Raw genomic sequence first — 235,621 nt, forward strand, 5'->3', positions numbered from 1 at the left:
AGCAACACCCAAGCCCCCACTAAACCGCCACTACCTCGTGGCATTACAGCGCCCAACGTCAGCAGAGCCCGCGGCCGGGCACCCACCCACGGCAGCCCCGCGCTCCGCCCGGGCACCGGCCCAGCCCCGGCGCCCCGCAGCCCCCGCCGGGCCGGGGCCGGGGCAGGGGCCGGGGCCGGGGCCGGGGCAGGGGCCGGGGCAGGGGCGTCCCGGCCCCTCCCCGGCCGGCCCCGCTCGGGGCGGGGTCTCCCAACTTTCGGCGGCGGCCGCGGGGCCCGGCCCGCCGGCGGCATGAGCCCTGCGGCGGGGCGGGGGGGCGGCAGCGCCGGGCAGGGCGAGCCCCCGCCGCCATGCCCAAGGAGCGGCCGCTCTGGCGGGGCCCGGCCTTCCGCCTCTGCCTGCTGTCGGCCGTGCTCTTCCTCTGCCTGCAGCTGGGCATGAGGCGCTCCTGGTGCCCGGAGGAGAAGCCCCGGGCGCCAGCGGCGGCGGGGCGGGCGCCCCCCCCGGCCCGCGGCACGGAGCAGCACCCGGGCGCGGCGGCGGCGGGCAGGCGGCGGGTCACCTACGTGCGGAGCGGCCGGCGGGGGAGCGCCGCGCCCGGCTGCTGCCCCCTGCAGCCCCCGGGCGGCCGCCGCAGGAAGGTAGGGCGGGCTGGGGCGGGGCGGGAGGCGCCCGTGTCGTGAGCGGCGCGGAGCCGCGGCGGACCCTCTCCCCTGAGGCGGAGCTGGGGGCGGGCGGGCTCCTGGGGTCCCAGTGGCGGCCCGCTCGGGGCTGCGCTCTGTGGCCGCCGGAGAACATCCCACCGTAGGAGCCCCGCTTCGCAGGTGCGGCCGCGTCCCCGTGCCGAGGTGTCGCTGGTAGGGGAGGTGGCGGGAGGGTGGTGTGAGCTGAGGTGAGGTGAGGTGGGGTGATGGCGGCTTCCAGGGAAGGCCTTTTGTGGTCAAGAGATTTTTCGAGCGATGCTGCCCAGCAGCGGGAGGGGAGGCGTGGAGTGTGCTGGGGTGGGGGCGAACCAGGTCAGACACCTCAGTCTGGACAGGTGACCTTGACCCGCTGTCACCACGCTGCCTCAGCAGGCTGAAGCGCCCCAACAGGAGCAAGCTTGGGAAAAGTCCTCAACCCTTGGCACTGTTGGCATCCAAATGCCATTTTATTCGACGAAAGCTGTCAAGAAATGTTTGTAAGACATGGTCTGCAGGAGAATTAATGAGTTAGTTAATGAGTCAGTAGATGGACCTGTAATGAGGTTCCGTCCTGGTAATGATTGTAAAGCCTTCTGGAGACGTGAGGACCATCATTAGCAGCTGGAGTCCAGCAAGAGTGAGGAGCGTCAGTACTAACTTCTCCCCCCAGTTATTGCCACGTGTGACCAGTCGTGGGATGCTGCTTTCTTCAGCAAGCTCCATGCCGGCTGTGGTTTTGACAGATGCCACTCCCTCAGGAATCACGTACAGATTCATGTGTTTCTTTTGTGGAGTTTTCTTTGCAGTCTTCCAGAGGGAGAAGAGCCAGCTTTTGAAGGCCAGGAAAGAGTAGCTTGGCACCGATTTTGAGGTCCCACTGTCAGGGTGCAGTACTAGTGGTCTGTGCGGAGATGTGCAGATATGTAAAGAAGCTGGAATGACATGAAGAGGAGCAAATGGGATTTTGCTAGAGATAGGACTGCCTTCCTGGTCAAAGTGAATAACTAATTGTGATATTTGCCTTGACAAGAATAAAAACAGTTATCTGTGGAATGGCTAAACTTTCCCCTGTCCTTAAACTGAAGCTTTATCCGGGTGTGCTCAGACTCCCATGATAAAGAGACCTTACTAACATCCAGACCACCATCTGAGAAGATGTCCTGTGATCATGGGGTCTCATTTGCAAATTTGCTTGCTTTTCTTTGCCTGTGCGCCTCCAGTAATTTATTTTTTATTTAAAAAAGAGATGAACAATGAACTTCTGTATAGTTTGAATTTTAGATTCGCCACATCTTCCATGGGGGGTTGTGATGGAAAAATAAAAATGCTGTTTTCTGCCCCTTGTTTCCTGAAAGGTCTAGAAGGAGGAGTGAGATAATCCCTTACTTCCTTCACCACTGCTGCAGTGATGAGGACAAGATTGTCACCTGTTTCTTCAGGATAGTGACTGGCATCCTCATGTGCTGTGGTATTGATACCACATTGAGGCATCTAGATCTTGCAGCGTCAGTTTTTGTGATCCTTGTTGTCAATGTCGTGTTACTTGCTATTCTCCTAAAGCCCAGCTTTTAATAGATTGTAATTATGGAAGAATTTCAGCATTCACAGGGAAAAATATTGTGCCCATGTGGATTCAGATAGTTTCTTGAAAACATGTGCTAAGCATGGCATCAAAAAACAGGAGGCAAAAATAAAGCATACCGTAATTTATGTAACGATTTTTGAGGAAATCCCGGCAGAGAAGTAGGATCAGGAGAGGCTGCTTGTCACACTGGAGAACTGGCAGTGCCTTGTGTTGTCGGAGAGCTAGAGGCTCTGGAAAGCCCACAGTATGTTTTGTGCATCTCCAGGGGGAGTGTGAAACATCGCTGCTGTGGTCTGTGGTGTTGGGCACGTTGTTGCTGAGATCTCATTTAAATCCCGCTAATTAAGCCAAGTGAAAAACAATTAGTAAATATATTACAGGTTGGATTTGCCAGGTTAAGTTTGAGACCATCGAGTGTCTTCCGCGTTCAGCTATTTGACTTGAGTGTGTTGCTTCAGGCTAAGAAAAATCTACTTAAAGTTAAGATAAGGCTTTGGTGATAGTGGGACTAAAATTCTGGGAATTACTGGTTTTGAAATAGAGTTGTTAAATAAAAATGTAGGGGGGGAAGTGATGGGAAAATAAAGTGGAAGTGGTCTGAGTACTGCCATTTTTGGAAGTGGTGATCATACACAATAGCTAAAAAAAAAGGAATGGGTGATTTTTTTTTTTATTATCTTTTTTTTTTTTTTTTTGTCAGGTAACATTGTATTTCACTGTAGACTGCTTTAAGACAGGATGGATGCCTCTCTCAGAAAAGGCTGCTTAAGTTGGCGGTCTGTGGCTTCTACCGGCAGCTCTGGAGAAAGGCAGCAGCATGCAACAGCTGCCAGTGTGATGTGCTGATGTGTGTAAATGCTGCTTGGGGGAGAGGGACAGGCTCCTTATGCAGGTCTTCTGTGCTGTACCAGGTTGGGATTGCTTTTTGCTGTGGGTTTTGTATGTTTTCAGTGTCTTCCATCTGTCCATAAACCATTGTCAGTCCATTTCTGAAGCCTGCAGAGGTTTTCAGATAAGGGTTTTTTTTTTTCCCTACTGCTGATTATGGTGGCGATGTTGGAGTGTGTTATGTGAGCCAGCATGATGGCAGTAATGAAAAATCAGTAAGGCCAAACTTCGCTCAGTTTTCCCAGTGCTACACCGTGGTTATAACTCTGCTGACACTTACATCATTGAATTAATGCAAAAGACTGATGAACACAGTATTTCCAGAGATCAAATTGAATATCCTACTTTGTGGCAGTATAAAAAAAAACTAATTCAAAAAATGCACAAGGAAATTATTTGATGCCTACTTGGAATCACTTTAAAGTTTCCTGAAGCAGAGTTATTTATTTCCCAAGCACAGCTGCAGCCAACCAACCAGCAACACCACAAGGGGGGAAAAAAAGACCCAGACAGGATGGGAAAGATGGAGGAGGCTCATCCATAAGCAGCCCTTGCATCTGCGGGAAACTGCCTGTGCAGTCGTGCGCTATTCCTGACCGCTGGTAAATCTCCTTCAGCGGAGAGACTGAGCGCAGATGGAAGAGTTTGACTACCAAGGTTAGAAGTGTCTCTTCGTGCCTTAAGATGCATGCATGAAAAATGCTAACTGAAAGCATCGGGGAATAAAGTAATTTAGCGATGTGACAGCTCTGGGAGCTGCCGGAGCTGCTTGTTCTGGTGCTTTTGGGAGCTGTGTTGCTCCCAGCTGTTTTGCTCCTGGTGGAGCCTACCAAAGAGCAGATGCTTCTGCTCTTGCTGACAAATAATAAACAAAATTCAGCATTAAGAGCATATGATGGTCATTGAAGAATGGGAAATGTTACATGTTGTGCTGCAAATGTAAAGCAAATGGAAGTTTGTAATCCAGTTTGTATTTTGGTGGGAGCCCTTAAACCTGTGTTGTTGCTAATAAAATGCCCAACTATGTTCATAGTTTTGTTAACCTCTGGTCTGGTAACATATGCTGGAGATAAAAACTCCAGCTACTTGGAACCACACAAAATCCACCATGTATAACTTGCTCTTGCAATAGGTGTTAGTGAGGTCTGAACCCGCATAGCGCTGCAGACATGAGGCGAGTTTTGAAATGTTATTGCGGGGTGTGATGGTACAAAAAAAAAATAATTGTTGCATTTGGAATTTGAAATAACAGCAAATTCTTATCACAGTGATTGCAATAACAAGGTTATGCTGGCTCTCGTGCACTGAAATGGGGAGGAGCCCTCTCTGAGAGTCCGGTTAAGAAAAGCTGGAGTCCTTTGCCTTCTGAACAGATTTATTTCCATGGAGGAGGAAAAAAAAAAGTTTTACATGGTTATGCATGAAAGAAAAAAGGGTAATGTTAGTCCCGGCAGATATTTAAAGTTCCTGCAGTTCTGCTTGCTGACGTGGCAAATGCTGTGACTCTGTCTCTCCTAAAAACCGAGGTTCAGGGTCTTGCTGTCTGCAGGAGTGCAGCCAGGGCTGTGCAGTGGGGGGCTCCTGGAAGGCAGACTTGGCGAAATGCTTGAGGCTGCTAGGCTGCAGCCACAGGTGTGTCTTTGGAAAGCATGCCTGCTGGAAAACAAGCAAATAACTAAACTTAGTTTGAAAATTGTAGTATCAGCTGGACATGACTTTGTTGTTGTGGCTGTCCAAAGGTGTGGAGTGCTGCCTAAATTAACCTGGTGTTATTTTGGATGCTCTTCCATCTCATCTCTAAGGATATAAAAATGTTTGCCTTCAGTGATTAGAAGCTAGGAGTTAGATTTTGCTGCTGGGCCCATTTGTGTTTTGTCTGGAGTTATAACATATTTTGAAACATGAAGTATGATTTCCCAAAACAGAAAAATCTTGTGAGATTATATTTTTGTAGGCATTCCTTACACTGGTATACATTTGCGTTTTGGTGCTTTAAAAAATACAGACTAACTGCCTTTTGCTGTTGCTTGTTGGATTGCAGGTTTTGTTTTTCTTTAAATAGAAACTATTTCCAAGAGGTTACTGCTTCTCTTCAGTAATGACTGATCACAGCCTTATCTTTAATGTAATTGAAATCTACAAATTATTTTGGAGTGATATCTTCAAAGGTCTGTGGAATAATTGTTTGGCAGTTAATAACGTGGCAGGTTCCAAATAACCTCATAAAATTTAGCATTAAATTATTGCTAAGATTTTACTTAGATTCTACATTTGAATTTTAATTTAAAAATGACAGTGCTACTTATGCTTATGTCAGCAATACGTAGGGCTTATGCAAAGAGTCCTTTTTAATTCTACAAATCTGGTAAAAAAAATGTATCATGTTTTCATTGCCTGATTGTATGTATAGCGTTTTCAAGCTGACTTCACATCTTTAAAATCCTGGTAAATTTTGGGTACTGCTTGGATAGGAAGCTACTCTGTCTCTTGATGAGCAAGGAGCCAAAATTCTTGGCGTAAACTTGGTTATTCTGAAGACAGATGTATCCGTTTGTCTTTCCATATCCCTTGGTGTAATAACTTGTCTGTTTTGGATTGGGACTTAACTTTTATAACAGTTTATTTTTTATGTATGCCTGGAGCAATGTTTTAACATTACAGCAAAGTTTTAACGTGACAGGGGTTTGGACGCTGTGCAGTGAAGTCACATCAGGCTGTGTTTAAAGGAGATTTGCCCAGACCAAGCCAAACCAAGGGAGCTGCTGGGGCAGCAGCATGGGTCAAGGCAGCTTTTGGGACCTCCTAGTGAGTTTAAATCCACAGCTTATGCCAGTCACCTCACCTGCATGACACACGACAAGCTTTACAGTGCACAGCACTGTTGTATAAATGCTGCGGCAAGGAGTGAATAGCGTCCTAGCTTTGAATGTGAGTTGCAGGCTGTGATTCTGTTGCAGAGGAGAGCAGTGCTGAAGAGCTGGATATTGGTTTTTCTTTTGAGTGTGCCAGCTTCTGTGCACGTCCTCTAATAACAGGTAGACAAACTGGAGAGAGTCTCAGTGGGAGGAAAAAGTCATTAAGAGGTCCAGAAAGGCAGGCCTACAGGAAAAGCCTGGCAGAAGTGGTACTTGTTTTGAATAGAGAAAAGTAGGTTTTGAGAGGAATGTGCCAAGACTCTTCAAACTAAAAAAAATAATTTTTTTTGAAGGGCATAATGACTGATTGTTCCCTAGGTCCACTGCAAGTAGGACAAGAAGTAAATGGCTTAATTTTCAGGCAAGATATTAGGAAAATCTTTTAACTCTGCAGCTGGATAAGCAGTGGGAAGACTCCCTAGAAAAATGTGAACTTTGGGTATCCACACAGGGAAGGTCTAGGTATCCTTAGCTGTGCGTCAGGGCAGGGAGGTAGAGTCTACCTTCTGAGGTCCCTCTGTCTACATTTACCTGCTCTGCAATTAGAGGAGGAGTCTGGCAGGTACAATGTGATTAGCAAAACTGGAATTTAGCCTGAGCAATTGTCTAATGTCAGTGTAATAAAAAGAGGTAATGGGGTCTTTGAAGACTGTCAGCAATCCTCGCCCTGGCTTAATATCTCACTAGAGAGACCAGAACCTACTGTAATTGTCCTATGATGACTTAGTAGATCCCAGAGGAAGGAACGTTACTCAACAGCTTTTTTCCCTCCACCACTCGGAGGTCTCTTACCAAATATAAACCGACCCAAAGTTGCTTAGCTTGTAAGATTAGCACAAGGTAGGAACTTAACGGCTTCAGGCCATTAGTACCTGGGGAACAGCTGTGAGACCCTTGGTTGGTTTTTGTTTAAATATTCAGGCTAATAGCACAGGCTGAGGGAGGTTACTGTGGAAGAGTAAACTTCTATTGATAGCAGTTTTCAACAGCAGACGACCAAATCTGGGGAGCACCAGCTAGCTTTGCCTGTAAGTGGGAACAGCTGAGGCACCATTCTCTGAGCAGCCAAACAAGGGCAATACTGGGCTTTCACTGTATTTTAACTGCAGATGAAATGTGTTTATGGTAGACCATAAAGAGGAGATGGTAGTGTTTTTTCTCACAGTGATGTCACTTGTGAGCTTGTGAGGTAAATGATCACTCAGAATAACTTTGATTCTTACACAGTTTTTATTACCTGTAATAGATTCTTCCTTCATGAATTTTTGAGAAGCAGCTGGGGGATATTATCCTTCAGAAAGTCATTACAGCTTTAGCAGACTTAATTATATCCAATAATACAGATTTCTTTCAAATACCTACTAAAGGCTTTCTTTCAGCATATAAAAAGAGTGGAACAATTTTTTCTGGGTAGCTCTGGCACACAAAAAGATGTTTTTCAGGATATATAACCTTTCCTATTGACAGACATAACCCAGGGACTGAGGTGGTAATTTCTACTGCAGATGCCTTGCTCCATGAGGGCTGTTACAGTTGTCCCGTCTTTTTTTGAACCAGGCTAGGTGGTCCACGGGCCTTGAACTAAACATGAATCCTTTACGGCTGTGGTAGCAGGTGCAGAAAACCCCATACTGATCCAGTCCCATTTGCTGTCTTCAGCTCAAACTGTTGAACGGGACTGCTGTTCAGTAAAGACATCCTCTGCTCTCACCTCTTTCTTCACCCCTCCACAGTTCACTGTGTTTGGGGCACTGAATTGTGTTGCCTGGTATATTGCTGGTTGTCAGACCTCATTAACAGTGAATGAGCAGGACCCACGTGCCGTGTACGTGCTCGGAGGAGGGAGGATGTCTTCTGCATAAAAGCAGCTGTCGAGGAGGAGGTGAGCACTTGTATGAAAGTCACTTGTACAGCAAGTCACAGTCTTGTCATGGGAAGAGAGCAAAAGTCCCTGAGAGTCAGAGATGTTGACAACCTTGAAGACTGTGAGTGCAGTTAGTACCAAAAATGATCTTTTGTCACCTTTCCTGTTTTATACTAGAAATAATAGAAGTGAGGACAGTTCTGAATATGCAGCGTTTCTTGTTCAAGCAGTTGTCAAGGTGGCCAAGCTTACTTCATTCTTTTCTAAAACTTCCTTCTTTGCAGAGAGAAGAGGCCAGAAAGAGAGATCTGGGACAAGTAAAATTATTCCAGAAGTCCTTAGGTTTTTCTTTTACATCTCTGACCTTTAGCTGCCTTCCTGTGAGACAAATATTTAACTTTGTTGCTAGTAAGGTTTTGATCCCAGTTTGTTCAGTCAGTTCACATCAACATTTACCCATCCAGCCAGGCAGTTAACAGAGATGTGTTTCTGCTCCAAGGCTGCGCGGTAGGTGCTGACATGCCAGACATCTCTCTCATACTATTTTTACTGAACTGTGGGCATGGTTCAGACTGGGGTGCAACTGATGGATCTTTGGTGTGAACCCAGAGCAAAATTCCAGTGGCCCTTGACCAGGGATGCAGTTCTGAAATCCAGTGGTGAAGAAGAAAACCCTCTTCACAGCTGCCTTGCAGACTTGTACATGTGACAAGTGCATCATGTCTCTTACAAAATAGAAGTAGAATTTGGAGGTTTAGGTAGCGTTAACGAGGGACCTGGAGTCTTCACAAAAGCAGTTTGGTTTGGTTGTGGTAGACCGTGCTATCCTCCTCCTGCAGCCTGGCAGTGATGGCTGTCACTGATGGCACAGCTTAGATAAAAGACTTAACACATAAGTGAGAAAGTTTGTGTGAACCACCACTAATCTCTGATGGCATCTGCAGCAGCCCACTCTTATCACTTGTTCTATTATTAACTTGGAGCTGTGTTTGTCTTGTACCACCGTTCAGTGCTCCAGAGCTGTGTGTGGTGGATGTGAGTCATTTAATCAACTGAAGTGTTTTCTTAGCTAGCAGATACACACCAAGATACTTTTGTGTAAGGTGAAACACTGTCCAGAGCCCTTCTGTGCTTAGCATAAGATCAAATGGCATTCAGTTCAGTGAAACAAGTAAAAGGAGGAAAAAACCCAGGTTTAATTTAATTTTTCTTTCGATTGTGGTATACCTGGAATTCATAACATGCATTACTCACAGTTATGTCGTTTATGCTAGTGTTTCTGTATACATAAATGACAGGGTGACATGCTGTCCTGTTTTGAGTTAGCAAATCTCTAAGGGTAATAGAAACCATGTGTGCAAATGGACCGACGCCTTGGGTAACAGATGAAAGCCATGATTTTGAACTTGCTCGCACGGCAACAACTGGGTCAATTTAAGTAGGAGATGGCGGAAACATTCCTAGCTGTTTATGAAGTATTACGTGGAAAAGTTTGGATCCTCAGTTACATGTGTTCTCCCCTGCTTGATCATCTGTCCCATTTTCAGTACTCTTGTTTCTAAATGTGCCATCAGGCTCAGGTGCCATCAAGAAGGGCGCTGCCTGTGAGGTGCTTAGCGACTGCACCATCAGGGAATGGATGGATGGGGTGTCCTTGGGTGACTGCTGACCCCCTGAAGAGCACAAGTCCTGAGTCTGGCCCTGGAGGAGCCCCTTGGTGGTTATTTTGCTTTCTTCTTCATTTTATGCAACATTTAAAAAGTAGCCTTGTAATTTATGTCCTCCCTGACACATGTATAAAATACAATAAATAAACCTTTCCTTATGTCTTTGTGCAATGATAAATGTGATTGTTCCAGCAGCTGTTACCACATACACAGCGATCTTGCTTCTCACTGAATTCTTCTCTGTATGCTCTGCAGATAGGAATAAAATGGCTTTGCAGTGTTCTTCGAAACTCGGTACCACAGAACTGTTTTGGCTTTGCAGATCCCAAATCTGGGGGACCCTTGTGAGGAGTGTCTTTCCTGCTGCCATCTCTCCCCATCATGCAGTGTGGGGGCTTCTCTTGTCTTTGGGAATATAGGACCAGGAGGACTTCTCAGTGAGCTGTTAGCTTCTGAAGTTTCCGGATTTTCAGGTCAAGCCAGAATAGTTCTGTGTTCTTGCTGTTGGTTTAGTTGAGGTAGCAAATCACTGTTTTTTATTTTTGTGTGTGTGTGACAGCATGGTCTGCTGGAGAAAATTAACCTAGACAAAAAGTAAGCCAAGAAGCAAACACCAGTGATGTGCCAGGGGCTGGACCTGGTTGGGAAATGTGTGCAGCTGAATATTATGTTAGAACCAGTGAACATTAACATCTTATAGTTTTGTTGTTGCTGATTTAACCTCCCCTCCTTTGCCCTATCCCTCCCTAGCCCTCTTCCTCATTCCTTTCCTAGCAAAGACAAATAATTAACTGGGAGCTTCAAAGTCGGTGCCCTTTCTTTAGCATCCTCTTTCATATTTCACAAAGAGACAGTGTTTGAAATGCTGGTGGGGAGAGATGGTAATGTCTATTGATATGGCATGTTAGAAGCTTGAAAATGATAAGAATCAGTCTGAAATCCTGCTCCCTGCAGAGTTGATGGTACTAGTGGAGGACTGAGATTTATCCTAGATCTGAATGCTGCAGGGTAGGAGCTGCCTGAAAAAAACCCAAAGGGACAATAATATTTGTTAATACTGATGCTGTGTCTCTTTTTGGGCATTCCTTATGGTGGTTCTGCAGCACTGAAACTTCCAATGAAGTGAACTTTGTTTCATCCTGAATAGAGCAAAGCAGCGGCATCTTGTTCCTTTTCCTTTGCTCTTTTGAGAAAATTAAACAAGAGGCAATTATGTGTCAGTTGGCTGCTGCTGAGCTGATGTGTTTCTTCTTAGTAAGATGTGTTGATTAATGGTTTGATCTTGCAATTATTATTCATTATGAAATCTGTAGGAATTCTGGGTACATCAGGAGTTCAGGGTCAAACCATGTAGCTATTCAGCGCTATATTCTTTATAATGCTCAGAATTAGTAGTAAAACATTAGAAAATGCCCTTAACTAAAGGTGATGGATTGTATTTGCCCAAGTCAATCCTCCATGGGCTTATGATACTTGGGTCTATACTTGTCTCGAACAAAAAATATTTCAAAATTATGTGCTCTGAAACGAGCTTGATTTTCTTCTCTGTAAATTGGAAAATAAATGTATCATCTTATACTTAAAATCCTAAGAACTTGTAAGCCAGCTTTCGTTCCCTTTCTAGACATGGGGAACTAATTGCCCAACACACTGTTTTATTTTCCTTGGAAGACTTTTACATAGCTGTAGACTAAGGGCAGTAATCCATAACTGTATTTAAAACAAGAAAGGGAGAATGTTTGTAGACTTTTAAAGTGAGTATACATTTCATTCTGTGGAGCTCCATTACCTTGTTTTATTAACTAACGCTTGTATGAAATAAGGAATTAAAGAAGAAAAAAGTGAAGTTTTGCTTTTTAAGTCTTTCCTGGCTCCCCATAAACCCCAGTATGATTAAGTGAACTGATGGTGGGTTGGAGAGATGGAAGCCACTAAGGTTATCTATTGTAACTTTTTTCTGTCTTACCTTAGGTTTTACGCTATGAAATCTACCTACCTGTAGAAGTCACTCGGCCTTTCGGTTTACCCATGGATAAGAATAAAGTCTACTTGCTTTATGATGTTATAGATGCCTAGTTTTAAATACTGCCTTCTCCTGCTCCCTGGGCACAGAAGGTGCTTCAGATCTCCCTGTAGGCTGGAAGGTGTGGCAGATCATTTCTGTTTAGACATTTGCACTCTGTTTGGATGAGAGAGAAAGCTGCACAATTGTGAAGTGCTCTTATTTGTGTGGAAGCATTAAGTTTTACTTTAAACCACCTTTTTTTTCCCCAGTTCTTAGCCTCAGGCAGAGCCTGCTGAAGTCAGTGGACAGGCTGCCAGAGGCATCCATATCTGTAAATCAGAGTGCTGGAATTTGCACAAAATAAACACGTTTTATCTGGCTAGCTGCATATTTACTGATGAATTCTGTTTGTTGTATGCTGTGCTAGAGGATAATAGTTCGGGGTTTTTTTTTAATTGTATGGATTATGACATCTCCCATATTTCATCAACCAAAGTACTTTGTTTAAAGCAGTTATGAATAGAGGTTGAAACTGTGGTCTTGCCTCTGTTTAGCTAAATTCTGAACTTGATAAGCAATGACCAGTAGTTGCTGTAACTATTTCTTGCTGTTATTCTTGAGTGTTGGCAAAGGCATGCAGGCACTGGAAAAAAATCAGCTGATTGAGTATTACATTGCTTAAAGCAGTTTCGAGAACTTGCTTCCATAAATTTCAATCTGTTCTGGCTCCTGGTTTTATCTCCATCAGATATAAATTATCATACTGTCAGCCTCTGGATTGTGCTAGAATGCTGCTGCCCAATTTATTTATTTTATTTTATTACCATAGCAAAGAAATACCACTTGACTGTTTTTAAAGCCATTTATCTCTTAGCAGAGTAAAATAAATCTTCCTTTCAATAAATGTGTATTTCTCCCTGATGTTGCGGAGATTTCCAGTGGCAGAGCTGTCAGTCTTTGGTTATCTTTGAAGGTCCAAGGAGGGGTTCCCTGGTGCAACGCTGCCCTTTCCTACCTTTGCAGGTCCCAGCTGCTTTGATTGCAGTGGATTTATTCCTCAGAGGTAGTGAGAGTTGGTAGTTATGCTATGTAAATAATAAATTAGATGCAATGCTTTCCGAATTTCTAAGTGCCTACAAATTAATATTTTGGCAGGTGTTCTGAAACACATGCTTCCTCTAAGTCACAAACCTACACCCAGGGTCATGCACAGTAGTCACTGAAGCCCAGATCTGGTGAATTTATGGGTGAGGGGGTGGCAGGTGTCCTCAACAGCTAATTTAAACCTGGTAAGCTGGTTCCCAATAGCTATTTTCTATGGAAGTCAGGGTTTCGATTTGCATTCAGTGGAGCATTAGACACCTAAATTCCTCTACAGAGGTGGCAATGTCCTGTTAATTTCGGAAGGAGCTCTTTATTTTTCCAAAGCCATTTCTTTATTCATAGAAAAATATAAATTCTGTCACTTAAAGTCAGTGCCAAGCACCCTTTTTTTCTGCATATGCTTTTCTTATGATACATTTGTTTGGGAGAAAAGGCACAAAACTAAAAGTAGAGTTGGAGAGATGGGCTTACGTGTGGGCTTTGTGCATGAAACACTGAACCTCCCAATGCATTGAAGTTGTTGGTGTTTTGCATCGAGGTTGCTGGTGTGGCTTGCCTGCCTGTTAGGCCAGCAGTTCCCCCATGAGTGTGAGAGCTGTAATTTGTATGTGTGTGGCTCCATTTCATACCGTCAGATGGGAAATCAGAAGCAAAAGGAGCAGAAAATAAACATGAATATTAACAAAAGGATAGCAGAGGTGAAACACTTGCTGATTGCTGCCTTTCCAGGGGTTGTTATCTATGCATGTTCAAACTGATTTGCTCTACAAGGGTAAAGACTCTTTTGGTTTCAATTACCATGCAGTGGCTCAAAGTTTTTCTGATGAGAACTGAAGTTAGAAAATTGTTTTCTTCATTTCAATGTAAAACTTTGCATTCAAGATGTATTGCTTTTTCCCTTTTCCCTGCTAAGTGGAAGAGTTTTACTTATGGTGCAAACTGCAACCCTGGGAAGCAAGTGCTGTTAAATTGCTCTCAAGTGAAGCCCTCTGGGTGATGCTCAGAGCTGTGTAAGTTGGCTTTTGCAGCAACTGCATCCTGCTCCCAGGGAGATAAATGTGTGCTGTGCTGCAGAGGCTTGGAGGAGGTGATGCATAGAGAACAAGGAGCTAGGGGAGACTTAAGTGCATCCTCGAAGTTCCCTCTTCAGTAAAATAAAACACACATGTCCAGACATAGAAATAATTTGTCATACACAAGTCATGTTGAAAACTCATTTAGATTGGAGACATCCACTTATTAATGCAGAAAACACTTTTGTCACAGGACTGTTTTCCATAGGCAGGGTTTACTCTGTAGCCTTGCTGCACAGGAGAGCCTGACTGTATGTGTTACGTTGCTTCCTCATCCTGGCACTTCCTCAGCCTAATGTTCTGCCATCACATCTTTGGATAAGTTCATGGAGCACATCCTCCTGAAAGATATGTCAAAACATACTGAAGACAGGGAGGTGGTTTGGGACAGCCAACATGGCTGCACCAAGGGCGGCAAGTTGCGCCTGATTAATCTAGTGGCCTTGTATGATGGACTGACTGCATCAGTGGACAAGGGAAGAGCTACGGCTGTCATCTACCTGGACTTCTATAAGGCAGTGATACGACTCCCCACAACATTCTTAAATCCGAATTGGAGAGATACGGGTTTGATGGATAGACTGTTGGATGGGTAAGGATGGATGGCTGTGTACAAGAAGTTATAGTCAATAGCTCAGCGTCTAAGTGGAAAGCAATAGCAAGTGGTATCCCTCAAGAGTCCATACGGGGACCAATACCATTTACTTTGAGCAACCTGATCTAGTAGAAGAGGTACCCCATGGCAGGGGGTTGGACTATGTGATCTTTAAAAGGTCCCTTCCAACCCAAACCATTCTGTGATCCTGTCACACAGGGCAGTTTGTAGTGCAGGGGTTTGTCTGTGGGAGGGACTCTCTGTGTGGCCTGTTTATTCCATTGCACCGACCCGACCCATACAGCCGATGGAGCAATCCCTCGGTGGCTAGGTATGGAGACGACTTGCGCTTGCCTGCAGTGTTGTCAGAGATGCCTCTGCTCTAGATAAACTCAGAAAAGTAAGAAATGGGGCAAGGTTTCCTGTATTAATTTGTTTTCAGTTCATTATGGACTTTGTGCAGCACGTGGAAGTTTAACTGGTGGAGTGGAAATTCCCAGTTCAGGTGGCTGCAGGGCTAGGTGTCAGCTGTGTGTCCCTGTGATACTCCCAATGCCTGATGCCTGGGAGGGAAACCAATGCTCTTCTCAGTACAGGCACACACATACAAAGCAGGAGTGTATGCAGCAATTTCTGCAATATGGTTTCTTAAGCAAAAACCTCATGTTTAAGAAAGCCAAACTGCAAAGAAAAATAGAAAATAATAGTAATACAAAAAAAAAAAAAAGGAAAGAAACAGTTCAGACATGTAGGATGGGATACCTATAAAGCCAGCCACATTAGAAATTTATTCATTCAGAGCTTTAAATATGAGTCATAGTCACTTTGTAAACCTGTATTTTAAATTACAGCTTACTGAGCCTGTGCGTGTCCCCGCCACTTCTAAATTAACGACGTAGCATACATGCTTTTACGAAGGTACCTCTTGTGGCCCTCAGTATGGTGCTGATTACATTTAGCTAAAGGGGATTGTATTAATTGACCTTTCTCAAGGAGGTCTTTGCCAAGGCTGAGGCATACTTGTTCTTTCCTATTGACACCTCCACTTTGAGGTGGAGTTTGTTTTGACTTGTGCCACATATTGCTGCTCCAAACATAAAACATTTGGAGTTACTCAACCTTGCTGAAGAATAAAGTGCAATTAAGTGTTGCTTGAGGCTCAGAAATAAAGAGTAGTGTCAGCCCTCTAAAATACAAGTTTTTCCGCAGCGTGGCACGTATGATAGTGTGGTCTGGGGTTCCTCTTCTATGATGTTGAATGTCTACAGTGTAGGTACTTCTGAGCCTGTCCTCCAGGCTTCCTTTGCGGGCCATGGAGAGACATGGATGTTTCCAGTGCATGACTCATCTTTCTTATTTTAGACCTCTACTCTATAGTGAGATGAATCATTCCCTTAAAGAGCCTGTCTGCCTCATCTTGTCCTGTCAGTTAACTTAGCTTCCCAGCCCGCTGTGGGAGCTCGGTCCTTGGTTGTCTGCACTGCAGGAATGTTTTCTCATTCCCGGCTTTCCCTTGGAGTCGACCGGCTAATTGCCTCTGAAACTAAATGTGGGCGTTCACGAGGGATTGTTCATCACTGGAGCAGCTCTGTGTTGTCAGCGAGAAGAGCAGTGTGCCAGGTTTGGCCGCCTCCACCCTCAGCAGCCCTCCCACTCATCTTGACAGGCTTTGCACTTGTTGCGTGTCCCTCGTGAGGCATGCTGGCATGTCCTGTAAAGCCAGTACTTGGGTGGGCTGCACATGCTGCTTTCACTATTTAAGGTACTTTTGAACTGGGGGAAAAAACAAAACAACAGGCCCACTACAAAATAACGTGCTTAAGGCCACAGGTGCTTCAGAGGGAGCCCTAATAAAATGATGTCCAAGCCCTGTAAATCATATCTAGGAACAATCTACTCTTACAAGGGTGAGCCTTCCGGAGTGCAATCCAGCAAATACATGTTTGCCTTGTAGATGTCTGAAAATTTGCAATTTGAATCCCACCCATTGCATTTGAAACTGATAAAACCCCTGCAAAACTTTACCCACAAGCAAGCTCTGTTCTGCTGTAGCTTTCCACAAAGGGTGAGTGTGATGGTACACAGAGTACAGCCAGAATGGTTGGAAGTGAAGATGTGTGTCATTTGTTTCTATGACTAGCAAATATTTATGGCTATTGATGGAATTTGTTGCCACAAGTACTTTCCATTCACATTTGGTCCTACCTCAAATGTAAAAAATCATTGTTGCACAGTTTAATCAGAGGATTTAGTATTTCCTCCTTGATTAAGACATCTGTGTATGTATTGACAAGTCTTTTGTCTCTTTATTGGAAGCAACAGACCGCTTGGCAGGACAATGGGGTTCCCAAATTTTTGTTTGTAAACATGGCTAATATGTTTCTGTATTTTAATAGGCTGCTAAAAAGGAAGGAAATTGAAAGGAGGGGAAGAAACAGTTACTGAATTAAAAAAGGTGGAAGTATGGAAAATGTACTTTCAAACGTAAACAGAAGGGAAGGGAGGGGTTGGGCTGTTTGAATTAGTGCACTGAAACTAGAATCGATCTGGAAAGAGTTTAATGATTTATGTATTCAAGTTTATGCTAAGAAAACCAGAAATTTAGCAAACCTACAATTTTATACCTGCTCGTTTGTGAGTCCTTTGCTTATGTTGATTTAAACTTTCTATTATGATTTCAGATTTTTAGGATAAATGATACCATATGTTTACTACAGATATTAAGTGATTATTAGATGACTATCATAGATGGCTGATGAGAGAGAAAAATCTGGAAGGGTGTGGTCTCCAGAGAAGAGTCACTGTGGATTACTGTCAGATTGGTTTGAAGGAAACATCAGTCCTTATCCTTGTGATGTACCTGGGAAAAAAGTCAGACCTTCAAATGCATCCCGGTTTTCCTAACAAAGCAATGGCATTGCCTTAAGATTTTCTTCGCTCTGTGGTTATCTCATGTGGTGAAAATTTAGACATCACTCCACATTAACGGTATCTGGTATCCATTACCCTTCTGGGGCACCTGAAGTCAGTCTCTGACCATTGCCTGTGATAAAGTCTTGCTGAAGTCTGATTTTTCTTACAATGCTAATTCCAGGTAACGTGTCTATAAGTGAAAAAATGTATATAGAGAGATACTTCAAGATAATTCAGTATGCTGTTTTTTAAGGGGCATTATAACTTCCCAGGTACTGTCATCTCTTTATATTATGGAATCAGGATATATTGGTGTTTGGGAAACACCGTCATGGTGTCTCATTGGAAGTCCTTACCCTAGGGACAAAGCACACTGATGGCGATAGCCAGAGATGCAGAATGTCCAAACCATTTTCTGGCTCTTCCTGGGTGACCTTGGGGAGGTCTGTCTGAATGTCCTATCCAGAGCAGCATAATATGGACTCTAATACCTCCTCTGCTCCTCTTGTGCACTTGCTGTAGAAGCCGCCTGTGAAAGGAGCTGCTCCACAGCTTGCTTTGTATAGCAGCCTCAGGGGCCTGCTCTTGCTTATTTACTCTAGAGGTTTCTGTGATACAAGGGAGAAAATCCAACTCATGATGCCACAGTCAGGTTGCTCTGAATAGACAAAATTGGGAAGTCTAGAGGGAAAAACTCCTTAAAATAAGACACATGCGTTTATCAGGAGTAAACCTTATTTTCACAAAGCAGTTGGTTCACAGGGGTTGGGTGCCTTTTATCTGTAGAGTTAATTTGAGAGGGCTTATGTGGAAACACTATAGAACAGGCTGAAAATTACCTGAAAAACTATAAACAAAGGCTACTGATGTACATAGGGAGTAGCTTCTTCAGGGGGATATTTTGTGAGTCCTGAACATACCCAAACTGCATCACCAACATCACTGACTTACCTGCTGGGAGGGTGTACCTTGTCCAAGAGATGTACTGGGTTTTCATCGTTTTCATCCCTCTTTGTCATCTGTGAATCTTATTGTAATGCAGCTATTGAAGCCCCCCGGAGGGGTGTTTAGTAGGTGTTAGGAACAGGCATCTCTGATGTATTCATTAATGAATGGAAATAGGCTGCTGCTTAGTAAGGAGCCAGGGCCCAAGTGTGAAGTTTCAAAAGCTATTCAAAAGCAGTGCCCTCAAACAGGAGCTCGGGTCTGATCTCTTTCACAAAAGTAACATTTATGTAGTGCTCCTGAATTTAAAGAACTATATAAAAGGTTGACCTTTTTCTGATTTTTCCCTCTTTTGGGGGGGTGGGGGTGAGTGGTGTTTAGTCTTCCTTTTTATGTGTTTATTGATATATTTTTGGAGTCAGTAGGAAGGCAGTTCGTCATCTTTAAGATTTTAAGAATCTGAGAGTAAGACACAGTAGCTCTTGGATATTGCACTCTACTGAAAAAGAACCTCATTCACGTGGTTAATTATAGGGAATTTTTTTCTTTTTCTTCCCTGTCAACTCTGTGCAGAGGGAATTCTTGCTGAGCAGTGCCACAATGGCCACCCTGCAATTCCCCTACTTAATGAGCTACTTCTCACACAAATAGAATTCAGAATAACTGGGCACAGATGTTTAGGTGTCTGGGTTTTGTGTTGGTTTTTTTTTTTTTTTTCCCTGAAAATGATTGTCAGTCTTCATTTTCATTTCGGTTTTCAAGCCTGTTGAAACAAAAGCATTACTGACATTGCAAACGTTATTCAGCTGTGTGAACTGTGACTCATTCTGAAAAATTACGTGCATTTTGCTCCCCAGCATGCACCTATCCTCCTGCTGTTAGCTGCTTGCAGGCTGCCTCTGCAGTCAGCGGGTCAGGGGTACGTGCTGCTGCAGGACTTGCTAGCTTGCTTCCAGCCTTGTGCTATGCAGGGTGTAGGAACCCATGTTTGCTGCAGGCAGCAAGTTTCAGGGTGGGAAATGCTACTTTTGTCTGCTGGGGAAAAAAATATCTCAGCATCTCTTTACAGTAAAAAAAGCCCAAAGAGCAAACGCTAAAGGAACAATAAACCTCACACAGACTTTCTGGCTCATGTTCACTCCTGACTATGTTTACTTAGGCTGCAAAAATATCAATTCATGGTATCGGCTCAAGGCAAACTCCATCTGGTCTGATGGTCCTCTTTAATCATCTCTTTTTTTTCTAGTTTTGCCGCCTCTTTTTCTTTCCTGTGTTCCTCAGAGGATCTCCACTGTCACCATGTTGGCTCTTCTTCTGGCACCACAGACTGGTCCTGTCTGGGGGCTCAGCACCTTGCCTCTCTGATCTGCTTCCATCCTCTTCAGTAGCTATTTCCTTTATGTTTTCCAGGGCTTTGTTTGAAATACAGTGCTGTGGGAACCTCAAATGAGGTTCCTGTTTGGTATGTTACTGAATGTCAGGATAAACCTGTGGGGGAAAACCCCCATCCTCTTCATTATGGAAGCTCAGTTAATTGGGGATGATTAAAGGGAAGCTTGATACTACCTGCCCAGCCATAGAAGTGACTTAGGGCGCCTGAAGATGAAAAGCCATGAGGAATCAATCTTAATTTAGTACAACTTAACACCGTGCTTGTATTTTTATCTACTTGAGGGCAAGAGATAACACATCTAAACTTCCCAGTGCGACAAAAGCGGGCAGAATTTGGAGAAGGTGGAGCAGATGGGAGCGCGGAGCCCCGTTGTTCTGTAAGCACATGTCTGAAAGACCTCTTCTGTCCCACTCTATGTGGGAAGTGTTGCTGGAAAAACTGACAGGATCCCTGTGGTTCAGAGCTGAGGGGCCTCAAAGGGAGTGCAGAAAGCATCCACCAAAACTGCTTCCCTGCGGCTATGAAAATGAGGAGTGATAGGGCTACGGACAGCCACATGGATGTTTTTTCAGGAAAACAAAGAATTCTGGTATATCTTGTCAGGCAAGCATGGGAGAGGAAAAAAGCTTTTCTTAAAGACCTCAACAAACTTTCTTTTCTATCAAATCTGTATTTTAAAAAGGGAAAGATTGTTTGCAGACGTTTCCTTTGGTGATGATGAGTGCAATTCAAGTTCTTGTTTCAGAGGACATTCAAGCAGAGATACATGGTAGATATAAAATTTGAAGTATTTTACTGTTTTCAGATGTTTTGCTAAAGGAATTAGTTACATCTTGGTTTTCTTCATGCACTTCTACAAGCCAGAGCTTACTTGGGTGTCCTAGAATAACTGTATTGACACATGTATCCTGGATGAAGAGCCCTTTCTTTCTGAATTACCTACATCTGCTTTCAAAGCTGATCATAATAAATCATCGTTAGATGGTCTTTCACTGTAGTTCAAACCCTACTTTATTCTGAAATTACTTTCATGTGTAGACAAGCCCCTCAGAAACTCTTTTTATTTGAAATTAAATCTCCTTAATTTATTAGCCCTTGCATTTTGTGCTTGTACCAAGAAATGAATCCTGTTCCTTTAAAGTGTTTTTTGTATTGCTTTGCAGACTGTAAGATGGCACATTGAACTACAGCCATGGGCAAGTCAGACTCCTTCCCTCAACTACGAGGCCTTGAGGTTCTTGAAGTACATTAGCACTTCTCAGGTAGGTTTTTTATTTCAGCCTCTGTTCAGAAAACAGTTTGCCTGGTACAGGCTGTGCCCTCTCAGATAAGAAATTAACCTTACACCAAACTGGTTTTGGAACTGCTTTATTTCTAAAGGTGCTTAACCTAGCAGCAATGGTCAACATGGATGTAAAGGTCAAAACACAGGGTAGAAAAAAAATGCATTATTTCCTTGGTTTTTATTTCCAGATGGGTTTATCTCCTGACAGGAGTACACTATGACTGAAATTCCAGACATGGTTCCTCTCCTGCTCTCTTTCTCGCTCTCTGTCAGACACAGAAAAATACAGAGCACTCTGTAGCAAGAGGACTGTGTATTCTGCCACTCCAGCTCTCAATAATAATGTGATAAACAGTCTAATTTTAGGTAAAAAGGATGCATTTGAGGTTCCCAGTAAAATGAGAACAGGGCAATGGTCGCTAACTTGGACAGGTTGTCCCAGGAACACCAATAGAATCCTGATATTTTGAGGACAAAAATGATGACCTGAAAAATCAGTGTTCTTATGTGCTTTTTCACAGGTGACATTTTCAAATCCAGATTGCACTGACAGATACTTCTGGGGTTCAGCATATACAGAAATTGAGCTGTCATGTCTTAATGGAGGCATCACTCCTGCACAACAGCATTTACGCATACATTTCCTGTAATAAAAAATGGAAAAGGTGCTGGATGTCCACAGTTCTGACAGGGCAGCTGCTTTCGATACCCAGGTCTATCAGCAGCTGACTCTTGAATACAGATTTAACTGCATCATCACTTACACTGGACAACAGCAAAAAGCCTCAGGTGCTAATGTCACTGAAACATCATCCACATACAAAATTCTTTGTTAATGCAATGCTTTCAAGGCTGAGACAAGATTAATTTGAAACACGTCTAAAAATATGCTGCTGTGCTGATGGTGTGGTAACTGGGAGGGTAGCAGAGTGTTCACTTATCCTCCCACTTGTGGGTACCCCTGACTAAATGCTCAAGAAAATGACATTGTTACCTCCACTCATGCCAGCACTGAGAGGGCAAGAGGCAACATGATGCATGTGGAGACAGCAAGAGATGTGTGTAGCTTGTTTTGTTGTACAGAACTTCAGGCTGCTGCAGTCATATTAAGCTGAAAACATCCTTCATCTTGGTGACTTAATAAACAGTGGCAGATGCTGCTAAACTCCACTAGTTAGGTCAAAGCCTACTTGGACATCAATTAGCAGAGAGTTTATTGCTTCTGACACACTAATCGAGAAGTTTCTTTCCCAGAGGAGCTGACCCTGGTCAGGGGGACGAGCATAAGTGAAAACAAAAAATGAGAGGAATCCTTGTTCCTCACCTGGCAGATGTTATAGGATTATTAACTGACAGGATAACACCATGACTGGTATGAGCACTTCTGGAGGTGGGATCCTGCTTACGTAGATGAGCATGGGATCTCATTTTCCTTGTTTGCTGAGCAAGTGGCTACTGATCACTGTGCCTGAGTTCAGCTCCCTGCCATTAGTGTAGAATGGCTTGAACTGCTGGAGGGGGAAGATGCCATGTCAGCAGGGTCAAGGTGCGGCCAGAAAACCTTTTCCAGTGCTGGTAACTAGCGATCCGAAGAGCCACCTTATATGTGCTGTTGTTTGTATCATAGTAGCGAGCAGAAGCCCAGAACAGGATGTGAGCTCAGTGCGTCAGGGTCTGTAAATCACGCAACAGACTGGTGATGGTGCTAAAGGCAGGGTTCAGGTTTTTTTATTTTTGATAGCAAGAGCTATTAAGTAGCAAAAGCTTTGAAAATTGCTCCAAATTCTGAGTGTTATAATTGCTCATAATGCCGTGAGTCAATTAAGTGGCAGCACTGCAGAATCTTACTTTTCTGTAGAGAGCACATTATGCTTCTGTGTCTTAAAATTAGTGCTCGTTATTGCAATGCCATTTATTCCTTGGTTGTTACGTGACTGAAGGGAAATGGGTGGTGGGGTGCAGTGCAAATCATTGCTTAAAACTTAGTGAATCCTGAGAGCAGCAGGAAGAGATGCTATATTAGCTGGTATGAATTTCCCATGGGAATTATGAGCTGAGCAGGAGCAGGGAGGTGGTGATGCAGCATGCAGTTCTTTAGATCTAATGCTCCAGGTAATGGATCTTTCAGAGCTTAAGCTTCTTAAAGAATGAGAGTTTTGTTTACTTATTATAAGGCACATGGTGGAGAGTGCCTACCACAGCAATGGCTAGTGGTAGCCCAGTTTTTACTCTCACCCCTGTGTAAAATTGTTCCATTTCTGTGGTTCCAGGTGGGGCAGGCCTGTGCTTCTTGGGTTGGCTAAAACTGCGGGCTGAGCCTGGGTAGTCTGCTGTAGAGGAAGGAAGGAACGAGATGAGAACAGTCAGTTCAGGGCTGATGTTTAACCTGGTTTTGTCTTTGCTGCTGTTCTTCCCACCATTTTATTGCTGGCTTTCTGACAGTGCCAGCTCCCATCCCTGCAGCCAGGGCTGGTACTGGGCCCAAAGAACAACTTTTCATCATGATGGGTGAGCTGGGTTCCTGCAACTCTTCTCAGTCTTTGCTTTCCTATCTGTGTGTTAGCAGCCTGTGCCCTGCAACCCCTGAATTTGATGGCGGGGCTGCACATGATTTGAAAAGCCCTTCAACAAGCAACTGTAAGCTGATGCTGGTGCAGCATGGCACAGCCTCTCCTGGGCAGAAGTAGCCACAGCTTTGGTGCTTACTTCTTCTTCCCGTTACCTCCTTACCACTGCTACGGTGACAGCTGTACAAACTGCACTGGCTTCCCATCGCCTGCTGTGCCCTGCGTCCTGAACGCTGAAAGGCTGCAGCACCCCCAGCTCCATGCCTGCCTTTTCCAGAGCGGGTCAGGAGAACGGGATGGTGCAGAATGGTGTGGCAGAGCCTGGGGGTGAAGCGCTGGCCCAGGCTGCTGGGTGGGTAGGCAGAGCTGGTGCTGCAGGCAGGGTCTCCTCCGCAGGGTGTCATTCCCAGGGCTCTGGCTTCATTGGCTCGGTCACCGCTGTATTTTGGCTGTTGCAGGCTGCTGCTCAGCTGCTGGCAAAGCTGACTTCACCTCTCAGTTAAGTGATTTTTGACACTTCCAGGTTTCTGATGAATCTAGAACATTTTGGTCCTTGCTTTCTTGGTCTTTACAAGGACTTTGGCTTACAGTGTTCCTTCCTGCAGGGTCTTTATCTCTTTTATCCTGGCTTTAGACTCTAGATGTCTAAGCCAGCCCAGCACAGACAGAGGTGCTAAGATTCCTCCGTTTAGTTAAGCACTTACTTCAATCCCTTCGTTGTTGTAGAGGGGATGGATTGGGGTAATGTCCCTTCTGGAACTGAGATCCAGGACGCTCTAGGTAAGGTATACAGTGTATATTGCAGTGACACTGCAAATTGTAATTGCGATCTTGAATCATGACGTGATTTTAACATTATTCAGGATGCAAAATCCACTCCGAGGTTTGAAAAGAAAAAAGTTAAACATTTTAGTGCTGAAATAACTTATTCTCAGGGAAAATTGATTTGTGGGTATAGTACTAATGCTTAATTATTTGCTTTTCAAACTACATTGCTCTCTGGGTGATTATGTAAGCCTTAAATCTCACCAAGCAGAACAGATGAACAAGGAAAAAAAGTCATCAAATCTCCATAGCTGTGTATCAGATTGATAATCAGATTTAAATGAAACCAATTAACATTTTTTCTGCTTTCCACTCTTTCCCCAGAAGGCAAATTAAAAACAAATTAAAAATCCTGTCTTAAAATGAAACATCCTTTGGTTTCAACAGATTTCATGTGAACGCATGAACCTGAACAGCCTGAGAGAGTACTCTGAAACCACAAAGAAGCCCTGGTCGATCTGTCTTGATGAGAGGTTTAGCCTCATTCATAGAATTAGAAGCAAGCAATGCCGTCTCTATTCCCTTGGGTAAGTGCTAGCTGTAAAAGAGAGCAAATTTTCATGACACCAAGCTTCAAAAAGCTCTGTAAATGCAACACAGTCTGCAACAAAGTTGTCTTTTGAAATACATGCTTAGTTCGGGTGTGTCTGTTATATGTTGATTTGCTTCTGTAAACTGTTTTTAAGGAAAAAACCTTTCTCCATGAGGGTTTTTGTTTTCCTTTGCCTTTCTAATATCGGTATGGAAACAGATGGCTTAATGGTGAGTAGTGAGTGGTAGTTCATGTAGAGGATGATGAAAATTAATGAGATAAACCATAAAGCCTACAACATCTTCTATGAGCAGAAATGACTTGCATAATTGTCAGGTACTTCAGCAGCATTACTTAGAAAACTTCATTAACTACCCCTGGGACAAAACGGTTCATTTCCATATGAGAGTGTGTTTGCTAAGCACTTAAGGGGTGACATGTGCCGAAGTGCTAATAATAAAGGCAGTTGCAGCTTTATTTAAAAATGTTTGTAGTGTTTATGATGTTTACAGCACTTGAGATTGAGGTTTTCACTCATCACAGAACAATTGCTTTCACAGGTAGTAAAACCACAAGTGCAGCCTGTTTCCCTGCTAATAAAACACTCTTTCCTGGAAGGCTGACGGAAGTCAGTTCTTACAGTTTGTCAGGCATTTTTTTTTTTTTTTTTTGTAACTTTTGCATTACCCATGAGTGTGCAGGTGCATTAGGAAAGTGATTGCTGGGGTCTGGAGCTCGTTTTACACAGATCACCACATGACTGCTGCCTCCTGATAAAACTGTCTGCTGTCCTGGGAGCCAGCTTTAGGTCAGAGATGTATTGAAAGGCTTCATGTCCTTAAACCAGTGCAGTTTATTTCTGTGATTTTGCTGCTGTGGGTCTGACAAATGGTGGATATCAAGGAACTGTGTCGGGGTGGTGTTTCTCAGTGATAAGCAGTTAACACCAGCAATTAATGTAAAGTGGACGCAGAGTGCGCTGCAGTCCAAGGGAGTATTTTCTGTTAATTTGGGTGGGTTTGCATTTGGCTCAAGTTTATACTGAGCTGTAAAGGCCAAACACCTCAGAGGGTGAGGGGCTCTCAGGTTTTGTTCAGCTGCATTGCTCTGTGGCAGAACAACAATAACATGCCCTTTAAAGACAAATCACGTATATGGAGAGCACACTCCTTTCAACTACTGTTGCAAAGAACATTCAGACCACAAAAAGCAATCTATTTCAAATTCTACTTAGCTGGTTTTAGTGCAAAGTACAGGTTTACAAGGTTTTCTGTTTGTTTTTCACATTCCCATGAAAGTTAGGAGAGATGCTGTGTTATACTCCATGCTCAGGTCCAGACTACCTGCTTGACTGTACAGTACTGGCTCATTGCCTGAGGCTCCTGGTAGTAGGGAGAGGCAGGCACATTCGGGTGGAAAATCAGCTAAGCTAAATAACATTCTGGAGGTAGGTATAGCTTTCCTTCGATTATAGAGGAAGTCTGGTGTAATGTGGCTGCTGACTTTAGATGTTTTGGGAAAGTATCCAAAGTTCGGTGGAATTAATCTAGACCTTCAGATTGCATGATCATTAATATTAGACCTGAGCTCATGTATCGTGTCCCTCTTGCCTTTTGCTATGGACCAAGTGTGGGCTGAAATGGTATTTTTGTTGAATTGGCCAGTAGGCACAACACAGAGTTGATTTCATCTGTACTAGTAAATGCAGATTTGGCACAAAACTGGCCACCCAGAGGTAATTTGCGAACGGTTTTGAATAAATCTGAGTTAGTGCATGTATACCAGTGTTCTATATGTGGTGCCCCTTTGGGTATGGTACAGGGAGCCTGAATGCCAGATTTGCTGTACTGATAGAACAGTAGGGCTTAGCAGAGACTGAAATTGATGTTGGCTTTCCCATTAATCATCAGATACACATGTGCAGTAAGTACCCAACTATGATGCATCACATGAAGCAGATAAAAAGTAAAAGGGAAATATTTGATGTTGAGGAGGGGTAGTCTTCAGTCCTCCGGTTTACTTCTGCAGCCTTTGGAGCTTGTTGCTGCATAGTTCTTTTCTCAGACTCACTTTCTTTAGTTTACGACAGGCAGAAAAGTAATTTTGTTCTGAGTAAGACAAAAATCCCCTTTAAACATTTCTGTTATCTCATACACTTCATAACAAGCAAAGGGGGAGCAGCTGCTTCCAGTGAAGAATACACCCTGTGGAGAGGGTGGATGGAGGACAAATGTGAAAGTTCAGTGTGTGTTTTACTGGGAATCCTGAATTAAATCCATATATCATTAAAAATGGAACAAAACACGCTGCTTAGGCTTTGCCTTCTTGGATGCTATAGAAGAGGTTACTTTTGAATGGGAGCAAGCAGCATCTGAAACATCTGGAGATCTTTTTAGATTAGTATTAGTTGCTTCCCCTACTGAGAATCAGCAGTGTTTTTGCTTGGGGACAGAATTTCCCAGTATGATATGTAATTGCAATATGCATTAGTGAGCTCTAGTTATTAGTGCTAAATCTCCTTAGATTAAGCTAAGTCTGTTACAAACACCACAGGCAGGCACTCAAGCTGAGATAATATAAATGAATAGGATTTCAGAAACTTACCAGTTGAGACTTAGAGAGTCTTGCTGCAATACTGTATAAAAGCCCTTTCAGGTGGATCTCAAAGTGTAGGGTCTTTAGGATCCAGGCAGGGGATGCTTCTTTTTTTCCTGAGCTGCAGAGCTTGATTGTCTTCCTTTGAGAAACAAGGGGAGGAGGGGGAACACAGAAAGGGAAAGCTGGATTTGAAACATGCATGGTTTTACAGCTCTGTCTCTTGTGGCCTCTGTGGGAGCTGGAGTACCTGCAGTTATCAGGCTGGATCAGCTACAGGTGTCCAGTAGAGCTGTGCTGGAGGAGACAAAGCATCTTTTGTACTGCCTGTGTGCTGGCTGCACGCCAGGATGACACGGGGATGTTGTGATGCTCCGTTCGGTGCAAGCTGCAGCCCAGTGGTTTTTCTGAGTGCAAGGCTCTGTGTACCGTGACCCTCTGCAAACCCTGGGAGCAGGGGACAGCCAAGGGACACTGCTCCCTGCTGTGCTGTGCTCTGTCCTGGGTCAGCGTCCCTGCCCTGCTGCCGGTGGGGAGCAGTGCCGGTGGGGAGCAGTGCCAGTGAGCCCTTCCTTCCCACATGCAGGAGGCTAGGAGAGCTGGTCTTGCAGATGCTGTTTCTGCTGCTTTGAAAGCCCACTTCTGCCCAGAGTGCAGGGGACTGTGTGTGACTGCCAACTCCGTAACTAAGCTGTCTTCTCCTTTACAGTAAAAATAGGTCGGTGTCTTTAGCACTTTTAATTTTGCTGTTGCTGGAGGCAGCAACTACTCTCTCCTGATGGTGGGGAAGGGCCTCTCTAGTCTTCTGTGACCTCCACACCTTTCTTTTAAAAAAACCACAAAATCTTTCCTAGGAGACCTAATTTGTTTACCTTTTTCATGCTGTGTTATCCCTTAGCACAATCACCTGTAAGCCAGAAACGTTTCAAACCAGTTCTTTTGGAGATGTTTTTTTTTCTCTCTCCTAAATATTGTTTTTTTCTTAGATCCCTCTTCAGGCATAAACTTGAGCCGATAGCTAGAGTGCCAGAAGATATATCAGCACCTTCTTCACCTTCATCTGTATTTTTTTTTCTGTTTTGCACCACTGTGAACCTCCCTTTGCAGTCCACATAAGTAGCAGTCTGTTTGGAGGCAGCCTGAGGTTTGTCTACATCAAAACCGTTTGGCCCTCTGGATTGTAGCAGCTGGTACTGTTAGAAGTGTGTTATGGGTACATGTATCCATCGGTCACTGGTAGGCTCATCACTCTAATGCTGCCACTGTCCCCAACAATTCACATGTTTTGTCATTTTTTGCCAGTTTCTCATTCCTAAGGGATTACACTGGTCTTTGTCCATCATTGTCCCTTCTTCAGAAAGCCACATGCAGACAAACACATTGATTCATTTTGTTAACTTCTGAACTTTTTTTCCTAATGTGTGTTGAATGTATTAAAAGAAAACTCCTCTCCTGTCCTCCTACACAGCTGTATGAGCTGGAATCCTGTGAAGTGGAGCTGTTCTTAAAAGCACACTGGCCTGATTTTGCAAACCCTGTCTCCTCCTGCTTTCTCAGGATGTTTAAAGGGGAGGATGGTTGAGAGGAGACCTTCTAATAGGCTACCATTACACTGTGCTTAGCCAATATTACAGCAAGCATCATATCGTAGCGGTAACTTCCAAAACATATGCTCTTCCAAACATTGCTTCATGAGTTGGATTCATTTTATTTTATCAGTATGTTATCTATGTAAAATATTTAGTGTTAGCTTAATGTCATAGCATAGTGTAGCATGATTTAAAACATACCATCTTTTACATATTGATGCAAATAGCCAGAATTATTTCAGTCTCGCACCATTTCTAATTTGTAATTGTGGTGTAGTGTAGCAGGTGCTCTGACAGTGCATCCAAGAGTATTGCCCTATAATGGTTTGTGTGTGATAAATAAATGCCATGCTGTTAGTACATAGTGGATATTCTCAATTAGTAAAACTGGTTGAAGTGCTGATTTAAACACTTGATTGACTTCCCAGCACTACATGTGTGTATATCCAACAGCATAATTTTGATTAACTTTAAGGGTTAGTGCATGATTTGAACCACGTTTGGAACAAGCTCAGAGGAGCAGGAATGAATGTCCTGTTTTACACAGTAGGGAAGGTCTGTGGTCCAGACATGTGATGGCAATGGTCAATACCAGAATTTTTTAGTTTTAGTATATTCTGTGTGAACCAGTGGGCTGTAGGAGGTGGGAATATGGCACAGCCTTGTAAAGTACATCATCTCCTTGCAAAGACAGGAACTGAGAAAAGACTGCTATATGATGGGGCTATTAATTTTTATCCTTCTTTGGCATCTTTTCCAAATTACCAGCGGTCTTTCTCTTAAGTCTGTGTAAAAGCTCTGCTACTGTTGTGAACAGCTTATTTTTAAATTTGCTTTTTTATCTGTGTCTTCCTGTGCACAGAGGAAAAGAGGCATTTGATTCTTGTGTCTTGTCCCTGTTGGTGGTCATTGTGACTCATCATGGTAACAGTAGATTATAGGCACCGTGGGAAATACGCCTGATTTTCACAAAATGGTATTGTATAAATTTTAAATATGTTTGCTTTTCTGCTTATGGCTTGGTTATTGGAATTTTTTGCAGTGGGTAGTAAGGAAAGTATTGTAATCTTTAAAAGAAAAAGCAAGTTGAAAATAGGAGAATATATACGTATATATACAAAACATAAATGGAGGAATAATGTCAGCACAAAGGTTCTAAACATTTAATTTCCTTTTTATAAATTATGTCAGCTTCTGAATTAAGAAAAAGCTCTTTGGAAAGTTTATCACCCTGGCTAAAGGTGGTTTAGTTCTTGCCTTGAAAGGAGCCCTTCATTCTAATGCAGTATATTGCATGGAATTTGAATTTTCTGGTGAGGTTAGTTTGTCTAATCCACTCCAGTAGTTTCATTCAATAAATGAAAAATTTCATCAGAAGTTTCTTAAGGTCAGTTATGAATGTGACATTGGAAAATGTTCCTTTAAATTTCCTTTATCTAACTACTTATTCTGAGTCTTCAGCAGGTACTATTGTGGACCCTTAGCTTTATTTCTGGTTATCGCATCAGAATTAGGGTTAGATTGTGCTCAGTGCTGTGGACATATCCCAAGAAGGAGCACAACAGCTCCTCCAGTTTGCTTCAGAAACAAATAGGTTGGATTTTTACCTTCTTTTACTGTGAATCCTCAAAATGTCCTACTCACAAATAGTTCTTTTTGCAGCATTAATAGTTATATCTTTTCTGTTTCGTAGGCTAGGCAATGATGACAACCAGTTTGAGATCAGCATGGCCAACAGTGGATGTGAGGTTCATCGATTTGACCCCAGCATCAAGTCAGCACACATTCAGGAGGGTCGGCACCTCTGGTATCATCGCCTGTCCATTGACTGGAGGGATCCCAATCCAGCCATTGCTGCTCATAAACTTCACAGCAACACGAAGAAGCTGGGCACAATACTGAATGAATTTGGGCATCAGAAGGTAAGGACTTGGGGGGTCAGGTTTCTGACTGCAGGTTTAGGTGTTGGGAAAGCTGCAGAGCTTTCTCCTTGCTGTCTTAGAAGTTTGGGCACTTTCCAAGGCTATCTCCTGACAATGGATCTTTCTTCAGCAATAGTCGTAATGCATTTCTTGTAGGCATGCCTTTTCTGTCGTGCTTTTTCTGTGTGCTGATAACAGCCACCTTGATTTTCAGTCGCTAGCCATACACTAAATACTTTCCTCCTCCTCCCTTCCTTTTCTCTTCAACTAGCTGGTGACATTGGGTACTAGTATTTTCAGTCCTGTGGAAGTTTTGGTCTTTGCCTGAGTATGAGTGCTGAACTATTCATACAGCCAAGTTTATAAAGAGAAAAAAAAAATATTTGCAGGAATAATTAGAAGAGAAGAGCTAATGGACGGGTTGTTTACAATTTCAAGGTCACTGCTCCTAATTACAGTCATCCACAACAAAAACATCCTGTTTTAAAATTGGCAGCAGTCTGTGGAGTTTTTTAACATTTCCCAGTTTGTTTTTAAGAAACTGTAAAGACATCAGAAATCTTCAAGCCTCAAATAACTGTTGCCAGAATACATTTGAGGAAGTTCCTTAGGTTGTTTTTGAGTTTTTCCTTCAGAGGGTATACAAGCATGAATTCAAATGCGAATATACTTCATTGCCTGCAGCTAGTTGTGCTTGTATTTGTTTTTTAAGAAATAGGCAGTGTGAGTTAAGGAGGAGCTCTTCTGTATGATTTAGAAAGCAAGCAGTGTAGTGTTTGTTTGGTTTCATATTATAAAATGCAAGATGTCTTTTCAGTTCACTTCTTGCTTTTCTTCAGTATTTTCTTCTGGTTCAGCTCTACTGATTGGACCATTTTGAAGATAAGTGCAGAAAAAGGCTTTTTTCTACTACTTAGTCATACTGTAACTATATTGGGCTGTGCATTAGTGAAACATCTGGGGGGAGAGAGAGAGAGATGGCTTTCCTTTGATGTGTGCCTTACATTGATTGTTTTGATTTTAGAAGAATTAGTCATAGAGCAAATGATTAATGACCCGATCCAGAAAAACCGTATGAGTTTTGTGATATACCAGACCTGCTGAGAACAGTCAGTTCTCAGGTTATCATGGTTATACAGAGTGATTGTAAGACCTGTGAATGAGAAGGGTGTAGCTATGAATTCTGAGTATGTGTGTAACTTTCTGGGTGAAAGTTACCTGACATGAAAGCAGCCGGCTGGAGGGCTACCCAGGAACATAATGCACATGTAATACATGCAATTAGGCTTTCCCCAAGCTGCCTACCCATGGCATAGGCTTGGTTCAGTTGGTGTGTTGGCACTTTATGAACAGTGTATACAGCCTCTTGCTCTATTCACATTCAGGTAGCTCCCCTGTGCAAAACTACGGCATTAGTGAAGTCAGGAGCTGACTTTCTTCTGGTGAAGATAAAGGTGTTATATACTCTGTGATCTCCTGTTACTTCCTATTTGTGAAATACCTGAATGGGCTGACTCTCCTCACATCGTTCTGTTTAATTTTTCTTTAATTTAGAAGGCAGCCTGAGAAGTTGTGTGTTGCGTAAAGACACTGATAAGCTCCGATTTATGAAGAGCACATCAAAGTAAATGCTGTGACATTCATGTTTTCATTCTTCTGGTGAATGTGAGTAGAATGTTCCCTTGACTCAATAAGTAAGTTAATTCAAAACAGTTTCACAGAATATTTTCCAAAGCACTTTTTTAAATTAGAAAGTTAAAACACACTCTTCATCCCATTCTTTTTAATTTTAAAAATCCTTCCGCCTACCCTCAAAGTTGTTCCATTCCCACTTCAAGGCAGGAATTTCAGGCAGCTGCATTTGAAGTTAGTGCCTCATTTTCTCCTTGCTTTTATTCTTTAATATTTGGGACTTGATCCAAGACCATCCAAGTTACTGAGACTATTTCCACTGACGTCACAGACTTTGGATTGGGATGATGAAGAGAGGACAGACAGGGCCTCCTGGAGTTCTTGCTGTTGTAGCCTTTACAAGAAAACATGCAGTTTGGGGATTTTGTGTGCAAGGGATTCGAAGGCTCATTTACACACTGGCTCAGATGAGAGCACACCTAGTGTTCTGCAGTCAGTACTGGGACCTCATCCACAGAAGGGGAAACCTATCCTGATATTATGGCAAGAAATACAAACAGGTTTTTGGTGTTAGAGTGGATTTGAGGAAAGATTAAAATAACTTATCTTTCTAATTGGCTATGGGGTGTAACAGTCCTCAGTTTTCTGGGGAGAGTAAATACCCTGGAGGTAGAGGATTTATCTAGTACTATATTAGGATGAGACTGACAGAGGAAACATGTAGTCAGAGTGTTTTGGGGAACTGTTAGAGTGTGAAATCTTTTAAGCCCTGGAATAATCCCCGAAGTCATGAGAGTCCTATTTCCTGGTACAGAAGTCTAAACTGAAAATTTACTGGTCTGTCTTCTGAAAAGAGCAGTATTTTATCAGCCATAGGAAAAGATAAAGATGTAAAAATCGATCTTGCTCATCTCTGCCCCCCCTGGCCCCCAGTTTTTTGCTGAATATGCACTGTGTAGTAGACTGCTGATGAACAGGGGGGGAATGGGAGAAAGCCACTGAATGCACAACATTTTCTTTCTTATTGTAGTGGAGTTCACCTTTATGAAAGCTTTCACTTTTATATTCTCTACCTACCTACTGGGGTGAGGATGCTACAGTGCTGGTATTTCCCGTGGATTAGTGACAGCAGGGTGGGGAACTTCCTTTGTACAGAGTTGCTGGATAGTTCAAGTCACAAGGGATCTTGAGAGACCTGTAGTTCAATCCCCTGCTCAAACAAAGCAAGGCCAGCTGTGAAGTCAAACCAGGTCGTTCAAGGCTTGATCCACTTTGGTCTTGAAAACCACTGAGTTTTGTCCAAAATGGAGACCACACAACTTCACTGAGCAAGCTGTTGTCCTGGTTGATTGTCCTCATCGTGAAAAAGTTTCTCCTTATATGCAGTCTGAAAGCCCCCGGTTTCAATTTATGCCTCTTGTCTCTTGTTCTAAGCACTGTTGAAGAGCTTTTCTCTGCTGACTTGATGACCCCTTTGTAGACTCTACAGGCTGATGTTAGTCCCCCACAAAGCTGTCTCCTGCCTAGGTTGAGCAAGCCCTGTTCCCCCAGCCTCTCCTTGTGAGGCCAAGTCCCCAGCCATCTTGGTGGCTCCCAGCTGAACTCACCTCAGTTTATCATTGCCTGTCTTGTGTTGTGGGGACCAAAACTGGATGTAGTATCTAGATGCAGTCTCACAAGTGCAGGGAGATAATCACATCCCTTGGTCTATGGGCCGTGGTCCTGCTAACGCAGTCCTGGAATGCTGTTGGCCTTCTTTGCACTATGACCCCCAGGATCTTTCTGCAGAGCTGCTCCCCAGCCAGGCAGGCAATCCCCAGTTTGTATCGTTGCAGGGGGTCCTTCCTCCCATGGTGCAGGACTTGGCATTTGTCCTTGTTTAATTTCATCAGGTTCCTGTTGGCCCATCTCTCCAGCCTGTCTGGGTCCCTTTGGAATGGCAGTTCTGCCCTTGACTGTGTGTATTGACTGGTCCCACCAATTTGGTGTCATCCACAAAACACAGCAAGAGTGTCATCTAATGCCTCCTCTAGATAACTGATAAAGATGCTAAACAGGATGAATCCTAGTAATGACCCTGTACACTTTACTTGTAACTGACCTCCAGGTAGAGTACAACCCATTAACCACTGCCCTCTGAGCCCAGCCATCCGACTAGTTTCTTAATTATGTAGTTGTCTGTTCATCCAGGCTATAACATTCTGACTTGGATACAGGATTACTGTGGGAGACGGTGTCAAACATAGATCCCAGTGCTCTTCTAGACTAATCACAGCCAGTGCCATAGTCTTGCAAGGGGATCATCAGTCTGAATTTCAATTACAAGGAGGCCAATTCAGCTGAGTAAATCATTTGCCTAGTCCCAGCATAGATTTGCATTGTGTGTGGTATCAATGTCTTTCTCAGAAGGTTGCGATGTTCCATGTAGCCCATATTTTAGTATGCAATAAAACTTTAGGGGGAAGACCATGTTGAAATGCAAGTAAGCTCTTCCCACTCCAACATTATCCCTTCTACAAAAAGTCCTAACCCTTAACCAGAAACTCAAACCAAGCTACTATGTGTATTCTGTATTCCAAAGGTTACGCTATAAAGCAAAATTAAAAACCTTTGACAGAAAGGCTCTGAGCAGCAGAAGCAAGAGTTCATTCTGTCCTCAGTGGGCATGCATGAGTAAGTCATGCGTGTTCACACATGCAAACTCTTACTTCAGTAGTAGTTTTCTTCTTTCTGAAGCTCTGTAGGACAAATCTCATGCGGTGCCATCAGTGAGTGGGGTGACTATGCATTCCTTAGCAGTGTAGCTCAGCAGGGGATGAGATGGTTTCTTGGAAAACAAACTAAGGTGGAAAGGAGAATTTGAGAACACAAAGTAAAACCTTCATTAATCAGGAAGTGCTCATAGGTGTAATTTTCAGGGGACAGCGGAGTTGTGTTCAGCTTCTGCCATTCAAGTAATCTTGAACAAATTGTGTAAGAGACCAAACTGTGTCATTGTTTATTATGAAAAGAAATGCAAAGCAGTCTTTGAGTCCTGATTTTGATTTGAAGGTTTTAATTTACACCAGCCCTTCATGAAGATTCTTTCCTGTGACAACCTGGCTAACAGGTGTCTGCTTCATTTTATTGAACAGGCCGAGATTTAGGGTTTCAAAAGGAGAAACCTCCTCCCTTTCACCTGTTATTTAATACTTGACACAACTTCAAAACACTACACCCTGAAGCCATTTTGATAATAACCTCGTCTTCTCCTAGCCAAGTAATTTATCACTTGCTGCCCTCCTAAAGCGGATGACGTAGGTTCTGTTTCATGCTGCACTTTCAGTTTTGTGAAGACTGGTGTGAAAGGGCAAAGATTAAAGAAAATCAATTTACCATTTTGGTTTAAAATTGGCTCTGTTGGCAATACACAAATAAATGTAAAATAAAAGCCCTGGGAAAACTGTATAACAACAGTTGTGCATGGAGATTTGATTAACAAAACAAAAAATATAACTCTCCAGATTGGGAAGAGTCCTTGTTCAAATTTTGGAGCAACCAAATCCATGCAGTTACTCTTTACTATGCACACCTCAGGACTGCAGGGGCCGGAATAGTCTTTTGAATTCTTGACCCTGCCTAAACAAAATCATGTAGCCTTGATTATCCCTTACCAAGGGTAGGCTTAGGTATTGCACGGGGAGCCTAGGAGTTAGTTGGTGTGATAACTTCCCTAGGGGGCTGCCATGCCCAAGTTCAATGTGGGGATGCCACCAGTGTTTTATAAACTCAGCTCAGCTGCCGTCTTAACTCACAGAAGGTCCTCGGTACCAACTCGTAAGTGCCTGCAGACTGCTTTATGTGCTGATGTGGAAGCCTGAGCTTGGGATGAGAAGCCAGGGGCTCAGGAACCTGGGAACTGCTTCAGAGGAGGTGAGTCCTTGTCACTGTTGCTGCTGCACCTGGGGAACAGCCCCTTCACCTTGCTGGAGTGAGAGGCACAAGTTCAGATCTGTGCTTTGCTGAGTCTGGCTTAGCGTCAGAAAGACCAAACGAGACCAACTCTTGAATTGCCACATCATACAAATCCTTAAGTAAATGTTTGGGATTATGTCTTGAAAGGGCTTAATTTTTTTCTTTGCTTTATTATGCTTATTTGGGGCTTTTCCAGAATTTCAATTCTAGCAGGAAAAAGCCCAACCTTCATCTGATTTTTAGCCTCATTATTTTCGTGTCCAAGTTTTCTTGTGCAATCAGTGGTCTTTAGGCTTAAGTGGCCCTTTTTCTGCAGCTGTTATTTACCGTCCAGATACATGTGTACCATACAGATATAGTTGTGAAGAACAGCCTTTGCTTTGGTAGGGCTATCATACCGGCCTCTTTAAGTTTCCTGTATTTCCCATAACATCTTACTAGTGTTTTGCTGCCCCTCCTGCAGCTGGGGCATCAGCAATCAGTACTATTCAGAATTCCCAATGGGTTTTCTTGCTAAGGCTCAGGCTGCGACCGCCTTATTCCCTTTCTTCCCCTGAAACGTCTGCACTGCTACCACTTGTCATCTCATTGGCTTTTACGTGGATGCATCAGACTGGCTCTTTGTTGTATCAGATTCTGCATGGCACAGAAGAGGGAGTTTTGTCCCAGACTACTGATTTTTTTAAAGTGTTAACGGCTGACCCTGGCCTCTTTGTAGTAGGAGTAACTCTGCACAGTAAAGTCCCACATTAGTATGGGACTCTTTTGCACCAGGCAGATGTAATGCCATAGCTGTAAGAGCTTCTGATATAAATAAATGACCTGCCAGTGGATGGAGGAGCATGGAACTCACCTCCATTAATTTAAATTTCTAAATTTGAGATAGCTGTTGAGGTCCTCATGAACTGCATCTTAATGGTTTCTCTTGAGTTTATCTCGTTCAAGGGCAGATGTTTAAAACAGCCTGGATGATGTGACCTGCATATCTGAAATAGCCCTTCAGAAGTTCCTGTTCTCTGTGGTCTATAAAGGGAGTTTGGACAACTGGTTTGGGTTTAGATGTCTAAGGCTGGGTGAGGTGCATCCTATCTTGAGTGACTTGCCCACAAACTCAGCTCGATGCTCAGCATCTTTCTGTCCAAGATGCTGTCTGTGCTCAGCATCTGTCTGACGAATCCTAAGATCAGGACTTCAAAGTTCTGCAAAAAGGTCTCACATGCTGATTTCTGTGCTGGTTGTGCTGAAAGGGAGAATGCCGGAGATGATAACATTGGGCAAGCTAGCCAAAAAATGTATAGTGTTGTTGGTTGTTGTTTTTTTAAAGTCATTCCATTAGAGCAAAAGCTCAGAGTGCTGGAGAGCATGTTATTCTGCAATGAGCATCTGCCTCTAGCTCTGTAATTTGATTTATGAGTTCTTGTGAGACTTACTGCCCGTAACACAGGCATTCAGTCCTTTCGAGGTTGTGTTTGTACATGGTGGGCCAGATGCATTCTCTGTGTAATGTGACCAATTTCCTTGGAGTTACACAGAGCTGCAGTCTGAGCACTAGCTGTTGCTGTGTATGAACCTTTTGTTTGGGAGTGCATCAATGAGCTGATGAATTTTACTCCATTTGCTGAAAAGGGGCAATCAAACTGGTGCAGATGTTTCCAAAGCTGCCTTCTGCAATCTCGTAATGGTTGCCCCTAAGTGATTTACAAGCTCCTGACACACAGTGCTTCTTTCCTGGATGTATATATTTTTAATTTTAGCGATAATGAAATCAAGGTGGTAATTGCCTTGTATTTGCTTAGTCAGCTGAGGCTGCTGTTGCATGAAGTATTTTAACTGTAATTGGATTGAAGAATTTGGCTGCAAGGAGAAACAGGCTTGACATCCTCATGTTTCTGGAAGCAAAGATCTTTGGACAGTGATTTACTGCTCACCACCTCTCTCGCTGTCTGTGTCGTATGCAAGGAATGCCTCATACACATTCCCTTACAAGCTTTTCTCTTGGTCCCTTGCATCTCCTTTTGCCTCATTTAAATTCTGTCCACCAGGAGCAGTTCTCAAGATACTGTTAAGAATAGTGGTGTTTCTAGGGAGTGACCTGGAGGTGCTGTTTAGTATGCAATTTTCAGGCATGTAGCAAAGATCTTTTTAATTATACCATTGGCTGAATGTGGTGCGATCCATAACCTTTTCTTCTAGGAAAATGGCTAGTGCAATGTCTGAATTGTAATGAAAGTATTTTGCTGTCGAAACAGAGTTTATGCAGGTCATCTTATAAAAAAAAAAAAAGGCACTTTCAAAGCATATTATCGTCTGCTAAAAATTAGAAAGGAAGGAGGATTTTTTTTTTAGGCTTTTATTTTCTTTTTTTGTTGCCTTTGTTGTGGTTGTTAAGACACTTAGAAAAAATCAGGTATTAAAAATCTGCTTTCCCTCAGCTTTACAAGAGGGCTGCACAAGCTGTGTTCAATTCCCAGCACAGTTTGGTGCACTAATATGCTGTTCCACCTTCTCTTCGACAGCAGCAGCAGTGTACCGCTATTTCAGTGTCAAACAGTTGCGTTCAGAAGAGCATGGCACTTGCCGCAGGCACCACGGAGCCATCATTGGTATGCTGCTGCTGTAAGAAGCCAGTCACTCCTGGTTCCCTCCTCCTGCTGAAACCGGAGTTCGGCAGGAGCCTGGGGAACCTCCCCTGCTTCACAAGGTGGTACCAGGTGCATGGCACCTGCCAAGCTCAGACCTGTGTTCATGCTCCCCAGGTCCTGCTTAAGCTATTAACACCAGCTTCAGCACAGGAATGGAATGTGAATCCGTCTGGTTTTGATTCAGCTAAGGTGCTGTCTGCTCAGGGTGCTGGTCCAGGACGTGACACTGGTTTTATGAGAATTGAGAGCAACCCTTTTCCATAAGCATCCTGGGCTTTTGCCGCTACCCATCTTTCTCACAATTTCCAGGGAGTAATTGACATTAAAAAGTCCTTCAGATTTTTCAGAATTCAGACATTAAAAAGTCCTTCAGAAAAGTGCCTTATCCAGAGCACTTAAGAACTCTCTAAAAAAATGTCATTTGTAGCTTATCCCTCTTCCTGTCCCTGTTTACAAATTCTTGTCATTGGAATTGGCCATCTCTTGTTTGAATACTTTCATCTTGGTGTCTGAATCCTTTCTGGTCTCATTTTTGACCTGACAGCAGTTTAAGGTATCCCTCCATTCTCAAAAATTTGAGATCTGGAGGTGAAAGCCATAGCAGCTCACCTTTCCCCTCCTCACTGCCTGTCCCAAGGTGAAATCTGATAGTCATGCCACCAGTTCAGGGTGTTCCTTATTCACATTTTCAGGAACACACGGCTTTCCTCCTGCCATGGTTGCAGGCAAACAGCAGGGTGGGCAAACAGTGAAGCAGATCTGGTCTGGCAGGTTGGCACCCTGGACCAGAAATGAAGTAAAACAGGTAGATCCCCGTGAAGGGGTGTGCTTTTGAAGGAGTTTATTGCAGTGGTTAGTGCAGATGTAATCCAGGTCCTCCACCAGATTTAACTGTGCAGTTAAGAGTGGGCCTGCATGTTCTCATCCTGCAAGAGATGTTCTTTAAGGTGTGGTGAACATTAAGATGGGACTCTGAGCCCTTTCTTCAATTCCTTGCATTTTAAAGGCCCCCATGGGCACTTTATTAATAAACAACAGCAGGTCTTGTAGCCAAAATGCTGTTTACTGTGTAAGCCATTTTACAGTAGCCTGAACCCTCTGTCCCTTGCATGGGTGCACACACCCACAGGTCTTCCTCCTCAGGCTTCGGGATCAGTTGCTGGTTATTTGCCTTCTAACGCAAACGTCCTGCCCCAGCTGCCCTCTCATCCTGTCATAATGCGTTTGTTATATTGCTGCTGGCTTTCACCTTTAGCAAGACCGGGATAACGTGGCTTTTATGTAAGCACAGAGCTAGGTCCCACTGTCCTTGCGTGGTGCTGGGGCAACACAAACAGACTGCAAATGTTTGTTCCCCTTTAATGAAGAGACTTGAGGGTCCAGCGTACAACATTTATTCTTTTGAGTAAACATCCGTTCCCACAGGCATCCAGCAGCGTCTGGCAGAGAAGATCAAAAGATCAGAAATGAAAGGATTTTCCTCCCTTTGTGAGGGGAGTGGGCAGCGGGACATCTCCTGTGAGATTAGATGGGTGAATGCGTCCTTTGCAAAGCAACTCATGCGCTCGGCCAGGGCTGTGTGCGGAGCAGCTCTACTTCCAGCCCTGGGCTGTTGGCTGCTGGTGGAATAAATGCGCTGTTTAAAGTGTCTGTTTATAGCACGGGCTTTGGCGAGCAGAGCTCTTGCTGATGATCAGGCTGATAAATAATTTAAGATCAGGGTTTCTGCAGCTCCCTTGTGGGGTTTTTTCCCACTTGGGCAATCTGGCCATTGGATTGAGGGACCCGGTGAGGGGATGTCGTTTTCATCTTCTTCTGTACGACAGAAGAGCCATGCAAACTGAGAAAGATAACACAGTGCAAATGGGAGCTGGGGCACAGTGTTTCTGAGCAGGGATGCACACTTGTGAGCTGCTGCCACCCTGAGCAGGCAAGAAGGTCACTGTTTGGGGGCTCATGTCCTCATGCTGGCTCTTCATCCTGTTTCCTCTGAGAAGGCATCATGTTGAGTCCTTAGCTAGTGGTAAGGTTCCCATTGCCTGCTCTAGAGACTGGTCTTGGTTTAGAGACGGGGAACCAAGATCTTTGATGCTCAGGAATTTTGTGAGGGGAAGGCCCTCTCCCTCAGCATTGTCTGTGTGTAGTGCTGGCCTGCCCCATGCTGAGGGCTTGTAGACTGTGTTCTCTGGCTCACTGTACAGGAACCTTGGTCTTGCTGGATGGCAAGCTAGACAAGATGTTAAGCACAATACCTGTAGCTTTAAGGTCATTATAGCATAGTGGTAGCTAAACCCATCAAACCTGTTTGAAAATCAATTCAGGCTTGGGGACATGTATTATTTTATGACCAGAAGATGATTAACAAGTGAGCTGCCATCTCTGGCTGGTCCAGTGCCCAAGTGTGACTTAAGATGGGAAGATGCCAAGAACTAATCCTATGGTGAAGAAAGATGTTTGTGATGACAGGAGGGCCACAGGTGAAACCCTGCAGCCTCCTAACCAATGCAGCCAGGGAAAAAGGGTTTCAGGTCGTGCTGACCACCTTAGGCAGGTGACGGTTGTTTGTCCAGAGATACTTTGGTCCTCTGGTAAAGTGGCATTGGAAAAAACCTCCTGCCAGCTCAAAGGTCTGTTCTTCTCTGCCTATCCACTAGAGTAAGTGGCATCATTTAACTGGGCTGGACTGGAGAGTGGTATGTGTCTGTCTCTTTCTGTAATGAGTCTTCAGACAGAAATTGCTTCCAGACGGAGAGAATATGTGGGAAATGTCTTGGCATCAACAACCAAGGAAAGAAGTGCAGAATAAAAGTGCTAGGTCACCCCCACGCCTGGGCGCTGTGGCTGTTGGAGGTAGTCACTTAGGGTGCCCGCGTGGGTCCTTGTTGGGACCAGTTCCCCATGGGACAGCATGAGTAAAGTGCGTGTAGTGTTCCTGAGCACTCAGCTGAGATTGGTGCCTCCTGCCTGCACAGGGTGGGCTTTCTGAATGGGTATGTTTGTCTGTCTGGGGCCACTACCGCTTCTGGAAAGCTGTTACTATACTGACAGTTGGCCATCAGAGAAAGTTAAATAGATTTTCTTAATATGACTTTGAAACATTTTCTCCACCTGAAGTGGTAAGCATAAAATGACTTGATATCCTGCCCCTGCTGTGTAACATTTTTGTGGAAGCGCATCACTGAAACTGGGAGAAAAAAAGACTTCTCTGTCACTCGCAAGTACGAGCAAGGATCAGCAGTAAGCCTGTAGAGGAACAAAGCTCATCTGCACTCGCTGACGGTTTTGTTTTGGTGATGTCTGTATTGTATGAGTGATTTCAGCTGGACAGTTGCCCTTTACTGTGAAAAAAGACCGAAGACTGTGTAAGCACCCAACTGCACAAACCAGCTTTGTGGCTTTGTTGCCTTAAGCAGATACTTGAAGATGTGCCCGATCTGTCAGGTTGGGAGTGAATACTCTCAAATGACACATTTGTCCCGAGTTGTTTTGAAGTTGGCCATATGGACTGTCACAGAGGGAGGTGTAAATGTGAGTAGTAAGGAAGGGAAGTAATTTGAAGAATTGCTGCTGTTTGGAGCTGTGCATCACTGGCCAGCAGTGATGGACTTGCCTCCTGATTTTAGTATCTGTGTATCTCAGACGGTGCCTACAGCAGTCCTGGTCTTCCTGCTGGGTGGCTCAGAGCGAGCTAGGATGGTTCCCCCTCCCGCTGATTGCAGGGAGCGTGGGGACAGGCGGTCACAAGCTGCTGGGAGCGTGACTTGCTATTAGGCTACGTGGCATCCTGTCTGCCATCAATTACAGCCTCGGCTTGGAATAAAAGGGAATGAAAGGGACGTAACATCCGAATGGTAGCCTGCTGGTGAGGAGAGGCTGTGGGTGCATTTTGAAGGGAAAGAAAGGGAAGTATCACGCTGGAAGGTCACAGGTGGGAAAAGAGGAAAGCTACATTGCAAAAAACCACACTTAACCTTGTTTGTTACCTGCAAAGTTGTGTGCTATCAAAATATGAATTAAACAGCTTTTTGTAGAGTTTTGTTTGCTGAAAATAGGGAATTGTACTTAGGTGAAGAGGGGAAAAATTGATGCGTAAACAAGCAGAGTTTGTCTTACTGTACAGCTGATGTCAAAAAAACCCCAGTACCAGGGAGCTGGAGCAGAGGGTTATTTCTCACAGCCTGAAATCCTGAGTGCAGCCGTGTGGTTCAGGAGGATGGGGTAGTTCTGTGCAATGCTCCTCTGCTTTTGAAAGCTGTAACCAGCTCTCCTTTCCCTGCTCCCAGCTTATGCCGCAGGGCTGCTCCCACAGAAAGGGAGGGATCCTCCTTACCTGACCTGTACTGCATTTGCTGGTTTTGCCTTTCCTGGCTGCTGCTTCCACATGCTGAGTTCGTGCTGGAAGTAATACAGCTAAATTGCTTCCTCCAGCTACTCACTCTCAATTGACTCTTCTCCACCGGGAGCTTTAAATGGTGCCCACGGGGCAGCGCAGAGCCTGAAATCCCTGTTAACCCTGGTATTTCAAAAACGATCAAGGCAAACAAAGCTCTGATCTCTGCTTTAGGAAATGATGCACAGTTGTAACAAGTCATTACCCTAAGAAGAAGAAATGAGCCTTCATGCAGCATGTGTTAACCTTCACTAACTAAACCAGATTCTTTTTCAGCTGTTTGATGTGCTTGGTTGTGCATGAGAAAAAGCATTTTTTTTTTCTTTGAGTGTAACTGGTACAATGCTGTAGCACTTTTTCAAGGTATCTAAACTAAGAAAACATTTTAAAAATCACATTTTTTACTTTTCTGTGCTAACCTGGTTAGTTTGTGGAAGATAAGAGGAACTAGCCTTCGTCTGTAAATGCATGAAACTGGTGGCCAGTCATCTGCCATCCTTTACCTTCAGGCACTGTAGATCTTTGCCCTCCAGGATTTACTCCCAGCAGCAGACTCCAGCTGTGCTCCCAGGTGAATTAGAGCTCTGAATGTATAGCTTTGTCCACCAAGCCTTTCACTGGCACTTTGAATCAAGGCGCTTAGAGGGTACTAGTGCATTTCTTACCAGTAGTGTGCTGCTTATATTGATGGCAAATATTTCCTGCACAGTCTGATCATCACAAAGTATGCATTCGGTGTTAGCAGGATGCTTGTTACTCACTCAGATATAGCGACACAAAGCTGTTCTGCCATTTATTTTACCCTATCCGTGGCATAAAATGAAGATTCTGGGGTGAGATGGACACCTTGCCTGGAAGGCAGTCGTAGAAGTTGGTGGGCAGAGACAGGTGCCTTCCTGCCTCCAGGTCTCTCAGCAGTGCGGGATACTAAAGGCAACAAAGAGCCTCTGGTTTGTGTATACAGCACATCCCCACTAGCCTTGTGTTTCTTTCGTGGTCATTTCAGTACGTATTTAAGCAGTTATTGTGGTAACTCGTTTTTATCCTACTGAAACATTGGTTAGCAGCCACTCTTTGGGTCAGTTTTGCAAATACAGTGCAGAGCATGCAGAGAGCCTGCTGAGCCGCCAGAGCAGCAGTTAATGTCACAAGAGAAAAACAAACCAACCTGGATGATGACTGGAACATTACCATGGGAAAAAGATGTCCTACTGTTATCGTAAAGCAAGATCATGGGAAAACAAAAGCAAACATGTAGAAACATTTCTCCTCCCTACCCCTGCCAAAAAAAAAGAAAAGAAGTTTTTGAATAATTTGTCTCCTTTCAAAGTTACGGAAGTCTCCCAAAGAAAAAAATCTGTGGTTTCTGAAGTGTGGCACCACAGTCCTATGGCAATTGCACCCATGCGGAATCAACTACCTACAAAATCACATTACAGGTAGAGCTGCAAGCTGGTATCTGAAAAATAAGTAACCTATTTAAAGGTATAAAGGAAAACAAGTGAGCTTCACCGCGAATTACTTCTCCACTGAAATGTCGCGAGCAGCATCATTTACATTCAGCCTACCCTTGAACCCAGAGGAGCGCTATGTTAAGTTGTTTCACTGACCCAGGGATGGACAGACTGGCAGGCTCTTTGTTGCAGAGTCAAGTTAGGAAATGCCAGAGCTAAGGCTGTCTGTGCAGCCTTCCTCTCTGCTCCCCATGCGGATGTGCTACAATACGGGCTTTGATTCCATAATCCCTCGGCCATTTTCCACTGCCCCCCTGCCTCCTTCAGTGTGGAGGAGGCACAGTGCTGCCTTAATGAGCAGACGAGCAGTGGCTTGGTTTGTCATTATTCAGTCTGTGACCATGGACCTCGTTCAAGTCCCAGTCTCCAAGTCCGCTCTGAAAATGCAGTGTTTTGTTTTCAGCTTTTCTACAGCTTGGTCACAGAAGTCTCACAGCCCTTCACAAGCACAACCCTTGCACCCTGCCGAGGGTGTACAGTGGTTAATACCCTCATTTTACAGATGGAGACCAGAAACGGCAAGCATTAAACACCTTCTGATTGTTGCCATCCCGTGCCTGCCCATAGGTCCGGAGCACAGCCCCTCAGCCGCTCAGCCCCGGGTGCCTTCAGTCAGCCGTCCAGAGAAGGAGGGAAGGTAGATATGGCCACCCCTTCCCATGGCCCAGTGGTTTTTGGCTGTGGCCCGTATGAAGCAGAGCTCTGGCTGTATGGGAGAGGTGCTCACAGCGCAAGCCCTGCCCTGCACCCTGGGCAGAGGGGTTTGCAAGCCAGGGCCCAGCCCGCATGGACTTGGCATGGTCTGGCACCAGCAAGGCAGCCTGGCACGCTGTGGCTTAGTAAAACAGTTGCCTGGGCAATGCTTTTACGTCACCCGCCCAAATTTCTCTCCTGTACCTGTCCTGTACAGGTGACTTTTCTGACACGGCTGCAACAGTTAGGGTAGGCTGCCGGAGAGGATCTGGGTTTTTTGGGTTTTAGGTGTTGTTGGTTGGTTTGTTTTTTTTTTAACTATTCTTGACTCTAAATAAAGTCTTCATTTTTCACTTCAAATTCATCCTGAGCGTGAGCAGATGGGCAGAAGCAGCAGCTCAGGGGGAACTGGCAGAGGCAAACCCTGCTCTCAGGGTGGGGGACCTTCCCCTGTTCAGCTCTGGCAAACACAGGCCCTTGAGCTCTGCAGCTGGTGACCACTCCTGCAGTCATCGTTTGGTACCAGGTGCGAAATGGTGATGAAGTGCTCTTTCTTTATTAAAGCATACAGCTCCCTTCCCCCAGCTAACCTCCAAGCAAAGTCAACCAGCCGTTGTGTTGGGCTGTGAGGGGTTGGATTGCTGAATATCTCACTACAAAATCAAATAACAGTCTAAAACTGAGCGCTTTTCTATTAGGTGTATTTTTCCCTTCAAACAGCTTTCCTGCTATCCCTTTCTTTGGAGGAGCTGCCCTTAAAACCCGGCAGACTCTTTGCACAAGTCTGTTTTGCTTTGCTCCTCCTCACCTAGCATCCGTAGGGGTGCCTGCAAAAGCTTCAGGCAGCAGCAGGGCCGTGGGTAGCTGGTGACCTGAGCTGCCCATAGTATTCATTTCACTTTGGCCTTCTCCTGTGCTTGTGTGGTTCATGTAGCATCTGGCACACAAGGACCCCACTCTACTGTGATGCAAGTAATCACTGTTAGTGTGTTTTGTTCCGTTGCAGGATTTTGTGATGTCAAACGTTACTGACAATGATTGCGAGCCTCTCATTTTCACATAGTGATGGTGTTTTTGTTGCAGATTGATGTCCTCAAGGCAGATGTGGAAAGTGCTGAGTGGAAAATTTTGGAAAACCTGATCCTGGAAGATGTCGTTGAGCAGATAGGACAGCTGGTCTTTGAGGTGCACATCCACTGGCCTGGGTTTGAGGTCAGCGGCAATGACAGCACCGTGGTGCGGTACTGGTACAGTCTGCTCCGAGAACTGGAGCTGAAGGACTTTAAGCTTTTCCATACCTACAAAGACTTATCAAAACCACAGATGTTTCTGAAAAAGGAAGCCTTCAACGCCAGTAGCTGTTACACACTGAGCTGGGTAAATACAAGATGGACATAGCAGAAAGGAATTTATGATGTGTGACTGGGAGCCATCTGGCCCCGTAGCGTTATTGAAGAGGACTTGGGCATCGCTGGCTAAAGTTGCTAAATATGCACACATTGACTGCTTAAAAAATGGACTGGCTTTTATTTTTATACGTTGTCAAAAGAACGGGCACTGGGAGAAGGTATGTGGTGCAAATTTGTCTAGCGGTATATTTGCCGGTGGGTACCCTGTCTCAGAGGACAGAGGTTTCTGTAAAGGTTTGTCTCGGAGGCTAACGGCATGGCTATCCCGGGCTGCCCCGTGCCCGAGCATCCCTCTGGGGCTGCGGCAGGAAGCTCTGCTCACTGACCTGCGCTGGCCCTCGGGCAGGAGGCTGCTCATGAGGAAGCGCCTTTCTCAGGAAGGGTCAGGTGTTACTTCTCTGTGAGGCAATCATCTTTGATTTGCACCTTCTTTACCTTGGCCTTGTTTCCTGTGGAACAAATTTTAGGCAAGAACAGTACGTTCTTGAACCCACTGGGAAATTTCAGCTGAATTTGGCAGAGGCAGAAACGGCCACCAAACTAAATTCAAACCTGTTTTGCTGAGCAGCTTCTGAGTGCTCTTTAAGGCAGTCTGGCTGCGGGGAAAGCGAGTTCAGCACTTCTGACACAGGAGATGGTGCAACAGAGGGACTCAGCTGCTGGAAAAGCTGCTGTCAGCACTCGCCCTCCTCACCCTCTGGAGGCTTCAGCTACAGAAGTCAGGGCTTCCCTAGTTCCTCTGCTCAAAGAATGGCTTGGTTTAGGTCGCTCTTGCAATGGCTGTAGCAAATGGTTTTTCATCTAGTGAAATACTTATCTAAAAGAGCTGAAAGTGAAGCCTGGTCTTTTTCATTTGCTTGTTTTGGGGTTTAGTTGAACATTTTGCAGCTCCAGCACTGCTCCTGGACACCTGCTATCTCCTGACTACCTTCCTGACACAAGGAGGCCAGACCTTGGGTCTGCACCGATGCTGGCAGAGGCGGCTGGCGCAGGCAGCTGCCCTGATCTGTGGCCATGCTGGTGCTCTGCAGGATGGCGTGTGGGTTGTCTGCAGTAGCCTTGGCTGTTCCCTGAGGAGCTAAGGAATAGGGGCAGCAAAAAAATACGTAGCAGGTTGGGCTTTTTCTTCTCTTTAAAAGAATTTTGACATTAAACTTTGCATTAAAATACAAGATGACACCACGTCCATGTCTTTCATATATGGCCTTTGTAACTGCCTTTAGTTTCTGGCTTCCACAGGGTTCAGTGTTCCTCCCCTTGGTGTGCCTCAGCCCAGAGTTGTGTTTTTAACAAGTCTCTGCTCTTTCTCTGTCCTCATGTTGTTCCTTCTCTTGTAATCCTGGCATTTCTTTCTTTCCTTCCATACCCTCCTTTCCTTTTTCACCCGCTCTGCTGCCTCAGTTCCCTTATCCCCTCCTTCCCAGAGCAGGGCCCTGTGCTGGACCTGACATGCCCCCAGGATCTCAGCAAGCAGCCAGAGTGGGGAAAATAAGTGTAGGAGCTCTTCCTTCCAGGCAGGCGAGTCAGCGTTCTCCCAGAGCCACTGCTTTGCCTCACCAGTGGATCAAGCCGTTCCCCTCACCTTTGCCAGGCTTTGCCCCAAGCCAAGCATCTGCTTCCCTGCTCTCCCGCCGCTCTGAGGGCTCCTGCTGCCCCAGGTGAGCGGGGACCGCTGTCCCCAGCAGAAGCTGCTTCGGCCCTTCAGCTCAGCTCCCCTTCTCCCAGAACAGGCCAGCAGGTGGGTGACACTGCTAGGGTGACAGCCGTCCTCCCACCACACTCGCTCTGGGGCCGTGGAGAGGAGCCTGCCCTGGCCCCAGCGCCTGCCCCCCACCTGGACCTGCAGAGCCTGTCGTGGGGCTCGGAACTGCTGCAGTGGATCAGACTTTGAGCATCCATGTTGGCTACAGAGGCTACAGGCCTCGGGCTGCTTTGGAAGATGCAGAAAACCCCCTCCCATGATGAAGGATTAGGGGGGTGAAGGGCTAGTGGAAATGGAGGGGATTTCAGTCTCTTCAGTTGAAAGCCAGCTCTGTGCCCTCATGCGTTTGGGTTTGTATCGCTCTTCCTAATCACATTTGAAATTTTGACGTGTGGCTAAATGTCAAACCCTTTATTCTTTAACAAATGCATGCTGGTTTTCAATCTGCTGCCTTTCAGTCACGCTGACGGTGCCTTGTGCTGTATGGAGTTCCTGATCTACCACCTCACTGTTTTTATTTTCCTTTTAAAAAGAAATCCATCTACTTCTTTAGTTACACTAGCATTTGCTCAAGTGGAGTTTAATTCTAAGGGGACTTAACATGGGCTTCTGCACATCAAATGCCTCGTTTAGGGAAGAAGGAGACAGCTGGACCGGGACTACTGACCAGGTGATGATCCCGGCTGTGCCTGTGCTAGTAGATTAAGCAGGGCAGGCAGCATGCACAGGAATGGCTACGGTTAATTAAGGAGATCCCTGGCAAACTTTGGCTGAGGCCATCTAGGATTCTGCCAGATGACACCAAGGCACAGCCATGGATTTAGCCCAAGCCAAAGACAGCTTGGATGCAGGCACCTTGCTTGGGAAGCTGAAAGAGTTTAGTAAATGGACATGGCCAGGCCATCTTTGCCAGCTTGCCTCAAGGCTGGGGAATACCTCCTGGTACTGTTTTGTTTTCTGGTGTAATTTATCAAGAGCAAGTGCTGGATTCTGTACCTGGGACTGGGTAATCCTGGCTATACATACAAATTGTGGGATGGGAGGCTGGCAAGCAGCCCTGCAGAAGGAGATCTGGGGGTTTGAGTTGATGGCAAGTTGAATACGAGTCAGCCATGTGCCCTGGCAGCCAGAAGGGCCAACCGTGTCCTACAGTGCATCAAGCACAGTGCAGCTACCCGGTCAAGGGAGCTGGCTGTCCCACTGCACCCTGCACTGGCACGGCCTCACCTCCAGTACTGTGCAGTTTGGGGCGCCTCAGTGTAAGCAGGACATCCTGAGGAGGGTGACCAAGATGGTGCAAGGTCTCGAGGGCATGGCTTACGAGGAGCGGCTGAGATCACTTGGTTCGTGCAGCTTGGAGAAGGCTGAGGGGTGACCTCATCACAGTCTGCAGCTTCCTCCGGGGGGGGCAGAGGGGGAGGCACTGGTCTTCTGTCTCCGGTGACCAGCATCAGGACGCAAAGAAACGGAATGAAGCTGCGTCAGGGGAAGTTCAGACTGGACATTAGGAAAAGGTTCTTCACTGTGAGCAGTCAGTCACTGGAACAGGGTCCGCAGGGAAGTGGTCGTGGCACCAAGCCTGTCAGGGTTCACGGAGCATCTGGATGACTCTTAGTCATATGGTTTGGTTTTAGGTGGTCCTGTGAGGAGCAGGGAGCTGGACACCGTCCTTATTGGGTCCCTTCCAACTTCAGATATTCTGTAAACGTAGCTTCTGTTTCTGCTTCTGCACATACCGCCTGGGCTAGGGAGCAAGAGGTTCAGCTCTGCAGTGCTCAAGATCAAGATGACCTGTTGCAGATGTGTTGGATTCCCTGTGTCCAAGACATTGAGCAAAGCACTTTTTCTTGGTTCCAAGCTACATACTGCCGTCACTGAGCCACGTAATACATAACCCAAGAGATCCACAAGCTCTAAAAATGAGTAGGAAATGCCTTCTCTGTGACAGCCATGCTCGCTGCAACCCTTTTACATTAAGTACTGAAGTTGTTTAACGATGCAGGGCCATGAGGAGATTCATTAAAATCTGAGCAGGTGCCAGGATTTCCTAAACCAGTATCAAGCCCGTTGGAACAATTACGCTTGCTGCACCGCAGAATGGCTCAACTCCTATTTTTCAAATAATGGTGTGGCAAAAGCCCAGCTGCAAGTCCTGATTTATTAATAAAGCATAAAAATAGGGGCCCTAGCATTGCACAGGTTTTTCCTCCTGATTAGTCTTAGGGTAACTAGCTTTGTAGCTTATTGTCATTTGTTTAGAAACCAATACAGGTTAAAAAACGAATCACATGATCTCTCTCAGATGTTAAAATTCCAAAGGGATGCACATTTTCCATCATCTGTTGCCCTGAGGAAAAAATCGTGATGTGTATGCAAATTACAGAAATAGAGTAGTGGACCATCCCGGTTCTTTGGTTAAGAGCTTAGTAAACCCTCAGATAATCTCTTGCTCAGGATTGCCAGGTATTGTCAGGAACAATTCGGGCTGTAGCAAATACATCTGCAAGAAAAGATTCCAATAACTATGGTAATTTTTAAGGAAATGTTATCTCAGATACAGGATAGATAAAAGCCGTTTATCATTCTGGAGGCAGTTATGTGATATTATGGGAGAACATGAGCAGCGCTCATTTTATGCACTATCTGTGCCTTTCTCCTTCGCATCTCTTAAAGCGGTTACAGCCTTCCTTTCTGAGCTCTTGCTTTTGTGCCCTTACCCCTTCTCTCTTACTGATCTCTTTTACCTAAAGGAGAGAGTCTTAAAGGGATTCAGTTCCCATCTCCTAACAGCGGAGCTGCCGGGCAGGTACACGGGGGCACAGGCCAGTGCCGGCTGACTCTGCCCCAGTGGACAGACTGGCGCTGAGGGACGCTGCGTGGGGTCAGCTGGTGTGCACCCACTGCCGTACCCCGGTGCCATCAGCCCCTACCTGCTGCGGGGTCCCAGCCATACACCCTGCTCTGGTGGTATCTTCTCCAGCCTGTTAGGGACTGTGCTGAGAGAGAAAGGTAGGGATCCGGGACTGCTGGCATCCACAGGCTGATGCTGCTTCAGCCAGAGCTGAAGATCCACCAGCCAGCACCCCTGCCCACCCCAATTTACTGCTACATGCTGGCTCTCAAGCCTCACCAGCTGCCCTGGGGACAGCCGCACATGCATGGTGCTTGTGTTTGAGCCTGCCTCGTTCCTGCAGGACGGCTCCTTGCAGGGAGCATTGCGCTGCCCGGGAGCAGCTCTGCAGGACAGCAAACTGTTGGAGAGACCGTGAAGCAGGTGAGGAGCTTGTTGAGATCATCTCCCTGCAGTGAGCCCTGCAGTAACAGCGTGCCAGCGTCGTACTCCTCATCTCCTCCCAGATCAGACCCACACAGAAACCGTGGTAGCTGCCTCCTTCTTCAAGGGCTGAGTACAGAGTGCACCATTAAAACCAGTGTGGGCTGGGCATTCTGCCACTACTAGCCACAGCCTGGAGGCTGGTAACCACCTGGCTGTGCCCAGGCAGGAAGAAAGGGCCACTGGCCTGTCCTGGCATTGCTAAAATATTCCTGACTGCCTGGTCTGGGCAGCATCCAGCATCTCCTGCAGAGAATGCAGTAAAGCCTGTTTTTCCCCCTGGCTGGTCTGAGAGGGAGATGCGGCTCTTCAGAGACTCACAGCAGGGCCCTGCTCGCAGCAGCAGCTGAGGGAGAAAGCCAGGCTCAGCCTTCAAACTTAGTGCCAGGAGCAGCACAGGAAGGTGCCCGGACCAAATCAGGGCAGGGCAGGAGCACAGGGGCCAAATCATCCCAAGTCGCCAGGTGGCAGCTGGCAAACGTGTCTCCAGACTGACCTTCCAGCAACACGCTCAGCAACGTGCTCACACAGGAGTTCATTGCAAGAGCAGCGCGGCCCCTTTCCTAAGCCGTATCTCCATATTATGGCATCTGCCAGGTGCTCCTGGCACCTTCAGCTGCCTCAGATCTGCTCGGCAGCATCATCACAGGGATTGCCCAGCTTCGCTCTCCCTCCAGGCTTCTGGCCCCGGGGTGCATTGGGCATCTCCCCCACTCCCAGACCCTGCAGCACAGCCGGCCCAGCGCCTCCAGCCTGGCACTGGGCAGAGCCCAGCCCGGGAGCCGCCTCACTGCCCACCCTCAGGTCATCGGGCCGCGGCCAGGGCCAGCCCCAGCTAACAAGGACATCATTACCAGGTCTTGTTCCTGAAGTGGAGTCTATTGCATTAGTCGGACGCCTCCACCAGGAGATGTCTCAGCTCGGTGTAAAGCGGATCTTTGCAGTAGGATGACCTCTGCATAGTGGCAACTTCATTTGTACGGTTCCTCCTGTGGGCGAGGGCATTTCCCCTTGAGAGGGACCCACAGTGATTTATAAATCACACACACTTGTGAACCAGAGTTCACAGGTGCTGCCCGTCACCTGGGGAAGATGAAGAGCAGCAACAGATGTGAATCCCCCAAACTACCGCAGTTAATACTGCAACATGGGCTCCTCTGGAGCGTCCATGGCAGCACAGACACTAACACACTTCTCCGGGGAAACTGGTGCCTTTTCGAATGCCGTGCCGGCTTCCTTGCAAGTCCCAAAATTTGAACAAAGGAAGGTCTGACCTCCTGCTGCACTCCAAAACCTGCTGTTTTGGTGTGCACTTCTGGCCCCAGGCTTTGATCCCATCGCTGACTTGTGAAGGGTTGTTTTTCACAAGCACCTCTCAACTGTGGAAGATCAAAGAAAGCGTAAAGGGAACATATGTCTGGCCTTTCTTGGCAGATGCCAAGAAGACGTATCACCCAATAGCACACCTGAAGAAATAGCACTCATTCTCTCTGGTGAATTATTCAACAGCTGAGACCATCTGGTTCATTCAAAAACTTTGATTTCATAAGCTTCATTAGCCGCTCCCTTGCCCTTGAAAGGATCCTCGGGGTTATTCAGTAGGAAATCACTCTTGATTTCTTCCTGCTTGTTAACACAATGTGACATTTAATTGCAGTCAGTAGAGACCTGGTTTAGTGCCGGTGGATGTTCAGAGCTGACCTACATTCAGAGGCGTATTTATACCTGCCTCCCTCCGCTGGCTTCCAAGGGCAGCATCTGCAGAGCAGGCCTGGCGCTGGAAGGGAACCGCCTGTGATAATGAACGGATCTCTGCCCTTCAACAGAAGTCCCTGTTCGCAGTGAAGTTTGGCCTGCTTGTTGTAAAGAGCATTAGCTGGTTCAGAAAGAGACCTTTGCAGACACAGCCTGTGCTGCATCCCTTATCCCGACGGGCAGGACCTTACACAAGGGGAAAACAGGAGCCTGCTTGGTGCTGCCCAGAAACCATGACCCAAACGTGAATACCAACACGATATCCCTGCTCTTTCTGGTGGATGACCACCAGATGTGTTTGTTTTTCGGAAGTTTCCTGAAAGTAAGTGCCGTGGTGTGCACAGTACAAAACTTCTGCAAGTAATTGCAATGCTGCTGTGCCTCAGCTGCTGTTTCCCCCCTTGTATTTGAAGTTCCATTTCTGGATCAAAGCCAAACAACATGAATCCCACCCTTGCCTCCACCTTCAGATGGATCTGCCTCCCGACTGTCTTCCACTCTTTTAATGTTGGAGGAATAATGACAAAAAGCAAACAAAACCAGCTTGCTCCCCCACCCCCGGTACTCCCAGAGGGTCGGTACCAGGAGAGCCAGGGAGAGGAGCTGGCTGCCAAGAAGCTTTTCTGACAAAGCTCAAGGTGGTTCTGAAAGCTGCAGGGAACGGGCTTTACTTCTTTTTCCTGTAGATGTCTGGCCTGACAACTAACTTCCTTTGGAGTCTGACTGCCTTCTTTGTGTCCTGAGCAAGGAATATTGGAAGGGGTGACATTTTACAGAGTATATAGGGAGGAGCTGAAGGAGGGTGATTGTGTAAGTGTGTGGAAGCAAAGTGCAACCAACTAGGGCTGAACAAAGTCCTGGCTGCGTGAGGAAATCTGCCCAGGGCAAGCTAGGGTAGTACAATTGTTGCAGCTCTTCTCTAGAACAGGGCATTTTTGCCTTTTTTTTTCTTTCCTTTTCTTTTCTTGTTTTTTTTTTTTTTTTTTTTTTTAAGTGTTGCTTTGCAAGAGTTTAAGCACCACTGAAAAAAGGCTTATTTCATAAGTGGAAAGTTTAGCTGGCGAGTTAGAGCAAGACGCCAACTGCGGGGCAATTAACACTGGGAGAACTGGGAAGATCTGCAGCTCTCAGAGCCATGGCTGGGTAACTGAAGCTCCATAAAGTTCCTTTTACCAAAATGCCCCCCTAGGGGATTTGTGTTGTCTTCCTTCCCCAGATGAGAGGAGCAGCATGCTCAGTTAGTCTTGACATCTTTCAGACTAACCAAAAAATCCCAAGGCCTAACGAGAACGTTCTGAATGGCAAACCCAAGGCAGCAACATTTCGTTTGAGCAGCCCCCCAGCACCACAAAGCACAGCAGGTTAAAAGGCAACTCAGAAAGGCTCAGCGCTTTAGCATTTAGCAGATTTTAAATGTTCTATCGCACAAGCTAACAAACAGGTCTGAGGTCGATTTTACAGTGTACCTGGCAAATTTAGAGGTCCATGCCCCACTGAAAGTTACTGCAAATTTGTTTCTAAAAACTTTAAACTCTGCAAGGAGCTTCTGTAAAGGTAACTCTGCCACAAGCAGGGTTTTCTCCGAGTGCTGCAGGACAGCCGTGGTGTGTCTGGTGTTTTTTTTTATCAGCAAGCCTGTCAGAAAAGACATATTTTACTGCAAGATACGCAACTTAAATTTTGAGCGTACGCTAGTGAAGTCAACCTACAGTAGCAAGTCCTGAAGTAGTCTCCAGAGGAACAACCTCCCTGGCAACTGATTTTTCTTGTGTATAGGTTCAACTGTTCAAACTCTGCCCAGCAAAACTCCTCTCCCTCCTCTGCTCTCCATGTGCTCCCCCTCGTGCAGGCTGCTTGTCACATGGAGTCTTCCCAGCAAACGGGAGCAGGGTTTTGTAATGACCAGCTGGTAGAAAGAAGGAAAGTACATTGTGTTTCTGGGCTGTCAGAGCTGCGAGGCTCCCTGTTTAAATCAGCCTTTAAAGACCACAGTGCTGAATGCTATGCTGAACATCTGCCTGTTGCTAAAAATTGGCTTTTTACAAGACAATCTTGGACTTTTTCGGATGTAGAGTAATTTGGATATTTGTTCCTCGTAATGAGGGCAAAGACTGAGCAGCCTCGTCTTACTGGGGACAATTATAAACTCTGAGCAAGACAGATGCCAAGACCATCTGCTTCAAGAAAGACAGCCTTCTTACCAGCAAGCTGCATGAGGATATGTGGGCTATTTCCCCCTCTCACATATGAAAAAAGTCCAAGAAAAAGATGGCACAAGGCCAAAGGAACGATCATGTTTCCCAGGCAGAACTCCAAGAATGATGAAGATAGTTCGCTTATCTGTAAAACTTCCACTGTAAAGGTAATTGGTATTAATGAAAGTGGCAACATATTGGCACATCATTTCTGAAAGTTACAGATGCATCATCAAGGGGAACAAAACTATGAAACAGCCCTGTAGTCCAGCTTGCACATATTCCTTCTGCTTGCCTCCAGCTCTCCTAGGTAGCTCCTTTTGGCTTGAATCACTTTGTTGCCTTCTCTGCCTAACGTTAGAGGAGAATTCATTTGGGGAACTCAAAACTTGCTCTTTCCTTTTCCCCCAGCGCTGCCTCTTCCCCGGCTCTGTCTGCTCACACACCAAGTTCAGCCTAGGGGTCTCAGTCTAGACTTGTTCTGGCCAACATTTGTAACAGACCAATTTCTGGCAAAACATGAAATTGGGAAGATAAGGGAAGGCCATGATTTGAGTTAATTAGCTCAGCAAGACATCTGTTCCCAGGTGGCTGCTGGAAAGACAAGTCTAGACTTGCGCCACGCAGACACACGCCGTCCATCCCAGTGCACAGCAAACTAGCTGACATGAGCTTTGGAGTTTGCAACTCTCCAGCTGACAAGAGGGAATTATCCTCATAAAAATCCCCCCCGCAGGCTTCCATACAGATGTGAGAAATTCCACAAAAGATTAACGCGGTGACCAACTGTGAGGGACAAAGAATTTTATCTAAGTTTCATGGGGAATTCTGATTCTGGGCTTGTTGCAACCATTTAATCCAAATTGATTAACCCCAGCAGAATTGAATGAGTCAACTTTTCTTATTTTTTTATCCAAATACAACAGCCAGTATACTACTACAAAAGTTTATACACTTATGTTTTACTTTGTATATACTATATAAAGTTCTGCCTGGTAGGTGACACATGGAAAAACACAGTACCAACTACAGAGCCAAGCATTTTGTAAATGGTGGTTTAAAGGCTTTTAAGCATTTAGGAAAGGTGCTTCTGATGTGGAAGCTAACATACATTCCTGTGAGAAGTTTTTGTGTCTGCTCTGTTCTTCCTCTCGTTCCCCACTCCCTGTACTTGGAAGCTGCTAATGATCAGGGCACACTGCCACATACCCATTTAGGAAACGTATCAGAAGGAAGAAAACCATTCTAAATTATTTGAGCTTACTTTCTCCTGAAGCGGCTCCCAGGGCACAGCGCACACCCGAGCTCAGCTCCCAGCTCAGGCTCGAGTCTTCCCTGTGAGAAGCACCATGTCAGAAATCCACCCTTTGCGACATGGCACCAGCTCACTCCCACCCGTGCCCTGAAGAGCCACGAAACAGGACCAGCCTCTTCTCTCCCAGCAGAGGGGATGGGCCTCGGGACACACGGGCCTGGCTCTTCCCTTTCTCTCCAGGCTCTGCCATTTCCTGCCCCTGTACCTGCCAGGGGTGCCAGGCCAGGCAATGCCCAGTTACCACCAGTACCCCACCTGCAAAAACAGCGTGTGGTGTTTCTCAGGTGCGCAAGGCTACTGAGATGGGAAAGTAAACAGCAACATGTAAGCTTAGTGCAGTTATGCAATGGCATGAATAGACAGTGGAAAGATTCTCAAACTCAGCTTTGAAAAGTTGTTCTAAAAATGTGTAAGCTCCGTGCTCACTCAGAAGGCCAAACTTTAGGAAGTTCTCTTTGAAAGAACAGCATTCTCCTGCTAATCGATCAAAAAACCCCAAACCAACCAGAAACCCACAAAACCACCAATCCATTTCCTTCCATTTACACGATCTGAGATTCTATGCATCTCATCTACAGAAGTGCCTTACCTTCTATCCTGCTGTCAATTAAGGCAATTACTCCTTTGCTACTGTTTATAATTGATGAGCAGTGATTGGATCTACAGTAAACAATATAATGTAATTCAAATCTGTAATTAAAGACTAATCAATGGGATAAATTCATTACACTTTATTTCCATTATGTGCTCCAAAAGAGAGCAGACAGGGAGGTGAAAGGATTTTTTTCTTCTGCTTCCAACCTGCATTAGTTTTTTATGAACAGTGCAAGAGCATAAGTTTATCTAAATGCTAATTCAGCTGCAAATTAAAATAACAAATAGTAAAGATGTATTTTATAAGGACACTGCTAGACAGAAGAACTGACTGAAGAGAAGCAGACTTTTTATAAAAAGATTTATTAAAAATAAGTTCTTTAAAGAGAGAAAGTGACATGTATATACATTAAACTGTCAAATCCTTTATGGGGCTTATAATACAATGTATTCTAAACTGAACAAGAGACATCCGCTTTTTTTTTTTTTTTATGTATGTCATGCTTTTTGGAAGTAACAGCATATGGGAAGAGAAAAAAAAAAATCCAACACTTAACACACACACAACCAACCAATACAAGCAAAATCTTGAAATTGAAGACTACTTGCAAAGATGAAACTCAGTGATCAACATGATGATATTGTTAAATACAGACAGAAACCAAGAGTTTATGAATACAGTCTTCAGCTGATAAGAGTTTATCTGACAACTGTCAGCTTCTGATTAGTTCTTAATTTCTACTGTGGATTAACAGATTTTAGGAAGTGGGTTTCTGTTCTATAAAGGTAGAAATATTTTTGGGACAATAAAATACCACCCAAAACCAGGTAAACAAATGCATGTATTTCCAGCTCTATTGCAGTAGAAATCAAAGATTTCTTTTTAGTAAGAGAGTTACACAATTGCTGGTCTTTTCCTTTAACTCCCCACATTTCTGACAGCCAGAACCACAACAATAGTCTTCGTTAAAATCATTTTATTTTACAAGAGTGTTTTGCATGAACAGTGACATGACAAACTAACACTTGATTCTGCATGCTTCAGATGACCTCAGCTTCTCATACTCAGAGGTCGTATTTAGAACTATATCCTTTCAGTTGTGTCTTCTGAAGATTTCCCATTTTTAGTGCATATATACAGCGGAAAACTGCAGTATTACAAACATCTACCCATCCTTACAGCAGAAATCACTCTTATCTCAGATGTATGCAGGACTTAGATCTTCAGATCTTCGTAGCATCCTCTTTAGTCCCACAGTTTAATAAGACCATCCCAGCCGCATGTAATGACTTTAGATGTTTCGTGTGGATGCCACACTGCGCCGATGCAGACTTTATCATGTGCTTTTAATCTGCTGTAGAGTTTTGTTGTCTTCCAGTCCCAGATGTTAAGTTTTCCATCTGCATCTCCAGATATCACATAGCTATATTAACAGGATTAAAATAAAAGCTGTATCATGTGTGAAGACTGCTTGTATTGTAATACTTTTACATTGAGCAACGGAAAAGAGCTTCACCCAACGAGCTTCCTGTTTGACAGTCTGCAAACACACCTACCAGAGAATTAGCATACATGCTGCGCTCTAACGCACAAGTCCTGCAGAAGGTGATTCATCAACTGCGAGGTAAATGTGCTAAGCAATGCGATTATACCATACACTGTTACTGGAACTAAAGAGAATACATCAGCAAAAGAGAAAGTGCCAGAAGTTTCTCTGAAATTTATAGACACTTTCTCCACTTTTTCCTCCAGTTCTGCTGAGGTTATTCTCCGGATTTTGTAGTAATGAATTATCTTAAGTACATACAGCGATAAATGTGTGAGCATGCTACTAAGCAAAGAGGATGAAAAAGATGGTGCTCTGAACAATCGATGAGGATACCCACACCAGACCTGCAAAATGGGAAAAAGCTGGGCAAACCTGAGTCGCAGGTATTCTAGACAAGTACATACAGTGGAACCCTGTGCTGCAGACCATGCGCAAAAGACCGGGTGCAGAAGCCTCCTGTGCTGCACCAGGACTAGGCAAAAAAAGGGGAGTCTCTGGATGGTTTAACAGCAGTGCAAAGCGTCTTTGCAGAATGGGAAGTCTGGACTACATGGACTGTTTTCTAAAGGCTGCTCAGAGCAACCACCGAGTATAGCTTAGTTCTATCAAATGGCAAGAGTAAACTTTCCATCCTGCTGCTTGACTACAGAACTCTTGTCTGACGCTGGGTTAACAGGATGGCTGTGCATCGATGAATGTCGCAGAGGATTCAGAAAGAAACGTAGCATCCATGCTAGCAAGTCTTACAATGAAGCTCATTCCCACAAAAACTTACCTCATGTCAGGTGAAAAATCCACTTGACAAGCATAGCCAGCTACCATGTGACCTTTGAAAATTTTCTTTTTGTTTAATCTGAATCTGTTCTGAGCTCCAAAAATTAAGATTTGGTTATCCATCGACTGGCAAGCCAACCACTTCCCTATAAAGGCAATAAACAGAGGTAGTATCAGTGCTGCATCTGAAGAAACAGACTTAACTCTAACACTTTAAGGGATTTTTATAACTTTTCTTGCACTATCTTAATTCAGATTTTCATTATGTATCAGGGTTCTAAGGTAGCACCTGATACTGCTTCTGTCTGGTACAACTGCGAAGAGGCAAAACCAGACATTTGACAGGATTTGGGATGCCTAGTCTTACAAAATGCACTCAGGACTCTAGAAAAGCTCTGGCTGTCACAAAAATGTGTGGCATCAACCCCACTGACTTACTGGTAAGTTGGTAAGTTACTGAGTAAGCTTGCTGGTGCACATAATCAAGTAATTCAGATGAGGGGGAAAAAATCCCATCTAGCTGCAACCTATTTAATTACCTGTTTTGTGGGTATTCTAAGATGGTCACCTCACTTTCTTTAGGGGAAAACCAAGTCTAAGGTAGATTTGGGAGTTTGAAAATTCATACATTTTTGCAACTATTTAGTATTCTCTGCCCTAATGGAATGCAATTTAATAAAGATACTTGAGTGAAAGAAAAAACCCCTAGGCTTTTCTAATCTTAATTCTACCTCATTTTATGTCTTGGCAGTGCACTAACTCCTGTCTGAGAATCCAATAAAGATGATTTGCTACACAGCACCATGGAACAGACAGTTTTGTCCTGAATTCTGCATATCGTCACTGCCTTTACAGTGTTTAATGCAAACAGTGATAACATAAAATGTGCCAACTTGACTGTAAATCTGATCAAACTTCCAGCTACTAGCTTGGAATCTGAGGCTTTTCTTCAGCTTCCCAAAGAAACAAATCACGTGTGTACCCCACGCATGTTATTCTCCTCTTAGTTTTTAAAAGCTCAGTATCTTGCATTGCTCAGGAGGAAAAAATTAATTGATGAGATTCATAAATCAATGCCCCCAAGCAGAAAAGTTCCACATCTGTAAAACTTTCAATTTAGTTTTCTTCAAAGGACTCATTTAACTCCAAAATGAGGCATAACGTGTCTGGCACAATCTGTAGTGTAAGTAATCCAAGAAAACTTGATTTGTGTGATACTGGACTACTGTAGGTCAGGATAATGTTAGTTAATGTGACAGGTGATGCCTTGAGCTGAAAAGATGACTACTTCATTCCTCACATCATTTACTGTCTCATCTCAGAAATCAAATACTCCAAATGCTGGCCAGCCAGAACTGGAAAAAGAACGAGAAACCCAGTATTTCAATGTGGAAGAATGAGATGAATTGAAAAACTGGATCAGAGTACAGCAAGTTGTGCAATTTCAGAAACAGGAGCTGGAAAAGGCCAGCTTGGGAAGCTAACATTTTTAAATGCAGCCATCTCCTTCTCCAGAATCTTCCTTTTTACACTAGAAACTCACTTGTACTGTTAAGAATATTTACATTGCAAAGCAAATACAATTTGATGTTGATAGCCAGCTGAAAATGTCAGCTGTGCAACAAGTTGATCAGCCACTACTCAGCACAGTGGGACTGTTAACTGTAATCTGGCAACACTTTAATAATGTTGACACTGAACCTATTTAATTTTGGCCAAAACAAGTAACTGTTAGAAGGATTTTTCACTGATTACTGGAGGCACTAAAACTTTATCCTCCTTCAGTTTGATTCTAATTGAAGAACATAAGCGCGAAACATTAACATACAGAATCACTGAGATAACTTGGGATTTGTCTTATGCAAGAGTTATTTGGGCTACGTTCAGAAGAGAAAGGAACAGCATTATCACTTTCTGCTTTAACAATGGCACCACAAGGGCTGCTGAACCGGCCTAGCACTTTGCAGCCATCGTCAGTTGCCACCACTGTTTCTCTTAATATTTTAAATACAGCAAAGAGCACGTTGTAGCTCTATGAAAAGAAAAATCCTTTTGCCCTGTCTGGATTGAAGGTCTAAATTTAAATTGATGCAGTTATTCTGATGTAACTCCCCATTTTGACACACGTGTTCTTAAAACTTTTAAATCAAAACCCATGGGGGGAGGGTGTAACACAGGGGTAATGGGGATGCAAGATGGCAGTATTACAGAGGTATCATCAGTAAGACTTGCCTACATAAACTAGGGCTAAGAAGGCAGTTAAAGTGTTAACCTACCATTTGGAGACAAAGTCACGGCTGGCATGGAGTGCATACTTGGCTCAGCTATGTACTTGAAGTCTACAGGAATGTCCCTGCAAAAGGAAGACGTATGTGTTTTATGAAGATATGGAGATGTTCCAAGGGGCTGCCTGCAGTCAGCCGATTTACTCAGCCACCGAACCAGAGAGACTGTAAGGTGGTGTTCAAAGGAAGAATGCGCAAAAGCTCAAAATTATGAATGCCCACCTAGAGATCTCCAGCTGCGGAGCCATCCGCAGGATGGTCTCTGATAGAGTGAGCTTACCCCAATCAAACGACCCAGAGTATAATGCAGAATCGTAATTCCAATTGTTAAGGAATAACAAAAAGATACTCTATTAATAGTTTCCAGTTTAACTGCAGCTCCTGCAAAATCCTAATATAGGTAGCAAAAACAGACTGATATAAGCATGTGTCTTATTGGAACGTCTCACTGACTCAAGTTTTAACTAGAATATTTCTGCCTTTTTTTTTTTTTTTGATAAAGGAAAAGACAACAGGAGTCTGTCTCTTGTTTCTCTGACAAAGCCCTTTTCCTCCTGATCTCCCTAAATGGGATGCCAACCAATTCCAAATGTTCACAGCTGACCTGAACCATGACTCTCTGGTCTCAATGGCATACAACACTGTGCCAGTGTATGTTAAGAACATACACTGTCCTGTACAAAGGCCTAGGGAAAAACAAACACAGTCTAATCCTTACTCTGCAGAACTGTCATTTGGTTTTGACTATATAAATTGGATTACTAACGGTCCATGCATATTCACAGTATTCCTCATACTCTGCTCTAGAAGACCAGTAAAGAGGGAAGGCATGCACATGTCTTTCTCATTAAGCAAAAGAAATCTCCAGCAACAAATAGATTTGGTTAATGTATTCAGCAGAAAACACACGCAAAATGTTCTGTAGCAACATTAATTAATACAAAGGGGATGGTTATGACTTCATTGTCTAATTCACACAGTAGAAGGGCTGCTGGGATACTATCGGAGTAGAAAGCGTGGGTGGCTGCCTTGTACTAGCTGACCGAGCCTTGCTGGATGGCAATACAGGCGACATTAGCCAGGTAATTACAATTCTATTTTATTGTGCAGTAAGTGATTTACTGCCATCTTGGGTTAAGCAACGTACACATGGGCAGCAGGGTGCGAAGCTGCTCTGTTGTCAGGAAGCAACCCAAAATGCTTCTGTGAGTTAAATGTTAAAATAATTTACCCTCAGAATAAGGAGGACAACCTGCTTAATACTGTCTGTGGATAAGAGCATGCACAGGGATAACTGGCTTCCAAACAGGCAGACCTAAGACTGCTGTTGGACAGTACATCTGTAAAGGAGTAACAAAAAGTCCACGTAATCTCTGAGGCTGACTAGCATGACAGCACAGGAACTGCAGCCCTCCCCCGTGCCCCATCCTACCTTTTCGCATCAATACCCAAACAGCTTTAAAAGCCACCTGCAACAGGACACACAGCCATCGCTGCAGTGAGGCCAGATCCTGATCCTGATCAGCTCCCACCGTTCAACACTCCCTCTGCCCACTGGTCATGTGGAGTCCTTGATGCCAGGTAAAAGCAATCCCACTGGAAGCCCCATTAAAAACCATCTCATCACAGAAGATGCATTTCCAATGCTGAATTGTACTGCAGTGGGAAATTTAAATGCAGTACAGGTTGTCCTGCCTTCTTTCTCTTTACAAATGAAGGCAAGCTCATCCACCGGAATTTATTCAAGACAGCTCTGCTTTATGTTGAAACCTACCAGACACGCTTAGGACAGCTGCAGGATAGACTGCATTAAACTATTAGGCAGAATAAAGAGATACTTCCATGTTTCACATTTGCTTCTAGTCAAATTGCTAAATAAGTAATATTAGCCTGCTCTCTTAAAAAAATTACCAAGAAAGGTGCTGTCGTGGTTGCCTGGCCTCAAAACTCATGTGATCTATTGTTCGTTCGAGTTTTTCAATTTAAAGATCTTCAAGTCCTTTCCCCACTTCATACCATTTCAAAGGCTGAAAAGTTTTAAATATCAACAGTAGTATCCGCTAGCCAAAATTCGGAAACGTGATACTTTGGGGTTCTAATACAACTTCTTCCCCAAGCAGGAGAGAGAAAAATCCTTTTAAACAAACAAGTGAAAAAAACCCCACAGAACCCACCACCAAACCCAAACCAATCCAATTCTGGGATCTACACATCATGAAGAGCTCTCTCAGGAGACTACAGTATCTGTACCAGGAACACTAGAGAGAAAAGGCCTGCTAAGGAGTACAGCTTTACAGAGATAAGCCTCCTAAGCGTGTCAGGATAATAACCAGGCTACCACTGTACAGTTCTTGCTTTGCTAGCTAACTTGGAAAAAAATGGAAACAAAAATCTCCAAGGTCAATTGCCCAAACCATTTCACTGTTTATCCAAGTAGGATCAGACGCATATGAAGCAAAGACAAAATAACATTTTGCGTTTCTAGAAGAAAGAACACAGAATATGATACCCCTGCCAACTGTAATGTCCCTGCTGTAACAATACAATCACATTAAAGGCAGAAGCAGACAGTTTTAAAGTACTCCCATTAAGATTCCTAAAGAAACCATTTAATCTGCAAGAGTCTGTGCTATACTTGCAGTCTGAACTTTCAGCAATCAACCAACTGTAACTCAGTGTACAGCGCAGTGAAATCTATGCATGGGATGAATTCTCGGGGAAGGGAGGTTTAAATTCTCAGGGGAGAAGTTCCTCACTCTGATGAAGTCTGACACCGCATCCATTACCAGCTCTGGCCAAGTCAAAGTGTTTACAAAACATACTACAAAATTCCTCTAGACAATTGAAACTAAGCAATTAGAACAGCTTTAATTACTGGCTTTTAAGGCCATACTCAGGTCGTAATTACTTCTGCTTAGTTTCTGAAGGATACTGAAGAAATATTGTGCTGAAGAACATATGAAGAAACATGCAAAAGGTATAGTAATCACATCACCCTAAGCTGCAAATAATTTTCCTTGTGAACTTAGGAAAACAAGGATTTGAGGTACCGCATGAAATAATTTGCCATGGAAGTTTTCAAGCTCCAAAAGCTTCTGTAGTGAGTATACTAATTTAGTTTTAATGCATTGTAGAAATCTGGGTCTTAAAATTACAGAACTGTGCCTGCAGACCAATTAACATATATCATGGCACGTTGTGGAGACAGGTTTTCAAGTTGTGCCTAGGAAGACAGCATTACATTTGCTTTTTATAAAACCCCCAAAAATCCCTGACGACTGTATTACAGAATACTGCCTACAGTTGAGTTCCCTATTATCTGAACAAGGCAGCTCTTTATTCAGTGTACAGCAAGTACAGTACATATTTTTTCTTCAGAAGGGAAAAAAAAAGCTTCTGCTACTGGAACAATCAGGTTGTGATGTTCCCATGCCAGAACCTTTTTGCCTTTCTTGCTCTCTTCCCCACAGAGTGACTAAATCCACCCACTTCACTATTTATTTCAGCTATCAACACAAAGCTCGTGAAACAAGGGCAATCCAATTTCAAGGAAATAACAAATTTGTGCAAGTGAGATCATCCTCCCACTTGCCAGAGAGGAGACATCCCTTAGCAGATATGATACCGTAAAGGATTTTTCTTTAAGGAGCTCAGTAAATGTATGAGCCTAATTATGAAATACTGAACAGAGGCTCTCTTGGAGTGACATATGGTGACAGCATTACATGTCTAGCCTAAGCCTGAGTTCCCAGACTTTGGTCATTACCACTGCTGCTAACTGGCAATGACAGCAGCTGATCACAGATACACTGAAGGTTTTGCTGGCTTCTTGGGTAACACTCAAATACCACAGACTGGAGTCTCTTGTCTAGGTTTAAAAAAAAAAAAAAAAAAAAAAATCTAGGAAGGAATTGATTAGTCACAGAGCTGTCGAACTAGTGTCCGTACTGTGCAACAGCTTTGGATGTGTGAACAGCAAAAGGAAATTGAAACCTAAAGATATAGCAGTGATTATTTCATAATGAAATTTGAAATCATAGAGAAAAGTCCTAAGCTGAAAATCTTAGTACCCAGAACTTTGTGGAAAACATTTCAGATAGGAGAGATACATTTTTTCCCCAGGTATGTTAAAAACTGGAAGCTATTTAAGATGATATTTCTTACAAGTTTTTCTTGGATACTTTCACTTTTCTGTCATCTATTGTATTTATACTGTGGGTACCAAGGATTGCCAAAATAACCCCGACTACCAGAAAACCAGAAATGAAGCTACACTAAACTATTTCTTTCATACACGGGCCAAATATTATGTAATACTATGCACAGCCCAATTCAAAGCAGTCAAAACTGACACACAGTAATGTAATAGAGGAGGCATTTCTTTAAAGGGTTAATTTAAGGGCTAATACAGCCTTGAGAAAAGAAGACAGAACAGAGATCACTAATACAGTGCAGTGTGCTTCAGGCTGACAGGGCTGTCTTTGGGGGAAAAGGAAATTTATGAAGCGCCTCAAGCCTTAGGCCAGAACAGGGTTGTAAAGCCTGCACTTCCTCAGATAGCTAGAACCCAGTACACTCCAGTGTCCTATGTGCTATGTATACTTTTAAAAATAAACTATGTTCTCAGTTTGCTCACAATATACTTTAAGTTAATATTCGAAATTTTAAACTTACCATTCCCAGACTCTTAAACTCTTGTCATCAGATGTACTCACAAACCTTCTATTTTCATCCACAAACACAATGGTGTTGACAGCTCCCAAATGCCTATCGTATTCCTGCACAATCTCACCACTTCGAATATCCCACTGCAAATAAAAAAGTCAGAATAAGACCTTTTTATTTTTACTAAAATCTGAATTTTTAGAGGAAGACATATTAAATAGACATACCTGCACAATTTTCTTATCTGACATTCCTGCAACAAAGAGATTTTGTTTGTCTTCATCAGGATTGAACTTGACACAATAAGGAACCTTCCTGTTTGTGAATCTTGAAATGCATTGCCCTGCAACAGAAAAGCCATTCATAGTGCATCAAGTTGGAAGTTCTATGGGCTTATCGGTTCTCTGCAGATATTGATAAAAAACATTAATTTTACTTTTATTTTACTAACAGCAGAAAACACTTGTTTTAAAGCCTTTGAGAGGACTACAGGGTAGAATTTACCCTGCTCTTTGATTATACCTTTTTTCACACGTTTGTATGCACAGACCTGTATAAATACATACACACAAACTGTTCCATACCTTTACTGCAGCTTTCCAAACAGTGTAACTGCTCAGTAGCCTATATGTCATCAAGGACATCAGGGCTGGTCAGGCTATCACAAGCTGACCACTGCCTTTGCAAGGCATCACCTCCTCAGCATCAGAGGTCTTCTCATCAAGAGACTTAAACTCAGGCAAGAATTCCTCAATCCTAAGCCCAGAAAAGGGTAACTAATCCAACTGCAAAACAAACCACTGACCAACTTTCATAGCCTCAGCCATACATACCCTGATTACATGTTAGCCTTAACTTACAGGAGCCCGTTTTAATCCGAAAGCTCAACACATTTTTCAGGTGTCTAAATAACTGAGTTCAGACTTGAGACTGGAGAATGACTTACACCTTACTGGCTGTCACCTGTATAAGACCAGAGGCACTGCCAACCAAGAAAGCTAACAACTTTTTCAAACATGGGAACTTCCTGTCTTAGGAACAGACTTAAGTTTAAAAGAATATTGACAACACCTATCCTGCATCTTTTTAGCTTAAGAAACTATACGGATCAGAATGTTGGAGTATCTCCCAGGCAGTTCTGTGACAGCAACAGACCTACCCTCCAACTCCCTGCCCCAGCAGCTCAATTTCCACCACTTTTCTTATTGGCAGTGCTCCTCAAGTTCAGGTTAACCAAAAGATCAAGTGAAACAATTCTTCTAAATTAAGCATATTCAGGTCTAAATTGTGATTTCATTACCTAGTTTTATGCCTGTAACTGTAAACATGCAATTAAGTGATTTGGTAAAATTTTGTCTTTCGCCCAAAATTTTTCTAGCATTACAAATAACTATCAAATTCCTCAAATAAAAAGGTATATGAAATACAGGTATATAGGTAGTGTCAACTGCACTATTACAGATAACAGCAAAACATTTAGGGAAAAAATTACTATTCATCCTGTAACGAAAGCATAAATACTGAACTACAAGACAATATTAAGGATAATTGGAAACAACCTGACTGATAACGTATCTTGGTATTTACTATTAATTAAACACAGTGCCAAATAACAGTGTCTATAAATACAAGCCTACCTGTTTCAGTGTCCCAGAGCTTAAGATAGCGGTCATATGCAGCACTAAGAAACCGAGTGCCAGCATTATTAAAACAGATGTCTCTAACAGCTTTGCTATGTCCTACAAGATAGAAAAAATGTGATGACAAACGAATCCATTCATGCTTAGAATTAATGTTTTTTAACAAAACATTATTCACGTTAAATACTCCAGTCTTTAACAATACCAAGAGAACAAGGAAATCACTTACTGACATTCTTCATGAACCCTAGTAAAGAATGATTCAAGCGAGAAAGAAAAAACCCAAACTCATAAAGAATGATGAGAATTAAATCCCCAAACCCTCAACACCTCTCAAGCACTGGAGAGACAAACAATAGCATTGCACAGAACCAACCACTGTGCATCATTCATGAATTGATACAGAAGCAGAACTTTAAGTACTGCTAGCTTCAAAGATTGTTCTATGCTTCTCAGAGCTGCAAGAGAAGTATAAAACACTGTAATAAATGCCAACATCTAATGAAAGAGAGGAGAGACAAACACTACAGGAGACATATTTAAAGGAGAAACATTTATAATTAGAAAACAGGTACAAAATATGGGAAATATTAGATCAGAAAATTAAGAATGCTTTCATCTGGTGTTACCTTCCTAACCCTTAACCCCAATACTTCAATCTGACCACTGCATCAGACTTGTTAAGTTAAAATACTGGCACAGTGCCTTAAATATAGCAAAATACCAGGCGAATCTGGTTGATAATGACCTTTTGAGAAAGAGAGTCAAACTGTTCAGAAAGGGCAGTCTACTCAGAGAGACCCTTTTTTGAGCCATCATGTTGGCCACACTGCTGTCATATGATATATTATGTGAAAAAAAGACTTCTTTGTTGTTACTCAACATATATTCACTCAGTGTTCTAGCAATGTTCCCATTTCAAAAGGAGAATCAGCTGCTTTTGTTCTGCATTCAAGGCTAAGAAGTTTGTATTTCTCTCTCTCAGCTATCGGCTTTAAAAAGCACCTGTTACATGAAGAAAGATGACACCTGAACCCCCCCCAAAAAATAATAAAATTTCCCAAGCTTTTGCACTAGAAACTCCACACAGAAGATATGACCTATTAAAGGTGGGAATCATCACACCGTGAGATGCCCTCACTGCATAATAACAGCAGGCTGCTGTTCTCAACATGAAGATGGCAATGTAATTTCCTAATTTTGCCTTTGGAAAGGGGTCTTGCATAAAGTATTGATGACTACAGTACTTTAATATTTTGCTTTAAAGATTGTAAGATGTTATACATCAACATTCTCAACACGAAGATGGGGCAATGTAATTTCCTAATTTTGCCTTTGGAAAGGAGTCTTGCATAAAGTATTGATGACTGCAGTACTTTAATTTTTTACTTTAAAGGTTGTAAAATGTTATACATCAACATTAAATTGCTTGGAGTAATTACAAAGGTTCACTAAAAACTTGCACATTTTTCAGTTCTTATTGCCAAGATCATACTGGATACCATTTGCCTTGGATGCCTGCAAGTCCTCTCTATGAAAAATTAGTAAGATAACGTAAATCATATCCTTCCATGAAATTGTTTTAAATACATATAAATTTAAAAAACCAGACTATTACCAATAAATGTTCGTAGACATCTTCGATCACCATATACTTCCCATAGCTTGGAAAAAAAAAAGGGATGGGGAGAAAAGATGTCAATTGTTAAACAATAATGATGCTGAAATTAAGTGCAAACATATATGGCAACATCTCTTAAGAAATTAATTACAAACATATGACATCTACTGATTCATCACAACTATCTACCCAGAAATTCACAAGAATGGTCTGTCACTATCTTGTTAGCAACCCCCGCTTCGAATAACTAACCTCCCCCCCAGCATGTTCCAACTTTAAAGCCCTAAGGTTTTGCTAGTAATAAATAAATAAATCGATAAATCATCAGCTTTCTGGTATGATGTATGCTGGACTAAAATGTGATTAGTTCAAGACCACAAATGCTTCACTAAAACACTTCAACAGAAACCTATTGTTAGTTGTAAAACTAGGTTTCACAGAAAATGAATTATTATAACAGAGGCAATAACCCAAGGAACTTGTGACCTTCTAAATGCTGTTACTAAATGATTAACACTGTTCTAACACCCACAGCCTCGTGTATTATTTCTATCTTTGATCCAACAAATTTTTATTTTTCTCACTTGATTTTTAAATTACAAGTAACACAGACAAAAGCTACCTGGTAGAGGTACCAAATGTTTAAGTGTTCTAAAATGCATTGCCTATATTCAACGATGGTATAAAACATATATGTGAAACCAGAAAAATAACTCACCTTGATTTTGCAATCCATAGAGCAAGACAACAGTATATGCCCAGAGAGAGGAAACAATCTAACTGCACTGACACCCTGTAAATAAGGACATAATTAAACAGTAAGTGGAGCATCTAGATAGGTCCTAAGTTCACTTGCCCTCTTTTCTAAGAAAAAAGCTAAAGCTTATCTTCATAAAATACACAGATACTGTATCTTGAAAAGAAATAACCTACTCAGGTTCCATTTCAGAAACATTGATGCTTTTTGAACAATTGTTATTGGCAACAAATCGATTCACTTCAACAACTGTATATATACCCTTCTTCAACACTCATACCACTACTGTGGTAAACAGAGCAAAGAAATACAAACTGTGGGCTTGGGCAACTGTTTCTGTGTAACAAGCCTTTTCAGGTGGGGCAGGTGAGGAATTTTTCCACAAAAAATGTTTCTGGCCAACTCCATTTCTTACATGTACTACCAGTGGCTTCTACCCACTGAACTCAGATTCCCTAGACACGGCAGCTTCCCGCCTCTCTCTATTTCAGGTACTCCTTCCAGAGGAAGTCCGAAGAACCACCAAGTACTCATGGTCTGATGTCCCTTCTTCACGTTTCGTATCAGTTACTCTATACATATTTCATCCAGTTCCTCCCACACCTGGTTGGAGTTGGGTGCTTTATCCTCCCTATTACTATGTACTTATATCCCTCAGCTTTTCTACATTTTTCTGCCCATCCTTCTTTTGCTTCTCTCATCAATATTGTTATTCATCTCGTTTGAAGAAAAAAGCTGTTTCATGCATCAGTCTGTTCTAATAGGATAATAGGCAGAGGAGTGACTAGAGCTTTGGGGAAGAGATGTTATTCTGGAAAGAACTGACTGTTGCAGCAACAAGCTGTTTGATGCAGTAATCATTAAAGAAGAGTTCACAGCTGTGACAACTGAAGAAGGGTAAAAGCCAAGTGTTCTCTGTGTCCTCCTTTCTTCCATCTTTCAGATATCATTAAGAAGCCGTTCACTGCAGCACAGCATATTCCCTCAAGCCATATTGAAAATTAAGAGACAAAAGAAGCAGCAAATTGAGTATAAGCTTTACAAACCTGATCAGTGAAATGCTTTTTTAATACCAAAAGTATGTACATAGTTACAGGGTCTGGCACAAGAAGAGACTGTAGATGTTAAGTAGTACCATCAAAGAAGACTCGTAGCAAGGCACACTTCTCAAAGGTTAATAGCTCTATTTAGGAAACCTGTAATGCTGATTCACCATAATCACAAAACCTAACATAACTTTTCGTAAGTTTGATATGAAATAGCCCTTAAGTACTTTTACCATTAAAAAAAAAAAAAAAAAAGCATTTTTAGGGATCTCTAGAATTAGCCTTACTCTAATTCACGCGGTAGTTTAGGAAGTAACTCCAAATCGCACAGAAGTCACTGAATAATATTCGTCCCTTTAAGAGAGGTCAGGAAGTCACTATGTTAATGAAGAAGTATATGCAGGTAAACAACTACATCTGAGTGAGCGGAACACCTTGCGTAAGCATGTAATGCAACCAATTATATGCATAATGTGGTAAAGATGAAAATACTCTTTCCTTCTATGGATACTTCGGTTTTACAGAAGTTACTAGCTTCAAACACAAAGTGAAGTGGGTTTTCATGATGTACATTCTCAAACATGACTTCCTACCTTTGTATGTCCAGACCACACGTGGATTTGTTTCTTTGGAAGGTAGCACTTATCAGGTGGCACTGTAGAACGGAGATTAACTCCAACATCTTGAGGGACATGAAGATAAGATCTCCCTTGATAGTCATACATTTCCTTAACTGAAAAGGCAAACACAGAATGCTGAGAATCCAAGAGCCTGTATTGTAAGAGGTTATAATCTTTGAATGGCTCAACAGCCACGCACAATTAAAGTTTTTCTCAACACAGCTGCTCTGCTGTCAAGCAGGAGGAAAAAAACCCCAAACAACTCTCTTCATAGGATACAGATGTGGAATCTTACTTGACACCAGTTAAGCTCAAACTAAGTCATTTCAGCAAAGTCTCCTTGGAATCTGATAATAAACTTCCCCCTACACATCTTACTCATCATCAAACGGCAAGACAGTTCCTCCAGCCAACAAGGGTTTGCTTTCACTAACTCTACATGGATTATAATGTGCTACGCTAACCCTGTCATATGCTTGCAACTCACATTCCAGCCAGCTCTGTGCTACCAGTCACATCAACCGAATTACAAATCAGAGAAAAAAAAGATCCATTTAGCCAGTGTGAACCAATATTGGTCAGCAGTAGCCAAGAGCTGCTCTTCAACTAGTTTTAAGAAGTTATTGGGACAGTCAGACATGCAGAGATGCATTTTGCATAGAAGCGGGTATTTCAGAACAGACTTGTGTTGGATAGCCATGACATTAAGCTGTGCACCAATTAATTTCTCTGTTTCTGTGATACTGTTACAGCAGTTTTGGTTGTACAAGTGACCTCCTGCACAGTATCAATGTTTGCACATGTCTACAAAATGGCATACTTCTGGAATGTTTGTGTTTGAGAAAATTGAAGTTCATCTTGTAAGGTTGCTCACTGTGAAACTTCAGATAAAGACCATGAAAAGGTAGATACAAAATAATTACTCCTTAAGAGGCTCAGTGGCTAAAATGTAAGGTTTGTCATGCTCATCAGTATTCAATAAATATTGTCATGACCTACTACAAACAAACAGAATGAGGTACTAATGTCAGCAATGCATAGCTTGTAGCATCTTCTTTAATGCATGTAAGAACGGATGCTCCAGCTTGTGCGTGTGAGTCTGGCTTAGAAAGTGGTAAACAAAGAGAGACTCTGTTTATTGTGCCAAGCTATGAGGCAGGACTACTTTGCAGGTGGAGAGCTGAAGTAACAGTTCCCCAAAATCCCTGAATTTTACTTACGTACCAAACCATTTTCTTTGAAGGCACCATATGCTATAGGCTTCCATAGGGTAATTATTTGATACACAATTATTCATAGTATGACAGAAAGAACATCTACATTAGGAACTGAGGAAGTATAAAGTCCAAGTGATTTTCTAAATTGCATGTAAGCCATAACTCAAAGCACTCCCTGCTGATGAAAGTACTGACACATAAAACTGCAGTAATTCTGAAGCTGAAACTCTAAGCCAAACTCATAACTTTAAAACGTTTGCTCTATAAAATAGGAAAGGGATACGTGCATCTACTAACATTAAAAATAAATATATAAAAAAAGTACCTTGAAAAATGACATTTCCACACTGCTCTTCACAGTATGAAGTGGAATCAGTCCAAGTTTATCTCTTTCCCTGTCCTTTATGCTTACGCCTGTGAGCACTATTATCTCCAATACAGAAACATCAAGGTGCCTTAGCCAAACTGCTGAGGCTGTCTGCCATACTTACTAATTAACACAGCAGGCAAGAAAACACAGTGAGCAAGAAAATGAGAACAGGCAGGAAGATGCCATTACCATGTAATATAGTCTTCTCCTCTCCAGGTTTATCATCTTCCAGTTTTCCTCTCTTTTGCCTCTTAGCTGTTATTTCATCCAACTCTTTCTGTTCTTCCTGGAAAAATAAACCATGACCTTTTAAAAATCTGCACTCAGAATCACATAACAAAATTCAGAACTGTACTATCATTTACTTACTATTAAGAACACATTTACTTGCTAAATGAGATTAGAAATATTTCTAAGCCTCAATAAAAAGAACACCTTTATCAAAACCAGAAGAGTTTGAAAAGCTATGTGCACTGAAAAGGATTAAACATTATCTTTTTATTCATAGACTACAGCTAAGCATCACTGACTGAACAAGAAGGATGTTTCTTGGTTGAAGGGCTGGGGTTGGGTGTGTTATTGTTGGATTTTTTGTTTGGCTGTTTTTTTCTTGGGTTTTTTTTTTTTGTTTGCTGTTTTTTTTTAAAACAAGTTTTACTTTTGGTTCTTTTCAAGCTGCTTCTGTTTATAAACATCTTTTAATTACACACTACACACAGATAAAATGAATTTTATTTCCAAACAGTCTTGCAAATAATTGAATGCAGAATATTTGGAACACCTTATTCAGACATATCACCTGAAATGTGTCGGTCACCCTAAAGCATAGCATAGATCTGCTTGGACAAAATACTAGTGCAGCTGGATTTCTGTTAAAACCACTGCAATGTACTAATAATGTGTATCGATTGTGTTAAGGTAGTACTTACTTCTGATGGTTTGGCTACTTCTTTTTCATCAACATATTTTGCCCATGGTCCCAGAAACCCATCAATATTAGATGCATCATTCTCCTTGAATTTCTTCCTTTTTTCAATTTTCCTTTGTCCTGTTTCAAACACTGTTAAACCTGAAGAAGAAAACAACACACTGCCTAGCTGCTAACACAGAATACATCATAGGTCACATCATAGTCAGTTATAAGAAAAAAACACCACCACCACTCCTTTCAATACACACAGCAAAATGGAAGAAGCATTTGAGTAAAACTACCAAAACATTGCTAACTTTTCTAACTATGAACACTGCTAACCATGTACAGCAACTAAGGAAACACTTAAAAGTGTTTGTTAAGAGTATTTAACCATGCACGTACCCACGCATTTTTAACAGTAGGTCTGCAGACTGTAAGAATACATCAGTTTTCATACTTCAAATAGTGCAGTGTGTTTGAAAGTAGTCTCCTAACAATGGCTTCTGATGCCCCTCACCCCTCTCGGTTTCAAAAAAAACCCCAAAACCCTAACCATAACTGTGTATTTTAATTTAGTAAACATTCATAGAACCATAGAACAGTTTGGGCTGGAAGGGACCTTTAAAGGTCGTCTAGTCCCCCCCCCCTGCAATGAGCAGGGGCATCTTCAACCAGATCAGGTTGCTCAGAGCACTGTCCAACCTGGCCTTGAATGTTTCCAGGGATGGGGCATCTACCACCTCACTGGGCAACCTGTCCCAGTGTTCCACCACTCTCACTGTTAAAACTCTCTGCCTTACGCCTACTCTGAATCTACCCTCTTTTAGCTTAAAACCATTACCCCTTGTCCTATTGCTACAGGTCCTAATAAAAAATCTGTCCCCATTGACATGGTCATCTACCTCCAACAACTATCTTGTTCTTTCATATAAATACTAGCTTTTCACAAATGCTGTGTCCTCAGAATTCCATTTGTGAAAACCATTAAACAATATAAATATGGGAGGAAAAAAATTTAAAGTTAAAAGTTGTAGTGACTTAAAGTTTTTCAAAAAATTGTATATACGATTATGTGCAATTTTCAAGTAATGTTCTCCTACAGCATCAGTAATACTCATCTGGTGCAAAGGAGCCAAAAAGAGCCTTGTATCAAACAAGGGGAAACAGGCAATGTGAAAATTGAAGTAATGATCATATGAAAGAATTATACATTAATCAAGAGTTTTCTTAAAATAAATTACTAAAATTCCATTATGAAAAGTTGGGTTTTAATTTTTGAAATTATTTAATCTTAGCTATTTCTGACTAATGTCTGTAGTTGCTATACCAAAATAAGTGTTTTCCTCATCTTACTTTGGATGGAAAGAGTTAAATAACCTTGGATATATTCCATGGAAGAGGACACAAATAATGGAACCTTGTTTACATATGCAAATAAGATGTCAGAAAAAGAAAAGGACAAGCATAACCATAAAGTTTACACAGGTACATTCTTCCAATGCAAATGAGTAACTTTGAGTGTTAAATACCTTGTATCAGAGTATTAATTAAAAACCCCATGCCCCTGGTAGTCAGTCCTCCCAATGGCACCCTATGCCTTTACCATTTGGCAACCTTCCAATGTTTTTTCTTTTCCAAATAACCCAAACAGCTGAAATTGGCTAAGCAGAGATAACACGCAGCTCCCAACAGGAGTGCTAGAGGTTGCATACCGAGTGATCAGTTTACTACTGAGTAGCACAGTTAAGACGATTAGCCCAACATACAGGTATCCTAATACAGACATATGACAATTTTGTCTAAGACAATTCAAGAGGACCAAAAAGCTGTTTCAAATACACAGATAAATTCTATTCGTGCAATGGCATTTGTTAGGTTCCAACTGCTAATCCTGATATGAAATTTGACATAATAGCCTGAAATATTTGCTATTTCAAGAAAACAAACCACTCCATTATCTCTCTTCCCTCTTCGCATTCCGACTGCAACACATCTTTCTTTATTGTGTCTTTGGACATGGGTAAGTCTCTCATAATTGCTTCTTTTGCCAAAGCTATTTCATTACTTAGTAAAGAAGAAATGAAAACAGTCAGCCGTTGCAAGTAATTTATATGAGACCCTGAATTAATTACCTTGATTTTTTTCAGCTTCTTCTACAGAACCAATATATTTGGTAGCAACTTCAGGGTTATCTATAGAGGGATCTAATGCATAACCTAGAACAAGACGAGAAATAAAATACTGTTATTTCAAGCTTTTAACTTCTGTGTAACTTTTACTATGCTGCCCCCCTGAAATTTCTTTCCCATTGGGCTCTCAAGGAGCTAGGGATGAGGAAGGGTTGATGCTTTGAAATCCTGTCCACTTTTCACTTGGCCTGAATATTAAGATTGTCACGAAGTATTACCACGAGGCCTTTGAGTATGCATTGCTGCAAGAATACTTATATTTGCACAAGACAGAGAACCAAATAATTATAATAGGCAACAGTTAACATAAAGACACAAAGGGAGGGTAGTCACAGAAAACAAAATCACAGAATCTTTCTGGTGGAAAGAGACCGCAGAAGGCCCCTGCTCCAAGCAAGATCAACACTGAATCTGGACCAGTTTGCTGTAATGCAAACAATTTGAATTTGACACGCCATAGCAACCTCTTCTTCTTGTAACATGGCCTAAGGGAAAGACTAGCTCAAAAATCTTGTGTCAGGGACATGTGATTTTAAACAGATGCTGCTTTAGTTCAGGGCACCGGTTCCTTGGTTTGCAAAATAAGTCACACTGAAACCAGTCTGCTGCTGCTGCTGCACACAGTGAGCCCTCCAGCTTCAGCAGCAGCCTCTGGCCCCACAGCCCCCTGCCCTGCCCACTACCTCCGCTGGGTCAGAGAGCTCATCTCTGGTAACCCTGGGCATGGCAGCAGCTGGAAGGAAGGGGACAAAATGAAAACAAATGAAGTTTTCTAGGGCTTTGTGCATATTCTGTCTCTCCCAGCAAAAATTATTTCATCCTCCTCCTGCCAGAGTTGGGACAGCTTGTTCCTTCAACTTGAAAGCAGTTGCTTTAACTAACGTGAATGATATCAGAAGCAGCAGCAATGGCCTTTAATTTTTAAAAGAATTAAGTATTCACATCTTCATCTCCTGATTACAGCTATTGAATCTTGTTAAAAAAAAGAAACCCAAAACTGCTGCATTTACTCCTATAAATAATTTATAAAATGTACCAGCGTTTCACAGATATTCAGGGTATTTACAATTTTTTTATACTGAGGTTCTCATCTTAATATGCATATCTTACAGTTTTTCCTCCATTTCTCCTGAAGTGGATGGCATGATCTTATGAGAATAAAATAGACAAATTCATGTAGTTTCCAAGGAACAGGTGCGCTGAACAGCTACTGACCACCGTGGCTTTTTTTTTTGGGAAAGACTGCACCCTGGTGGACATACCACCGATTTTTATTAAGTATTATTCAAGTGACAAAATGTCCCTTGAGGACCCAATGAGAATTTCTCCATATTGGGAAGGAAAAGAAAAAAAATAGTAAAAAAAGCAATGAAGATGTTAAACCACTGGTAAAAGTAATCACACACACAAAATCAAAGAAATCCTACAGCATACAATTTAATTATTCTATTTTGATCTCCTATCAAATTATTTTCTATCTAATTATTCTGTACTGATTCACAGAGACAATCATGAACAGTGGGAGATTACCCAGTCCATCACAGAAACCAATGGCCCATAAAAACACTTGGGTGCATACAAGCTGAGAACCCATCAACAGCATCCCAATAGCCAGAGGAGATCATCTCCCCAAACACTTCTCAGGAAAACTACTGTCCTAGAAGAAGGTCAAGTTCATTTCTTTTTAGATGCTGAAAAATATTACTGAAATTAGTAGAAAAGCCATTCCAAGAACACAGCAAGTGTTCACATACAAATGGAGCTATCCAGCTGCAGACCAGCTCTGGAGTTTCAAACCTAGTAAAGACCCTGTTGTGGAACAACATATGCCCAGACGCTCCATGAATGTGATACAGGGAGAGAAATGCGTACCAATGCCCTCTTATGAAATACACCTTCCTGCTATACTTAAACCAAACAACAAAAAAATTATTCTAGACTATTACTAGGATTTACTTCCATAGATAACCAAACTGAGCAGGCACTGCAATTAGACTTTCAATAGCAACTGCCTGCTTTTACTAAGCCACTATTTCAATGTTCTCTTCCAAGCTATAAGGTTTCTGTTAACAGAGAAAGATATTACTTTGGAATTATGTCAAAATCAATACAGTAGTTTACTTGTCCTCCAACTGTATTGACACAGTCTCTGGGACTCTATTTGCTTGATGCTTGTAAAAGAGGGACAGTATTCTAATGAATAGGGCCCCTGGGCCAAGCACAGCTTCCCGTGGAAGTGGAGACTTCTTATAGCTGGGTTGAATTTGGTCCAGCATCATTCTCATAGAAAAGCTCTGAACAATTTCTACTTTCTAGTGGATATATGAAAGAGAATCTTTTCTTTCTGGCTGGGACTCCTAAACGCAGCTGCAAAAGACAGCTTGCTTTTATCCGACTCAGCTGGTATGCCATATAATGTGCCCTGACTTCTGCGTCTCCTTCAGTTTTATTTAGAAGGTAGGTATTTAATGCCACGTTTTAGCAAGGAAAGGTACAATTCCACCTACATCCATAATTTCAGTGCACCTGAAAATGGCTGTTTAAATAATCACTTTGATGTGTACTCCAGAAAGAGAGCCAATTAAACTATGTTTACACTGTGCTGTGCATTGCAGCATACAGAGACCCAAGGTAGCTCAGATAGGCAGGAAAATACAGCTAGGCTAACCCGTTCTGACCACACCGGCCTCTCCATAGAATCAAAGTAATCAGAGAATAAACTGCCTACAATTGTAATAGTGACTGTAGGTGTTGCATGTAACAGGAGTAGCTGAGAAAAAAATCAGGATTGTTATTGCTAAGTCAGAATCATTTTAAGCTCTTAAAATATCAGTCTTACTGATGAAGTAATCCTGTTATAACCAAGTTCCTGAATACTCAAAGAGCTTTGAGATTCATGGACAGAAGACTGTTTATTAAAAAGGACATTAATATCTTGTGAAGGAGAGATTTTAAAATACTAACTGCTGCACAAATGAAGCAGTCCACTTACAGTATGAGTGGTGATGCTGAATAGCTATGAAATTATTTTCCCACCATACTCGTGAAAAGTTTGTGTGCAGCATGTAAAAAATAATCCATAATTCTGCTTCACACTGAAAAGTTATATAAGCCCATGTAATTAAGGAGAGTATATTCCCCCCCCTTTTTTTTTTTTTAAACAATGCTCAGAAGGGAATTTTCAAGAAAAGAGACTGCTTCTGCTGAGGGTACAACACAGAAGAATAAACAAGTGCTTGTATTTTAGGACTTCCTAGGTTTTTTAGCCATGCTCCAAGGACTACAACATGGAAAAATATAAGCTCATTAAGCTTTTGGCCATTTACATCACAAAGGCTTGTGAAGAGAAATTTGTTTTTCTAGAGAGAAAGCCTTCTCTTTAATAGCTGAAATTATATAAGAAGATTGCCTTACATCAGTGGATCCAAAATAGGGTAGATTATCTACAACTGCAGATGCAAAACTGGTTACCAAATAAAAAAAGGTCAGATTCTCACAGAGTAATTATTAATGGCTTTCCATCAAACTGGGAGGGGATCTTATAAAAAATTATATAATGGCCTGTCTGAATCGATTTTTTCAGTATTTTTATAGATTATGCCATCAGCAAAGGATCGCATGTAAAACCTGCAGCTGACACCAAGTGAACTACTTCACTTCAGCAATGGCATACTCAGTGAAAAAAAAAAAAAAAAAAGGAAGAAGAAAAGAAAATAACTGATTAGGTACAGGGGAAAAAAAATACAGGCTGCAACGGTAGTGGTGTTGATACACTTAAGTCTACCTCACACCAATTAAAAAAAAAAAGAAATCTGAGAGTCATTGCAAAGGAAAAAACTATATAAAACATGGAACAGGAGTTTTAAGCAATGTTTTTTAAAGAAAAATGTAGATAAAAATTGAGGGCAACAACAATGCTAAGATGTTGCGAGTGAAGGAAAGGCCTAGAAAAGGCTGAAGAAACATGCTTGTCAATCTGAAGAGAGATGAAGGACAGATGGCAAAAAACTGACAGACCAAAGGTAGTTTCAACATGTAAAACATTAGAGACAACAATGACCCATGACTTGATAGGGCTGCTGAACAGAAAATGAGAAATAGTTTAAATCTGCAGCACAGAAGGTTCAGGGTGGTATCAATAAAATCTCAACTATTACACTTGTGAAAAAACTACAAATATAATTTTTATGTAGATTTTAAAGCCATGCAAAATAGTATAAAAATAGGAATGTTCGTGAAGCAATTCTGACTCAAGAGATCTGACTATATCACTGGTTTCAAGCTGTTGTCTGTGGATACAGAACCCGAATATCCCCTGACTCCTTCTGGGGAGTCTGAAAGTCAAAAGAAGCAGGAACAAAATGACAGTTTAAGAATCCAGTCTCTAGGAGAAAAAACAAAAAAACAACCAACCAAACAAAAAAGAGAATGACTAGAGCAGTCAAAGATTTGGCTATTATATCCCTGAACTACAATGTTTGTATAATAAAGAATGAGGACAGCAGCAGATACCTGACTACTTCCACATGCTGGTATGACAGAAATATTCCTGATAAAGAAGCTGAGGTCTGGTTGATTGAGCAGTGCAGGAAACTTGATTTAAAGACGTTTTTTCTAAGGATACACATTTTAACAATGACCATAGTGCAGTATAAATCAGCATTGGTGAGGAAGCAAAGCAAGCTGTAAAAAACATTTACTACAACGAACTCAATCTTACATCAGGAGGGCTATATTAAGTAAAGATTTTAAAAAGGAACAGAAAGCGAGCACCAAAGGGTAAAGCCTTTTCCAAATGCAGGGCCACTTCAAAGACACCATGTAGGAGACAAAGAACTAATGCCTGCCAGCTATTAAAAGACTACTTTAAAGAGACCAGAAGGAAGTGAGCACAGCTGAACAGTATGTAAAGAGAAACCATTAGAAATAAGGAACTATTCTTCAAAGAGCTGAAGTTGCATCCAAATGCGAAAAATACAAAGAACCAAACCCTAGCAGACAAAGTAAATGCTACAGTAAGGCAGCCCCAACCCTCCCCACCCCAAAGTGTGAAGCAAATCGCAGAAGGCATAAAAACTAACACTTTCCTTTGTCAAAAACTGCAGGGGCAGAAAGCATACCAGACAGCATGTAGGCCAACAGATGATCAAGGAATGAAAAGAGAGCATGAGTGAGGTTTTTTAAACACATGTTCATTATGGAGGACCTTGGGTAAGCTCCTGTACCCAAGGTAACACGACAAAACATCTACCTCAAAGTAAAATGTCAGGAGACTGAAGAGACAAATAAGTGGTAACAAAACACCAGGACCAGAAGGCAGTCATCCAAGAGACCTAAAGCCAAACCGCAGCGCAAAATTTCTCAACTAGTATCACCTCAATATGACAGAAATTGAATGTTTTGAATATGATGCCAACTCTCAAAAAATGCTTCAGAGGAGATGTGGGGAACTACAGATCAATCAGCCAGACATTGTATAGTTAGAAGTTTCAAGTGGTAGAAACCAGAATAAAAAAACCCCACACGAGTAGGCACTCGGATGAGCACTATATATTGCAGCAGAGCAGACAACACAGCCTTGTGTACAGGTAAATGAAAATGACAAAACCTCCAGACTATTTCTGAGGTGACAATCATGTGAATGAGCAAAGCTTGCTTGATGTTAGATACCTATATGAAACTGAGTTAGACTGATTACAGGGTACCTCAAAGACACTTAAAAAACCCCACAGGTCTTTATATGGACAATTGATTAAAAGTTACTAAACCACTGGTGAGAATAAATGGCTGGCTTCTATGGCACAGGAAAGTTGCTGCTGGATCCATGCTCAGGCCCCTGCTATTCAACATATTGATAAACAACCTGAAAAAAGGGAGCAAGCAGCTTTTCCAAAGTTACTCAAAGTCATAGAGAAAAATCCAATGTTAAGAATTCTTAGAAACAGAAGGGAAAAAGCCTTTCGCATTATTAAGCCACAGAACAAATTCACAGTGAGATTACATGTTAAACACTGCACAGCTTTGCTGTTCATCTCAGGAGTGACACACTGGAACTAGCAGAGACATGGAAGAAGAATAAGCACAGCCATAGGCATGGAAAGGCTGCAGCAGAGGAACAGTAAGATTGACCAGATCTTTTCAGGTAGAAATAAAGCAGACTGAAATGAAGTTATGGACAAGATCTATAAAAAAGGAATGACACAGAAACGGTGAATAAAAAAATGACTGCTCGTTGGGTCTTCCAACAAAAGAGACTAGGCTGTATCAAGCCAAACGAGAAGGCTGTTAAGTTTCCCAAGTTCAAAACAGAGGTACTTCCTCACACAAGCTGCTGCTAAGCTGTAGAACAGCCTGCAATAGGTTACTACATACACAGAAAAATTATATGGGTTCAAGAAGCAGCTGGACAAATTTGTCAAAAACCAAAACCAAACAAAACCAACAAATTCACTGAAAATGAACAAATATAGAGACATTGCCCTTGGTTGAAAGACCGCATAGTGAAAAAAAGCATTCAGAGTATCACTATTCCCCTTGCTTCTTTCTTCTACTTCTAACTAGGTATCCATTGCTGCCCACCTGTCTAATGGGATAAAGGGTTGGAAGGAGCCTCAGTCAATGACAGTATGGATGTTCTGAGCTATCCAAGCATCACAAGGAAATTTGACAGTAAATGTTTACTGCAAGAGAAGTAGATGAGGAAAAGTGTGCCAAAGATACTAGGGTTTTGTTTGTGATTAATATATAGGTTTCTCACTAAATATGTATTAACTTTGAAGATTATATATAAAGCTTCACACACACCCCCTTTTTTTTTTTTTAAAGATCTGCAGCAGTTGAGCTGTTCTGGATAGATGATCTCATTTATCACCCTCTCTGTCCTGTACCACACTCATCCTCCGTTTATCGTCACTGCTTATCTACATGCTAGCCACTGCAGATTTGTTTGAGACCTCCTGCCTTAGCACAATGGTGCTGAACAGACTAACAGAGGCCAGAGGTCTCAAGATCTGCAGCTTTTAATTAAGAGGTTTACCCTTCGTTCTTCCAATATGCTACGACTTAAGTCATCAAAAACATGTATGACACAGATTTATGCCTAGCAATTATACTTGTGTTTTCATACTTGGTCTTTTCAGAGACAATATCTATTACCTCCTTCCAGATAGGAAAGAGAATATTGAATTTTTTAATAGACAACTTTTTGATAACTTAGAGGAGTGCTATTTTTAATAGATCTTCTAGTGAGCCAGGACATTGTGCTCATTTACTGCATCTTCTAGCTTGAACTTCAGCTTCTCAGTGCTTGTTCTCGTAGTTTAAATTGTCTCTATCTCAGCCTTTTCATAGCTCCATTTTCACCATACACAGATTACTATCTATTGAACATTTCTAGAAAGCTGAATATGACAGTTGTACAGTTGCCAATGTTATCAGTCTTTGAAACATATTTTTATACTCACTTGTAATACAGCTTTCAAGGCAGTTGCTGTACACTGATGATATAAAGCAACAGCAGAAACTTTGAGTAGACTTAGTAGTTCTACCTTCCCCCAAACTACACTTCACAAACAAAAAACCCCAAACGCTATATGCCTACAAACCCTTTTTTCCAATATCTGTTTTACACACCCACACAAAAATACACAACCCACATAACATGTAATTTCACAGAACAAAACCTAGTCAGTCCATTCAGATCCTGAACTGGCTCCTACCTGCATTGTCTGTCAAGTTCTAACATCAAAATTTCAGTGAAGTAAGCTGAAGTTATACTATGAAACCAGACATCCATTTCTTAATATTGGCATTTTGTTTATATTCCACATCCTAACAACTCTGTGAAAAGTACCTATTCGCTAAAACTGTGTAAAAGAAAAAAACCCTGTCTTAAATACATTTAAGTCTTTACCATTTATAAGAAAACCTCTAATAAAACCCAAATACGAAGAGATCCTGAGGACATTGTAGTCTCTGATTTTAGGTATTTTTTTCTTCCAGGTTTCACGGTAATACATGGCTCCCACAGATGTTAGCCATAAAGTCCCAACCTCATCCACCACAGAATGCAGTAAGTGAACTCATGCATGCATAAAGCCCTAATGGATTTAAGGGGAGTCATGTGTAGGGAGGTGATTTTGAGGTATGACAGTTTGCAGGGAGTAGTATTTTGGATGTAAATATGAATACAGACAGATGCAAGTCTGTTATGCAAAGTTGAGCGTTGTGACACTAAGTTTACACAGGAAGATCAGAAGTTGCCTAATAGACTGAATATGAAGAATATAAAAGATACTTCATCTGAAAACAAAGATTCATATTTGCAAGACAAGCACTTGTAGTCAAGTTTAAAACAGAAATTAAAGCTTACAACAAAACACAGAAGAAAAATTAACCACTGTTATGTGTAAATACATGGCAGTTTTGTTCTTTCAAACATCCAAAAGAATGCTTAGAATCCATAGTCTTTCCACATTTTCCCTATTAAAAAAAGATAATCCATTTTTCTTACAATCCATAACAAGTCTATTTGAAACGCAAGCTTCTCCAAAACTCAAATGTTTCATTATTCAGATGCAACTATTTTAAGTGTAAAGGTTCTTCAAAAGAAGAAAGCAGCTACTATAATGACTACCAATATAGAGTTGTTTGGGTCTGTCTTTGCTAAGAATATTCTAGTAATATATTTCCACTTTCTTTGATTCCTGTTCATTCAGCTTGTATCTAGAGGCAACCACTCCAAAGAACCTGACAACTCAGTAAGGCTTCCTTTTGGTTTTGAGAGCTACCTTTAGTTAGAATCACATGAAAGAATCTATTTGCATAACAGATCTACAGTTATTTGTCATATTTCAAGTGTGAAATTTTGATTTGTGTTTACTACACTGATGCAACTAATGGAAGGATTAATTAAGAGGGGTTTGGTAGGAGGTCATACGCTTGATTACACTTTCAAAGGGAATTACAAAATGAGATTTCCCAAATAAATACTATGATCTCCAATCATATGGATTCTCATTCAAAGACCTTTCCCCATTTTAATAAGTCTGTTAAAAAGCAATTTAGAGAACTTGTAGTCCTCTTAACTGTTCTATAGAGAACAATTTCTTTTGTCCAACCTGGGTATAATGAAGGTGGAAGTGAATTCCACTGTTAAGGACTTACCATAGGTTGCAAATGTTCTTCTTTGTTGTTCAAACATGAAATCATTGATGTGAGCTGGTTCTGCATATCCAGAAAGCATATTTCTAGGTGCAGCCATTTGTTGAGTCCTAAATGGGTTTTCGGGTCCAAACTACACCAACGTCAAAAGAAAGTATAGAAGAATTACTAATTTCGTGTGCATGTATTTTTTCGGGAAAAAGCACAGGAAAATAAAGATTTGTCTTTCAAATATTGTAACGCAAAATCACTTAACTTTATAGTTCTTTATGACTACTGAATACACTTCTTGGTCTGCTGTTTTACACAGTAATCGCTTACACAGTTGCTTTGAACAGCTTGTTTTCAAGACTGAACATTCTAGTCTGTATTACTGGTACAGAGGACAAATCAATACCTAGTTGACACAAAACACTGCCATTCAATAAGTGATCAGTTTAAGCATTCAGAAAACAAAACCACAGCATACTGTCCCTTGTAAGTGAGAGATATCCAGTAAGTGGTATCAGGTCCTACTAAACTTGTGTACTTAGTATGGAAATTACACTGCCAACAATACCTGCTTGCGTTTAAAAAGCAACTGGGGACTTGCTGTATTATTCCAGGAAACAAAGTTATGAAACCCTGCCTTGCTTTTCTTCTTGCAAGATGACAAATGCCAATATTCCTGACCATACCATGGTTAGGGAAAAGGACAGTGAATATAAAAAAAATGCAATACACTGAGACTAATATCAAACTAAATTTAATTGTAACCCCTGTGCCTATCAGCCATATTTGGAGACACCTGAGACTATCCTGTATTACACTTCCCTAAGTAAAACACTTACACAAGGTAACACTATACTAAGTCTAAATCAGTATTTTTGCTGACACACTTCATGGCTTTGGTATGTTGCAAAATGCAAGCTTGCTATGAAAAGGCCAATTTATGTGGTTCCACAAAAGGTTTTCTACGCATAAAGCACAACTAATGTAGAAATTTCAGACTGATGCAGCCTTTGCCTAACTACAGTGCTGCCCCAGTCTAACAGAGGACAAACGGCACAAAGAAGTTAAATACTGAAAAAAGTTAGAAGTCTGAACAGCTATTTTTATCTTTCAGATAGCCTGTCAGTTATAATACAGAAGAAAGTGGTCCACACGGCACCAAGCAGTCCAAATTCAGCCTAAAACGTTTTTTCACTATATCCATTTAGCATAGGTTAAGTTATTAAAATACTTAACACTGATGTGAATAGTTATACTGAAAGTACTGGGATATAAATTTTGAATCTTCCTCTTAAAAGTCATATCTCTGGAAGACTTATAACTGTTCATTTTGGTCTAAAGTAGCACAATGAGTAAATAGCAAAAATGTGAAAATGGTAAGAGACTACTTTAATTCAGGTCATGTTTTACTCAACGTCTTTATAATGCTATTTTCCTAGCTTGATTTTTAATTTCCGTAGCTATAATTCTGATAAACGCTTTAGGATTCTTCTTAGAGTAACTTTATGCAGAACGTTAAAATTCAAGCATTAAAAATACCAACACACCTGTGTGGAATCTTTTTTCAATTTGGCCAACCTAGATTCCAAAATACAGCAAGCATCCAAAGAAGATATGCCTTATATGAATTTCATATGAGATTTACAGAACCTCTGCCCTTTAAGCCAAAGGCATTCCTGCTTTAAAGATGAGATTTGTTTCTTACCTCAGGTGCAAACATGGTTTCATAAGTGGGATTATATTGAACTTCCTTGATAGCAGGATCAAGATGGACTCCTGTTTCCACATCTTCCTGAAATAAAACAGACATATTGATAAACAAATTTTCATATACAGGCTTCTAAAAATATGACATTATCCCATTTCAGACCAAATTACAGCTGTAGCTCAAGTTGACACTTTCAGCACTATGCATGGAGAAAAGTAGCTTGGCCAAAGTTTCTATTTTAAAAAATACAAAACCAATGTCACGGCCTCACTAAAACATTCATCTAATATACGTACAGAATTTTGCCTGTTTTATTTGGGTTTTTTGATTTACTTTTTTAAAAGACTTTATGCACACATTTTAAAAAAGCAGCAAGATTGGAGGCAAGCTTTTTTTCTGAGGATGTTTGAAAACTAAACCTTGTCACGAAGCGCCAACTACAATGGTCACCAGTTTAATACAAAACGTGTGAAAACTAGAGTTCTACAAAAGGTAGAAGGCAGAACTCACAAGTAACTGTTTTGTAATATAGTTAGGGGAGAAATATTACACATCAGTGCAAACATACACATAACAATGAGTTTCAGAGAATCTAATGATCCCTTATGTCCAAGTTTTTACCAAAAAGTGTAATTCAGCTTTAGCATCTCAAACTCACTCAATCTTGCTTTGCGTTATAGTGTCTTGAAAGAGCAAAATGGCATGTACTTTATTTATGTAATATTGTTAGCTATTCTCTGACATACCATGCCCAGGAGCTTTTTTCCTCCCCATTTCAACAGCAGGTCAATTACAAAAAAAAAAAAAAAATTGCCTAGGCATGCAACTTAAAAAGTTTTAAAACCTGGTTTTCTAGAACACAGAAAAGAAAAACAGTACCTAAAGATCTTTGGCTTGTTACCTGATTATATTTGGGTAAAACTGTTAAAAAAAAATTAAAAAAAGCGTTGTTTGTTTGTTTTTTCAAAAACAATATCAGCAACCCCATCAGCTGTTTTTCTAAGACCACTGTCTTAGTAGAATTGTTAAGTCCAGATAGAAGGCTTTACTTCCACTGTGTATCAATTATTTTAACAGGCAGGTCCAGCTACTGCACTGGTCTTGCTTGAGCCCCTAGCACTGCCAATTCTTGGACTGACCTCATTTCTCTCATCACACGACCTTTTCAATTCACTGGGCTTGGATGACAGTGGCTACTGGTACAGTCACAGCCCTGACTTTCATACACTATGAACTTGCTTAGAAACAGCACAGCAGGCCTAATCCAGTCACTCCGCAACAAAAACAAGACTCCCCCATCCCCAGCTAGAATAGAGGCATTAACCCGTATTATCTACACATTTACATTTCCTTTCACAGCTCCCTGATCTGAGGACATTTTCCATAGACAACTGTTTCAAGTCAAATCATATAGCTTGCTCTGCCACTAGACTTCATATCTTATCCACCAACCTTATAATTTGAGGAAATAGAAATTAGTATAATTGATAATATGGGAAAATTCATCTGACTATCAGTGACATTTAAACAGTTATCAGCTTGCTTGAAATTAAGACACAGGTATTTCTCCTGCTCTTTAAACTGCAAAAGTGAGAAAAACCCAGTTTTGAAAAAATTCCAAGAATTTTTCAGTTCTGCTATTTTTTTCTCCCTATTAAGTCCTATTATATGCTGCTTGGTAATTGAGAAAAGAAACAGATTGTGCCACAAAAGCTGATCCTCTGCTGGACAATTATAGCAATTCTGGTTCTACTTTGCTGCTGGTGGAACAGTGCTGAGTCACTTGGAAGCCACACAATATGTTCACTCCTCGACCACCACAGGCAAAATCTTTCTGTGTGAAAACCACCGAGCCTTGAAATTGAAGCACGTGTTACATTCATCAGAGCTACACTCCTGAAGACCTTCAGCCTTATTCATGATTTCATATATTTGGGTATCAAATTATGATCTGTTAATATGCTGCTGAAGAAGATAATTATTGTCTTTTCACTATGCCATTTCATTATAAACTATACAATACTTCGAACATGTCCCAACTCCCCAGCTTACTTCCTCAGTATTTTAAAGAATCAAAATCTTGACATATTGACACAACATATTCTGAAACGTTAGCCTATGTCAAGAGTCCAAATTGCAGCAGACAAATTATCCTTTGGTCAACATCTGATAAATGCCATTTTGTACAGCAGTATGAGACTCTGGTAGGTAGCAGAAACACTAAAAGTATGCTTTTACCTATTTTTGCCCAGTCCATCAATCATATCACAAATTGGCAAGCTATCTGCATTGGGGCATACTGGTTGTTTTTTGGGTTTGTTTTGTTGAGTTTTTTTTATGAGAGGAAAGAACTCAACAGCAACCTCTGCAATATGCTGAAGATCACTGGGTACAACTGCATGCATCACCAGAAGACCGTTTCAGCAGAACTCATCTAAGACCAAAAAAGCAAAAAAAGTAAATGTACAGATTGTATGACTCTGTCCCCTTATGTTGGCAACAGCCAGCCAATAGAACTTACCTGCATGCATTTTAGATGCATTTGCTATACCTACAGTGAACAGAGAAGGGATCACAGGAGCAGCAGTCTGGCAGAGCTGTGACTGAGATAAGGTAATCTAAGGGATCACGTCCCTCTGCTGTGCTGTAGTTTTTCCTTTGATCACACATGACATGTCTTGATTTATCTAAAAGCCTAAGGTGAGCATTCATCATGTAGCTTATGTCCCAAGCGTGACACAAGCAGCACTGCGGGATGGAAGACTATCAGTAGCCACTCTGAAAGAGAAGGGCATCTGTGAATTGAATGATGGGCTAAGCATTACCCTAGGTCACTTCCCATTCACAAAGGCACAGGAATCATAAAAAGGGGGGGTCAAGAAGCTGTCAATTTAAAAACAATACAGTGTTCTTCTGGAGAAAGCTAAAATTTCAGCTGTAGGACTGATAGAGAAGCAGCTTGTGTTTGCTGCAACTTGGAAACGATAAATATGGGCTTTACGGCATGCTGTAGTATCATTAAAGGTCATACACCCTATATAACTTGGAAAAAAGGATTAAGGTTTTAGGAAGTTATGTTTTACTGAATATGGTTTTCTTGGAAGACATAATACCACGGAATTGCAAACTTCAGCTCTACATGTCATCTCTGCTTTTCTCAGCCCTGGTAACAAGCACCCAACTGAAATACAGTGGCCACACTGGGCATCACATATCAGGTAAGATACATGCTGCTGAAAAGGGTCCAAAAGAGAAAATCAAGAACGATCAGAGAGCTAATATAATATGCTCTGTATAGAAAAATGGAACCATCTAATTCAGCCTAAAAAAAAGGCTGAGATTATACAACGCAGTAGAAATAAGGACAGCCAAACACTGAAATTGCTCAGTTCACAGATCCACTGAAGTAGATTGGTCCGGACAGAAGCAGGTACCACTCTTGATGCAAGGCAAAAGAGAAGCAGATGATATCTTAGCACCAAAACACTTGGTGAGTTGGTTGGGGTTTTTTGCTTGTTTTTTAAATAGATGTGATATCTACTTACTTGCAGCATCAGATTGATTTACAGTTTAGATATGATTTGATTAGGTAAAAAAGTTCTTTGACACTTAAATGCTCTCCTTTTGCCTCTCTCATCCTACAAGACAGTATCACATTATCACAGGGAAGTGGCACTCAGGGTTGTACTCTGGAATATTAGCATTTCCTAAGTAATCTACCTTGAGACAGAAAGAAGCTTTTCAAGCTAAGTGTAGACAAGCAGGTGCTTCACTATAACTCCCCAGAGATCACAGAATATCTAGCTCCTACCAGGGTGTGCTCCTTTAGCCCTACCATAAAGGCCCTTCAGCCAGTTAAAAGTCAGCACAGGAAAGAGCACAGGAAATAGAAGGGATTTCAGACTATAAATACAGTAAGTCAGATTAGCTTTCCTTCTTCTGATTCCTTAAATATGAACCAGTCCTGGTTTTCTTTGGAAAAACCCTACCCGAACGCCACAAACCAAAACTGTTATTAATGAAAAGTACTTGATTTATAAATGTAAAATAATTCAGTAAATTAAAATCTGAAAAAAAGCTTGCTAGAAGTTTTTTTATATATATATGCAAGACAAAACCATTTTTAAATAAAGCACAGGCCAAATCCCTGTCATAGGCATCAAAGCAAAGCCTTAAATAAAAGAAACTAGCTGCAGTATGGACTGCAACACTGGATGCTAATTCTGTTCCTTGAAAAGAATACAACATTGCTTATGTTAAGGCAACTCACAATCCTTTTCATCCACAATATCTTAAAATTTCAGCCAAATTCTGTAAACCCCACTGTGCTAATATGTGGCTACCTGTAGGTTTAATGAGAGCCATTTATGCATTTAGAAGCAGAATCTGACAGTTAAATCTCATGTGTTTGTCTAAACATGAAGTTTGTTAGAACAAACCGAAGGTCAGCATTTTCCATTATCATATCATGCAAGTAAAGAGTCGTGGTGTCTATGTGGTGGTTTTTTTCTGGACATTTAGATAATAAGCCTACAATGTTCCCTTCTCCCCAGGTAAATTAATTACTGATTAGCCAAACAGCTAAAAAGGGCAGGCTGCTTTGCATAAGATTTAATTAGTTTTAATTATCCATTAAATTAAAATGTGGTAAATTAAGACCCCATCCCGTGAGTCACAGAGGCTTAAGCAATTTGTCAGTTACCAATTCTTGCATAAAGCACTTGGGCTGTCAAATACAGAGTATTGTCTCATTCTAAAGATTTTCAGATTTATTACCATGAGTTAAATGGCATTTACAATGAAGTCACAACATTAAGATTTGGTTGTTATCAGCTTTTAGTCATTCTACCCATTTATACACTCGTAAAAGTAAATGTCCATCCCACTAACTTTAATAAAATAAAAATAAACTACCAAGAAAAGCATCTGTTAAATGCTTTTTGTGTAACCAGGCTAGATTCCCAGCATCTTGTAGGATGACAACTTCTAAACATCTATATAAGATATTTTGTGCCAAAGAAAGCAGGAACCCCCACCATATTAAAATAAGCCAAAACATTCCTAATAAATGAGACCTCCTGAGTCACTAATCCCCACTCACATCACCGCTACAGAAGGGTCACACACTGACTTTCTATCTTTCCTCTCTCCATAGCTGGGCAGGCATTAGGTTTTCAAGAACATTAAGAAATACGACTGAGGTCTATTTCTTCCCCTGAAGTAGTATTTTTCTGGATACCTGCATAGTGCCAAAGGTAAACTAGATTCAACATAGCAGACCCAAGACTTCCAACCCCTTCCCACATTAAAAGCAACACAAACCATCCAGCTCCCTGCACTGGGCCAGGCCAGCCTAGTTGATTTCAATCCAATAGTTGAGTATCCTCTCCTCAAAACCACTGAACTAGACATTGTAGACAAATACTGTAAAATCTGCTCCCATCCAAGTCTCACCCTGAACTGACGGAGATCAAACAGTAAATGTTCTCTCCAAAAGCAAAGATGCAACATTTCCTGTGAAAGTGATTTCTTCAGAATGTGCAATTTCCTGAATTTCCTTCAGCATTTTTAATTCAATAGTGAAGGCAAATACTTTGTGAGCAATCCTAAGAGTGATTTCTTTTCATATCAATAGAAGCCATAGGAAAATTAATTGCAATTGATTTTGGCAACGTCTAGCAGAATATAACTTAGAAAGAATTCTAAACTAAGAGGCTTAGAGTGAAACCACTATTGTTAGAGGACTTCAAACACATGCTGGCCTCTACTTTCAAAGTAAAGCCAGCATTACTAAAACACTGAACAAACATTCATAATGCACTGGTGTTAAGGACCAAGTAAACTGAGTGTCTGTATTTGACTTTTTCAGTTTATGTTCTTAAGTAGCCTAGTTCACTCCACACATAAAAGCCACCGCTAACAAACACACCTTACTTAGACAGTTTCTGAATAGCTAATTACAAAGGAGCTCTAGATCATCAGACTTCCATTATTAAATATATTCTGGGTTTCTTCTCACTGCATTAGCCACAGTTAATCAGTTCACAAAACAGACTTGTTTAAGAGTGTAAGAGATGGAAGAGACTGCCTAGCCCAGTACCACAGGCACTGCCATGCTGGGGAGGAGATCTCTATGGCCAATCCATACCTAGTGCCTCAGGTTCTCCATAGATTCACACCCCACAATAACCACAGTCAACAACTGTCCTGGAGCTACACATCCTGCAGCAAGATGCTCTTACAGAGCAGAAAGGCCTAAGGCTTACTCCAGGTGGGCTCTATTTCTTCTTAAAGCAGGCTGGAGCAACAGATAAGAGCCCCTCCCTGCACGAGGCCTGACTAGGAGCAAAAAGCACTGGTGTTCCTGTATGGGAGGGAAGAAGGGAGATAACCCTCCCTTTCTCTGGAAGCCACATGTATAGCTCATAGGAAACATTATAGAGGCAAAAGGGTTGTAACTACTATTGATTTTAACTACCTTAAATCTCACCATGAAGCTGATTAAGGCAAAAACATCCATAGAAAACCAGTATCAAAGCACCAGGATGGTGTGGGCTTAGCCAGTGCAGTTACCAGAGTCAGCTGGGATGGGCAAGTTATGCTTCACAAAGATCTGCTTCTGCCATGAGTAGATGAACCTACTGTATCTTAAAGATAAAAAAGAGAACAGGACTTTATTTTTTCATACAGAAAACACAACTACCAGCAGGAAGCTGAGAATACTCACATCTACCTCAACAAGTCAATGAATTGACAAATTCTTGCAGAAGTCACAGGACCTGACTTTTCTCTGAATGAAAGTCCGCTCACGATGGGATAAACAAGTACTGAACCTCCACTCTCATGGTGCAAGCATTGAGGACACCACAAAACTATTCCATATGTCCTGCCCCTCACAATGACCACTGCTGGAGAGAAGACATTTTCTCTGTTGGCAAGCAGGCTCCCTTCTCTTTGCAGAACAGCCTCTATCAACAACACTGTCCTGTTTACTTGCTAACTGATGATGTATTTGGAGTAAGAAAATACCTTTATTAACTCTCTCCACAAAAGAAAACATCGGCCTTACAATAACTTGATACCTAGGGGAGACTAAGAGCAGGGCAAGTGTACATGATACTACTTCTGCACTCTCCCAACAGCTAAATATTTTCAGGTCAGAAAACTTGTTGAGCTTGAAGCAATCTGTGTATTTTCTGACACCTCTTCTTTCAATGGATCTCTTCCAAGTACTTGTCCAGACTCTCCTTGTAACAGTGTAAACCTCTTGCATACACAATACTTATTGGCATGGGAACAGCCCTAATACATGTTGTGTGAAGAACTATATCCTTCTGTTTGTTTTCAACCCAACTCCTACTAGTTAGCTTATAGTTGCTGTACTGGAAGAAGCAGTAAGTATTCAACCCCCTCTCCATGCCATTTAACGATTTTTGTAGGTCTCTGTCATTACTCTTCACCTCAGCCATCTCTTTTTCAGTTTTAGCCTTCTCAATAATCCTTCAACTGAAGCAGAACCCTTCTTCAGCCCTTCTGCCTTGCTTTTTGCAGCTATAATGTATCCTTTTCTGGATGAAGGGACTGGAAGTGCATACCTTCTTCCTCTGTTGCTAAAATCAGTAGAAACACGCACTTTCATCTAATTGGCTTTCCAATTTAAAATTAAAGTAGAAGTATTACTGGATTAAAGTAACCAATAATTATAACTCAATGTTATTTATTATGAGTAGTTTAACATGAAGATCAGCACGAGGCCTTATTTTAACAAGCAGACTGTAACAAAAGCCATCCCCTCAAACTTTTAAAACACAGTTATAAATCATTAATACTGTTTCCAGTAACAGAAAAAAATATTTTCACTGAACTACATTTTTATATATCTATGATGTACTTTGAGGCAAGGACTCTGCAGATTTCTGTAGAATAAAGAAATACATCTTGGAGTAACATCTTAGGGCTACAGTTTATATGCTAATTTAAGTAACAACAGGAAAACCAAATGCTGTAGCTGAGTGTGCTAACAATTATGCCTTATTAATAAAGAGAGAGGAACATACTCCTCTTTAAAGTACACACAAGTCTAATGTCTGTGCAAGTTAAGAGGGCAAAATTCTGAATCAAAATGGGTACAGTGATTAGAACTAGGATGCAGAACACCAACCCGTTAAGATTTACATTCTCAACGGCCAAAAATGCACTTGTGTACAGCTGTCATTTATATTTATTGTATGACTAACCCTTCTAGCCTTCCTTCTTAGCACCATCTTTTCTTACCCATTCCTGGTCCCTTGTGTAATACATATCCATGCACTTAAGAATACTTGATCATTATTCATGTCAAAACAACATTTGCACAAGTGAAGTGATACTAATGAACTGTAACTCTGCTTTCCTCCTCAGTCAACTGGCTGTTTTTCCAGCTCCATACTTAAAAGAATTCTTGTGACCTACACTCAAACTTCATGTCTTTCACATTTGTTCAGCAAGTACTTTCCAATCCTAAAGAATCCAGGTGAATTCCTGAGGGGGTGACTGGCAAGCTTTCACTCCTGATTGGTGGGATGCTATCATTTTTAGACATGGAAGGTGTTGAGAGCATGTTGTCTATGAGACCAGCACTTCTTTCTTGAACCGTGAAAGTCTGGAAAGAAAGCCTGACATCACTCTACAAGGAAATGATCTATTACTCCTCAAAGAAAGTTATGGTGCTAAAAGAACCTCCATTATGCTGTGTATTCAGAAAGCCTCAGCTTGAAGGCATTGATTCTTTCATTTATATGCATCTCATCTATGATCTCAAATAAAAATGATAGACAACATTTTAATTGAACATCTTGATACTCAGAAACCTCACTTCCTTTTTATCTTGGTTAGCAGAACACCTGCGGCAGAGACGGTCCTAGTTGTACTGGTGGCTACCCCTTTCACGACAGAGCCTGATGAACAGTTTTGAATTGAACTGAATGTGCGACTGACACCTAACCCTTTCCTCCAGTGCTTGTTCCTACTCTGGCACTGGGCTTTTAACTGATTTAATTGTGCTGGCACAGCATTTGTGCTGGCACAGCATTTGTGCAGCTGCACTGCAAACTGGATGGAGGAATGGATCCAAGGTCAAACAACTCCAATATAGTTATTTATTTTTTTAAAAAATTCAGGTTGGTTCCCTGATGTCAGCCACCAAGCAACTGCATAAACCTTTGTGCTGGCATGGCAACTACTGCTACAGCCTTAAGAGTGGTAAAGAGCACAGCCAACGAATGCTACTTGCCACTTGCCATGACAATCAAGAGATATTACATATGTTAATTAGCTTTCCTTTCAAAGCCTGTACAAGACAGTCTGCTGGAAGCTGCAATTTAATAAGTATTTCTAAGACCAAGGGATAAGAAAATGCACATCTAGTCAGTACATATGATATAACATACATATGCAAATATGATCAGTTGTGATAGCATATGAATTAACTAATGACAAATTAAGAGATTCTATCCACCTCTTTGTGACAAAGTAGGAAACTTTTCAGAACTGGAAGCAATACACTACTACAGTGACAGTCATCATGATGAGACACTTGGTTTTTATTAGAAATCAGTTGCCTATACCAAAGTTCCAAAACTCTTCCCTCTTCCTTTTTCTGGAATCACAAAAGTGAACCAATATGATACTGAACTTGGAAAATTAAGGTTTCCCCAGGTGTCACAGTTTAACTCGAGCTGTTGACTAAGCACCACACAGCCACTTGCTCACTCCCCACCTCCCCAGATGGACGGGGAGTGGAATCAGGAAAAAAAGTAAAATTTGACAGTTGAGATAAGAACAATTTAATAACTGAAGTAAAATAAAAATATAATAACAACAACAATTATAATGAAAAGAAGGGAGATGGGGACAGGAATAAAATCCAAAGGGAAGGGGGTAAAACCCCTCAAGCAAGTGTACAATACAATTGTTTACCACCTGCTGAGTTCCCAAGCATTGACTGGCAGGCCCCAGCCAACTCCTCCCAGTTGGTACACTGAGCATGACCTTCTGTGGTATGGAATATCCCTTTGGCTAGTTTGAGGCAGCTGTCCTGGCTGTGTCCCCTCCCAATTTCTTGTGCCCCTCCAGCCCTCTTGCTGGCAGGGCCCGAGAAACTGAAGACTCAGTTTCCCAGCCACAACAGAAAACATCAGAGTTATCAACATTATTTTTGCACCAAATCCAAACCACAGCACTGCACCTGCTACTAAGAAGAAAATTAACTCTATCCCTGCTGAAACCAGGGCACCAACAGAAACACTGAGCAGCTTTCAGGCAGCTCTTTAGAACAGCATTCAGCTGCATTCAGCCTATCAAGTATCGATTTCACCCCATCACTCGGGCAAACCACATAAAAAAACATGTAAAACTCGGGGGAACAGAAGACAAGAGCATCTAAATAACTCCAAGCAAGGGACGGGTTTGAGATGGAGATAAGCTTAATCGCCACAGCGGGATCCACCGGCCGAGGTCCCGACACACGCCCGCCCTCCCCAGCTCCGTCCCAAACACCGCGGGGCAAGGCCAGGCCAGGCGGCGGCAACGGTCCCCCCGCCGGCCCCACACCCGCTCGCTTGCACCCCGCTTCCCCGGCCCGGGGCAGCCTAAGGCTGTCTCCAACGCCAGAGGCCGAGGGTGCGGCTACAGCAGCAGGCGGACACGGCGGGCCCCGGTCCCTCGGGGGCGGAGGGACACCTACCTTCACAGCTACTTCCGGGGCCGCGTCGACAGCCAGGGCCGGGGGGGCAGCGGGCGGCGCCCGGAGGTGCAGCACGGCGTCGCGGCTGGCGAGCACGGCGGCGCGCTGGGAGCCGCCCTCGGACTCGGGCTCCGAGTCAGGCTCCGAGTCGGAGCCGCCATAGGAGGCGAGCGCGGCGATAGCCGCCGACATCTTGGCGCGGGGGATGGCGGGACGAGCAGGTCCTGGCAGTTCCGCGGAGTTCGCCGTGTCCCTTCCCCCGCAGAACGAGCGGGTGGGGCTGTACCTTAAAAGGTAGCTCATTAAAACGAAAATACGCTCTAAAGGATAAGTTATCGACTTATATGGGATATACAGGTGTCTGAGGGAGTGGGTTATCTCCCTTTGCTGTTGTTGGTGCTTAACCTTTCAGGACTCCCAGGGCAGAACTACAGGCTCCAGCATGCAACGCGGCCCAGGCCCAGCGGGCTCTGCCGAAGGGGTGACGGTCCGGCGGCACGGTTGCCATGGCGCGGACTCTGTCGTCCTGCCGCCTAGGCGGAGGAGTTCCATGGCACCACTCTTGACGGGGAGACGAATGCGAAGGGAGCTTCCCGCTGCCCGTTCCCGAGGAACACGCCCCGGCCGATGACAGGGGCACGAACCCGAGCGCTCGTCCGCGCTGGGCGCCGCGCCCCCTCCCTTACGGCCTGTCACGGGCGCTTGGGGTTTCGTCCCACGCCCGCCTGCGCCTCGCGTGACGGCGGGGGAAAACGTTCAACAGCGGGTGGGCGCGACAGCTCGTGGGCGCCCGCGTCCTCCCGTACACAAAGGGCTTCCGCGAGCTCTTCGGCAGCGAGGCGACAGCGGAGCGGGCCGCCACACAGCCTAGGCGCCCGGCGCTGCAGGGCTGCTGCTGCCGCCCGGGCCGGCTGCGCCCCCGCCGCTTACTCCTGAGATCCCACCGCCTCAGCCCGAGGCGGGCTGTGCCGCGGGGAGCCCCGCCCCCTCCCGCTGATTGGCCGCCAGCAGCCGGCTTCGGGCGCATCACAACGGCGGGCCCCGCCCCGCCCGTGCCTGGGAGAGGGAGCCGGCGGGCCGGACTGTACCACCTGCCGCCCGCGGGGTGGGGTGGGCTCGCCTTCCTCACGTCGCGGGGTTGGGGGGGCGGCGCATGGACCAGCCCGAGCATCGGGCGGGGGGGCCGGGGCCGACGGCCGGGTAAACATCCCTGCCTCCCGCCTCCCCCCTCCCGCCTCGGCGCGCCGGGAGAGGCCCCGCCTCCGGCGCGCACACACACACACACGCGCGCGCTGTCCTGTGCCTATTGTGAAGCCTTCGGGGGAGCTCCGCGCCGCCGCCGGGGCCGCACGCGCCCCGCCGCCTCCCCCCGCCCGCGGAGCCGCCGGCCGGCCGCGGCGCGCGCGGAATGGCAGGCGCCGTTTGAAGTTCCAGCGCCCCAACGGCTGCGGGGGCAGCGCGAGGCGAAGGCGGAGGGAGGGGCTGAGGCGAGCGGCGTGAAGGTGCGAGGCGAGGGGAGGCAGCGCACGGCACCGGGCCGGCCAGTAAGTGCCCCGCACCCTTCCTCGCGGCCCCCGCGGGGGCGGGACCGAGCCCGCGCCCCCGCTCCCCTTCCCGGCGCCGCGAGGCGCGCCCGCCCCACAAAGGGACCGGCCCCCGCCAGGTGCCGGCCCCCTCCCCTTTGTCCGCGCCCGTGCGGCGGGGGGGGGGGGGGCGGCGGCGGGAGCGCGGGGAGCACGTCGCGGCCGCGGAGCCCCGTCCCTCCGCCGCCCCCGCCGGCAGGGGCAGGGGCAGGAGGGGGCCGCGTTGGCGCCGGAGCGCGGCGCTTTCCTCTCTCTCCCCTCGCCGCCCCGACCGCTCGCCCCGCTGCCCGTGCCCGGCGAGGGGGCGGCGGGGTCGCCTGGCGGGGAAGGTGGGGTCAGCGGGCAGCGGCCCGGGCGGGGGGGCGGCGGGGGTGACGTCAGCCGCAGCCAGGTGCGAGCTGCGGGGCGGGCCGGGCCGGGGGCGGCGGGCGGGCTGAGGTGCGGTGCTGTCCCCTCCCGGTCGGCCGGCGCCGCGCCGCTGGGCTGGCCGGGGCTCGGCGGGCAGAGGCGGGGACGGGCGGCGGGTTCGCCGTTGGCGGGCGAGGGGATTCGATCCGCTGCGCGGCGGATCTGCCCCCGGAACACTGCTACCATTGTTCGGCTGGCGGGGGATCGCGGCTGGCCGGGGATCGCGGCTGGCCGGCGGCGGGAGGAGCACGGAGCTTCCAACTTCTCCGGGCGGCAGAGCGCCCGTCCCCCGGGGCGGGATACATGGCGAGGGGAGCGCGGCGGGGCTGGCTGCAGCGCCGGGTGGGCGCCTCGCACGGGCTGGCACCTGGAGCAGCGCGGTGCCGTGACTTCCTTCCCGGCTGCATGTGCTTCCAGAATTAAAGTGAACATACAGTGACATCTAATTGTGGCACGGTGGCATTTGATCAGATTAAATGCGCGAGTCTGATTTTTTCCACCCTTCTCAGCAGTCGCGGTTTTAAACGGGTACCTTAGCTTAAGAAGGTGTAACTTGGCTTCTTTTTGAAAAAAATGGTAGAAAAAATGTAAGGGTAAATAGAAAAGTGTGCACGGTGTACGGAGTGTGGAGCAAGATGCTGCGTTTAGGTCTGTTTTACTAAACAAGGACCTGCCTCTTCTTTGTATGCTAGAATCAGGATCTTAGGTAACTAAGTCCCACATTTTCGACACTGAGACCTTTCTTTTTGCATCTCCAACAACTGAAAATACTACCCTTAACTAGCAGTTCATATGGTAATGAGTTAGACTTTCTCTTAAATGTATGGATGATACATCTGCAAGTAAGGAAATCTACATGAGCTTCATGTGAATCACTGCTTATTAATATCTAAAGTGGGTCTTCCACTGCAGTCCATTTGTTTATTAGCTGTAATTGTTAACTGATTCCATACGACTGCATTCCTTTTTCTCTTGGCATGCCGATGCTGGGTGTTGTCTGAAGTTGAAAGGTGCGCTTCCTGAAAAGTGAAATATTTCAAGATCTATTTGTGCAACCAGTCTGTGACATTTTAGCTGGAGAATTGTGTTGAAAATGATTGAAATGGTTCTGCTTTATTATCCTTGGATCCGAAATGTTTGATTGACAAAGCTTTGGTAGTTTGCTTAAGTATGTTCAGCTACGTTGTGTCCAAGCATTGCCAGTGAAATTTAAGTCATATGGGATTCTAGATGCTTTCATTGTAGATCCTATGAAAATTACTTACTGGTTTAAGTTAGTTGCTTTTCTGGTACCAGCAGGCTAGTATATAAGCAAGCACACAAGAAGTCGTTCAGTGGAACGCTGTTCTGAAGTTTCTCTTTGCTTAAATCGTAGCAAGGACTAATTTTTAGCAAGCATGCAGATGCCATTTTTGAATATGAAATACTGACTTGACTATGCTTCAGATCTGTAGATGGATGATATACATGGTTATCTAAAATCTGGTTTTACTGAAAAAGCTGAGGAATTGCTGCTCATCATCTATGTGGAGATAATATCACATAGTGACTATTGACTGTATATTTGTGAGTTGAAGAAGAAGCTGATTAGTATAAAACAAATGAAGAGTGATACAGCTTTTAAAAAAGTCTTTTCATTGATTACTGTATGCTGTTAAGTACGTTCTGTTGTAATCGGGTTCCAGAAAACATAGTATGTTATGTGTTGGATGCTGCTGGTTCTCCAGGCAGGGTGGGAGGTGATTTGGGTTATTTGGCTTTCCTTTGCATCCAGCTTTTCCGCTGCTGTTTTTCCTTGCAGTCACTGCACCTCTCTTGCTTTGGTTTCTCCAAAGGAAGATAAAAATTTCCTGCTTTGTACAGCACTTTTGCATATAAAAAGGGCCTTTTGGCACATTTGTTACTAGTCCAGATGGTGAATACTATACCAAGTATTACCATGCCTTCCTTTTTTCCCCAGGTGAAAGAGGAAGAAGTATTTTAAAAGGCTAGTTCCTTGAGCAGTAGAAGCCTGGCATCTTACCCTTTTTCTTCTTTTTTTAAAAAAATACCACAGATGATTGTAAGCTCTAATTGATTTTTTTTTCCCCCTCCGTTTGAAACATTTATAGTCTCATCCTTTTGTGGGTCATCTAATGTGTAATAAGGTCTTAATGCGTACTGCAGCCTTTCCCTTGGTCAGGACACTGCTAGCATCTTGATTTCATGAACTTAGCATTTTCTTTGCCGGTTATCTTTGAGACCTCTACCCTTCTGTCAGATTTGATTGGATTCAGCCATCTAGTTTTAAAGCGGAGGAACCCCCCTCTCCTCCCGCACCACTTCCTCCGTGAGACTAACTTCCTTAAAAAGCTGGGGTAAAATACTTAAGTTTTACCTGAACATTTTACAATTTTTCTTTCACTCTTTCTTTTTTCCCCTGTAGTAGGTAATGGAAGTCTATTCCCCCGTGTTCTTATATGTATTTTATCCTACTTTCTTTTCCCTTTACTTGCTCGTTCATAGTTCTTTTTTGTTGCTTTCCATGATGGATGTTCTTTATATCAGACCCTGTGTTTTCTGTTGGTTTTTCTTTCCCAGAGAAGATGATGCATATAATCCTGCTTCTTCTGTTTATATATATATGTATTATTTATATATTTTTTTAACACTCTTAAACTGCTATCAACCCACTTGCATGTACACTCACTTCTCATCCACCAAGATCTGTAAGTCTGCATTTTGGAGGCAAAAAAAAAAAAGCACCCAGATACTTCTCAGACAGAGGGTTGAACTAAAATACGAGGCTCTATTGTCTGTGGGAAATACAGAGTTTGAAAGAAAAGGAGGGTTTTTTTCCTTTGTTCCTGTGCCTTTGGCCGCTGAGAAAAGGTGTCATGATAGAAGTCTTATCGAGTTGCTGTTACTGCATCACATTGGGCCTTTTTTACAACCTTCTGCTTGTGTGTCTGATGCATCTTAATGTACTCAATTTAACTGCTTGGAGAGTGAAGCACCTTTTATAACTCATGCTCTGCTTTTTCTACCACCTAAGAGCCTCTGACTGCTGCAAGGGTGATAATACCTCTTTTCCAGTTTTTGTTTTTTTGGACTGTGTCCCAGACTCTCAAAGATAATCAAGGCGCCAGATTGCAATAGGAGTTCTGTGTTCCAGTACATCTGTGAATCAGTCTCTTAAGTTTTTTGGGAGAGATCTCGAGGTCATCTGACACAGATTACAGGCTCTATATTTCATGTTTACAAGACATGGTTTCAAAGTAAAAAAAAGATATGGGATAAGACTGGAATGACTTAGACTGTGGTACTTATTTCAAATGACTTTGCAAACAATATTTTTTTTGTAGAGCCACCTCCTCCCTAGAGGTCAGAAGCTGTGTAGCCTCTTTGAGAACTACTCAAGTACTTAAGCAGTGCTGTGACCTGCATTTTACGACACAGGTTGAACAAAGAATCTGTCGGAGAGGCAGCAAAACGTAGTTACAGACTTCCAGGAAAATAAACTAATTAGCATAATTAGAAATTTGCATATATTTAATTTTAGATTTTTTAATTCTCTGAAAAATGTTTTTTTAAATCTGTTAAAGGACAGAAAACGTAATCAAAAGCGTATACGTTTCTAAAGATCTATCTGTTAATGTAGGTGCCTGTATTTTTGAAGGGGTGGGAAGCTAAATTGAATGCTAGCTTACTTATGCTAGTATGTTGGTATAGTAAATTACTGGCACACAAAGAACTACAGAATAACAAAGGTAGTTACATTTCAACAAAACAGGTAATGAAGAGCAGAAATAATGAAGTTTAAATGAGTTAATACCTGGCTGTTGATGTTAGATTTTACGTTAGATGTTAGTTGTTATGTTAGATTAGTTAGTTGTTAGTTATTAGTAGTTATTAGTTAGATTAGTTAGTAGTTACGTTAGTTAGTTTGGATTTAGTAGTTAGTTAGTTGTTAGGTGATGTTAGATGTTACGATTGTACACATGAATTTAATCTTCTGACAGCAGGATCCAAACAGAAGTAGGTTGTTATGAATGCTGTGTCTGACACTTAAAACTTACTAGAAAACAGGTTATCTATTCTAAAGCCAGGTGGGGTTTTTTGGCATCTAATAAAAGACATTAAATTCTGTTGAATCATTTTGTATAGCTAAGATATTTGTACTGGTTTTTTCCCTTTTTTCCTGCTCTGTGGTAAGCTGCATTCATTTACTGGGAGTATTAATAGAGTCTCTGTTCTCTATCTGGCTCTTGTTTTCACAGATTTGGAGAACCTCAATGTACTTGATTCCAATTTGATAGAAATTGGTCAGTAGATTTTAAGTTACTGAAAGAGAGCTTCCAACAAATACACTGCAAGTGATCTCAAAATTTGTGCAGGAAACAGGTCTGAAAATTGTTCGGCACTCTTAAAGAAAAAACATGTGCATGTAATTCTCATCCCTTACAGTTGCAACTGCTTGTAGATAGAAGCATACAATGACAACAGAGACTGATGCTAGACTCAGTAGTACTAACTAGTATTACTAACATAGTTAGTACTGCTTCTGCAAAGGTAATTGCGCCTCACTAATCTACTAGGGTTTTTCATTGCAGTAATAGCAGAGCAGATTAAATTTTAATATAGTTCTCATTTGCATATACTTTTTAAAGGTGTAATGGAAGGTTCCTTACACCAGGCTATTCAATAAAGAAGCCGTGATGTGAGAGGTAAAATAGTTTCATGGGTCACAAAAATCTCTTGAGAGGAAATAACAGTAATAAATGCTAAGTTATAGGAGGCTTAACATTTTGTCTTAAATGAGGAGGTGTTCAATATTTTATATTAATCTGTAGAATTTGATTTATAAAGTAACAGTATTTGCTGAGGATTCAAAACTGTTTCATCGAATTCAGACATACTGGAAAGGTCACCTGAGAAGTGTAAGCAAGCTGTGTGAAAGGACTGCAGGATGACAGGTAAAACTGATTGTTGGTTTGTGCAAAACTGTGTTTTGGAGGCAGAAAATAAGATACCATTTATATGTGTCAAAGTTCTTAAATTAGTAGTAATATAACAAGAACGTTTGGACATCGTTGCAGTTTGCTGAGGTATCATTAACCAATTTATAGCTGTAATCAGAAGTGGGGAAGAAGCACAGAAAAGGAAGTACCATTCTATACACATTCCTTAATTCTTACCTGCTGTTCAGAGTGTGTTATTAACTGTCAGTTCAGAAAAGATGAATCAGAGCATTGTGGAGTTTGATACAAAGGATATGGCCGAGTTTTTCAAGGGATTGAAAAGATTGAAATAATTTACACCAGGAAATGTAACACAGATCTAATAAGTGAGGATTGGGAAGTTACAAAATAGTTGCAAATTTATGCTCTCCAATAGCAGATGTAAAAGAAAAATGCTGCATTCAGTAAAAGGTGATTTGTTGAAGCCATACTTTTTTGGAGGGAGGGAGGGAGGAATTGAGAATTTTTCCCAGCTTCCACTCAGTGTACCTGTATTTCTCTCTGTGTATGTGTGCATGTGTCAGTTACTCAGTGTTGGACTGTTTCTCTTGAATACACAGAACCAATTTAAACTCCTTGCTTTATTTGCTTCAAACCAGTAATTTGAACTTTGCTCTTTTTCATCAGATATGACTGCTCAAATAAATTAATATTCATTGCAGTGAGGTATTCTTGGTCTCCGATAGCGGAAATGAATTTTGTAATTTCTGGGCTTTGGAGTAGTTTTCTGGCTGTTTGATGTAATGAACTGTTTTATACAAAATGAAACAGTTCAATTCAGGGGGATAATGATAGAATTTCTTACATCAGTGTGTTGAATATGGAAATGGCTTGTAGTATGGGGATGGCCAGTTTGAACACAAACCATGGATGAAAACTGATGTTTGAGGAGAAGCTGTCTTCGATCAATACAATAAGTTTATAGTGAAGGTGTATAGCAAAGGAGCATCAGAGTTCTTTTACTGGTGGAGTCTTCTTTCACGTTAACTCTTTTCTTTAGTATCTGTATAGCACTGTATAATAGATGCACAGGTTATGGAAAAATGGAAGAGAGATTGACACTAAGTTACTTTACTGGTAGTACTTTCACTAAATACTGTATGACAGTGGCTTGTCCAGCAGCACCCAGTTGCCACCTATAAAATAATGGCTATGGAATGGCCAAAATCAAAGTTGTCAGCTGTATTTCTGCAACTTGGTACTGTTCATCATTTGAGGGTCCAGAATCTTTTACCGCTAAACCCATTCAGGGTGGTGATGTGGGTTCAGATAGACTGTCTGCCAGATCAGCTATACCAGATAAGCAGAGTCACTATTGAAGCGCCATTGTTGGTAGCTGAGAGCAGTCTTCCACAAAATTTTCTCATTATCATAAGTCAAAACAGCACCCTTCATAATGTTTTGGCACAGACCTTCAAATATTTTTTTTTAAAATAGGAAAATAACTAGTTATAAATAACTTGATAATATGTGTGAACTTAAGTAGTTCAGCCAGCTCTCGTAAAAATGGCATGCAGAGTCAGCTTTTCAGTAAAAAAAGGAAGTGCTTAACTTGTTAAATCTTGTTCACCCACTAGCCACTGACTCTGTGTGCAGAAATGCTTAGAGAGGTCTTTTACGCTCAGCTGGTTCTGCCTTTTTGTTGATATTAAAGGAGAGGGCTGTGATTGAAAAACTTTTCCAATTGTGATTCCATGTGCAGTTTTGAAACTTCCTAGGCTTGAGAACACAACCAAAAATACGGATTTGTCATAGGTGCTCTTTCTTTGGAAGCCTCTCCTCAGGAACAAAGCCTTTACAGAAGTTGTGTAATTTGTGGAGAGGGAAATCTCACTTCTGTGCCTCCCAGCTACCCAATATGGCAAATGTCAGCCCTTGCTAGTAATACAAGACAGTGGTATTTATTACATCTTAATACACCAAGCAACGTGCTCTAGTTAATCCTGCTTTGGACAACCTCAAATGTTCTATGATTATATGATCTTCGTATAATAGCAGGAAGAAAAAATAATTCAGGAGAAGTAATAGGTAGCCTAGAGTGCTGTAGAGGTAGTAATGAAAGTTTCTGACGTTGCAGTCTGATCTGAATTTGTTCTTGTGAAAATACATCAAAAATGATACAGTAAGTATTTGGTTTTGCAGAGGATCTACATTGCAGCTGAAGAATGGCATTATATGGCAGAATACCTATGCATATAATTCATATACCAAATGAACTGATGTTATTCCATAGTCTTGAAGATTCAAGACCACTGTGCTCTGGAAACTTCAGATGTAGCTACCCACTTAAAACAATACTGTCTGCATCCCCAGGTAAGACAGCGGAATGCTTTCTGTGGCTCTAGCTAGCATAAGTGGTCTATTAAAAACATAGATTTGAGTTATAAAGGATTTAACGGTTTTCGTTTCCCATGAGAATGAACTTCAAGCAAATCTACCTTCAGCAAGTTCCATGATACAGGGACAGGTTCTGTACAGTTCAGTCCAAAAAGAGTATATGTTCTACCAGCTGTGATGTTTCCAGTAATGGAAGTCAAGTATTGGGGATTATCTGTGGCTAGCCTATCGAGCTAGGCTTTTATCCATTCTACTCCTAACTATAAAAAAGATTGTATATCTTTGTTTACGAAAGGAGAAAAGTTTTATTAACAAGGAGAAAGATTTTTTTTTTTTCTCGTTGGAAGAGAATTTGACCTCTGTTCCATACCTGTGGCTGCTTTGCTGCTAAGAAGATTATTTTATTCCAGGATGACAAATGTACATGTCTTTAAGCTCTGGACAGGTTTGTGTTTTTCCTACACACTCATCTGTCTTACCTGCAGGAAAGTTCAGAATGGGGCTTCATTATTCAAATCTTCACAAGTACTGGCAGTATTCATAAAAAGATTTTATAGTAGTGATGTTACATCAAAGGGGAAAAGGAACTGTTACGGCTCCTGAGTCCTTACTTTATGCCTCACATAGCAAACTCTGAGTTGCAGTTGGGGCAGATGGGTTTGGTTCTTAACATCTGCCATACTTGTTAAGATTCTTGAAGCACTAATATATTTATAGGCTGTCTTCTAGTAAACTCTAGGTTCCTCACAAGTTTACTGTCTGCATTTTCAGTAGAGATCTGATCAGTGTGGTCAAGAGATTATTCTCTTGAAACCTGCAGACCATCCCTTTGAATGTCTGTTGATTTGTTTTAATACACCATAGCATGTTATACCTTGTTGTGGTGTATCAGTGTTGCCCAATGATGGGACATCTTGATGAATGTATACACTTGAAATTTTTCTTGGCTCTGAACTTCTGACAGCAACTGAACACACTCTCTGCTTAGACATTAGAGAGTTTCCATGGGAAACAGCCAGTTAACGATTAATGTTGTCCTAAAGCAATACTTGGTAAGAAATTTTATGTAGAATAACCTATTGGTAAAGTCCTTGTTACTTTGAATACTTTCAGACTCATTCCCCGTCACATAAAATAGTCCCTTAATTCTGTCTTTCATTGTTCCTGGGAATACATTGAAAAGCAAAACCGTTTGTGTATAGAAACAAACTAAATGGGTCATCTTCTGTGTCTTGAGTATTTTCAGAAATGTAAGCACTTCCCCTTAGCTCAGTATTTGCACATGGAGCACTGGCTACCAATGCTGTTCTTTGAGCATGAATGTAGCATCCAATCCTTTTGTGTGGTACGAAGCAAATGTTTCAGTTTTTCATAATCCCAAACCATATGCTTGTTGTAGATATTCTAGCCCATCCTTGATTATAATGAGCTGCTTCACTCATAGCTAGCCATTTTTCCTTTGAAACCCTCTGTATCATTAGAGAAGGAATCTTTTTAGAAGAAAGATTAACTTTCTTAAGCAAAAAGATAAGGATATGATTTTAAAATGGAGGCAACTAGAAAAGAAAACCCTAAGAACTGTATTATGCAGTCATAAAACAGATGTTGATTTACTTTTCTGGTTGTTGGTCAGTTTTTGTTCGCTCTAGCTAACATGCTTCAGAACTAAGAATGTGTCACGAACAACTGGTTTAGGTCAAGTTGCTGAAAGAATCACCATCAAAGGTATGAGCAAAATAGTTTTAATAGGAATTTTAAGAGTGTGAGTTTACGAAGTTCAATGGCAAGGTTCACTGTATTACTACATAGGTAAATCACACAAAGAACAATCAAATTAAAATTAAGCTGGAATCATTTACACAGAGACCAAAGACATAAAAGGGTAAGGGAGATCCTCGCATTGGGTCATGAGGTTCAGAGTGGACCCCCTTGCTTTCCAAATTCTTAAGTGCGGCTAGATCCAATCTTAGTCTCAGACTCTGACAACAGTTTATATTTAAAGGATGTCTAAGGTTTATTGACAGTTTAATGTTGATCATAAGACTTTAGCAACACTTAATCATTGACTAATTTATCATTTACAAAGTGGATCAAGGATTCAAAATATTAATATTTTTACTATATTATTATTCTGAGGTTCCTTAAGACAATTCACACACATATGTATGCTGACACAAAGGATTAGCAGTATAGAGATATATGTGCAAAGATGTATGCCTGTTAAAAGTTCCTCTTGACTTCAGTGAAATACTCATGTTGAATTGCATTTCTCAGCGGGTGAAGGATTGAGCCTTGAGAAGCAGGAAGATCAGCCCAGGCTCCATTGTCAGCTTTTGGTGATGGTCACCCTAGTTTCCCAAACTTGGGAGTTTCTGAACTCTGAGAGGTGTCCCACTCAGAGGGAGATGCTGTTCACAGCCCACTGTGGTCCAGGAGAGCTCAGAGGGCCTCACTTAGGACTGCTGTTTTATGAGTTTGGAGATTACTGGCTTTAGTTATCAGTAATTTTCCATCCTGGCTGCAATCTGAGTCTGTAATTAATAGAATTAAACAAAAAAAATCCATTGACGTGGTATTGTACCACTCGGAGTCATAATAAAGAGTGTTCCCAAGCTTGTTAAGGAATGTTCAAGGCAGGCAGGTGGTGGTGGTGTTCAGATAAGGAATGTTTCTGGTACAGCCAGTGCAGTTTTCCACCTCAGCTGTGCAAAAGTTGCTAGTACGGTCAAGGGACATTTAACTGCCCAAGTCATGACACAGAGGCTAAGGCCCAGTGGGGATTCATGAGATCATAGGGTGGCCTGGGGGAAGGGGTAAGATGCACCATCACAGGATGCTGCTTGATGGTAACCTTCTAGAAGGCTGAGAAGGACTTTGAAGGACAGGTTCTTCTCTACCTGTTTTATGCCTCCTTTTTCAGGAATTCATAAGCATGCACTGTAGCACTTTCAAACATGCACTATAAACATTTTTAATCTTGGTTTCTGACCTTCCTCAAAAGTTTCACTTGCAACATAAGGCTTTTCATATATTTCTTCTGACTTGCAACTTGCCTATTTTTCATTTTTGCAGGTTAGCAGTTTGTTAATTTTCAAGATGTTAATGTCCATTTAGATACCAAGGCACATCTGTTAGCCTTATTTTTAGAGTACTTGGCTATCTCTAAGCTTGAGTTGCAGACAGAATGATAGATGGTTTTGATTTCATGTTGGAACACAAACAACCCTTTTTTACATTGTTCTTGAAAAGATTGTGGAGAAGCCTAATTCACCTGTACTTGGGAACAGTACTTTGACTCCAAAGATACACTTAAAAAAATATATATTGTGTCAGGACCTTACTTCTGTAGGAATGCTGAAGTATCTGGAGTCTTGTAGAAAGACAATGCATGTTCACTACACAGACTTACAGACCTTTAAAATGCAGACATTTTAGGATACCTAAAACAGACAATAAAACCTTTGAATATAATGATAATAATCATGTAATCATGTTGTTCAGATTGCAGTTGGGTTTTTTTTCTGCCTTCATGAAAATTTATAACTGGTAAATGGTGGTCTCAGTGTAGTGCATGTATTAATTTTAGGTAGAATTATGCAAGTTTTGGAGGTAAGATTTAATAAATGACATGCAGATCTATTTAAAATAGTAACTTTCTAGATTTAATGGGGCAAAACGATGCTAATTACTGATACGTAATAATTTTTCTTTTATTATAAATGCTTTGGGTTTTGATGTAGATGTAATTAGAGTGCGTTGAAATCACTTGTTATCTAAAGTTAGAGAAAGTTTATAGTAAAAATGAAACATACTGTAATTATTACATTTTTGGAAAGTAAAAGTATCGCTCATACTAATTGTACAGCTGTTCGGATTTTAAAAATATACTATGTAAAAATATGTAAAAGATAACCTAGGGAGATAAATTTGTCTATTAAATATAGTTAGCGTGAATTGGGCAGATGAGCAAATGGCATCAAATTTGACTCAGGTCTGAGGCCAATAGGAGTCAGAACTTAGTATTTTTGATGGACATGCCTGTGCATTATAAAGCTTATCATGAGAACTAGCATTACTACTGCCACAGATAAACAAGGAGTAAATGGATCTAAATGTGTACTAGCTTCTTCTGTTATTGCTTAACTTTTCTATAAACCAACCACTTTTGTTCCAAACTTTCTATGTCAGAAGGACAAATTTGTGTCATATTCTTGCAAAGTCTTCAGTTTAAATTTTTCTTGAGCTGCAGTTATTTTTAGCATATCGAGCTTTTTATGGAAGTGTATTTTGAAGAATATCAACATGAAAACCTATTTAGAAAACCACGGCCTTTAACAGTCCCTCCCTCCCCACTGTTACTTCTTCAATTTTCGTGTGTCAATTATATGACACGTTGTCTTTTGTTGATGAAATCAGAATTGGGTCATTATACAGGACTCCTGCTTAATAATTTTAGCATGCTTCTCCTGGGATGCCACTTCTAGACTTTCGTAAAGATTCAAAAACTACTACTCCAAAATCTCAGGTAACTAGTATGTATTATATAGGACAATATTTTTGATAAGTTTGATTAACATTGGGGAAATTCATATACTGAATCTTTCATAAAATCAGCAATATTAAGAAGGTACCTTACTTGACAGTAAAGTTAGGAAGTTTCCCTTACTGAGTATGAAAACCAACCTAAAGCTCAGCATGTTTAGAATGTATAATTTCAGTTTAATAGCTATAATTTAACAAGTATTAATAGGAAATGATGATAATTTTTGTCTTCTTCAATACACAGTGTGTTTTTGTTCCCTCTGCTGCAGTTTGGATTTTTGTCAGAAAGTTGCAGAATGAAATTAATGCCTGTCAACTTAATTGAGACTTAGTTACAGTCTCATCTCTTCTGCAAAGTGTGCGTGAAAATGAAAGGAGAGAGGAAGTGGTTTGGCTTTGTTTTAGTGCTAGTTGAGTTACGGTGTGTCCAGTATATGAGACTTTGAGATAGAAAACACAAACTTCAGGGATCTTGTTTTTCAAGAAGGTGGTGTTGGATTGCTAGGCTTTAATCAGGGAGCTGCGACTGTTACTGGTTGCGGACTTTACCATTTTAAAAAAAAGGTGTCAACTGCTTGCTGCTTTTGGCTGTGGCTAAAAATTGCCAGGCAAATCATCAGTCTTTGATGTCTTGTCCTGTTTAGTATCTACCTACATTTTTCTAACAAATAAAATGAAAACCATGTCAGACTTCCTGAGAATGTACATTTTTTCTTTATTTGCTTTTGAAGGTTGTTGTCTGTCTTCTGAGTTTGTAACGTCTTTTGTTGTAATAACAGAGAATTTTAGAAAGTTACTGAATGAAATATAGAAAGGCTCTTTGGAGGATGTGTCGTGTGTCCCAGCCACCGAGTCATACAGTAATGCTTGCTCTTTTTGTGCTGTTGTGAATCTTGAATTGTTTTGTGGTTAGTGGAACAACTGCAAAGGGAAGGTGAATAGTTCTAACTTGTGTTTGTCTATAGAGTATCTTCAACATATGTATTCTTTCCCATGGGAAGCAGGTATGCTTTTAAACTCCCAGAAAGCCAAGGAAGATGCTTCGGCTTTGCAGGGGACAGACCTAATGTCAAAGATGGGTACTCTTTTTCGTGGCCACGTTTTGTAAGAGAAAATAAGGAAATCTGCTTCATTCTCTGAAGGAGTGAATGTCAACAGCTGTGTTCATCTTTACTGGATAAAGAAGCTTGCCTATAGGTTTAAATTTGACATATGAAATCTAGAAAAGGGTTGGAATATAAAATTCACCTGTCTTTACTGTCATCCATAGATATTTCTTTTTAGTTCTTTGGGTGTGGGGTTTTTTGTTTGTTGGTTTTTTTTGTTTGTTTTTTTTTTTTTTACATTATACCCTTTCCACATGATACCATATGTGGGTAGTCCAGATTCTTAAATGAGGATTGTTCCCTGAAAGGCAGTCCATACTGCCATGGGCATAGGATGGGGCTGAGGCAGAGCTGGCTCATATGTCTGGAACAGATAGCTGCCTTCAGCACTCCAGGTAGACAAACTGTAAATGTTTTATTAGATCTAGAGATTTGACCGAATGGTATATAATGCAAAGTTGCTTGACACAACATGTAAATAAAATCAGGTTGAGGGGTTTTTTTGTGTGAGAATAAAGCTGTCTATGCAGTACTGAAAAAATGTATCTTTTAAATGGAAGCTGACACACTAAGATCTGTGGAAATGGAGTCACAGTGTCTCTGTCTTAGTGCATTTCTTAGAAAAATGAAGTATGCCTGAAAACAAGCATTGGGGGTTTTTTTTTGGTTGGCTGGTTTTTATACCTCCCCTCCTCCTGATATTTCAGTATTGAGCAAAGCAAAGTTGCTAGATGCATTTTGGGTAATTTAAGTTTGTTTTATAGCATATTGGTAATCTTGAATGCTGTTTGGGGATGGACAGTAAAAACTAAGCTGAGCAGTAACTGTCATATTCTAGTTTGGTAGGGAAATAAGAATTGTTGGAGTGTGGAATCATTTATCATTACAAACTTCTCTCCCTAATCCAAACTCTAGTCTCAGAAAGATCATGTTCTTTCCCAGATGTGTGAAGTTTAAAGTCTCACCATTTTCCTCTCAATCTTCTAAATGTGGCACCTCCATAAGTGCTGATTTACTATCAGCTTCTTTATTGCAATGGAGCATGAATTTATGAAGGTGATCTATAGCCAACAGAGAAACTTTCAGCAGAAAAATAAACACCTGTCAGTGTTGTTCCACCATTTTCAGTGCATGATAAGCTTAATCTCTTCTCCCTGAATCTGGTGGTGTGCTGCAAACCTCCACTGCTGTAAGGTAGCTAGTAAGAGTGTAAATTGAAATTTTTCTTAAACTAGCAGTTTTAAAACCTTTTTCGTTGAAGCTGCTGAGCTTGTTTACTGCAGTTTGAGAGACACTGGCTTGGTTTGTCTGTCCTCGCTTTGTTGTACCTCTGTGCATACCCACAGAACACAGCTGAGAATGAGGAATGCAGTGAGGCGACAGGATCACTGTCTGCTCTCGGTGGAGAAGGGTACCTAAAAACTGTGGCTTTTCTAAAGGACAGTGATGAGCTTCCCTTAGAGAATGACAGACAGACAATGCCTTTCTTCTCACCTCAGAGCTTCGCCATCCATGGTCTGTCACACCTGCCCAAAATGGTCCCAGGGAGAGCCTTATCTGTAAGGGGTCACCCCTTACAGTATGCTTTAGTCCAACATCAAAACCCCCTCAGATTGACAGCTGCTGTCATGGAGGAAGAGCTCTCTGCAGATGTTGTGTGACTGCTGCTTTCTGGAAGCAGAAGAACCTTTAGTCACTTTAATGTTCTGTTGTGACATGTACATAATGGATATTTCATGGAATTCATAAGTTACTGTCTGTCAGAACATTTTGAACATCAGGTATTAGAAACTAATTGAAGTGAACATTTCACTTCAGCCCTTGCTGACCTCTGCAATCCACATTACTGCTTGGGATAGTAGTTGCATTCACTCTGCTGTTAAACAACTTCTAAAGCTTTATTCTCTGGTCTCAAGAGTGTAGTTTTCTTAATGGGGAATTTTCTTAAGGTGGCCATAAAAGACAGTCAACAGCTACTGTCAGTAGTGCGCAGTGTAACCAGGCTAGTTTAACTCATCTTCTAGATTATTCTAAAAACAACTCTCCTCCAAACAATAAAAATTGACTTAAGTTGACAGCATGTTTTAGCAAATGTTGACAAAATGTTGATTTCTGCTTATTGATCTTTTAGATAAAAAATGTAAGCAAACATTAATTTAAACTCTTCTTAGTAGGTGTTGGTGCTACATTATACTGTCCTTGTCTGTTTTTTGTGTCAGATGAACACTACAAATAAGCATTTCATTTCTTTTCTGATTTTTTTTTTCTTTATCTCACCATTCTCTTTTCCTCTTTTCTACAAAATTGCTATGTTTTATTTGCTGACATAGTATCTAGTTTGAGCAAGAGACAACAGCCTCAGTTGTGGAGTAAGTTACTGGTCACAGCTCTTGCCTTTTCATTCCTTGCTAAGTGAACCGGTAGCTAAAATAGTTTGTTCTCTTTCTTGTGGTAGAGAGAAGTCTTCTATGCATGATAAAGCAGAATGATGACATGCAGGACTTGTTTTAATGTGGAGATACCATATGCAAGGCTAGGCAAGTAAATATATTGCAGATTCTTACAGCAGGTGTCAAGCTATGCTTATGTATATTGGCGGGTCGCTTTAATGTGAGTATGTGGAAGGCTTAATCACTTTAACAGCCTAAATGAGTTGTAAATTAAAGATATTGCTTGGATATTTTTTAAATTGCTATAAATTGTAATAGATAATTTTATTTCTATTGTTACTCTACTTGTAAGGCTTACCACTTAACACAGATATTTTAAAGGTAGGAGTGCTAATAAGATGTGTTATACTGTGCTTAATTTCATACGCATGAGTTCATCATTATGTACTGAAGCAACAAACTGCATTTCATTACAGTTGAATTTTGAACTGAAGCTAGAAATTTGTAGCAAGGTCAAGAAGGTAGCAAAGGAATTGTGTTTTGACCAGTAAATTCTAGAATTTAGAGATGTATGTAAAATGGAAAGACAATAAACACTTTGTTTTATTTGTAATAACTAATATAATTTAAAGAGCTAGAGATATGAAGAGAAGGTAAAATTTTACTGTTGGAATTTTGAATTCCTTATGTCACATATTAAAAACTTAAATTTTTTTGCCTTAAGTTCTTAACAACTCTCATACATGTAGGGGTTTTTTTTGGGGGGACGACTCTTTTTACATTATGCTATGTAAAGCTTGCTCAGGAGATAAATTTAACTAACTTGATGCATCTATGTATACTTTGGACTTGGTAAAAAATACCTTTATAAAAAAACTTTGCAGTTACTGTTAAAAAAAGTTTTGCTTGTGCTTTCATTGCAATTCTAGGCAGAATTGTATTTAGTGAGAAAAAAATAAAGCCATAATCCTGAGTGGATTTTGTTGTTGTAACAGTTTATTAAAATAAAGAAACATGCACAAGTTGAGATAAACCAGTTATCTTTGGTGATGAGTGATGTGTGTGTGAAATCCTGAAGGATTTCTGTGTGACTGTTCACAACTATAATAAATACAAATATATAACAGCTCATAGCATTTACAGTTGTTATAATGAAAGCCAAACAATTTTTACATCTTCTCTGCTCTTTTCAAACCCTGGGTAGCGGTGTATGTGGTTTCATCCTATTACTGTCTCAGAATTTGAAGAAACCAATAATTAGAAATGAGTTTCAACAGGTGGAAAAGTAGAGGTAATTACTAAAATGAACAGTGAGCAGTTCCAGGATCATGTGCAGCGCTTATGTTTTGAACAAAATTTGCTGAGGCTCCCAACTGAGTCTTAAAAAATTCTGCCACCAAATTAAAGGAAGTCTCAAGTGGTGGTGTTGTCTGCAATAATAGTCTTGTTTCTGGATATTGCTAAATCACCATTATAATACACAAATTATGTGGGCATCTCAGGAAACAATTTCTAAAGTATTACAGCTTTTTGGAATGACCCAGATTTAGCAAAATAAAATACGCTCTTAAGATCTACAAAGATGATGTACAAAATAAATTCTTTACTTACAACTTGTTCAATCCTTATATGCCAGTTGGCCAGTTCAAATGAAATCTTGTCTTTCAATAAACTTGTGCTTTTTACAAAGAATATGTAGTTCTTCCAGTAAAATGCAGCATAGTATTTGCTTGCTTGCCTGTGTATTTGGTTTTTTCCCTTGGTAGTTATTAGAAAAATTCAAAGTGAGAAGTCAAACTCTAAACCTTGTCATAATCCTTTTCTTTCCAATTCCAGACTATGGATACAGTAGCTTTGTCACAAGGTGAAAAAATTGGGTTTAAGGGCCTCTTGTGCTATCATAACCACTTGGATTTCTAGCATAGGTGCACGGTGGGTGGGGATGGGATGAGGAGATTTCAGAGTTCTTTTCCCAAGCCTGCTGTGGTAGGTCTTCAAGAAGATGGATGACTACTAAAGACGAAAAAAACCGAAGAAAGAGGAGAGTGAAAACTTGTCTCTAAAAACCCCAAATCCCCCTTTCTTTCACCTTAAAGGCTAAAATAAGAGTGCAGACCTAGTGAGTCATGCTTCATATCAGTTTATTTGACATTTGGTTTTATTTTCAAATAGTGTTTTATCTACTTAATTTCTGTCTCTCCTTGCTGAAGACCTAACTTGAGAAACGATGAGAAAGGGAGTATGACCGTGGCCAAGCTTACCAGTTTGTCCTACTTGGATCAAGAAGATAACAGTTTTGAAAACATGAGGAAACCCATGTTGTGGTCAGTCTTCGTACTTGCATCAAGAAGATAACAGTTTTGAAAACATGAGGAAACCCATGTTGTGGTCAGTCTTCCATGTGTGCAAAACAGGAAGATTTTTGGTTCTTTTCAGCATTAAATGAGAGTGATTATGTTCATAGTTGTGTGTGATTACATCCTGGTGTGATGGAGCTGCAAGACATGGATGAGTGGGATCAATAGAGAGTGTTATCTGTGAAAATACAGAAATTAATCACAAAGATAATATGGGTGAAGCAGAGTAGCAAGAAACTGTAAGGAGGAGTTAGATGGAATAGAAGAAGCATTTGTGATTTTTCAAATACCTACTGAGATTGAGGGGCACTTGAGACTGCTGCGTGATTTTTCTCTTTTAAGAAAATTCACTCTTAAGAACTGCCCATTTTTCTCTTAAATGATTTAAAGCCCTGACCCTTTTGATAGTAGTAATATTCTCAAGGTTTTCTTTAATGATGTATTGAATGTTGATAGAGAGCTTTCTGTGTGTATATATATGTATATAGTATACACAGGGAAGAGCTGAAGTTAGAGAGTGGAGAGGAATTAAAAGACAGCAGATGTACTAGGAGAAGGAAGTGAATCTGGGAGGTGGAAAAAAGAAGAAAAAATAAATCTGGGGTTTAGGAAAAAGTAAAAGGTGAAGGAGCTTTGGAAGACAGCTTTAACATGCTGATACTTACATTTGAGAAGAAATAGAGGACCAAGAGTAAGGGAAAGGAAAATAACCTGGGAAACAAAATCCTGTATACAAATCTAACTAGTGGAAAATGTATCTGGAAACAGAAAGTGGAGGGAGAAAAGAAAGCAGAGAAAGGTAGCAAAATACTGGATGCAGAGGATCAAAGCACATATCCATCCTAAATCAGGGGCTTACTTAAGAAAACAAAACCACCTGAATTTACAAATAGTTTTACAAAACTATGAGGAAGAGGGATATGGGGTACAAAACTAGGTTAAACTACAACTTGAGGTTAAAAACCCTGTGCAGATCTTAAAAGTGTGTAGGTAGTAGAGCTTCTTTATGGACCACATTTGTTTTATTCACAGGAAGATCGAGACAGTCAGACTGATATCTTGTTAGCCATTGTCATTCGTGTAATCTTAGCGTATCAGTTGGGTTTTCATCTTGCCTTCTGGCAGGTTCTTTTTTCCTTAAAGGTAGCAACACAAGATCTTGCGGAGCCAGTTATGTTAACTATTTCAGTGCCTTATGTTAATAGTCTGCAGAAAGCCTCAGCAATGTCTGATTTTAAGAATGTTATACAATCTGAAATTGTACGATTAACTTAAGTTGATCCTGTGTTGTATAAAATCCATGCACTGTTGATACTGAACTTTAGGCAGGAACCATGTTTCTGTCTCTTCTGTGTCTTTGAAAAAGTATGGATTTTATATGGATGTGATATTTTAAGTAGGCTCAGTGAGTTTCAGAATTGTGCTTGTAAGAATGTAGACTGTCAATAAATTCTTGCAGAACCAATTTTGTTAGGCAGCCTCTGCTGATGGTTCGTGCATTCATGTCACCCTGCAGTTGTGTGGTGTTAAATTAAGTGGGATTGGGGGCTCATCCAGGATCTTTTTGGTTTTGTTTGCTGGATTATGTTTTACTTGGTTTAATCTTCTGTTCTTCTCAGATACTTTTACCTGCATGTAGAAAGATAGCGGAAGAAACCGCAACATTTCTGTCTTTTCTGCTTAAAAAGTAGTTATCAAATTATTATGTAAGTGTTCATTGCATATTTATGCAAAACTTTTCCAAGAATTATCTTAAAATCTATTTCTGTATATGTGAAATCAAGGGGTCTTTGCAGTTGATTTCAATAGAATCAGGCTTCTTACAAAAGAAGGCATCTGAGGAAGCTAGGTGGCTGGAGGGAATTCCTGAGGTTTCTCTTTCAAGACACAAGTCGCCTTTTCAGTTTTCATCACTGTATGCTTAGTTTTAAACTAGTGGAGTAAGAAAAAGAAGGCATTTATGTAGGTTTGGAATTGGACTTCGCATACCAGTTGGGCTTTTGTCAGAAATAATTACAGTGAGTATTCCACACAGTTACAACGGTCTTTCTAAAGTTAGAGCTGTAAATGGTCCTTATTCTTCTTAAACTTGGACTGTTTTTCAGAAGATCGCTCTGGCAAATACATTATTCAAAGTTGGAGACACCTGGTTCTGTGAATGCCTTAAAATTCTTAATTACAAGTGTGACATGGATGGGGAAGCTTTATTAATGAACTTGGGAATGAGGGAGTTTGGAATAAAATAGGCAATAAGGGTGACAGTTGAAATAAGATCTTATGCTGTTCTGTAAGACAGTAGAAAGAGCTTGTTCTAAAATCAAATAAGCAGTTTGCATGCATAAGTTAGTTATTAGTAAGATGATGCCATGTCAAACAAGACTTCTGTAATTTTTTATTTTTTTGGAGGAATAAATACATATTTACATTAAAAAATTAAAAGTAAGGCGGGGGAGTTTCTTTTGCATTGACGTTCTTCTGAAAAAATAATTCTTTGATATAGCGTCAGGACTGGCTTAGTTCAGAACATTTCTTTGCATGTTATATATGTTATATGTTTCAAGTGAACATATATGTTTTATTTCAGTGGTAATTCCAGACTTCTTTTCTGTTTCATTTTGTGTTGAATACAGCTACTTTAAGGAGAGAGAGCCCTACAATTCTTAAGATAATTGTTATAACATTTGGAAAATTAGGTTTGTTTTTCTGTGTCTTTCTCCACCTATTCTTTTATCCCTTAGCAGTTTTAAAGTCTTCATAAGATAAAACCATAGATGTGATGGACCTCACTTTACCTAGTCCAGACCCCTGCTCAACTCAGAACCTATGGTCAGCGCTAAGCCAGACCAGGTACTTTTGTCTGGATGAGAGTCTGGAACACTTGCAAGGATGGAGCTTCCACAGGGTTCTTTATGACCGGTTCCAGCCTTGCACCACCCTGCTATAGAGGAATTTATTCCAGAAGTCTGGTCTGAACCTTCTGAATTGCAATTTATGGCCATTTACATTTAACTGTCTGCTACTTCCAAGAAGCATTTTACTCCGTTGTCTTTGTAACTCTCCTCTGTTAGTTGTCAGTTGCTGTTATTAAGTTGCTCCTGAGTCATTTTGGCTGAAATGGTCTAGCTCACCCAGTCTTCTTGGAGGCTGTGAGTTCTCAGCCCCTTACCCATCCAGGGGGACCCTTTTACTAACAGTCTTTTTGAAATGGGAATGCCAAAACCAGTATTCTAGGTGTTGCCTTACTAGTGCTGAGTTAGAGGGGACTGGAAACTTCTCTTTATCTGTCTGTTCTTGTTTGTCTTGTTCTTTTTCTTCCTGATACAGACCAGTGTGCCATTTGCCTTATTTTTGATGAAAAAGCATTGTTGATTTGTCTTCAGCCTTGGGTCCGTTGTAAGCCTCAGGTTCTTCCCAGCAGTGCTGCCGCTTGGCTGGTCAGCTGTCAGCCTGGACTGATGTGTGGAGCAACTGTACCTCCATGTACTTACCAGTGAACGTCACAGTTCCAGATTAATCAGTCCTCAGATTTTTCCATGTCCCTTTTTTTACTGTTATACGATGAGTTTTTGTGGTTGTGTTGATGTTTGTTGTTTTTTTTTTATCTTGGTTTGGGTTTGGGGTTTTTGTTTGTTTTGTGTGTGTGTATGTGTGATTTTGGTTGTTTTTTTTCAAAACAGGATCAGAGTTAGATGTTCTGTACAGCTCTGCTTACAGTCTGTAATAATCTAAGGACAACTCAGGAATCAAGGACTCATCAAAGTGAAAAATGGCCCTGAACATCTTGAAGGCCCAGTCCCCCAAATAAGGGCATTTTTTTTTTAGATTTTTGCTTTAGAAAAAAATAGGCCGCATTTCCAATCTTGTAAGTTAGAGGAACATTTCTGTTCTAATTTTCATCTGTGTAGTGATGAGAAGTTACTGCTACTGAACAGCTATATAGTGGTGTGCCTGAAATGTCTTAGTAGCAGCTCTAGCAGTGGTTACACAATCACTTTGACATGGTATTGGTCTGTGTTGGCCTTCAAGGATGTCATCCCAGTAGACTGTCCATCCATATACTACATGTGTTGAATCTGTTTTATAGGTGAATAAATACATCCTTTTGGGGAGATGTAAATACCACCAACTTTCAAAGGGGGGGAAATGGACAAATTTCATAAATAATGGTAGTCATATTGTGAGTATCTGCAGTAAAACTTGCTTTATAGCCACATATTTAAAATACAATTATTGACATACTTTGTTTTGACTGATACAGTTAATATTTAGATTCTTTTTACATAAATGAGGTCAAACTAAGCCTCTTACCACTTTTAGATTTAAGTTTTTTTTTTTAAGATATAATTTGAACAGGAAGTGAAGGAATGAGATCTGATATATTTGTGTGTGAAGGAATCTACTTTTGTTTATCTGTTAATTAAAATTTTAAAAGAAAAATACTTGAAAGTTTTTCTGACAACCTAATCTAGTAGTTTATTTTTTATAATATTGCAGCTGAAAGTAAAAGCATCCATCATAGTGATGTGGGCAAATAAAGAATCTCTTCCTCACAAAGTTATTATTACCGGCTTATGTTAATCTAGTAATAACATAGTTTATAGCGAGTAGTTTGGATAGTGAGTACAGAAAGTTAATGTGACTGGGATGAAGAATGCAAGAGTATTACTGTGCAGAAAGTAGATATTAAGTTATACACAAATATAACTTCCCTGTGATTCTGATGGCTTAGTTACTGTTTTGTCAATTAAGACTGCAAGATTAAGACCTAAAGTGCTTATATTCAGTAGAGACACGACAAACACTGGTAGTAGCAATGCTAGCCTCCTGCCCACACACCCAATGCTATTACTTGCTTTCAGTTCATATTTAACATAGTGGTTTTAAGGATGGGAAAGGAAGCTCGGTGTTCCTTTCCTCCTCCAAACTCAATGATTATTTTCCACCTTTGACAGCACTTTATTTTGTGTTTTAAATTGAAGGTGCACAGATATGGGTGATCTCTTGCATTCTGAAAAACTGTCCCATTTTGTAGTGTGTATAAATTGGAAGGCAAAGGCCTGGTGTGATTTCTCTGCACGTCTACTTGAAGAAGAATTTTAGGTGTCTGTGTGCTTTGGTACAGTAGTAGCATATTGCAGCTGAAAGACGAGTAAGTGTGGTGCTTCTGATTTCTGGGCAGGGGGCATTTTTGATTCATTTTTGATTGATACTGAAGGTTGATTTTGTTCCATTGTTTTTCTCAGCTGGAAATGCAGCATCCACATGTATAAAGACTTGGAATGGAGTGCTGAATTCCCAGTACACTAGTAAATCTCAGAGAGCTTGAGGTGGAGTTAGTTACCCATCTTTTGTTTGTTTTACATGTTAATTTGCCACGAGCTGGCAATACAGACAATAGTGACTCTGGAAATAGATTGTAGGATGTTGCGTTCTCTGTAGTTCCTTATTTTTACTGTCGGGCAAACAAATGCATATTCTTTTGCTCACAATTAGTACACCTGCTGAACTGCAGGACCTTTCCTCAACACTGCTGCTCTGTGACAAGCACATTATTATAACTGTGTCTTTTTCAGTCAGAAGAGCAGTAGGAGGAATAATGCATTTAAATATACCAAATCATATTTAATTTGTTGCTTAGCAGCCAAAGCAAATTATGGAAATCTCTGAGACAGATCAAATATTGCTGTAGTAAAGGGATTTCAGATCAGCTTGTCCATTTTTGTCATTATTTAATGCTACACCAAAGTTCAGAGTTTGGGGGAGGGACATATCTTTTCCCATTTACTAATGTTCTCATTAGCTGAAATAATTTTGAAACCTGAAAGAGCATTAGGAGAAATGTGAAGTGAGTATTAAAAGAAAAAAGGGAGTGAGGGGAAGAAAAAAGGCAAAATCCAACTCTGCCTTTTGAAATCCCACTCGATGAACACTTTAGTTAGGTACATAGATGAGAAAACGTAACATAACCCTAGTCTGGATGTTTAGGGAATTCTCTGGATGCCAGTTTAATTGAGAAGTTTTTTCACCCTTTAAGTTAAAGTGTATGGAAAATACACTAACTGGTCTTTGCTATTTTGAAGGTATAAGTGATTCAGTTTCACATTGTATGTAAGGGAAGCTATGTTATGTGTGAAATCTTGATAATTTCATTTTAATTTAGTTTTACTGTGTGTGGTTGGATACAAAGGATAGTAGTTACCACAGCAAAAGCAAACAAAAGCTTTGAGCACGTACAACTCTTTCAATGTCTTTGTCTCCAGTATTTTGCACAGGAAGGAACTGCTATGATGTTTGAGGGTTGGAGATGTGGAACATAAAATCCGTAAGATCTGTTCAATATAGTAGCATTTAAAAGAGAGAGACTTTAATACACAGATAAGCATTAAGGTGTATGCAGAGCCAAACTGCCTCAAGCTGCTTGAGAAGCAGGCTAAGCTGAGCAGAGGATGTTCATATGTGACTAACACGAGATCACCTGAGGTGATAGCTATAAAAAAACACCACCCAAGCTCATGCAGTGGAAAAAGGCGGGGGGGGGGGGGTGTGTGTTAAGTTTTTTATTATTACTATTTTGGGGGGTTTTTTGGCTGCAGTGCAGCCTGATGGCCTTTCCTGTGTTCTGTGATCCCAAGCAGCAGGCAGTGCTGGTAGGGCTAATCAGTCCAGCCAACGGCATCTGAATTTAGGGTCTTGGAGCATGAAGGAAGCAGCTGCTACAGTGCAGGGAAGCAGAGTATTATAATGGGAGGTGTGCATGCATGTATGAATTGAGGAATTTCCTAAGCTTAAAGCATGAAAATGGACTAATTTTGAGACAATGTTTTGTGATCACAAACCTGTTGCTGTCATCAGTTATTCTTCCTAGAGACTTAAAACTTTTTTGAAAGAAAAATACTTTTGGTTGGAAGCCTTATGGATACTAATCTCTTTGTTACCCAACACAGAGGCCACAGTCTATTTTCTTTGATTGTCAGTAAGGAAATATAAGCTGAAGTTCTCACATTGTGACTGCAAGTATGATTTTTTACTTTTACCTCCTTTAACTCTTTGGGCTTTTTCTTTACATTTCTTTTGGTATAAAAATAGTTCACCCTTCTTTTAAAGTTTCTCTTTCTGGTTTAAATGAGTAATCATTATGTGTGGGCAGCATAATTTTGAGGCTACCTTTTGATGCATAAGCAACTGCTGCAGAATGGATATTTCTGGAAGTTTGGTTGTTTGTTTGGGGTTTTTTTGTTTTTGTTTTTAAAATGAGCAGAATATTTCTTATCCTAACATAGAGAAGGAAATACATACTTTTAAAAATAAGATACAGAAAATTTTAGTAACTATGATATCACAAATACTTACTTTATAAAGAAAAACCCAAACAGTACAACCTGAATATTAAGTTTCTTTGAAATATTTCTGCAGTTCATATGGTCTTCCAAGAATTCTGTTTATGAAGCATCTTTTGTTTAAAGTTATTTATGTACTTCAATGTTTAATTTGATTTAGTAAAACGTGAGAAACATGGAAACTCTGTTTTCTTTCATAGAAAACCTGAAGGGATGGAGAATCTTTGTGGACTGCTTAAGATTAACACAATGTGAGACGCTCGGTAGAGGAGCCAACTCCCCAGATTTCTTATGCCCTAATCTCAAAACCATTATTTTTCATTTTTGTGGCATTCAGAATTTCATTTCAAAATTTCATTTTAGCCAGTTGAAAAATCCAGGTTACAGAACAGTGTTGACATAAATATCGTGTTTCTCAAAAGATACTTGGATACTAAAGCTGACACTTGACAACCTAGTTTAGTTATAATTGAGGGAAGGTGCACTTGCTGTGTTGTGGTTTTGGCATGTTTGGTTTGATTTGGTTTGTTTTCTCTCTTGACAGAAACAGACTGAAAAGCATGCAGGGAACATCACTTTGGTGTTTCACTGATGAAATTCAAAGATAATGTTACCAGTCAACAGTGGGCATGTAATGGACAGTTTGTCTACTGATAGAAGCTTTAAGGGAGGTAATGTACAAATTAGCAATGAAATTGTTAGAAGTGATCTCTTTTTGTAAGGTAGTACAGTTTTTAGTTTGAATTGTGAGACAAATTCCTGTAGCTGTAACAGGACCTCTGTTTTTCTTAAAACTTACCATAGATAGGCTTTTCTCCACGTCTTTCATATGAGCCGTATATAGCTTCCAACTACAGGGGATGTTTCTCACAGGTTCTTGTCATACGCTCACTTTTAGGATGCATGTGATCGGTGTAACTCTGACAGGACCAGCGCTTGCTGCACTTGTGCAGTATAGCAGAAGCACTGGCATAGATTACGGCTTGTGTCTCTTGGAAAGGTAGCATCCAGAAACAGCACCACAACAATTTCTATGTAGTATGCTCTCAACCATGTTCTTTCTCAAGGACCTTCAAAAATATGTTGATAACGAGTTAGGCAGCTGCAGTCTGTTTCCATCTTCTCTCTCTTCTGGAGTCTCTGTCGTGGGACTGAATGTGCATCTGTCACATGGAGGGAGTTAAAGACGGGTGTCAGTAAGGAGCAGGCAGCAGCTACAGAGCAGTTTGGTTCATCTGCAGCCCCTTTCCCCCTGCTATGTTTGAAAGGTCCTAAATAAAGAGCGTGGGCTTCATGTCAGGTGAATCGGGATGGCAGGTTGCATGTGTATCTTGAGTTATGTCATTCAGGAAATGGTGGTGTTTCAAAGAGGCTGAAAGTATTCTAGTGATCGTGGTTTTCTCTCAGTATTTTGATCTAACCAACAACATACTAGGTTTGTTGAGTTGAAAATGATTTGGCAAGAACAATGTTGAATTTTGTTTTCTAGCCTGTGATCTTGCGGTCAGGGCAGAGACTTGGGAATTGTGGGGGTTTTGTGTGCACGTGTGGATGTTTCCAGTATAAACTTGTGAGGAATCATTTTACTTTGATTTGCATTGAAATGCATTTGAAGATTACATCATCTTGCAGGATTGGATTGTTAGACTTTATTACTAAGTTTCTTCATTCATAAGCTTGAATAGCATCTATATTCCTGATGCAGATAGAGTGAATTTGGCTGCCTGCTTTTATATTCTTGGCGTAATACATTCTAAGCAAGCAGAATAGCGTGATAGTTGATGTTACTCAGAGCTGCAAAGCTGTGGTTGTAGCAAATACGTGAAATTGTGTAGTTTGCATAGAAAGGTGTTGTGCCTATAGAACAAAAAAGTGCACTCATTTTGTATGTTTTGTGAGCTCGGGTAAATTCCTCTCCTCACCCTGCTCCCCTAAAGTATATCTGAAGTTTTCCTGAAATTACCAAAGACAGATCTCTTTGCTGTCGCTTCTCTGGGTAACTTCATTGTAACTGCTTTTCAGGAATGTTAAAAAAAGACTAATGAAGGCTTTCTGTGGAATTATAAAGAATGCACTACACTTGCTTGGTGTAGGAACCATTAACAGTACTCATTCAGTGAGCATTAGGTTAGCATTATGATGCCATTTGAAGTCTCCGAATGTTGTAATAAATTAAGATGTTCACTTTCATTCTAATGTCAACAAGTTTCTGGACATTTGAACTGTGTGAGGGTGACAAATTTTGGCAGATTTGTTGGGTTTTTTCTTGTATAATAATAATTTAGATGGGTTTTTTGTTTGTTTTATTTATTTTAAGACTTGAATGTAAGAATGCTACAGTCACATCCAGGTGTCTTCAAACATGAACACTTTTCCAGCGTTCTTGGTAGTCTGCTGTGAGAAATACCTGTATATACTTAGATTAGGAAGAGCACGGTATGATAGATCATATTATGTCACAGAATAGTTGAGGTTGGAAGGGGCGTCTGGTAGTCATTGGGTGCAGCCACCCTGCTTGAGCAGAGCCACCTAGAGACAAGCTGCCCAGGACCATGTCCAGATGGTTTTTGAAGATCTCCAAGGATGGAGACTCCACAGCCTACCTCACTGGGCAACGTGTGTGAGGGCTTGGTCACTCTCACAGTGAAAAAGTGTTTCCTGATGTTCAGAGAAAACCATCTTGTGTTTTGGTTTGCTACTGTTGCCTGTGGTCCTTTCACTGGGCACCACTGAAAAGCGCCAGGCTCCATCCTCTTTGTACCTTCCCTTCAGGTATCCGTACACATTGGTAAGATCACCCCCAAGCCTTCTCTTCTCCAGGCTGAACAGTCCCACATCTCTTGGCTGTTCCTCATACGTGAGGTGCTCTGCACTCCTTGTTGAACTTCATAAGGTTCCATAATTTTTTCTTTAATCTTGTATAACTAATATAATGCTTTGTCTACAAGATCTTGTGTATTCTTCATCTGCTTTTCCATCCAGATTTTCAATATGTAAATAGAGATGACTTTGTGAATGCATTTGTTCTTTAATTAGGCATTCTCAAAACTGAAGGAGGAAAACAATTGTTCTTTCTGTATTGTTGTGGCTATATTTCTGTTACAGTTGTGAAAAAGCTGTTGTAGATGCATTACAAGTGACTCAAAAAGCATGTTTGAACATTGTAAATACAGTTATAACATGGATACAAATCTTGAACTTTTAAGTAAATTAAAAGAGAGGAATCAAGCCTAAAAAGAGCTCAGCATCTTAATGTATTATATTGTTGAAAATTATTATGAGTTCTTTAGGTTATTAATTTTCTATTTATTTTACATCTTTATTTTTTAAATGGCAGTCTTAAAATGTCAGTAACGGTTTATCTTCCTTTTTACAGAGTAGACCATTTAATGTTTTTTATTGTTTTATCCCTTTTAAATTTTAATGAATTATTATTAGTGTGTGTATAAAGAACACTTACTGAAAAGGGTACTTACTAGAAAGGATGGTTCCTGAAAGGGGAAAATGTAAAAAACTAAACTAAATAGATGGTTTCAAGGAAACAGTTCCACAATCTGGCACAATCTGCCTTTTCACCACCCCGTAGATGTGAAGAAGCAGGATTTGGCCCACACTGAAAGAACAGAATTTGCACCCTTTAGTAGTTGTCTTAGTCCTGGAGGCTTACATACAAAGGCGACAGTAAAAATTCTTATGAGGGAGCCCAGTGTTTTCTTGTCACATGATGCCTTTAGCAATCTGAGGGCACTGGGGAAAAAGGGCAACTTGTCGTAACATCAGGAATCTTCTCATATCATCTAAACTTACCAGCTCTGAATTTTTATCTTGGAATTTATAAAAATTATCACTCCATTGAGTCGCATATTAGAACTCCGTTATGTGTTACTACTTCTGCTATTTCTTCTTCCCTGATCTTGTAACCTGCCTGTTACATCTCAGTTTTCCTGCTCTTGTTGCCAGCATCTCTTTCATCATCTCATTTTATGTCTTTTTTTGAGATACCATTATTCTCTCCAGTGTTTAGAGATGCCATCTGCAACTTTGCTTGTGTCTATATTGAAGTATCACCTCTGTGAAGCTAGCTATATCTGAATGAATTGATCAGATTTTGTTGTGTTGTACTGGGTTTATGTGGCAATGTTTTGGTAGCAGGCGAGGCTGCAGGGGTGGCTTCTGTGAGAAGGCACCAGGAGTTTGCCCCTATGTTGAACAGTTTCAGCCAGCTCCAGGTTGGGCTCCTTCATGTCCTGTCACATTTTAAAGTTTTTGGAACAGAGAGTAGGCCACTTACAAGTACCAGGTGAAAATTAGAGGATATATATACATCATAAGTTGAGACAGGGTGGTAAGACACTGGAATAGGTTGCCCAGAGAAGTTTTGGTTGCTCCATCCCTGAAAAGTGTTCAGGGTCATGTTGGATGGGGCTTTGAGCCAACCTAGTCTAGTGGCAGGGGGGTGGACGAGATGACCTTTAAAGGTCTTTTCCAACCCAAACCATTCTATGATTCCAAGAACCAGAGAGGTTTATGGTAGATGTACACAACAAAAGAAACTGAGGAAGTCAAAGTAGTTTGTTGACTCAAGGATCTTATCTTAATCATGCCTAAAAAAAATGCAGACAAAAGGCAAAATTAGTTGCAGTGAGAACTAATAAAAGCTATAATCTAGTATCCAAATATATTGTAATGTCTAAAATGCTGTAGTATAGGTACAGGGAAAGCACTGATTTCAATAATACTGACTGATGTTCATGTATTAAAACCATGAAACTTTTAAAAAAAGTATTCTTTAACAGCATTTAACCAGTTGCTGTGTTCCTGTTGGGCATATGCATTACTGTAGGCATACTGATGACACATGTAAATATCAAGTATATTTCAATTTAACAAAGCACTTGGTGCTTGAATGTTTTATGTTCAGAAAGAAAACAGCTCCAGAATTACTTGCAAGCTCTTCCCCCCCCCCCCCCCCCCCCCGAAAATACATAAAATGAAGGTATATGTTTGTCTTGTGTCTGTGTTGGGCTTAGTTGCATTTTTTTCCTGGTCAGTGAAGAGAATAGGGAGGGACAGTGAACACCTGCAGAGAAATAGAAACCATACTCCAAACCCAAGAAGCTTCCCAGAAGTCTCTCTGATCTTTCAGCTCCCTCCAACTGAGGAAATGTTAAGAACCTTGCCTTTTCCTATCTAACAAGATCATTGAGGTACTAGGAGTTGACAGGACTAGAGACTTTAAAGATTAAAGTCAGTATCTTTCGCTGGATCAGAAAAACAATTGGTGGATTTGTACAGAGAACAAATGCTGTGTTATGATTGCCTCGCAATAAATTTATGTAGAAATAGATGCAGTTCTGTTAGTTCTTGTCTTTTGGCCTAGTGCCAACTGTACATGTAAACACAGAAACCACCAGAGTATGTTTACACATCTGTCTGGCAGGCTGTAACAATTTATTAAAGAATAAACACTAGAAAAAAAAACCCCAGAGATCATGTGATTCGTTTAATACAATATGTAAAACTATTTCTGTTCTATACTCAAGCATATGGTAAATTACCTGTGACTTCTAATGATGGTTATTGTTTGCATTTTATTTAATGGATGGAAAGATATCACAGCCATAAAGTTCAGCCAAATGCCTTATTTAGTATTTTATTTCTGTTTCTTGACTGTGATTCATACACTCTTCAATATGTCTGCTTCAAAAGATCATGAAAAAATGTTTGATGGTCTTAAAATATATAAAACTGGGAAGAGCTGCTGATAACACCAGGTGGTTGTGCTGCTGTTCAGAGGAATGGGGACAGGCTGACAGGTACCTCATGAAGTTCCACAAAGAGAATTGCAAAGTCCTGCAACCTGAGGAGGAACAGCCCCAGGCACCAGTATGTGCTGGGAGCAGACTGGCTGGCAAGCAGCTTGGCAGAAAATAACCTGGGGGTGCTGGCTGAACATGGGCCAGCAAGATGCTATTGCAACAAAGCAGGACAACCATGTCTGGAGCTGCATTAGGCAGAGGGTCACCAGTGAGTTGAGGTGATCGTTCCCCTCTACTCAGCACTAGCAAGACCACACCTGGAGTGCTAGGTCCAGTTGTGGATTCCCCAGTACAGAAGCAACATGGAGATACTGGAGTGAAAGGCCACAAAAATGATTAAGGGATTGGAGTGTTTGTAACACAGGAAGAATCTCGTCAAGCTGGGGTGGTTTAACCTAGAGGAGAGAAGGCTCAGAGGAATCTCGTAATTGTGTATAAGTGCTTGACAGAAGGCAACAAAGAAGATGATGGAGCCAGGCTCTTCTCTGCGGTGCCCAATGACATGGCGAGAGGCGATGGGCACAAACTGCAACAGGAAATCCCATTAAAACGTAAGAAAAAAACTTTGTTCATCTGGTCAAACACTGGAAAAGGTTGCCCAGACATTGTGGACTTTTCTATCTCTGGAGATGCTCAACACGTGACTGGATAAGGCCTGGAGCCACTGCTGTGGCTGACCTGGCTTTAAGTGCATTGATACAGGTGGTTTTCAGAGGTCCTGCATTGATACTGTGATTTATTGCCCAAAGTTCTTCTCACCTGTTTTTCCCCTGAACTGAGTTTTTATTACTTCAAACTTTTTTGAACTTTCTGGAAACATTCTAGGAGGATAGTGCAGCACTGGAACAGGTTGGTTAGAGAGATTGTAGTCTTCATCCTTTCAGGCCTCTTGACCAGGATGAATCAAAAACAAGGCTGCCCTGGTGCAGTCTTGGCAGTAATCCTTATTTGAGTGGGAGGCTGCCCTAGATGGCCTCTGGAGGTCCCTCAACCAAATGTCTCTGCGATTCTGTGTCTCCCTCTGTATTTTTGATCCGTGTGTTCATCAGACTTGATTTAGAAAGTTAATAAGGATTCTTGCTAATCACTGTGAATGAGGTCAATATGATGAATTGATCCAAACAACCTAACCTCCTGTAGCTGTAGCTCTTTGAGGGGCTGTCGCTGTGCACGTGGTGACCTACCTTCTGCTCCTGTTGTTTGGAATTTCTGCAGTTGAGGGTTCCTGCCACTGCACATGCGCAAAGAAGAACTTCATCTATTGTATCTGCAGGTGTCATAACATAGAGTCATTGCAGCATAAGAAAATGGTCCTGGTTAAAAACAAAACCCAAGTTTACTGGGACACTTTCAGACCTGTAATGAAGGTTATGTGGTCAACATATCAGATGTAACTATGTTTACTTCTTGATCAGTAACTGTTTTCTGTTTATAAAACAGGTGTAGGTTTGTGCAACAAAGGTGACTAAGTTCCACTGTTCTCTCTTTTCCTTGGCAGTAATGGAGAGGTTGTAATTGGGGTGAGGATAATTTGCCTCTGTGCTGATCCATTTTGATGTCTCTGTGCAATAAATGAACTGTATTGAATAATCAAATCCCTGCACATTAGCTTCTAACTGACCTTTTGCTTTAGCTAGTGTCACATTGGCTATACTAATAGACAATGGTAAATTTTCATACTTACACAAGTTAGAGCATTTGGGCTTGTTTTGATTGTTTTTAGTGCTGATTATCAAACAGAAGACTAGTCCTCACTGTTCTGTATTTTCTCCTTCTCCTCCATTAGGAAATGGGCAGGAGGTGGGGGAAGGAAGGAGGAAGGAGGTAACACTGAAAATCGTGTTGCAGCATGTTATGTTCTAGTAGGCGGTTTCAGGTGGTGCCTATCTTGAGAGATGTTTTTGGAATTTACATAAAACCATGCAGCCACTGAAATTAGGCATGCTTCACTGAGTGATCTAGTTGTGTTGTGCACACACTTGCACTTGGGTCTAAACTTACTTATTATGTAATAAGTGTATCATATCAGTGCATATGGTTTTGAAGTAGAAGATGTAAAAAATGTTTTTCACATTTATAGCTAATTATAGCTAAGTGTACTTTAGTTTCAGACAATTATTCTCAGTGGCTTGATTTGGAACCTGAAAAGCAGGGTTTGTATGTGTTAGCAGGTGTTACTCTAAGTACAATAAACAGCTCTATCTGCCGATTTTCTGTATTTTATGTAATGGCAGTAATGGTTGTTAAAATACATTTGAAATATCAGAAGTATTGTGGGATTCTGTCAGGTTATGTAAATTCAAGACTTACTTCCCCTCCTTGCTTTGCAAAGAATTTAGTAATTGCTCATCTTTTTATTTCTGCAAACAAAAAAGTGTCATAAAGTATATTGAGTTCAATAAAGTTAAACATTTAAATATGAAAAGTGCTTTAGTAAATGCAACTTTGGGCAGTTTGCATTGTGCACAATGTTTTTTAATCTTGTCGGGCCAGTTTAAACAGATACAGGATATGGGAAAGAATTAAGTGATTTAGAAAGTTATGAGCTATGTATATATACACAGAAGATGTTGCCGGTAGGAAACCAACAGGTGTCTTTAAAAATATGATCTTGTTTTCCTCTGCACTTCTTGGATTAGTTCGAATGTTGGCTGCAGAAGCTCTGACAGCAGATCACAGACCTAAGCCTCTTTTCTGTGCCTTTAGTGCTCTGGGTGAGGTAATACATTCTCTTCACCCAGCAACGTGTGGCTTTTTGGTGACTGGAAGAAGGAACAGTCAGGGATCCAAGCTGCCAAAACAGAATTGCAGTGCAGAGGAAAGACAGTTATTTAACTGAAAGAAAAACAAACAAACAAACAAAAAAAAAAGATAGGCAAGAATACATGAGGAAATAAGATGAAAAGAGGAATGGATAAATGGACAAAGTAAAATTAAGTAATTTGATCTCAGACCAGATTTATCGTTCTCAAAACCAATGAACACAAGCTGTTGGATTTAAAAAGAAAATAACAAAACCCCACCAACAAATAACAGCCCTCTCTCTTGCTCATTGTCTGTCCCCATAAAAGGTGTGGCTGATATTTCTCATTCTAACAGTGGGTTATATAACTCTTTAAAAATGAAAAGAGAAACCAAAACCCAACATCCCAAACTATTGTTTAAAAATACTGTAAGTATGTTGTCTCCCTTTTGATAATATCAAGTAAAATACTTAGATACTGGTTTGATGACATCTGGGGCCACGAAGAAAGGAAACTTGCCAACTGTGCTTGAAAATATAGTTCATGCTCTAGCAGAAGTGGTTTCACTTTCCTCTTCATTAAATATAGTAACAGAGGAGTCAGGAAACTATTTTAAAATCAGTGTTAGACATCCAGGTTATTTTGAAAATCAGCAAATTGGTTGCAAAATTGAAGACCTGAAGTGGGCAAAATTGTGTGTAGAAAGAAACTATTGTTTGGAGTTGCACAAAGCACTTAAGTTGTGTTTATATGCAATAGTGGAATTGGAAGGCAGGGAAAGAGTAGGACTACATGCTTTAGCATAATAAAATGTGAATAACTGTATGTAATTTACGTAATACATAATGCAGTTATGGAGGGGTTTTTTTTTTCAGTTTTTCAAAATAGACAGAAATATGGAAATCAAGAATTTTTATAGTGCCCCTGTACTGACGACGTTTAAGGTTTTTTAGGGGAGGTAATGTGCTCTGAAAAAGCTTAACTCCTGCTTAGTTCAAAGGTGATAGTTGTGTTTCTGATTTTTATAGTCACAAAACAGTAGAAACAATTAACGAAAGACCATGCTATTCAGCCTGAATTATTTAATTCTAGGTGAATGACTGGATTTTTAGTTGATTGAAAATACTTAGAGAAGCATAATGAATTGAAATACATGGATTTTGTCTTTAAATAAAGAGGGGTGTTTTATTTGTGGGTTGGTTTTGGTTTTCTTTTAGTTCTGATTTTCTATTTACTGTGCTCAAAGATTAGAAAAAGAAGGGAGAGATGAGCAGCTGGGAGCTATGCATAACAGGAAGACGACGGCATTGTTCCCTGTAAGAAATACCCATGATTTGGTTTGGACCACTTGTGGAAAAGGCAGCATGCTTCCATTTGATCTTGCTTCTGGTGCTTTAATAAATTTATGTATTATGTACAGAAATGTACAGACTCAGTGAGGCATAGTGGAATAAAGAAGTGAGGATGGTCCATTAAGCACCTCCTGGCCATACAGTATTTCAGTAAAGAAAAAAACCACCCAAACAGATGTGATATATGTTCTGGGTATTTTTGTATTTGACTAGGTCCTATCAACGTGCCTTCAAGTGATCATTAAAACAGTCACAATATTGGTAAGACTTCACAATTCTAGGATTGTATCTTTGACTTCTAATTTTTCTAAGGTAATTCTGTTAGAACTGAACAGCCTTTCCCTTAGTTTCTGCAGAAAAGATTGAATGGACTTGGATTGCTCAGCAAAAAAAAGACATTGAAAAGCTTGAAGAATGTGAATGAGAAGCTGCTTTCTGAAGTAGGCCAGTGTACATTGTAATGAAATTAGGATGCAGATGTTGTTTTAAATCAGGGGAGCAGGTTTTCATGTAATGCTTAAGTTTTGACATTCATTGCTTCTGCATGTGTATGCTGACAGTATGATTTGTCCTAAGCATTAGGAGAATTATTAGATAGATACCCAATTAGGAATCGTTAATGTGGGTACAATTTATGATATAGGGAGTATCTAAATTGCTGGTGGATAGAAGTTGCTAAGCTATGTAACAGAAGTTTATTTTTACTTGCACTGTTCTTAAATGGCTTCCTTAGACATACATAAGTAGCCATACTCAGAATCAGGATCCTGAGCTGGGTGTTTTGGCTGTTTGTTATGGCTATTTTTCTGTAAAAGGCCTTAAAACAATGGGAAGAAAGGTTCTGTGCAATAGACAGTGATATTAAAAACCTTGTGTGAGCTTTTTTTTTGTTGGAGGAGGTGAACCCAAACCCCAAAAAATCTCCACCACCAAACAAAACAAACAGAAAAATCCAACCAGCCTGCCTGTGGAGGCTTGTCTTAATTGTGATAAAATGCAGCAAAAATGCAAACTACTCGTCCTGCAGATAGAAGGTAAAAATTAAATACGCAGGGAGTACTAGTGCTGCCTGGGAACTCTAGACCCCTGAGTATAATCTCCTCCCCCTTCTCTTTTTTTTTTTTGTTGGGTTTTTTTTTTGGTTGGGTTTTGGGGGTTTTTTTGTAACCAAAACAAAACACATTGTCATTAATGCCTGCTATGTACAAAATAAGGACCGTATCTGTCTTGCCCACAGTATTAATTCTTTTTAATTCATTCTGTCTTTAATAAGTTTATATCCATTTGACTTTTGGTCTCATTCCTACAAATTATTTTGTCTGAGTGGAACTACAGAAGCATTCTTTTTAGATCAGTTTGTAGGATTGGGGTTTCTACAGGCTTTTTGGGATAGGGATCTCCTATTTCTAATTGAGAGGCTTCCTGTTAGACATTATAGTAGAGCACGAGGTTTAATTTTAATATGCCAGTTGGGATCTCATGCATTCTTTTTTTTTACATTTAAATGATATCAAGTTGGCTATCTGAAGTCTTCAGCTCTCCTTTGCTAAACGGAGAGCAGGAAGAAAAAGGTAGGTAATAATCTACAAAAGTGCCAAAAGCAAACTTCAGCATTTATTGTCTGGAATACATATCTCTTATTTCTATGTGACATGGTAACCGTATCTTATTTCGTAGCGTGGGTTTCAAAAAATTTTACATTATACTTTTTGGTTTCATGATTATTTTCATCATGACTTTATTTTGGTGGAATTGAGCTGATAACCTTGTCCTAGAGGAGTTTGGGGTCTGTTGCAACTCTGCATAACTGTGTTACATAACGACTTCAAAAAAAGGTACATAGTCTTCACATCTTTTGTTCTTTGCATGGCATGTCCTATTGCAAGCTTATTATTATAATTGATTTTTTTAGTAGTAATTTTAAGAGCAGTTTTATGGCTGCTAATTTAGCTATGACATTTGAAACTTTTTTTAAAAAAAAATGCGTATTTCCTTGGCTTTTTAAAAAATATGATGTAATCATTTTACATGTTTTTAATTTGTCAGCTTGGCATGATCACAGTCATCTCCTAAACACTAAGAACTCTATGTACATATTTATGACTACAGTTCTGGTGTGTATGCCATTTTGTTAAATTTTGTTTAGCAGAATTGGCAGCTAGGCTATGGAACAATCTGTGAGCCTACCCTCTAAGTTATGCCAGTAAAGACTAGTGTCTTAAAAAAATGTTAGCTAAGCATGCTTGTCGGTAGGGAAAGAGTAATTGGGGTGTGACATTGATGCTGGTGCCCCCTACTGATGGGAGTAACTTTCTAAGAGAAGGAGACATCACTTTTCCCAAGCTTTTTTGTTCTCAGGAATGTTTCGAAACAGGTATGTATCCTTTTCTTAACAAATTCTTATCTTTGTTTGCTTTTAAGATTACGTAAATACAACTCAGTTCCTTAGGGTTGGCTTGTAATTGTTTTTTTCTTCTTAACATCACCTAAGAAAAGGATGAAATGGCATTTTAAAATTAGATACATTATGATCTGCGAAAAATTAAACATGGGTCTTTCTCTGTTAGTTCATCTGTCTAAAATCAACTAATGAAGGTAGGGTGGCTGTGATTTAGTTTTCATAATCTGCATATTAAGATGCTATTTTCCAAGTTAGGTGGGGGTGTTTTTGTTGGTTGGTTGGTTGGGTTTTTTATGTTGAGTGTATCACTGGAAATGGAAATCATGATCTAAAACTTGAGCTCTGTGTTGGACTGTGTACAGCTTTCAAGAACTGAAGGTACTATAAGATGTACATGTACCATTAATTGGGAGTTCCTGTTCTTGAAGAGACTCCTTCTACTGGAGGCAGGTTGAAGAGCACCCTGCAAAATCAAGAGTGAGATACGTTGTGTTGAAAAAACCCATTATCATCACTAGTTCACTGTGATTCTGTATTTGGTATTAGTTGATAATCTGAGGTATAAACCTGGGTAAAGAATTTCTGTAAAATCTTCCCAAATACATATGTTGGCCAGGTTTGTTGGAATGCTTTGATTTAGGTTTCTGAATTTGTCTGAAGATAAATTCACTTTTTGTGTTAGCCATGAGAGATCATCCTGTGTTCTCAGTTGTTCACAGATCTGACCAAATGCTGCTTTCATAGCCTTAAATTAACTATCAGTTCTTTGCGAACTGTGCCCCTTGAATCTCTCTCCCAGGAAAGAATTTCATAATTTTCCTTTTCTTAGAGTCAGCTGGCATTTCTTTGCCAGAACTGTTGGGAAAGTTGCTCTACAAAAAGCTCCTAGGATGTTTGTGGAAGGAGTAGCACCGCTTCCTAAACAAATGTTAACTTTATCCATGGAAACAGCTTATCAGATGTGAATATTTATTCCTTTTTCATTTATTTAGCAGATACACAACAAATACTTAAGACAGATTGGTTGGAATATTCATTCTGTAGTGCTGCTTTCACTGCTAATGCTTATTAAAGAGAAACTGCATTTTTAAAGTGCTCAAAAAGAACTTTCAGCTTTTTCAGGCAAGAGGATTAAGCCAGATTTATTTTCACAGGGTATGCCTGCACAAGTCACAAATCAAAATATTTTATCTGTGCCTTGATCTACACTTGCTTGGTGTTTTGTTTGTTTGTTTCAAATCTACTACTACTACTACAACAACAAAATGGTGTTAATAGAGAGGTAAAAGTGAGTGATAGAAGGCATTTTTACTTCCTAACAGTAAAAAAATGCATTGGCACTCATCTGTAGAAAACCTAACCCACTAACAGAGCTGCACTTTGGGAAGTGAAGAATAATTTGTGGTTTGCTTGTTTTGGGGTGTGCGGTTTTGTTGTTTTTATAATTCAAATGTAAACATAAAACTCTAGAATTTTGTATAAGTATAGATGGCAAAAAATGACCAACAAGACTCTCAAAACTAACTTGTATATTAAGGGCTTCGATTCAGAAGCCTATCACTGTGTTGTGACAAGAAATCTGCCCTTCAGCTCATTTTGCTTGTGTTGTATGTCTACACTTGGATCTGTATGCTTATGTATATTCTCTGTTGCAGAACTGGAGAATGCCCTACAGTTGTAATGGAACAGCTTTTATTATCCTGCGATACTTCATTTTCATAAGCTTTAAAAATTCCTTTACTGTGTAAAATTGCTTTTGCCTTAGTAAGTTATGTTACTATGGGGTTAGTAAGCTCCATATATTTGTCCTCATGAGGAGGAAGAGGGATGGAAGAAATCTTTCTGTATGCAACTGTACATACAATACCTGTACAACCTTGACTTAAGATCGAAGTAGCCACAGAAAGTGTCAGAAGCCTTGAAAGCGTATGATTTTGCTGAGATATACCTTACCGTTGGATAATCCACTATGGTAGGAGGGGCATTAGAGAATAGGTATATTAAAAATAAATGGCGCTTCAAAATTTTAGAGACTGTGGACAATTGAGGTATATAAAAATACGTATGTTCATCACATGTTAAAAGAGTATTAACGAAAGCATGGTGCTGAAGAAATTATTGACATTTGCTATCATCACTGCATTATACATATATTTAATTATCATGGCAATTGCCAGATTGTTTTTGAGGTGATGAATAGATTTGTCTTTTATACTTGAAATGTTTCCTGAACTAGAAAATATCAACAGCATTAATTTTGAGGTTGTAATGTAAACAGTAATGCTGGGGTAGGTGGGGGGAATCATGAATGTTAGGAAAAACACACGTAAAATATCCAACTTAATTAAATTCACAGAGGCAAAGGGCAAATTTCCAGAAACACACAGATATGTGAAGTGCTGCTTAAGAGCTGTGCAGAGGCAATCAAAAATGGAGAAAACAAATCTCATAGTCTATGGTGCTGGCAAAGAACTAGAACAGGGAAGGCATGTATACAGCTATTCTCTAAAAAACTTCCCAGCTTTGAGTTTGTGTGGGATTCAGATATCCAAGGTCAAGAGAATGATCTGAGTAACTGAAAAATCTGAAAAATCTAATTAACTGTCAACAGTGTGTAAAGTTTCTAATAAAAACTTTCATAAACTTTGAAGACTGTGCTGAGCCCAGGCCTGGAGGTGCAGCTTCCAGCATGCTTTGGTGTCTGACTTCCAGCGAAGGCTGTTTAGAAACCACGGGTAGATGCTCATACTACTGCATTCTCATAGGCGTGCAAACCAGGAGGAATGAGCTGAGCACAGTTCATGGGCATGGACAGTGGGGAGTAAAGCCCAAACCACAGCTCTTTGTATTTTGCGAGATTTCAGAAACATAGAGGGTACCAATGCTGGTATCCTGGTGCTTAAGGCATTCTCTGAGAAAGTAAGAAGGGTGGGTCTGAATGGATGGAGAGTTTCTGCTTAATGAGCCAGTGTTTCCCCTCCGTGCTTTAGTGCCTAGTCTGTTATGTGAGGAATGGGCGGTAACATCAATTAATCCAGTTGGCTGAATACAGATAACATATAGTTGAGAAAATTAAATGTGGGAAATGTTTAACATAATTTGAGTTGCTTCAGGTGTAGCTTTGGTATCTAAATCCATAAAGGGGTAAAATTCAGAAACGCATTTATTTCGCAGATTTTCTTTTGGTAGTTGTAGGTATTTCTTCTACTCAGGATACTGAGTATTGTGAATACTATTTTTCTGTACCTAAGGCTGTACGTAACAGTGTATAGACAATGAAGGTGCTTCATGAAGCCTGTGAGTTCCACGCCCAGAGCCAGCCACCTATTTTCTTATCCTTTGGCCTTTAGTGCCAAGTGTTATTTCGGATCTGATCCTTGGATACACTTTTAACAGCAGCAGTTTAAACTGGTACAGTTAATTCAGTGAGATCACTTAAGGCACATTTGTTATTTCTGATAGCTCTGTACACAGAGAATGAAAGGTTCCATTTTTCACTTATATAAAAAATTCATTTTAAACATTCTGAAAGCAGCCTTATCTAATTCCTGGTGAATGTATCTTTAATGGAAAAGAAACACAAGCAATGAAGAAAAATTGTAAAAGGTTTTCAGTGCACAGTGTATTACAAAACGGACAGCACATATGCAAAGAAAACTTCCCAGTTGCAATTTGCATGCATAGTCATATGGAACTGTGCTGCTTCTTATGCTTGTGTTAATGGTATTCATTATTTAATATCTGTAAAAATACTTCATTATAGTCTGTCAAAACCCTCCTTATAATTTGTTGTCAAATACCTACCTAAACAGGCACAGGAGATACTTATGCCAGTATTGGTGTCTGTGTTCCTCGGTCTCTTACTTTCTTGTCTCATGTTGCAAGTCTCTTGGAGATACCAATCTTAATCAGTACACAGAAAATGGGAAGATGTTGATGGAATCTGCAGATGAGACAGTGAAAAGATCATTAAATAGTGAAAGATCATATTATAGAGAAAAGATTGAATAATTCTGAAGACTGAACTGATTATGGTGAAATGTAATAATAGAAAGTGCAAATAGCAAAAAAGCATTTTTACGTTTTATCCGTAGAAGAGTGCATGAGAGAACCTGAGAAGCACTAGTTGACCCAGACGGTAATTGCCAAGCAAAAATTAATCTAAATTCTGTAAAAGGTGCATTTGATATTAGGCTGTATTAGATTAAGTATTTCTGAAATAGCTAGAAATAAAATACTGGGATTTTACAGAGCACTGGAAATATCTAACGTAGAATTTTGTATTCAGGAATGTTATATTTTAATACATGCAGCTATGGACAAGGAGAGTGATTTATTTGATGTTCAAAGTTAAAGTTTAAAGGAGTTGTGACATCCCCTCCATGTAAGTACCTCAGAGGGTAAACATTGAAGGAAGTACTTAAGATGAACGAGGGTTCTGGCAAAAGAACAAATATCTATAAGGTCGGGCATGAATACATTTCGGTTGGAAATTGGAACGTGTGTTTAACAGAGTTGTGAAGCTCAAAATAGCTTTCAATTAAAGTTTTCTCTTTTATAGCTTGGTTAAAGAAAAATCATATGACAGGATTAGCCATGTTGGACTTTCTTTCCTAGGTCTGGCTGTATGCTGCTTTTTTGAGCAACACAAAGCAGTACAATAAAGCCTTGGTCTACAACTATGGCTCTGAAGCACTGCAGTAATGCAAGGAATGCTGAACATCACCCATATTTTATAAATTTTTCAATCTGAGAGGTTTACCCTAAAGCAAGCTGACTTTCTGTGTATAACCTGAAGGCAGTTCAAGTTCTGGTTAAAATGTTCCCTTCTGCAGAGTAGTATATCAAGGTTTTCAATGCCTAAACCAATATAATGGTTTAGGCTTCATTATTTTATTTTATTTAAAACCCCAACTTTTTCTCCTTTGTTGACCACTGGATATTAACTTGGAAAATGCAAACATTCAAGACACCTGTCTCAAGTGGACTGGGCTTTCATAACAGATAACAGGAATTTTATGTAATGTACTTAATGGTGCAATCCAATGAAAAAATAGAGCAGAGAAAAATACAGCCATGACAAGATAATGTGCTACAGTAATATACAGAAAGTATTTAGAAATTATAATTCTGTTGATAAAAGGTGAGAATAAAGGTACATATTTTTTAAAAAGGAAGTACAAAAATGGAACTAGCTAAAATCCAGAGGAAAGATTATTTTAAGTAAGTGATTATTGATAAACTATTTACTGTACTAGTAATCTTGCTTTCATAGGTTCAGCAACTAGGTTGCAAGAAGGGTTTGGGCTTCTAAAGATAGATAGGAACTTCTGCATGAATGGAGTTCAAGGACAGTGGAATGCAATTTCAGTACTTATCTTAAATATTTGAGTTTATGTAAGGTTGTTAGATACAATTGTACCCCCTTATCTCAGCCTTTGTAATGTGAATTGTTTGTTAGTAGTTGGCAGAAAATGTTGCACCCAAGCAGACAACCACATAATGAATTCTACACCAAACTATCTTGCTCAGTATTCTTACTTCAATGTAGTATCCACCAGCAGATGCCTAGAGAAGGGTAAGAATAGGATTAGTCCATGTGATAATTCCTAATATTCTTTCAAGCTTGAAGGATTTGTAAACCTTTGGGGGTTAGTCTGTTCAGGTACCTGCAGTGAATCTGTCTCCCAAGTGCTCTGTCTGGTTGTTCTTTGACCTCATCATGTGAGCTTTTTGCATTCAATGTCCCTGACAGAGTCCAGGGGGCTGCTGCTCATTGAAACCTTACCACGTTTGCTTTGAACCTGGCTCCTCCTACTTTTATGTACTATCCATCTGTTGGGTTTATTGGAAGAAACCATGAATACTTAATCTGTCTCTAAGGTGTTGCTACTAAAGATTTTGTAGATCTCTACAAACTCCGCAGCTCCCAAACTCCATTTTTTTTGCAAATGGAACAGTCCCAACCTCTGTGAGCATTCCTTGTATGGGGGCAGTTCATACCGTAGGTCATTCCTGCCCTCTCAGAACCCTTTCCAGTTCTACTGTGTCATCTATTGTGAGGAACAGGCAAAAGCTTTATGCAATATTTAAAGTATGGAACAAATATAAGTTTATAGAACTATATAGAACGACCTTTTTGTGGTTTATACTCTTTTCCTTTTCCTAAATTAAGAAAATCAAGACGCATTATGAAAATTAAGAAATATTATTTTTTTGAATATGGCCAGTACTGAGCTGATGCTTTTATGGAATTATCTAGCATAACCCCACTCTTCTGCTCCTTAGTGTTACTGGTCTACTCAGAGCCTCTTGTTTTATATATGAAGCTAGGATTAGTTTTCCATAGGTGTATCGTTTTACATGAATCTAAATTGAATTTCACCAGCCATTTTATTACCTGATCACTCAGACTGATGAGGTGTTTTTGCTGTTCTTTAAGGTACTCATCCTTACTACCTTAAATAAGTATGTACCATCAGGAGATTTTCTCGTCACTGGCATACTGCCATCCCTTTTTCCCTCTCCCTTGCCACGTTACTTATGCATGTATTAAGCAGGACAGTTCCCAGGACAGCCCCCTGTGCAAGTATCTTCCCTCCATTGTAAGAGCAGAGTCTGAACTCCTGCCTTTTGGTTTCTCTGTTCTAATCAGTTACTTTTCCATACTGCAGCCTTTGCTTTTATGTCTTGGCAGCTTAGTTTCCAAAAAAAAAACCATCTAGTGAGGAATTTTAGAGTTGGATCACCCTTGTGCGTGAGGTTGTAATCCCTGCAGAGAACTTCAGCAGGTTTGTGAGATGCGACCTGCCTTTACAGAAGCTATATTAGCTCTTCATTGATGGATTGTATTTAGTGAGCTGTCCATTAATTCTGACCTTTACAATACTTTCTATTATCAAATCTCAGGCTTACCCAAATGTATTCCCCAGAACTTTTTTGTTTCTTAAGCTTGGCATTGCATTTGTGAGCTCCAGAGTTTAGGTACCAGAGAAGTTGTAGTCATTTGGCTATTTCATCCTGTATTTCATTAAAACGCTCAGGTGAACACCACAAAGCCTAGGCAATATGTTAATTTGTGTGTCTGTACTGTAGCTTCTTCCGTAGTTGCCTTCATTTTAAAATGAACCTCTGTCTAGTGACTTAATGACTTCGTTGTTTAGTCAGCTGATTATGCTTTACCCTGTACCGACATTTGCTTTGGTAAGTTGTGTACTCTGGCTTTGCACTTCTGATACACGATCCTTCAGCAGTCTCTACTTCTGCCTGTAAGGATTCAGTTGTTTTAGGAGTCCCTTCTGTTTTTTTTAACAGTCATCCTCATTTTTATATACTACTGTATTCTGAAGTTTAGCACAACTGTGGTGATTTTTCTTGGCCTTTGTTGCTCATGCAGTGACACTGATTTTAAGTACATTACAGTTACTGTGAGGTCTTGGACCGGCTCTACCCATTCCTCAGTGCAAGCATGTCACGAGTTGTATTTCCCGTTTCATGATGCTAACAGTGAAACAACCTCTGATCTAAAAAATAAGCAGGATCTAAAAAAAAATCATATTTATGATGTTTGTCCCAACTACATAATGTCTAATACAATTGAATGCTCTGCCTTTGCTACATACCTCATGTCTGTTAGCAGCTAATGCCTCTGCGATTGGTGTCACTATCATGGTTGGGCGGGTAGCAATATGCAGCAAAGCTTTTTCTCTCTGAAATTACAGCCCATCCAGCTTGTCTGCTAGCACTGAAAGGGTAGTTTGTTACTTAGATTTGACTTTAAACTCTCTTTTTAATACATAGTTCTGTTGTACACCTAGCACAGTTTACTGCTGTGTATTTTGTGTCCCCAGGCTTCCTGTCACAAAGTTTCCAACATGCCTGGTATCTTAATGTTGTTATTTAGGACAAGAAATTGATCTAAAATGATCCATTGAGTTTTCAATTCCTGTTCTAATGCTGAAAGTATAAATAATGCATTCTGCATTGTTAATGCATTCTATAAATATTGAGACATAGGTGTTAATAATTTGATAAAATCAAGCATTTAGAACATAGTTTAGTATCTAAAATGAAAGCTAGAAAAGAAGAAAATGGCATGGAAAGGTAAAAAATTAGATGTCTGAAGTGATATGCACTAAACGTATGAGCTGTGTAGTACAGGCTGTTAATGTAGAAATGCTAGTGATGTAGACAATATGCAAATGTATACTTTTTCCAGCTCTTCTGCTGAAAGCCCAGAATAATAAAATGGAACAAATAGCTGAACCCATCAGCCAGAATAGTAATGTTAGAATTATATGCTTGACAGAACATTTTTGTGTTAAATATATATCCTTCTCATTTTAGGGGAAAATAATTTGTGTTAAAACAAAAGGAAATGGCCAGTTCTTTTAACTGGGGGGAGGGAGTACCCAAGTCATAATCAGCGTTTCTTCCTGATCTCTACTATTAGGCGGGTATGGTATCAGTAGGTCATGATTCCACAGTTACTTGAGATTTGACCTCTGAAATTAAATAAGATCTTCAGGGCAGGAGTAATGTCTATATTCAGCATCTAGCACTAAATAAGAGTCTCAGCATGATACAACACTAAAACTAATAAGCACAAAAATAAAACTTTTGCATTTTTCATAATCACTTATTTACCCTTTGTTCTGTGTGTTCTTCTGTAAGAACCCACACAAATAATTTGGCCTCTTTCTTTGGATTAATTTTATTTAAATTTAACACCCTGAATAATTTAGAATTATACTAGCGGCATTTGTAGAAAGTGTTCTCTACCTATACAGATTTTAGTACACGGTGTTTTGAAGCAGTTACCCTGTGCAGGAACTAGGGATGCCTGGTGAAAGTTCTTTAATCCATGCCTTGGAAGACTTTTCACCTGATCTGTGGAATTTACTGAATACTTAAGATTAACCATCCTCATTTCAGTGACCAGGCTCCAGGAAGCTTGCAGTTTAAATAATGTGAGTAACATAAGTAAGTACTGTCTGTGTTCCCCCCTCTGCCCCCCAAATCCTTGGAAATTCAGCAACCCTTCAGAGCTGTACAATGAAGTTCTTCCATTTTCTTTATATTTCTGTATTGTCAGAAGGAATTAAAAATTGAATTATGAATGCAGAAAATAAGCTCCTAAAATATGTAAGTTTCAAGACTTTATCATTGTGTGATTTTATATATATGTTCCATTAATGCATGAGGAAGTCTCCTGTAGCACATAGGAACAAGCAGTTACTTCATGCTTAAATTATGTAGCATCTTTGAAAGAGTCTATTTTAATACTAAAAAAGTTAATTGCTTTCTCTAACACAGAAATGTGGCAAATGTAGTACATGCCCAGCCAAAGATGATAATTTAAAACGTATTAAATACTGAATATAGTGTTTACTTTATATACTTTATGGTAGCAACTTTAGGTTGGATTTCTCAGAACATTTATACAATTTTAATGCTTGCTCTTAGTTTTACTGTGAAATCTGCCCATTCTTAGCTCATCTCAAGAGAAAAATGTAAATGAAGAATTTGTCAGCATTACCACTCAAAGTTAAGAATTATATTTTTGTGTGTGTACAGTATTTGTAACTTGATATTTGCCTCACATGTTTATGTTCCTGGATATGTTTATTCTTGAAATAATTTAGTAGCTGTATTTTTTTTGTTGTTGATGATTTACCGATTTCTTTGCTTTGAATTATTTTAATTAATCTCTGAAAAAGACTTTGAATATTTTTACCACCACTGCTCGTTACTTTGAATTGGTCCCATTATAATCACAAGAGTTACCAGAGCCTTCTGTAGGAGAGAGAATCTGGAGGTGGGTTAGCAGTCTAATACACTTCTGCTTGCTTTCTGCCCTCCCTCATGAGGTTCTTTATTTGGAAGTTATTAGGAATATTTCTTCTGTGAGTGCATTTCAAGGGTTATTGCAGACTGTGAACTCCACAGTTTAACATGCTGTTGCAGTAATGGCAGGAGAGCAGCTGAGTGATAGGGTTGCTCATTACAATGTCAGGAGGAAAACGCGGGACCTTGCTGCCGGGACAGCAGTGCCAGACAGCGTTAGCGTGCTCACTCAGAAACAAGCGCATTCCAGCTTCACAGGATGCTGCACAGCACATAATTGTGCTTGACAATAGTCTCTTTCTCTCCCCATTTAATTTTACAGAGGTAAATAAAGTGCATCTTGGTATGGAGTATGATGTTTATAGGCAGTGGTTTACAGTGCTGTTTTAAAAACGAATGGTTTTTTTCTTATTTTTCTCATTTTTTTCTTCCATTCCTCTTATGTTAGCAAAATATTTTCCCTGTAATGGTGCATGATATAAACTGGGTATTGGAAGGTGTTTTGGACTTGTGATTTAGCTTAATAGCAAAACAGAAAGGTTTTCTTCTTCCTATTGTTCTCCTTTTAGTTAGTTTATTTCTGGTTAGTTCCCTGGAGTTCAGAGTACGGTAGTTCAGAATGGGTTCAGCGTATGATTGGGAAATAAATTTTGAAACATCTCCTTTCATTTTGCTTTAATACTCAGATTTACCTGCCCCTCCCTCCCCCTGACTCATGGACATTGGAATGGATCATCTCAACCCTAACAGAGTAACTCCAAGCATGTAAGAGTTACAATGTGAGTTAAACCTTAGTTCATCTAAACACATACATGGCAGGATCATCTCAGTACTAACAGAGTAACTCCAAGCACATGGGAGTTGCCATGTGAGTAAATTATTAATTATCTAAACTGGTACTAGTCTTCGGTTATAGCCAGGAATTTAAACTGGAAAAGAAAACGTAGACATGACTAATCACAAGAGGTTTATTTATAACTGTTTGTATATGTGTGTGTATTCCATGATTTGATCTGTTCTATTGTTTGTTCCACTTTTTGCATGCATGTAGTTCAAAGCAGAAGTTCTGGTGTTGGTGCAAAAAATTTAGGAGTGTTACTACAACCCGTGCACTGCAGTGAGTCAAAGTAGGTAATTTTTTTAAGTCTTTCTAGTCATCGGTTCAGGTGTGAGGTCTTGTAGTTGTTTTCCCCTGTGGGAACACTACTAAAATGAGGTTATGGATTATAAAAGCATAGACAAAGTTGGGCATGTTTTTGAGAAATGTGCTGAAATCACATTATGCCAAACCAGGTTAAATGTTCTTTTTCAAATTGTGGTTTTAGATCTCCTCTTTGAGACCTTTCATTTTATCTATACATGAATATAAAAATACGTGTTTATTTAGTGAATAAACAGCGGTAGCAGTTTTGTCACTGATGTGGTATTCTCTCCTGCTTAATGCTGCAAAGTGTCTCCAGACTATTAGTAGGAACTTGTTCTCTACTCTATTACGTGCATAGCCAGGTCTACTTTCTTCTGTAGTATTGATCTCTGGCTGCTTTAGCTTTTACTTGTTCTTGTCAGCGGCGTTATTTTCTTTAGGATTGCAATAAAGGTGCAGGTTTTTTGAGCAAGCTTTCTTTTTTTCCCCCCCCCCCTGGCCTTTTGATAAAGGTTTTGATTAAAGATCTTGCAGAAGAGCCAAGCAGTTGTTTTTTTCATTGCATCTGTCCTTGTGGTATATAGGGTAAGGCAAGGATTTTATTTACAGCTTTTATTTTTTATATTTATTGCGAAAAATAAAATCTTATCTTTGGCTTCTTCATAGATTATTTCAAATTAGTTGCTATAGGATTATAGTGGTATAAAATTATTCTGTGCTATTTCATTGAAATCAAGAATTTACTACAGAGGAATATTATTTTAATTAATTTCATTTTGTTTTTACTGACAAAAAGATCAGTGTCTTGAATTTGCTGTATGAATATTCCCACTAAGCTTTGTATGAATCATAGAACCATTTATGTTGGAAAAGACCTTTAAGATCATCGAGTCCAACTGTTAACCCAGCACTGCCAAGTCCATCACTAAACCATGCCTCTAAGCACCACATCTACACGTTTTTTCAGCACCTCCAGGAATGAGGATTCTACCACCCCCCTGGGCAGCCTGTTCCAATGCCTGATGATACTTTGAAGGAAGAAACTTTCCCTACTGCCCTATCTAACCTCCCCTGGTGCAACTTGAGGCAGTTTCCTCCTGTCCTATCGCTTGTTACCGGGGGGGGAAGAGACTGACTGACACCCACCTCACCCACCTGTCTCCAACCTTATTTCAGGCAGCTGTAGAGAGTGATAAGGTCCCCCCTGAGCCTCCTTTTCTCCCGGCTAAACAACCCCAGTTCCCTCAGCTGCTCCTCTTAAGACTTGTGCTTTGGACCCTTCACCAGCTTTGCTGCCCTTCTCTGGACACGCTCCAGCACCCCAATGAGTGTTTCCAAGTTGTGTAAATTGTGAAACTTTCCTGGAGATGCTAGTCACAGTGATGCTTTTATACTCTCATTGGCCAATGTCTCTAAGAAACAGTTTAGGTAGGAGTTGTATTTTAAAGAGGAAAAAAACTTAATATTTTGTCTTTATTAGTCTCCTGGCATTGATCAGTGGAATTCTCCCACAATTCTTGATATAATACACAAAGTAGTATTTGCATAGGCATTTGCCTTTCCCTTGCAAAAACAGGCTGTGGATATGCCAAAGTTCTTAAAATTGAAGATGTTATTTATTCTCAGTAGCACTCTTGAGGGTGGTGTCAGCCCTTGCATGCACCATGCAGAGACTGCTCTGTTCCCCTTCGCTCCTCTCAGCTGTCTGGCCAGGTCAGAGCTTCAAATGCTTATCTATTGTAGGCAGTAACTCTAGCTTTCAGGGGTTCCCACTTATTTTTTAGCTTTTAATTATGGTATTCTCTTCTGTGGTGAGATTTTTTTTTTATTGGTGGTGGGTTGGTTCTGAACAACACCAACACCACCCCACCCCCAATCTGCTTGGTTCTGGACCTTCTGCTCATGGTACAGTTTTTTTCAAGGTTCACCCTTTTCCTTTAAGAAGTTTGATTCTTACTGCTGTGAAGTAATCTTCAACTAAGTCTGTGAGCTTTAAAGTTTGGACACAGAGTGACAGCTACATTTCATTATTGTGGTACAGGCATGGAAATTCTGTTACATCTTTGGCAAATGCATTTGCAGATGCTTTGAGCCAGATGCAAGAGAAGGGTGCAAGGACAAGCTTTGATCCTAGACCTGGCTGTTCAAAGTTTTCTCACTTCAGCCAGTCTTCTCGTCAAGGACAAACAAGACTGCTGCTGATTGTGAGACCACTGTGCATTTCAGGGACGAGTTCTTAAATGAAGCTATTTCTGTTAATACTCTAGCTAATTTTTACTAAGTATGATGGCTTTGCTTTCCTCATTCCATTAAAAACTGCTCTAAGACTTGTTAGCTTGCAGAGAGCCGGAGAGGCATGTGTATGTGTTTTGACTTAACCCCAGCTGGCAACTAAGCATCACACAGCCACTTGCTCACTCCCTGCTGTGTGCCTCCCCCCTCCCCCAGCCCCGGGTGAGATGTGGAGAGGATCAGAAGAGTAAAAGCAAGAAAACTCATGGGTTGAGATAAAGATAATTTAATAGGTAAAGCAAAAACTGCACACACAAGCAAAGCAAAACAAGTAATCCATTCACCTCTTCCCATGGGCAGGCAGGCGTGCAGCCATCCCCAGGACAGCAGGGCTCCATCATGCATAACAGTTACTTGGGAAGACAAATGCCATCACTTCAAACATACCCACGTTCCTTCTTCTTCCTCCAGCTTTATATACTGAGAATGACATTCTGTGGTATGGAACATCCCTGTGGCTAGTTCAGGTCAGCTGTTCTGGCTGTGTCCTCTCCCAATCTCTTGTGTCCCTGCAGCCCTCTCACTGGCAGGGCCCAAGAAACTGAAAAGTCCTTGATTTAGTATAAACATTATTCAGCAACATCTAAAAACATCATCAGCGTGTTATCAACATTGTTCTCACACCAAATCCAAAGCACAGCTCTGCACTAGCTGCTAAAAAGAAAATTAACTCTGTCCCAGCTGAAACCAGGACAGCATGGCAGGCAGTTTCCTCACTTCCAAAAATTTTGATTGACGCTCTTATATACAAGCCATAGAAGGGAAAACTTTGGGTTACTCTTTCTCAGTGGATGTAGATGATGCTTTGGTAGCCCTGCTACTTGCTCTAAAGTTTTTAGTATCATGTCGCAATGCTTTACAGATGTCAGTGCCATAATATATTTGCCATACGTAGAGCCACTTTCTTGATTGCTCATACTTTTTCCAGTTCAGTAGTTACCCAGAGCTGAGAGAGTTGCTTTTCTACTGGGACTAAGCCTCCAGTGACATATTCTGAAGAATGCTGCAGGTTAGTTGTCTCAGACATCTGCAAATCAGAGATGTAGAGTACGTTTCATACCCTGGTGGTACTAAGGCAAGGACACTAGAAGAACTTGTGTAGCTACCTGCATCTCTAGTCTGCTCCTCAGATGATGTTTGTTTCAACCCTCTTGAAAGCTTTGGCTTAAGCAGTTGTCACAGTGTGAAGGAAATCTTACAGCGTAAGACTACAGCACTGTAGGAGTGGTTCTACCCAATGAGTGAGTTCAGATGGCAACTGCATGCGTAATAGACTCTGTTGTATCTCAGGGATATGAAAATAGCAAAGACTAACGCTTTCTAAAATTCTTTGGCTTCACATATAACTCAGACTCAATCAGTTCTCAGTAATACTTGAATTGGGACATCAGGGGATTCCTTCCCAGTTGCTGGTTTTTGTCTGCTTGGCGTCTTTTTGTGTCATGAACACAGCACAAAAATTGTCTGCTGCATAATAAATTTTCCTCTAATGCAAGGCCTGCTTTTTAGGGATATAACTCTGGAGTTACTCTGCACAATAAACATCCCTTCACTTTGCTGATATGGCTGTTATCTAGAGATGTGCCACTAAAAGATGTTTTGTTGGTTTGGGGTTTTTTTTTCCCCAAGGGTATTTAGCTGGGTGGTGTTTTAACGTTCTTAAGAATTCAGTGACTACCTTGGTATCCTTTTTGGAATCTTTCCTCTGGTTCTAAGATTAATTTTTCTGAATGTTTTTTTCAGCCTCCTGAGTTTCAAAGACATATTAAGACTTTGTAACTCTCAGCGGAGGAGACAGCAGTTCCACTGCAGCAGACATTTTTTGTGCTTGGTGGTCATTGCACCTCAGACATCACCTCGTATCTTTGCTTAGGAGATGCTTCCCTTTAGCTCTAATTTCTTCCTCCTGACACCTCTTTGGGATCAGTCCTGAAGCAGTTTCACTGTGAAAGGAAGTATTCAACATTCTGTTCAATAACCCCTACATTTAGTCTGACTCCCTAGCAGCCTTTAGCCTTACCATCTCCATCTCTTTTCAGTTACCTTTTTTTTTTTCTTTAAACAAAAGACTGAAATAACAAACACCTACTCTTCTAAGCAGAGAGATATGGAATTAATCCTTCCCATCTCAAGAAAAGAATTTACTGCAATTATTTTCTCATGCAAAAGAGAAAGATCTTGGATCAGAGAAGTCTGGATGCCTGTATTTGCTGGTTCAAGATAATCTGCAAGCCACAATGATACTGTGTCTTCAGTAGAGATACTGGCCCACATCTCTTGGTTTTCAGGACACTTCCTTGTATATCCTCTGGCTGAAAACACCTTGCAGTCTGTAGTGATCTGGTCATTATCATTGAGTGCCATTGCACCTGATAAGTTCTTATGCATAAAGTATCCCTTTAGTGGTATAAAAGAATAGCTCTTTTCTCTTCATTAGTTAAAAGCTCCCTGCAAATCACTCACTTTGACATTAGTAAATATAAAAAATGTCTACTAACCCCTATGCAAGCTCCTGGAGAATAGCAGAACAATTCTGGACTTGGTTTCTACCTACACTTAACCTTCTCCAAGCTATGATCTGTACAATGGATTTTCCCTACATCCTCTTCCCATACACTGATGAGCTTCTTGGGTATTCTGGGCCATATAATGGCCTTCCCCTGCGTTGAATCCCATGCTAAATTCCACTTCCACTCCTTTTCAGGCATGTCTTCAGATTATGTGGATTCTTGGCTAGTGTTTCATCAACATACTAGTTACGGTCTCCCAGACAGTCTTCTCATCTGTAAGTTAAAACATCCTGAATTGTATCTGAAGAACACTGCTTGACTTGAACCAAAGTCTATGTGACAGTCAAGGTATTCTGAACGTCATTGACTATGCAACTTGTCCTTCCATCAGAAAGGCATGTTGTTGCCTGGTTTTAATTACCTTAACTTTAATTATAATATGTGTTAGTTATGTGAAGCAGGGAAGATAGTAAAGGGCAGAAGTACAGTTGGAGAGACAGAATTTTCTATAGAAAATGGGCAACGAAGAACGCTTTTAGAATGGGGAAAAAATAATATTAATCATAGATCTAGAATGGATTTGTCTCCTGTCATGTAAGAAGTGAGTTGTGCTTAAATATAGTATCAGGGGCAAGTTCCTGAGTAGGATTATACAATGCTGTTTTCTGCATTGCATAGGATTGGATTTGTGGTTTAAGGATGACATATCCTACCCAAAATTGCAATTTAGCTGCTCAAAATATATACGTTTCAGATAGTCAAGTTGTATTTTCCAGGACTGCTTAACACTATGTGTATAAATACATTAGGTTCCTGCCTGCCTAGCTGAGACATTTAACTTGAGTCACCCACACATCTTAATTTAAATTAAAAAATAAAATTTTAAAAAAGTGCTTAATTTGTCTAGATACCTGAACAGCCTCCTAAATTCTCTCTATCATTCCCAGGAGAAGCTTTAAAAGGAGAGCTGGATTGGATCTATGACTGGTTTCATCTCATGTGAGAGTGGTCATTACTGTCCCTGACTTGGTAAGAGTATTCAGTTGGTTATGCTGTATTAGAGCACTGATAAATATGGGTGCAGCAATCAAGCTAGCTACTTTAAACCTGTTTTCCACTTTCTAGGGTAGAAAGGACTAGGCAATAGAGGGAAAATGCCTTTCAAGTAACCAGGACATTAAACTGGAAAGACACATACCTCATTTTCTAATCAGTAATTCTGGAGATGATTTTATCTAATGACAATGTGGTGGGTTTTTTAATGCATAATTATTTTCTGGGATTAAGATCTGGAAACTTAGTTCTGCCATTGGCAGCTAATATCTCATTTTCTGAATAAGATTTGGCTTCCTTATTTGCTTGCTCAGTTACAAGTGTTTTCACACAAAATGTTCTGCGGCTTAAAGCTTTTGATTACTGCAATAAAAGAGATATGAATTTATTCCTCTTAATCTGGCTTCCATCCTTCAATCAGTCTTTCCATTTCTCAAGTGAGTTCTCCAAACAGCAGGCTGTTGTTCAGGAGGCAGGAACCATCCTTCCTTTGGTGCCTATACCTCAGAGATGGTAGACAGAGTTAATGTGTAATATGTGGAGGCCTTCTAGATTTCCTGTTGGCTTATTATATATTGGTATATATATCCTATGGGATATATTTACTAAGGAGATTATTTTCCTTGGTAGAAAAAAAAAAGTAAACGGACTGTGATTTCTGTGTATTCTGTGGAAATGCAGCTGTTGAGCTAGGTACAGTGATACCCCACTTGCTGACCTTGGAGACTGCTGAAGTGACGATGTTACTCTCTTCCCAGCCATGCCCGTTTCCTCCCTTTTCCTATGCTTGAAAACAACATTTTGGTGACAGCACCGATATTTGATAATTAGAATTTTATAAAATTTTATTCCAATACTGTGTCCTAAATTCTCTGGATATCTACAGTTAGCATATTTTAAATGCAGGAGAAATTACTGAAATTATTGAGTACCTTGGTTTTTACATTATCCACCTCTGAGGCAAGCAGGTATCTTTATTACTTGATAATTATAAGTTCTGGTTCAAAGTCTAACAATTCCGAGCTATCTTTTCAGAGCTCCCTGTAGAGACAGCTAAAGATCATCTCATTTCTCCATCCCTATTCAAATCACTGTCTACCCTTTGCCAAATACTTGTTAAGAGAAAAGGAGCCAACTTTATTAGCTCCCTTACTGTCTCTGCCCTTCCTCTTGGCTGGCTGGTCTAATCTTTTTGCTGTGTTGTAGAGAGTAAACAGATTCCCTTCTCTTTTCCTTTTCGTGTCTGTAGTCCCTTCCACTCCCTCAAAGGAACCAGCAGAGATCTGTGTTTACTCAGTGTTTCCTTTATCACAGAAGATGATATAATTGTCACACACCTTATTTTCCCTGATAAAGATACTCATGTCGATTTTTTGGTCATAGTGATTTAATAATGTTGATGCCATAAGCCCTGTAGGTGTACCTTTACTGTTTCTTTATTAAGAAGCCTGATATAAGAGGAACACACAACTGAAAAGCCTCCTGACCCTGTGAAGATCAGTTCCCTCACAAAGCTTCCAAATGTGACTAGTTTGTCTCTGCTTGAAACTGAGGTGGCACCTCCAGTTTAGTGAATGTAGTTTTCATTCCCATTAATTTTGTATTTCCGAGTCCAAATCAGAAAGTACATAATGTGTGGATTTCAAAATGTTATTTCATGTTTGTACCTCCAGTTGTTTAAGCTAGTAACTTCAAATAACTGTTGTTTGAAGCATCATACCAAAGCAAGTAATTTTAAAAATCAAGTTTCCAAACCTGAGGTCAAGAAAAGGAGGTGAATGCAGTCATTCTTTGTCTGTTTGTCTATGATTCCTATTTCATCCCAGTAATTTCTAAACTGCTCTCTGATTTGAGACGAATTTCATAGGGGTACAGATATTTGAAACATTTGTAACTTTCTGCACATATTATGAAAATGTATGTCTTTGCAAATGTTTTGGGCAATGGAAAGGTTACGGTGTTGATTTACATGTAAATAGATACAGGAAACCAGAGAGGAAAGGCATCTCACAGATATCCCAGTTCTGGGAACAGCTTTAGTTAAACCTCACAATTAACCATGACACAAAAGCCTTGAGAGGACTAGCTTTAATTAGTTTTAGTGGTCACCAAAAAATTTAGTGTTTTCTGCAATACTCATTCCTTTACTGGCAAGAATACTTCTCAAACTCAGACATGGACAGTGAAAGTAAATGCTGGCTAGAATTAATTTTAGTATTTAAATTTAGACAGGAATACATAGGTAAATATGAGGTTTTAAAATGCTGCTTATAAAATTATGAGGAAATCTAATTTTGTCTGGAAAATAAGTTTTTCCTTATGATCTAATTTAAGGCATTTAAATTACGGATTGTAGAAATGATGAAATATTAGAATTAATAACAAGTTGTGAAACTTTTGTGCATGTAAATCCTTGCTTGCTACATACATTTGCTAAATTAATACAGATTCTTTTATAGGCCAAAGGAATGCAGCCTTATTTATCTTTCCTCAGAGTGTTATAACAGAAGGGCAAATAGCATCACATTTCTTCTTAATAAATTTTGACCTGAGTAGTTTTTTCGATTTTCTGTAAAAGTTTATTTATTCTATGGAAGTAATATACATTAGACTAATAGAAAAAACTTTCTATTGCAAGTTCTAAATGTGGTCCTGCAAAAAATCTCATTTAACTTCAGAATAACTACTTAAAGGACCAAGACTTTGAGAGTGGGGGCCTCCAACCTCAACCTTTAAAAGACATCCAAACTAGTAACTTAGGGGTCTGCCCCCACTCCCCGATTAACTTGGAAAATTAATTTATGCAGGTGCAAATTTAGAGTAGGTGATAGCAACAAATAATGGTATAACTGAAATAATTAATAGAAACATAGAATGGTTTGGGTTGGAGGGGACCTCTATAGGTCATCTAGCTCCAACCCCCCTGCCATGGGCTGGGACGGCTCCCACCAGACCAGGTTGCTCACAGCCCCATCCAGCCTGGCCTTGAACACTTCCAGGGATGGTGCATCCACAGCTTCTCTGGGCAACCTGTGCCAGTGCCTCACCATCCTCACAGTGAAGAATTTCTTCCGTATGTCCAATCTAAATCTGCCTTCTTTCAGTTTAAAACCATTGTCCCTTGTCCTGTCACTACAGGCCCTGGTAAGAAGTCTCTCTCCATCTTTCTTATAAGCCCCCTTTACAAATAGAAGGGCTGCTGTAAGGTCTCCCCAGAGTCTTCTCCAGGCTGAACACCCCCAGTGCTCTCAGCCTTTCCTCACAGGAGAGCTGTTCCATCCCTCTGATCATTTTTGTGGCCCTCCTCTGAACCTGCTCCACTAGATTCATATCTGTCTGTCCTGCACTGAGGGTTCTGGAGCTGGATGCCGTACTCAGGTGGGGTCTCAGGAGAGTGGAGCAGACGGGCAGAATCATCTCCCTTGACCTGCTTGTCTCGCTTCTTTGGATGCAGCCCTGGAGGTGGTTGGCTTTCTCATCTGTGAGCACATGTTGCCAGCTAAACATCATCCTGATGTTTAGACTTTTTTAGGTATGCTCATGTAACACAAATGCATCCAGAATGCTGTTTTCAATCTTGGATATCAAATTGTTAGAATAATGCTGATAAATTAGATGGTACTTGTGTAACAGTAATAAACACTACTGGAATTAGTGACACCTTAAATTTTTTTACTGCCAAATAAGAACAGAAATGTATAACTTGGTAGAATTGCTAGCAAAGAAAGGGTGCATCGGGTATCATCTATAAATACCTGAAGGTTACAGACAACAAGAAATAAGAACTAATATGTAATCTGAAAATATAGGGGAACAACACAGAGAGGCAAAGAGGGGGAATTGACACATTTTCCTGTGTATGAGATGTAGTTGGTTATAGAAGAGTTTACCCAAGAAATTATTGGAAACCCCCTACCCAAAATGACGAAAACTGAATGGGAAAAATACGGGAAAAATTGTCTCCAACAGCAATGCACTGGGTAGGAAACAGGCACATTGAAGTCCTCCAGTCTTTACTTAGTACATCTTTTTTTCACTTCAGTGGGGAGTTTTGACTTTCTACTGAGTGAAGGATGAAATGATCAGTTTCTAGGCTTCAGCAATATAAATCATCAGTATTTCTGGACTGTTGAATATTTAGTAACATTTCTGTTCAAAAGTAAACAACTTCTCTGTCAATGAATGTTAATACCTTTTTCCTGCAGCATGTCTGTTGAAACACATTAAGTAGCATAAATGGCAGCAGACGGGAAAATGTTGTTTATGCACATTCACATTTTTTGCAACAAATCCTCTTCTGAGGAATTTTATTGTTCACAAGGGGGGAAAATGCATCTACAAAGAAGCTCAGCTAGAAATAATAAGGTGATTATTACACTGTGTATTATCTGTACCTCCCACTTGATAGTTCATATATCTTAATTCTTCCTTTAAAACTGTGAAAAGGAAAATCAAAACCAATAATCTGTCATTCATGGGCTTGGTATCCTAGCATAAAACATACTTAGGCATTTGGTATCATAGCATAAATTGCAGTGAAAATTTCACTTTTAAGTACGTGGCTGATCTCTGACTCTTGCAGTGCAAACCTTGCTGCTTCAAATCTCCAGTAATGTTTTGAGGCGTGAAAAGCTCCTGATGGTCGCTGTTGACACCTGTTTCTTAGTTTAGTAAGTGAGTACTGGTTAGTATGGTGTGTATCACTGGTGGAATAATATACAGGAACTGCATGAGTAGCTCCTATATTGTATGAGGTTTCTGAGTCACAGACTGCTGTACATTGGTCTTATTACTACTGCAGATTGCCAACATTATTTATTATTTCATTAGCATCTGATTTCCTTCTTGGATTCAGCAGTGAGATCAACACAATAAAAGGCCTAGGCTGTCGTATTCTTTCCTTCCTTCCTTTCCTCACCCATGCACAGCGACTCATTTCTTTCATTTTTGGCACGTCATAATTTAATATTTACCAGTTGTAGCTTGGTACCAAAGGAATAATTATTTCTCAATCGCTCAGCCTTCAGGGGGTTCTCCACTTGTGTCTGGGGGAAAAGGGCAGGCTTTGGTCACCAGGGGTGAAGGCTTCTGTGTTTCCTTTGTAAGGACAGCTCTGTTGTTAAGGCAGGGCACTGTGTGTTGAATTCTAATGCCTTGGTGCGAGGGCCAGCCTGTTCCGAAGCGGGCCAGCGCGGGAGGTGTTGGCTGCGGGTGACAGTGCCACAGCCCGGGGTCTCCCCCGGCGGGGGCAGTTCTGGACGCTGGCAGTGCACCGCTGCAGGGGAGCCCAGCAGTTCAGCTCCAGCCAGGGCAGAACACCTTATCTTCCCAGTACCTACCAGGTTGCTTTTCTTAGCAGCTGGGAAGTTCAGGTACCATTTCTTTAAATATTTATAATTTACTGCCACAAAATACTGTCCATTCAAAAGCAGGTGGTTGTTTCTGTGCAACAGAAGTACTATTGGCATTCATTTTATGTGCATTTGGTACATTTTATAAAGTTAAGGTATAAAATTGATGTGTGCATTTAATAGGTTTTATCCTGAACTGGTAAAGGGCTATGTAACAAAGGCAAGTTTAAATATAGAACATTCATTTTCAAGAAAAATTGTAGAAGATGTTCAAAGGTAGCACATTATGATAGGTACACTAAAATCATAGAAACTGTACCCTTAGTTCTGGTGCTAAGGTTTTGATTTTAAATTAGCACTGGATTAGTTATCTGTCTCTGTCAAGACTATAATAAAGAGCTTTTGTTACAATCCATCATAGGGCTTTTGTGTTAGACACTGTACGTAGAAACTGTGAACAGGAAGACTAGATCAATGCTGAGAGAAAAAATGTCATCAGATAAAACATAGGTCTCAAAAAGCAATTTCAAATCACGTAGTATGTTATGCATTAATACATTTTTAGCCTTTGGGGAATGGAGGAAAACTTGTAATAAAAAATTAATCTGAGCATTCTTGGCTGTACCTAAATTAGAACCCAGGATACTTCCAAAATTGTTTTTAATCAAATGACCTGACAGGAGCTCACTAGGAGAAAACTAATGAGTACAGGGTGATCTGAATAATATTTAGTAATGATGGTTAAGAATTTTTGCAGCTCTTTTTTTCAAATCTTACACATAATAATTTTAAAGATTTCTGTTTAGAGGTAGCCGTATGTCTGTGCATGTATGTAATACAAAGACATTATGCATCTTTCATGTTTTTTAAATGAACTTCTTCAGAAAGCTTACTAGAAGTGTAAGTTCAAGGAGTCACTATTTTTTTTCTTTATTAATAGCCTAACAATAAAGTGCAATGTAGTTCCACATGATTTATATATTTCTCCATTAATATATGGACACATATGATACATCTTCCCCCCCCCCCCCCCCCCCCCCCCCCCCCCCCTTTTTAAAGTAAGGTATAATTAGAGCTTGTGCCTGTTTGGGAGCAATTATTCTCATCTTTTCTATGAATTATTCACAAAACTTTTTTTTTTTTAAGTTTTCACTGTAGTTTAATACTGTAGTTTCAATAGTGGAAGGAAAAAACTGGTGGTTAGTATTTGGTGCCCTTAAGATTTGTATTTGGAGTTGAAGAATGCAATTATGTTCTATTCAGTTTCTGATTGTTTACTGTTTTGTAAACTTGAAATATCACAGGTCATGAAGGGATTGGATCTTAATATATGTAACAAGTTTTAGTTTACAATTCTATTTCTCAGTATCTGTAAAGGAAAATACCAATTCTAATGCCTGGAAATCTTTAGTGGTTTTTTTGTGGTTTTTTTTTTTTTTTAAATATACTTAGGGATATTTATAAATCAAATTTTATTTTTCATGTGTTCGGAGGGATGTGGTGTGGTGGTGTTGTTACATATATTTTGGAAGTAAGTTGTTATACCAAAAAAATTTCACTATCATTTTTACTTAAAATACCTAATGTGAAGGAAATTTCTAAGTCTAAATGTTTCTTGCTGTAGACATGTTAAACAGTGTCATGTCTAACTTAGTTCATTGAATTTTGTGTATGAGCCAGAAATACAACTGGCTTAGTGCCTTATTGCCCCCAGCAGTCTGTTGTTCAGGGTGGGTAGTGTTGAACCTGATTTTTTTCAATTTTTTTTTTGTTGCAAGAGCAATTAGATTAAAATAGGTTTTTTATTAAGACAAAGAAATGTTTTTACCATTCATAGCAAGACGCAACAAATAACTGTAGTTACGGTGTCTGGATTTTTCTTTTGCTGTAGATTTGTTACAGTTGATATGAACAACTTACATTTAAATGACCCCGTAGCAAGGTAGAAGCTGTTCGTAGTGGGGAAGAACGAAGGAAGCAACATGGTTAAAATAATCCATACTTAACAAATTGACAAATCAGTAGGTACTTTTTATATTCCAGAAATCAAAAGTGAAAACAAATGAAAAAAGTTATTTAGCCTTATAGAGAGAAACTTTCTAAAAAAGCAGCTGTTTGTAAGCTGCCATTCTCTGAATTGTTTGTGTTTGAATTCCACTTCACTAATAGGAATTCAGCTTTACCAAAGGGATGAGGTTTGCAAATCCACACGCTGTTCATTTAACCCTATTGTATTTTGTACCTGTGTTGGGAAAATGAAACCAGTATTGAGCTGAATATTCTCTCCTAGGTTTTAAGGATGCCTTAGGTTTTTACTCTGTACACATGAGCAGAGTGAAATCTTTCATTAGGGCTTGAGGGGAGGAGAAGGCTGTGTAATGATGGTGACAGCCTCTGTCGTCTGCATTCTGGGACAAGAGGGGCCAGTGGCAGCACAAACAAAATGCAGGTGGGAGGAATTTCAGACAAGTGTCTAAGGACCCTGAGAAAGCCCAAAGCTATATAGTGGGTTGTAGCCAGAGACAAACTTAAAAACATCTTCCCCAACAGAACTGGAGTGGTATGGAAGCTCCGAGGGCTGGACTCACTCAGTAGAAGGTGGTTGCTACCTGCTATGATGCCGTATTTTTGTTACAGGTAGCTTGTTGACTCGATGCAGATTGCAGTGTTTTACTTACGGAAAATACAGTTGCATCCTCTAGAACTTGAGGTAGCCCATGTAGTTATGAGTTGGTATGTCAGCTTTATGCCCTAGAAATGTTGCTGCTGTTTCTATTAATGAAGTTGTACTTGCTGCATCGATAGTAGGGGGTCATATTTTGTGGTATTATCCATACTGACAATTCTGCTGTTGCTGCCATCACCAGTCATCTCAGTGACAGTAACTACTATTTTTTTGAAAAGCTGATTTTTTTCCAGCATAAAAAAATTATTGCCCTTGTTTTCATTTGTTTAGCTAAATAAAGGTAAAACTTAGAAATCTTGGCAATGAAGTAGATGTAGCTGCAGTTTGTGTCTGTAATTAAAACCATGATTTCCAAAAGTTTTTTTTCCATGTACTTTGAACATGAGTGTGCCTTTGTGTGTGCTGGTGTGCATGCATGCATGGGAGAGAAATTGTAGTCCTATGATACACATCTGGGAGAAAATTGGCTGGATGGTAGTAACTGAAAAGTAATTTTTTAGTACTGTCTGTAATAATGCCTTGGAGATTGAGTAGAACTCAAGTCTTACCCATTTTTGTGAATCTGTTGTCTCTTTTCTGCTTATCTGACGTGACAGATGTACTGAGATGCTTACAGGTTGTTTTATAAGAAAACAATAATTGTCAGAGGCAGCTAAACCAATACAGAAGTCAGTCAATATTAAATACAGAATAAAAATGACAAATTCCTTGTAAATACATTTTGTACTTATGAGTTAGATTTTTTTTTTACAATCTGTTCATTACTATTTTGCAAATCAAATACTTCCCTATACAGTGTTAGTGAGAGAGACTTCTGTGGCCCATTGACATATTAATCCATCCCTGCATAATGTTATCTTTAGTTCAGCAACAGAATATTTAGAGCATGAGAGACTGATATTGGTATTACTTGAGGAACAGTATTTTTTATAGTTGTGACTACAAATACAATAAATATTTTATTAATTACTCTCTGGTTTAATAAAAAACAAATTATCAACTTATATAGCCTATATAGGCACTGCTCCTTACGTTGACCAAATGTATAAAAACTTTTTGGAACAGAAAATCTAGTATAGATCTTAAGATGTAAAGGATTGATTTTATACTCATTCTTATACAGCAGTGATGTCAACATCAATTTCTAGTAATGTATTTTGGATTTATTTCCTTTGACACTGCTTTTCAGTTACAATAAGGTCATCTTTTCCTAGTCACTTGCAGTTAGAAAATCTTTTTAGAGTTGCAGAAGACTGAGATTTGAGGGAATTGTTCCAAAAAGATCTTTCATTCTGTGACATGGTTCATAACGGAAAGGATTGCAAAACTTGAATTTTAACAGATTTCTGTTGAATTGTCAATTTAAGCTGTCAGTTGTCATCTTGTCAGTTCCAAGATGGATCCTCTAAGGGGTGTTAATTGCCTTTAGAGTTTTAAAATGGTTATGTTGACTCAGCAGTAGGTGGTAGCAGCCTACTTTCTTGAAGGACACCATACTGTTGGTGTCTTGTTTTTTCCTTGAGTTTTTACCTGGGCCTTGGATCTTGCAGTGAGAGCTGGAGAGAAGCTGCATGAAGTCTTTGTACATTTGCCTTTTCATAGTAGTGTATTACAAGATCCTCATCTTTGGATTTTCTGCAACTGGTACAAGATGATGTCTTACAGTATAATGAAAAGAAAATTTTATAAGAAGGTGAGCTTGTTTTGTTAACTGATACAATTCTGATTTTACCAGAATCATTAACATGTTTGAGGATTTTTATTAGCTGCTTTCATTCTATCCCAAAGTCTCTGTAGTGTAGATGTAGTTAGTACATGATTTTGTAAGCAAATATAAAACCTATTATATATTCTATTTCTCTTTCTAAGGGTGGGTGGGGGAAGTGTTAAATTGATTGTTGTGTTTCAAACTGTGGTGTGTGCTGCCAGCAGCTAGAACGTGATCAATACATGAGGCATATGAAAGGCATTGCTGTTGCACACTGTTAAAGGAAAATTACAGGAAGTATGGTTATATTAAGGCATAAAGATATGCTATAAAAATGGCTGGAATGAAATTTAACTCTGTGAAAACAAGGGCATTTACTGTTGCATTATTGATGTATCATATAAAAATTACAGATTAATGTCTTTCATTAATGCTAAGAAAATAATGTCAAGTTTAGTAAAGGACAAAATGTAACCTAATCAGAAGTAAACATCTGCTAAAAAAGACATGTGATTGTGAAATTTCATTAGTCTTCTGAAAGTAAAACTGAAGTATAGTTTAATTACCAGTTAAACCGTTGGGCAGGTTAGTTTTCCCCACTTTAATGTTGTGCTTTCATTCCTACTTGTCTTGCTGTACGTGCTAGAAAACCCTGAATCATTATTGTGACAACTGACATTTCAAATTTTGCACAAGCTTCTAGTAAGAAATGTAGCATCTCTCCACACATCTTGCAATTCTGAATTTTTTCTACAGGAGCGTGTTGAAGGGAAAATGATGGCTGTTTCCTATGCCAGTGCTCCCCAGGGCCTTCTCTTGGCACCAGCTGTGGGGTGAAACCGTGCTGGTGGGAGCCGTGGGAGCCGTGGGAGCCACACGGTGCCTGCCAGGGCTCGGCGTGGGTGCCAGGGCTCGGGCAGCTGTCTCGGCTGTCGCCAGCAGTGCGTGAGAAGTACGAGACAGAGATAGAAGAGTATGACCCATAAGGCCCCTAATAGCTGCAGAGGGCTGTGCGGCACACTAAACAACTTGCTGTTTGAGAAGTGTGGTCAAATCTCGTTAAGGCTGTTCTTCTAAAAAGGTATTAACTTTTCATTAGTGCCGTTGTTCTGTGGTTTTTTAAGTAATAGGAATTAATTGAAAAAGCAACTGGAGCAGTTTTCCTGGCTCCTAAAAAATCATTTATCAAAGCATGATAGATTAATGAAAACATTAGACAGTCATTATGTACACACATTCGTATTCTCTACTCATACAGCGTATGTATGGGGAATGGGGTTGTGCCAGCCATTGTGCAACTGAAGTAGCAGAGGGGTTTGTAAAGAAGATTAGAGTTGGCTTCTCAAGTGGATTCAGAGTGCTTCAAAGGATGCATAGGAACTGAGGGAAAAGAGCTTTCAACAGTGGCTCTGCGAAAGAGATCAGCATCTCTTTGTAAAAAGGAGTTTCATTTTAAGATCAATATAAAGCATTTCCAGTTAACTCGAGTGTAAACTAGTGCTGCTTCTGAAGAACTGCCACAAAGATCTGTATGGGACAGTAGGGAAGAGGAGATAGTTGTGTGTGAGGACTTCTTTCCCTTCCCTGCGTTTCGGGCTGGGGAGCAGTGGGGCTGAGGAGAGAGCGAGCTCAGACCTGTGCCGCGGGAGGAGAGCTGTAAGGCGCTGCGGAGCTGTGGTGTAACCTTTCAGCCTGGGGATCCTCTCATGCACTGACAAACTGCTTCTCTCTTCTGCCTGGTTGGGCTTATGAACAGCTTTTACTTGGAAGCAGCATGGTAACAGGATTTTATGATCTAGGAATGAATTTTTCCTTTGCTGCCCAAGTGGCTTGGGTAATGTATGTTTTGGGAGCAGGGGTGGGTGTGTCTGTGTTGGGTTTTTTTGGGTTTTTTTTTTTTTGCTTTTAACCTAAAAGATACACTAGATTATAACTGTCTTTGTTTTTTTCCTCTTTCACAGCTCTAAAGCTGCATAATAAATAGTGATTTCCAAATTTTTCAGCTCTCTTGATAAGAACTGCATTAGGAAAGATCTTTTATAGGACCGAAGAAATTGTTTGTGTACAGTAAAGTTCTGTTTGCTGTTGCACACCTGTTGCTCCCCCATGCTGGGATCGCTAAATACGATTGGGGAGGAATCATCAAGACCTTCTAGTGGTTGCAACAAACTGCAAAGAATATGTGGTCCGTAGTGGACAAAATACTAGCAGGTACTTTTGTTGTGTACAGCATCCTGTGGCAGTGAGTTTCACAATTTATTAAACATTGTGTGAAATGTTTAATTTCACTTTAATTTTCCTTTGCTTTAAGCATGTTTGAGTGATACTTGCCTTCGTTGCCTCCTTCTTCTTGTTTTGGTGGGAAACGGAGAAATACACTCTGTTCAGGCTTTGCATAATTTTCAAACATGATGCATGATTTGGAGGGTGTCAGTTTTATCTTCTGTTGTTTGTCTCCCAAGTTTATTCTTGTTTTAAAGCTGTATCTTTTACCATACTTACTATTCCCTCTGCTACCTTTTCTTGTTATACTACATCTTTGGGTAGGGCAGCCACAACTGCATTATTCAGATACTAGAAAATGGTATTTCTGGGGTTTGGAGAGGAAAAAGATCAAAGAGTAGATTTTCTTCAAATTCTGGAGAGGTCAAAGCAAGAAAATTTGCATTGTCTTAACTGGACTTTTATTCATGTTCAGAGTTGTACATTTTGAGGTCCGGGGAGTTCTGGCTTAATCTCTGCTTGCGCAACATCTTTTATGCCTACTGGAGAAAATGTTTGGGCCAATACTTGTCTTTTCAGCTATTTTGTTACTTGTTCTGTCCTAAGGACAAATGAGACTGGTAGAAGGCAGTACACACTCAAAACACTGTTACTTAAAATCTAGCGAACAGTTGGCTGGAATTACTTTTAAGAATATTTTTTTATTGCTATTACAGTTTTCTAAAGAATCTGTCACTTAAGCATCTGAAGTTTTGTGATCTATACATGCTATAAATCGGGCAGTTCTTTTCATGAGTGATAGAAAATCAAAGACAGAGAGCAATATCATTACTTACTAACATCTTGATTATTTAAGAAAACAAAAGAAAAAGTGCACTAGCCAAAACCCACTTTCATGCTTGTTATTTTTTTTACCTTTATAAGCCATATATATATTAGATAGAAATAAGGACTATATCAGTTTCTTTCATGTGTAGATGTTTACTTTTCTGTGATGTTTCTTTACATACTTGTTTGGACTTCTTTTTAAGACTTACCTACTGTGCTGCTTATACAGCAGTATCACTAAAGCAGTAATCAAGAAAGGGCTTAACTCTGGAGTTAATATTTAATTGCTTCAGTAGAACATTGCTCACATATCATTTGTTGAGTTTCTTTGACAGTGACAGAATGGTTACTTTATTTTCTCTTGGGGAACTGCGATAACAAACCTGTAGTTAAAGGTTTCTTCAGGGTCTTATAGCTGGGGGGAGAGAGGTTGCATGTTCCTAAGACAGCAGAAGCTCTGCTGGTGAGGTCTGTTTGATCTCTCTTGCTTCGTGCTACACCTGTGTCTTATACCAGCAGGTCTAAGGTCTCACTTTAATTATAGACGCTTGTCATTGCTTCTATCTGAGACACTGTTCAGATTTGCACTTTTTATTTCATTTAGCTTGTATGTAGCAGCTAGCTTTTTAGTACTTAGGTATTTAGGGACTAGAAAGATTTGGGGTATTCCTAGAAAATAAATATAAAAATCTGTTCTTATACTTTACCCCTATGCACACTTCTGTAATTTTTACTGTTAATATTGAGAAACTTAAGTACAAAAATTTATCAGCTGTATAGTCTTTCCCTTAAGCCAATGACTAGAAGAATTATTTCGTTGGGTTTTATTCCTCAAAAGCATAAATTATTTTTGATTTTTCTCTCAAGAAGTTAAAGGTGGTAGGCATAGTGTTGAAATGCAATGAATCACGTCTAAGCAGATCCTAGAAACCCAGAGGTGTTTCTCAGGTAAACTTAAAGATCCTGCCTGGGTCCCTCAGCTATGAACGCTGGCTTCAGTGAAAGAATATACTCCCATGAGAAGTGGCAAGGAGAAATCTAATCAGTCTGCAAGAGGAAAATACTCCATTACAGTCGTCTTTGACTCTTTTAATTCACTATGCTGTTCTAGGTCAGCAAAATTTCAGCTCTACCACCATGGCTTTGTGTTATTCTTATCCAAAAAATCTCTGCATTTCGACCAAGTAAGGATAACAATGGCTAAATACATACTGTAGCGAAGATGCATCCTGTGGTGCAACACAAAGCCCTAGCTGTTCCTTGCGAACATTTTGTGGTAAAGTTTCTAAGCAGGGGACAGATGAATCTGTGGCAGGCGCTCTGGCTGATGGACAAGGACTGCAGGCTGTGTTGCAGAAAACTTGTCTGCCGTGCTGTCTGGAGAAAGTGTAATCTCTTCTGCAATGGGAAGGGAGACCAAGCTGTACCAGTATCAAGTGTATCTGTTCTCTGCATGTCAAACGGCAGGTTTGCATTTGTCATTCAGAGTTTTACATGACAGATGATGGAAAATTACAGAATTTTAGGGAATCCATTTTTTATGAAGAAAAGTTTTAGTAGACCAATCTTAATAAGCAGCACTAATAAGACAAAAGAGACATAACTTGCCCCCTGGGAAACTCCTTCCATTCAGTGCCACGAGTACAGAAAATTACAGGCCTGGGATTTACAGCCTGAGGGGATCCTTACGCTGTCTGTAGAACTAGTAGAGACTCTTGATCAATTTAACATGTGTGGATCTGGAAAGGTGTGGAGGGGTGGCATTTCTGAGTGGAGGAGGACTTTGCACTACAACTTTCCTGCGGGGACTTTTGTATTTACAAGGTGTCATCTTAGCTGAATTTGTCAGTAGCAGTGTAGATGGAAGGGAAACGTTCTTTTTTCTTACTTTGATTAGGTATGATTTAGAAGTAATGTTTAGACTAGAAGGGTGACTCCTGCTAGTAACGTGACATGAAATAATGAATGGATCATATCTACCTTTCTGCTGGAATAGGCAACTAGTTTGACTTTGACTTCACAATAAACAGAATTTGTTGTTGGACTTTGCCTGGCCTGAATGAGGAAGTAGTCCATCAAGAAGGAAGTCATTCTTTAATGATTTCAAACTGCAAAGACTTGCCTGTCTTTTTTTTTTCAGGGCCGGGAGGGGGGAAGAAAAAAGCATTAACTGTAAAAAAATCACTTGTCACTTCACTGGCATCTGAGTCAGGTAAAGGTTTAAAGCGAAAGAATGAAAGTCTTTCATTGGGCAAAGAAGAAAATATTTATGTACTCAGAGCAATTAATTCCATCAGTACTTTGGAGGTATTTTTATCTTGTTAGGATTAGTCGAATTTACTTTAGACATCTGAATTTAAAATATAATTAAACTTACAACCGTATTTTGTCTCCTTTCTTCACAGGTTTGCTGGTCCTCTGATACATTTCAGAATGCCACTGGTAAAAAGGAACATAGACCCCAGGCACCTGTGCCACACAGCTCTGCCGCGAGGTATCAAGAATGAATTGGAATGTGTCACCAATATCTCCTTGGCAAATATAATCAGACAACTGAGTAGCCTAAGTAAGTACATGGTCCCAGTAGCTGTATTTAGAACTAATGCATTTTACAGTCACAGTTTTTGTGGTTGAAGTAGGAACATCTTTCCAAATTCTCAGTAGAAAATCGTGGGTGAGCCTTGAATGTATTCCTTTGGTGGCTGCTGACTAGCATGGACTTCTGTGAAAGAAAGCTAGGAATATTTCCAGCAGCACATCTTAAAACTGTTCAGCCATATATTTCTGTTACCAGTGGGATATGACAGAAAAAGCTATCTGGTTAATGAAGTCAGTAATTGCTAACCTTAGAGCAGTTCTTGAGTAGGGAATATGACATAATGAGGAACATATCACTAAGTTCTGTTAACGTAAACCCTTGGTCGTGTTGTGGTCATTCAGAAAAAAAAAGTAGTTGCCTTTTCAAATAATAAACCCAGTAATGTAATTATCATGTAATATTTCAATCAGGTAAAGATTTTTCTCCCGTCTGTCAACAATTTTTCCCTTAGTGCATTTGAGAGGAGTGAATACTTCTCAAGCTCTAGAACTCTAAAGGGATTTTTCTGAAAAGGCTCATGTCTGGATTATTTTTCCTTCAAGTTACAGCAGCTTTAAAAAGTTGTCAGATGAACCAGCATGATAGCATTTTGAATTTCCCATACTACAAGTGCTTTTTAACCACTAGGACATTGGTAAGACTACCAACATACTAAAGTATGAGTGTATATACATCTACAATGTGAAAAGCTTTTCAGTTCTGTCAGTATCTTACAGTTATAGGTGATGTAGCCTAATTCGTTGATTAGATTAATTTGATTATTGGTTTGATGGTATACTGTATGGTGACTGTTTTGGCAGCCTTTCAAAGCTGTTAGGGTGCTATTAGGTTGAAGACTCTTAATTGAGGACACTGAATTATGCAATGAAGAGGGGAATGCTTACAGCACTTAAATATGAACATTATTAGTATAGCTGCTGCAACAGCAAGGAAAATAACTTATTTAAATTCTTTTCAGTGAACCAAGAGTATATGAGATTGGGATGCAGTATAGGATCACCGTCTGTGGTCTTGCTTCATTCTAACAAAAGCTCTTCTCAGACTCGTGTACTACCCTCCTCTTCCAAGTCACTCTTATTAATACTGCATTCATTTATTTTAGTTTGCTTGTTTTAAAATTGTTTGATTATATACTCCATCTAGGGGAATTTCCTTTCGTAGGTGACATACCAAATTTACATTTGATATTTTCATTTGGAAGTTTCGTTTGACCTTAAAAGCCAAAAACCAATCACTTGGGTTTTCAATTTTAAAGAACACCAAGTTCTAACTCAGCATGTGGTCTCAGTACTTACCTGTTGAGATTCAGCTGCCTTCACTATGTTTTCTTGATACACAGAGCTTATGCCAGACATTGTGTGTACAATTGCTCAGGAGGAGGTCAGGATGAAGCAATAGTAGAACAGAAAGAACTCAATTAAAGGAGAAAAAAGGTGTCAAAAGAATATTTATTGAATGCTGCCGCATTTGTTACATGCCTTGCCATATATGCGTAGCACAGTTGCAGAGAGGTGCTGTCAAAGGAATGTAACTAAATATGTAAACTGCCTTTCTGTAAAAGGAACATGGTTTTGCATGAAGCTTGCATGCATGGAGATGAGCCCTAAATTAGCTGTTTTCACTTGAGAGTTCTGTCATGAACTTGTGACTCACAAGTCAGTGGTCAAAAAGGTATGCAATGTTGGAAATTACAAGGAAGGTAAAAAAGGACAGAAAATGCACTAGTCTGCTCTGCAACAGCAAGCCCAGAATAGGTCATTCAGAATTTTTCTACAAGTTAAACACTGATGAGCAGGACCTGTTATTTCAGTCATTTGTTCGTTCCCTCCAAATAGCATCATGGTGTTGGTAGGTTTTCTACAGGCAATGCTTATACCAACTGAAGTAAGGTTTTGTTTTATACTGTGTGTTTTTTACAAAAGAACATTTTTACCTACAATTAAATAGAACGTTTTACAAAATAGTCCTTATTTCTCAGCAAGGTTAAGGATTGCTCTATAAAAATGGAGATCATGTTACAAAGGTATGAGTACCTGTGCAAGTATTTTGTTCCAGAATCCTTCCAGCTTTTCTGCCTGTTTATGCTAGCAGCAGTACAAATTCAAAAAGTTTTGGGAGTCCTAGCATGGGAATTTTGTGTCTCATGTGCTTAAACCCAAATAACCAGTCTTCACTTCGTGTGTCACTGTTAATGGTGTACAGCAGGGCCCGCTGACATGCAGATAAATTTTAGTAGTTGCCTGTGAGTCACAGCCAGCAGGCATGGTTTCGCAGCAGTCCCCTGGCAACCAGCTTCTCTGCAGTCCTTCCCTTCTTGTTTTCTGTGGAAAATGTGTACGTTTGAGAATCAGCCTTTAAGTTGTAGACAAAACGAGGCTTCACTCTGAGAGTGGAAAGTGAGTGTTCTGGTAGGGTTTAATTTCCTTTAAACTAGAGCTGCTTTTGCTTTCGATGGTAAAGTTATGCAAACTTAGATGAATGGTTTTTGACCTGATTAGCACTTTGTCATTTCTGCCTCTCAGATTTTTCAATTGCCAGCTCTCAAATAGAGGATTACTCTCCTGCCATTATGACTCTCAAGACCAATATAATTCTTAATCTTTCTTCTGATATATGGACAAAGAGTGCTGTGATTGAATTTGAAGCCTCCAGTAGTTTAAACGATACCAAAAAACCCCATTATTTAGAAGAGCTAAGTGTAGAGTTTTGTCATTAGATCTCCATACTCAGAGATATTAATAATTCAGCTGGATTAGTCAAGCAGCTGGATCTAATGGGGTCTGCTTTGAGCAGGGTGTTGGACTAGATAACTTCTGGAGGTCTTTTCAATCTGAATAGGACTGTGTTTCTATGATCTTGTATGCTATGTGTAAGTAGGACATGCATGCAGAAACAATACCTATTAAATGACAGGAATTCTGTTTTCCTGTGTTTTAATATGAAATGAAAAGAGCTTTACATCAGTATGTCAGCAATAGCTGCTATGTGTCTCCATCTAAATTCTCAATCCTTTCATAGTTTATTTGATGTGTTGCTTTTAATTGTTCAGTTTGAGAATTTTTTTGACCTTTAAAAGTAGAGATGAAAGGAGATTTATTTCTGCTTTGAGTGATAGTTCTTGCCTTTCTCCCTGGAGCATGAAAACACATCAGTCTGTCTTGATAAAACATACAAAATTGCCAGCAAGTAATTTTCCCCCCCCTGTCTATTCCCAGTCTTCTCTAACTTCATAAAAGGATCTGTCTTCTGACAGCTTTTCTTAGCACTGTGGCAACAGAAACTCTGGACAGCAGCAACAGCTGGTTTAGTTTCCTAGCCGTTCTTCCCTGTATTTCTTGCTTTCTGACCGTACCTGCTCTGAAGAAGTGCTTACCTTTTTTTTTCAGCAATGTTGCAGATACATTACTAATCCAGTACTGCCTGAATTTGTATATGTTGGTGTATGTGGGGTTATAGCATTCCAGCATATGTGAAACACAACTGAGAGCACTGTGCAGCTGTGCCATTGTTAGAAGATGGATAAATAGTTCTCTTGTGTGCATATAACTTCCCCATTTTTTTCACAGCTATTGACCAATATTGTTTTTCCTTTTATTCAGCTGTTCCCTGTACACAGAATCTCAGTACCACATAAGAAACCCAACTGATGGGTTTTGTTCTTGGCCCTGGTCTCTGACACCACCATCTGAAGAGGAGAACATTTCTCCTTTTGAGTACGTTTCTTTAATGAATATTTATATTGTAGGCATTCAGAACCAGAACTTTTATTCAGTCATAGCAGGATGTCATTTCCCTTTTTTTCTTCTACGTCTGTATAAAGAAAGAACGCTGCATAACTGTGTTTGGTAAGCTAGAGTACCCTTTATGTTAAGTGACAACAATTTTCAGTTAAAGTTGAACGTTCAGTAGCTTTTCCCCTCTTTCTGTCTTTCTTCGTACTGTTTCCTATGTTTATCATGTTCTCCTAGTTATTTCTTTTCCCCACCCCTTATTTTGTTTCATTTTCAGGAGTGAAACCCTGACTTTCGAGTGTATTATTTCTACACACACCCCCCTTTTCTCCCCCTCTGAGACACTTTTAACTTTTCTTCCTTATTTTTTGCTTACTGTGCCATCCTCTAGAGGTTTTTAAACACTGCTCATCTTGTGAGAGACGTTTTCTCACCTCAGGAAAACCTTCAGATTGCCACGGCTTAAGGTGTTAACATTCAATAAGTGGGAAATGTTTCTCCAGGAATACTTATCAGCAAGGTGTCTGGAGGCTGCAATTAATGTTTAGAACCAGGCCTTTTCAGTTCAAAGACCAGCCTCTCTCTCTTCATCCTGTTGGGACAACATCTTCAACATGTGGTGAGGCCCCTGCTCATTATTTACTTTATTGCAGGTAGGTCTGCCGATCTGCAGCTGAAGCTTCAGTCACTGTTCCAGAACCAGCAGAATCCCAGCAGGTCCTGCCCTGGGAATCCTCCTTCTCACTGTGCTTACAAGCATATTCAGTATTCTCTCTGAATTTTCTTCATTAGTTATCCCTCTTTCTTCGTTATTACCATGGTTGCCAGGGAATGCTTTCTCTAGTGTTCTTACGCACATGGGGTGAGGGAACTGATGGACTTGAAAACTAAAAGCTTACTCAGCTTTTCAGAGACCCCCATTCTCTCAAAGGCTTCTAATTTCTTGATGTTGTCTCCCCAGCAGTGTCAGTACTGGCAATGCTGTTTTGTGTCCACCTCAAATGCTAATGAGGAGATGAACAAACGGACAGTAATTCCTCATTGAAAACCACTATGTGTTAGCAGAAAAAAGTTCTACCTGTCCTTAATTTCCTGCCTACACAGAGCAGTGAATTCGAATGATATTAAAAAAGGAAAGGAAAAACAAGACTTCCCTGTGAAATGAACTCTAGGACTGGTGCCTTCAGGTTCAGTGCTCAAGCAGTCTCTTTCACAGATTTCTGAATGGATAATCTCAGCCAGTTTACTTGATGGGCTCCTCAGTTTTAGATAAGAAATGGTATCTCAGACCTCCATGACTGGAGATTTTTGAAGGCTGACTTTTTCTTGGATGGCAACAAGAAGCATCAGACGTGCTCCAAAGATGGCCTTTAACAGAGTTTATTTGATACTTTTGATACCCTCATCAGGTTGTCTGATAAATGCCTGGTTCAATATTGCTGGCTAAAGGAATCAAGTTGTCTCTTCATTGCTCTGGTATTCCTGTTACAGTCCTTAAATCCAGTCCTTGTAGACTGCCCTTACACCTCTGTGATGATAGATTTCTAATTAGCATCACTGAACTAGATTTTGTAAATCATTTTTCAGTTTGCTCAGCCATGGCTGCTAAAATTCTCAAGGGTCTACCAAGATTCTTATCTCCAATCCTTGGACAAAGTTCAGTCTCCTAGCTGCTGAGCTGTGAGACTGAAATGATCCTGATGAGAAACAAGCCTAGAGTTTCAAGTGAAACTCAGATATACCTTGATTTTTGCTAAAACATTAAATTAAATAAAATTAATGTACTGAGGCTCTGAAGCTGAATCAACAGGCAATGGATATGTTAAATTATGGGTCAGAATTAATGGAGGAGGAAAAATGTATTAATAGACTTAGGATAAATTTCTTATTTTGCTGCATAAATGGACCCTGGTTATATATTGTTAGGGCTTATGTGGTAACTAATTATCCTGAAAGAATATTTTCTAATATATACACTGTATTGTGTAGGAAGGAGCAATTCAGCAGTGAATAATGTAATTTTGCATAGTGTAGGTATATTGGGAAGGAATTGTGCAGCAGGACCATGAGACTGGTTTTATGGCTGCTTTTGTTCTGTGCTGTTATTTTTTTAGAAAATGTTCTGGGCAAAAATATTGTTTAGTGTGTGAATGGTATTGAAATAATAGAAATCAAGGAATGATAGCGTATAGGTAGGTAACAGACTGAATTCTTAGCTTATTCTTTCTGGGATTTTGTCAATTTCTACATCTTTTTTACAAATCAAATTGCCAAACCTATGTTTTTAAACTGTAATAATATTTTGAGGTTTATGTATTTCAATATGTCAACATATTTACTATTTTAATATTAAAATAGCATTCAATAATATTTAATTAAATAACAGTTTTATATTGCATTTAATAATGTCATGACATATTTAAAATATATTAAATATTTTCATAATTTAATTCCAATTATAAGTATGTTGGATTAGATTTTGTTTGTGTACGTGTTAACCCTGCCACTCCCCGCTGAGCTCCAGAAGCTTAACAAATTAGTTAAGGCTAAATTAATTAAGATAACACTTCTGGCAACATTGAACAATTGTCTCATTTTGATTGTCCCACTTGATGCATCTTGCATTGGCCAGAGATTTGCCAGTCATCCTCCTGAAATTTCCAAAAGCGGTGCTGGTTTATGGCATTGAGCACTTTAGGTGCTCAATTTGTTTATCCAGATAGCTACTTAAAATCTAGATCATGGTTCCTAGAGGCTGCCATAACCAATCTGTGGGGTGCCGTTTCCAGTTTAGATGCAGTTGAATGGTTTGGAGTGTTTGGTTGTCTTTGATTTTTTTTGTTTGTTTGTTTTTTTAAATGCAAAAGGATAGTAAAGAAGTGGCTTCTTCCACCAGTCCTGCTTCAGGACTCATGTCCCACTCCTTGTCCGAGAGCCTGTAACTAAATATGGTGTTAACTGATGTAGTGTTATAAAATGATTAATTTAAGTGCCCTTTCCTTAAGTTTTCTAATGAATACAGCATAGAGAATGCTGTAGACAGGTGATTTTAAGGATGGAGTTTTGAGGGGACTGCTAATTTATGCCCTGATCCTGCAGCATGTTATTGTGGTTCTAGGAATTTACAACACAGTATGTAAGACTTACAAGACATCTTTGTCACACTTCGTTTAATTAGCCTGAAATAAGGTTCAGAACCTTGTATAGTGATTGTAGTTGACTTCAGTTCATCTAATATATACCCAGTCCCCCAGCACAAGACACATAACATTTCTTTTACCTTATTACTCCTTCATGTTAGTGGATTGGATAGTTAGGAATTAGTCATTTGTCTAATTAGTCATTTCAATTAGTCATTGAAACCCAATGCTGGACAAATGTTTGAAATTATGGGGGGAAGTAAGGAGGTAAAACAAACTAGGAGGAACAAATGGTGGAAGAGGAGAACTGTAAAACTGCTCGGTCGTTTTTTCAGATTTTATAAGCTATTGTACACTTACTGCCATGGTAATGAACAGGAGTGGATGATGCATGTTTTGGTGGGTTTACCTTTAAAAAAATGAGGAAGGCAGTGAGCAGTATTATTTTTATTTGATTTTCAGCTAGTAGCAACTACCTAGTATTTTCAGCTCATAGGTCTGTTTTAAATGTCAGGAAAATTAATTGTTCAGAAAAGGCTATTAAAACACGTGCACATTCTTGGAGGAGATATTTTATTTGACTGTCACAAAAAAAGGACATTGACTGACACCAGAGGGAGCTGCATTCCTGCATCCCTTTCTTAACGAAGGGTTAATTGTGAATAGAGCCCTTTCAGACAAGAGAATAAGTTCTTAAAAGAATAATCAGGTGAATAATATATTCATTAATTAAAAATAATTAATAATGTATCCTCTTATTTAAGTTAAAAAAACTTGTGCACTGTAAATAAAAATAAATGCCAGTATGATGGACTGAGAAGAACAGCTAGTAAGGTTGGGGGGAATATGACTTGCTTTTTGAAAATAGCAAATTTTGGTATATTTCTGGTCAATTAAGTAAGTTTTGTAAGTACAGTAAAATAACTTTTCACAGACGTTGAAACAATTTATCTGCAGAAGTCTATGTTGTCATTTAATTTAACAGGCAAACAAGATCACTGATCTTTCTAATCTGGTATTACGTATCCAGCTGTGACCAAGATCCTAAGGCATTATGTTAATTGTCATAGTCAACTGTCATTCTCTTGTTATGCTACATGAAACAAGAGTAGAGTTTTTCATCAAGCAGCCCCATAATGATGTAAATTTTCTGAAGTGTTAATAATACTTCGGAATATTCATTCAATATAATGGAATTAATTTTGATTCCTTACTCTTCTAACATATTACCCATAAATTAAGTGGAGTGAGATCAGCGTTGTTTACTAATGTGTTTTATTCTTATACTTTTTTTCACTTACATGACATTTTGTTCAATGTTATCACCTGTAATCCTGTCTTTTGTAATCCATTGAAAATTGAAGACCTATTTGTATAAAATGCACACAGAGACAGTGATATAAATAAACACTGGCTTATAAATGTTGTATACACATATACGTTCACATATAGTATTCTTTTGAACAAAGCTGTGCATTTCACTAAAAGCAAACATTTTACTTTGTTTGAAAAAGCATGCATTTGAATATACTTCGAGCTAAATAAAGAGACTGCCAACGGGCATATAGGTAGAGACATTAGGTTTGGTGTACCACTTCAAACGCAACAGGTTGTTTTCAATGTATTTCCCATTGGAGGATTAGTGTTCATAAGCACAGGCAAATTATTCCTTGCAATATGTTTGTGACTGTATGCAACATAATGAAAATATTTTTGAGACAGTTTACTTGCAATTGGACCTCATTAATGAGGTAGGTGATTTTTAAACCTGCTGAAGTGAGGTGGATATGGATAAAACAAATTTGTAGCCTTGAAATACACCTGCAAAAGGGAAGTTACTGGATTTGAGAGCCCTGCAATTTACTTTCTATTCTATACATTGAATTTTACACTTTATTTTAATTTTAACTTGCATGTGTCTTAATATTATGTGAGTTGTCCAATTAAAATTAAATAATATATCTGAATATAATAATTTCGTGAAATGCATTAAATTTTTAGCAAATATATATTAAAAGTTCAGTAATCTTGCTCTTAGTGGATCACATTTTTAAGTAATTTCTCTTGCTTCAGATACAGGTTAAAGAACATAAACTTTTCAGAGTTTCAAGACATATATTAGAAAGTCTTATGTTAGGTGAGTTGCAAGCTAAGTAGACTTTACTAACTTTCCATCTCTATTTTACTGTGGACTGGTACTTAAAGACAAAGGTTCTAAAAGAATGGCTGCACCTTTGATCTGCTTCTGACTGTAGCTAATAACAGATGCTCCAAGAATGACAGCCAGGCAATCATGTATGATACTCCTACTAATCTCCCAGCCTCCAGCTTTTCAGTGTGGAAGCCTCTTCAACCAGCTGGGGTTTCTGTTTTACTAATAATGCTCAGTGTGTTTCTTTTCCGTGATTGAGTATTGTTGGTGAACTTTAATCTCATTTTTTTCAGGTCGTTTATGGGTGTCTTGAACAGCATAGGGTCCCGTTAGAGAAATCTATGAAAACTCACCTTTCTCAGCTGTGAAGACCAGTGATTTACTCCTGTCCTCTGTTTTGTACCTTTTAAGGAATTATTTGTCTGTGCCATGTTGTTTCTTTTTTGTGCCACGTCTGTTAAGTTTTCCTAAAAAGCTTTGATTAAGGACTTTCAAAACTCTCTTGAAATCTAAGTAAGTAATGGCTCTCTGTGTGCTTATAGACCCTTCAGAGGTTTCACTTTACAAAAGCTGCGTTGTCTATTTTCCAACAAGTCATACAGGTGTCTGCTAATTCAGTTTTTCATAGTCATTTATACTAATTTGTCTGGATTTCAGGCTAACAGGCCTGTAGCTCTCAAGATGTTCCATGAAAAAATTTTGAACATTACTGTTGTGCTTGCTACCTTTCAGCAGAGACTTACAAATCGTTACTGATACTTTACAGATCATTTTTTCCATTTAGTTGTGTAATTTTTGTATCATCCCTTCAGGTTTTTTGAGCCTTCCACAAAGAGTTCTGGCATGAGGGTCTCTCAAATTTCTTCCACTGAATACCAGTGGAAAGTGTTAAACTAACTTATCCTCAGGGGTGTTGTCTTCTCTGAGTACTTTTTATACCCTCATTACTAGTTGGCTGTGCAGACTTCCTAGCAGCCTTTCTTGTTCCTTTGAAGGAATATTTATTATTAGTTCGCTAGCTGTTCCTCAGGCTAGTTTTTGGGTTTTATGTTTAGTATGCCAGAATTTACAATCCTTTCCATTTTCTTAATTTCTGTTTCTTTTTTTTCTATTATCTGTACATTTCTTCTGATAGCCCCTTTTATATTCTGTTGTTTGTAGTCGTGCTGGTTTTCTATTGCTGTTGTCTAAGTCCTAATAAATGGTATGTGCTGGCCTTGTGCTTACTACATAGTACCTTTAAGTAGTTTCCACAGTATCTGCAGGGATTTCATTTTTGTCCTTTTGATGTGTTTATTTTAAAATGTTCTCATTTTTATGTATACCTCCAGATGTATTGTTCACCAAAGGCAAAATTTTCATAACTATCCTTTCCTGTTGGACCTGTCAGAACTTGTGTGCAAACCAGGTAGTTAGGAATTTGTGAAATTCTTACTTCCAAAACCAATGTAAGTGCACAAACAGTACACAAATTATATATGCATGGTATGGTAGAAAGTTTCAAAAACTGTCATGTGGTATTTCCCAAATGTGGCTACAAATTTTGCTGTGCAGTCTGGTGATCTGTTTTCAGTGGCACTGACAGACTACTTAAGTTGAGTCCAGGGCACATTAGAAGCACTATATGGAGTAATCTGTCTGTAGACCTTTTCTCATGATACTTCAGTCTCCTGCTGTTTTGGGCTAAATGTGTAATGTCCATTGAACTGGACAAGGAGAGTCTTCTTTTACTTCAGTCTAAGTTGATCAGTTACTAGAATTTTGATCCTTCAAAGTAGGATTTGTTATTTTAGAGTGTATTTTTTGAATACGCTGCTTCTAATTAACCTGGATGTAAATATCTGATCTTCCATATTAGAAAGATTAGAAGCTGTGCTTCATTTTCAGAAAAGTTGAGATAAATTTCACTTGGAAAGATTAGTTATTGCTCATACAGGAACAACTTCAGATGCTGGAAATCATCCTTTTATACATATCCAAGCAACTAATCAGTCCCTTGCATATCAGCATAGTTAAATCAGTTTATACCAGGTGAATATCTTCCCTGTAATGTATTAAATAATTTCATTTCTGATAAATAAATTACAAATTAAATATTTAATTTTTAATTACTTTTCTGTAGCATTCTTAATGGGCTCAGTAGGTGCGGGTTGTTACAAACGATACTCATGCATCTTAGATTTACTTAAACAGCAGTTAGAAATCTCTTTCAAGGCAAACTCATTTGGCTGTCTTGTGGCAAGCTTGATTGATTTATTTATTTATTTATTTATTTTTTATATTTCAGGTAAATATGCTGAAGATATATTTGGTGAACTTTTCAATGAAGCACACAGTTTCTCATTTAGAGTCAACTCCTTACAGGAACGTGTAGATCGCTTATCTGTCAGTGTTACACAACTCGATCCAAAGGAAGAAGAATGTAAGTTAACTCTTGCATGTGTCACCCAGACACCACTGATACATGAAATGGAAATTATAATAGTTTAGATTATTCTTGCAGGAACACAGCAAAAAAAAAAAACATCATGACAAAGAGGTCCATTTCTTTTTCTACTACAGGTTTCTTTTACAGGCTTGAGCACATTTCTGAGCTCAACATTTTTATGGTTACTGAACAGTACTGTTGTGAATTAATTTACATAAAAACTATTACAGGAGTATGTGTCACTTCAGTAGTGTTATGTATTAGTGTTAGTAATATTAATAATACGTATTATTATGTGAATGCTTGGAGATAAGTCTTTACCTATTTTTTTTTTTTTTTTTTTTTTTTTTAACCTTCCTACTAATTTCCATGGAATGCAACCATCTGTCCAAGAAGGGGTTTTACATTTAACTTGTTACTATCTTACTTTCTGTGTGGAGTTACAGTTACATAGCTCCATTTGTTGATGCTGTATGTCCCCTTGGATTCTTCCTAAATAGCTTTAAGTGCTATAAATATTGGTTAGTGCTGAGAAAACAAGTACTTCCAAAGTCAATATGGTATGCCTCATGCCTGTAAGATAGAATTTGTATGGGATTTAAGTGATACATAGGCTTTGTGATGTGATTACATTGACCACCAAATATGTAAATGCCATAAAGCTTTTTTGCCTTCCTGGATATCCATTTGTTACCGGTGGAACTGTGAAAAGTCTTGTAACCCTAAACAGTTTTAGGATGTTCTAGACTCTATGGCTAAGACGTAGAAAGTAGAACAACATCCTATCATGAAAAATAACTTGATTGCTTGTGAGATCCAGTTTTAAAGTATAGAAGGCTGTTTCAGTTCTGATTGTCTAGATACGTCAGTCAGGAAAAATGAAGTGTCAAACCAGGAGCATGGTCTTCAGTCTGTCTTCAGTTACTGACGTGGAAACTTCACTAATAGCAAAATCAAGCTAAGGAAGTTTTGATTCTGTATCTTGCATGACATTAATTTTAGGGCATGTTTAAAAAGACAGCTGTTCACAGCTAGTAGCAGATTCTCCACGAAATTGTGACTTGTGTAGGGGAATTCTTACATTAATGGGATTTTCCAAGTCTCTTGACAACTAAGCATAAATCATACACATACACCTCTTTTTCCAATAAGATACCATGTTTATTATGATTGGATGACAAAAATCCTTCCTGTGTACAGTAGCAAATTGTCAGCAACTGTAATCTTGTAAGAGTGTTTATGTCATTTCGGTGTTTACCCTTGACAGCCTAGTTTTTTGTTTAAATCAGTGGGCTATATGTTGATATGGCATTCCATCTAGTATGGCAACCATTCTTATTTCAGGAAAATGGAGAGACCATTTGAGGTCACTGAGTTAAAGCATCTAAGGATGTTACAGGATAGCAAGATGGAAAATTGTACTTTCATTCAAAGGCCTTTGATGAGTTTCACTTTAGGTTTCACTACTAAATATCCATAGCTATTTGATATTAGAGAATTGCTAGAAATATTTTTGAGTAGTATGTAGTCCCAAATGCACCAGGGGAATAACATTTCACAGTCCTGTGTATAATGTAGCATTTGCTAAACTGTATAGCTAAAGAAAGGGACAGACACTGCAATTAAAGAAAACAGGGCTGAAAAGAGGTCTACTTGATCAAGTCCAGACTGGCTAAGTGTGACTCAAATCTGATAATCCTGAATTTGTCTCTCATGCCCCAAAACGGCAGTGACTGCTAGTGCTTCAGAGGAACACATGCATTCCTCAGTGTTCATGACTATTTTTATTAACCTAACAATATCCAGTCCTTGAGCCCAGTGTTCCTTATTCACAAACATCTGCCCAGAACTGAGTCACCACATGAGGGCAAAGGAGATGAGAGGAAATTTGATGTTGGGCAGTGTGCCCAGGTGGCCCAGAAGGCCAACAGCATCCTGGCTTGTATCCAAAACAGTGTGGCCAGCAGGACTAGGGAAGCCATTGTCCCCCTGTACACTGGTGGCACTGGTGAGGCTGCACCTCGAATACTGTGTTTGGTTTTGGGCCACTCACTTCCAAGAAAGACACTGAGGTGCTGGAGCATGTCCAGAGAAGGGCAGCAAAGCTGGTGAAGGGTCCAAAGCACAAGTCTTAAGAGGAGCAGCTGAGGGAACTGGGGTTGTTTAGCCAGGAGAAAAGGAGGCTCAGGGGGGACCTTATCACTCTCTACAGCTGCCTGAAATAAGGTTGGAGACAGGTGGGTGTCAGTCAGTCTCTTCCCCCCCCCCCGGTAACAAGCGATAGGACAGGAGGAAACTGCCTCAAGTTGCACCAGGGGAGGTTAGATAGGGCAGTAGGGAAAGTTTCTTCCTTCAAAGTATCATCAGGCATTGGAACAGGCTGCCCAGGGGGGTGGTAGAATCCTCATTCCTGGAGGTGCTCAAAAAACGTGTAGATGTGGTGCTTAGAGGCATGGTTTAGTGATGGACTTGGCAGTGCTGGGTTAACAGTTGGACTCGATGATCTTAAAGGTCTTTTCCAACATAAATGGTTCTATGATCCTATGATTTCCTTAAAAATTAGGGATCCGGAAGCTGTTTCTCCTTAAGTATCCTGTTTTGGCTTGAAATTTAGAAACTATTCACAAATGGTTTTTAGTCCTGATCTGGGCTAAAATAGCTGGAGGATATTAAGGCATGAAGGTGTGGGGAAAACATTTGGATTTATCTTCCCTAACCCTCTGTGCAAGAATTAAGCAAATTTCAGTACTTCTGCTTAGCTAACAGCATGTGTAAAATGGGCTATACTTGTAAAATGAGTCTCATTTGCTAGTTCGTTGCCAGCAGGCAGTAATAGAAGATTTAATGTGTTCCTTTGGGCCCACACTATTACACAGAGGAAGAAATTAAGATTCATTTAAAGCTAAGTGGCATGAATAAAACCAGCCCAAGTCAGATTCATTGAATGAGGTGCAGGTACTTGACAAGATGTTTCTGGTAGAGTCAAAGTAAGAAAAACCTCTGATTTTTTGGAATAATCTATGTGTTTTCTCATTTTGAATTATTGCAGTATCTCTATGAAAGAATAAAACCAAATGAAACCAAGGCTAGGATTGTATCCTAAAAGAACTAACTCCTGGTGCACAGTCTTTCCATTACAGGAGAATTGCTATGAACTTTGTTTGGTTTGAATTATTACACTGTTTTCAAAATGTTGATTTCTCAGAATTATCAATTTCACATTGTAATTGATTTTTATTTTTTTTTACATTATTCTTTTTACATACATGTGGGGTTTTTTCCCCCTCAGAAGAGATACTAAACTTGCATACAGACAAAAAGAAATCCTCTGTTTGGTAAATTGAACTTTTATTTCAGTTGGGAAACTAGTATATATGTTTTTAAGAGTTATCATATCTGGGGTGGTTTTAGGACCAGGAAGACACATTCTTGCTAGTGAGGTGAACTAAGGTTGACATTTTCAATAGCAATGTAAGATATCCTCATAGGTCAGAAAGTAAAAAGTAAGCCTTATAGTTTCTTTGCAACCACTTTTAATTTCAGTATTTACTTTATAAATAACATTACTAAATCTCTCCATATATATGCAAATTGTGTAAGTATAATAGATTTTATTAGTTTACCAACGTTTTTTTGAACTTGTTTGTGCCATTAAGCTTGATGTACAAGTTAATAATTTAATGTCTGTACAAATCTGACAGTTTTAAAAAGGATATTCATTTTAGCCTTTATGTTGTTCTTTTTTGAAATGCTGATGCACAGTACAGCTCTAATGTACAGCGTATTGAAGTATTAGAAAATAGTTGTGTATCACTCGGAAATAAATGGTATCATGGTAGAAGCAGAATTCATAAACTAAGAGTTTATCTGTGTATTCCGGTATTAATTTAGCAGTTCCTTAATATGAACTGCCTAACTCTATTTAAATCTGGAAGTTTAAGTAAATTTAAATAACTGGAAAGGCTTTTAATCTCAAGTGCAGTGTATCACATTCTTGGTTTCTATTGCATTTCTATTACAAATCTGACAAGCAACTTAAAAAGCATAATGGCAGAAGTGCTATGGGTGAGCAGCCTGGCATACTTCAGGAAAGGAATCAAACAATGTTGTGAATTGTATTTCAGTAGGTTTCTGGCTTTGAATACATGGCTTGTTTTTTAGTAAACATTCTGGAAATACTACCCTGTCACGACAAGGATAGTTCAGAAATTCTGCTGGATTCATGCTAAAGAGAGATTTGATGTTGTGCTATAGGCAAAAAAAAAGTGGGGAGAAACCTAAAAAGCTTGATAGCTAATTTTGATCTGTATATTTCTGAAAATGGGAGAGTCAGACAACTTTAAAAGCAGGATACTTGGCCCATATGAGACTTAGAAGGAAAGAGTAGTGAATCCTATTTTAAGGGGCAGCTCACTGTCTAACCTCTGAAGAGGATTTTGGTGGCTTGAGTATAAATGTAATCAAAGTTAAGAACAGGGAGCACATGAAATTTGCGTCATGACCTCCACATGTAGTAAGTTAATGTGGAGGATAACACTACTGTCAATTCATTCTAAAAATTTTCACCCCCAAAGTCAAGTAAAGACTGTTAAATTAAATTGTATAGCAGGTCACTTTTCCTGGTGCATGTCCACCTAATGAAAGTTGGATTTGAGTGCATCTCCCTCTCAAAGATCTGTGCAGATGAGCTGAGCTCCAACTGCTCTATATGCTTTTTCTCCAATTTTCTTAGCCCTTGATTCAATTTATAGCATATTTAGTAAGTGAATGAGTTTTAAATTAGTGTCTGAGGCTTAATAGTTCAGTGGGAAAACCATGGTACTGCATAATTTGTATTTTGTATGTAAAAAGAGGGATCTGGACAAAATGTCATTTGCTAAATAATGTGCAGGTCTTCTTGAGACTCAGCAGCAGATTCGCTGCTTGATGTAGCTGGGTGATTCACATCTTCCCTAATGGGCTGCCTGGGGCTCCCTGGTTCTACACACTGCATTGAAAGCAGCTTCTGAGTCCTCTTAAAATGATTGCTCTAACATTTACATCTTCTCTTTGTTTACCTGTAGTAGTTAAGCTACATATATTCTCTATCCAAAAGGTGTTTGAGCTGGTTTGAATTTTTTTAAACCAGTATTTCAGAAAATGTGAATTTCTTGTGTTGGGGTCAAGCCCAAAGGAGAGTAGTTTCTGTTCTGCTGAAGTAGGTAGTCTCTCGTTTAGCCACTATTAAACCTTCAGTGACCAGTCAGAAGTTTTCAGCTTCTTTAGGAACTGAATTGCACAAATCTTTATCTGAACAGAATTTTCAACACACACACACCAGTTAATTACTTTTAACTGGAATCTTCTGACTTAGTTATTCACTTGATATTGTCATTCTTTCTTCCCTGAACTTTTCAAATCTCTGGGTAAGATTTTGAGCACTGAAAGGGAATTGTGGGCAGCAAAGTCCATTGATTTGTATATAATTTCCCATAGTCATTCAGTTCTGCGAGGAGTCACAGCTGTGGCATTCGAGAGTTCATGGTCATAAGAGTTCATAGAGTTGTCAGGATGACATTCTTCAGAAAGTGTTGAGAGAGCAACCTTTTGCAAGGAATATATTTTATTTATTTATTTACCACCTTTAGGAGAGCAGTATCTTTTGGCCTAGAACCTTGTCGTAAATTGTATGTTAGAGTGAGTTTAAAAGAACAAAAAAATCCAGCAACATTTTTTTTTTCTTCAGGTAAGGTAAAATGAAATGTAGTCTTTAATACCTTTTGAAATGTAAAAATAGCTACTGTCTCTCAGTACACTGATGTGCTCCATACCTGACGTTTACTACAAATTGAGGATTGCAGTTTAATAAGAGGCTTAACAGGATATAAAATGTTATTTTATATATGTGTACTACTGATGTGTTCTTTTATTTAATTTGTAGTTCAGCCCCAAAGAAACGTAAGTTATTGTATATTAATTAGAGTGCAATTTAAATACCTTTTTTCCCCAGTTTGTTGTTGACTGCAAAAAAAAGATGGACTGGCATCTCTTTTTCAAAACTAAATGTTCAAAAGGGTCATAGTTTAACCTTCAGACAGAGATAATTTTTAATTATACAGAAAATACTGTGGTGTGCTGGAAGTTAGACTGGCTGATATAATTCATCCAATCCAAACAACAGACACAGTAAAGATAAGCTGACATTTGTTCACATTGTGGTATGAATGTTCAACTTAAATTTTGAGATGTTCACAATTTAAGGAAATTATTTAAGACTCCATTTTCCATTCATTGCAGTAAACGCAAGTGATGTAGCAGATGGACTTGTAGGAAAATGTATCCATGTGAAATTTAGGATCTTGGGCTGTATGAAGGTTCTGGTGCTAGTTAGGAATTAGGCAACTGGAAGCTTCAATTTGTCAGCATCAAATCAAATGCCTGCAGCCTTTCCAACTCCTCCTCCTGTGTCTTGTCTCTTCTCAGACCTGAATTCATGCATCCAACTTGTTTGACCTGTCCTCTTGCAGTGCCAGTTTGTCAGCCAGCCAAAGCTAAATGGCTGGATGACCAGCCGGGTTTTCACATATTCTTTCCCCTGAGGTGGCAAGTCATGGAGGGCTTCTGTTCCGTAGCCAGCTGGCAAGCTAAACAAATGGCTTTGTAAGCCAAACCATGCACAGCCCAGGACTACGTTGTGCTTGCAACATGGGATTTACCTGATCCCTGTATGCAGGCAAGTTATATCGGTGTCATGATTCTCAGTATTTTGTGCGCCTCGTCCTTTCATTTCCTTAGTGATGTTGTCTTAATGTAGTCAGTTGTTTTGAACAATGCCATGCTTTTCAGTGAATGCTGGTCATTGGATATCAGCGCAGAAAATGCTGATAGCTGTTTGAAATTCTGCAGTGGATGTTTTATATAAAGACTGTTGCTATGTAGCTTAGTTTTAGAAGAGAAAGTAATCTACATTTATTGTTGGGGATTGATTGATTATCCTCAGGTGTGTTACCCCCTTGTACATTTTTACAAAATTTAAACAAGAAGATGGAGATGATGAATTAGACCAGCTGTATTTGCTCACTGAAGAGAGTAAGGAATGCTAATGAAGAGTTTACAGAGCAATGTATGTCTTAATACTGTGGTGCTACATACTCTGTGAGCATTCTAATATTAGAACAAAGAAATGTATTTATTTATTGGAATAAATTAATTTATTTCCTTCAGAATGTACACAGGTTCAAAGACAAGTACACTACCTTTTCTTTCGTTGGCCTAGTCTCCAATAAGTTTCAGACAGTTTAAAGACTTGCAGGATTGCCAAGCAACTCTGAACAAGTATGTTCAGTGAGATTTGTAAAACCAATAACCCAAAGAAAAAACGCTGAAGTGTAAAAGAACCTAAGACTAGGGTTTTAGGTAAGGTAAACCCCAGTTCTTCTAATTGGAACTTCTGCCACAAATTACAACCTGTACTTGACAGGTACAAAATATATATGGTTATTTATGAGTTAAAAAATACCTGCAGAAATTGAGACTCCTAGCTGACATTCATATATTATAATATTTCTTTCACACACTTAAAAAGGCTTCTAAGCAGCTAATTAAAGGTATTAAAAAGAACAAAAGACACTGTAATAAAATAGAACCTAAGGCTAAAAAGGAGGAAACTTCTCCAGGAACACACAACCTTGCCAACTATAGTAAACCTCAAAAGCCAAACTGAAAATCAAATAAATCCCATCTTTAGCCTCAGAAAGGATGCTGCCAAAACGCTTAGATAAGAAGATAGAACATTCCGGGAATTACAAGCCCTCTGGAAAAAATCCTGCTTTCTGCCCCTTTGTGATCATACCATAGAAATCCAGCTCTGTGTATGTGTACATACATATGTGTGTGTACACTTGTATGTGTTACAGGAACCAGAGTAAAATGCAGTCTTCTAAAAAATTGTTCCCGAAGGCCCTAGGGATACAGGAAAGGGGCGGGGGGTGGGGGGGTGTCCTCTCATTTTGAGTAAAGGGGCACTACTATCAACCTGTTTGTATAAAATAAACGTAACTATTTATAGATAAAATGCATGTGCTGAAAATACCCTCTTTGCTAGTATGTCTTAAAACTGTTTTCAGTATTGTTTGAGATTAAATTTTAAAAAAAGCCCAAACCAATGAAAAGGTCTGCTGCTCTATCTAGTGAGAGTCTAAGGTTGGCTGCAAGGTTAGTCTTGAGACACACCTGGGCTTCACAGATGTAGTAACTGAAGATCAAGGAGGGAGAAAAATATAAGACGTAATGGGTACAATGTTTCTAGAATTAAAAGTGCAAGTTTCATCAGTTTTGGTCACTTTTCCATTAATCTTTTTTCTAAATTTTAGCGATTGTGAAATAGAAAAATATATAGGGGCTTTAATAGCCGTAAGTCAGTATATTTCAAGTCACTGTTTAATCTACTGCATTCACCTAGCACCGTGTCCCTTTGAAACACATATAAAGATAATTAATTATTCCTAACTACTGTGCTTAAACACTCAAGGTGTCTCACCTGAATTAAACAGAGAAGTCTCATCTCAATTCAACAGTCTGATTAAAAAACATTTGACTAGTTTCATGTGTTGGAACATAGTATCACCTCCCATTAAAACTCACTGACATCAGTAGCATAAGCTTGAATGATTTGCTGGTTTGGCATCTCAGTGGGCCTTCAGTGGGAACTGCTGCCTGCATGCAAGGAAGGCAGAGTTTGGCTTGCTGATAGTATAAAGGTGAACTCTATACCTCAAGACAGAGAGTAATTTCTTAGTACCAAAAGGATTGTGAAATGGAGTTGGTAAATGGTATCGGGTACTTCTGAACTACAGAGTGGTATTTTATAGCTGCAGTAAACAAGTTGCTGAACAACTTTGGAGGGGCAGAATTCTGATATCTATCCAGGTGGACAAAAATTTCCTGGTGAAGCTAAGCAGAGGATAATGTGCTAGAACATCACAAGCATGTTTTGCACAGTCTGACAATATCTTGCTGTGGCAGTAGTGCTATATGAAATTATATTTGCTGTAAAATGCGTAAGATACTAGAGGTAATGCTTAGTATTTATATTCTAACCACCATTAAGCAATTCCAGATCAGTCCCAGTAAACTTTGGTGGGTTTTTTAAACGGTAATACCCCCTTTCAGTGTCACTGCAGGACATTACAATGAGGAAAGCTTTCCGGAGTTCCACAATTCAAGATCAACAGCTATTTGACCGCAAAACTCTGCCTATTCCTTTGCAAGAAACTTATGATATTTGTGAACAGCCTCCTCCGCTTAACATTCTCACCCCTTACAGGTTAGTAAAACAAAATTAATCAAAACAAATTTCTAGCTTACTTTATGCAATAGAGATGCTGTATCCAGGCATCTTGCTCATGTTGAGTAGCACTTGAGTATTTAAGGAGCCAGACTATAAAACTGTGAAGCTGCTGAAGGAACGCAGGCAGCAGAAGACATTGTAAACATTAAAACTACTCCACTTGACTCAGATTTTACCCCAGTGTAACAATGGTTAAGAAAAAGCTATTTTTATTATCTGTGTTTATTAAACTGTATAATGCTCTTGAATGTTAAGTGAAGAAAATAAGCAGTTAAGTATGTAGAAGGAAAGATCTCTAATGGAAATGAATGTTGTTTGCTGCCCCAAAGTCAGTTTGAATCATAGTTGAACACGAGCAGCCACACAAATGTGTTCACTATTTTAAGTGCAATATTTGAGTCACTGGAATGGGATTTATGCTATTGCAGCTTGTGTTAGAGTTACTTTCCTAGAACCAGACCTTGAATACAAGGAAAGATAGTAAAGAATGATGGCACAGGAGGTCAATGTTCATCTTTTTAACGTTCAGTAAAATATTGCAGGGTCTGAGATACTAGGTATTCTTTGTTATGCCTTTCCTTTGCCTTAAATGTTTGGATTCATGTGTTGTCAGATAAATAGTATGCCTGATCTGTGTCATTGTATTTCAGGGATGATGGAAAAGAGGGTCTGAAGTTTTATACCAATCCTTCATACTTCTTTGATCTGTGGAAGGAAAAAATGCTGCAGGACACCGAGGACAAAAGAAAAGAGAAGAGGAAGCAGAAGGTATGTATGTTAGCTTTACATAGCTTCTGGTTGTTTTTTCCTGGAAAGGGTTTACTTGCAGTTATGGTACTTTTTTTGGTTATGCAATTAATAACAATCCAAACTTTACAGAGTCATCTTCATTCAACTAAAGCTACCGGTATTCATTCAATTCCATTAACTTTAACAAATAAATATAAAAATAATAATAACAACAACAACAATAATAGTAAAATAATACAAAAGGGCCTAGAGGTTTCATGCTGTCTTAATGAAACTAACAGCAGGATTGCCAAAACTTGTAAGTCTTCTAGCAATGACTCAAAAAGGAGAAAAAAGGAGGAATACAGCAAGAATAAAGAATCTCACTGAAAAGCATTTTTATAATACAAAATTCTAACAATCTCACAGGTGAAAAAGCTTGAATGACATTCTAATGGATATGTTTACTCTAAACCAAAAAGAAATCAGTAGGAATAGAGCACTTGTTTATATTTTCTTAAAATAAAACATTTCTGCAAAGGTAATGCTACTTTTTTGTTTCATTGTTATTCTTTGTATTTCATACACAGAGACAGTAAATACAAGTGTCAGATTCATAATTTCATTTCAGACTTTGAATAAAAAGCTACTTACACAGTTATTTTTCTCTGTATTATTCAGCTAATTATCCACTAGACTGAAGTTTCTGCCTCTAACAAATCATTTTGGTTTACATATTGTCTTTAATACTGAAAGTAAATTTTTCTTGTACTTGAATTGGGATTGGTTTTCATTATTTTGTGGCTGATGTTTAAATGCAGCTAATTAAAAAACACTGTCTTAGTTGTCAGTTTTGTTTGCACAACTCTCCTACAGCAGAAAAATCTAGATCGCCCTCATGAACCAGAAAAAGTGCCAAGGGCACCTCATGACAGACGGAGAGAGTGGCAGAAGTTAGCCCAAGGTCCAGAGCTCGCAGAAGATGATGCTAACCTCTTACATAAGCACATTGAAGTTGCTAATGGCCCAGCTTCACATTTTGAATCAAGGTTCCTTTTTATTTTTTCTATGCTTTATTAGGTACAGATACTCATAGTGAACATGCTTAAGAAATGGTAAATGATGAGATGCTACTGCTGTTATTGAAATGCACTGGAAATCATTGATTTAGCTCAACAAAAACTCAATTTTAAAATACTTAGTGTGTCCTTAAAGGAGTAGTTATTATCTTGTTATTTTTAAGTGTAGCGTGCACCTTTGGAACTCATTGTATCCTTGTGGATGTGTTGTTGTCTGCATCTGGAAGATGGTGTAGCGTCACTGCTGCAAGCTTGCACCCAGGTGTGTCACTATATTCCCGTCTTGACCTACAAAATCCCTATTATTCCAGTCTCTTGAGTTTTCTTAAGCAGACACAGCCAAGACTAGATGATGGGTGTGATGTGAATAAACATCCACTTGGAACTCAAATGAGAACACTGAGCTTCTCTTTACTCTTGAGCAAATCCAAGATTTGATTGACATTTCTGGTTATAGTCTATTACAAAATCCAACCTGTTGGATTTTCGTTTCACAGCACGTATTTGCTGGTGGCTAAAAGTAGCATTTCACATGGTATGCATCTGCTGTGTTTACGCTTCTGGTGCTTGTGCAAAACCAAGTCTGTTTTACCAGCCAAGAAACATCTGATAGGAAAGAGGCTTGACAAGCAGTATTGGGAGTTCTGGGGGTATGTTTTGGGGGGGCTTGTGGTTCTTTTAATTAAGAAGTATTCATTGTCCTCCAAAAACTAGTTACATTTTTCCCCTATCCTTTGCTGGCCAAAAGCGTACCATAAGAGAGTGTTTTGTTTAGCTTTGTAAGGCCTTCAAATGAAACTTACCAGTGACAACTCTAGGAGATAATGTTTGCTGTCTGAAAAATGGAAAATGTAGAAAACTTAGCTCAGTTCAGAAAGTAAAAATGGTCTCAGTGCATTTCACTCAGTAGGGTACACCTCAGGTTATGGTGATTAGCATTTTTCTGTGATGCTTTGTAGTATCTTATCTTTGTAGACTGCTGTGACAAGTTGTTGGCAGAAACATCTACTTTCCTGCTGTCCTTCTGTTGTGTTGTACATCACATTCCACATTAGACACTTGTTGAAGGACTGCTTTTATATACAGGCAGGAGTCTGGCCTAAATCTTGATTATCTCAGTACCAGTAATGCAATTATAAATAATGCTGTAGTGCTTGGGAGCACTACATGTGCAGAGCATGTTGTTCAGATACGGAACAGCACCAAGCTTTGGATTAACAGGGTAAGAACTTCACCCCCAAAGAATTTAATAGGCTTAGATGCTACAGTGGTGGCAGTGTGTGGAAATGTAGAGTATTGCTTTACTTGTTGGAAAGTGTTCTGCAAACACACTTCCTCTGAATTCAATAAAGAATTTTTTAAAAAATCTTTCATTGAGTAGTTAATTAAAATTTTCTAAGTGATAAGGTCCTTGAGATGTGTCTAAAGCTGTCATCAACAAGTAAGTTTAATCATCTATCTTTACCGCTACTACTCAAGAGATGTTTAGATTATCTTCCTTATAGCTGTTGTATAGCTACAAAGTATTAGGTCTAAAGTAATGAGGCCTCTGTATATATTGGAATGTAGATCCTCTGACAGCAGTTCAGCTAAATTGTTGTAAGTTCTACCATTCTAACATTGATGGATGTTTCATCAATGTTATAAAAGAATATGGTTGCATATATGTAGAGACTGAGGAGCAGAAAAAATTACTGTCTGATTCATAATACACTGGTATATATGTGTTTCTGATTGTATTGCTGTGTTTACTTAACTCAAAATAATGTGACTAATAAACACTAAGATCACACACATACTACAGAAATTGTCTGGTATACCTATCAAAACCCTTAAACCTTTGAGCTGCTAGAAGCAATGGCCTGGAAAATGGGGTGAATTATTAAAAAGCCATGAAGTACAATATGCAGCATCAGTGCAGAGGAGATACTTGCATTCAGAAATCAAACTGAAGTATAGGACTGTAGCTGAGGGCACTAATACTTTTACTAAAGGTTAAATTGGATCATTTTTTGCCATTTTCCTACAGATCTCAAGCATATGTGGACCATATGGATGGATCATACTCACTTTCTGCATTACCCTATAGCCAGATGTCTGAGCTTCTGAACAGAGCCGAGGAGCGAGTGTTGGTCAGACCACATGAACCACCACCGCCACCTCCAATGCATGGAGCAGGAGATGTGAAACCTGTGCCTCCTTGTGTTAGGTACAAAGTAGTCACGCCACATGCAGGTTTATTGGGGAGTTTTAGTTCCCGCCACCCCTTAATAGTCACTAGTATTATTTCCATGCAAGCCAGGCAGTACACACATCCTAGGGGCTGTGTCAGTCCACAGCCCTGATGTGTCTGCAGCTGCAGGGCCACAAAGGAACCAGAGAGAAAGGGCAGCATCTAAACCTGGTAGGGTACCATTGTGGGGACAGGCCTCACCTTGCCATTAATACTGCGACCGTGTCGCCTTCAGAGTTAAATGACAAGACATGCTAACTGTATGGAAAATGTTTCTGCAAGAGGTGTTAGAATCTCAGGATTGCACTTTGGAATTTCTGAAATTTGGAAATCTGAAATTTGTAAAACTAAGCTGTGTTTCAGCCTACATAAAAGGAAGAATATATCGCAGTAAGACAGTCAGCTGTCAAAACTACATATTCATCACATTTGCTAAATTGCGAGTGGGTTTTTCTGTTTCTTCCCCCAAGTTTTTTAATTTTTTATTTCTCTGTGCCTTTCCAGAACTGGATATATACTTAGAGTATTTTCTAAAGAAAAGCTCTGGTTGTCACTGCCCTGTTGTTTTATATGCAAAATCTTACTTTATGGTCAGGTACATACAATTTGGAATAGAGGACAGTTCATTCAGACACAGTTATTACATCAGCAAGACTCTTGTAAAGACTTGTCTTTTTATGTTCAGGAGATCATACACAGAAATGCCTAACTCTTTAGATCAATTTTCCACAACAGCTGAAAGAAATCCTCTGGTGGTCTTCCAGGAAAATAATTTTACTGTTCCCTTTTGTTTTCTTCAATTCACCTATTTGTTGCAGTGTAATGAGTATCTAGCTTATAAATATACCTCTATGTTCAAAGAATTGATGACCTTTGATATTAGTCTCACTCATGTCATCAAACCACAAATACGTATTTCAAATGTAACTCATCTTCATTGCTTCTACTTGGTTTTGGGTTTAAAGTTCTGTCAATTGAAGCCATTAATGAACTGCTAGTTCCCTTACTTCAGAAAAATAATTTGCATTTACTTAGGGATGGGAGGGGAGAGTTATACTACTATAGGAAACCTTTGATAAAGATGCAGGTTTGTATAAGAGCATGAACTCAGTTAATAGATGAATTTGAGCAGAGGTCTGTTGGAAGACCGATGCATACTCCATACTGAGAATTAGATTTCCTTGTATATGAGGTAGGTATGTCACCATAGTACATAAATGCTCTTTAATGCCTAGCGTTCAGTATTGTTTAGTTGCAGAAGTTAATCTACTACTATTTTTTCCATTCTGCAGCTCTAATAACTTTGTCCTGTTATTGGATCTTTCAGTTCTACTACTGGCTTGGTAGAAAATCGTCCTCAGTCGCCAGCAACAGGCAGAACACCAGTGTTTGTGAGCCCCGCTCCTCCTCCTCCTCCACCACCACCTCTTCCATCTGCCTTGTCAACTTCATCATTAAGAGCTGCAATGACTTCCACCCCACCACCCCCAGTCCCACCTCCACCACCCCCTCCTACAGCTGCTCTGCAAGCCCCAGCTGTGCCACCTCCACCAGCTCCTCTCCAGATAGCTCCTGGAGTCCTACATCCAGCTCCACCTCCAATTGCTCCTCCCCTAGCACAACCCTCACCCCCTGTCACTAGAGCTGCCCAAGTGTGTGAAGCTGTACCTGTTCACCCCGTTCCTCCACAAGCTGAAGTACAGGGACTTCCTCCACCACCCCCACCTCCTCCCTTGCCACCTCCTGGCATTCGACCCTCCTCTCCTGTCACAGTTGCAGCCCTTTCTCACCCTCCTTCTGTTCTGCACCCTCCTCCCACAACCGTTGTCCCTGGCCCTCATGCCCCGCTGATGCCTCCATCTCCACCATCCCAAGTGATTCCTGCTCCTGAACCCAAACGCCATCCTTCAACTCTTCCTGTAATCAGTGATGCTAGAAGCGTTCTGCTGGAAGCAATACGGAAAGGTAATGTTTGGCTGTTACGGGGCAAAAAGAACCGTCTCAGGAACTTCCTAAATACACGTTAGCTTTGAGAGATGGAGTATTTCACATGTGTAAGAAGTTAGAGGAATGTATCTGAAGTCTGTTTCTGCTTTTTATTCTTCATGGCATACGCTTTGCCAAGTAGATTTTTTTCAGTTTGTAATTGCGCTTATCAGTTGTTTAGATTGGATGGCAAAACTGGTTTTCTATGGAAGTTAGATTTTTTTTTATTTTTAAAAAAGTATATGTTTATAGACGATCTGTGGAAGTTGTATCTTCATTTCTGTTTACCTGAAAGCATGGCTATTTCCCATAACCTACAGATTGTGTAGAAGAGAAAAACATTTTTTCACAGGCTGGTAGATAAAAGCAGAGCAGATCAGTTGGCATCATACAACAACATATAAATGACATTCAGAAATCATTGCTCAAGACTTAAAGCTGTTAAGTATCTGATCTTGACATGTCTCCACACAGTACTGGAGCAGTCTTAACTTACAGGGTGCCCCACTGGCAGAGTGCAAGTGAATGGCAGAGGTGCAGGGCAGGGTTCCTCTGACGATCTAGCGAGGAGCTGTACGTACACGCTGTACTCTTCAGCGTACATGCCTATGGCCAGAAAAATCCCCACTGCACTGTGAGTGCTGCTGTTTGACCGTGTGGCATCCTTGAACAGTTAGTACTCAAACCGTTTTGAGAAAGATTACTACATTCTTCTTGGTTTTCCTCTGCACCTACAGCACAGTAAGAATCTGCAGGTACCGTAATACCAGTAGATAGGCTATAATACTAATTCAAAATATTTTTGAAGTATCTATGTGCAGATGAATTGATAATATCACTGAATCTGAAGAAGTATCAACAACAGTTGAGTACAGCAGTGGTGTGTGAACATTAGTAGAGAATGTCAGCAAAAAAACTAATAAAGGAGAGCTGGCTGGTACAATTTAGGTGATTCCTGAAAGCGCTTTTGACCAAGTCTTGCACAATAAACAAAGGCTTTAGTTACCACATCTTAAATTCCACCTAAGGACCTGTGCTCACGTTGCCAGTCAGTTGACAACAGACAGTATTAAGCACAGGATGTAGGTCATATTTAGATTGTGTCAGTCTGTGGTGTCGGTGAGTATGAAACCAAAATATATAACCTCCGTCATGTTTTTAGCTAAATTACTGGATTTAACTTTCTCATACTGTTGGTATGTGTTATTTCTCCTTTGTGTTTGATCTTTAAGTAATACTTTATCCCAAACCAGGTCATTACATGATCAAAACTGGCTTACAAGAGGACCTGTTTTGTTAGGATACTCAAATAGCTGTAACTTTTAATTGAAATCATGAAGAGAAAGTATAGAAAGTGCCTGGAAATACAAATAGGAAAATGGCTTAATCACAGTGGTACTAAAATTGTGGGTGTATTTTTAATGGGAAATCAGAAGCAGGATATTACATTAGAAGGACTGGTGATCTAGTGTGCCATTCCAGTTGTGTCTTTAGAAACTTGAGAGGGAACCTCCGAGTGGGACAGTGTCCTCAGCCTCCATTTTTGCTTGCAAAGCATTTTGTGAATCATGAGCTAAATACTTTGTATAATGATAAAGGAGGAGAGTAATAAGTTTCTGCTTTGATGTTCTTTAGGTATTCAGCTACGCAAGGTTGAAGAGCAACGTGAACAAGAAGCTAAACACGAGCGTATTGAGAATGATGTTGCTACTATACTTTCTCGTCGCATTGCTGTGGAATATAGCGACTCAGAAGATGATTCAGAATTTGATGAAGTGGATTGGTTAGAGTAAAATTATTACCTTGCTGTACACTGCAAAATTGAATGCTAACGTCCATTGTGGTGCTTGTTCTTTGAAAGTTTAATGGTCATTTCTAGTGTTTTTTGTATTCTTTTCTTTACATAATTAATCCATGTTTTTCTACGTTTCAGTTTACAAAAAGCTCCTAGTGCATCTTTGAAACTAAATGTTTTACAGTGGCTTTTCTTACACATCTTTTTTGAAAGAACATACTTTGTTCCAATAGACCACTAAGTATTAAGCATGGGCAGCTGTTGGTAGAGTAGCAGTTTCAATTTTTTGGCATATCTTTACTGTGCACTTTGTGAATTTTAAGTTAATGAAGGCAACTGAGATTGACATTCCAAGGGCAGCTGTATGTACTAATGAGCCTTACTCCACTTCTGATCGTGTTTTAAAACGTTAAACCTAGCTATCAAGATATCACTGCCTCGATTACATCTGTACACTAAAAGTACATATAGTTAGCAGCACTGAACACACTGAAAGGAAAATGGGTATTTGGGGGGTTTATTATTGTTTTATTGTTGTTTTTAAATAATTATGGCCTTATTTGAATGTTTAGAGAGTCCCCTTCCCTTCTTCCCTCCCGGGTACATATTGTGTGGTACTATTTTTGCCTGCATAATAAAAGTTTAATTTTTTTTTTCTTGTGAAATCTTTTGACTTAAACATGCTGTGTAACTTATGTAACTGTTAAAATAACAGTTTGATTTAATAAATGGTTCATTTTAAATGTTCCTGGTTGTTGCTTTTTCAATGAAGGCTGCTTTCACTGGTTACCTGAGGGATCCTTGGATTTCAAAGATGTAGTTTGTGGTCTACAAAGTTACAATAACTATTCTGCGCTTGATCTAATGACCCGTATTAAACAAGAAAACATGTAGCATCAAATGATGTCTATATGCATATCTAAAAAAAAAAAGCTGAAATCTCACTGTTATCCAGTAGTTAAAAAAAATTGAAAACAAAACTGGGAGCTTGTGGCTTATATGATTTAGGATTGTTTTTTTAAAAAAACCTTTACCTTCACTGTATCTTGAGGAGATTAAGCAGTCAAATTTATGGTTAATGAAAGATGACAAAGAACATGGGTGATACTGCAAAGTAATTTTGAAGTGCTGTCTAGCAGCGTACTGCATGTTGCGCAGGGCTTTTTTGTTTCCCTTCTGTGGAATAACTCCTTCAAGTCTGAGCACAGTCAAAATCCTGTTGACAAGGGAAGCGTGAGAGTGTGAAGAGCACACTCTTACCTTGTGAAATCCTTCCTGGAAGATGGAATTGTATAATAGAAGAAAAGAAGTGTTGAAAGTCAGAACGACATTTCTGGAAGTGGAACGTGGAATGTTCTACAGGCTGCAGAACAGTTTACAGGGACAGGTGGTTATTAGCCTACTCTTGGGACTGGGGAAAAAACAGGTACAGACTGGAGCAGGAATACTGTACAGCAACTCTTGCAACTTTACTGTCACCATCTCAGCCTCTGCTATAATTTTGTACGTGGCCTGCTATATTCAAGACTTTTTCCACTACAATAGTAATGCCTTTGCTGTGTTTGTGGGAGAAAAATCATTGTCACTATTTGTGAATCTGCATCTTTATCGGTGTAGTTCTTCTCTATACACTACTCTCTTTGATACTTCTCTTCAAAATAATGCCATCTGGTTTATTCTCCCATTCTTGCTTAGCTTTCAAAGTGCATGTTCTTCTTAATAGCTCATCATAACATTAAAGAAAAGATGTCAGAAGTACCACTGTGTGAATATTTAATGGTGTTTAATCTAGGTGTTTCCTTGGATCTCAGTAATCCTGAATTGCTAAATCTGGCCCAGTAACTGAATGTGAGAGATGTGTTTACACAGCTGGAAAAGACTGAGATTGTCAAGCCAAAGTGCAATATACACCCCTGCAGCTGCCCTTTAAGCAGGGAGCCAGATCTACTGTTAGGCAGCTGAAAGAAGAGTGAGTGCCTAATTGCCACACGTAGGTAGTTCTGCCATTCACAAAATTACTTCTCAACTGATGTTTATACCTGTTCCTTGCTAAATCTCTTAAACTCCTGATTTTCCTGGTGGTTATTATAGACAGCAGCTTACATTGTCACTTAAATGGAGCAGCAGCTTGTCTGTGCCTGGGCTGTGACTGTTCCAGGTAGAGGATCTCATTGCACCATAGGTATGCTCAGAGTGCAAGCAGGCACCTGGGTATAACTTGCCTAAAGCAAGGAGAGAAGTTAGAGGGGGAAAAAAAAAAAAAAAAGAACCACAAACAAAAAACACACCCCAAAAAAACCCAACAGAGGAAAAGAGAAAAAATAAAGTGAAAGAAATGAAAGCAAAAAGGCCCTTACATGACTGCAGTTATCCCACAGTGGACTTGAAGGTATAAAAAATAATCCTTATTGACAAATAGTTGTTACTGACCTGTTTCACTGTCCCAGTGATTGATAATATCCCTTCCAGACTGGTACCCAGGGCAGGCAAAGCCCTCATTTAGTATGACAGTCACACCAAGTAATGAACCTTGTCTGAGAAAAGTCAAGAGTTAAATTCAGTTAACACTTCGAAGGTGGAATTCTTGGCCTTCTGCCACCGCTGCAGCTTTCTGTCATGGCAACTAGCCCCCAGATAGCAATAGCGTGATTCACTAGTAGCGAGAGGTGATTGTTGAATTAGAATATTTGCATTTATAGATCTACGCCGAGCGATGCATTTGCAGTCTCGGTGATTTGTGTCCCTCTTACTGTGGTCTCCGACTGCCCTTCTCGTTTGGTGGAATGCTGTGCAGAGGGCTGCTGGGCTCTTCATGCCCGTGATTAGGTGCCTAATAGATTATTGATCGCTTTGTCTTGTAAGGTACTAAATCAAGTCTTCTGTATTGAACTGTTTACAGAGTCTGTTGTTTACTTCTGTACATTTGCAGCAGCTGATTAAAATCGAAGGCTCAAAGCCTGCCACAAAAATAATGTGTTAGTAACGTTCAATATGAGTGAAGAGAAACCTTTGTTCGACTTCACACCTTTCTTGAACTGTAACCCAGGACAGTTAAAAATTATCTGCCTCTCCTACTGCAAAATGGAGGAGAAAAGAACAAAATAAAAAGCATAGCAAGAACAACAAAAACAGGTACTTGGCAGAACTGGAGCAGAAGACTAGAGAGGTGCAAAACTGGTCACTCAGGGGTTTCATCAAAAAGGTGAAGTAGTAACAATGACGCAGCCATCATGGGCAGAACAAAAATAAACAGGTAAATGGAAGAGAACAAGTACTGAAGAAACGGAAATTACAGAGACACATGATTCTGGTACTTCTTTTAGTGGTGTGTTGCGAACAGCAACCGTTAAATACTAGATATCATTAAGGGATTATCTTATCTCCCATTAAATTGGGATTAAAAAGTTGAAGGCATTTTAAAAAGACCTTTAGCCTGTAAAATCATCCTTGCGTGTGGTACAGGGGTGCACTCAGCATTCAGGTGGACACGGACACGCTATTGCCTGTCTGACGAGCGCAGACTAACGCAGGGTGAGTGAGCTCCCAAAGGTGCCGTGGGACCCGGCGTGCAAACGGGTACCGGCCCCGGGCTGGTCGCCACAAGTATTCGCCATGCTGAGACGTGGGTTGGGGTGCAGCTGCCCCCCCGAAGCGCACCCCCCTGGCTCTGCCGGGTGGCCCCGAGCCCCCCGCCCGCTCCGAGGCTGCAGACAGTGGGCTGCCACATCGCACCTCCACGGCCCACGGCCCACCCGGGGCGGGGGCGAGGTGCAGCGCAGCACCTGCCCGACAGCCGGGGCAGCTCTCCGCAAAGCTGCCAGCTCAGGGCAGCGCGCCCCAGCGGTGGGGGTCCCCGGCTGTGCCAGCGCTGGCTTGCGGAGCAGCGCCGGGGGGCGACGCGGAGGCGCGGCCCGGGCGGAACCCGCCGCCAGCCCCCTCCGGCGCCTGCCGCCGCCCCGGCCCCGCGCTGCGGAGCGCTGCTCCCCCGCACTCGCTTTTGCAGCACAGGGAGAGGCCAGGGGCAGCCACAGCGGGTCTGTCTGCCTTTCTGGGGCCGCTCGGGTGCGTTTTCCCCGCTGCTTTCCACTCCTGGCTGCTTGTCCCACTCGAACAATTCTCGAGGGTGGGTGGCAGCCTGCCCATGGGAGACTTCACACACCCTTTGTGGCTGCGGCTGGGACGGACCTGACTGCTTCCCAAATGGCTTCTCGGGTACAGCACCGGCCCCTGGTAGAGCTTAGCGCTGCCCTTCCGCCCCTTGAGCTGCCCGGGACAGTGCTCCCTCACCTGATCCAGCTGTAATGGCTTGGGGTAGGTTGCACTGCTTAAAAAAACCAGGTGCCTGGCAACCCGGGAACCAGCTTTTTGACAGCACACGTGCAGGGAGCGCTCCTAGGAGCCACTTGGGTGTCAGCTCCGAGAGCTTAATGAGCGTCTGGCATCACACCACCAGGCAGCTGGGGAAGAGCAGGCAGGGGATGGGAACCTCATCCCCATCCCAGCTGCTGCTAGAATAGGACACACAGACAAGCTCCAGGAATCGGGCACTGGGTTACGGAGCAGACCCCAGGAGAATGGAGCTGCACACCCCATCCTGATCCCAATGAAGCAACAGATCCGATGCTGCACAGCCTGTGCTTTTCCTTTGATCCCTGCCATGCTTCAAGCAGATGTCTTTCCCCTGCCGCTAGCCCCTTTGCCTGGAGCGTGGGTTCTGCCCCTCAGCCATCCATTGTGCTGCCTGACTGCCAGCAGCCCTTGACAGCAGCATCAATAAAAGCCTCTAAAGAAAATTGCATCCATCCCATTTCTTCAAAAAAAAATTTTTTTTGGAGCATTGCAGGCTCTGGGCAGTTCCTCCAACTACCTTCCTTTTGGCAGCTGGAAACATCTGGGTACATACCAGAGCAGGTTTTCAAGTGTCTCTTGCCAAACAGTGCTGAATATTCCCCTCTTTACATTTATTTCTCTGATGGTTCAATAGCTTTGCTTTCAGACATAAGATAGCTGAGGGCCCCCTACAGATGGGTTATTTCCATCTCCTCCCCCCCTCCCCCTTTTTTTTAACATCTTTAATGACAGAGGGTTTGTTATTGCAAAACCTGTGACATTTTAACACAGCTTCATGGCAGAATCACCCCAAGAAAAGCTTCAAAAATTACCTCCCTTCGGTGCAATTTTATACTGTGTTTTAGCCCCTTCCACTCCTCTGCAAGGCATCTTCTTCATGACTGTAAAATTTCAGAACAGGACTCCTTGGGGTCCCCCAGTTGCTTCCATGGAGCAAGCATCCACGCTTAGGTTGTATTATCGCAGCTTGATTTTACACTTCAGTACCAGCCAGAAATAACTCCAGCAAATCACCCAAGACTTCTAACCTCATGAGAAAGCAGTGCACAGCCCAGGTGACAGCATGCCAGCACAGCTTTAGAGCTACTCCTTCATGCCAAGCAAACAGCATAGGCTGAAATGTCCCAGCTGCATTTTTTGGCAAAGCCAAAAGCAGCTTGTAAGCATCACCAACAGGACACATGGCCAACACAGCCCCATAGCAGGGGGCCATCAAGCAGCCCGGTCTGGAAACTGTCCTTCCTCACTATGCCCCAGGGGGGATGTGTCTTCTGGGTTTTAAAAGCACAAGGAAATTAGCCATGGTCCCAGATGGGACAGGCGTTGCCCATGAGCCAGCATCCTTTGCTGGCCAGCAGGATTCCTGGCAGTAATTCAGTGGTGATTAAATGGAAGAAAACATTAGGATAACTTCTTTGCTTCTGTATACTGTGTTCTCTGCATGACCACTGTGTCCCAGCGCCTGTCAGGAGAAGTTTTGGTGCTGATGATTCATCTTCAGATGAATCAGAGGGAGAAAGCAGCAGCTCATCCCTTGTCCCCCCTGCAGGGAAAGCCCAGCTCTGGGAGAAACTGAATACTCCTGGGCTTCCCAGGTGGCTCCTGCAGGTCACTCTGTATAGATCTGACTGATGGAATTCTCTAAGTTCACATGGAAAAGTTACCAGCCTAAATCCCAAGGATTTTCACGCCAGGCTTGGACGTCTCTTTAGTTTTTGAAACCTTCCGCTGACTTGCCACATCTCTCCAACTTGCAAAATCCTGGGATGTGAGGGTCTCCAGAGGAACCTGCAAGTGTGGGGTACGGCCAGCCTGGTCCCCACAGCCACAGCAATGCTGGCTTTACCCCCCTGTAATCAGGTGGCATTTTGGGGAGCAGGAGGCTGAGGTCCTGTCCCAGCGCTGGCCACAGTGCTCTCTGCCACAGGGGCAAACTGAAGGGGCTTGTGTGGCTGCAGCCACACGTGGCTGTCACCCCACATGCATGGTGGACAAAAGCCCTGCTGGGGCACCCTGCTGCCATCCACACCTGCTCCCAGTGCTGGCAGGGGCAGTGACACCTGTAAGGTGTTTAACTGAAGTCTGCTGGCAAAATATCCTCCCCGCCCAACACGCATTGGAGCAATTACTTTGGCAGGTTTTTTCCTCCTCTTTTAAAAGTCCTTATATTCTCCATAAATTTAATTAGCTGGATTTATGTGGTCACTAAACTGCTTGATACAGTATTATATTCACAGCAGGGAATTATTTGCCATTCTGGTGAAAATGAGCATTTCCTAGTTCTGTCAGCGCATAGAATTACATTATCAGGGAAATAATAACCAGCTGAACTGAAGGAGGTTTGATTCACGGTAATTACTGATTATATGCAGATTACTTCATGGCTTTAATTCTTCGGTAAAAAACGTCTTGTTTGTAAGGTAAGTTACAGAACCTAATTTGTTGATTACATGAAAGGAAGCAGAGCTCTGCGCAGCGCGGGTGGCGGCAGCAAGGAGCCGGCAGCACGCCACGCTTGCGCCCGTTGCTGCCTGCAGCCACTTCTGCGCTGCTCTTGAGCACTCAGTTCACATCCCCAAAACTGCAGCCCTCACCTGTGTTTGTGGCTGGTTTTACTGGTGCCATGGCAAGGGCTGGCCTCAATAAAATACCCGCGAGGACAAGTAAAGGTGGCTCCTTGCTTCTCTAGCCTGCAGCCCCCTCAGTCTGTCCCTTTTCTGCTTTCATCCCATTCATCAGGTGGTGGTAAGAGCATGTATCAATTAATTTGTGCTCAAAATGCCCCTAAAAACACTTCTTCAATTAAGTGCAACAAAAAGCTCCTTGCAAAACCTTCGGTTTTAACCAGCACTATGCTTTAAAACATCAGAAGCTGGTTAGCAAACTACAGGCTGCCTTTGTGGCACATCGCTGCTGTTTCGCAGCCCCTCCTGCCTTTCCAGAACAGCTCTTCTCTTATTTCCTACAGCAAACCTTCAGCAGACTCACATTCCCAGGAGACAAAACAGGGCTTTTGATCATACGTATTATTCTTAGCATTGCTGGAGTGAAATTTCAGCCCCTGCTCTCTCTGTAATGGAGAGATGGGGAGCAGGGCCGTGCTCCTGCTGCCCCTGGCTGCTTCCCTGCTTGGCTGGGCAGCATGGCCATCCCCGTTGCACCCAGGCAGCATGCTGACTGCATGCTGCATTTATCTTAAAATACATACCTACACAGTCTTAAGTGAAAAGCAGGTTGCTGGGGTTTGCATCCCAAAATATCACCCCATGTGGGAGCCGGCTCAGAAGCGCAGTCGGTGGCTGGGTGCTCTGTAGTGGCTCTGCGCGCTCCTCTGCAGTCGCTCCCGCACATGCCGGCTGGCATCTTCCAGCTGCAAGTGCTTTGTCTAATAGATGAAGGAGAGAAAAGGAAAGCACTGTAATTACCAGCACAAACAACAGCCCTCTGCACCAGTCCTGCCTGCCCACGCCCCCCGGGGAAGGTGGTGCAGAGAAGCAGGGACAAGCAGCACCCACCCAACCCATTAAGGATGGCCTGGGGTGGCACTTGTAGCCCATATGAGCGCTGTCCCCGTGGTGGCAAGGTGCAAGGCCTGATCCAGGCTCTGGGAGGGAGGGCTGGCACGACCAGCACCCCCATGGGAGCTCCCAGAAAAGCACCCTGTCCCCTTGGTTGGTACCAGCCGTGTTGGCTCCCCAGCCTGACCGTGGGGTGATGCTGTTCCTTCAGTCCACAGTATTGCCCTCGCTGGTAGAGACCCCCCCTCCTGGGCGCAAAATCAGATCCTCAGCTGGTGCCGAGCGCCCCAGCAGACGGAATACCCTGACTCTGTGCCGCACTCACTGCAATAAGCAGCCCCACTCATGGGACAGCATCTTCAGAAGCGGTCATCATCCCTGCCATAATGCCAACAGGGATGTTTTGCCCTTCCTGCTTTGCACCGGGAGAGCGGAGGGCGGGCAGGTGGGCTCACCAGCACTTACCTGCCTGCGCTGAGTGGCCACCCACAGGATTTCCGAACTTTTCCTTCTCCCTTTGCAGGCCATAAACCTTTAGAAGAACGATACCCAATACTTTGCGCTGACCAGTAAAGCTATTCAGCGCCGCATTTACCACCTTATTTCTCTGCTTTCCTTCAGTGCAAGAATAATAATTAAAATGTAATCGTAGTGAAATAAACACTATTAAAAGAGAGTTGCTTTCCTTCTGGCTGTTCGCCATGGAAAGGCTGCTGCTTCCCTGTCTGCCCAGCTGTTTCGCTCACACCCCCACCAGATAACGTGTGACACACCCCACCCCCCCGAAGGAGCAGAACGCGGATCACAGATCACGCACCGCTCCCGTGCGGCCGCTGCCTGCGGGCGGCGTGCGGGGTTTTGCTTTAGCCCAGCGCCGGTCGCCCCCGGCACTAACCGCAAACAGCTGCGGGCCGCTGAGCGCCGCGGGCGGTGGGGTTATACAGGCCCCGCACCGAGCCCCGCACCCCGCGCCCCGCACCCCGCGCCCCGTTCCTGCCGCAGGCGGCACCCGCGGCCGCGCCTGGGGGGGGCAGCACCGCCCCGCCGCGGCAGCTCAGCCCCAAGTTCGGTGTCTCATACTTGCCATTTACCACTTATTCCTATTTTTAGATATGCCTCCCCCCCATTTTTTTTATCTTTTATTCCCCCCCTTTTCCTTTTTTCTTTTTCCTTTCCCCCCTTTTTTCCTTTTTTCCTTTTCTTTTCTTTTTTTAAGCAATAGGAAGGAGTTAAAAGAGGCAGCAAAAAGGCAGCAAACTGCCTGCAGCAGCCACAGCAAGCAGCCCAGGGTCTCACCCAAGCACTTGCTGGTTACCCCAGCCCCAGCAAGGCCAGGTGCCAAAGGAGAGGTCTCCTAGGTCACCCGTGTCACCCATGGGATGCACGCTGCAGGACCAAGGCTCCCATCTGCTCGAGGGGCTGGGAGCTGGATGCCCCCTGTGGGGGCTGTGGTGGAGCTCTCATCAGCCTCCTGCTCATCTGGGGATGGGGGAACAAGCCCCACAGGGGTCCTGTGAGAGCCCCCAAAGCAAGTGGGAAATCCCTCTCCTGTGGTCAGCTGGGAAAGGGAGGGTGGCACTGCTACCGCTCTGTGAGCAGCTCCGCACCACGGGTGGCACAAAGCCTAAGGGACCCCACGAAGGGACCCGTGGGGGGGCTTAACACCCAGACCCACACCTGTCCCTCTGGGCCCCTCCAGGCCTGCTGCAACCTAACTGGGGTGGGTGTCACAGCCCCACTGTCCCAGTCTCCTTCAACTACAGGGAGGGCCATAAACCACAGGAAACCAATAAAAACATAAATCCAGGCTGGCTGCTGTAGCAAGAGCTCTGCAACATCTTTCCTGTACAGAAGGCAGCAGCCTGATGCAGGAGCGATGCCCATCTGCTCCTCCCTGATGTAGAGCTCTTGCTCCTCTGGCGGGCTTAATCAATCAGCTCATGTCCTATCTGCTGCACAAAATGCTTCTAAACCCCAAAGCATTTCCTTGCCCTCGGTGTGCCAACTTCAGCTTCCTGCAGACCACGGATCAGTGCAGATCCGAGGGAGCTTGAGAGCACTTTAAAAAAAGCACCCAGATGACTTTGGATAACCTGAGATCTCCTTTCCTAAGGGAGCCACAGGACTTTTGTAGCCCAAGAAGTCATTCGGAAGTGCCTGTGCCATTCCTGCCAGTGGGGCATAGCTGGTTTGATAATATTTCCCCTTGTCTGCAGAAAACTCCTGAGTGGAAAGGCACCCAGCTCCGCCGTGGGAAGGGGCACAAGCAGCCATGCTGCTAAGACACAGCCAAGGTCCAGCGCTGGCGGGCACTGGCCAAAGCTGCTCTCCTCAAGCACAACCAAAAAAAATTAGAAAACAGCCTGGGACCTTTCCAAAGGCCTTTGTGAAAACCTGTGACCGTGGTCCTTTTTGTAGACATAGCCCAGCACCGTCAGTCTCTAGGATTCTAGGATAGAAAGGCAGGTGGGGTGGTACCAGTATTTAAATGCGCAAGAGCAGCAGAGCCAGAGGGCACACCCTGAACATAAACTGGTTGTAAACCGGTGGTTGGACGGATGAGCAGAGCAGCATCACAGCCCTTAGGCGCAGGAAAAGGCACTGGGAATTGGCCCAAGTGCTAATTACTGAATAAACTAGACTGGCCAGAAGCGGCAGAAAGCGCATGGTGTAGGGTAAGTGAGCTGTTCCCTAGGGATGAGCAGAGCACCATGATACACAGATATTCCTCTGCACTGAAACGGTGTTTCCACAGAGGCCGGTACCTGCCAGAAAACTGTGATCTTCGAAGCACAGCCAGGGAAACATGGGGGCATTAAGGAATGTTCAGTTCCTAGTAGTCTGGTATAATCTTTCATAAATACTTAAAGGCATCTCATTAAGTTTCACTTACACCTGGCAAGTAACACAATTGCCAGTCATGCATTTGTGAACTCGTTGTTCCGCGGTGCTGCTGCGGGGGGCTTTACTTGCACGTCCTTACCACAGCCTCAGGTTTGTGGTGAAGCCCCTGTGGGATGCAGAGGCATGTTTGCGGGGTGCCAGGTCATGCCAGAGCCCCACTGCACCCCTCCCAGACCGATGTCGTTCCAAACCCAACCCTCTCCCCAGGGCTGACCTGGGAGAAGGGGTAGAGGTGAAACATCCATCGTCCCTCCCTTTTCTGTCTGCTCTTGCAGTGTTATTTTTGGCAGCAGGCTGGTGGTGCAGGCCTGGCTGGTGCTGAGGCTCCCCCAGCAGCCTCCCTGGCAAGCTCTGGCAGCAGGCACCACCACTCGGTGCATCTCCAGATGGATTCACCCTCAAGCAAAAGCATCCAGGGCTGCTCCCCTCACTCCATGAAAAACTGCAATCCACAAATGAATTTTTGATTATCCCTTTTGTCTGTAGGCATGAAGCATTGCAAGAAAAAGAATCTTTTTAATCAGGTCTTTGAGGACAGGTGGGCTGCCACAGAGGCATGTCCCGAGAGCATCGTTCAGGTTAAAACAACGAGCATCCTACAGGCAAGTATACCAAGAAATCCCTGGGCTTTTACTCATTGCTGCCGTACCTGTCTCCTAATGCGTGCCAGGGGCTGGGGAGGAGCAGCCCCGCATTCCTCTGAAAAGAGCAAAAAGTGGCTCTTTTCACCCCTGGCAAGGAGAGGGGGAATGGCAGGGATGATGCTGAGACCTTTCTGCATCTCAGATTTGCAAGGCAAGCCCAGACCTCCATCCGGACAAAGCTGCTTGTCTGTGGTGACCAGCTCACAGAGGTGCTTCTCCGCACGGAGCCGGCAGAGTAGGCTGCTTCACAAAAGGAAACCAGTGGGCACATATATATTCGGAGCCTTCTGCCTCACAAGACCACCTGCACACATGTGGGGGGATGTTACTCCCTGGCTTGTGCTTGTCCTGCCCCTTTCAGTGAGCCTGGGCGAGCAGCGGCAGGGCTGGGCTGCGGAGTGAGGCAGTGTGGCTTCAGCTGGGAGGCCAGTCTGCTCAGAAATAAGCATGGTCGGCAAGGCAAACAGCCCCCTGGGTCCCTCTAAATGAAATAACTGATCCCTCTCTTGTAAACGTTTTCATGCAAACAGCATTAGCCATGCCTTTATCAGCGACCGGATATTGAGATATCAGTGCTTGCAATTTCGGCAGCTTGTTTAAGCACAGATTTTCCTCTCAGAGGCTGCAATAAATCAGGCCAATGATGTGGGCTATATTACTAGTTTTCTTTTGGCTAGTTGTCTGCTGATTAGAGTTTTACTGTCACTGATAACTGCACATGTTCCTGTGTCACACACCTTTCTAACATGAACGTTTTTAATAGTACGGAAAGAAAATGCTGTACATCTCCCCTCCCCTTCTTCTCAAGGCAAAGCCAACACGAAGAGCCAGCTATAAAACAACATGAGCTCTTATTGGTTATGTTAAACATCTTTATTAACCTGATGTTTACAGAAAAGTAAATGCTTTGGGAAAGTATCAACAAGGGTGATATATTTTATTTGGCAGTTGATCACACATGACTGCTAAGTGTTTTGCTATGACCGTTTTAAAGCTGGTTGCCGGTAGCACTGGGTACGTGCAGCAGATAATACAGAGCAGAGAGAGTGTGTTACAGATGTGCACTGTCAAAAACGAAACACCAACGAGTCAAGTCTATAACCCTAACCCAAACCCTGGCCATGGAGTGGAACCATAGGTGAGGGACTTGGCCAACCTGCTCATTGCTGAGGATGCAGCACTTGGAGTCCTGCGGCAAACACAGTGCTGTGAATCTTGTACCCAGCTTCACCCACAGCAGAAATGTCCTTTTCAGGTAGCAGCCATGTCTATGCAGGCACTCGCTGCCACATGCTGCCCTGCCGGCCCCAGAAACAAGTGTCTTCATGACGCCACTCACACCATTTCCACTGCCCAAAAAGCCTTCTGCCTTTGCTTCATTCATTCAATTCTTGCATCTCCTTGTACAGCGTGTCTGTGGGGTGGTCCTGGAACTCACATTTCCTTGGAAAGATGCACTCCAATGACACTGGTTGTAGTGAACTTGCTCCGTAACATGGATCTTCTAAGCCATATAAAGGCTTTCAGTCAGCAATTACTTAGGATAGTGGATGCACGGGGTTTCTGCGTGGGGTGATCATTGCATCAGGCAGCTCTATGAGTGTTCAACAGCATCTGGTCCCTGATCCTGATTCAAAATGTGTCCTGTCAGCATCCCTCAGAGGGTTCAGAAAACTGAATTCTTGCTTTTTTTTAAACAAAGTTTGACTAATTCAAACTCAGCAGCATGAGCACCTGAACAGATTGCCTCCCCCCAGGTTTTCTACAAAGTTCTTTGTTGAAAGTTACTATAATTTAGATAAACACCTACTGTTGTCACCAAGCCTATAGCTTTGACAAAGGCAGCTATTGATTTTGTCTGATGTGATCTATCGCGTATGAACACATGCAGCTTCTCACTCGTCAGCTTACCTGCTACATTATTACATATTGATTCCCTTATTTGCTTTGCATTTACCAGCTGTAGAAGTTGGTGAAGTTGTTTGGCAATTTTGGAGACCAGCCTTCACAAAGACTCTTTGCTGTACTCCAGTTTTCTCAGCAAAGCTTGATCAAAGTTTGTCAGAGGGATGGCATTGTTTTCTGCTAGTTTCCACAGGTTCCGTGAATGGCCTGAGCAGAAAGGGATCAGGGTGATCCCTTAAGATCCCTCCTACCCTGACCTTTCTGTCAAAGCCGTAAGGTCTGTCCTCTGAGGTTGCAGACACTGACTTGTGCACATATGCACGTGCACACCCACCTTAATTCTGCTGTCAGGCATCATTACATTGCAATTATCATTAATTAAAATTAATGGCCGTGTCCTAATGACATCGACTAGCATTTGACCCCATTTGTTTATCCACAGCATTATGATTCAATTTGCAGTCTCTATAGTGCTATGCCAGTTGCTCCAGAGCACGTACAACAGACCTGAGCATCTCAAGGAGATTTTCTTTCACCCCCTGCTATTTCTGGTAGCACCAGCCCCTGCTTGCTGGAGCCCCTTCATGCTGCCTGGTGAACGGTCACTCACGCTGCATTGATGGGAATGGCTCAGGTCAGTGGTGGTGAACAGGGGCTGGAAGGCTGGTATTAGGAGCTGACTGTGATTCAATAACCCTTCCCTCCCATCGGTTGTAGATGACCTGGAATAAAGAACACCTCCATGGAAATCACTTTACCTGGGACATTTTTCCTGCACTGTTATTCATTTGTGACCAGTTTCCAAACACAGCTTTAGCTACAGAGGAAAGAGGGTTTACTCCATCACCTTTTTGCACAGCATCTCAAAAACCAAAAAGAGCATGTCAGCTTGTACCTGCAGGTACAGCTGTCCTCAGATGACTCCAGTCATTTCTCTATAACAACTGGGAGGTCAGCTGGGTGTAATCGTTACAGGAAATGTACCAAAGCACCTCCTACCGTGAGGGATGATTTGTAGCCCTCCCTCCTAGCAATGGGCTTACGTGCAAGCAAGCCCAACAAAAGAAAACTTGATTTAAAAAGATGTCTATATATACACACACACACGCATGCACAAACTCAGAGTTTAATGCTTGATAAAAAGATGCTGACAGTGTACAGGAAATATTTTGGGGGAAAAGCACACTGTATTTATTCATAAACAATTCTGTTCGTACGGGCTCCATTCTGGTGTCTAGACACTGTATGAATTGGGAGAAGCGTTGCTGGCCCTAGAAGGGCAGCAATACATAAAAAAGAAATCACAAAGTCAGGCCTAAACAGAAGGTAGAGAACTGTAGCATTTGCAGTACCTGGCTAGCTGCTACTCAATAATTGCACACAGCAAATTAAAGAAATATGTGTGATGGTAACAGTGACATAGTAAAATAGTGCTGGAAGATACCTCTCAAGCTTATTCAACCTGTCGTTCTGTCTGGAGACAGAGTCATTCACCCTGTGTTGTTCCTGGTGGATGTTTGAGACTTGCTGTGGGAGGTTTCCAGTGGTGGAGGTCCCCACAACATCCCTAAACAGATTGTTCCACTGCTCCTTTATTTCTGGCAATTTTCCAGTGCCAAGCCTTACTCTTCCTTTAAGCCTATCATTTGTTGTTCTACAAACCATGGATACTGGATGATAAGATTCCCTTCCACTTTTACAGCAACTTTCACATACCAGAGGAGCTCCCCTGAGCCTTCACAAATAGTGAGGTGATGCTGTTGACCAAGCTCAGCTTATGATCTTCCTCTATGGTTTGCTATGTGGCTGGTCACTCCGCATCCTGGTTTTGCACTGCTGATTTTCCTGCTGGATTGCTGTGCTTGCCCTTAATAATTATTATCTCCTTCCCCTCCCCCCACCCAGCCCCCCGACTCTTTCAGAGTTGATAAGATCAAGTTGAACACCAAGTCAGTCCTCCAAGGTAACTGCAGCCCCTCTCAGCTGCCTGACAGTTGCACACTGAGTAAGTATTGTCCCTGCTCCATCACCCAAGTTGTTTATGAAAAAATCTAATCATGCTTTGGCTGAGACAGACACCTATGAAGCATGACTCAGTTTTGGCAGCACACCCCCAGTGACTGCTCTCACAGGGGGCTTTACAGAGAAATTTCACCCAAACCAAGCTCTCCTCCCCCATTTATGAGACTAACTCACTGCTCTTGAGAGGTTACAAAGAAGAATTAGGGTTTGTGTCAGGCTTTCTTCCTCCACTGTAGTTCTGAAGGACATTTGCGTAAAGCAGCTGTCATACTTGTACAAAGAAAAGGAAACAAAATCAACTCCAACAGGAGAAGAGGCACAAAAGGGTGGTCAAGTTTTGGAACAGGCTGCTCAGGGACATGGTGGAATCACGATCCCTGGAAGTGTTAAAAAACACATAGATGTGGTGTTTAGGGACATGTTTTAGTGGTGGGCTTGGCAGTCCTGAGTTAATGGTTGACCTTGATGATCTTAAAGGTTCTTTCCAACCTGCATGATTCTATGATTCTGTTAGTCTATGATTCTATGAAACAAGCAGCAGTAAATGGCTCTCAGGCTCTGGAGATTCACTGGCCACACTACCTACATCACCTTCAAGTAAGACCCTAACAATTAAAACTAGAAGACAACTAATACGAACCATAAAGATTTTCACTGTGTCTCTCTACAAAGGAACCTTTTCAAAAGTTAGAAGCCACCACTGTTGGGTCCTGGCATAAAGGAGCTTGCAGAAAGATGGAAAACATCTGTATGATGGACTAAATGTGCAAGCAGCTCTCAAGAAACGCAGCCTGGCAGGAAGCTGCACGGAGCACGAGTTTCTCTCTCCCCTTCACGTGGGGTGAACCGGTGGGGACAGACCTGGTTAACCACAGCACAGCGAGCACATCACAGCCGATCGATAGCCCAAAGTGCTGGAACAGCTGAGAAATTGTTGCCATGGATTTATATAGGGTTATACATTTTAAAGGGAGGTCACCTGAGAGTAATCTTAAGAAGCAGGAACAGCAACTTCTATGTGGAAGCAAAGAGCGGTGATACTGGTACAAAGTTATAAACATCATATTAAGGCATTTGGGAAGGGAGTGAAGGCAAGATGAAGTAAAAGCTGGCTTAGGTTGTTTAAAAGATATCTTTGTTGCCTGCGGGTGATATGTTCCAGGACATAAACATGGATTTCTCAGCCTCAGTTTCTGATTTAAGAATGCCAGCAAATTGCAGACCAGGGCCGTAGCGTCCCTGAGAGGCAGTGAGACTGAGTGGGGAGGAAGGCCCACCAGCACCACCACCTGCCCCAGCCCAAGGGTTTGTGTGACCCGAGTGGGCGAGACAAGGCACCCACCTCCTGAGGGAGCCACGGAGGGGTTCGTGGCAGAGCTGGCTGCCGCAGCCCCCCTCAGCTAGGGTGTTCTCCCCGCCTTGCCCAGTTTGCCCACTCTGCTCTGCCTTCTGCCTTCAACCAGGCAGCCAGGCTTGCACGTATGTACAGAAAAGTAAGTCATCACCAGAAGCACTACTGCAGGGAAAAGTGTTTACCTCCACTAAAGGGTCTGACTGACCTCTCCAGTACGTGCAAAAGCAGGTCATGGCATGTTTTTAGATCAACCTGAACAGGCCTGCATGTTGGCTGTGCTCTGCAAGTGGGACTCCACCACTACACCCACCTTAATCTCTTCTGCTCCTACACTGGTGCCTGGAAAAAATGATCTGCAGGACATTGTGCTGCCTATCACACCCCAAAGGCAGGTTTTGAAGATGTCCTTCAGGTAGCCCAATGGCACAGCATGCCCTTTAGGATTATCCTGGCCACAAATCAGCATGTAATGGTGAGGCAGGCTAAGCCTTCAGTTCTCGCTCTGAAGTCCATAGGAGTGTAATATACTGGGTATCCTGAAAAATACCACTCCCACTGTGTCTTTCCACCTCTGGCGGTAAGTGTCTTTCAAAAGGCAGAGCATAAATTCCACTGGTCACTATCAGGTGCTTCCAAGGAGCACTGGGAGACAAAGCAAGCTGCACATCTGATAGACCCAGTCATTTTTGTTTGCATCTCTGCCAGACTGGCCCAGGGACCTCTCTCATTTGTAGTTTTCCCAGGTCTAGCAAGAGCAGAAGTGACACAGAAGTAACACTGTCCCCCTCACAACAGTCCCCTGTGAGGTGATGTCCACCCAACCCATCACACGTGAAACCCCTCTGAGAGCAGCAGCAGTGTCGAAAATGGAGATGTGTTTGAGGAAAGGCATTTCACGCTAAGAGCAGGAAACCCGACATTGTCCCAGTGCCTTCAGGGAAGAGAGAAGGAAAGCCAACCTCCGCAGTAGAAATGAAGGTGAAAGGGGTATCAGGCAAGAAGAGGGAGCAAAAGGAAAAACAGATGTAATGGATGTTCCAAAAATAGGAACAGAAGACATACATCCTACCCCTGTTTCGTATGCAAATACCTTGTTCCAGGAGCAAAATTATATTTCTGATGTTCTTTGGTAGTTCCCAAGCAAATTTCACTCCTACCTCATTTTCTCACATCATTATTTTCTGCCCTCCAGAAAAGGAGGGTTACAAAGCACAGGTTTTTATGCAGGTATCCAGCTCTCACCTGTTACTACATAGGAATGCTCCACAGAGCAGGATAAGACATCTTCCATGCCTTGAAGTGTCCAATGGTATGCTGCACCCCTGAGAAGAGGGGAGCACCCACAGAAGAGGTGGCACACCGAGATCCACCGATATGCTTCTCAGTTTGTGGCAGGGATAAAACGGGGAAGGGGTGCCGGGGCGCTCATGCCCTGATCAGCACTGGATGAGGCACCAGAGAATCACTGGAGAGGTGGAAACAGCCACGTACCTTGGCAGGCAAATGGGATAAGCAACTGGTTGGGCAGAAAACCAGTTCTGCTGCCTGCATGATAGAGAAGCTGGATTGACATCGCCAAGTCAGATCTCAGGCACATTCAGTGTGTTTCTGCCTGCCCAGATGAACTAAGAAGTGTTCATTTCAAACCAATTATGGTGGGATGGAAGAGTATTATTGGGAAGCCTTTATAGACCTGACTGATACTACAGACATGCTATGGTCAGGCAAAAGATCCGACTTCTAATGACAAGGAAAGCAGGGCCAGAGCTTTTCCTAACTTCTAAAAACTTCTTACAAAAGAAGAAAATCGTAGATGTTCTGATTGGCACAGTAAGTGCCACGTGCTGCTAACGTAGCGGTGGGTTTCAGCGGACAAGCTAGCAGCCGGGGTATTTACCTAAATATGGCTGGGAGAGCTGTTGTGCTTCACACAGTCTCTATTTTCCACAAACATGTCTCCTGTGGAACTGATGCTGTCTGACACCACAGCAAGTGCAGCAAAGTATGCTAATCTTTCCAATTTAATTTAAAACGAAAGTAATGCAATTAGCTGTTCTCGTTCATGAATAGGCAGTATCTGATTACTCTTAGGGCTCACTATTCCAGCGTTATGAGCGAGGCCTCATACAATGAATTGCTCTGCAAATGCCTGTCTTCCACATGATGGTCTTTGACTACAACGGAGCAGCTCAGATTCCTGGAAGAAAGGAGTCCATCTGGAGCCACATCAACTTGGGGAGCTATTCAAAGTCTTGGTTTTATGCTTGGTGCACAGATCACACTTCATCCCCAAACTCTCCCTGCAAAAAGCTTTCTGATGTGCTTATTTTGACAGCGTAATTCAATCAACTTTATTATTTTCTTCGAGCCATTTATAGAACAGCAAGTGTACAGAAAGGTGGAACCCTTAACTTATCTGTCTCCCATTTTCCCTATTTGCCACTGCACAATGACATTTAAGAGAGAATACACCACTGCCTGGGAAAATGATAAATGCTTTAGGAAACCTAACTTCCTACCAATTAAGAGAAAGTAGCACAGGATCAAAAGTCAGGGACTGATATTGGGAAGCAGCAAGGTTCCCATATTTACTGATACATTCAATTTCCAACAGAAGAGGCTTCTTTGACAACATCTTAATATTACCTAGACACATTTCTTTCTATAAAAAGCAGCAACAACTAGAAGTGACAAATTATATCTGCCTGCAGGTATACAATCACATTATCTCACTGTGATGCAAAGGATAACGCGTCACTGAAGGTGATGATTAGAAAAAAAATCCAGTCATTCAAAGTGTGTCATAGATCTAATTACATTTTATAGGAGACTCAACCTTTATTTAAACAATCTACATCTTGGAGAATGTTCCCAGAGACTCTCCTTCTGCCTTGGTTTGAAGTGTGATTATTAATCTGTATGCCGTCATCTTGTTGGTGAGAAAATGAGTATGGATCCATACAAATAAGCCTTATCTCAAGAAAGACAGATGTTTTAAACATGTTTTAAAAACCTTTCTCCAAACCTTCCCTGAAGAATCTTAGTCTTTCAATTAAGCTACAAACTGAAGCAATCACACAACAAGGAGACCACTTGGAGAAACTCCTTCCCAGGGAAAATAACTTTGTTTCAAACCAGTCAGGAGCTAGAAAAAACATGAAAGTATTCCCCCAACTCATAATTTCTTTCCTTCCCCTGGAACCCATTTGCCTCCTCCTGACCCCATCCATCCCCCATGCCTGAAGCATCACAGCCAGCCTGCCTCTGTCAGCCTCACACCATTGAACCAAAATACCCTGTGCTAGGGAAACAAGTGTTTCCAACAGTGCTGATAAACCTCCAGTGCATAAAAAAGCCCCACTCTCTGCAAACATCCCGGGCTCAGCCCCTTCCTCTGTGGGAGTGAACTTAAGCCTGTGGAAACATTGGCCATTGCAGAGATGAAAAACCTGGATCGTTCGTATCCCACAGGCTGTTCCCATGCTTTCCTACCAAATGGAGCCACACAGGATACACAGGTGTAAAGACACAGAGCTTCTCAGTCCCCGTGGAGTTTAGGGGGAAAAAGCAGCTTCTAGGCTGCTTGGGCTGTGAAAAAGCAAAGCACCCTGTGCACGTTCTGCTGCCTGGGTACAAGGCACGGAGGATAAAAATATACAGCAGCTGATTGATTTGGTACTTGTAGGTCCAGTCAGTAAACAAGATTGCTGGGGTGGCCACCTTTAGGAATATGGGTGCTTAAGTGATTTTTCTCATTTTGATCCTAAGCATCTAATTCTCACTTTTAAGTGCTGACACAGCTTTTAAAATCTGCCATCATATGGATTTTACACATTGACCAAGGAAAACGAGAGGTCCTCTTTCCTTTCTGAACAAAGCTGGAGAGGTAGATAAACTCAGAATCAGGAGGCCAGTTCACACGGTACTGTTTCTTTTTCTTGATTACAAAACTGTAACTCCTATTTACTTAGTTATAAAGAAATGCACGTGTAGAAAAATACAGCTCAATTCAGAAAAAAGTTCCCTTAACAGTTATTCAGATTTCCTGATCCCACTCAAAACCTCCTGTAATGCCTGTGGGCACCAGCAACGGGCAAAAGCTGGGAACCAAAGCACACTCGAACACTGGCAGGTATTTTCCAAGCTATTTTCCTCATCAGCCAGGTTCTGACACCGTACCAGCTGTGAGTGAGATCGAGAGCAAACTCACGTCATCTCACACGGCTGTAGGAAGCAGCACCTTCAGGAGATGTTCCAGTAACTGAAAGACCCGTAACAAGGTGCAACTTTCTGGAGATGTGGAGGCATGAACCAGAGCTCCGGTCAGATAACGCAGTAGTGCAGCAGTCCATCAGTGTGAGTGACATAAAGCACATGGAAAGACAAGGAAAATCCAGCAAACACCAATAGGTTTCTGTACCATTAAGAAATTGTAATTTGGTGTGTGTGTGTGTGTGTGTGTAATGTTTTTGGTCTTTTTCATGCATTTAATACACCAGAATTGAGTGCTAAATGTTCCTGCTTGGGACACAAACATGTATGATAGAAACAGTGGCTCCTTTGTTTGAAAACAAAGGAAAACATATTTTTTAGGGAAAACAGCAAGGACTCTGGGCTAACCAAGGCTGGCTGTGCTCAGATGCAGGGGGCGATGGCCTCAGCGCCTGGCTCCTGCTCTGGTCTTGCCTGGGTGGAGAGAAAGCCTGTGCCACAGGGGGAGGTGTGAGGGAGCATGCAGAGATGCTCTGCCCCAGCACTTTGTGTCAGGGGCACAGAGGGAAGCAGAGGATGGAAGAGGCATGTTGTCTAGTAGGTGATTGCAAAGCCTGGGCTTGCGGCTAGAAGTGTAACTGTGTTCAAAAGCAGGGTGAAAGGTCCACCTTTCACCCTGGCTTTTGAACACGGTTAAACTTCTCAGCTGGATTGTGTTTCATTCCTTCACAAGGCTGTATGGTAGGTTGGGCAACTCAAGGGATCTGCCTGCTCTGCTCTTGTAGTTGTCCACTTGAGGGGTCTAGGATTGATTATAACTCAAATGATGCTGCAATGAAGAAATGTTTTTGATCTTTTGCCTTGTGTGTCACACCAACCCACTGCTGGAAGTGTGCACCACATTCAGCTAATGCATCTGAGGTACCTGCTGGAGGAGCTGTGTTTCCATGTTATGTGTCATACCTTGAACCACTGCGCTCTTCTCCTAACACAGATATTAGCATATTTGTCTTTTCTCATGCTTTTTATCTTCCACCACTTGTATTATTATGCCAACAAAGTAGAATACTAAAAAAAAGTAGGGGAATCTGCTGGAAAACCCCCTTCACTATCGGGCTGTGCTGTATATTGCTGTGTGGATGTTGCACAGAGACCACACCATTGCTTCACCTCCCACTGCTTTCTGTCATTTGTAGCAGACAGAGCTGACATGAGCAGCCCTGCCTCCGCTGAACCGGTTGCCACATCTACTGTCAGTGCTGAGCCAGTGCTTACGGCTCTCCAGGTGCCCCAGCAGCAGTTGGATTATTTCCATGCCGAGTTGCTGCCCTCAATAACTGAAACTGCCCCTGGGGGAATGTTTTCCCCAGGAGAGCTTTCTGTAGTCAGAGGAAAAGAGTTTAAACATCGAGAGGGCAGTGAAAGGCATTTTCCGCTAAGGTTGGTTTCCCACCCAGGGGAGCTCTGTGCAGCACTCCTGAGCAAAACACAGCCGCTCCGGAGCTGCTCTGGGAGCTGCTGCTCTGGGTCCCAGGGAGATGTTCACTCGATGAGGACCAGGCAGAGGGGAGACACCTCACAGCTCAGTGTCCCCCAAACAAGGCAGCCCAGCAGGGGTTCGGGTGAGCCTCAGATGTGCTCATCCGTGCAGAGCTGAACTGTGAGCCCTCCAAGTTGCATGTCTCTGTCAGGAAGCAGCAAGAAGGAGAAATCACATATTTTTGTTTCCCCTCGTCCTTTTTTCTTTTCAAATGACTACCACAAAAGGTATCTGAAGAACTTAGGAGCAGCTGCACTGTCAGAAATTATTTTTACCTCATGAAAAAAAATTATCCCTTTAAAATGAGAGCGGCAGAATGGAGATTAGAGCTTCTAGTGCTTCACTGGGTGTTACTTAGTACCTGTGGATCATTACATTGATAAAAATATGTACAGACCCACTTTTCAGGTTTAAAAGTGTTTTTTCCTTTTGTTTGCTTAGCTAAATAAAGAGGTTTTGTTTGACCTGTGATTTTGAATCCAGCTGGCTTTTTAATATCCAGTGACTCATACAAAGCAGCCTGCAGAGTCGGTCTCATTTCCACCACCACACAGCTGACTTCGGCAGCAGCCCCGTAGAAAAGCGAGTGCTGTGGGGGGCTTTCTGCCCAGCTCCCCACCAGCCTTCCTCACCAGAGCTGGGCTCCTCCTGTAATTGCCCCCGCTGGAATGAGGGGGCTGATCATGGAGAGTGGTACATCACGCAAACCAGGTTGCCAGGACCTGGCCTTTCAAGGCACTGCAAGTCCCATACAGTTTTCAAGGTTAGTGATAAACCATTGGTCTCTAACGAACACTGGAGCTAAGGCCGAGGACCTCCTGCCCCAAAACGGTGACTTTTTGTGATGAGGGGCTGTTATTACCTTAGCTGAGGTGCAGCAGGGCATCACCGGTTTCAGCTGGAGCAGGCTGGGAGCTCTTCAGACCAAGACTGACATTATTTTATCTACTTCAAAATAAGCTCAAGAATTTTTAAGAGTGGTAAAGCAGGAAATGTCATTTCCATTTTCAGTAAAGGCTACATATAATATACCATTAGCACTGGGCCTGATCCTTGCACCTAAACCAATGTGTGTTTTCTCCTCTCACAGACTGCACCAGAACGTAAAAACCGTTGAGTGCACGGGCCCTCAGGGAGAAGGAAAGATGCATGCTCACCAGTGGCAATGGCAATTTCTATTGCAGTTCTGCAGTCTCCATGCTGGCAAAACTGCCTGATGACATTTGGAAATACAAGATCAGACATGGTACATGGTTGTCCCCCTAGCTGGCTCCCTGTCGGGGCTGCGTGGCGGTCACCGTGATGCACTGCCCAGAGACTGGCAATGGGGGCTGCAGGAGTTTTTGTCCTCCTCAGATCATTTCATGACCAAGGTAGAAGTGCTATTGTCTGACAACAGGAGGATTTTGTGGGTCCAGGTACTGCCAATGTAACACCGTTTTCTCAAAGAAATGGCTGCTGTTTTGATAAGAATCTGAGCAAGGAAAATACAGGCATCATGCTACACAGAATTCCTGGACTTCCTCCATCAGGAATTGCAGCTCTTCTTCTAAAGTGAGATGTTATTTGGGGACACAAGAGATTATTTAGCCTGCTTTATGTTATTCTGCTCAGGTATCCCTGCAGATCAGGACTCACTTTGAAAACTAAAGGCTATGTTTTACTGCAAGTGAGTTGACGTCAACCCCACTCTCAGGGCTAACCAAAACCTGTTGAAATACCCTCTACTCTTTTGCCTTAGTCTTTCCCAGAAATTATGAGTCAGTAAAAGCTTTCTGAATGTGGTATATAGAAAAAACCCCACACACATTTGTATTGTCCCAGCAAAATGAATGGCTAAGATCACTGTAACCCACATTTGCTAGAAGAGGGGAATAATGCTCGGGAAAATACCTTAAAAGCATCATGCTTTTAAAAGGAGGGATCCAGCTTTATTTTGTAGGTACAGTAAATCATTGGGGAAAATACTAAACTGAAAATGCTGTCATATAGTGAAAAAATGAAACAAAGCAAGTAACATGCTGGTCTAAAAATGAAAAAGTAACTCACCTAAGTCCTGGATTGAGTGGTTTATTGCTAAAGTAGGATTCTCTCCATCTAAGTTTTCTATATCTGATTTTTATACAAGTTGTTACTGCTTAATGAATTTATGGTGAAAATCCGTGATGCACAGTTCCTGACAGAGTTAATGGAGGGATGTGACATCAGGGGTGGTCTCTAGCAGATTCTGTCTCCCTAACTTCAGGATTTAAAAGTACACATAAGAAATTTCTCCTAGGGGCTTTTACAGCCTGCACAGGGCTCCTAGGAGCCTTCTCAGGTCCTACTCAGCATCTCACACCTGGGTGCAGGTTCAGCGCTGGTCTGTGAGGACCCGCATCCCGGTGTGGAGTGCTGCCTGTGGGGAACACTCGGTAAGGGAACCTATGGCAACCCTGTCCTGTGGTTTTACTGTGGTCCACACAGGAATAACAAAGATTTATGAGACTAAAGCCTAGCAGATGGCTGGTTTTCTAGTTTTACCAGAAAGTTTTGCCAGATTTCACCAGTCCTGGGCACTCACTGGTCTTTTCTCTCAGCAGTTGCTACTGTGGGTGATGCAGCATCTTTGGCTGAGTCTGTGCAGGTTCCTAGAGCAGGGCCAGCACGCTCCAGCCAGTGGTTTGGTCCCTGGCTTTACGGGGGGAAAGGAGCGTAGGCAGGCTCTGTGCCACCCGGAGCAGGGCTAGCGGGCAGGCCTTGCCCTCTTTTACTTACTAGCTTAGACATAGCATATGACATGAGGGCTTAAAAGAGGGGCCAGAGTGAAATTATTTCTCACTAACAAATTTACAGTTCTTAGTCCCAGCAGCATTTTGACCTATCATAAAATCTGATTTAAATGATATTTGTAAGATCATTGCAGCAGTGCCCTGGTGAACTGCATGCCTGAAGGCATTAATCAGTTGCAATGTCACATTTGTGATTATTAGAATTGATAAAAAGAACGAAGCTAGTGGAGTCTGCAATACAGGGTGGGTTGTGGTTTTTCTGTTTGTTTGGTCTTTTGTTGGGTTTTTTTTCTTTTTTAAAAATGAAGTATCTTTGTATTATCAGTGAAATTATACTGGTTTTCATAACACTTGCACTCACACAAATACAGCATTACTGACCCACAGCCTTACTGAGGCTTGTTGGATCCCTGTGGCCCCAGCTGCTCCAGCAAGCAAATGCTTGATGCATTGCCCAGTCATACATAAGCTGGGAAACACATTAGTTCCAACTTTTTATATGGTACTATGCACATAAAAGTAATTTGGTTTAGCCCTTAAATACAAATTGTGATCGTGATATACTATAAAGTAACCAGGATGTAAATGTGGCATAACTATAAATAAATAAGCAGCAACACTGCTTCTGAAATCTGCTGCACGTGTTATTGTCCTAAATAAATCAGTCGCCAGTGAATGTGAGCCTGAGTGAAGAAATGTTTCTGAACTCTAAACGACATTGACCTCTGATAGGCTCTTTGAAGCCACTAAGCCGTGGGATTATCAGAAAACTGCATACTGCTCTGAGACAGGCAGACAGCAAGATGCACTTAAATGATTTTTCTGCAGCACACAGTCCAAAAAAAGTAGGAGGACAAACAATTCAGGTTCCCTTCAGAACTGCAGTTGATAAGGACAGTCAATTTATTGTGGCATTTTACAGGCTTTTAGGAAAGAAGACTGTGACTTTTTTCCTTTTACCTTTTTTCCCCCCTCCAGTGTTAGACTCAAAGAGGAAAACAGAGCCTAGCCTAGAGTCCAGTTTTCCCCCACACCTTGATAACTTTTTAATGGAGCATTATCATAAAGGGCTGGCTAACTTATAACTTGAGGATGAAAGCTACTGGAAACCTGGCAAATAACTGTAATTAGCAGCCTTTTTGACTGGGATTTCTATTTCTTTCATTGCTGGAGAATAAAAAGAAGTTTTCACTCTTCATTACTCTCCCTTTGTCAGACAACAGAAGAGAACAAAACAAGCAAGCAGGAAGGTGCCTTTCTTGGTGCAGTATTTCATCGCCATAGTAAATGATGATCTGTTTAGGCAGAATTACATGGGGAGCTTTCAAAAGTAAGCAGAGACTTTGCTCAACTGGCAAATTTGCCAGCTCTCTTATTTCCAAAAGCATCTAAACACACAAAGTTATGATACATCTTATGCATTTTTATTTGTATACAAAATGTTATAATTTATCAATATTGTGCAGCAAAGTATAGATACACGCATACATACATACCCACCCCCCCACCCCCCCATACACACGTACAAATACAACACAAACACTCCTTTCTTTCTCTTCTGCCCTTCCGAAAGGCAACACTGTTTTGGCAGGTCAGCAGCTAGAAATAAGGTGCTATAATTAAGCAGTATCGGAATGTCTTCACTTTACAAATGTGATGTGCAAATTTATATACAACTACTTCCCCCACCCCACCCCCCACGCCCCGGAACCCAAAATTCCATACCTTGAACCACTCTCAGATACACACATGTATAAAGTGCTAATACTTAAGCATGTTTCCAACGACTTCACGACGTAGTTTGAAGTTTAGAACAGGCACTGTAAGAGTTCACTGGGTAGATTGTCACTCGGTGCAGTACGACAGAGAGAAAAGTCACTCAGACGTCACTGGGGGACCGGGAGCGAAAGGACACTTTAGCCTGAAAACAGGTGCAGAAGAGCACCCACATGGACCTCTGGATTTCCTGGTTTCTGTAGGCATAAATGATGGGGTTGATCATGGAGTTGTAGGTAGCAGGTAGAAGCGTGGCATACGTGTACACGGAAGGGTAGTCGGGGTTGCCCACTACACAGTAGATGGCAAACGGCAGCCAGCTGGCTCCGAATGTCCCGAGGATTATAGCGAGGGTAGAGACTCCTTTTTTGGTGGCGACATAGTGCGAAGCAGTCAGAAAGTGCTGCTGGAGAGCGATCTGGTGGGCATGCCTGCAAACGATCTTGCAGATCTCGATGTAGAGATGGAGCATGATGAGGAAAATGAGAAAGAAAGAGGCGGACAGCAGCGTCACGTTGCTCTTGGTCAAGGGTCTGACGACGCTGCAGGCGGCACGGTCATGGAGGCAGTTCCAGCCCAGGACGGGCAGCAGCCCCAGGCAGAGGGAGACCCCCCAGGCTCCCGCCAGCATGGTGTGGATGCACAGCACCGTCCTCTCCGAGTAGTAGGTGAGGGCATTGTAGAGGGAGAGGTAGCGGTCGACCGTGATGGCCAGCAAGCTACTCACGGAGGCAGCGAAGGAGGCGACGAGGAAGCCCACCGTCAGCAGGCTGACCGTCTCGGAGCGGATCACGTACTGGAAAACGAAGTTGAGGATGAGGCCGAGGCCGGCCAGGAGGTCAGCCGTGGCCAGGCTGCCCACCAGCACGAACATGGGGGTGCGCAGGGCGGGCGAGTAGCAGATGATGGCCACCACCAGGGCGTTCTCGCAGGCGATGGCGGTGCCGGAGACGCAGAGCATCACGTCCCAGGGGTTGAGGGCGGCGGGCGCGGGGGGCCGCGACGACAGCTCCAGCGAGGCGTTGCCGCCGCCGCCGCCGGCCGGCAGCCGCGGGGCTGCAGCTCCGCTTTCGTTCAGGGCGGCCGCTGCCTCCATCGCCGCCCGGGCTGTGCGGGGGCAGAGGCGGGTAGCGGGGGCGGCGGGGCGGCGGGGCGGAGGGGCGCGCATGCCGGGCGGCGGCGCCGCGCCCGCCCTGTCTGTGGTGCTGAACCCGGGGAAGTTTCGCGCCGGCCGGGCCGCCCCCCGGGCCCGCCCCGCCCCCCGGCCCCGCCCCGCCCCCGGCCTCGCCCCGGGCCCGCCCCGCCCCGCCCCGCCCCGCCCCGCCCCGCCCGCTGCCCGGCGCGGCTTCCGCGGGAGCGGGCGGCCTCTGGGGGCGGGGCGGGGCCGCGCGGCCCTGACGTCAGCGGCGAAGGGGGGGTCGAGCGGGCGGGGCCAGCCGAGGCCGGGGCGCGGTGGGGCGCGCTGGGTTGGTCCCGCGGAGGCAGGGGGGTCCCCGCCGGCCAGCCGGTCCCCAACATCGGCCGCTCGGCTGCGGGGCAAGCCCGGGGCGCAGCACGGCCCCGGTGCCGGAGAGTTTGCTCGGGGGCGCGGGCGGCGGAGGGGGGAGCGAAGGGCCCTGGCAGGGGCTGGCCGGGGGAGCGCTGGGTCGCCCCTCGCCCGCTGCTGCTGTTTCTCCCGCCGTGCAGCCGGTGCCCCGCTTGGAGTGCGCGCCGGGCAGGGTCTGTGCGCGCCCCGGGCCCGCCGCCCCGGCTCGGCTGCCGGGCCCCGAGCACATGTGCTGCCGAACAGGCCGTGCGGCGCCGCGAGGGAGCCCGCCGCACCCCTGCCGCCCCGCACGGGGCTCCAGGGTCAACCACCCGCTCACCAGCGAGAGCCCCCGTGCGCCTTCCTGAGCCCCCCCGGGCGAGGCGGTCGAAGCAGCGAAGACCCAAGCGCGCAGGCGAGCACGCCCAGCTCCCGCCTCGGCTCCCGCGGCGCAGCGCGCCAGCAGCCGGCGTGATGCCTCCCCAAAGCCCGGGACGCGGGGCGCGAAGGGCAATCCTCTCGGGCCCGTCGCTACCGAACCCCCTATCAGGCAGCCGTGGGCAGCAGGTAGTTCCCATCCGCAGCGACGTGCCTTCCCCCCGCAAGGGGACAAGCCAAAAACCGAGGTAGGGCGAAGCGGCAGGGATGTGCTGCTGCAGAGCTGCCTGGTGGGCACGCCTGCCCTCCTGCCCATGCTGCCCCGGCTGGGAGAGCGCGCTGCTTCTCCAACTGCTGACCAAAAGAATATGGAAATAAAATGACCTCTTGGTTATGGGAGCAGCATGCAAACCATGTAGACACAATTTTGAAAAATCCATTAGAAGAGAATACGCTTACTGTCTTGGACAGTCCGAATGAAGAAGGCACCAGGCCTGCCACAGTAAAAGGCAGGCGTATGCGAAGGGAATTAGAGGGACATAATTTCTTACATCCACCGCCATCCACACCCTCCTGCAGGCTAAGCACTGCTGCCAAGACAAGTTGCAAACACTTTGTAAATGACCGAAGCCGTTGCTTTCCGGGATTTCTGACACATGAATCTCAGAACGGTTTAATCTGCAAGGGACTGGTGGAGGTCAGGTCTGGGGCACCTGTCTGGTCCTGCCGCCTGCCTGGAGCAGGGACAGTGTCAGCCCTGTGAAGGTTTTCATCAGGGTCTTGTGCAGCCCAGAGTGAATACCTCTGAGGAAGGAGATTGTACAGCCTCTCCGGGCAACCTGTGCCTGTCCTTCACCCCCCAACTGTACAGATTTTCTTTTTTAGCTAGTTGGACCTCCCTTCACTGCAACTTGTGCCCACAGCCCCTTGTCCTGTGTGGTGTCCCACTGCCCATATATTGTCCCATGCCTGTCTAGGCATTACAACATTTGTAATTGCAGCAAAACTGGCTGCAAAAAGGTTTAAGAAGGGTTTGCAAGTCTACATGGCTCAAGCATTTGGTCATGTACCCCCACTATAGTTCAGAAAATGCGGCATTCTCTTACTCCCTTTGCCAAGCGGAACAGGTTGGGTACGGTTAAAACTAGCTTGGATTAAGGCTGAGACCACAAGAATCCCAATGCAGAAATGGATGCTACAAAGCAAGGCAAAAGAAAGTAAGGTCATATCCCAGGTAAAGTAAAATTTTGGACTTGCCCAGAGGAAATCCCCCAATCTAGCCCCCAAACAAGAGCCGGCTTATTTCAACATCAATTAAAATGGCTGTGACAGAATAAATTATTCCAAACATTTTTCAAAATGGGTAACATTGGTGCCATTCAAACCTAGCAAGTTGTGTTCACAAACATGAACCAGCTGGGCTCCTCAATGAAACTGTAAGACCTGCGGTATTTTTGTGGCATCTATAAAACACAGAGAGAAACATGTCATTTATTTGCTTTTCAGTAATGAAATGTGGTGGGGAAGGTCTCGACTGAGGGTGATTTGTCACATCATTGAGCAGCCTATTGCCTCTGGGAAACAAGTATATGGCAGGTCTTTTCTGTAATAGCATATGTACCGTAAGGCAGTGTATGCTTTTTATATTCTGCATATACATAATTTTAAACCTCTATGTTCTCAAATACTTTTTCCTTAACTGAAAACCTTGAGAGCCCATGCTATCAAGGCAAAATTAATTTTATGTGTGGTGAAACCTTGTGAGAGCATTAGGATCTCAGAGTAAGATGCAGAAAGAGTCTTTAATCTTTGAGCCAGTCCAGTCTCATACCCCTTCCCTGTTGTCACATATTTCACTCAGTGAAAGAACTGCTGAAGCATTGTGTCTCTGAAAGGGAGATGCATGTGCACAGCTTGACTTTGCTGCTTGCTGTCAGGTGTTTTCTGAGTAGTTTGGGCTCTTTAGTCCCTGCATTTCTCCAGACTTTTACCCTCTCAAGAGAGGGATGCTCTTACAGTCCATGCCAGGTTCTTACTGAGCTCAACGAGCAGTGCTGTGCATCTCCCTCATCTCCCTCAAATTGCTGAGTATCAATTGGCAGGATTAGTGGCAACTCCACACTTACTAAAATGGTTATTGGGAACCATTTGGATTTCCAGAGCTATTGTTATAGGCCTTTTATCTTCTTAGTACAGCTTCTTGCATCACTCATTCCAATAAAAGGTGAGCCATCTGGTTGGTTCTTGATTTTAACTAGTTGTGGGGAAAAAAGGATTCAAAGAGTTGATAAAGCTGGCATCTAACAGCCACCCTCATTTGCCACAGGTCCATAAGGAGCAGCGGAGACAGAAGTCTGGCCAGACATCCTGCACGGTCATCAAGATGTTTTCATCTTGGCTTCCTAGCTGAGACTGATCCGCAGATCTCATGGGAGAATATAAAAATAAAAAGCTATGTTTCAGCAGTGCATACCTAAGCACAGCGTATGATATAACTCAGTAATTATCTTAGCAAATTTCTGAAAATTAAACAGCAACAAAATTAAAAAGTTGCCGAAATAAACAGTCTAAAAACTCTGCTTGACTTCTCCATCTGTTCTGAGAGCTGAGCAATATTGTAAGGTAATTTTAATATGTGATTACTTAATTTCAGTTAACTATGGATTGTTTTGATAGTTGCTATTCTTTAATGATTAATAAGAAGGCTGAGTCAAGGTTAAGTATTATTAAATGTGCTTTACATTGTATGGGTTGGAACCAAAAAAAAAATAAGCACTTCAAAATTTATCTTTCCAATAACATGCAGAAAATATTGAAGAGTCATTTTTCTTCTGGCAACATAAAAAAGCCTTAAAATAAAGGCGAGAGGAGGGGGCTAACACAGATGGTGAGCTAACCAGCGCTGACATTTCAGAGATTTCTATGCAGCTGGCATGAAAAGATGTTTTAAACAGTAATCCATTTAGGCACCTTTCAAGTTTGTCATTTTCCTGACTTGGTGAACTCAGCCTCATCAGCTGGTGTCACCAATGACTAGGTCCTCCTTAATAATACCCCCTGGCTGATCCTTCAGATTTAGACAGGTGTCTACCTGCAAACATTCTGAATTGCAAAACCTACTGATGATATAAACCACAGAGCACTTCAGGCACCATTTAAAATTTCAATTGCATCCTATACAGTCCCATTTCTCCATCACACATCGTGTTTCCCACATGGTCCTTGACTGTGCTTCTTAATGAAGTGCTCACGGTACCATCAGTCCCCTTTGATGAGTCTGGAGCTGCTTGCCTGCTCTGTCCCTCATGCAGATACAGTCCAGAAAACAGCCTGCATGTCTGTAAAATCTATTTTACTTGCACAGTAAGGCTGTATGGGACTGCAAACACACATGAACACAACTATCATGCTTGTTCTAGCACACGCTTGGGATGAAAATCCTGGTTTACTCTGTTGCATTCACAAAGCTGCATTTATCCAAAGGCTTTTATGGGTGCTTTGGAAAGCGGTACTACGTTTTACGTGGTCTCTGAATCACTAGCAGAAAGTACAAGGACAAACTTCACATAAGAAGGTGAAAATCTGTTTCAAGTAGTGTAACAAATGCTTATCATTAGGGATTAATTCAGACTGACCCTTAGATTGAAACCTGCAGAGTTTGAGCTATCATGCGTTTCTTTTTCAGTGAGAAGAAAATGTAAATGCAGATATGTACAGAAAAATAGATGGGAGCATAGTGAACCCTATTCTGAGCTTTCGCTTATGGCTCTCAAAGGACTTTGCAACAATTTAAAGTGAGAGTCTTCCTCCACCCCTTCTCCTTTGTAGGGTAGGATTCCTACCCAGCCTCCCCTCTCCCTGCCCCATCCCACAGTTTCATCAGCTGCCAGTTCTGCCTGTGGCTGAGGGCGGCATGGTCCCAGTCCATGAGCCCTTCTCCTACTACTACTTCCACTTCTGATGGGATGAGTTTTTGATGCAGCTTTGACCTCTTAAGCTTAGTCAGGCAGGGACTCTCCCCTGGGAGATGCCTATTCTGAGTGCTCACCCAAAGGTGGTTTCTTTCAGCTGCTTGAGCTTTTGTATCATTTTTGGTAGGGACCTCATGGCTATGAGAGTGATCTACACATCTGCTCAGCACTCTCCACATCTGTCAGCCCACTTCCATCAGCCAGCCAGGCTAAGCCAGAGGACCTGGCTTAGCTTCCAAAGGAAAAAACTGTTGCCAGCAACACTTAGATGCTAAAAGAGCTGCACATGGACTTGTACAGAGTTCATGAGGAAAGGCGTGGTCATTGCTTATCTTCATTAAAAAACAATAGTCTCTGGTCCACTCTGTTTATTTCAAGAGATTGGTGATGAATATACTGAAGCTAAATACACATATTTTGCAGCTTCTCCTTCCTTGTCCTGCTTGTTCTGTTGGTGCAAAGAAATCAGCAGTGGCAAAGACTATTCATCATTAGATGCATCACCAAGTGCAGCAGAACAAGGTCTTTTATTGTTTTAATTCTTTTAAACTTTTCCAAAACCTTTTTGCTCAAGTTTTTAAATGGCTTCACACTAGCTATTGAATTGTTCAAGGACTTTTCTGCACATCTGAAAGTGAGGAAGTCCTGAGTTTACCTAACAATTTGCAGCTTTGTGAAAAGAAGCTGCAAATTTATTTCACTAAAATATTTGTGTTGTTTCATGTGATCCTGTAAGTTTCTGGTTAGTTGCTACACAGGATAGTGCAGATATATTTTTTTCATTAAAGTTAATATTGAGTTTGAGAACAGTTTTTCCAGATAGAAGAATGCAAGCTAAAAATAAATTTCATCATAGAAAAAGCACTATGCCCATCTTCCTCTGTGAAACTGCTCTCTCAGAAACTGCAAGAAGACAGCCCCATCGTCACCCATGAGCAATTTCCCTGCCTGCAGCATAGAACTGCCTTTGTGGGCCAGTCCCTATAAAGGTGAACTACAATAAGGTATGTGCATCCCACAAAATAGGAAAAAATCTGTTTCTAAGCCAGGGATCCCAATGCTGAGGATCCCTTGAGCAGGTACAGCTCAGAATAGGATCCAGATGGAAAAGGGAATAAGCTCAGCCTTGACCTCTGTGGAGTTGGCCAGAGGGACGTGCCGAGGAAGCAGAGCTGCACCTCTGACTGGGAAGGATCTGTACTAGAACTCTCTCCCCAAAATCGGTAGCCATGTCCTTGCTTTTAGAGACCTGAGCAGGGTTTACCCATCCATTTTTTTAAAACCTAGGAGAGAACATTTGTCCAGAGACAGCCCTCTAGGTCCTCAACTAGTGACTGAACAAGTCCCTGTAGAACAGAGGGGGAGGTCTGATTCTCTACTCCACTTTTCCCACGGGAATGAATTACCTACATGTCCTACCAAAAATGTGAGTCAACAACTACATGGCATTAAGCAGTCACCACATGTAATACAGAAATTTCCACTTTGAGACAGGACCAAAATCTCCATCTTCACTCACCCTGTGAGGCTGTAGTCAGGCTTCTTTTCCTGTGCTTGCTGTGGTACATTTCCACACAGCCCCAGTACAAAATCAACTGCACTTCAGCTGTCCCTGATGGATGGGGTTTCATTTTGCCCTTAAAAATCCTTTAAAACTCCAATGATGGAGTTTGTATCATCTCCGTAGGCACTCTTCTAGGGCTCAGTTAACCTTCCTAATTACAAGGTTGTAGCAAAGAAACACTGCCTGGGCTTGACTCACTAAACTGTAAGAAATCCTAAACATCAGAGAAGATCACATCCTAAAAAGACACAGAAGAAAAGACAGGATCTTTTTTGTTAATGGTGAGAAAGTGGGCCAAGAGCTACTGCAGAGGGGCAGGTTGTACCTTCAGTAGTGGGGCTCAGCACAGGGAGAGCAAGGTCCCTGCCCGCCAGTGGGAATGTTGTCTTGGGATGCTTGGCCTGGGAATTTGGTATCACAGGCACAAATCCGTACATCCCAGCCAAATGTATTAGATGTCAAATTAGACATTACCTAGAGACATTAATGACTCAGGTTTATACCAATAGCATCTACATATGTTTGTACTCTTATTATAATGTTAGGTGCTTTATATATTTTATTTGAGTCTTCCAGATATGAGTATAGTTTCTTATTTCTTTACATATCAGCTTGGCAACACTTAGCAAAGACATTTCTTCTATGAGAACAAATTAAAGCAACTTCAAAACAAGCCTGTTATTGCTCAACAGCCTGGGTCCCTGCCAGCAAGAAACAAGTTGATGATTATTTAGTTGCAGCAGTAAAAGAGAACTGTAAATTCTCAGAAAAGTTGTGGGTTTGGTTTTTGTTGGTGTTTTTTTTTCTGGTGGTGTCAGCTTTAATATAAAAGTAAAACAAAGGTAAAGGATGGCAAGGTTGAAGTTACTAGCATTGCAGGGTGCTTACAGGGCAGAGATGCTTACATCTCCCAAGGCAGCAGAAAAGGCTGGGAAAAATCCACTGGAGAAGCTGGCAGCAAGCAAAGACTATCACCCTCCTGCAGGCACCCAGCCTGCTCCACTTCTCCTTGCCCCACAGGTGAACACATGCTTGTCTTGGCAGCACCAAATGCAGGGGCAGAGCTCAGCAGTGTAATATTCACAGGTCTGGACCCCTCTAAGCAAATGCTCCTGCTGATGTAGACCATAAATGAGTGGTTTTCCAGGCAGAAGGACAAGCGCTTAACCTCTGTAATCCCGGCAGAAGGGCCTGTTTCCTGAGATGACCACTAGAATGGCCTTTTAATATACACTATCAGGTTTTCACTATTATTTCCAAAAAGCCCTGTGAGATAGCAGAACGGGTTTGGAACACAGTGCTAGAATAGAGAGCACTGTAAACTGAACATTTTGGGTTGACTCACTAGCTAGAATTTCATGAAAAACTGAGGAAGTTTGAAGAGCTGAAGGTAGCAAAGTGCTCTGGGGAGGGATGGGGCAAAGATGCAAGATAGATGTGTGAATTGGTAGCATCCACTTTTTATCTAATCAAGGAAGCGTGTATATGTGCCATAAAAAATAAAAATCAATTGTTCCCTGTGATGGCCACAGACACCAGGGCACAGTGTGCAGCAGCTGAGCTGAGCCTTCAGTTCCTCTTCTTGGGAATCCCTGAGTAGGGGGGCAGCCTCCCTAAGAGACTGCTCTCCTCGTGAATATCAGTATTTTCAACCAGGAAAAAATG

General features: G+C 41.5%; 4 protein-coding genes across 8 annotated transcripts; 2 read left to right on the forward strand and 2 right to left on the reverse strand.

Moving 5' to 3' along the window:
• Nucleotides 1–203: 203 nt before the first annotated feature.
• METTL24 (methyltransferase like 24) lies at nt 204–48,361 on the forward strand. Of its 4 annotated transcripts, none has more exons than XM_055713658.1 (5): nt 204–641; nt 20,794–20,892; nt 24,695–24,834; nt 30,717–30,945; nt 46,854–48,361. In XM_055713658.1, exons 1-5 carry the CDS (start codon nt 351–353, stop codon nt 47,166–47,168), a joined length of 1,074 nt encoding a protein of 357 aa, XP_055569633.1. In that variant the 5' UTR covers nt 204–350; the 3' UTR covers nt 47,169–48,361. The 4 variants fall into 4 exon arrangements, with proteins under 4 accessions (XP_055569633.1, XP_055569634.1, XP_055569635.1 ...); XM_055713660.1 differs by lacking the exon at nt 204–641 and adding an exon at nt 714–824; XM_027814610.2 differs by lacking the exon at nt 204–641 and adding an exon at nt 3,612–3,813.
• A 10,675-nt stretch (nt 48,362–59,036) lies between these two features.
• CDC40 (cell division cycle 40) lies at nt 59,037–99,526 on the reverse strand. The gene is made up of 15 exons (XM_055713657.1): nt 99,306–99,526; nt 88,580–88,666; nt 86,887–87,016; nt 77,665–77,748; nt 75,549–75,688; nt 74,809–74,905; nt 73,006–73,145; nt 71,328–71,402; nt 70,607–70,652; nt 68,986–69,087; nt 67,576–67,691; nt 67,358–67,491; nt 62,675–62,751; nt 60,400–60,544; nt 59,037–59,498 (listed from the first exon to the last, which is right to left on the reverse strand). Exons 1-15 carry the CDS (start codon nt 99,495–99,497, stop codon nt 59,321–59,323), a joined length of 1,743 nt encoding a protein of 580 aa, XP_055569632.1. The 5' UTR covers nt 99,498–99,526; the 3' UTR covers nt 59,037–59,320.
• An 884-nt stretch (nt 99,527–100,410) lies between these two features.
• WASF1 (WASP family member 1) lies at nt 100,411–200,269 on the forward strand. 2 transcript variants are annotated; one of them, XM_055714870.1, is made up of 9 exons: nt 100,411–100,849; nt 170,728–170,888; nt 182,232–182,366; nt 191,523–191,676; nt 192,351–192,468; nt 193,309–193,478; nt 195,538–195,717; nt 197,069–197,706; nt 199,363–200,269. In XM_055714870.1, the coding sequence occupies exons 2-9, from the start codon at nt 170,756–170,758 to the stop codon at nt 199,518–199,520; spliced, it is 1,686 nt and encodes a 561-aa protein (XP_055570845.1). In that variant the 5' UTR covers nt 100,411–100,849; nt 170,728–170,755; the 3' UTR covers nt 199,521–200,269. The 2 variants fall into 2 exon arrangements, with proteins under 2 accessions (XP_055570845.1, XP_055570844.1); XM_055714869.1 differs by having other exon boundaries at nt 100,416–100,849; nt 193,306–193,478.
• A 26,191-nt stretch (nt 200,270–226,460) lies between these two features.
• On the reverse strand, nt 226,461–227,667 carry GPR6 (G protein-coupled receptor 6). Its single transcript, XM_005445716.3, has one exon. The coding sequence runs from the start codon at nt 227,612–227,614 to the stop codon at nt 226,622–226,624; it is 993 nt and encodes a 330-aa protein (XP_005445773.3). The 5' UTR covers nt 227,615–227,667; the 3' UTR covers nt 226,461–226,621.
• Between the last annotated feature and the right edge of the window lie 7,954 nt (nt 227,668–235,621).

Source organism: Falco cherrug, chromosome 6, assembly GCF_023634085.1.
Source record: "Falco cherrug isolate bFalChe1 chromosome 6, bFalChe1.pri, whole genome shotgun sequence".
Lineage (NCBI taxonomy): Eukaryota > Metazoa > Chordata > Aves > Falconiformes > Falconidae > Falco > Falco cherrug.

Excerpts from the sequence above, each read along its gene's own strand:
- CDC40 (XM_055713657.1), bottom strand. The coding sequence starts at position 99,497 with ATGTCGGCGGCTATCGCCGCGCTCGCCTCCTATGGCGGCTCCGACTCG. Across the intron at positions 77,749-86,886 it reads AAGAACATTTGCAACCTATG|GTTATGCATTAGATCCCTCT; the intron begins GTAAGTCCTTAA and ends GTCTTGTTCTAG. Across the intron at positions 69,088-70,606 it reads ATGTCTACGAACATTTATTG|GACATAGCAAAGCTGTTAGA; the intron begins GTAATAGTCTGG and ends TCTATCTTGTAG.
- WASF1 (XM_055714869.1), top strand. The coding sequence starts at position 170,756 with ATGCCACTGGTAAAAAGGAACATAGACCCCAGGCACCTGTGCCACACA. Across the intron at positions 191,677-192,350 it reads AACATTCTCACCCCTTACAG|GGATGATGGAAAAGAGGGTC; the intron begins GTTAGTAAAACA and ends ATTGTATTTCAG. Across the intron at positions 197,707-199,362 it reads GCTGGAAGCAATACGGAAAG|GTATTCAGCTACGCAAGGTT; the intron begins GTAATGTTTGGC and ends GATGTTCTTTAG.
- METTL24 (XM_055713658.1), top strand. The coding sequence starts at position 351 with ATGCCCAAGGAGCGGCCGCTCTGGCGGGGCCCGGCCTTCCGCCTCTGC. Across the intron at positions 642-20,793 it reads CGGGCGGCCGCCGCAGGAAG|ACTGTAAGATGGCACATTGA; the intron begins GTAGGGCGGGCT and ends ATTGCTTTGCAG. Across the intron at positions 24,835-30,716 it reads TGCCGTCTCTATTCCCTTGG|GCTAGGCAATGATGACAACC; the intron begins GTAAGTGCTAGC and ends TCTGTTTCGTAG.
- GPR6 (XM_005445716.3), bottom strand. The coding sequence starts at position 227,614 with ATGGAGGCAGCGGCCGCCCTGAACGAAAGCGGAGCTGCAGCCCCGCGG.